General features: G+C 39.3%; 10 protein-coding genes and 3 long non-coding RNA genes across 27 annotated transcripts; 9 read left to right on the top strand and 4 right to left on the bottom strand.

The window, feature by feature from the left end:
- The first annotated feature begins 4068 nt into the window (after positions 1 to 4068).
- Positions 4069 to 10355, top strand: mrps10 (mitochondrial ribosomal protein S10). The gene is made up of 7 exons (XM_064339176.1): positions 4069 to 4225; positions 4922 to 4959; positions 5438 to 5510; positions 5749 to 5888; positions 6390 to 6498; positions 6904 to 6993; positions 9947 to 10355. Exons 1-7 carry the CDS (start codon positions 4109 to 4111, stop codon positions 10046 to 10048), a joined length of 669 nt encoding a protein of 222 aa, XP_064195246.1. The 5' UTR covers positions 4069 to 4108; the 3' UTR covers positions 10049 to 10355.
- A 748-nt stretch (positions 10356 to 11103) lies between these two features.
- On the bottom strand, positions 11104 to 26933 carry si:ch211-51e12.7 (uncharacterized protein LOC336335 homolog). Of its 3 annotated transcripts, none has more exons than XM_064339180.1 (6): positions 26731 to 26933; positions 20969 to 21054; positions 20711 to 20860; positions 20354 to 20500; positions 17070 to 17183; positions 11104 to 13644 (listed from the first exon to the last, which is right to left on the bottom strand). In XM_064339180.1, exons 2-6 carry the CDS (start codon positions 21052 to 21054, stop codon positions 13635 to 13637), a joined length of 507 nt encoding a protein of 168 aa, XP_064195250.1. In that variant the 5' UTR covers positions 26731 to 26933; the 3' UTR covers positions 11104 to 13634. The 3 variants fall into 3 exon arrangements, with proteins under 3 accessions (XP_064195250.1, XP_064195248.1, XP_064195249.1); XM_064339178.1 differs by lacking the exon at positions 11104 to 13644 and adding an exon at positions 15312 to 16653 and having other exon boundaries at positions 26731 to 26932; XM_064339179.1 differs by lacking the exons at positions 11104 to 13644; positions 26731 to 26933 and adding exons at positions 15312 to 16653; positions 24614 to 24683.
- Positions 26934 to 27577: 644 nt separating this feature from the next.
- On the bottom strand, positions 27578 to 29782 carry msgn1 (mesogenin 1). Its single transcript, XM_064341184.1, has one exon. The coding sequence runs from the start codon at positions 28694 to 28696 to the stop codon at positions 28226 to 28228; it is 471 nt and encodes a 156-aa protein (XP_064197254.1). The 5' UTR covers positions 28697 to 29782; the 3' UTR covers positions 27578 to 28225.
- Positions 29783 to 30927: 1145 nt separating this feature from the next.
- Positions 30928 to 39026, bottom strand: LOC135256912 (flap endonuclease GEN homolog 1). 3 transcript variants are annotated; one of them, XM_064339183.1, is made up of 14 exons: positions 38881 to 39026; positions 38266 to 38434; positions 37863 to 38055; positions 37585 to 37761; positions 37043 to 37153; positions 36869 to 36942; positions 36638 to 36723; positions 35909 to 36059; positions 35686 to 35722; positions 35522 to 35602; positions 35176 to 35306; positions 34985 to 35046; positions 33488 to 33637; positions 30928 to 32920 (listed from the first exon to the last, which is right to left on the bottom strand). In XM_064339183.1, exons 2-14 carry the CDS (start codon positions 38424 to 38426, stop codon positions 31548 to 31550), a joined length of 2787 nt encoding a protein of 928 aa, XP_064195253.1. In that variant the 5' UTR covers positions 38427 to 38434; positions 38881 to 39026; the 3' UTR covers positions 30928 to 31547. The 3 variants fall into 3 exon arrangements, with proteins under 3 accessions (XP_064195253.1, XP_064195251.1, XP_064195252.1); XM_064339181.1 differs by having other exon boundaries at positions 35680 to 35722; XM_064339182.1 differs by having other exon boundaries at positions 35680 to 35722; positions 38877 to 39005.
- A 21994-nt stretch (positions 39027 to 61020) lies between these two features.
- Positions 61021 to 75573, top strand: LOC135256914 (cytochrome P450 2K6-like). Its single transcript, XM_064339186.1, has 10 exons — positions 61021 to 61100; positions 62695 to 62939; positions 65881 to 66043; positions 68211 to 68360; positions 68987 to 69147; positions 69578 to 69751; positions 71806 to 71947; positions 72616 to 72800; positions 73677 to 73818; positions 74621 to 75573. Exons 2-10 carry the CDS (start codon positions 62748 to 62750, stop codon positions 74815 to 74817), a joined length of 1506 nt encoding a protein of 501 aa, XP_064195256.1. The 5' UTR covers positions 61021 to 61100; positions 62695 to 62747; the 3' UTR covers positions 74818 to 75573.
- Positions 75574 to 75966: 393 nt separating this feature from the next.
- On the bottom strand, positions 75967 to 103607 carry si:dkey-119f1.1 (Structural maintenance of chromosomes protein 6-like). Of its 2 annotated transcripts, none has more exons than XM_064339184.1 (27): positions 103444 to 103607; positions 102622 to 102772; positions 102356 to 102473; positions 101968 to 102073; positions 101088 to 101224; positions 100558 to 100619; positions 99736 to 99816; positions 99523 to 99624; positions 98214 to 98333; positions 96592 to 96690; positions 96006 to 96152; positions 95025 to 95113; positions 93377 to 93541; positions 92532 to 92710; positions 91827 to 92028; positions 86999 to 87113; positions 86593 to 86753; positions 85501 to 85636; positions 85098 to 85178; positions 83513 to 83683; positions 82571 to 82708; positions 81859 to 82001; positions 80347 to 80472; positions 80092 to 80197; positions 79504 to 79656; positions 77817 to 77914; positions 75967 to 76713 (listed from the first exon to the last, which is right to left on the bottom strand). In XM_064339184.1, the coding sequence occupies exons 2-27, from the start codon at positions 102760 to 102762 to the stop codon at positions 76605 to 76607; spliced, it is 3285 nt and encodes a 1094-aa protein (XP_064195254.1). In that variant the 5' UTR covers positions 102763 to 102772; positions 103444 to 103607; the 3' UTR covers positions 75967 to 76604. The 2 variants fall into 2 exon arrangements, with proteins under 2 accessions (XP_064195254.1, XP_064195255.1); XM_064339185.1 differs by having other exon boundaries at positions 103534 to 103550.
- A 3240-nt stretch (positions 103608 to 106847) lies between these two features.
- LOC135256915 (uncharacterized) lies at positions 106848 to 111162 on the top strand. 3 transcript variants are annotated; one of them, XR_010330546.1, is made up of 5 exons: positions 106848 to 106964; positions 107236 to 107388; positions 108342 to 108442; positions 108595 to 108745; positions 110410 to 111162. It is a non-coding gene; the product is annotated as an uncharacterized LOC135256915 (long non-coding RNA). The 3 variants fall into 3 exon arrangements; XR_010330544.1 differs by having other exon boundaries at positions 108342 to 108437; positions 108592 to 108745; XR_010330545.1 differs by lacking the exon at positions 108595 to 108745 and having other exon boundaries at positions 106849 to 106964; positions 108342 to 108437.
- A 21454-nt stretch (positions 111163 to 132616) lies between these two features.
- On the top strand, positions 132617 to 134847 carry LOC135256918 (uncharacterized). Its single transcript, XR_010330548.1, has 3 exons — positions 132617 to 132727; positions 133229 to 133330; positions 134763 to 134847. It is a non-coding gene; the product is annotated as an uncharacterized LOC135256918 (long non-coding RNA).
- A 2608-nt stretch (positions 134848 to 137455) lies between these two features.
- LOC135256916 (uncharacterized) lies at positions 137456 to 148634 on the top strand. Of its 8 annotated transcripts, XM_064339188.1 has the most exons (13): positions 137456 to 137583; positions 137870 to 137896; positions 139447 to 139740; positions 139893 to 139928; positions 140862 to 140903; positions 141879 to 141923; positions 142143 to 142196; positions 143463 to 143516; positions 144821 to 144913; positions 145917 to 145935; positions 146149 to 146180; positions 146670 to 146716; positions 147039 to 148634. In XM_064339188.1, the coding sequence occupies exons 1-13, from the start codon at positions 137529 to 137531 to the stop codon at positions 147144 to 147146; spliced, it is 906 nt and encodes a 301-aa protein (XP_064195258.1). In that variant the 5' UTR covers positions 137456 to 137528; the 3' UTR covers positions 147147 to 148634. The 8 variants fall into 8 exon arrangements, with proteins under 8 accessions (XP_064195258.1, XP_064195262.1, XP_064195261.1 ...); XM_064339192.1 differs by lacking the exon at positions 143463 to 143516; XM_064339191.1 differs by lacking the exon at positions 141879 to 141923.
- A 486-nt stretch (positions 148635 to 149120) lies between these two features.
- Positions 149121 to 150295, top strand: LOC135256917 (uncharacterized). The gene is made up of 2 exons (XR_010330547.1): positions 149121 to 149188; positions 149542 to 150295. It is a non-coding gene; the product is annotated as an uncharacterized LOC135256917 (long non-coding RNA).
- Positions 150296 to 156930: 6635 nt separating this feature from the next.
- On the top strand, positions 156931 to 164923 carry LOC135256919 (GRIP and coiled-coil domain-containing protein 1-like). The gene is made up of 13 exons (XM_064339197.1): positions 156931 to 157386; positions 158148 to 158236; positions 161826 to 161952; positions 162068 to 162180; positions 162320 to 162442; positions 162623 to 162644; positions 162778 to 162857; positions 162947 to 163024; positions 163227 to 163387; positions 163933 to 164077; positions 164214 to 164291; positions 164419 to 164452; positions 164542 to 164923. The coding sequence occupies exons 1-13, from the start codon at positions 157284 to 157286 to the stop codon at positions 164631 to 164633; spliced, it is 1245 nt and encodes a 414-aa protein (XP_064195267.1). The 5' UTR covers positions 156931 to 157283; the 3' UTR covers positions 164634 to 164923.
- A 4175-nt stretch (positions 164924 to 169098) lies between these two features.
- LOC135256920 (required for drug-induced death protein 1-like) lies at positions 169099 to 174100 on the top strand. Its single transcript, XM_064339198.1, has 2 exons — positions 169099 to 169673; positions 173395 to 174100. Exons 1-2 carry the CDS (start codon positions 169227 to 169229, stop codon positions 173530 to 173532), a joined length of 585 nt encoding a protein of 194 aa, XP_064195268.1. The 5' UTR covers positions 169099 to 169226; the 3' UTR covers positions 173533 to 174100.
- Positions 174101 to 177812: 3712 nt separating this feature from the next.
- Positions 177813 to 183383, top strand: tmem18 (transmembrane protein 18). The gene is made up of 5 exons (XM_064339199.1): positions 177813 to 178043; positions 180227 to 180344; positions 181428 to 181482; positions 181893 to 181986; positions 182230 to 183383. Exons 1-5 carry the CDS (start codon positions 177951 to 177953, stop codon positions 182326 to 182328), a joined length of 459 nt encoding a protein of 152 aa, XP_064195269.1. The 5' UTR covers positions 177813 to 177950; the 3' UTR covers positions 182329 to 183383.
- The last annotated feature ends 69722 nt before the right edge of the window (positions 183384 to 253105 follow it).

The raw sequence follows: 253105 nt of genomic DNA on the forward strand, positions 1-253105 counted from the left end.
CAACTCGATAGATAGGATGAAATGTTCTGTCGATTTGTCCTACCTTATCAAAATATCCTACCCGTAGCACAAATTTATAATCAGGTCTATTGATCTTTCCCTATTGGAAAATACTACTGCTATGAGGGACCAAAAATACCAAAATTTAAAAAGAAATTGATAAAATAATGCAATAAAATGTAAAAAGTAAATGAATTTACACAGAAATTAATTTACATAGCATAACATAAATGGGTATTTCTGTATTTATTTATTTCTATATTTATTTATTTCTTGCTTCATTAATTTCTGTATATATTAATACGTGTATTTATTTATTTCTTGATTCATTTATTTCTGTATAAGTTGCTAACAAGTTGCTATATTGAAACTACAACAGTTGTCATGTTCAGGCAGGCTAGTATGAAACTTTAGTGGTGGTTGGCAGAATGCATCTTTTGTTTGTAGTTTCAATATAGCAACTTACTTTTTTAAAAGACATAGCAGCTTTGAAATTCATGGTTGAGATATTCACAACTGTACGTTATGTCACAGAACAAAACTCTGTTAACCACAGACCTTATCTTCTGCATAAATCAAAATTCCTATGGGAAAGAAGCATTGGAAACCTGCTGAGGGAATCCACGGCTCCCAATAACCCAATGCTAACTCACTTCCTGGTTTTAGAACTACAGATTGTAACACTCTATTAACGCACCACTCTTGTGGGGCTGCTGACCATAGTTGGCATTGGCATGGGTCGGATTTGGTCTAAGACCGTAGGGCTCACTCATGCATTTTTCCTGAGTGAGATATCCAACAGCCCTAACCAGGGGCCTCTTGAGATTAATGATCTCTTTTGAAGTTCAAATGCAATGTAGTACAATGATCTATCCTAAAATGTGTATAAACAGTTGCAACTATGCAAAAACAGGTAGCTAAAATGTTTTTTCTTCACTTCAGTGTAGATAGTAGATAATCTAGCTTAATTTGTTTGTAAGCTGTTCCATGATGATGGAGACGTATACATAAAATCCCATTTCTGTTCTTCTGTCCTGCTTGGCTCTTCCACTCCTCTACTTGACACTTGACATGATATGACATTTTTGCAGTGAGGATTCCACTAGGGAACAAAGAAATCATAAAATAAGGAAAGACTATTTTGATGCATCCACAGAGTTTTTTTTTCTCCTTAGGAGGGTAACTTAAAGAGGAAAACACTGTCTATGAAACACTCTGGCATTATGTTAATTGAATTGGATCAGGGATCTCAAAATCTAGTCCTGGAAAGCTACAGTGTCAGAAGGGTTTTTGTGGTTTTCCTTAAACCAGCAGCAGATTTAGACCTTAGATTTGACCAATTAATTACTTAAATTAAGCGTAAAAATGCTGAAACACTGCAGACACCGTGGCCCTCCAGGATCTGAGTTTCAGATTCCTGAACTACAAAGACCCAAGTATCAGTGAAAGAATGTGAAACAGGGTCTTAGATTTTCTGTTTGGATGCACATTTAAAGTCAGTTAGCTCTTAAGTATCATGTTCACTTCCAAAATGGACAATGGCATCCCACAGGGAGGTCTTGCTATTAGCTCTTCTATTTAACGTGAAAATGATCTGGAGAAGGTAGGTATCATTTTATGCTGATGATGTGGCAGAAGGTTGGGGGTGCATTTTTCGGTTTGCAAGGTATTGGAGGCTGTGGTGTTTAGTGGATGTCACACCTGGAGAAGCGAGCAATAGGACTAGCTATGATTAGCTTCCTTGGCATTTCCTCAAATCTTGTAATGAGATCATTGGCACAAAGATGAGGGTTGTTAAGCATTTCCACCAGCATTTTGACATATTTCTGCTAATTTGTGCTGATAGTGCCAGAGCTATGGTTTCAGGGCACATTGGTTCAGGTATTATAGGTATCTATTTTGTAGAGGAGACAATGCAACAGATGGGGTGTCAGTATATTCTACTGAGAGTATGTTCTTGTCTACACAATACTGTGCAGAGGAGAAGTGAGGCCTGAGCGAGCAAGGCACATGCTGAGATATAGCTGAAACGAAACTGTGTTTCATTTGTCCTTCTATTCTACAGAATGTACTTCTTATGGGTGTCATACTATGTCTCTGTTGGATAGCTGCACATGTTGGGGTGAAAGAAAATGAAACAGCTAACGTTAGCTAAAATGGTGCAATGTAATGCAGAATGACAGGTGGATGTGTATGTATGGATTTGAAGGAGTGAGGCCAAATCTCTGTTACAGGCAACAATTCAATTTGTCAAAAACTGTAAGGGGAAATTGGCTAAAAATAGATCTAGGGCAATGAAGGGCATTTATTAATGTTACAACAACAATTTAGTCATTTAGCAGATGCTTTTAGCCAAAGTGACTTACGAAAGGACATTGCACATGGTAAGAAAACACAATAAGAGCTAGAGATGATCATTTGACAGTAATGATCATTTAAGTGCCACTGTCAAGGTGGGAAAGAAGAGGGTTACAAAAATAAAAATATAAACAATAAACCAAAATAAATAAATACTATGATATAAACAGATGAGATTTAGATTTTTTTCCCCCTTTTTAATATCCTAAAAGCAAAAAATATATATTTCACATTGCTGGAATATTTGGTATTGGTAAATATCTTGGCTCTGATGTCATTAGCACAATGTTTTTCACCAGTAAGCAGTAATGGAAAACTGTCTAATTATACCCCTGCTTGTGACCCAGTGCTGAGTCACTGTACCATATATGGACTATGTGGGCATCATGGCTTGTTGCATGCATGGCTGCATATGTAATGGGTGTAGTTCGGCTAGTTCACTAGTGAAGCACAGTAAAGCAAAGATCTCGTAGCAAATTGCCACAACAGCACTCTCTGGTAAGGATGTTACTCTTGGCTTTGGGCGATTTCGCCTTTAGCTGACTGGTAACACATCTGCTTAATGAATCACTGGGTGAGTGAGAAGCTCAGGTTCAAATCCCATACTGGACCCAAGCAAATCTCTAACTCGTTATACATACCCCCATTGGAGTGAACTGAAGTCACTGTCATGTTTGTGGGACCAGGTTGAGATGATGCATACTTTGTGACATGGTTCATTATCCTGCTGGAGGTATGCATTTGAAAAAGTTTAGATTGTGGCCATAAAGAGTTAGACTGTGCACATGCTCAACAACAATGCATAGGTATTCTATGCCATTTAAATTATGCTAATTTGGTATTATTGGGCCTAATGTTTGCAAAAAAAAAAAAAAAAAAACATTCCCTACACTACGCTGCCAGCAGCAGCCTCCACCGTTGACACAAGGCTAGATGGATTCATGCTGTTCATGCCAAATTCTGACCATAACTCCTGCATGTTGCAGCATAAATCAACATTCATTAGATTAGGCAATGTTTTTCCAATCTTCGGTTGCCCAGGTATTCAGTTTTGGGGATGTCGTGCCCACTGTAGCCTTATCTTCCCATTCTTAGGCTGAAGTTATTGGAATCCAGTGTGGTGTTCTGCTGCTGTAGCCCTCAACGCATTGTGCATTCAGAGATGCTCTTCTACACACCACTGTTGTAAACAGAAGTTATTTGAGCATGTTTGGCCTTTCTGTTAGCTTGAACAAGTCAGCCTATTCTCCTCTGACCTCACTCATCAACAAGGTGTTTTTGCCCACAAAACTGCCACTCACTGCATTTTTGTTGTTCAGCATACTATTCTCTGTAAACTTTAGAGACTGCAGCTTCTGCAATTCCCAGGAAGACAACCGTTTATGAGATACTGGTAACACCACGTCTAGCAAAAACAATCATACCATGGTCAAAGTCGCTTAGATCACATACCCATTCTAATGTTTGGTTGAGCAACAACTAAACCTTCACCATGTCTGCATGGTTATTATATTAACTTGCAATCACATGATTTACTCTTTTGGAGCAGCAGACTACTCGCATTAACAAACAGGTGTACCGAATGAAGTGCACATATCATAGACGGTAGAAAAATACCGTATATATACATATATAAATGCATATGTATATTCATGCAATATTCATCATGGCGGCACTATCTGAATCCTTGATGGTTTGCTTCATACTCCAAAACGACAGATGGCGCTCTGCACATCTTGAGTTTAAATTTATGAATAGACAACCAACGAAGAAAAATAACATTGGTTGCTGTGTTATCATGGCCGCCTCGGCGTTTTTAGCAAGGACTGTTCGTTCTCTGTCTGTGACATTACGAGTTTCTTCGCAGGTATACAAATACATTATAGCAGTATTGATTTGTACCGTGTTCCGTGTCGGAAAACCTGTTTGGCCTAGATTAGCTAGCTAGCTGAATCAAATGTCTTAGATGCCATTATTGCTTTGCCACCCTACTGATTCATTCATTATAACGCTACACCACTGCACTTTTTAATGTGTTCTGTGCTAGACTATCTAATTTGCCCATGTTCTCATGTGTCGTTTGAAATCTAATATTAGCTACTTTGCTTCATGTGAGGATATTAAACGGAGCGAGCATTTTTCTGAACAATTAGACATGGGTCAAGGACCAAGCTTGGTTGCTTCTGGCCACAAGCTTTACCTTGCAACATGTGACAACATGCTACTTAGCAAGCTACAAACAACCTACGCAACGGTGAACAGGTAGCTAACTTTATGTAGCCAATATGCTTTAGGTAGTAGCTATGGTCCGCAAATTATGTCCGCCTAACTTGTAAATGTACGATAGGCATAATTTAATTTAGGGCTGGAAAGTTGCCACGACAGTGATCCATTTGGATAACGTAATCTTGGAATCGTTCGATAACTATTTGGTGTAGCACTAACAGTAGCTAGACTAAGTTAGAACTATTACGGCTCGCTAAAAGGAAAGTAAATTGGCTGTCATAGTGGTTAGCGAATACCAGCATGATTTTTAATTGAGTTTTTTGTGTACCTTTTTCAGTTTACAAGGAAACTTGACGCAGGCAAGAGTCACCGAAGGTATGCCGTCTTCTTACATGTTGCATTGAAAAAGGCACATTTGCCACCTCAGATTGTCCGGAAATTTTACGAAAAATGACTTCCAGTGCTGGAAGGATATTTGAGATAAGTCAAATACTTTTTGAGAAGCTTGCAGATAAAGTGTTCTTTCTGGGGGATCTTAAGCAACGATAGTTTATCACATTTTTGTTAGCCTCGTTTCCTGTACACTACGTAACATTTAGTAATTGAATACTTTTGATACGGTAGTATTATGAAGGGTATTTTGAGCAAAAAATGAATCTGATTGTATCATTTTGAGAGGGATGGTCAGGTCTTTACAGTCAGAGTTGCAAATCTCATAACATCCTAGTCTACCAGCTAATTGTACGATTGTTGGTTATGGACAAAATATGTCTATTAATGCATATATCTTAATTGTATACATTAAGTAATCAGCTCAGCAGTATTTTTGCCTTTATTTTGATTTCTAAAACAGGAGTAGACTCCCCTGCATCAGTCCTTCGGCATGTGTCCACACAGGGGTTTTTCAGAACACCGAAATTCAAAATGTAAGTTATGCTGGCTTCAGCACTCTTCATCATTCAGTCACTGTATGTCAGGCTAGTTTTGATATGAGTCGTTATTCAGTCCATAGGCAGCTTGTTAGCTTCCGCCCCACTCATTATTCACTGACTATACAGCATAGCTTTTAAACCAGCATATGCTGTATAGCCACAAAATATTGTTCAGGCAAAATGCAGTGTGGTGACCCAGGCTGCTGTAACCTTGGTTGTGTTTATGTGCTAGATCACTGTTACAGATGAGCCAGACGCTCTGTATCAGACGGTGGCCGTGCTGGTGAAGGGCCATGACTGTGCAGTTCTGGACAGCTATGAGTTCTTTGCTACGATGGCTGCACAGGAGCTGGGCATCCATGTCGGCAAAGTGTAAGTGCTCCTGAGCCCTGTCTTCCAATCCAAGAGAGGAAGTGAGTGCTTTTCAGCCCTGTCTCCCACGTTGAAGGAAATATGTGCCCTTGAGCCATATTTTCTAGGCTAGATGAAGTATGGGCCCTTTAGCCCTATCACAGGAGAGTGGAAGTGTGTGCCCTCGAGCCTTATTTCCCAGCAGAGAAGGAGTAGGTGCCCTTGAACCTTTCACATGAACTGTGTCTACCATGAGAGAGAAGCATACTTGTCAACTGAGTCAAATTGGCCATTTACAGAACTTGTCTTCCCAGTCCATTTCACTGGCTAAAACAATGAATGATATTGTGAACAAAATTTTATCAGTTTGATCATTTCGGCTGAAGGCTGTGTACATTTGTGTCCCCCTGAGCAAAGGGCTTCCAGTGCTTAGCTAAAGAGAGGCAGCATGGTGCTTTCTGTCTGTGGGGCTCTTTATTGTCCTCTTAGAAATGATGACATGAATGATGGGGTTTATTTCAGATGCGAACCTAAAAAGACCATCGAGAGAATGACCCTCCTCAAGTCTGTTCACATTTTCAAGAAGCACAGAGTTCAGTACGAGATGAGGACCCACTATAGATGCATTGAGGTGAGACCCCTCCTGCTTTCCTCCTTCTGAAATAACGCTTAGGCCCGGGATCTCACAGTCCAATGCTGTTGAGCCAGCTATGTCTGCTGAACTGCTAGTTTTACTGGCCTTATAGCCTTAGCGATGTTTGTATTCAGCAGAGTATACTTACATTGTGGAGAGTGCTGGATCTGTATCAGAGGCATTCAGTCATGTAAATGAGTGGTTTTGTATCAAGTGTGAGTCAACTTTTTTTTCCAACATAAACAGCTTCTGATCATGACAGGCAAACGTCTTCAGTGGCTGTAGAAAATTTGTTTGGTAAATGGCCCTTGGTTTTGATGATAGTTATTGATACTTGGGGGGGTTGAATAGCACTCAGAGAGAGTTGTGAAATAGATTGTTTTTGGTCTCCTGTCTTTATAGCTGGCACGTGTAACAGGCTCCACAGCAAAGGTGTACCTGGAATATATTCAGCGGAATCTGCCGGAAGGAGTGGCCATGGAGGTGACCAAGGTAAGTGTGTTCTAGAAACGGATCAACTTTCTACACAGAGGTCTAGCTTGTTCAGCCTGGCCTTCATTGCTCAGTGGGGTTGAGGTTTGTACTGCATACTCAAAATGAAACTAAATCTGTAAGTCTGGAATGCCGTATCATCAGTTATGGGTATGACCACTTAACCTTGGAGACTTGTTATTCTTTGCTAGGAAGACTAGATTCAACCTTTTTTTTTTTTAAAGTAGCAATGGTCTGTTTCCCACGGTTTCATATCTTCCTATTCCTGTGCTCCAGAGAACATTGAGTTGAGCATTGGACAGAGAGTTTAATTTGGTGTGCATGAACTTTAAATGCTCTTTTCCTCTCTTTCTCCCCAATTTGGATTTCCCAAGCATATTCAGCAGCGCTCACTGCTGCAATTGTCATTACTTAATTTCGGAGTGTGCAGATAGCAGCATGAATTTCTCTGAACCATATGATGTCAACCACTGTTTCTCATCAGGCACTGTTTACAAGCTAGCACAGACATGTCAAAGGAGGACTCTTCATGTAGGGCTTAAATGCTGGACTTGACCAGTGGTTTCTGGGCGCCGCCATGTTGTACAAATAAAAAAAAGAGACTGTGCTGTAGGGACTTGAAGCCCAGTCATCCACTAAGCATGTGAGATACAGTGACTCGGTAGTGACGCAAACTGTCCCTGATTTGTCCACAAAATATTGCCGGCTTGCCCAAATAGCACAATAACTTAACAAATCGGCATAGGGGGAGACATTAGACGAAGAAAAAAGAAAAAATCTATTGCGACTACTTTTTCTGGTCGAAAAAATAATTGACTTTGTATTTTTATCATATTGTTGCCATTGACTTGCATTAAAACGGGTGGCTGAAACACCTATACTGGAGCCAACCACAGTGGCGCTAGTGAGCAACGTCTCTCAATAAAACAAGGAAGTGAGCTTCAAAAACGCAGCCTGGTTTTGGCCGCTTGGTTTGGACTTGAGTTCTCATGAAGAACTTTCTTGTCAATTTTCTTTGGCAGACCCGACTTTCAACAACCTAAGGACGGAGAATGCTGCTCTATGTATTTGAAATACAGTGCGTGCTTGTAACGTGTGGTTGTGCTACCACTACAAACGGGCAACAGCAGCCTTTCCTGACAGTCTTCCCATGCCCAGTGTAACTTAGTTCTATGTAAGGCTGTTTTACTTGTCTACAAGTAAGTTAGTTTACACTAATTCCAGTTATCACTTAAACTGACATACACTCAATGTGTATGTATGTTTTCAACATCATTTCACAGCCTTATATTTGTCAACATGCAATTTGTGTACCTCAAGGGTACGTGTACCTTGGCTAACACAATGCAGCCAAGCTAGCAGCAGCAACAAGTTACCTGAGCCATTCCTCATTTAACGTTGCTCTCTGTACCAGTTAATATCTAGCTAGCTTTTGCTGCAGCATACAACTGTGCTTGCCTCAAGTTGATGTGCACCATTACAACAGAGGCTAGTACTGGCAACAAGTTAGCTGAGCCTTCTCTTTCTGAAAGTCATATTTATGTTGTGTACACACATGCAATTACTGATTAAGTGTAGAAAGTAAATTTCTCAAGGAGATATTTAAATATTACAAGGAAAATAAATATAAAGATGGGTCTTCACATGACACGTTGCCAGGAATTTGTAACCTGATTTTAGATGTCAACATTCATTTTAAGCATTGTGGTTTTGAAATCACTAGCAAGCTTTGCATGAAGATTATTCAGTCTTCTTTGAAGAACTACTGCTGCCATTTATTCAGTTACACTTGATACAGATTAACAGTCATCCTGCAGATTCAGAGATGGAATACTTATGTGTTTGCAGTATCATGTACAATTTTTGGACATTTTCCCATGGAGAAAAACTCTGTATTGACTATAATTTTCTGTATTGACAGGCTTGTTCTAAAGAATGGAAATCTATGCTCAAAACAGCATTATCACTCAACATCTGTGTTTTCCTCAGTCATATATAAGTACTGGTGCTGGTCTAATGTAAACTAAAGAAAAGTCTAATTTAATGTCACCATACACAAACTTAATGTCACCATACACAAACTTAATGTCACCATACATTATAACATTGAGAAGGCCTGAGCTGAACTGTCAGGAGGCAGCCAAAAGGAAATGAATAAGGACTACAAATTCTTATTTATTTAATTTAATCTTATTTATCCTAAGACTATAACCTGTCAAATGGAAACTTTGATTTGCAGTGTTAACAGCATGCTAACATGCTACTGTACCATTCCATCAAACTAGACATTGTTCATTTACTTGGTCTGAATAGCCTAGAATAATCTATTCTTGAAGGAACATGGTCATCTAATTACGCTGCCTGTTCTGCTGATCAAAACTGACCACAGCTATAGCTGTGCGCCAACATGATGCTACTTGATAAACATACTACCTACTGGGAAAACATTCAGCACTATCAGTAGCATAGCAACAGCTCCATTGCTGCTCAGAACGTCCAGTAAAGTTTAGAGTGTGGTTGACTAATTCATTGAGGAGTTTGACATCCCTGATCCAAATGAGAAATTAAAACTATTTTCTCATTTGCATCAGGGAACCCAGGTCCTGGAAGGCTATAGTATCTGCAGTAGGTTTGGGGGTGTTTCAGCATTTAAGTGTTTAAGTGATTGGCTAAAGAACTCACACACCTTGTTTCCATTGACTGATACTTTAATACTGCGGTCCTACAGGACTGGAGTTAAATCTCTGATTTTTATTATTTTGCTATGCGGTCTATGATCTCAGAATTGTCTTGTTTCCTCACTGATCCACCAATCAGTACGTTGACAGTGCTTTTTAAAAATGTACTTTTACCCTTTGTATGTTTGCATGAATAACAGGTGTAAGTGAATTATATGTTCTGTATAAATGGTCGGAATTGACACTACTTGTTCAATTTGTGTTTATCTGTCTAGACTGAGCTAATGAAAATTCCAGAGCACATCCAGAAACCCATGTGGGACTCAGTTCCCCAGGTGGAACAGCCCAGCCAAAGAGAAGTGAGCAGTAGGGAGTGAATATGCCCTCTGGAGGAAAGATGGCAGATCACAGTACTGCCGGCATCTTAGCCTCTCCTTCCTGCTCATCACCAGGAAGAGGTGATTCAGTGTGTGCCAGAAGATTCACCTTCATGGAGTGCAATAAAGTAATTTCGATATGTGGGCAGCATTCAATGTTTTTCCTGTTTAGGAAATTTTATGATAAACACCATTTCAACGAATTCACAGCCAGCTTGTAAATTTCGAGATATATTAACAACTGTTGCAATGAAGTCTGTAAGAGGAATTAATGTATGAAACAGTAAAGCCTTTCTTTTGTATGTGATGTCTGTTGAGTTGTCATTTCTTCCATAGGCCCGTTTCCATTTCCTTTGGGGGAGGGGGCATTTGTGTTACCAGCAGTACAGTATAAACAGAGCAAGTAGGGAGCTAGACTGGTAGCTTTCATAATTCTGCCCCTTCCTACTCTTTGCTATTCATGTGAGATAATGCATTTTAATAGTTTTGTAGGTCAAACTCATTTCCTCATTAATTTTTTTAATTTCACAGGGAAATTTATGTTTGTAATAATCATTTAATATACCATAGCTACATCCTGTATGCAGAAGAAATTATTTTATATTAGAAATATTACTAATATCTTTTTTATACATTGGCAGCATTGTGACCAATTCAGTGACATAACAAGCATTAATATTTGTGAGAACCCTTTTCATTTGCACACAATTTTTATTTCATCAAAGCTAAACTGAAAATTCAGGGTTTTAATTTTTTTTTTTGGCCCTGATTGCGGATCACTTTGCTTTAGGCACAGTGCCCAACCATCCTCACCATCGGATAATGCTGGAGGGCAGAAGTGAAGTGACCATGGACTAATGTTTCCCAGCAACACCTGGGTCCACTATTGCATGGCTGTCTAAAAATAAAAAATTACCATTTGACTTCATATTTTGGAAGGATGAATGTGTTATTGGGTAAATGCATTCCCACATGATGTTCTTGTTTCCGTATTTATTATAATATCTGATCGTTTCTAAAGTCTCCTGTAATTGAAAAGAAAACTCAACACACAATTAAGGATATGCTTTTTTTATTGAAGCTCAGAGACCGGTACAAAGCATTAAAGAATATGTAGTCAAAGCTTCCTCGATTTAAATGTGGTGCTTCTGTGTGCTTACAACTCCAGCATTCCACATTCAGAGAGCTCAAGTATAATTAGAATGCTCATTCGTGCTGCACTGATTATATTATGGTTTTGACATGCATGCACATCCTTGCCATGGTATTCATAGTCTACTGAAGCTGCTACCTTACTTAATCAAAATGACTCACACCTGAAAATGAAATGTCAAGCATTAATCCCTTTTTGAGAATCCTTTTTTTCACGATCTGTTAACAAAGACAAATTTTTATTACTGTAAAACTCAATTTTGCTGTATGCCATCTCTTTTTGTGTTTTGAATCATATTCATAAGTAATAATCCAGATAAATATGCTTGTGAGCAGAGAAGAAATTGTTCAGTAACTGTAGAACAAAGAATGAAATATTCTACATTCTTAATGTGAAAAAATGTTATTCAGTATTTAATTTACTATTATATACTGATTAACTAATTCTTTGTAAGTCATCTTTGAAAAAGGTGTCTTACAAAGTATCTGACAGTCAGGCTGAGAAGCACTTGTTAGCTCAAAATAAATTTAAAAAATTCCCCGCCCACCTTTGCCACTTCCCCTTTTATGTTTTCTCAAAAACAAAAATAAAATGAGGTTTAAAATAATGTAATCACTCATAGTATGGAGTCTTTCTCACACTCACTTAATACTTGAAATGTAAAGTCGGCAGTGGCGGGGCAGCAGTGCAGTATAATGGGTAAGGGCCTGGTCTTAACTTAAAGATCACAGGTTCGATTCCTAGGAAGGACACTGCTGTTGTTCCCTTCAGCAAGGTGCGTAACCTGCATTGCTTCAATATATATCCAGCTGTATAATGTAAGTGTACAATGCAATGTAAATGTTGTGTAAGTCGCTCTGTACAAATGCCTGTAATGTAAATGTAAAATTATTAATAATAATAGTTTTATGAGGTATTATAATTTAAAGAATTAAGTAAAGAATTGGAAGGAATGTACAGTATACCTTCAATTCCTTGTACATGTGTGTTGTCACTTCCTACTGAAAGCTGTACATACACATGCTTTCTCACATTTTCTAAACCTGAGAAATATTGTCACAGGAAATTTCAACATGCCAGCAAGTATCCAATTTAAACAACAATGTAAATGAAAATAGAATTCACCAGCTTTCAATTTTGAATGTTTCTTGTCGCTAATAAAGTAGGAGAAACTATTAATAACTGCTAAGCCATCCATTGTTTGTTTACTAGGCCATCTGTTTTGCCTATTTACTGTAACATTCATTGCTTGGTGCTACTTTCCAATAAACTGACAGGATTTCCTGATTGTTCATACACTAAGAGAACTGATTGGCATATTCAATATGGTTTTGTCAAACCTCTTGTTAAACAACCCAACTTCTTAAACAGTCTCTCTAATTTTGAATCTACTACTCACTAATGGTACTGCTTACCTGTAACAAATTAACATTAAGCAATGAAGGTATATGAATTGGATATATTTATGAGGCACTGACGATACTGAGTTATGCAGTTGCCTTTGACTCTATACTTAGGAAGACTAGACTTTTGTATTAATCCATTGCAGGGGTGCCAACAGTCATTTTGGGTCCCATGAGAAGATCACATTGGGCCCTATTACCCTAAAGCTGGCAGTATACTCAGTAAGAAGAAAGAACTTCAGGATTGAGTACCACCGGCGAACATGTGCACGAACACTGTTGTCGGTATACCCAGTGAGAACACCGCACCGTTTAAAGTCACTCCATGCCGCTGGGGCGTGAATAATTCAGAATAATTATGAGGCAGCAATCATAACGTTTGAAGTGTTTAAAATGGCTTTAGTTTATCTAGCTATGCAAAATAAGAAAAAAAGGCGAAGGAGATGGTACGTTCACTCTCTAAGTCAGAGTAGGATGGAGAATGGAGAGTTTTGTTTGTACATTCAGCAAATGTGGAGTTCAGACGAGGGGGTCAACTGTCTCTTATTTACGAATGTGTTTTGCCACTTCAAATGGCAAAACATGGTGCCTACCATTGACAATCAAAGAGAAACAATGGTCACACCTGCATTTCTTGTCAGTAACAAGCTAATGAATGACCACTGGTAATGAAGTTAATTGTGTATTAGTATAAAGGCTTGGCAGTTTTATTCACTTTTCCCCATTATGATTCCCCCACCTGATCAGCTGTAAGAGGGAAATGTTTCAGCACAACATGAGATATGAGATAAGATAATAAAATGAGGGATGAGATAATAAAATGCATTTCTGGCTCCCTCACCTCCCCTGTAACTCATTTCCTACCTGGCATTGGAGAGTGCTGTAAAGCAAGAGAGTGCTGCAAAGCAAGTCAGAGTGCTGTAAAGTCATTCAGAGTGATGAAAAGCTCACCTTGGCCGCGGGGCCCACTGCATGCTTCTTGGGGGGAGGGGGGGTCAGCGGCCGTCTCCTGCTGGCTTCGAAAGGGTGACTATATTACCCTTCAGGAGACAACAACAGTCAATCTTTCACCTTTAGAGAGCAACCGGCGAACTGCAGTTTCACATGTGGCAGCAGAATGCATTCACTTGGAGAAAAGCAATATTCAAAACTGTGAAAGGTGCAACACCTGCTGAGAGTGGTCAGGCACTCACTGGATGTTTAGAGCACTGAAAAATATTGAATGTGTATGCATATGTGTGTGTGTGCGTATACATTTGTATATATATATATATATATATATATATATATAATATATATATAGAACTCACACAACATTATATATACACACTACATTTTGCACATATACACCACAGCTAAAAATGCATCTGCAATATTGGAGGTCCTGAAAGTTCTTGGAATATCTTGGAAATATATATGATCCATCTTGCTGTCTTTCAAAAATATGTAGACAAGCTTTCCATTCTCACTGGTAACAAAATTACATATGCTAGCTTTTACATTTTAAGGTGACATCAAGCACATGCAGACTGTGAGAATGTATGTGAGATGACCGTTTGGCAACTGATGCTTTCTTAAATTAACTTTTATTTTTCATTTTTCAGACATTCATGTGTTTCTGTTGTATGCTCAAACAGATCAAACAGACGTTTTAGCAAAGAAAAAGCAGTACACATTTATAAAATGAATTTTGAAAAGTTCTGTTATAAACATTTTGTTATAAAATATTAAATACAACACGTTGTGTGCCAATTAACTAAATACCAAAAATGTACCACAATAGTATTTTATGTCAAATAATGTATATTTCAGGACTCACTTCAGGTTTTGAGGCTCATCTAGCTATTATACTATTCTTGTGTGTGGATGTGCCCCAAAGTCTGACACCAGGCTCTGATAACACTGGCAGGCAGCTCCCCCTATCAGAGGAGATTTGTACCTGGATTTACACCAGGGTGGTCGATTTTTTTGAACTCAATGACAGTTAATTGGACCCCTTAAAAATTAAAATGAATCCAATATGCAACCATACACTGAGATGCATTTTGTAGTCACCAAATTGCATGGTACACAGCAATTTGATATAGATTTTAAGGAATTCCATAAGAATGGAATGGTCCTTATCCAAGTATCAGAAGATAATAAAGGAAAATTATATAATAACTGAAAAACACAAATTAATAACCTCCTCAATCCTTGCATTTCCTCACCTATGCATGCCAATTTTGATTGGAGGTATTGCACCTTTACATGCATTTAGTGAAACTTAACAAACGTAAAGTCAAAGAAATATATTTTGCCGACAACACCAGACTGGAAGCCAGATATTAAATTGTATTACTCCCAAATACATATTTAGTCAATAATGTTCTAATCAAATACAAGCACTTCAAATGAAATGTCCTCAAAGCACAAAGATGCCCCCGATATTTTAGTGTGAGTGTTAAATGAGCTTTTTTTTTTTTGTTGAGTGATGCCTCTGAAATGCTTTTTTTATCTAGGGTTTTCTTGGCAATTCATATTTACACTGCAGTTCTTACACATGATTCAGCCCTCAGCATACATATAAGTGCTTTTAGGTGGAAATAAACTGACGACCCTTAAATTGTTACTGGATTTCCAAAAGGGTTCTTGGTCCTCCAACTTAAAAATCAAACGTGACCATGACAACTAGCCTATCTTGCAAAATATTCACAATTTAACAATATTTAGAAACAACCATTTTAATGGCATATGTAATACTGATCGTAGTAGTAACAATATTATCACAACAGTTGTAATAGTAATAATGTGCAGTTATGTATTTATGATACATTTCTTGGCATAGCAAAGCAAAATTGGAATGTTTCGGAATAGTACTGCTACCAATATAATTGGATATACACATACACAGTACATACAAGTGTACGATTCCATTTGCTCAAAAAGTTAAATTACAAGCTGACATGGTAATTACGTCCAGCTGAAGAAGAGAAACATTTGCAAATGTAATTTATAAAACAATAAAAAGGAACAGTTCACAGTTTATTTTTACTTTTATTTTTTCCTTCGTGGCTATGCCAGAGGTTTTAACTGTTTGTTTTTCAAAAGTACATTCACAAATCCACATAATGTATATATCAGTTACATTAAGGAAAGGTATAATAACACTTCAGAACTAAACACAGTGTGTAGGGTTCATACTGGAGTAAAGCAATGAATTGCTTTTAAATATAAATGCAAATATATAGGTATAATCTGTATAATATTTCAATATCCATTAATATCCATTTATTTTTTTAAATCCATTCCACAATAGATTATAGTACACAAACATAAACTGCTCTAAACAACAATATTTATTAACTTAAAATAGCTGCACATTAAGGATATTATAACCCTTGTTACTTTGAAGGATCATAAACACTTGACATGTAGACTTGTCATTTTTAGTGTGTAAGAATCAGATTTTTTTTAGTCATATTTTTAAAACTACATTTATGTAACAAAATGAAATGTTTGGGAGGTCCAAGGAGTCATGGAATACAGTGTTAACACTGGTGCTTGAGGGCTGTTGTGCTGTCGTCTTTCTTTCTCTCTCTTTCTCTCTCTCTCTCTCTTAGAATGTCACTTTAGGTCACAGACACTCAGGGACTTAAAGGTCACCTTTCATGAAAGAAATATTCTCAGTCCCTAGTTTTAAAAGACTCTTCTCTCTTCATAACAAACAACTTTTTAATCTCAACAGTAAGATGTTTCTCTTCTAACAGAAATGTGACTGAAACTGTAAGTGTCCATTCTTTAGTTCTTTGTGGGCCCCCAGTGTTTTTTTTTGTTCTTTTTCAGTCCATGAAAACAAGATATTTTGCTACAGGGTAACTGAGGCAGTTGAGGGTTCGGAGGCCCTAACTGAGGCATCTGGTTAGACATGAATGTGGGCCCCTGCTACTGAAGCGCTCAGTATTAACAGTAAGCTGCTTTAAAAGCGCCGGCCACCAGGGGGCCCTGGCCAGCGCTGACCTCTGCCAGGCAGAGGGGGAGGCGGGAGAGAGGCGGGTCCATTGTGGAAGCTGTGTAAAGGGATAAAACCACACATTTGATTCTGCTGGTCTGCCACAAGAACCACTGACCTGTTCAGCACCGGTGCGATCCGTTCCTTGACACAGGTCTGCTAGTTTTACTTCTGCCTCATTTACAAGTAGTCTCGTTTTACCGTTTTCACAACAAGGCTCATGCAGTACTCAAACTCTGCTTCCCTCATGTAGAAAAGGTGTTCAAAACGAGGATTCGGTTTCTTTTTGTTCCTTGTCCAATTTACTTTATATTTCAAATTGCAGAATTATTATTATCCTTACTGTAATTGAATCAGTTGACATATTTAATGAAAAAAGCAGTTTGTAAAATAATAGGGAGTGAGACAAAAACAGGAATCCAGCCAGATGTTTGAAGCTAAGGAGTCATATAAAGGGTATTGTGGGAGACTTACCCTCTGGGGTGGAAGGGTCGGTGTGGGCCAGGGTGCATCCCTCTACCACGAGGGTGTGGAGGGCGTCCCCTAAAGCCAGGGTGTCCTGGGGGTGGTGGTGGAGGGGGGCCGTGCCTATAAGAACAAAAGTGTGCCACTTCATGGAATTAATAGGAAATATATGGGAAACCTGAAACAAAAATGTTACTTATAATAAAATTTTAATTAATATCAAATAAATATATCTGTCTAGTCTGTTCTTGCAGAAACATGAAGGGCTTTACATAAATGTTTAAGTTTCTGTTATAGTACTGTCATCAAGATTTAAAAATAGCTTTTCCTTTGGCTGGATGACAAATTGCCTTTGAATACATATAAGCTGCCCTGCTAAAATTGGGGCTTTTCTTTAGAAACAAGTCCTGTTTTAAATTAGAAAGCAAGAACAAATGTGTAAAAGCTACTTTTTCCCCCCTGCAATAGATTATGATGATGTTCTTTATATGCATGCTGCTTCCATATCTCTAAGTGTCCAAAATGCACCCTACCATGGTGCTTTCCACTTCATTTCTAATGCCAAGTCACTCATACACCATTGCACAAGAGGGAGCTGGACTTCCTTAGCTCCACACAGGCTTCATCACTGGTACCTATTTTTGGCTGGACAGCAACAGTGGGGCCAGCCCTACAAACTCGAATGTCTGTGACTGAGTGACTGAGTGATGAAGTTACACCATTGGTCGGCCGAGTTATGAAGTCACACCATTGGTCGGCCGGTCCAGCCATATACTAGGTTTTGACCTGGTCTTGTTACATAATGCAGTCATACAGAAACTTTTACTTTTTGCCTCCGAACTTAGAATGTCTGGATTTAACGGGCTTATTCTCAGCAAAGGATACTTCATAAAATTGCCCACCCTCATACTGAAACTTGAAAAAAAACTGCTTCTACATATTATGATCTCAAAATAAGGCTGTCAAAAGTGCCATGAAATTGAGTTTGAATATTAGCTTTTGTAATTAGAGTTCGAATATATTCAAATATCATTTGCCTATAATTCACAAAAATAAGCTGCTTATTGACGGGCGCGATATGCACGTGACGCTCCCTCTAAACTGGCCTACGCGTTATTTTCCACAAGCGGGCAGTAAAATAGAGGACATCGGTGAACTTTAATACTAGGTTACTACATCTGGGGCCTCATTTATAAAACGTATTTTAGATCAACTGTGTGGCACGTGCGTAGAAAATCACGTCAAAGTAGTGATTTATAAAAATGTCAACATGACTCGATTTGACCGTGGAAACGGTCATGGCTCTACGTCAGGTCTTCACTTGACGTATGCACGCAAGTTCATTTCATAAATGAGCCCCCTGCACTATAGCCTAATGCGCAAATGAATAAAGCATTTTCTCGTACATGTAACTTGCCACAAATCGGCATTTAATAATCATAGGGAAATGACTGTTTATAGTAAATTGCTGTTTATTTCCAACTATTCAAACGGCTAATACCTGTAGCCTAAAACAACATAAATTGCTTACTCTGTTTCGTTTGTTTAACTTCTTTCATCATCCAATTTTAACAAAATCTTCAGAAAAGAAAGGAAACATAGCCTGCCATGGGAACATTATTTAGCCTAAATTGTTAGCTGACCAGATCTGTTGAACGAATTGAAAAAAGAGACTGGCTCGCGAGGCTAGCTGACCAGTAATGTTAGGTGTCAATGCAGCTGAAAGTATCGCTGGAGGTCATTGGCAAGGAAAACCAGACGATCTACTTGCTACGGGTACAGGGCAGAACGTTTTTTGTTGACAGAGGAAGTAACGTTAGCACAGGAAATGAACTTTGCGTGCATTAACATGATTCGCCGCATGAAATTAAAGCCTGCGTGTTAAGTACAATACGCGGGATCCAAAACTAATATTCGAATTCTCAAATTTAGGTTCGAACTTTAAAAAAAGAAAGATTTTCGAATAGTTTTCGAACTTTGAATATTTCTTGACAGCCCTATCTCAAAAACAAACTAAATCTGAATGGAATTTGTTATTGATTTTAAAGCCTATATCTGCAATATGTGGTAGTAACGGGGGAGTGTACATGCTTTAAATCCCTTTGACAAATTTAGATTTGTAAAATCAAAGAAGACTATATCAGCTTTTATTTAAGGGTGTTTTTACGATGTAGAAATTACAGCACTTTTTATAAATAGTCCCCCTATTTCAAAGTATCATAATGTTTTGGACAAATGGAGTCACAGGTGTTTCTGATTAGTCAGGTGTGTTCAATTGCTTCCTTAGTGCAGGTATAAGACAGCTTTGTCTTATCAAATCAGTTTTGATTCTAGCCTTTTGATTGCCTTTGGAATCTGTTATTGGTGCTTGTCAACATGAGGACCAGAATTGAAATGAATGCCAAGGAGGCCATTGTAAGGCTGAGAAATAAGAAAAAACAGTCACAGGCATAGGCCAAACTTTAGGCTAACCAAAAACCAAAATGAAAATGTACAACTGTTTGGAGCATCATTAAGAGGAACTAGCACACTGGTGAGCTCAGAAATCACAAAGAGCCTGGTAAGCTAAGGAAGACCTCTACAATTGATGACTGTAGAATTCTCACCATAATGAAGAAAAATCCCTAAACAGTTGTCTAACAAATCTAAAAGACTCTTCAGGAGGCAGGTGTGGATGTGCCAGTGATTACTGTTCACAGAAGACTTACAGAGACTACACTGCAAGATGCAAACAAATTGTTTTCCACAAAAACAGGATGTCCAGGTTCCAGTTTGTAAGAAGAAGAACCTAACAGAGCCTGCAAAGGTCTTGTGGATAAATGAGACCAAGATTTACTTATGTCAGGGTGATGGCAAGTGTGGTGGCCAATGAGAATTGCCCAAGATCCAAAGCCCCCCTCGTCTGTGAAACATGGTGGCGGGGGTGTTATGGTTTGGGCATGTATGGCTGCCACAGATATTGGCTCACTCTTCTTCACTGAAGATATCACTGCTGATACCTGCAGCAGAATTAATTCTGACGTGTACAGACGCATCTTATCTGCCCAGGTTCAATGCCTGTAAATTTTTTGTATTCACTGTAGGTGTCTTCTTGGATTACCAGGCTCTTTTTTCTAAGATTCTGTGATTTCTGAGCTCACCAGTGCTGTCTTAATGATGTTCCAGACAATTGATTTTGGTAAGCCTATGGTTTGGCCTAAGTCTCCCACTCTGACTGTTTTTCCTTATTTTTCAGCCTCATAATGGCTTTCTTGGCCATGTTTGAGAGAGCCCAATCACTGAACAGGGCCTACCTGTGCATAGGTGGATAGGGTCCTCTCATGTGCATTGGTGGTGGTGGTGGTGGTGGTGGAGGGGGTGGACCCATTCCCATAGGCCCACCCATGCCACCTCGAGGGCCACGAAGGTTAGGGTAGGGACGCATCCTCCCCATTCCTCTTCTATGAGGGCACAGCACAGGAATCATTGCAACACACAAGAGCTTCTAAAAATAAATTCAGGGCATGCGCACATTTATAGGGGATATTTAGTTAAACAGACTGACTGAGCATCAATCTAATGATGAGAAAATGACTGCTAGTGTTAAGCTGGCTGCCAATAATGTGTTACTTCACATAGCAAGCGATTTATGCAGTGGATGTGAACATTACCTTCCAGGTCCAAACCCATTCATGGCCCCATCTCTGCCTCTACCCCTGCCCCGCCCTTGAGGGCCATATCCTTTCATCATCATGCCCCTCCCACCACGTCCACCTCGTCCTAACCGGCCCCCTCGACCATGCCCCTTAAACCCTCTTCCCCTGTGGAAAGAAAATAACAAAAAGAAGAAAGAAAGCAGTCACAACACCCACCTTCCAAATTCCAATGTTACAGTAAAACTCCCCTGATATGATAGTCATGTGACAGACCTGGCCTTGTTGTCTGATATATCCTCTTCTGTGGAAACCTGGAGCTTCTCTTTGGGCTCCATCACATGCTCTGTGTCACCATCCATCTGATAAAACAACAAACATAAACCTTTAAGTATTCTGATTCAGAGTAGCCTATTGGTTAGGACATTGCATACTCTGATACTGAGTAGCTCATTGGACAAGACACAACTGAGCACTGATTCTGATTGGTTGGGCTTCTGTGGGATATTTTAAAACCGCTCAGGCCATCAGGCCATGTCTGGCCCATCAGGAAATACGTTATGGAATAAACTAGCCACAGAATTCAAACTGACTTATCTCAAAGCATAACAGGAGCAAAAACAAAAAAACCTCCCATAAAAATTCCACTGTATACCATGAGGCAAGGCGTACCAAAAATGAATGGACTGGAAGGTTCCTCAAAAAACAATGCAGATTCAGTATGAGAATACTTGGGACATTATATTATTATTATTATTATTAATTACATTTATATAGCACTTTTCCAGATGCTCAAAGTGCTTTTACATGGGATCTTTAATGACCACAGAGAGTCAGGACCTCGGTTTAACATCTCATCCGAAAGACGGCATCTCCTACAGCAGTGTCCCCGTCACTGCACTGGGGCATTGGGGGTTTTATTTGTACCAGAGGGAAGACTGCCCCCTGCTGGCCCACCAACACCACTTCCAGCAGCAACTCAGTATTCCCTGGTGGTCTCCCATCCAAGTACTAACCAAGCCCACACCTGCTTAGCTTCAGGAGTGCATGGAGGTATGGCTGCTGGCATATCTGAGATACCATTTTCACTTTATCAGCCTTCTCTCAATATTACAACCTATTACATGCTTAAAGAATGTACCCTAATTTAAATGGTACGGACATTTTATATATTTTGTACAAATGTCACCAAGCCCAGCTGTGACAAGATATCAGATGACAGTCAAGGAAGAGTCACAAATGACAGGCCGCATAAGTATGCGTGTGTACGTGTGTGTGTGTGTGTGTGTGTGTGTGTGTGTGTGTGTGTGTGTAAATAGAATTAACATTAAGCACAGCATCCTAATTCCTGTATCAATTTTTCTTGAAATATGTTTCAGAAAATGTACAAGTATATGGGAGGCACTGTACACTCAGAACAGAAAATCACAAGCAATAAAGCAAGTTGTATTTTCTGGAGGCTGGCTGATATTACATTAAGCATTACATCTCAGGGTGTATTCAAGCATGTACACATCAAGTATTCAAGCATGTAAAATACAAATCATCTCAGTCTTTAATCTCTCACTGTCTTTCAGAAGTGTGGCAAAATCTGGTTGCTATGATGCAATATTTAGCATATTTTTACATATATAGGCCTAATCAGTATTTAGCAACAATTTGTGTTTTTTAAGAGAGAACTCCACCCAAAAAAATCCTAATTTGGTGTGTTGGTTTACCCTCACGTAAGTGAACGGATATGTATTTTGCCTTGAGTAATACTGCATAATCATTACAAATGTGTTGTTATGAAGTCACAAATGCAAAATTTAAAACATATGTAAATTGCTGGAGTCTTGTTACAGTTTCAGCAGCAGTTAAATCTAATTTAATCTCAGAATGAATCTCTCGTCTCTCTCTATAAAATGGAGACATTATTATACCTGGGTGACATCATTATTTTGGATAGTACATTTTCTCATCTGTGAGCTAAAGTATTATATGTGATATATTAGCTTTCCTTTAGAGTTCATGCATGTCCTACATTAAAGCTGATTTTATAGGGCATGATTTTTAATATCTAGGAATTTTGTCCTGTCGTAAGTGGCACTAAAATCCCCCCCCCCCATATGTAGGGTAGCTTTTAAATTAAAATGTGATCACAAAATAGAAACTGAACAGGTTGTTGTGTGAACTTAAGGGTTAGTCTTTTTTGTGAAATCATAGAAAGGCCTACTGTGTATTTTCTTTTAATGCATCTGTAATGCAGATGCTACCATGTTTTTCAGGAAGATTCCATCATTCTGATAAAAGGACATCACTGCATATTTCCTTGCAACATCTGCTGCCGATACAAATAACACTGGACTAACAAATAAAGGAGGGCAAAGAATGATAACTAGGTCCATCTTGGAGATTTAATGTTGACTAGATGTTGCCTTTTTACAAGAACTTGTTATCTGTCCATTTAAGCAGTTAGCTCATTAACTTGCTCGTGATTTGTGTACTAAACAGAATTCCCAGCAATCCACTATCCCAGCCTGCCTGCTGAAGGAATGTGGCCATGTTCAGTACAGTACCATTTTGAAATGCAGTAGGCTATTTTTTTACGCTAGGTTGTGGCATTGTATGGCAAAGTATGTGGACACCTACATCCAAGATATCATCCCAGGTTACGGGCATTAAAATGGAGTTGGTCCACCCCTTTGTATTATAACAACTTCAACTCTTCTGAGAAGGCTTTATACTAGATGTTGGAGAATTGCTACAAGGACTTGTTTCCATTCAGCCAGAAGAGCATTAGTGAGGTTGGGCACTGATTGCTGGCTTTCCTATTGATCCCAAAGGTGTTGGATGGGGTTGAAGTCATGGCTCTGTGCAGGCCAGTAAAGTTCTTCCATACCATTCTCGACAAAACCATTTCTATTCTGACCTCACTCTGTGCCCAGGGGCATTGTCATGCTGAAACAGAAAAGGACCTTCCCCAAACTGTTGGGTAATCACAGAATCGTCTAGAATGTCAGTGTATGCTGTAGCATTAAGATTTGCCTTTACTAGAACTACTGTAAGGGGCCAAGCCCAAACCATGAAAAACTGCCCCAGACCAAGGGTGTCCAGATACTTTTGGTCATATAGTGTATCTTTCAGTCAATTAATACATTTGTGTTGGGACTTACTACATCAACTGCTGAACATTTATCAAATAAAATGTAAGGAAACCATATACCACTAAATTCACAACTACACACACTAATCATAACCCTGACCAAATACACCCACAAGCATCAATTAGAAAAAGCTAATCAAAACATGTGAATATCATGAACAGTTTAAGAGACATGCAGCAAGAACATCTTGAAAAAGTATTAGAGAAAGGGTGCAATAAAATCCATTCAGGTTCATTGCACACTGATTCATAAAAATCATGTTATGCAACACAATATACATAATGCAATGGACCAAATATATATATGAAAAACAACAATGTACCAACATTTAAAATCTGAAAACTCAAACTTTTTTGCTCAAAAGCAAAAATGAGAATTTAAGTAAATTTTTGTCCACTGACAAAAACAACAGGGAAATGACAGTTTAGAAAAAAAAAGCATCAGTCCAAATATCTCCTTGGCACAGTGGCACAATGAATAATAACTGAGTTTTTAATAAATGCTGAAAAGCTTTTCTATTTGCAAAACACAACTGCACAGTAATGCTCAATTATTGTCTGTATTTCAGGTTTTGTATTTTTTTCATAACTAGAAAATACAGTAAATATATATCTGACAACAGAAAGTTAATGTCTCCAATGGCAATTATTTACATGGTCAGGTCATGACAATCAGTTCCAATGGTACTGAGTTTGTCACATTCTTTTAACTGAGAAAACTAATACATTTTTGTGTAATCATGTTCTTCAATAACATTGTAAAATATTAAGCTTACCTTAGTTGAACACTCCAGTTAACAAAGTCCTCTCTGTAAAAATTCACTAACTGCAGAAAGTTCTTCCCATGTAACTGGTTTTTCCAGTGGTATGACTGGATTGAAGTCCCGTTATTATTAATTAAGGTTTTGTCTCGTTAAAATTAAAAACAGAATAAAACTGTGCTGGTAATGAAATTCTGTGCACAGAATAGCAGTGTACACAGCAACTTGAGGTGCTATCTTCTGCAGGTACCTGGTGCATTGCATGATGTCACCAAAACACTACCAGCCATGCTTCATTGAAGCAGTATGCTTTATTGGGCACATTCTGGGAATACACATAGGCCACACAAGATCCTTCTTTTCCACTGGGAATAAATAATCTTAAGATGGAATTCAAGATGTTATAAAGCTCTGAAGCATAGTGCATTGTAAATATGATGCAAAATAATATATTGAGTGATTTTGGTTTTTTGTACACAATATAAAAAGCACCCCGAAAACTATGTCTGAAACAGCTTCTTTATTTTAAAACTAAAATTCTGCTAACTTTGCCAACTTTGATCTCCATATTGGTGTTATAAAGCAAAATGCATAAGACAATGAAAACCAACATTAGATGTAGCCTAGGTCTAAACTCTGAAGCCTGTGACCAAGCTATCAAACAGCTGAATATGAATAGTTCAGAGTCAGCCAGAGCTTAATGTACAATGCAGTCTACCACCTGTGCCTCTGCCAACCGAATCGTCAATGCTACCGTGGGGTGAAACCCCAGCTGAAAGTCCTTCTACATGCTTGAAACACAACAGCGCATACCAGTCCAAAGCAAAGAATTCACCTCCTACATAGAATGACATTGGCACAGTTTTACATGAGTTTTCATGACACTACTGTCTATGGCTCGAAATCATTTTCGTTGCTGGAAGTCAGGTTTATCTGCTCCTAAATCGAGATGTAGTCTACTGCTGTAGCAACACTAACATACTATTTGTAAAGGTGTTGTTAGATGCATGAGCATACGGAATAATTATTCGGGGCAAATAAAAGGTTTAAACAAACGCCGGCTCATAATAATTATAATGAAAGAAAATTAGCCAACATCACATGGAATTCTGAGAGAATTAACACGCATGTCCAAATCGTTCAGTTTGACAATTAATTTTCAAACTGAACGTCAGGCCTAAATAAGTCAGAATAGGCCTGCGCGTGTCTTTACAGCGAAAAAAATCGTAGCGGATTAAAAATTCAACCAAAAAAAGCTGGCACAAAACATCTCCGGTGAGAAATGCACGGGGACGTTCAGTGCCACTGTCAGTGGAAAGCACTTCCGTTATTTTATTCACTGGAGCAATTAACTTGCCTATTCTCGATTCCGGATGGCAACATAGGTTAGTGTACGGTGTTCCGGGGTTAGTGAAAATGATAATTTTTCTGAAGCATAGCTGAAATTATTATGTATGCATAATCCCCCCGCCATGGAATTAGTCACAGCACAGAGCACGCAACTAAAATGCACGAATAATACATTGAATAATAAAAATTAAAATCAGCAATGAAGTAAATCACGTAATGACAATACATGAGCTCTCTCTATTTAAATAAACAAAATTAACTGGAAGGGGAAATACACAACAGAACTCTAAATATCTAACGTATTTACAATCGTTTCTGTATTGCACTTAATATGATAATTGTGCCATTTCAAGTACATGGCTTTCATAAAATGATTGAATAAGGATGTTTTTACATGTATTATTTGTGCCAATTATATCTATCTCAATCATGAAATGCATGCTAATCCTAACCAAATACCAAATATGATATCAACACTATAACCGTATACGAACCACATATGATGGGGTAAACATTCAGCATAAATCGAGACTGCTCATCACAATCGAGACATGCCTTTAGCCTTTATCACTAGTGCTAGCTAATGTCTCGCGTATTATATTAATAAATGATGCGCTTGCGGGAATTAATAGAATTCCAATGCCATGTGTAGATCAGTTGTGGCTCGATTTATATGCTCAGCATTTCATTCCTTCACTGGAAGGCAGACACGAAGGGAAAACATCAAATGATAGGCTAACACACGGTGCCATTGTAATGGGGATAAAGCTGGAACGACTCACCTCACTGAAAGAACTAAAAGTTCCCAAGGCGATGAGACAGCAGAATTAAAATAAGGCTTTCTGTACGAAATAATCAGTAAAATAAATATAAGAAAAACAAAAAAATAGAAATCAGACTACGCTTATACCCCGTCCGCTTTGAAATGGCGGCGTGTACAGATCCGACACATCCAGCAGATTTCTCTGTCAAGGATACATTGTAGCTGGGAAAGCCCCTCCCATCGAAAGCACAGTCCTCTCTGGGTTGGCCTGTGAAAACTCTTGTGACGCCCACATAATAATTGTTGTATTGTTATTGGTGGAAGGAAACCCGTCTGCTCTCACGGATTTTTGGATGGAAAATGATCATCAAATGTGCAACAGCAAAAGACGCGCTCATTCGGCGAGGTGAAAGAAATACAGCGATGGGAAGAGTTTGAAACTTAAATAAAGAATTGCACGCAAAACCAATCAATCATCGCTTGTATCATGTGACCTACACCGTTCTATGCATCGTGCTTTGCGATACATGAGAAGATATGGTTATCCCATACAGGTGTCATACATTAGTATGTGCAGAATGTGCATAGGCTACAACTCTTACATACAGTACAGTCTATCGATATGACATCGGTAATACACGCTGACTGCTTGCTAGATACAAAACCTGTTGTGTATGACTGATGATATGATGATATTAGTATACTACTTAATATAATAGGCTATATCCGAGTCAATAATTAATTGATACATTACTAAAAGCTATTTGCGATAAAGAGAGATAACTCCAGTTATACATTTTAACTCAGCCTTATATAGTAAAGTATACTTCGAAGTTCTTTATGTTATTTTTTTCATGATTTTTTATTATTATTATTCAAGTTTTAGCCTACTGTCAGCAAGGTGGGTGAATAAACAGTTTAGGTGAACGACATTACCTGAATACCCCAATTCAAACTGAATCCTCGACATATTTTAATGAAATTATTTTATTCTTTGACATCTAATATATTTACAATTCAAATCAATTTCCAGTTGTTACTTACACTTAGCCAGTAAAAGTGATCGTAGAACGTTGTCGTCTGCCGAATTACCTCTCAAACATGTTTGTTGATTTTATCTTCATTCGTATCGTGCAAGTAATGGCCATATGTAACAGAGTTATATGTTTACTATGCTTGTTTGTTACAAAATCAAAATAGGCTCCAAATATGACAAAATTCAAGTGCCATTCAAGCAAATCAAATGGAAAATTTCAGGATGGCAGGGCATATCCCATATTATAGGCTAGGAATCAGGCAACACAAGACTACATTGCTGGTTATACAAAAATATCAAAACAACAATATAAAGTCAGCACCCACAGTTGCATACACAACAAATTCAGTTTCACTCGGAAATTGTCCGTTCAAGTTCAAAAGCAGCAGTTTAGGCTGCATCTAACTCATTTTGCATTCGCGTGTCAGTATTACGCAGTCCACTTTAACCCAGGTCTGTGGGTAATGTGCTTAAAGAATTATGCAGTTCTGAGAAGTTCTGAAAGTTCGTTGATATACTGAATAGTATATTTGAGAGTTTGAATTTTTGTTAAGGGTTGACCCCTCTGGCTGTAATCCGGAGGCAGGTAATCACGGAGTTGATGAAGAGCATCTGCCAAACTTCTCATCCTCAATTTCTCCCTCTCGCTTGCCTTCATGCGTCGCTTGGTCGACATCTTCGGCTTGGATGGCTTCTGTGAGGCGCATGAAGTGGAACTGTGTCCTTGCTGAGGATAGGGAAAATTCGGGCACCCACTCGCGTTTGTTGGCATCTCCGGCGAAGAGCACATTGAATCAAACGACGACTCAGGAGACGTACAATGAGATGAATCTTGACAGCCTTCAAAAGATTTCTTCTGAGTCCAACAGTCCCAGTTTGTAAGGATCTTTGTGACTAGCATGTCAATGTCTCCATCAAAATGAACAATATTCCCAGCAAGGTTCGACATTCCGAAAATGAAGTTGCCTATTTCGGAGATCTGATTGAAACGTTCTACAGGGCTGTTTACACTGGTGCAACGCTTTATACGGGCGGTGCGCCGTAACAGTTTACGATTTCACAGCTCAGGGGAAAGTTCAAAGCAAAATCAAGTGCTAAAATCCAGCATTCCCGAAAGACAGCGTTCGTTATCACCAAGCCGTGAATAGCTTTAAATACATGGCTAATGTGTAACAGAAAGAAAAATAATTACGTTCGCTTTTGTGGGAATAGCTTTTTAAGTCGGCATGACCACAATTATCAGTTTGATGTGAACAGACTAATGAAGAAAATAAAGTCTTTCAGTACACCTGGCCTTTTTACATGTAATTATCAACAGAATAGGTCTCGCGTGCCATTGACTGATCGAAATATTGGGCTAAGTCAACAGACTAGGCCTTTGTTTAGAACACAAAATTAGTGTATCTGAAGTGCTGTTATAGCGCTATCTCAGCAATAACAATAACTGTTTGTTGGAACAAGAATAATGATAATTAATAGTTGTGATATTACAATCATGGTACTATACACCTTATACAAGAATACATTATTATTAATCATTTAAGACAAAAAAGGTAGATATAGGTGTGTAGGCATACCGAAGGTCAAAAATTGTTAGTAGGCTATTGTGCGTGTCCGTCTTTCTCCTTGATTACCACATTCACTCTGGTTGACTCATTGATTCCACCAGATTTTGCAACACTTAATTTTCTATTTCATCCAAGCACTTACTCAGCACATCCCATAGATAATCTGTTGATGTTACTCGATGTTTGGCCTTTTCCCTCTTCAACTGATGTTCCCACAAATGTTCGATTGGGTATATGGTCCAGTGACTGGTGGGATGCATCCTAATAAGATGGGGAGCTGTCTCAATAATGCATGAAATAAAGTGAAATTGGAGTGTCATATTTGCATTATTCCTTGAAAAATAATAAAAACAATCAGGACTTGGTAGCGTCCTCAGACCTTTGGTCCCCATTGTATAGCCAAGTATACAACCTGTAATGGTAGGCTTAAAAAAAAAAAAAAAAAAAAAAACTTATGTAAACTAGCCAAATAATTTACGTTCACATGCCAACAGGACGTTTGATTTCAATAAAACAGCCACATCGGGATTATAATGAATTCCTTTGTAATAACAAAAAGTTGCTTTCCATATGACATCGACGAATAATAAGAACTTTAATTGTTCTGTAGTGGGGAGGGGGGGGGGTCTCATGTCCAGTCTCTTCAGAATCCAAACACATTTTTCTCATCCATGTATTCTGTGAGCTTTTTGACAAAGGCCCTGTTCCATAACCCCCACCCCTATTTTTAAATTCAGGCTGATTGCACTAACTTGGAATATTCGATGTTTCTTTCCTATATTAAATAGACATGGGCTACATGAATATTAATGGAGAAAAATGAAACATACAATTATATAGTAACACAGTAGGGCTAGGTATAAATGGAATTTACTTTGGAAGAGAAACATTGTGTCAGTGAGATTTTCGATTTTTATCGAATTACTTTAATTTTTATAATGTATGTGCTTTGCCAGTCTAGATGCATTTATAGATTGGACGCATGATTTATTATTTCGCTGTCGGCTATGTCAATTTGTTTTTCATGATGTGCTTCAGTGTTCATGTATTATAGCTTTGTCAGATTCAAGGAAGCGATTAAATGTCCTCCAATCGATGATACGGACACCAGCAATATTATAGGCTACAACGGTAGTATGTAGCTGTTTTCAAACAACTTTCTATGCAACACATGTTTAAACGTTCATCAGGCTTGTATACAATATTCATTCCTTTGTCGTATATAGCTACTTACAATATGAGATCCGAATTTACAATTCTAGTCCTTGTAATGCCTCACACAATATCATAAACATCGGTTCACTTGTTCTTTATAGGGACGTCTCAGTTAAAGGTAAAAGGCAGCTCTTTCATGTCCGAGGTGTGTATTGCATCACCGTTGATCAAGGAATTCCAACACGGGCTAGTTATAACCGCAGCGCGACTGATAAAACAGTATTGGTGGAAATACTTACACTTCAGTATGGGAAGCGACACTTACCTCTGACACGTTAGGATGGTGTTGCGACTTTCATCTTCTGCTTTCACATGTATAATTGCTCTAGAGTAATGACAGAACAAACCACACTTTATTTTAACAATTCCTCTGTTGATACAGTAACGAACACAGATCGATTTACCGTTATTTTTTAATGATAAACATTTTAATGGATTTTCACAGTTCTGAAGAATGAAGTGCAGGCTACAATTGCTACTCAAATCATATTTACACGTAGTAGCGATCTACAAATCAAAAGCAGATATGTTATTGGTATTTTAAAGATGTACAAATATATATATTTTTAAAAAATCTGATGAAATCAGTACACACAGTACCTCGAATGTAAAAATGGATCTGGGAGTTCTATTTATGTTAAGATATGTTATGGCTACGTTACCCCTCACTTCCAGACATGCACTGAATGCACTGGCTTTCAGATATGAAAATGAAAAACATAAGTTTTGCTATGTAATGCAGGGTTTTTACGATCTCCTTGAAATACAAGAATATAAAAATTAAGAATAATCCAAACTATAAACACAAAATCGGGATCTGATTACAAATCAGTGATCAATGTGTGATCTTATTGACAACTTGTGAAGTTATGGACAAATCTCACCCAAAATAAAAATGCTTAAATAACAGAGTACAGTAATTAAAGTACGTTTTAAAAAATGCATTTGAGATTCTCTTTACATCTGGGAATCCTGGAATGGAGTACATGCATTTTGAAAATCACAGTTTTGATCCCTCTACTTGAACTTAAGTTTAAGTCTTTCTGCAAGAGGCAGTGGGCTATCAACAGAAATGACAGAGTCATCTCCCTTGTTCATGTTCACTTCATGACTTGAGTTTTCAATAAAAACTTCCCCATCATCAGCTGCCTCCCAGTTTCTCTCTATGGTTGGTGCACATCCACTCTTGCCTTGGTCTGACCACAAAGCCTGTGGCTCACGGTCTACAGTGTTTGAACCTGGAAGCACCGTCACTTTGGTTGGCTTCAGACTGTAATCAAAGCGGTATGGACACTGCTTCCTGGCTTTAGACTTGACTGTCCTCTTTTGCTCTCTCACTGGTCTGTTCTCTGCATCGCTGTTTTCACTAGACGAACACACGCTAATACAGACGCTCTTCTTTACGGCCTGAGTCCTACTTTTATGGCCTGCCCCAACACTCGGGTCACTGCGACTTCGTTGGGGCAAAGCGGTGTGATCACCACTAATTTTCACAAAATTGTGCTGTGATAGGGGTTTGGTACTTACAGAGCCTGTTGACTTTTGTGTTTTAACTGTTTTTATCATTGGGTGCCTGGAATGTTGAACTCTGGGAAAATTCTTAGAATTACTAGTCAATGTTTTTTTGAAGGTGAACTCTTGCTCTCCTAAGTGTGTGCCAATATCGCTGTCTTCAGAGGATGCAAGTACAGGCCTGAAAGCTGTGCATTCAGGTGTGTTTGTAGACTGGTTTGTTTGTGCTGTCACTATGTCAGTACGAGTCCCACTAGACATAATGGTGTTTCTTGCAAGGACTCTCTCCCTCAGAGGAATCTTAGACAGATTCACTGTCGCCTGTGATTCAGGTGCTCTTGCAGCTTGCCAGACTGGAAGCTCAAGCCCAGCCGAGTCTCCCGTTTCTGGAGCCGAACATTCCTTCTCCGCAGTGCCTCTCGGGCCTTTGACCGGTGTGAGGAGGTCAATGGTAGTCGGTGGCAATGGACGCTCAGTTTGTACTTGTGGAGACTGAGCGGAGCTGAAAGACATGCCGTCCCAGTCGATGTCACTCAAGTGCAGCTCGTCGATCACCGCAGAAACCGAGGGCGAGGACACGGTTGCCGGCATCTTCTCAGAGGAAACGGGAGACGGGCTGGGCTCCACCTCTTTCATGCAAATGCCCTGAGGGGCAGTCAAGTCATGTTTTTCGCTAACGTTCCTCTGTTGGTCAGAGGATTGTGGACAATTCAGAAACTCCTGGGCATTTCTGTGGTCAGCCATGGCTACTGTGTCGGTGCCAGATGCTTCTACTTTGCCAGTAGAGGAACCGTGTATATTCAATTTGGAGAAGAGATCAGAAACGTCATCAGGCCCAGTGTTGGATTCCTTGTCTTCCTTTTTGTTACGTTTCTTTTCTGTATGAGAAAAACAAACAAGTTTTCTAATGGTCAAGTCTAGGCAACATACAAAAATGAACAGTAAAACATGAATCACTGTAGCTTTTTTTTTACAAAACCACGCCACTCACTGAACAAACGAGTATGCAATCCCTAAATCATGGATTTCAAACCCCAGTCCTGGAGGACAGCCAAGTCAGCTGGTTTTTGGTCGTAAAAAGGTGCATGGTGCAGTCAGTAACTTAAAATAAAGCATTTATGTGCTGAAACACTGTAAAACAGGAGACACTGTGGGCTTCCAAGACACCAGAGTTTGATATCTGTGCCTAAAATTCAGAAAGTGGAAACGACACGAATGATGAAATGAGCTTATGCTGAGAGGGGCTATAAGCATGTCACATCCTCTTAATCAAAGCCTTTCAAGCAAGTGACTTCACTGGTAGACATACAGTTTCAAGTGTCGAGGTACTAAACTGAAAATGTCACAAAGCGAGGGGGGCCTTTGATCCAAAACCACCTAGGGAGGTTTAATAGCGCTTGCAAAATCCTGCCGGGTGTTAGCTGCTGAGAGTGTTAGAAACATACGTTTGAGCTTGCTCTTTTCAGCCTGTTCCCTCTCCTCCAGGAAGCGATCCACAAGGTCAGGGTATGCGGCTCGGAAAAGGGCCTCCTCCTCCACTGTTCTCACGGTGTCCTTCCATTCCGTTAGATGATTATCTGCATACACGTAGTGATCTAGAAGAGCAACACAAAAATCTCTAGCATCTCAAAAAGAATTACCAGTAGCATCAGGTGATTTGAGCACAATTCATTATTTGGTCCCATAAAGACATCCACAAATTTACATGCCTTATAGAAAAACCCCTGCACTTAACTGCAGGGGATTGGCCCCAATCAGCTAGACAAGTCAGTCCTTTGAAGAAAAGAACACTGTGGTCTTCTCATTCAATACCCTCTTTTATAAAACAATTAAATGCACTCTCTATACATTTCAGGGCTTCTGAATTGAACAGATTTTCCACCTAGATCAAATTGAGATGAGACATGATCAGCTGTGAGAAGCTGGGTGTGAGCAGAGAGAGGAAGGGGTGTTGGGGCAGTTTGACAGTTTCCTCAGTGTGGAGAGGAAGTTGACTTGGCACCTCCAGATTCTGGGACTGTTCTGTCACCTCCACCACCTCTCCTCCCCACCCCACCCCCACACACAGACACATTCATTCAACCTCACAACGAAACCCAAACAGGCCACAGGGAGACTGTCATCAACATCATCAAGGAATACGCTTCAGGAGTCTGGACCGTTGGCGTAAAAATAGATCTACTTCCCTTTTGGGACAGCTGGCCACATGCAGACATTTAAAGCCATATTTCAGTACTGGTGGCCATGACAGTCGTGTCTGTGTTGGAAAACAAACATAGTTTTAACATTTGAGAGTTATGTTTAAGACCCTATAATTATTTTTATTATTGTTATTATTACTTTGTCCTCCTCGTGCTCCCATAAATCAAGCGGATGACCGAGATGTCAGTGCTGGTTGGGTTGTGTAACAGAGGGTAACATCATGTAGAACCTTTTACCCTTGCCAGGCCAGGCCATCTCTGATCATATTATAGAGGCAGAGTATTTGGATAGCGTACCAATGACGTGTCTGTTGCGTGGATGTATCAGGTGATCTGCTGCATCAGGATGCAAGTAGCACCAGAACAAAGACGCATATTCAGCTATTCACAGACTTAACTTTGACTACATTAGAATATGGCTCCAGTATTGCATTAGCCTCTTGTGTTGTGATCATACCACATTTGCGTTATTATGTTTAAGTAGGAACATTCTTTCAAGCGATCATGACCTGACAATGGCCATGTGTAAAAGCACTAAAGGACTGTTAGCTCCATTTCATTAGACTCATCCTAACACTTAAATCTATGTTTTTGATATGACTGAAATTGTACAGTGAACATGGAGTTACTTTTATAGACATGTTTCTTGATATACAAGAAAAATGTCAAATGTGAAATACAAGCTGTCAAATTTCTGAAAAACACAACAGTAAAAACTGAAGAAATCTTTATGTTACTGACCTGGTTTATTCCAGATTACTTCAAAGCTACTAATTCCATTCCTTACACGAGGCTTGAATATCCTGTTTTAGGGAAGAATAAAAACTCTATTATCTTTAATAAATTAAGGTATTTTTCAGTGCTATTCCATACTTTGCACGTACAGAGCAGCTGTAATGGGGAAAGTGGAGGGCCAAGCTGTGGTTTCATACCGTATGGGCTGTATCTGTATAGTGTTTCCTCTTCCACATTTTCTGTTCATCATTTCTGTGTAAGTCATTAGCACCAGCACCTTCTCGCTTGTATAAGATTTTGGCCATTCCATTTTGTCTAAAGCAAAGTTCTAAAGGATTAAATCAATTTAATTATTTTTCTTCATGAAGAACACAAAAAATTACAAAAATAAAACTACTCTAATGGAGTGTTCACAGAAAGCTGCTAACACAACAAGAAAGTAACTTTTTAATGTTATGATTTAAGCATGAAATCAGTCTGGCAGTTTCTGACAATTAATCAAGCAATATACAGATACAAGTAGAGGCACGCAGATATAAGTACCTGCATCAACAATAGGTTTGGTTTTCGTCTTGTGACATTTTGAATGGGTCGGTCTTTGGAAACCAAGAATTCATCAATTATCTGGAGAAAAAAAAACCATCAAGTGTGAAAACGTCCAGTTAATGTTGCCTAAAGGTATAATTTCAACCAATACTGACCATTACCTCTTTGAAAGGGAACCCTTCACTTGCTAAAGTTTTCCTGTTGGGAGTCAAAAAAAGACAATATGGTTGACAGAAGAATGAAATGTATACATTGCTTCCTAAACGCTACATATAAATGGTAATTACAGAACAATGTATTACACAGATTTGGAAATATATTCTAGGCCCTTCTCCATAGGCTTCATAGTTTGGGGTGATTTTTTTTTTCAGGCTGAGAGCTCACCTTTTAATGTTGGCTTCAGTGGAACTAGCCAGTCGTGCCTGTTCTGTCTGATGCCAGTCACAGGGACAGGAGTGACCATAGTCCGAGGGCTGGCAAAATTGTCGGCTGCCACACAGAGCACAGCCACTGCGCTCGTGAGTCTTAGCTGAGCCTGTGAATCAGGAAACACTAGGAAACACTAAACTCAGCCAAACACAAGCCTGCTTCAAGGGACACTTAATGGTGGGCCAACACATGTGCATGGCAACTATGAAAGTGAACACAACAAAGCAGCAGTACACGCTTTGAATGAGTAGCCCAACGTATAAAAGCCTGGTACCAGACACCTGTTTACCTGCCTTTTTCATCTTGCCAGCTGGTATAGAACAATGAGAGGTTATGTTGAAGTAATTTAATTTAGAAAGTCCAGGCACTTTGCTTACTTTAAGATGGAAGTTCAGACTGGCTGAAGACGGATGCTTGAAACACATTTGTGAAACATGTTTGAGACAAGCCCAAGACAACAGTTTTATGTTACAGATGACAAAGGCCTAATAAAATTAAGTGTGAAAACTATTAAATTAGGTACAAGTATTTTTAATCAACACAATATGTTCAAAAGAGAAAAAAAAAGATCAGACTGAAGCAAATTAGGAAATAGTTCTGGGGCAAATTTCTGATACAGGCCTCCATATCCAAATTCAACACCTTTTATGAGCAAGAAATCTGGTTTATTGGGGGCAAACTCACCAGGATGGTGACACACAAGGCAGTGAGTGACCTTTTTCACAACCAAATTCTGCATATCCTGCCCCTCACTCTGCCACTGAGTGAACCTGGAAAAGCAAGGGGGGAAGCTGTTCTCACCAAATTTGTATGTCAGTTGAGTGTTCCCTTAAAATATAGGTTGATACACTGACATAGGAGAGTGTTTATCTTTTGAAATGTACATGCAGCAGCAGGTAAAATCCATGTTCTTACTTTTGGAGGAGTGTTTGTCCTCTTAAAGTCTTTATCAGTTTTAGAGCTTGTTCTTTTCCAACACCTGGTATACCCTGAAGAGACAAATTAATAGATAATAAAGAAATAATAGTGAAAAAGTTTTATTCACACCAATATTCCAGTAAACTTAAGTGTCACAGTTCTGCATCTCACCTTGGGAAGATAGTCACAACCAAGCAGTATTGCTAAACCCACAAGAGTTTCTCGTGTCAGGTGAAGCTCAGATTTAATTTTTGCCATCAAATAGCAATCCACTTGGGGATCCTGAAATTAGAAATGCTATGACAACATGGTGCAGTAGCAAATGAAGCATTAGTCACAAATATCAAACTATATTTGAATTACAGGAGAGATTTGGGTTCCAGAATGTTAGGATCTGTTATGTTACAAAAGAATAAAGATACATTCCATGTATTCCACGGATTTAAATGATAAAAACAAAATAAAACTGGGTTTTCGGACACTTTAAAATAGTATATTGTAGATTCTGTACAAAATGCTACAATCTGTGATAGTGATTTTTGAGAGTATATCATTATGAGCAATAAACTCAACTTCATACAAAGTGGAGCACAGAGCCTTGCAATGCTCTATGAAAGCAACGCTACCTCCATCTCAAGTTGAAATCATAAATCACAAACTTCAAAATACAGGGAACCATAGTCAAGTCTGAAACATTAAATCAGTAAGATTACCTTTGTGCTCATATTGAAGTTTCTGTAAACTGTTTGGGCTCCATAAAGAAAGGAATCGCCATCATTGGTGATACACCCATCGACCAGGCCGAGAGAGTCCAGGTAGGCACACATTGCTTCAGCCTCTCCTGCTGCATTGACCCAGGGAATACCCAGGCAGTCCAGCATCTCTGCACACTACAGGTAGAAATCCTCTATCAGAAAACTTCAGCGCAGCACAAAGAACTCACCCCCAACAATCCATACAGTAATAATGACCTTGACAGTTGTGCTCTAACCTCTTTAAGGACAGCCTTAAAGTACGATCTGCCAGTTCTTGGTTTTTTAGATGCTGTCTTCTTGGAGGGCCCAAATCTCAATTGATTTCTCTTGCACATTGTCTCAGCTTTCATTTTTGGTGCTTCTCCTTCCATTACAAAAATCAGCTTAATCCCCATTTGCATAAGAGATGAGACCCTGAAAAACAAATTCCTGCAAAAAAGCACAAAATATTGATGTTGTAAGGATCGCAGGCATCCAGCTGATAATTAAAGGGGTCAGCTAAATCTGATATTGTCCTATTCTACTCAAGTTAGAATATAATATTACAGCATCATATCAAAGCAGACATGTCTAGGCTAATCCTCAGTGTTTCATGCCAGTGAATAGTGTATTTTGACAGCTGAGCATCAGAGCACTCACCGCAGGTGTGGTTTGGCAACTCTCCCCACCATCTCTTTTACAAACTGGGCCTCACAGACCCACAGGCTCAAATCCACTGCCAGGGTTTTACCAGAGAGGTGGTACAGAGGCACAGACTCCCGCGCCGGTTCCAGGATGGACCACAGCTCATTAACACCCATTGCTCAAACTGAGGGAGTCCACGATATGAATGAACGTCATGCAAAATGCATGACAGCATACATCGTCATTTGTACATCATTTGTACATCAATAATAGCAACAGTTAAATTTAGCAACATATTAAAACGGGTTGCTGTAAATTAGTACAGTTGCTAGCTATGAGGTTTCCTGCTGCTGTGTTACCAACCATTTCAATTAACAATAGTTTACATTTGCCTACATTACAATGTAACTTTAATTTGAAATAAGGTTATTATACGTACTGTAGCTACTATGTTTTTAATAAATAAAATATGAACTGTAATACTAAAATTCACGTGCACTGGGTGTTTAATGGTAATGTAAGATTTTGAAACAGCCATATTTTCTTACTTCTCGTTACCGTATTTGCAAACGGCAAACATAAAAAGCAAAATATCTAGCTGTTGCCACGCGTGTAACAGATATTACTTACTAGTTAAAGATAACTCCGGCTTGCCACTTACAATCTTCGTAATGAATGCTTGACGAAAAATAACTAATTTCAAAATAAGCGCTTCTGCTTCTTCCAGAGAACAGACTTCCGTTTCCGGAAGTGTTACCAATCACATTTTGAAAACGTGAAACACTTCCGGTGTTACATCGATTCTCGATTCTCATCGGAATAGTTTATTATTATTATTGTTATTATTATTATTATTATTATTAGTAGTAGTAGTAGTATTATATTTCAACAACATACACAATAGTAACAATAGACAACATACAGCATGAAACACGACTACACGTCAACCATAGAATTAACATACGGTATTTACAGGGCAGGGGATCGTTTTGCGTCATATGTGCCATGACCGTACGAGGGAAACAAGAATAAATAGAAGGAGAATAAGCAAAAAAAATAAAAATAAATAAAGTCATTAAAATAATAAAATATAATTATCAGAAACAAAATAAAATACATCTCTGTGAGGAACTTTATCTTGTCTGTATATTTTTTTCTTTTTTTTTAATTTGTGAAGTTTTAGCAATTTTCTCATCATATGTTAGGCTACTTTACATAAGGAGTCGCGGATAGTTTTGAGTTCATTTAAAAAAAATCTTTGGATGGTCATCAATAATCAGAATGCAAGTGTTACAATACAAAAATAGGACAATGGCTTATGCACGCTAACCTATTATATGTCATAAAATTATCGTTGTAACATCTAATCAGAAATCATTTTTGTAAGGGCAATCAAAAAGTAAGTGTGAAGTTGACTAAGATACAACACCACAAAATGACCATTCAGGAGAGTTTTCTGGCTTATGCCTTATGGAGGCATTTCTTACAGGGATAAAAATTGTGCAATATTTTTACATGAAGTTATTTGTTAAGAGGAGTTTCAAAGAAGATTTTCCCATAAATTGAATGCTTTTGGTGAGCAACTTTATTAATACATTCCAAATGTGCTTATTATCACATTTCCTGCCAGAAATATCTACACCACCAGTTTGGGGATTAGACCTTTCAGTGACCCATATTGTAAGAGAGCTTTACCAAAAGTAGTAAGTTGACAGAGATGCCACTGATGACTTTTCCATATTCAATATATGATATTTATCCCTGAAATCTGCATATATATATTTGTCTTTTCTTTATTATTATTTTATTTTTTAGATAAAAAAAACTTATTTTAACTAAGGTGATAACCATCTTTATCCATGTAGTCTAAAACAAATATATAACCCTTATCAAAGCAATTTCTTAAAAACAAGTACTTGTTTCTATACAACACATGTTGATTGTCCCACAATATGCACGTGTGGGGGAAAATCCATGTTTGAAGGCCAACTTCCAAGATTCGGGAGCTTTCTTATGAAAGTTTGCAAGTTTAATGGGCAGTTTAGAGCATTTAATGTTACAGGCAAGTAAGCAACTGAGGCCGCCACATTACTCACCAAAATCGTCCAGGAGCCAACTTTAGGTTCTCAACCGCATCAACAGATATAATGTCGCCCCCTGCTGATATTTATGATTTTCGCTCAAAAAAACCATTGGGCTCCGTCCATTATTGACAGCAAAATAAAAATACTTCCACTCATATTTACAGGGTTCATACACTTTTTCACCAATGATTTTCAATGACTTTTCCATGAATTCTCCACAACCTTTAACTGAATTTCCATGACTAAAACAAATGACTTTATCTCAGCAGGACGATTTAAAATTATTTATTGTAACAGCTCCAACTACCCTGTACCCTCCAACAGACCCTGAATGGTCTTGATATCTGGGTAGAGGAGCACAAAATGAAACTCAACCCAAAGAAATGTCACCCACATGAGGCATCCACCCGCCCTGCCGACTCTCTCCATTGACCAGAACATCCTGGAAGTCTGTGACACTGTCAAGGTCCTGGGGGTCACCATCCAGAGTAATTTGCGTTGGGACAGTCAGGTGGACCACATGGTGACCTCAGTGAACAGGAAGCTTTTTGCTCTGCGTCGCCTGAAGAAATTTGGTGTCCGAGACCCAGAACTGGTTTCCATCTACACAGGCTACGTACGCCCGGTGCTGGAGTATGCCCCGTCTGGCACAGTTCCCTGACTACAGACCAGGCTAAAAGGCTGGAAAGCACGCAGAAACGGGCTTGTTAAATCATACTTGGCCAGAGGTACTCAGGGTACCCAGAGGCTCTCTGCACTCTCGGATTGTTCACTCTATCAGAGAGACGCACTCAACTGTGTCTTGGCTTTGCCAGAAAGCTGCTAAAGTCCAACTTCAGTGACTGGCTACCGCCCGTCAATGTCATTTTTGTCAATGTCTCAAACAGGGCTCGAAATTGCGACCATTTTGGTCGCATATGCTCCCGAAATTTAATCTGTGCGACCTCGAAATATAATTGGGAGCATTTGTGCGAGTGCAAATAATTGTTCTGGTGCGACCTTTTTTTTTATTTTTATTTTTATTTTTCCAGGCGAACGTCTCTTTCTCTGTACATTCGCTATTTAGTACACTCAGAATGTCCCTTGTGAGCTGACGGTGACCCTTCTAACCAATCGCGAGCTTGACATTCTTACCTTTAATGCTGATTTTAAATTGATTAATATTAGCCTTCAATCACTCCCTTTCGCTGCACTCCACTGTCACGCGACACAGAGAGTTAAGGCGTTAACTAATGTTACCTGAAGTTTATGTTCAATTTATTAGCGTTATCGAAAGCTGAAAAGTTGAAGCGGACGTTTTGTGTAGCGACCCGGTTGGAACAGCTAATTTCTCCGCTGCAGTTTACTGGCGGTTGATTTAATTAGCGGTATTAATGTGACGAGAAGCGCTTTGTCGTTTGAATGCATAACACGCAATTCCATGAAGAGTCGACACATTTTATGCGTGACAGTTTAACTGTTACTTGTAAACCGTACTGTTATATTGTTGTTTTTTATTAATAAAAAATCTATTGCATATATTGTTGGTGCTCCTTACATTTCGGTGGGTGTTCCTAAGTTTTTGAAGTTGGGAGCACCAGTGCTACCAAGTAAAAAAGTTAATTTCGAGCCCTGATACATTACTGAAGCTGCACTTCCCTGACATATTGTCGGCACAGTAGGGCCTACGTTTACTAACTGCTACATCAGCAGAGATGTGCCTGTAAACAGACTGAGCCGGACCGAATTAACTTCTCACACCACCAAAATACCGCTAAGGTTACGTGCCAATTTACGTTTTATTACTATACATACTATTTTTATGATTGGATTAATTAGTAATTATATTTGATGCAACTTTAGCTATATTTCCATTACTTTTCAAAAAATATTATTTTCCATAACTTTTCCAGGGCCTGGAAATTGCATTTTAAATTTCAATGACTTTTCCAGGTTTTTCATGACCGTACGAACCCTGTAGGCTATTTATGTCAATGCTGTGCATAATATTAAAAAGAAAACCCACTTATTATGAAAGGTGAAATATTTTTTCTTACCACATAAACAAAGATATACATTTTGAAATTCTTATTCATTTTAAGCCTAAATCATATTTTGGTAAATGGACTGCATTTATATAGCGCTTTTATCCAAAGCACTTTACAATTGATGCCTCGCATTCACCAGAGCAATTAGGGGTTAGGTGTCTTCCTCAGGGACACTTTGACATGCCCAGGGCAGGGGATCGAACTGGCAACCCTCCGACATCCAGACAAGCGCTCTTACCGCTTGAGCTATGTCGCCCCTGAGCTATGTTGTTATTTAGTTAAACAACATGTGGACAGGTCATGATTGCATCATTTAAATATAATCAATGCATTATTAAAGATTGTTTATCTGTATCCATGTTGTAATTTGAAATATATAAATTGAATGATTCCTCGATTTTTAAATCAATCTCATAGCCTTCACATTGAACACAGATTAATTTTATGTCAAAAATATGTTGGAACAATTATGATTAAACTGAAAATGGTGGAATATTTCAATGATCCTTGACAATTAAGGTTAAAATTAGGCAGAAAGAAAAACTGCACTAGCCCACTTGCCATTCTTATGTTGTTTGCTGTCATAATTACAGTGCATCGAGAGGTCACAAATGGTGAATGAATGAATGAATGAATGAATGAATGAATTTTTAAAATAATTTGTGCTGCCAACATCTCTTTGTAAGAATCATCCAGACACACCAAACAGCAGAAGTAACTGAGTTGCGAAGTAAGATGTATGTCTAACCTGGTGTCACTGGAATGGGATTAATTTAGTGAAATCTCGGTTTTCTGGCTCAAAAGTAATGATACAACCTTTCCTCTGTTATACATAGAAGGAGACTGCAAATGACCTGCCAGTAGTGTAGATTTATATGGATTGCTATGTTGGTATACTCTGACATGCCTCTGGCATGTGTAGCCTGCAAAAATATAATTGTATATCTTTGCAATCGCAATAGTGTATAGACCAGAGACTGTAAAAAATATGGACAAAGCTACTGTGACGTCACCCATTGACTCTCCGTGGGTCTCTAAAACACGTTTTGAAGCTCAATGGTGGGCGCGGCCATTTTCTCGATTTGGAGCCAAAACCATAGAGTTAAGCGGTCTTGTGATTTTTACAATTTTATTGACAGTCCGGTGCGGAAAAGCCCATCAACCTGAACGAGGCTAGCTGACTGTCTGCTGTTATGTTTTAAAATATATTACCAGATGTTTACGGAGTTTAATTTCCATCCGTGACTGTACTGTGTCATGTAATCACGTTATATGTATGGCATTAAAAATACAATTAGGCTATGTTCAGTTATCTTCAATTTATGTTTCTCAGCAAAACGAATATGCTTAGCTAGCATATCAGCTTGCCAGTGAGCTAGGTAGGCTATCCGTGGTTAGCTCACGCATTAGCAATATGAACCACAGGGGAAGAACATTGACTACTGTTGGAAATAAATATAAATGTACTCAAAAAACACAAGCCCATTGTATGGGGAAAGATATGTAGTTAGAGAGCACAGGCCCAGTGTAAATGGGAAACGAATGTATTAATGAGCACCAGCTGTCTCCTCCCTGACGTATCATCCGGCTAGCAAAGGAGGAAGGATACAGGTGGACCAAGGTCGACCTTGGCCATAAGATTAACAACCGGCAGCAGGGAAGCGCTTCATACTAAAATAGGTGCGATAAGAACAAACACGTAATACACACATAATTTCTGCCCTGCTAATTAAGCTGTATAAAAGCACATCTGTGGAACTAACGGAAGCTTCTGTCTTTTCCGGAAAATGTGTTGTCAGAATGTGATTTATGATAGAAGGGGGAGGGAGATTCAAGTGGGAGACGAGCACTATCATTTTTAAAAATAAGGAAGGAAGGGGCTGATAAATAATGGTGTCTGAGAATAGGGAAATAATGGTATCTGAAAAATGAGAAACAATGATGTGTGGGAAAAGAGTAAAGTAAAATGATGTAAGCATGAGGGACAGTCCAAGCTTGAGCTCTACAACAGGAGGAGCTAAGAGAGGATAAAAGGGAGTGTTCGGCCCCAGGGGAGTATGTCTTGTGTGTCTTGTATGTCTCGTATGTCTGTGTGTGTGTGCCTTGTCTGTGTGTGTGTGTGTGTGCGTCTTATGTGTTTTCTGTGAAGTGTCTTGTGGAATGCTTTGAGACAGTTTGTATTGATATGTGCAGATCAGCCCGGGTTCTTGCATGTTATCTTTGAATTACCTGCAATAAATCCAGTTGCATTAGACTCTGTGAAGTGTATATTTTGAAGAAGTATTCAACAGTGTGAGGAGAACACCCAGCTCTTCTGGCCCAGGCTGGGTCCTGTTTTTCCTCGAGGAAGCTGAACGCCTGGACAGAACTGCTGACTCTTGGGTTCAACAGTGGCCACAAAACAATAAGGTAAGCAGATACTGCATATACTGGTTGAATCTAAAAGCAGTGCGTATCCGCCCAGGCCTAAGCAAATGCGAGGCCTCTCCTCCAAAGAATCTAAAAACTACAGTAAAAAGCTATGGTAAGAGAAAAAGAGTCTGATGTGATTGTATGTTTGAATTAAATGTTATATGTTTGTGATAAATGTTATGTGTGTTAAATGTTATGTGATGAATGGTACGGGTTTGTGATAAGTGCTGCGTGTTTGAAATAACTGTTATGTGCATGAATGAAAAGAGTGAAGCGTAAGTGTGAGATATGCCTGAGTGTGTGTTAAAGATCCTGATAGTGTGTTGGCTCATTGTCTGTGCTGTGTTTTGGGGAGATTTGACACATCTGGCGTTAAAGCAGCTCAGAAAGTGATAAGTGTTGTGTGAAATACTGTTCTGTCAGTATTGAAGAAGTGTGGCAGGGGAAGGTTAAGAACAGGTGAAGCTGATAGCACACAAGGGGCGCCCAGATTCGCGGGGGCCGTTCTGGGTTGGCGCCTGGGCCGTTCGTGTGTGTGCTCGTGGACCTGCGGGGCCCTCGCTCATTCGGCGGTTTGTCCGTTCACAAAGGGGGCGCATTCAGTCAGTTGTCTTGGGCGATATAGCCGCCGTGCCTTAAGGCAGTGGGATGTTCGGCTGTCTGTGGCGCAGTCTGCCGTGTTGTGCGATATAGCCGCTGGACCGACTAAACGGTGGGTTGCGTGACTGTCTGAAGCCTATTCAGCTCCAGTCGTCGCCCATTTGCCGGCCCAGTGTGTTTTCGCCCAATCGGCGGCTGTTGCATTAACTGCAGCTGGGGCCCCTGCTGGTCCGGTGTGTTTTCGCCCAGCCGGTGGCTTGTCTGCGCGCCTGGTGTTTGTGCACTCGGCTGTCTGTTCGGGGCTGCGTTGGGCCTGCGGGTGCTCATGTCATGGTTCTGGGGTGTAGTGGCCTTGTGCTGCCACTAGAAGGCACCTGGCCTTTGAGAAGTTCTTAATTTGTTCCAGGTGTCTGATTTGCCAATTATTTTCACCTGGGGAGGTGCCTTTATAAGCACTGACAAAACAGCCATCTGCGCTTCTGTGTAAAATCCTGTTAAACACAAAGCTGGTACGGTAGAGGTATAGGTGCTCGGTGGACGGTTTACTGAACTGTGTTTTGGTTGGTTCTGTGTCCTCTTAAGGCGAGTCAGTCTCTTAGCGCAGTGAGCGCATTCTGACACCTTAAGAGCATTTATACTTTTATTTTGAGCTCGTGTGAGCCGGTGGGTATCGGGACGTTGTCCCGGGTAATGTATTTTGTTTGTGTTTTTCTGAGCTGCGTCTCAGGGTTTTCTTTTCACTGAGTAAGTTTTGCTACTCAGTTGTCTTTTCTTTTGAGACCAGTTTTGGGTTTGGTACCAGAGCTTCGCCTCTGTACCACTGGTCCTTTTCTTTTTTTCGCCCTGGTTTTCACGGGTCGCTTTTGGTTTCGCGAGCCAGTTTTACGGCTGGACAAGGGGGGTCCTTCGGAGTGGTTTTTTACTCCGTGTTTTTTTGTTGTTGTTTAGGATCCTTTGTGTGCGGGAGTTGTTCTCCCAAGGATCTTATTTGTTTTGTGTTTTACTTTCGGGTGTTCCCCTTCCTTTGTCCTTCGGGACTTTGTGGCTAACGCTTCCGGTAGCGTTAGCTTTTCGTTCCCCTATATTCGTCGCTTCTGGTTCTCCAACACCCCCACACCGTCATAGCTCATGTGACTGGTCTGGTTCGCTGGCCTGGGGCATGTCGCGGCTTAGCTGGGGGCCCGATGGGTCATAAATTAAAAGAAGGTTGCTGAGAAGCAGCAACGGTTACTAACAAGTATTAACAAATTGCTGAGAAGCAGCAATTAAAAGGGGATGCTGAGAAGCAGCAACTGTTACTAACAGGTATTGAGTAGAAAATTGCTGAGAAGCAGCAATTAAAAGGGGATGCTGAGAAGCAGCAACTGTTACTAACAGGTATTAGAGTAGAAAAATGCTGAGGAGCAGCAATTAAAAGGGGATGCTGAGAAGCAGCAACTGTTACTAACAGGTATTAGAGCAGAAAATTGCTGAGAAGCAGCAATTAAAAGGGGATGCTGAGAAGCAGCAACTGTTACTAACAGGTATTAGAGCAGAAAATTGCTGAGAAGCAGCAATTAAAAGGGGATGCTGAGAAGCAGCAAACTGTTACTAACAGGTATTAGAGTAGAAAATTGCTGAGAAGCAGCAACTGTTACTAACAGGTATTAACAAATTGCTGAGAAGCAGCAATTAAAATGGGATGCTGAGAAGCAGCAACTGTTACTAACAGGTATTAGAGTAGAAAATTGCTGAGAAGCAGCAATTAAAAGGGGATGCTGAGAAGCAGCAACAGTTACTAATAAGTAGTAGAGTAGAGAATTGCTGGGAAGCAGCAATTAAAAGGGGATGCTGAGAAGCAGCAACTGTTACTAACAGGTATCAGAGTAGAAAATTGCTGAGAAGCAGCAATTAAAAGGGGATGCTGAGAAGCAGCAACTGTTACTAACAGGTATTAGAGCAGAAAATTGCTGAGAAGCAGCAATTAAAAGGGGATGCTGAGAAGCAGCAACAGTTACTAATAAGTAGTAGAGTAGAGAATTGCTGGGAAGCGGCAACAAGTACTAACAAATTGCTGGGAAGCGGCAATTAAAGTAGGTCACTGAAAAGCCTACGGGACGGTGACCCTGGCCAGAAATGTGTGAATGCGCCGGCGCTGGTGTGAATGAGAAGTGAGTTTTGTGAGTCTTAAGCGCTTTGTCAGTCTTACGTGTTGTCTTGTGTATTGTCTTGTGCGCAAAGGTGACCTAACAATTTAATTTGCATAGGGTGTTAATATGAACAGGGGCCCCACTAATTCAACAGCACTGTAAAAAAGGAATGTGTAATAATGGTATTGGTGTGAAGGTTTGAAGTTCAGGAACACAACGGCTGTTCCTTACAAGGGGAAGTGTGCCATATTACTGAAGGTTTCACGTATATGAGTATATGTGCTAGAATATAAATAATATTATTTAACCACGCTAGCATAACAAAACAAATGCACAATCCTTTGTGGAGATTGGGGTGCGGCCTTGAGATCGGCCTGTGCCTGCTGGGCCGTGTCACCCTCGCCATTGTTCTGCCAATTGTTCTGCTTTTGTAATCACTTATAACGCATGTGTGTGTATATATATGTATATATATATATATATGTGTGTATATATGTACATATTCATGTTTTAAGAAGGTAGCGGGGAAATGTATGATATTTTTGTGATTGCATGCGTGCTTTGTTATTTAGGCTACAAAATTCATGAAGCGTACGATCAAACCCGCCATAGTCAAGACCGGTCTGACAGTGTGTAAGAGGCGCAATATATATATATATATAGTAATCCTGAAAAATTTAAATAAAGTGCTGTGGCCACAAAGGATCAGAATTGATCCTATCTAAGATTACTATCTGAAGTGTTGATCATGCCGATTTACTCATTATCCGAGAGAGCAAACAGAGCAATTTTCGAAAAAAAATTTGTGTTTAAATTTTAGTGACGATTCTGACTGCAGCAACGAGGGGATTTTAACTGAAAAGTGGGTATATGAGACGCGTAGATTGAACAGACTTTGTGTGTTTACTGTAGACAAAGAACAGTGGAACGCAATGCGCAGTGCAAACTTGTGTTAGTGGACACACCATGGTGAAGAAAATCATCAACTCAAAAGGTTGTTGTAATTTGCATCAATAACTGCCATATGGGGACATAGAAACACAAGGGATTAGGACACATTTTTGGCTAGACCTATTTAGACTTAGCAGGACACACTGCTGATTAATTTAAAGCTTTGGCAGCTTACTAAGTGGGTTAATTTGAGGCAGGTTTTCAGATGTGCAGTGGTTATCGCTATTGTGACAACTGTGGACGGCAGAAACGTTGGGATTAGAGAGTGTAGCGACCCTACCACTTGCATCACACTTGGGGATACCAGAGGGATTTGCTACTGCAGGATGGGAAAGACTGTTGTTGAATCCGCGACTGTGTGTTATGGTTATCCCAAGAAGGGTTAATTTGAGACAGGTGAGTGGGCAGACATTAAAAGGGTGAAAGGGTCAGATAATTCAGAAACACTGACCTTTGAGCAAGATTCGCACAGAAAATATAAAACTGGGGTCACAGTTGGATAGATTAAAAGCAGAATTAGAATAGCAGGATATATGTGTTGTTTGTCAAGGTGTGACGTTTTTAGTCTTGTGGGCCCAGAATAAATATTGTTTTATATTTTAGAGACATAAATATTTTAATTGTGTGATAAGTATTGTTTTATATTATAGAACTATAATCATAATAACTGAAAGAAGTTGAAAGAAGTGAAGGAGTTCATAGCTAATAGTGTCAGTGAATGCTTAAATGAAAAGGACAGGGCCTTCCCTGTGAGAAGAGTGACCGAAAAGCGAGAGCCGCGGGTATTCAAAGCTTGTGGTTTGATCATTAGGAGTGGAATGTCAGGCGACTATTGGGTCGAGCAAAATAATTCTATGAGGAAGCAAACCTGAGTGACACCAGGAGAGATGCGTGGCAACGTGATGCAGAAAGGCTACAACAGAGTGAAAATGAGGAAGTTAAAACTGGAGATGAGATGTGGATGCGAGCAACATGTTTGAAGATGTAAATGGAAAGTTTAGAGAAAATAATACATGACCAGCAGCGAGAGTTGGATAAAAGGCAACGTGTAATGTTAAGTGTAAGAAAACACCTAAAGTTAGTCGTAGAGAAAAAGGCTGACGGGGTAGAAGTAGCAGCCGCGTATGTATCCTTGACTGATTTACAATCTTGTCAATATCGCGGTAGAGAACCACAACACACAGAGTTTCCGCCGCAAACGAAACAACACGAAAAACGAAAATACAAAATGATCAGTGTATTATGTGTAAAGGATTTGGCCGTTGCGCCAGACAGCGCCCAATTCGATTCATATAGCCTGCTGCAACAGTTGAAACCAGACATCTGTGAGAACCAAAAATAAGAATATTTTAGCCAGTAAATAGCGAGTAATTTTTATTACTAAAGGGAGGCGTTTTGATATTGCAAAGCATTTGTGGGGCGCACACATAGATAGAAAATAAACACCTTAGATACAATAGAAAAGCTAAATACAAATTACAGGGACAGTTAAGAAAGAGTAATAACTGTTGAAATTAGATGAACAACATTAAATAGTTCTTTTTACAGTGGTGTAAGCAGTGGTTCCCGAATAAAAATAAGGCGCCATGATATATTTCTCTTTAAATAAAGAAAATATGTCTACAATAATTGAGATTATAAAATAGATTATGTTTATGAACTGCTGTCAAAAATGAATCAGCATCTTAATATATTTGCATTTTATGGAAACAAAATAACTTTTGTACATTGTGGGAAGAGTGTCGGTGTCTTAGAGAACAGCATTGTGTACACATGAGTGGTGTGGACTGTATGGGTGTGTCTGATGCTAGAAGTGTTCGAACACACGTGCCTGCGTCTGTAAACTGTTTTAGCCTGATTGAAACTGAATCTCAAATTATACATGTGCAATTACCTCTGTATATGTGAGAGTAGTGTAGGGTGACTGTGCAGTGATCAATCAATCTAAAGATTAGTTCATGTTGTGTCCACACTAATGCAGTTTAAACATTGCACAGTATGTTAAAAGAGAAATATGCTGTAACGCATATTGTGATGAGCTATGAGGCTGCAATGCAGCAGGTCATGCAGCAGTGTCAGGAGAAGGCAGTGCTGAATTGTTTCCAATGTGTCCAATGGTTTTTTCTCTGTTCCAGTGCACCTGGACAGCCAGTTTTGGTTTACCTTCACTGTGGGTGAAAATAATACAGAACTAAGACAAGGATTCCATAACTTACACATGTTGTTTAATCAAGCAATGTGTGGAACCCAATAAGAACCAGGATACGAAATGATTGCAATGTCTGATAAATTTTCCTCTGTTAAACATGCATCTAAAACAAATAGTGATTTTCTCAAGCAAAATGACTTTTATCCTATGTTAGATGTATCAAAATAGAACGCAGCAGATATTCATTTGGCATTACACCAGATTATGTGTAGGAACACTGAATCACAGCTTCCAGGATAGCTCTGGAAGCATGATGAAAAAACAGGAGGGAAGTAGAGGATTGATGAGAATGAAATTAAAACCTCACATTAAAAAAAAAAAAAGAAAGGAAGTCATGCTATGAAAGTAGTTTTGTTAAAAACAAAAGGATGAAGTGAAGTGTGATAGAAAAAAAACCTGCTTATTGTGTTTTACTATATGAAATTTATTTTTATGTGTTAATAACAAAACTATGTATGTAACTAATTGTGCAAAATAGAAAGATACTGGGAATGAGAAACCTTTGAGTTGGAAGATATGTGGATGAACTAAGGGAGTCAGATATATAAAGTTCTGGGCGTCCCGCCAAGTTTCAGCTGCAACAATTTTTGGTACAAAAGGGAGATAAGAAGCTTGCTACAGGTGTCTGAGAAGGTCACGAATATGTAAACATGATTTGAGGGATACTTTGTAAATGGAGTAAAAACAACTGCACAGATCATGGAAAGAAAAGAAAAGGTGCTGCTATATAACAAAATGAATGCGCACAACTTTTCTGTTACAGCGGTTGACTAGAAATTAACAGAACATCTTTCCTCTGTTTTAACAGGAACTGGGTGTTAACTTGGAGCTAATACGAGCTGAGCCAGAACCCACTAACTTACCTTTCTAATTTGTAGGTTTCCCTATGAAGTGGCAATGTGTGGTGAAGAACTGAATTGAAGATACTTTAACAAAATTAAAGTATGAATCTAACCAAATTATTAGGTTTTCCTGCAGATGCGGGCCCAAGAAGACGGAGAAGCAGACAACCTCGAGCAACTATAAACTATAGATTACAAGGGTGCAGCAGCACAAGCCAAGGCCAGCTGGGGTGGCCTACATTAAGAATTAAACCAAAAAGCCCCTTTGAAATAAGTTACTGACTTTTTCAAATTACTCTTTATTTTATACAGACTATGTTGAAGTAAAACACCTTTTTAAGGATGACACTGACGGTGACAGTGACTGTGACAGTGACGAGAGTAACAATTTGAGTGGACAAAACGGTCAATTGTGGATTGCTCACAAAGAAAGAGTAAACGGATTTGATGTGTTTGGATTATCAAAACACGGTGGTTACATTTAAGAGCAGATAAACTTATATTAAGAGCAAATAGTTTATTATTTCCAGTTTAAATGATGCCTGCAGGTTCAAATAAATTGGCTCAATTTCACCCGGTTCTGCTACTGACATGGGGGGATTGTCATACTTTCCTTTGTAGGAGGTCTTGGCTGACTAGCCTCGACTGACCCCCTTCATGGCATTAACGGAACCCAAGACAGAGGTGGATCGAATGACAATAATCAAAGACATAAACGAAGCTACCGATTTAATCACTATCACCAGATAAAAATATATATATATAAATAAAAATATGCAGAGGATTTAAACATTTCTGATTGCTGGGTGTGAATTCATCAACCATGCAGCAGGTCTTAGCTCTGCATATGCTTGCTAGGAAAATGCTGGAATTCCAGATAGATGAAATAGTTTGTACTATTTCTTTTAAACTACAGAAAAGATTCGACATTTCAGCCATAACAATAGTTCATAGTGTCTCAGCGACTGAAATACTGCCTCATTATTTAGTGTTATGTTCTGCCGTGTTTCTACTCATTGGACCAAGTTCAGGGTCTGTGTATCTGAGTGACTTCAGTGTTATCTGTAGCTGTTTTATAAAAAGACAAGGCTGAACCATTAGAAGTAGTGGAAATTTATCAAACTCCTTCTTGGAATTGGGAGAATCTAAGGGGTGGTCATGGTGGGACTGGTTTAACATGTCAACATGGAAAATAGCTCTGGTAAAAGTAAGGGTGATCATAGGGATAGTATTGTTGGTGTTGTTATTTGCCTGTTGTGTAATTCCACTAATTCAGTCCCTGGTCAAAAGGTTGGTAACTTCAGTCACTGGGCAATTTCCGGTTACAAGTGGACATTACCAATGCAGATCGGTGGAGTATGGCTAATCAATAATGACCCCTCCGTCGTTGGGTGTGGTAAATTGACCCCAAGAAAAGGAAATTAACCATTACATGAGATGCACAACTGTGCAAGGGGGGTGGGGTGTTTTGCTGTAACTGTCATTCAAACAGGACCTAAGGAGTATCGCAATCAATATGGAAACCCTCTTTGCGAATGGGGTGTGAGAGGAGGTGCTGGCTGGGAATGCTGGAACGTCCATCCACAAGCCACCCGCCTGGTGAATGATCCTGGGTTCTGGGAGGCTTACGCTAGATGCACCTGTGGAGAACCTTCTGTGTGTAGCAAAGACCGCCAGCGCTGCGAGGAAAAGAGCGACCAGAGTCACTGTGCATCGAATGTTCTAGTAACCTCTCCACAGTGATAACCCTCTGCGGTGCGTAAAGTACCTGGGCTGAAGAAACATACACCGACTGCACAACTCGCGTGACTAAAGAGGATCGAGAGCAGCAAGAGTATCTGAGTGATGTGCTAGCAACCTCTCCTCAGCATACAAAGTGCCAGGCTACGACTCTCAAAGAGCCAAACTGGACGGAAGTAGATGACGGCGCCGAAGACGAAAATATGAGTGAAGCAAAAGTAGAGGCTACAATCAAGAAACCCACATAACCAAGTAGAATTGACTGATTGATTTAATAAATAACTAACCAGAATTATGATGTTAGAACTCCATCTAACCATCTCATGTAACTGTATAAACTTGTGCACCTGTAACCCGTGGCTGATCCAATTATTAATGTACTCAGGCTTAAACACGCAATATGTATACATGGTATTGTATTAGTTAAAAGGAAAATCAGACCACACTGAACCTCGTAGTGAAACAAAGGCCATGGTTTGCCCTGTTGGTGTTATTCAGGAAAATTCAGCCAGCGAAGATATAATCCAATCCATCGCACTCAGAAGGCTACATTCACGTGCGAAAGGGGGGCCACGTGACGCATGTTCGGGGGCATGCCTGAGCAGCACTCTGCCTTACTGCTCATATTCAGCTACAGTTGTCTGGGTGAGTACTGGACGACAACTGCTGGGCAAACTGGTTTGCTAGTGGCAATATTAAGCAACAGAAAGGCCGTATAGGGAGTCTGTTGAATTGTTTACTTCTCAACGTGTCAATGTGGGCTGAAAACATTTTAGTAGTAAGGAGAATATGTTGTACTGATTGTTATGCAGACTATACTTGTTATATTGCTTTGGATCTCTTTGGCCTGTGTGCAAGGTGAAATGGCAAGAACTGTGAGGGATATGAGCATTGTGTGGCTTTTACCCACTCCCCGCAAAATAGGGAGGGGATGTTTTCCACACGATGATCTGCTGTGCTGTTAGGTCTCCCTCCAGGCGACACTCATCATTTGATGATCGCTAAGGTCATGAGACAGCGTTTTGCTGTCTGACTGGACAGAATCTGACAACAAATCTTAGGGAAAGTTTGCCAAATGTGATCTATTCACGTAGTAACATGAATACATATTAATCAACGTATACCAAATACATATTAAATGAATGCTAAGAAACGCAAGAATCCTAGTGCAGGAATATAAAGATGTGTGTTGGGATTAGGCTAGGCATGGGGTGTGCCGCAAGGGCTACCCACATGGGCTGTCGTGCAGGAGGCGGCAAATAGGGTGCCCCGCAGTCTCTGCATTGATGTTAAAGCTATGTATTGGTCAATTTAGTCCGCATTTAGTTATGTTCCTGCACCAAGTTGTCTGCACACATCAATTGTAAAGCGCTTTGGATAAGTCCATTTACCATAATTCCTGAACACACAACACTTTAAAAAGCACTTCGTAAAAAGTTGAAGTTGTTACCATTTCTGAATATGCAAGGACGTGCAGCTCAGCTTGAATGAGTATGCTGGCGAAAAACTTCAGTGAGGAGACACTGTCCTTCATCTCATTGATTTTATTGGAGGAAGCCTGGGGCTCTAGTATAGAGAACGAAGGGGAGAGAAGGCAGAGATAAGATGGGGGCGGAGGGGTACTGAGTTGGGACTGGGGGAGGGTTGCCTAGGAAGATGATGTATAGAATATTATTTACGGAACTGTTATTCACAAATTGATCATGTTGCCCGAGGTTTAATTTCTGACTGATATTTGACTCTAAAGTGCCCAGATTAACTACGCAGAGCTGAAGAGAGCTGCGAAAATTACACATTTAACTGTGACACTAAGAAGCTCTCAGAGCGGCTTCCATCCCCTCTGAATTCGCAGACTATCCAAACCCAAACACAGCTGCGGGAAGCTTCAACGAGTACCAAGTGCGTCTTATTCGTCTGCATTTTAGTGCCAGACGGAGCTGCAGGTTAGAGCCGCTCGCGTGGTTTCTGTACTTCGATCACGTGCTCACGAAGGGAAGCTTATGAGCCGCAGCGTCCGCTATTTTTATCAACAATAATCAGTGTAATATATGCCCACGTATTTTATAACTGTTCTGCAGCTATCTTCCTGTGTGTAGCAGGAAAATAACGGGGTGTGCATACGCGAGTGCGTATGTGTGTGAAATAAACAGATGCAGGAGTTTCTTCCTCTGGAGAAATGTGAATTTCCTTGTGCTTGTGTTTATACTCTCGTAAACAGCTTGATGTCAATTACATTTCTGGGAGCTTTTAGAATGTAAATGTTATCTTCATAAGTTATAGTTTTTTGTGTTGTATATTTTTATTGATTCGTAATGCTAAATTTTATAAAACGCATTACTGACTGCAGCACAATTTCAATCCGAAGGTCTCCAGTGCGCGAGCTATTATACAGTACATCAGCCCGGAAGCCAGGAATGACCGCTGTCCATTCAGCACCACGTGCTGCCTGAGCGCCGCAAATACCCAGCTTCACAAAGCTCCATGAAGCACCGGTCCCCTGCCGGGTACATTTAGTTTTCAATGGACTTTAATGTAGAAACTGCAGTACCTCGAGTAACCAGCTGAATTTGCGAGTTTGACAGAATGGCAATCCCTGGCCCCCTGGTGCAGCCCATAGTTCAGGAAGAATTTTTCCGGTTACTGCAACTCAGAAGCCTCATATGGGGGGCTTGTTTAATTCTATCCCGCCTTTACTCAGCTTCAGTCAACCCGTCCTGAATAAAGGAGCTCATAGCTTTAATTTACTAGCTTACATTACATTACATTACATTACAGGCATTTAGCAGACGCTCTTATCCAGAGCGACTTACACAACTTTTTTTTTTTTTTTTTTTTTACATAGCACTTTTTTTACATTGTGTCCATTTATACAGCTGGATATATACTGAAGCAATGCAGGTTAAGTACCTTGCTCAAGGGTACAACGGCAGTGTCCTTACCCGGGAATCGAACCTGTGACCTTTCGGTTACAAGCGCAGTTCCTTACCCACTGTGCCACACTCCGTCCTAATCTAAAAAAAAAACTAGCTGCTTCCTTGCTATTTGGCTGGTTTGAATTAGGCCTACTAGCTTGCTGTTTGGCTGGTTTAAATTAAGCCTGGAATTTTACTGCGTATGTATATTTTTAAATTTATGATGACACAGGATGGCTAAAATAACCTATTAATACAGAGGTTAAATGATGTATCATGCATGACTGCAAACAGTTCATGTTACCACATACTGTACAGCAATTTTTAGAATATAATTTTCGATTTTCCCTCACTTAATGTCACTGCTACAGTGAAATAGGAGTAAACATGAATGTGTCCGCCCACCCTCCCACTTACCATTCATGTTTCCAGCTCCACCCTTCTGATGTCTATTTCTATTTCAGTAGATTGCAAGAAAGCAAAGAGAAAACTCACCCCAGAATGTTTTCAGCATTTTGACAGATCTGTTAGCCAAATGAAAGGAGGTGTTCATTTACTCTACAGACCCATATCTTAAAGATTATACGATAAGTTCTGAGAAATCATGTTCCCAGCAATTGTTGCTGGTGTTTTAGTGTAGCACAGCCATTTATTTCCATACACTCTCAGTTCAGTATCTGGCTCATTTGCATACCATATTACTGCCAAAGTTACGTAAAAACCAAAGGTGTGTCAAAAGTAGAATGTGAAAGTCCTAAATGGCGTGAGTGAAAACATTGCTTTATATAGGGCAAAATATAGCCCCTCCCTTTAGTGGGAAAAACCTGACCATTGCATTCTGGGAAATCCAATATGCAAATGAGCCAGTCTTGAAGATGCTTGGCCGGGCTACACCAAACCACCAGCAACAATTGCTGGGAACATGATTTCACAGAAATGACTACATAATGTTATAGGTATGGGTCTGTAGAATAAATGTATACCCCCTTTGATTTGGTAACAATTTTTTGTTTTGGCAGTAATCTGGTAAAAAAAAATGAGCCAGTACTGAACTGAGAGTGTATGGCAATGCATGGCTGGGCTACACTTGCTGGGAACATGATTTCACAATTGTGACTGTACAGTGTTAAAGATATGGGTTTAAATATAAGTATATAACTTGGTTTTATATCCAACTGTATTAGTTACAAGAAGAAAAACATCAAATTTTCATTTAGGAAATCATTGCATTTACCAGGATTGTATTTTGAAATACTCTAACCGGGGGTCTTCAATTGTTGCAGCTTCACGGAGCTAGGAAGTGTGTAGTAAGCGCAGGGGACCAGGGATTGCCATTGCCATTGCCATTCAGTGAAGCTCATGAACTCCAGTATTGCAGTTTAGTAAGACTGGTGCCAAAAAGCAAATTTCCACATTGAAGTCCATTCAAAGCAATTCAAAGAATTTACCCTGGGCAAATTAAATTATTTTGGACTGAACATTTTTATCTCTAAAATTGCTTCACAATGAACTAATTATGCTCCAGGCACCGATTTTTGTTCTGAGTCCCACAGAAGAAGATATAAGATTTATTTCATTCCAATTTGGTCTGCATGGTTTTACGTCACAGTGGTCGTGACTGCTTAGACAAGCACACTGGCTCGTCTCATACTTGAATGAGTATGAGACTGTTATTGACTCATCGATGCAGAGAAGTGTTGAATTCAGAGTTGCTTGAACAGAACCAATATATCAGAATACTCAGAGTATTAAATCATGACCTAGATTAACATGAATCCACAGCCATTATTGTTTTGATTATAATGTTATCGTGACGAGTGTAGCACAGTGGGTAAGGAACTGGGCTTGTAACTGAAAGGTTGGAGGTTCGATTCCCGGGTAGGACACTTCCGTTGTACCCTTGAGCAACGTACTTAACTGAAATTGCTTCAGTATATATCCAGCTATATAAATGGATACAATATAAAATACTATGTAAAAGTTGTGTAAGTCGCTCTGGATAAGCGCGTCTGCTAAATGCCTGTAATGTGATATATTAATATTAATAATAGTAATGTTACCTGCCATAATTTTATTGTGTCCATTGTTCATGGTGATGACTCATGACAAATAAATAAATACTTAGTAGCTAATAAATATAGGCATATGTGGCTCTTAAATTAAGATTCTATACAGAATGATTCTATATAAGAATTCTTTAAAATATATAAGAATTAGGGTCATTTGTTAATGCAAAAAGTATTAAAACAGCACATCAGTAAAGAATTCACAGATTTCAGTTTCCTGGACCACTGAGGAATTCCTGGTTGGTGATACACACACGCCAGGTAATGCAGGTAATTCATTTTCAAGGAGAGATTTGTTTCCGAGTGCACAATTGATGGGCTCAATGACCTTTGCACCATGCCCCATGTCTCCCGTCTCTTGGGATGTGGACACAACCAGTCTCTACCACTAGGCTACTTGGTGCTATCCTGTTTCTACTCATTCCTGATATTGTTAGACACATCGCACTGTTTGAGCAGCATTGTTTTAGCAGAAGAGTAGAATGTGGTAAGGCGGCAGTGTAGCACATTTGGGAAAGAACTGGGCTTGTAACTGAAAGGTCATCAGTTCAATTCCTGGGTAGGGCACTGCCGTTGTACCCTTGAGCAATGTACTTAACCTGAATTGCTTCAGTATATACCCAGCTGTATAAATGGATACAATGTAAAAAAATAAAATAAATAAATGCTATGTAGAACGTTGTGTAAGTCACTCTGGATAAGAGTGTCTGCTAAATGCCTGTAATGACTGTAAATCTGCTACACAAAGGAATTCTGTGATCTGTTAGTGATTTTCTCTCTGGTAGTTATTTCGTTGTTTGTTTTTATCGGTGTACAGGATGGCATTGCATATTGATTTTCCATCAAAATCTATTTATCTAGTTGGGCTAAGTTACATACATTGTGTTACTTCAACATAAAAAAGGTAGAACAATTAGACATTTTTCAATAAAGTAAAATTTCGTAGAGCCCACTAACTAAACTAAAATTAAGTAAATACAATGCTTTATTGCACTACTGAAATTGTAAACAGTCAGGGAGTGTGCTGACAAGGAGTCTTCATTTTGAGACATTTCACCAAACAGTTTTTTAAATAAGTCAATTCTAATGACTTTTGAAAGTACAACGACAGGAGGGCGAGCGAGAAGAATATTTTTGAGAGGTCATACAGCATGTCATAACATTACAGCACGTATGGATAAGGGTGGGTGTTTGCCAGGGAAACTATTCGCATCCATGAAGTTCTTGCAAATCGTGGGATAACTGAAGAAGAGGCAGAAATCACGGATTGTTAAAAAAACAACATTAATTTATCATTGAAATAACCAGCAGATGTCGCGAAACTGTAAAATGATTGAAATAACAGGCGGAAATGTTTTAGCAGTAAGTGCTTGAACGAAAATAAGCGGGTCACTGAAAAGAAATGCTGTTCGCCTTAACAGAACGTTATTAGAAACACTGGGTCTGACTGGGGCTTTGAAATAACCTTCGCATTTAATTGCCATAGCGGCCCATTTGAGTTTATAATATACCCATAACTTGAAAAATTATGTTTGGTATGGTATGTTAAGTTTATTCGCTTTTTCATTTCCTTTAATGCTCGCATGACAAGGCTGCTTTCACAGGGGGATTCGCAGTGCATACACCGACCGTTCATTCATACCTATGGACAATTTAGAATCTCCAATTAACCTACCTGCATGTCTTTGTACGGAAACCGGAGTACCTGGACGAAACCCACACGGACATGGGAAGAACAGGCGAACTCCACGCATGAACTGTTTGAACTGCGCAACAAAATGAACAAATATATGTGGAAGACTGCTGTGTCATTCAAACAAAGAAATAAATCATCATCACGAACAATCAACATGTGCTCTGGATTCAACCGCAAACACACGAACACATTGCCTACAAACACAAATGCTGCAAACACTTAACCACATTACCTACGAACAAACATGCAAACACACAAACACATTGCCTACAAACACAAATGCTGCAAACACATAACCACATTACCTACGAACAAACATGCAAACACACAAACACATTGCCTACAAACACAAATGCTGCAAACACTAAAACACATTCTACGAACACACATGCAAACACACAAAATGGAGACGGGCAGACCGAAGCAATGACAGTTGAAGTGACATCTCCTGTTCAATAAATATGTCTGTCATTACTCTTCACAGCAGAGATACATTGAAATGAGTGTAACGCTACCACTTGCCTTTTGACTATGAGGCATTGGTCGATATGATTGCATTATGCTCATAAAGCGCACAGTTTCATTTGACTTTAATAATGATTGCCGTCATCCCATCATCATTTTTATGAACAGACCCAGTTGGAGAGGGTTTTGAGAATACATGACAATAGTATTTATATTCAAAAACTAAATATTACAGTCAAAAGTCAAGTGGTGGTGTTTCACTCATTTCAATATATCACTGCTGTGAAGAGTGATTACAGGCATATTTATTGACCAGAATATATCGCTAGAGAGGCAGGTGTCAAATGCTTCACAACACTGACAAATCAACACAATTGCTTCAGCTGTGTCATTGCTTCGGAAAGATTCGCTCTGTCCATCACTAGTGGGCAGCTCCACACTTAACTGACCGATTGGGCCCTGTTTTTTTATTTTATTTATTAATTTATTTATTTATTTATTTATTTATTTATTTATTTATTTATTTATTTATGTATTATTATTATTATTATTATTATTATTATTATTATTATTATTATTATTATTATTATTATTATTTTAGGCCGGCCTCCACTGCTCCACCCCCATTACAGCACGTTCGTAGAACTGCATAAAACCACACGTGCATCAGATGGTTGCAACAACACTTTTGGCCACTCTAAGGAGCATGCAGTCCGCGTAAGTATATGACATTGGCTTTGCTTGTACTATGACAGGAATGTGTTTTTGTATCGCTTTAAATAAACAACTTATACGTGCATAGGTTGTCCTTGTTTGTGGACTACCAAAAGTAAAATAAAACCAGTTAGCATCGGGAAGTCGGTATAATTGTAACAGAAGGGCGGACAAATTTAAACAGTAGCTAAATGAAAACGCCCAATATTGTGCGTAAGAAGGATTTTTTTCTGCACTTACTAATGTTAATAAAGGAAACATAAGGTATGAACAGAATTGAAACAGGTAATGATACTGACTTGTCAAAGCTGGTTGAAATAAAATTCCATAGTGCCCAGGCTAAATATTAGGCTATGTGAGTAAATGAGCAAAATCCAAAAACTTTTATACCGATGTCCTCTGCATTTGCAATGTATTTGTTAAAGACATCTACAATGTCTTTAACAAATATTAAACACAATTTAATTACATGTTAATTTTTTTCAACACCATTCGGCAAGTGTCCATAATCTCCAAATAAGAAGCCCTCTCCATCTCCTCCCTGGGTAACGACCCTCCCGTTTTCGCTTTAGCTGGTATTCTGTAAGCATAGAAAAGCGAGAGAAAAAAAACGTTATATTATAACAACTCAGAGGCGCATAATTGTAACAGCCGTTGCAGAGGAAGACATCATGTTTTTCTTTTTTCTTTTGTTTTTTTTTTTGCTCACCTAGCAAATTATTGACTAAGAAAACCATCGTAATTCGTTAATGACATTTGACTCCTTAAAATTATGCACTGATGATTTGATGATATGATTTGATTTATTACAAGTAAAAATAATGACTTATATTCGAAAATTACTTCCGGAATTGATTTTTTTATTACCCCGCTCAAGAACTTTTATAGAAATATTTCCCTCGAAGGTTGTCGAATCGCTCCGTTTTTTGGTACTCGGCAGAGGACTGATTTGCTCCTGTATGAGCCTGAAATGGCTACTGTAGAAGCAATATACAAGCAAGTCTTTGATTTATTTATTTAGTAATTTATTTAATTAATTGCCCCAGTAATGATGTCTTAGGGAGATAAATCCCCAACTAAACTGTTAACTGCATTTAAAAGCAGATCTGTACACAAGGCACAATACAATAAATCCTTTAATGATCCTCAAGTTAGTCTCATTGTAACCTACAACTAGTGTAATTTGGTTAATTAAAGAACCTGTTAAGTGATGAAATGTTCATTGATCGCTGATGATAATAAAGTAGCTTAATGTTTGTCCAAATAGAGTGGCACAAAATATTTGTTTATTTATGGCACTATTCCTGTTGAAGTACTTTGCCATCAATAAGAAAAGCAAATAAATTGTAGTGTTTCATTTTTTCGAATTGACTAGTTAACCTTGGGTTTTATATATATATATATATATATATATATATATATATATATATATATATACAACTAAAACAAGATAAATCAAAATGATAATAATGCAAATAAATATTTGTGTTGTTTAATATTATTTGGAGTTATATGTCATTGCAGGTGAGTGCAATTCAAGGACCTAATCTGTGAACAACCTGTCTTTAACATATTTTTTTTTTTTTTTTTTTTACAGTTGGTAAAAGGTTTCCATCTCCCAGTTGCTAAAATTTATTCTATAAAAACAAAATGCCCTTGATGCACATCTTGCCTCTGGATGGCACATCCATTCTGTTTATTAGCCTGATTTGTATCATGCTTATTTACATTCTTTATCACAAAAAAAACAATGAGAATTTCCCACCAGGACCCAGGCCTCTTCCACTAGTGGGGAATATATTTATTATGGACAGAAAAAGGCCTTTTCAGACTCTGATGGAGGTAAGTGCCCTACATGCATGTCATCATACTGGTGTTGTCTCATGGTTAACTTAAGTACTTGTTTAACTGGTTCTACACGTCTTTAGAACACGGCACATGGGAGACGGACAGTATGTTGTGATGCAGGTTAATGATTTATGGTCTGTACAATGTCATGTTGTGACTGAGTGACTTGCTCTGGTTGACCTGATCATGAGGTCATTGATTATTTTTTTTCCTCCCCAAATATCCACAGGAACTCTATGGCAATTAAAAGATAGCCTTATCAATTCACACATATCTGGTGTGTAATTGTGTCTCCTCTCTTGGAAGGTTTTACTGCCTCAATGAAGAAACACACAAACACAAAGCTATTCAGAGGGTCATTACTGACATGATATTTAAAATCTTAATGTCCATGTAGGTAATGGCTGTTGAGGCCTGCCATTTTGGAACATCTCATCCAAAATTATAGGAATTAATATGAAGTTTGTACATCCTTTGCTGCTATAACAACCTCTACTCTTCTTGGAAGGCTTTATGCTATATGTTGGAGCATTGCTTTCAGGTCTTGCCACAGAATCTCTAACGGGTTCAAGTAGGACTTTAACTAGGTCACTCAAAACTTTACTTCTTTTAATTTTCAGCAATTCCGATGTGGATTTGCTTTTGTGTTTTGGATCATTGTCTTTCTGCATAATCCGCTTCAACATCAGCTCTCAGTTCAGACATTTTCCTTAAGAAATTTCTGGTACAGAGCGGAATTCATGGTTCCTTCAATAATGTCATCCAGGTTCCAAGGCAGCAAAGCACCCCAATCCTATCGCACTACTTTTCCCCACTTTAGACTCATCTGTCCATAGAACATTATCCCAAAAGGCTTGGGGGTCATCTAGCTGCTTTTTTTTTGCAAATGTGAGATTTTCCCAGTCTCTTTCTTACTGTGAGTCATGAACAGGGACATGAGGCTGGAGAGGCCTGCATTTCTTTGGATGTGCTTCTGAGATTTTTTGTGACTTCCTGGATGAGATATCTCTGTGACCTTGGAGAGATTTTGACAGGCCAGCCACTCCTGGGAAGAATCACTGTTCCAGACAGTGGCTCTCGCTGTGGTTCGTTGGAGTATCAGAGCCTTTTAAATGGTTTTGTAACTCTTTCCTGAAATATATTTTTCCTCATCCCTTATGGAATTTCCTTTGATCATGACGGTCTGCTTGTAGAAACTACTTTACACTGATGGTAAGGTTCTGTATGAGTAAGGTTCAGATTCAGCTGGGCTGGCTACAATCAACCCTCTGTCCAGTCAATTGAATTTAATTAGCAATTAAATTTGGTTAAGTGGCTGAGAAAATAAATAAGCAATTACTTTTCATTGGGTGCTACAGGTGTTTGAAAACGTATTTCATTAAATAAATTAAATAATACTTTAAAGAGTGTATTTTGTGTTTTCTCAGTTTCTTTGTTTAATTCTACATTTTGTCTCTTTGTGACAAATACCCAGTCATAGAAAAAATCAGGAAGGGGGCAAGCACTTTTTCATGGCACTGTATATTGGGTGATCCATATAGGAATTACATTACATAAACAAGACCAAGTGGAGTTGTTTGGCTATAATGCACAACACCATTGGCGAAAACCAAACACCGCAGATGACCACAAGGCTCCCATGCCAACCATCAAGTATGGTGGTGGACTTGGATTGAATCCACCATGAATTCCTCTCTATACCAGCATATTCTAGAGGAAAATATGAGACCACATGTCCTACAGCTAAAGCCTGGCCGAAAATGGATCATGCAACAATATCCCTAAGCAGCCCAGTAAATCTAATGAGGGCTTTGAAAAGGCCAAGTCAAGACCTCAGCCTTATTGAGATCTTATGGTGGAACCTTAAGAGAGCTATGCACAAAGGAAAGCCCTCAAACACCAATAAGCTGAAGCAGTTTTATAAGGAGGAGTGGGACAGAATTCCTCTGATGAAATGTAAGAGGCTGACAAACATACAGAAAATGAGTTTAAGGTTATTTCTACTTAAAGTGTTCTAACAGCAACTGAATCATGAAGTGAACTTAATTTTTCAAAGAAGGCTCCTGCATATTGACTTATTTTTGCTTGAATAAATAATGGAAAAAAAGTCTGTTATGTTTTATTTGTCACATGAGGTAAGATCTGTCTACTGTTAGTTTTATCTACTGTTAGGTGAAGGCTGGATGAGGGTTAGTTATATCCTAATATGTAAAACTGTAGAACTGGATGAGTGTACTTTCTTTTTCACATCACTGTAAGTGTGTGTGTGTATGTTTGTGTGTATGTGTGTCTACAGCTATATTTTAATATTTTCATTGTCAAAAATGGAACATATTTTGTACACCCTCCATTGCAAGGTTAAGACCACTGACAGTTTTTGAGATTGGTTAACATATTTTGGGGAATTTTGATCCATACAGAACCTATCAAGATTCAGAACTTTCAGTTTGAGCTTGTGAACTGCACTTGCCATTTCAAACCACATGCCATTGCATATGTTATTAAACAGAAATTCTGCCCTGGCCATGCATGTTGATTGGTGAATGAATTTTCAATGAAATGATTTAAAGATATATATCTGAAAAATACAACCAGTGATTGAACATTTTACTTTTATTCATATGTGCACACTGAGACTTTGGTACACTGGGATGTGTGAATTGTGCAATTGAGAATATGAGTTGTGCACATTGTTGTGGAGGTGATTTATAAGTGCTTATGTCCTGAAAGTCAGCATCATAATCTTAATTTGGATGACCACAGTCTAGCAATTCGGTTGCAATTCAGCTTTGACAATTCAGCTATAAATTTTTGTTTATCTTGCTAGGGCACTAAATGATAAACATTTAAAGTAAAAAATACATTGTGTCCCCTTATTCTGAATCTGCCAATTAAAATACTGGGCGTTCATCTTGTGGTTTTGTTTTTCTTTCAGCTGAAGGAAAAATATGGCTCAGTGTTCAGCATTCAGTTGGGCTTCCGGAAGATGGTGGTTCTGACTGGCTATGAGACTGTGAAAGAGGCGCTTGTCTTGAAAGCTGACCAATTTGCAGAGAGGCCAGATATTCCTATATTCAAACAAATTACAAATGGAAATGGTATGTCCCAGCTTCAGGTGGAAGTTTTTGTTGACATGTGCAAAAGTCTGTGTGGAAGTGTGCTTCTCCTTCATTCTTTTAATGTTAAATTTCTTCTTATTAAAGATTGTACTGATCAAAAATATATTTAAATGTATGTGATTATGGGAAGATCAATGAAGAACAGCAGGTATTCTGTGTTATGTCTAAGAATTTGTAACTAAGGAAAGACAGCGGCCTCCTTGTACATTGATGCATAATACCTAGAGAATCTTTGAACCCCAGTTGCAGGAGGAAAAATTGTAAACATTTACTTTTGTAAGTAACTTATGTTGGAAAACAGTTTTGTGCAGAAGGCCTTTGAGTTGCAAGAGAAGAGAAAGGATACTGACCTAGAAAGAACTGATTTGCTATATCCAGTAATTGTATAGATTATATTCTATTAAAATAAAGGAATGAAAAGCAAAGTATTAACAGCAACGGTAATGATATAAACATAGTTTGTTAGAACATGGTGGTGTGTATATGAGTAAATATTTCATTTGAATTACAGCATGCATTTAATGAATATAAAGTGCATGTACTTTGGAACTGGAAGATTGAACAATTGTTAATTATGAGAACAAATCCTTGTCATGCATATGTGTGTAGTGAAATATCTGTCATTGATTAAAATGGAAGATTATATAATAGTTATTGTTAAACTAACTGGTGAAACATAAGTTTGACCTAGGCTGGGATTGGTTATTTTAAAGGGAAGATGCATCAGGGTAGGAGGAGATCTGGTTGTATAAAAAGGATGTAAACCGTAATTTGTGTCTTTATGGTACTGGAGACCTCCCGTAGGCCTACGTACATAAAAAGGATTATTGATTGAAGAGAATAAAAAGGTTATTAGAAGAAATCATAATTTCTAGTCTTTATTCTTACATCGCCGACTCACCCACCGAACCTAAGAAGAGGTTTTCCTCCACACCTGATTCATATCTGACTAGGAATAGGGGAGAAAATTTTATTTCAGTCAGGACCACTCATGTAGACTCATTTAGATTAAATATTTAAATGATATGGAATGCAATTATTTTGGTTTGGTGCTGAATAGATCTGCACACACCAGCATGCACTAAGTGGAGTACGATGCATCGCCCCTATTAAACAGGAGAGATGCCAACCACCTCCTCCTTAGTACATTGAAGCAGATCCAAACAACATTACAGTAATTTGGCAGACACTTTTATCAAAAGCGGTGTACAATACGTGTATACTGGAGGTAACTGGAACAACTACAAAACACAGGTCTGACAAGGCACAATACTCATTATGTAACAGTTATTCATATCCAAAAAGACATTAAGTCTAGCATAGGCTAGGTCAGAGGTCAGAGAATATTGTTAAGTCAAAGTAGGAGGCATGACAACAAGTTACAATATCAAGATAATAATACAAGTGCAATATAAGTGCTGGACGGAGGTACACGTAATATGGAAGAGGGGGATTTAAGATGATAGGTGATAGATAGTTAGTCCAGGTATAGTCTGAAGAGATGTGACTCAGACCACATTGGAAGCTGTGAACCTGATCCTGGCAGTGATCGGTAACCAGTAGAGTGAGCTGAGCAGAGGAGTGACGTGAGAGAACTTAGGAGGGTTGAAGGCAAGAATCAGCATTCTGAATCATCTGTAGTGGCTATATGGCACAAGCTGGCAGGCTTGCAAGGGGGGTGTTGCAGTAATCAAGACAGGAGGTCACCATAGCCTGGACAAGTAGCTGGGTGGAGTGCGTGGTCAGGTGTGGTTGAATCCTCCTGATGTTGTACAGGAGGAATCTGCAGGACCATGATGTTGCCTTGATATGCTCCTTGAGGTCCAGCTGGTCATCCAGGACCACCATTAGGCTTTTTGCAGAGTGGAAGGGAGTAAAGCAATACTTTTTTGAGCAGTAGCAACAGAAATTACAAAGCCCAACACCAGCAATGGGCAGCACGGGAGAGGTCAGACTGTCGGTTTAAAAAGGCACTATTAGTGTGCATATACACATCACTACATGTTCTCATACTCAACCATGTGATGATATGTGATTGATTGAGTATGAAAACATGGTTGCTGAAGCTGACCATTGGTCAGCCGCAGCAAATTTCCTGATCGAACTTGCTGTGTGTGCATGATAATAATCTATTTTTTGACCCTAGGTATTATTTTTGGCCATGGGGATTCATGGAAAACTATCCGTAGATTCACACTGACAGTCCTACGTGACCTTGGAATGGGAAAGCGGAATATTGAGGAAAAAATCATTGAGGAATCTGAACACCTGGTGAAGCAGTTTGAAGCAAAAAAAGGTGAAGCTAATCAAATCATGAGTGTTTCTGCTCAGTGTAACTACAGATACCACAGGATTAGAGAAAGTGCTTCTGCTCAATATTTCTAAAGACAAAATATGTTTAGAAACAAGTATGCCTGCTCAGTATTGCTGTAGACAAAACAAATTGTGAAACAAGTTCTTCCTTTCAATATTGAAAATGAAAAACGTGTGCTAGGAAACATTCTATCAATCTCATCCGTGTGCTTTTACTTAGTGTTATAATAGAAAAACATTTTTTATAAACCATAATATAGTATGTGATGTGAGCAGTCTCAACCAAGTAATTCTACTACAGACTCAACATTCTTAGAAACAAGGTCTACTCAGTATTTGTAATGACAAAACATGCTTAGAAACCACTAGAAATGTAATCAGTCTCACCTGGTTATTTCTCTGGGCTTTTTTGAGCATTGGGCGTCAGTTCGCTGTTTTTCTATGTGAAGAAATGATTAGAAACCAAAAACCTTGCTTATGTAGGAATAACAGAATCAGAATGTTACCTTCTTTCTTGAACTCGATGAAATGGTTGTGCATAATGAACCGTGTAAGTGTAATTCATAAAGCATGAGGGCTATATTATTTGACCTGTCTTTTCCCCCTTAGGTGAACCGTTTCTGACAACAATTCCTATTAACGCAGCTACATCTAACATTATAGTCTCCCTGATTATGGGAAAAAGATTGGAATATGAAGATGAAATTTTCATTAAACTTTTGATCTTGAACAATGAGAGCTTCCGACTTGTTGGAGGCCCATATATACAGGTGTAGTAACTATTACACTATTATTTTATTTATTTATTTATTTATTTATTTATTTTTATTATTATTACATAGACATTTACAGATGCTCTTACCCGGAGCAACTTACATAACTTTTAGTATTTTGTTTTTACATAGTATCCATTTATACAGCTGGACATGTACTGAGGCAATTCAAGTAAAGTATCTTTCTCAATTGTGCAAAGGTAATGTGTGCAATCTTTAGGTTACAATCCCTGTTCCTTGCCCATTGTGCTACATTGCCACCTGCAAAATGACAAGTTATTATTATTATTATTATTATCATCATCATCATCATTATTATTGGTAGTGGTAGCGGTAGTGGTAGTAGTAGCAGCAGCAGTAGCAGTAGCCATAGTAATAGTAGTACAGTAAAAGTCTAAAAACATTCTGTCTCTAACCTGTGTTTTAGTTGTACAACATGTTTCCTGTGTTGCACCCCCTGCCTGGACCACATTATAAAGTTATAAAACACCAGAATATTCTGAAGGACTTTTTCAGACAGATTTTCATCCAACACAGAGAAGTCCTTGATGAAAATGACAAAAGAAGCTACATCGATGCTTTCATGAGCAAGATGGAGGGGGTAAGACACTGTTTATGTTTATATAATCATCTGTGTTCATATTATATGAATCATCACATATTAGTTGTGTGCATGTGTTTAGGCACATAAGGAAAAAAGGCTTACCCACACAAAGGCTTACCCACACAACTGAGTGTTACCAGTGAGTGTGTAATAAACAGATGTTTTGACCACCAGGTATTATACCTGACAAAGACCTGCAGGTCGAAAGGTTGAGTGTAAATTAAACCCTGACTGTGAAAATTCAAACGCAGGGAGCAGGTAATCCTTTTTTCATATGGTTCTATTTATTTGTTCGCCCTGCCCTGCACCTGTCTACAGTTTTTATGCACAATGTGTCTACAGTGCACTTTCTGGTTTTTCCTCCAAAGGTTTAGGCAGCTCTTGCCAATGTGAATTTTAATTGTAATGCATATTCACTGTTCATTTGCATTTATTTCAGAATCAAATAAACTAAAATGAACACTGTGTACAAAATTTTGGGCACCCTCTTAGTTTCTGTAGTACTTAGTAACACCACCATCTTGTCAGATCTGTGACAGTTTTTTTCAGTTTCTTTAATTTTTTCCTCTCTTTCCTGCAGAACTTTTCTAGCTGAGAAATATTCATAGATGTCTTTACATGCATTACATAGAAACACTTAGCTGGCAACAGGAAATGTTTGGAAGCTGTTATAGCTCTGACAAAATGTTTTATTATGTATTAAGTCAGTGTTTCCCAACCGGTGTGATGTCAGGCGAGGTCAGGTGTGCAGTGTGAAAGTGCAGTGTGAAAGTGCAGTGTTTTTAATGTTCAAAAGAATTTAAAAAACTTAGATGAACAAATCCCATTCACAAAAGACAAAATAAATGTCATTAAAATGCATATCGCTTAATTAAGACCCCAAAAGAACATTTAGGCCTACTGTTGGCATGTCACATCAACATCAGTACGTCGCTCGGGGGTTTTTTTCGGTCGGCGTGGTGTGCCATGAGATTCTGTAAATTTGGAAAATGTGCCGCGGAAGGAAAAAGTTTGGGAAACGCTGTATTAAGTGACAGGGTGCGTTAACTGAAAAAACAAAAAGCAGACATGAATGCAAGCACAGTTAATATTTGGTAATTGGAATAGTGTAAGTCCAATAAATTTGTTTTAGCAATGATGTTTGCATTGACTGAGCCCTGAGCCAGATTAGTCATTTGGGGCTGCAGACTGGGGCAAACAGGCTTGAACAGTCTCCCTCTGGGAACCAGGCCTTAGGCACAGCTGTGGGCTGGCAGTACACAGTTGTGATTGATCAGCTACATGGATGTTTTTTAGTTCTGTCAGAGTGACCTGCAGTCATACTTGGCAATTATCTCTGCAGCCTTCACAGGCTTTCACTGATGACTGATGACCATCACAAATGACAAATAACGACAATGAGCCATGTGTTGTACCCATGCAAATGTGTTATTAACTGGCAGCAGTGTAGTATAATGGGTAAGGATCTGGTTTTGTGGATCTAAAGGTCACAGGTTCGATTCCTGGGTAGGACAGTGTACCTTTGAGCAAGGTACTTAACCTGCAATGCTTCAGTATATATCCAACTGTATAAATGGATTAAATGTAAATGCTATGTTAAAGTTGTGTACGTCGCTCTGGATAAGAGCATCTGCTAAATGCCTGTAATGTAAGTGAAATACTCTTTATGCGTTTCAGATGATTGGACAGGCAGGATGATAGATAAAAATATGAACCAAAGTACACATTTGAATCATCTGCCAATAACTATTTAAAGATTTTGTTGAAATCAAAAAGCAGTCTTAATTTTTGATACTGTTCCTACTGCCACATTAAATCATTTGGCAGTTGTTGTGACCTATTTGCAGATGTAGAACATACAAAAAATGAAAAGGTGGCTTAATTATGGAAATGTATAATTCCTGGTAGTATCAATGTGGTCTTTGTCTGGAGTTGCAGTGATGAGAAGGGTCCAGAATTATGATTGGGAATTCCAACCTATGAAAAAACTTAGAGGATAACCTGTCCATTGTTTAAGGTATGTTCAAAGTGATCCCAATGTCAACCCACAGGAAAAGAACCACTCATACTCCCACTTCCACGAAATGAACCTCCTGTGTACTGTCACAAATCTTTTTGTGGCTGGAACAGAGACCACGTCTAGCACCCTTTCCTGGGCTCTCTTGATCCTGATCAAGCACCCCAACATCCAGAGTGAGTTGATGGTATTTTAGAATCCATACTTGTTGTTTTAAATAAATGATTCAGTTAAATCCTGCAGTGAATCAGTAGTTCCATGACTATGGAAGATTCTTGTTTGTTATTTGTATTTCTTCTGTCCTTTATCAGGTCCTGGTCAAAGGGGAAATGAAATGGCTATTGTCTGATTGTCTATCTATTCACCACAGAGTGGTGAGATATCATCATGTTGTGGAGTGTGTGGGCTCTTGTGATTAAGTAGATGAGGCACTGCCTTTTTCCCTTCTTTCTCTAAGAGTGCCACAGATCACTTGAAAGGGGGTTTGCCTTTAAGGGGCTTTGCCAGGTGGGGAGGAATGTGTAACATGCAGTCCAAGCCTTAACAGTGTTTCTCTCCCTGAAGGTACAGCAGGTTGTTATCATAAATGCAATCAGAAACACCTCAGGTGTGTGTGCCTGTAAGTGAGACTTCTGCAGTCTGTAGTCCTGCAGGTCTCTCTCCCCCAAAATCACAACAGCAGCTGTTCTGGTAACCACAATCAAAAGGGAGGCATAGGTTGCTTTTTTGGTATCACAGATTTAAACAAAACAACAAAGAGACAGGCAAGCCTTTATTGCAAATGAATTGCATAAATACATGTTGGTATACACGTGTTCTTGCTTCATTTCTGTCACATTTTCAGTGAAGGTCCACGAGGAGATTGACAGGATCATTGGAGGGGCGAAGCCCAGAGCTGAGCACCGGCAGATGATGCCCTTCACAGACGCTGTGATTCACGAGGTTCAGAGGTTTGCCGACATCCTCCCCATGGGCCTGCCTCATGAAACAACCTGTGATGTAGACCTCAGGGGCTACTGTATACCCAAGGTTAAATGCAACAATCTGTTGATGTATAAATGCAAACACTCTGTTCATGTATTCTGTATATAGTGCCATGAAAAGTATTTGTCCCTTCCTGATTTCCTCTATTATTTAATATTTTCAACACTGAATGGTTTCAGATCTTTTGGGAAAATGTAATAGACATAGGGAACCTGAGTAAACACAAAATAAATTTTGAAAAAATTGTTTCATTTATTTAATGAAAAATGTTATCAAACACCCAAAGGTATCAACCATAAAATGTGTTTACTCAGTTTCCCTTGGTCTAATATTACATTTTGTTTAAAGGTCTGAAACCATTCAGTGTTAAAAAGAAGCAATAATAGAGGAAATCAGGAACGGGGCAAATACTTTTTCACGGCACTGTACATATCCATAATGTTTGGGACAAAGACTTTTTTTTTCTTGCCTGGCCTGGCAGAGCATCACCAGAGATACTCAGTACCTAATGATGTCTATGGGTCACAGAATTCAAGCAGTCATCGCATGCAAAGGATATGTGACAAAGTAATAAACATGACTACTTTCATTTACATATCATTAATAGGTCCCAAACATCACAATGCCCTGAAATAGGGGGGCTATATATAAAAAGTTCTGGAATTTCTACATGGTGAAATTAAAGTGTATAACAATACCCTTAACAAAACCTGGGAATGTGAATTGATTTCAAATCTAAAATTGTGATTACAGAGCCAAATTTAAAACTAAATAATGCCTTTATCCTAAACATTATGGAACTTACACTTTGGAATGTCTGAATTGTTCCCAGAATGACTATTTCCCGTCATTCAAATGAAATATTTTAATGCTTTTCCTTTGAAAGCGTAAGAATGAGCTGTGTTTTACACTTCTGTACAGGGGACTTACATTATCCCACTGCTGAGATCAGTACACCGGGATAAGAACCACTGGGAGAAGCCAGACCACTTCTACCCACCACATTTCCTCAATGAGCAGGGGAAGTTTGTCAAACGAGAAGCCTTCATGCCATTTTCTGCAGGTAATGCCATTTTGCACATGGTAGGGACCAGAGTTGTCTTCAATGTTAATAATGAATTGCATTTATGCAACACTTTCATCTTTAAGCATGTTGTCAATAGACTGAGGCTGGGATCTAATCAACATTTGCCCCAAATTCAATTTCTACTAATAGTTTGGGGAGTTCAGCAATCACTAAACCAAACTTGCTAAATTGAGTTTGTGCAGAAAAAGTGTAAAGCTTGCATTTACATGTAAGTCAAAGTTAAGGACAAATGTTGAATTAAATACAGGCCAGTCTTGGCATTATTAAGACCTAAGTTTGTGGGGAGCGTATCTATGTTCCCAGGGTCCTAGGACCTTGGGAACATAGGACCCTGGGAGAGCACATTTGTAGAGCTGGAGAACATAGGACCCTGGGAACATAGGACCCTTTGTCATGTTCCCATTATGTGCCATGTAAATCTGGGGAACATAAGACCACCCTGGGAACCTAGGAATGACCCAAAGTTTGTGATTATATTTATGCCCTTACCGCATCAAGTTTGACTCCTTAATATGTTCAAATCCATTGAGAGATTTAAAGTTTCAGTAAGCTGAACAGCAAGTAAGAGGAAATGTTTTTCATTTTAACTTCCTTTTCTCTAATATCTACAAAAATAAGTATATACTGTTCATTCATGCCATAATAGACAAAAGGCAGCATGCTACAAAATTTTATATTGGTAAAATTCAGTTCAATGGCTTAAATTAGTAAGCAGTCCTGCTTCTGGATGTCATGGTGGGATTTGACCCTGGCCCTGTTCTTCTCTGGCCGTTGCTAGGCCGCAGGGTATGCGTTGGAGAGACGCTGGCCAGGATGGAGCTGTTCCTGTTCTTCACGTCTCTGCTGCAGAACTTCTCCTTTCACGCCACCGAAGGGGTGAATGGGGAAGACATCGACCTGTCCCCAACTGGGGGTCTGACCCTTTGCGCCCCGAACATCCAGGTGCGCGCCCTGGCCCGAAACATAAACGTCTAGGTGCCCCTCTGCTAGCACCAGTCTGTAATGCAATCCCAGACCGCCCTCATATTAATCTATGTGTAGGATAGAGACCACTCATATATTTAAGGGCATTTCATGTCTACTGTAAGCACAACTAGATGCCATTAGCTATATAGCTTTAGAAAACATCAATTTGTGGAATTTAATTTTTTCAGAAATACAGCAATTTGTGGGATTAGGTGGTCTTCTCAGGGTCATCCTTGTATCATCACAGGCATCAACACACTAGTTTCCCAGACAGGCACTCTCATTGAACATGTTAGAATTTAGGTGTGGAGTATTTTTTAATTTTAGGGCTGTTAACGTGGTGATGGTTTACATTTTGTCAAATTGTTAAAATGGTGTATTCAACATATTTGTCACAAGTCTATTTCCAATTGAATATCTGAAACACTCCTGTTTTTCTCAGGTAACGGAGTAAAAATACCTTTTTGTAAGTTCCAAGAACGTTGCAAACCACTGAACAAATGTGCATTAAATTTTTCATAGAGGAGTACAGTACTAGTGTAGTATATTATTACAAGACGCTTTTGGGTAAAATGCAGAAGGGAAGAACATTATCAATATTTTTCATATCCACAAATCACCTGATTTTGGCAGCCAGGTTGTAAATAAAAAATGCAGCAATAAGCACTCACTAAACCTGTTATTCATAATATGTATATGCAAACCTTGCCTTTGTACAAAAACATTAAGTGAAATAAAATTTTGACGGCAATTGTTTTAAATTTAGTTTTAACTAATGTTTTAATTGCTTTCGACTATTGTTTTACTGCATGTTCTTCTTTTGCTTTCTTTTATTTTAGTTGTAAACCACAATATTGTAAATGGGGCTCTTCCTCAATGCTTCCCTGAAATTTATATTACATAAATACTGGAATTCATAGTAATTACTGTGAGACTGAAATGTTTTTCCAATTGCACAATTGCACAGTACTTCGATTTCAGTGCATAAAACACAAAATCAAAATTAAACTGTGCATTTACATTTTTCCCCAGAAAATCTGGTTAATGTCTGGCATTACAATTCCCAGCCTGTGTGAAATAGTGGATGTGGTTTATCACAACAATAAACATTAACAAGGAATGATGGTAGCTGTACTGAAATTTCACAAAAATGGAGCATTTAGCAGCAGAAAAGTATATTTATTTTAGGAAGTCAAATGTTTACTTTCGGACACAGAAAAAAAATGTCTTCAACATACAAAAGTAAAAAAGGAAGTTTTACACTGCTAATTATTACAGAATAAACACTTGCTTCACTTCAAACTTGTAATCAATAATTGCACATATATTTAACAGCAAAATTTTCATATGTAAACTTTATGTAAGAATTCAATTTTAGTATACCACGCAGACTACAAAAAAGTGGATGATCCTCCTCTCCCCCAGGAACTAAAATATGACAAAATTACCTGGATAGAAAGAGTCACCCACCATTTATAATAAGTTTCTGATTGAACTCAATAATTTAAACAGCTTAAAACAAAGCTAACATATTAAAAGTATAAATCTGACTGGTTATTAGAAAAAGAATTCAAATGTTTTGTGACTGTGACATTTCTTCTCAGAGACATCTTACTTTTCTAAATGAAAATATCCTTCCACAGAACTAAAATGTGGGCCATTTAACAATCTTTCATTATCCAAGCTTTATTTTTTTCGTTTTTGGCTTTGCATCTCCTAGTCCGTAAAATGGCATGACTCCCTTGGTCAGGGTGCTGATTGGGTAACGGAGCCTGGGAACAGGAACGTGCTCTACCTCATCCCTCCGCCTCCTCTCGGTTCCCTTGGCCGAAGGGCAGCACAGTCTGGGTGCGGTCTGGATCCTTCAGCTGATGAACCCGGATCAGGCTGCTGAGTGGGAGGGAGCTGGAAAATAAAGGACTGAGTCTGAATGCCTGGTGCTGACACACATATCACTGCATGGCCTCATTCTCTTCTAACAGGAGACTAGGGGGCCAAATTTACTGATGATATGTGGGGCTGTTACAGACGCTAATGAGATAGCGTTCCATATTTACTAAGGTGCCACACTGGTAAGGCTTGTGCTGGTAAACCGAGAGATCCGGCATTCCTAAAATGCAAGCTTATACCCGAAATTTACTTCGGGAAAGTTTTGGACTGTTATCACATTGGTCTTTCCCTTTGGGACGCGGTAGAGGACTGAACTGTGCATGAACAATCCTGAAATGGCTATGGTAGCCATGTTGTACATTAAGTTATTGACCGTGTTACATTTATCAAGCCTTGCATTCATAGCGACTCTCCCCTACGTTATTAATGAGACTTGTTAAAATTTAAAGGTGACACTGCCTATACATTGCATCTATGTATCCTGACACTTGTCCAAAACCCAACTTGACTAAAGATGGAGTGATAAAAAATGGTGCTTTCCTGCAATGCAAAAGACACATTTTAAATACCGACAGTGAATTTAAATGAACTTGCCGTGGCTGTGCTCATTTACAGAACCAGTATTAGGAAAAACCCTGCTAAACTGAAAACATGCGGCGACAAAGAATTTGCGTCATTCTTAGTAAACATGGCCTTAAGATTATAGGAGTTTCAAAAACTGGGGAAACTTACTGAATTGAATGAGCCTCTTTGAGGAGGTCCTGACAACATTGTATTTCCTTACATACATTTATTTTATTATTACACAGATTACTTTCCATTCTCACTTGCATAGAACACTGTGTAATTTCATTCACGATAAATAATATGCACAAAATCTTTAAGCTTTTATAATACAGAAGTACAAGAACAAAATATTCTATTCCCAAGTCAATTTTTTTTATAGTAGGGCCTCCTGAAAGTGAGATGAACACATGAATGTCTCATTCAAACTTCAAACTAAAAAAAACAAAACAAAAAATGCTACAGTGCAACTGGACTGATCAACAGATCTTGAAACGCGAACTTAAAATGGCAAAAACCTTGTTTGCCTTGGAAATAAGACAAAGGTACGATACCTCGTGTTCTGAGGGGTGAGAAAAATGAACTGTCGGAAACGTTGGTTAGTGGCGATCCTAAGCATCATGTCGAGGGATATTTTCCGGTTGACCATATCCTGAAACAATTAAGAAGTTAGTTAGTCATGTGTATGGTGCTTCACGTCACCCTAACGATAGTAGAGAACATTTTGTATAATTCCACACACAACACTAGTGTACCTGGTACACCACAGGTAGCGACATCTCACCACCATTGACCACTTTGACAATGGGCTGCGTTCAAAGTACGGTACAAGGGGAAGCTGGGCAAAGGAACTGAACTGATAACCAGTTTGGAGCATGTTAATATCCCAGATGAGCACTGCTGCTATACCCAAGCTTATTCTGGTGAATTGCTTCACTAAATTAATTCAGATTTTTTTGGTGACCGTTGGCCAGTTCTAGTTCTCCAGCTACCACTTGTTCTAGAGTGACAACACTTTGACGACATGCTGAAGGCCCAAACTAAACAGAAACACACTGGTGTCTACAGCCTGCCAGCAGCATTGGTGTTTAATTTGTGCCTGATCCTGCCGGAATAGGATCCAGGACCTCTCAATTTTGGACTGTCCTGCATTCTGGGACCCATTTGCATGTATTGCTTCCCAATTTCTGTATGACTGTTGTCCATTGATTGTTGTGAATTCAAATTTTTGAAACAGAGGGTTTTGGGAACATTTAAGGTCTGAAAATGAGTCTTTGCTGCTTAATCGTGGGTCTGAACTGGTTGCTGATTTGAGGTGAAAAACCAGTAGACCCTGCAGCTCCCCAGGACCCCAGGACCAGCCTTGGGGACCAATGTCTTTTGTCATGTAGCAAGAATGTGTTGGGCATTCAGATACATCATTTTAAACAAACAGTCAACTGAGGGTGGGTCTCAGATGAGGGTGGTGATTGAAACATCAAGAGGAGGCATGTAAAATATGCTACACTTCCACATACTAACTTCAGAGCATCTGACATGCCTGCCATCGCTGCAAGTGCGCTTCCCATACGCTAAGGAAAGAGAGTCTCCAAATCTCCCAAGATGTGACCATCTGTGTCCTGAGACTAGTTCTAGTAGAACTACCACGAGGTCATCTCTATGGCAAGCCGTTTTAGCTTTAATTCATTTCTAGAGGATATCGCAAATTCAAATTTTACCTAGTTACAATGCAAATTGTTGATATCAGAAATTCGATTTTAACTAGTTAAAAGGCATATTATTGATATCGGAAATTAAATTATAACCGGTTAAAATGCCAATTCTTGATATCGGAAATTCTATTTTAACTAGTCAGATTTAAAACTTTTTCTCATTCATTTCAATGGGAGTTGGAGTTTGACCTAGTTAAAATGCCAATTTCTGATATCAGAAAATCAATTACTGATATCAACAATATAATTTCAACTAGTTAAAATACTTATTTCTGATATCATGAATTCAATTTTAACTAGTTAAAATAGGAATTCTTGATATCAAGAATTGTATTTTAACTAGATGAAATTCAATTCTTGATATCAAAAATGAAAGGTCCCATTGAAATGAATGGGGAAAACGCTTGAATTATAACTAGTTACAACTGAATTTCTGATATCAAGAATTTGCATTCGAACTAGTTAGAATTGTATTTGCGATATCCTCTAGAAATGAATTAAAGCTAAAACGGCTCGCCATACATCTCACCATGTAGACGTCAAACTCGTCCAGACATCGGAAGGGGGCCTCGGCAATGGCCCAGAGCGACAACACAAAACACACGGTGGAGAACGAGCGCTCCCCCCCTGACAGAGATCGCATGTCATTAAGGGCTGCTTTGTCGCCCTCTCCTGGCTGCACCTGAAATGAAACCCCAGACAAATATACTTTAAACAAGACAGAAAACCTAGAACCTTCTGGTGCTTACATATTAACCCCTCATTAAACCAACATACACTGGATTGACTGCTTAAACTTGTGGCCTGCAATCAATTAGACACAGGGATGAAAAGACCTCAAAATAAATTAAGATTTTCATGCCTGAGTTCACCTGCACCATTTTTCTAAGATTACAATTTTTCTAATTGCGCAAAATAAAGCAAAACCTACTTATGTGATTGACAACCTTCCAGGCCAATAAGTTATTTAAGAATCAAAGAAGAAAATAAATGAAATAAAGCTTTGATACTGCATCTACATTAATTTTATAACTGGCGACTGTGAGCTCGGTTTAGGGATATCCATGAAGTCAGTGTATCCCTTTTATCCCTGCACACATTGATGGTCTGTCCTTACTGAGATGGCCAGAGTCTCGTTCTTGTGGTCGAAGGTCATTTTCCCAGTGTACCCGCGCTGTGACAGCATAGAGTCGAAGTAGTACTTGCAGCGCACGGAAAGGTACCTGATGAAAGAAGCGGTAAGTAACGTGCAGATACCATTTACTCAACAGGCACTGCTGGCTTGTCGGAACTGCCTTTTGACACTATATTTTTATAATGATGAAAAATATAAAATTGGAAGCAATCATACAAATAATTTAATTCTACCTACATTCTCAACTCTGTATACACTCTGTGTCGGTCGTTCATGATCTTGCTCAGGAGTTCGGTGAACTTCTTCAGATTCTTAACCTGCAATGCAACGTTCTTGTAGTTCTCCAGAGCCTCCTGGTACTGCCTACGGTTCAGAAACAGACAAGCTTTACTACCACTCTGTGGCAAACCTTCTACCTTTCATCTACTATTATCCCTTGCTTTTGCTCATCTACTAGTCTATCTATCTCTCTGAAACTAACCGGCACTCTACCATAAGCTAGACATTACATCTCACAAAAAAGTTTGTTGACTGTTGATAAAATATATGACTGATTGCTAGCTTGAAAATGGTAGCTAGCACAAGCCAATAGCACAAGCCCATAAAACTAGATTTTTTAAAATGTTGCTTCTTCAAGCAAAATTTCAAAGTGATTATGAAAAGCGATACCAAAACTTTTTGACATACCACCGATAATTGACAAGTCCCTACAGGATATAGGATACATTTTTTTAAATCAATGCCACTGTTGCTTGTTTGGCATTGGTAATCCTAGGTGTACGTTTGCTGTGTAAATTATGCCAGACATTTTCAGCATTGTTTTTTGCTTCCTAAACTTTGCAACACGCGTCATCAATAAAAAAATTAGAAACTGATATACAAACCTAATTTTATTCAGACTTGAGACAAGTGCAAGAACTATACATTTATTCAAAAATAGGCATTGTTATGTTGTCTGCAGAACAATGTTCCAGAACCAAGTCTAAATAACAGAAAACTCAGCAGTGGCCAAATGTTTTTGGTTCCTTTGGGGGCCTACTGACAGAATGATAAGGAATGTGTTTTAAAGTAACAGAAATAATATATCACCTTTAGACTCCACATATTTCCATCACAACATTTATATATATTTACTTAAACTATATTTTTGGTTGCTATGCCCAGCATTGTTTCAGCATTGGCAGTAACATAACTATTACAACAGACAGTAAAAAATAGATAATAGGTAACATTTAACAATAATGGACCATCTCTGATATCAGTGAACATACACCAAAGGTTAAAACAGGCTGGGCAAAGGTTCCCAGGGCCTGGTGGTCTAGCACTGTGCTCACAAGTATGGTCTCAAATGCCTACCACAGAAGATCCTCGCACATCATAATTTGCATATCCAAACAAATCTCACTTGGTTTGTATACAGAAGGGATTCTATGTAGGCCTGGGGCTATGCAGCCTGAAAGATCACCTGACCAGAAAGTTGGTCGGTGTCTGCTGCTTGCTAGAGGAACCAATGGGAAAGGCAGGGGGCTCTCCTATTCTGGTCCCATGGAGCCAGAAAGTCCTGGTTTTTGCTGTGCTTTTTGTTACTCAGCACTTATTAGACAAAAATTTAAGTGGTTTATCAGACAGTAAATGCACCTCTCCTTGTTGATTGTGAACTGGTCGTGCAATTTCAGATAAAATTGAAAAAAAAACAGCTCTCCAGGACCATGACTGAAGAGGGGCTGATGAAAGGGGTCAAAACTGTACCTGAGGATCTCGTCCCGGTCTCCATGCTGATTCTGCTGCGTGCTGATCTTCTGTCTCAGGCGGCTGATCTCATTGTCCAGACTCTTTGCCGTTCTCCTTACCTCCAGCTCAGGGCAGATTGCTGTGGCTTTCTCAATGGCCTCCTGTCAAGATTCAGATGAGTGAACTGTTTGCAGCTTCCCAAAAACTGTAGATCACTGACGATGAGGCAAATTCCATGTCACTGTTTGAATTCATCGGGTGCATTTCCATAAATAGCTAATGTTAATTTCAGATCAAACTGCAATAGGTAAGATAAGTAGGATGTTACTGAGTGAAGACTATACAGTCTACTTAAAAAGACAGTTTAAAAAATAAAAAAAACATTGACTGGTACAACACCACGTTGAGTTGGTTGAACAGATCCATCTTTAAAGTCTGAACTAAAGGTTTGACATGCTCACTCTCAGAGAAAGCAGAGCTACAGTATCCTAAATTTCCCATAAAAAATGTCTCAAAACCATCTTGTTGCTTGGCGACTTTCCAATCTGAACTGTCCTTTACACGGTAGTGAACGCAAGCAGAATAACCGGTATAGAAGTAACATTTTGATAATGGTCCTGCTGCTTTCAATGTAATTTAAACTTTTGGGTGTAAATTTGAATCACGTGTGTTGAGAAACTCGTACTTATCCCTGCCACCACCAGCTACCCATAAATGACTCCTTCAGTACCATGAGCTCTCTCTCTTTGGTGTTCAGGTCGGCTTTCTGCTTCTGAATCCCGTCAATGTGGGCCCTGCGTTTCTCCTCGTAGTGCCTTTTGTGATGTTTGCTTTTCTCCACTTCTTGGTCACTTTTACTCAGCTCATCCTGTGTATGACAAACAGGATTGTCATGGGAGAACCCTTCACGAAATAAACTTGATAATGAGATTCCGCTACCACAGATCATTACTGGTTATGGGCTACAGTTCAGAACTGACAATGTTTTGCCACGGTTTTCTCAAAATAATTCCAGAAGAAAATTATCACTCCTGAAAAACATTCAGAATTGTATTTCTCAGTTCAACCTGCAGATAGGCAAAAACTGTGTAAATTAATATAGTAGAATCAACATATTTGCATAAGGGATTATCGCATAATTCGGGTATTTGCACAGAATTGTCATTTCTGGAATTATGCCCAATTATATTGCATAATGATCTATAATTATACAGTAAAAGTCAGTAGATGTGGCATAAATAAAGACAATTGCCCTTTAGAGAAAAAAGTTTCTGTTGAAAATCACAATAACAGCACATGCCTGAGTGGCACGTGCGGTCGCCCATACTGTCTAATTCTCTTATGAGATTATGTGGACTCACAGTATATTTAGCGTGTATAAGGTTGTAAGTAAACTTTAAAGCAGTCAAAATGCAGTATTTACAAACGCGAATGTCTGTGACTGAGTGAGTGATGAAGTTACACCATTGGTCGGCAGGATCACGTGTGTTAGGTCCAGCCATATACTAGGTTTTAACCTGGTCTTGTTATTGATCAGGTAGGTGGCCCGCTTAAGACATTTCAGAGCAGGAAGAAACCTGTGGATACATTCTCTGAAGCTTGTGAAGGGCAGGTCAGTTCTTCAGAGATACTCACACAGCACTTGGTGCAGAGAGCATTCACACAAGCTCACCTTGATGGGGTCAGCTTCTTCAGTGATGCTGCTGATGCTGTCTTTGTGCTGCCGGTATTTCGTCTCCGCCTCCTCCGAGGTTTTCTTCAGCTGGCTTGCCCGCTGCCGGGCAGCTTCGCTCTCCCCCCGAGCCACAACAATCTTCTCGCAGATCTCTTGCAGCTCCTCCTCCTGGCCAGAGAGGAAAGTACACCCAACCCAACCCACACCATCAGGGTAAAGCCAAGATTGAACCATTCAGCTCTAGTAAAAATACATGCTCTTCAAGGACTGCTGGTCAGTGCCAAGGGAACAATGAATGAATATAACATTCAGTGGCCTACGCAACTTATTTATTGGGATGGCAGGTATACCATCCGCCAAGTAACACCTGGCATGCTATATACACCATTAAAGTTTTAGGATGCTAGAGCTCTCTTAACTTTTTAATCTGGTAACAGCTAAACAACTGCTGAAGAAACCACACTAAAGTTTACTTATGAACTTTACATTATAGTTATGATGTTACTCATAACAAACACAGCACAAAAATAAATAACTCAACAAAAACACATCTTCAACGCACAACAATGTCAAATTACTCACACATACAAAGCAGTTTCGCTAAGTCACAAATTAAAACTTGGACAATCAAGAAGCTTGTTCAATTTTTTGCGAACCAAGATAGCCAATATTGTTTGTCGTAACTTGACCTCATTTTTAACTTTTTTTTTTCAAAGTTCAAAACATGTCTTTGTGGAAATCAACAAAAGATAAAAAAAATCCAGTGAAGGCTGCTGAGCTGAAATTGAGGAGGCAGAAAACTTGACTAGTTTCACTTTTCAGTAATTTTCCTGGATTAACAATACAACAATTAAGTCAAAATACAAAATACTCAACTCCATCAGATATAGCAAGGTCTCCTCAATTAGGTGAATTCTAATTTAAAATTCTGTTTATTTGCATCACAAAATGTTGGGCATTTCAACCAACATTATTCAAAATTGTAGATATATGTACTCTTTGTTTTTCACACTTACACTTGGAGAATATTCATGGAAAAGATCTGCCACAGATTTTGTCATTTAAATGATCTTGAAGTACAGATGTGGTAAGACTTTATTGTACAGTAGGTTGCGCCAAAAGCTAACAGAGTAGTTAACAGAGTGGTGTATCATTTGTCATTAAGTGTACTCAGTGAATAAAACAGATTTTTCTAAATAAAATGTATTATTTAATCCCTAAAATGATCTGAAGAAAGAAGCTGTGTGTTTACCTGACAATGGATTATTTCATTGTTGGCACACTTATTATTCAAGGAAAATACTGAAAACAGGTCAATACAAAAATCAGTTTAAGGGGAAGTTTTATGCCTCCTCAATTGTAAGCTCAGCAGCCACTACTGCAAAAACTTCATTTAATTCCTTGAATATTATTGATGTTCATGATGCATGATTAAGTTCTTTCAGACATTCTACACTCAAATATAAATAGTATTACATTATATTGGAAGACATTCTGAATTAGGATCTACATAATTGCTAATCAATTGCAATTAAATCTGACCTGTCTTTACTAGAACAGAGGACAAGACAAAAGTTCTTACAAGAGGTCTGAGGTCTTCAGACTGAGGTTCTTCCACGTTCTGGAGATCACCGATTTCCAGCCGGAGTTTGCGGGACTTGTCCTGGGGAGATTTAAAGATAATCAGTCAACTGACAGCAGGGACGCTCGTGAGTATCATGTGTTTACAGACGGCTGGTCCTGGAGAACCATAGGGTCCGCAATGATCCCCAAACCTGCAGTGTCAGTTTTTGTTTTCACACTAAAATCTCTAAGAACCAATAAACCAGGCAAGGTGAATTGTGTAATTGACTACTTTAGTTGATCAATTAAGTATTGAGTAGCAAGGAAAACCAGGACTGGGGTTGGGGAACCCAACAGAAACAGTGGTTCTCCCAGATGAGCGATAGGGACCCCTGGTTTAGCAATGCAGGAGCGTAACACACCTGCGCCCTCTTCCTCTCCTCGTGCGCTCTCTTCAGCAAGGCATTGTTCTGCTGGATATCGCCCTGCACCACCTGAACTTGCCGCCGGAAATGCTCCACCTGAGTTGTCTCATTCGCGAGCTCAGTCTCCAGGTGTCTTGGGTAAAACAGGTGACAGTTATTTTCAGGGGTACTGCAAATCCTAAGACATCTGCAACACTCTTTCCAAAAGAACTCCAAAAATACTTAAACTAGGGATGTTAACAATGAATCAACTATCAAAGAATTGCTAATAAGAATTTAATTGATAAGATTTCAAATTAACAATTAACTGAACAATCTGCGGTCTTGTATCAACGGGAGTTTTTGCGTGAAATGTAATCATGATTTAAGGTCTCTTGTCCACGCGAGGGCGTCAGACTTAGCCTAGTGTAATTATTGAAGAGGCCGTGAAGTTTAGCCTACACAAAAAGGCACAAAAATGAAGCGGGCAAAGCGTAGTCCAGTGCGGGAATACTACTCAACCACTTCATTAATGTACCACCTAAAAAGTTTTACATCCAACCGCGTTGCCAGGGCGAAGTGGATCGCAACCTACCATCACCCCGGTGTTGGCAAAGAGGGTATAGACGAGCGGAGGGTGTTACTCAGAGGATATGCAACATGGTTGAAAAGGAAATGATGCCAATAAGCACCGTTGACGGCAAGGGATTTCGAGAGCTAATAAACTTCCTCGAGCCAGGGTATCGTATCCCGTCTAGAGGTACCATAACTACGCGCATTGAAGCCTAGCGGAGCAACGGTTTTGCATGCGACAGACAAGCCGGAGCGCAATTTTTTTTTCCAGAGGCCTAATTAGCCTTGGCACCATTAACTTAGTTCATCAGCAGAAGACTTGGGTACATCATAAGCACTCACATTAAGCTTTTGTATTCTTTGTTACTGAATGTTGAATAATACAGCCAAATATTTGCAATCCCTGAGACATTTAAGGTCTGAAAATCTCAATTTCTGGCACAGCAGAAAAAAAGACACCCCTCTTTTTGTCTGCCCGTCCTGCTGGTATTCGGCTCCATTGTCCACAGTTGATGATCACTGAACAATGGCACGCACCTTATCTCTTCCTCCACATCCCTGCTCAGAAGAGGCGCCCTCTGGTGGTCGCTGGAGTAGTAGCGGTTTGCATACACCTGGTCTCCATCCATCGTAAACGCCTCTCGGCAGTTTCTCGGAGGCTGTCCTTGCTGCATCACCTGACGGGCGTCTCGATTGTTCTGAAAAGCACGGCAGGACAAAGGCGGACAGAGCGGGTTCACTCTTAGATCAGACCACAACAAAACAATGACAGACCAGGATTTCTACATGGTGAAACCAAAATGTATAAATATACCCTTAAGCAAAAGCTAAGAATGTGTACTTTAACCACATGTGAATTATTTGGAGCTCACCTATATATATATATATATGTGTGTGTGTGTTTGTGTGTCTGTGTATGTATGTATTTCTTTTTTTAATGTACCTTAATTAGCAAAATTGTTTCAATCCCTCTCATGTCAATCAGGCAGTTGGCCACCACTGGATCTTGGACTTCTAGAGCCTGTAGCACAGTGGGATATTCTGGATGTTGGACAGCTCTGGAGAGAAGCAAAAAATATATTAATAAAAATCCAGTGCAACAGAAGCAATGGTAGGTTAACAGTGGTGGGTTGTAGTGTGGTTTTAATTCCCCTTTCAAATGAAAAAAGAACCTTCACAGAACAGCCTAGAAATCCATTATTGATCTGTGGGCTATACATTAGCACATTGTCACACTTATGAGACAAATTAAATGGTAAGATTCTTATGTGAAATATACTGTATACTGTATGGGTTCTATTGAGTAGTTCAGTTTACATTCAGGATACAACTTACAAAAAACAGATTCATGACAAACATGCATTCCCTTTAAAAATAACATAACGTCCACTTTATATTAGCTGGTTATGTAAAAAATAAAAACAGCAGGGTTCATACACTTTTTCACCAATGATTTTCAATTACTTCTCCACAACCTTTAACGGAATTTCCATGACCAAAACAAATGACGTTATCTCAGCGGGACGATTTAAAATTATTTATTGTAACACTAAGTAAAATTAGGTCTGCATCTGAAACATATGGTGCCTCTCTAAACAAACAAACACCAGACAGACACACTTAGATACATTCTTTCATATTTTAATTCGAATAGTTTAACATTTTTGTCAATGTCTCAAACAGGGCTTGAAACTGCGACCATTTTGGTCGCATATGCTCCCGAAATTTAATCTGTGCGACCTCGAAATATAATTGGGAGCATTTGTGCGAGTGCAAATAATTGTTCTGGTGCGACCTTCTTTTTTTCTTTTTTCAGTCGAACGTCTCTTTCTATGTACATACCTAGTGCCTTGTGAGCTGACGGTGACCCTTCTAACCAATCGTGAGCTTGACATTCTTACCTTCAATGCTGATTTTAAATTGGTTAATATTAGCCTTCAATCACTCCCTTTCGCTGCACTCCACTGTCACGCGACACAGAGAGCTAACGCGTTAACTAATGTTACCTGAAGACAAAAGTTTATGTTCAATTTATTGCGTTATCGAAAGATGAAAAGTTGAAGCGAACGATTACGGCATTTTTTTTAAAACATTAATGTAGTGTTTTGTGTAGCGACCCGGTTGAAACAGCTAATTTCTCCGATGCAGTTTACTGGCGGTTGATTTAATTAGCGGTATTTATGTGACGAGAAGCGCTTTCTCGTTTGAATGCATAACACGCAATTCCTTGAAGAGTCGACACATTTTAGGCGTGACAGTTTAACTGTTACTTGTAAACCGTACTGTTATATTGTCGTTTTTTATCAATAAAAAATCTACTGCATATATTGTTGGTGCTCCTTACATTTTGGTGGGTGCTCCTAACTTTTTGAAGTTGGGAGCACCAGTGCTACCAAGTAAAAAAATACATTTCGAGCCCTGATATATTATTGAAGCTGCACTTCCCTGGCATATTGTTGGCACAGTAGGGTCTACGTTCACTAACTGCTACATTAGCAGAAGCGTGCCTGTTGGGCGTGCCTGTAAACAGACTGAGCCAGACCGAATTAACTTCTCACACCACCAAAATACCGCGAAGGTTACGTGCCAATTTACGTTTTATTACTATACATACTATTTTTATGATTGGATTAATTAGCAGTTGTGTTTGATGCAACTTCAGCTATATTTCCATTACTTTTCCAAAAATATTATTTTCCATAACTTTTCCAGGGCCTGGAAATTGCATTTTAAATTTCAATGACTTTTCCAGGTTTTTCATGACCGTACGAACCTTGAACAGTTAGCCAGCTTGCGATTCACCTACAAATATGGACATCCAGGGATTTCCCACACCTGCTTTTATGATGTGGTACAATTTACACTCAAAATCCTGTAATTTTTTGTAGGGATGCACATGCATAATTGATAATTATTAAGCCCTTACAGCCTACTTGAAATCTAGGGCTTTTTGTACAAATCCCCATCTTAAATAAACCCCATTATCTCCAAAATTATACACAGTACAGGCATTATTCAAAACATAGAATAAAGAGCACATTTGTACCAAAATGACCAAATCCTGTAATCCAATGGGAGTCTCACTCAGTATATATACAGGGGTCAGTTGGACCAACTGGATGTATGCCCGGTCTTTTGGTTAAAATTCCATGCATATTATGGGGAAGGTTTAAGTGAAACGTTTGCCAATTTGCAATTTTACTAGCCTATGTAAAAAGTGTGTATTAATTTGCCTTGGCTCAGGTTGTAATTTATTTACGTAAATCCCAGTGGAGACACACTTGTTGAGGACATTTTTTCTATTATAAAATATCGTAATCATCAAACTGGGATGTCAATTTCAGCCCTCCTTTGGGAGGGGGGGACTGCCTTGTTATTTGTTTTGTTAGTGGTTTACCATTCAAGGCTTTTTTGCATGAAAGTGCGAAGTGTCTAAGCATTACTACGTTATACAGGTTATAGCGCTGCACCCTGAATCAATGGCCAAAAGCATTCATTTATGACAATGTTACTGTTAGACTCCATCTAGTAGCTTCCTGGCCATTGGACTTTAAGGGCTTAAGGTAAATTCCATGAGCTATATGGCTATATCAGGCACCAATAAAAATGTGAATGGCAAGGGAGGAAATACTTTTCCTGACTCCAGGCTTTGTGAAAGGGTTTCTTCTCACACAAATTCAAAATGCAATAGATAAAAATATCTACCACGATGTGAACAACAGAAAAATATTTGTTTAGATGGCCGCAAAATTTAGACAAAAATCCAATGTAATCGACGTAATCAACGTTGGTCTACATTCATTGTCATGGATCATCACTGCAGTTGACGTGGTTCCCTACAGGGGATTCAATAAGACGTCATAAGATGATGTTAGGAATGATACCTGAGGGCACTGAGTGGGATCATAACATCCACTCTGCAACCTATTCAATTTATATCGCAAAAATACCTCTGCTGTTAGAAAACAATGATTCAATGTAATTTTCTGACACTATAATAAAATAGCAATGGTAGCTAGCAATGACAGATAGCTACGATGGGTCCCATTCAGAACAGTGACAGACACAGGATTGTTTTGCCCCTCGCTGGCTCCACTTACGTTCGTATGACGCATTACCAGTACCCGGATGCAAACGTGCAAGCCTATCGCAGTTGGTTAAAATATAACAGCTCCACCAGGTGGACAGTTGAAATCATTCTCAGACCTGCCAACCTTGGGAAAATATTTTGAGTACCACAGTAGTCAGTGTAATGCTTAGTTCACATGCTTTCGCACTCACTTAGACAGACTCTGCAGGAAGGAAGACAGACAGACAACAGAGACACCAGACCGACACAAACCACCACACACAGACACAGACAGCCACACACACACACACACACACACACACACACACACACACACACACACACACAAGCCTTTCTTCATAATTCTAGTTTTGACTGTAGAAGTGATCAGGCAAAATTGTATAATTTGACCTGATTCTAAAATATCACTTGCACTGCACTGGGCTATATTATGATATACTTGCAAGTCAAAAGTTTGAGTACACCTGCTTAAAACCATTTTTTTCATGATTAATATTTCATTGTATGATGTGTGCTTATACAAACTGATAACCATAAGTGAATTGCATTTAATTATTTAATAAAAATGGAAATAATTTATTTTGTATAATGTAACACGTTTTCATTTTCAAGTATTTACAGAAACTTATGTTGTAATGTAAAAAAAAAAAAACATGTTGCGATGTAAAACACTGGCAGTTATGAACAAAACCAAGTTTCTGTTCATGATTTCCATTTTTATTTAATAATTAAATAATTGAATCAGCTTATATAGGCACACATCACATAGGGCTAATGAAAAAACTTTGTAACTAGAGGTTTAGCTAAATTATTACATGAAGCTCCTTGGTAGCTAATGTCAAAATCTTAAACGCACAATGTGCAAAATGCATGGTGCGGAAGTACGGCCATTGCTCCTGATATTTTGCTCCAACAGAGTGTGCGCGATTCAAAGTTAGAACAGGGAGTCTCCGTGGCGTTTGAGTTACTACAGCTAAATAATTCCATCAGTTATTCACACCGTAGCCGTCTCGTAACGAGGCTAAATCGTATGCGAGCTACTACTACGGCTAACTATATACACAAATTTATCTCATTAGGATATACCTCTTGAAATGCATCAGTTACCGAACACGTTTTAACGTTTTATATGTTAACATTACGGTAACATTTTTGTGCTTGATTATTACTCTCCCACTTCTAATTTTACCTCAGCAATGCAGCGTTACACCTCGGTGGATAATAAAGTACCGCTGTGTATCAGTGGATGCTGAGTTAGTCGGGGAGGGGTTACAGAACCACAAGCACAGGTTCACACCTGGTCCAATCCGAGGGATGTAGTTTAAATACCGAATAAATGTACGGTATTGTTTTGTACTGATTTATTGTTTTCCGTAATTAAATTAGAATAATAATTTTTTTTTTTTTCGTAGTTTCATTTGGCATTTCGTACATGCGTATTTTGACCAAGAATTGCGTGGTTGGTACACGAAATGCGTGCAGGTTGGCAGGTCTGCATTCTGCTTTCTCCCAGAGGGGAGCAAAATAAAATTAATTTTTTTAATTGTTTAGCTTGATCAATGCGAATAAAGAATACTCAATCATCGATTAATCGTTCCCATCCCTATTTCTGTGAAAATGGTACGTTCCTTGACTCAAACACAGGTCTTCGTATTGGAAAGAAGAGTAAAAGGTGTCGTACTTCTCACTGATGTTATACATGGCGTTGGAGAATTCGCTGACAATGATTTGGGGCCTCTTGAGGTTGTTGTAATGCCGGGACATGAGGCCCTGCAGGGTCCTCTCGTCGTGGTAGTTATCGCAGCAGAAGGCCATCATCAGTCCCTTTAGACAGCTCTCCACAGCCACGGCCAGCTCCGGGTCATTCAGGCGGATGCAGTAGCCTAAAAAACAGCCGCCCCGCCCCCAAAAAAAGTGTGTGTCAAATACAGACCTAACACACAAAACTGTTCAAGCTGCAATGGACATTCATTAGCCAGAGAAATGGGTAACATATGCATCCAAATCATCTACAATAACCAAACCAAACATACAAGACCTACGGGATTCTCCACTTAACCTGGAAATGACCAAGCAAAACTACATTTTTATTTATTCATTTAATTATTGCAACCTAGCGTCTGGAGATGAGTATGGGTTCAAGACTGCAGGAAGTCATTGACTGCAAAGGATTTGCAACCAAGTATTAAAAATGACAATTTAATTTATGATTATGTTAGTTTGTCCAATTACTTTTGATGCACTGCATCTAAGGTTTATGGCTAAGGCTAATTTCCACCCTATGCACCACACTGACAGATGCAGAGACACGTCACACCTCCGGCTGCTGGACAGCCTCTCCTGCAGTCGCGGTTTGAGGCCTCGGGCACAGTAAATCCGGTCTTACCCAGCGGCCCGACGGGCTTCTTTTTGAACTGGCCCCTCCCGTAGGCCTCATCGATGGCAGCCAGCAGGTTGGGCATTTGGTCTCCGAAGCGCCTGATTCTGTCAGTCCTACTAGCCTGCATGCTCTTCAACGCGCGCCGCTTGAGGTCCATGGAACTGGACAGTTCCTGCTTTTCCCGCCTGGACCAACGGAGAAGGGGACGGAGGAGTTGCAGCTAACTTGCCCACCAAACCAGGGACACACAGAATACACGGATGTGTGCGTTTTAGTGCTCACCGGCACCAACTGAGAGATCCGCAGACGCTATGATTACGAGGGCTGCTCTCTGCCCCAAATTTCACAACCCACACAAGCTAAGCAATCGTTAAAGAACTCTTAATTGGTTTGTCGGGTTTCCGGTGGTACAAACAAGCCTTTGCTTCATTGTGCACAGTCACCTATTGCACTTGAAACACAGCAAAACCAATATTCCCATGGAAAACTATGGACATTCATGCCAAGCGCAATGCCAAAGACAGTGCCCAAGATGGATTTTAATTGACTACATTACCCATGTAAAACACATTTCTTTATGAAAAGCACGATACAAATAAAACAGACGCTCCATTAAATGCACTGCTGCTCCAGGAATCAGGACCTCTGCTACTGATATGCATCTGACCTTCAAACATTCAATCAGTATAGAATGCTTTATTCAGCAGCTGTCAGCTGGCAAAACTGTCACTTCTCTTCAAATCACACAAATCATTTTTCTGTCTATTATTACTCCATTTATTTTAATGCAGTGGTACTGAAAGCAGATGTATGTGATCAGTGACCACACTTTGAGACAGGAGAGCACTCACTCAATCCTGGCCAGCTCCTCTCGGCGTCTGGCCACCACCTGCTGGAACTGGTCGATTTGCTGGTTGAGGGTGGAGTCCTGGTGGTTCAGAGCCTCCAGCTCCGCCTGCAGCCTGCTGATCCTCTCCACCCGCTCCTGGGTGTCTGCGGCCCTGGACTGGCTGATACTGCGGGGAGCAGAGCGTTTTTCATCACGCAGGCTGGGGTATATTCTTGGTCTCTTCACTCGCTGAGCCGAGTCGGACCAGGGTCTGCACCGGTTTCTGCATGACTTTGCTTGCAAAATTAGGCCCTAATTTGATCATGGTGCTATGCTTTTTTAACATCATCAGTACTGACAGCATGGGACCCTGGAGGGAAGAGTAGCATTACTTCTATCTTTGGCATTGACAAATTAAGTTTTTTATCTGAATGTTTCCTGCATTGAAATGCAGGTCGGGGGGGGGGTGTTACAATTGGATAATGAAAGTGCATGTCAAGTTTTTAAATTTAAAGCCTACAAATGTACATGCGACCACACTAAATTAACTTCAGTGGAATCTGCTTAATTGTATGAAAGAATGAGATGGTAGACAGACTGCCAACAACTGCGCATGCCACTCGAGCACCCCATGGATGTGATTTTCAATGGTAACCGCCTACTCTTCGTAGATTTTGGTTTATTTATGAGGCATCAGTCGACCTTGAATGAACATTTATAGATCATTATGCAATGTAATTGGACATAATTCTATGAAAATATCCGAAATATGCGATAATGGTTGAGACAAATATGCAATCTACCATGGAATGAATGTGAAATGGTTTGGGATTTGGCAATTATGCAATAATCCCTTTTGCAATTAAGTGGATGCACTGCAGGGGACAGCGGGATCTGTTGTGACATGGGCTCAACTGTTATGTGATGTTTTCGCCCAATCAGAAAGAAGCTAGCGTTCTGTCAATCGCAATAGACACACCCATAAACACGCTCTTTCACCTCGGTGCCGGCTTCATGTCTATTTCGTGCTAGGTTCACGGAACGTCATATTTAAAAAGATAAAAAGTAAATAATTACATCACGGTTATTTTCAGCTACTATTATGTGTTTAGCTGTGGACAAATCATAATGTATATTATTTTAAACTACAATCTGTGGGCTATCATTAGATATTAGTATTGACTGTCAAAGTTGTTGTTTCAAACTAGCATGATCGGTAAAGCCATATTGACATATACTGTAGTTGCAATCAAGTAAAACATATATAGTTACCATTATTACTAGCCAGAAAAAGTCAATTGGCTTTCTATGTGTACTGCTTTTACTCAGACCTGATGGAGATGCGCAAATCAGCTAAAACACTGGAACAAGCTGGACAGGATTGCGTTTGAAATCCACTCCAATTTAATTTGAACAAAAAAAAAAAAAAACAGGTTGGATCTATTAACACCATTTTTATCAGAGGTGAGGAGGCACGATGCTGAATATATATAATTTGTTCTAAAACGTAACGTACATTCTAAATGTAGTTAAAAACCCTGAATGTGAAGATGTAGGGAGAAGAACGAGCTACGAACAACAGCTTCTTTGCACGGTGAGAAGGTTGTCTTAAAAATGAACCCAGAGTTGCGCATTCTGGGCAAAGGTTTCCACTGTCAGCAGTGCTGTACCTGTGCTTGAGTTCACTGATCCGCTTCGTGAGCTGTTCTTTGTCCTTCTCCAGGTCTCTCAAATTGGTCTTGATGCGATGGACACTGGTCTACAAAGTTCAAGTGAAATATTTTATTTAAGCTGGCTCATCTACCAGTGTAAAAGGACAATCAACTGTGCACATGGCTGTCGGGGCAAAACAATAAAAATGCTAATATTCATAACTCCTTCACTATTTCCCATAATTCAGGGCAGGGGTGAGCCTCAGGGAATAATTGCCATTAAACTAAAAACTGCACTACTGCATTGTATTATCAACAATGAGGATTTCACCCATCAGCAATGAACCCATCACTGGTTAAGTGATTGCACTTGACATAGTAGCATCACCCAGTTCAAGCCCACTAGGCTCCACTGCTCTGACCCACCGTTTTGTATAGACCAAGCTATTATAGCACTACTAGCAGTTTTGTTGCTAATTTGACAGTGTTGCACAATTAGTCTTTAGAATGCCATAAGAAGCTTGCTCTCTCATTTCAGGTGATGTATTTTCATGCGCAAGCGTGGGTGTGCTCTTGACATGGCTGAGACAGAAATGTAAAGTCAATGTAATGATGCCACACACTTTTGTGTTTTGTTTGGCCTGCCTGAAATCATGTGTTGGCTATTGCCCCATGTTGTCATACCACACAATTCAATCTATTGTTTTTCAACAGTTTTTTTCTTAATTTCACATCCCCACATGCCACACATTTGGCCAACGGAGAATTGATTACAGATGTGGCTGACTGTTTTATCCAGGCTAATTAATTAAACATAATGGAGTGCAAGGGTACCAAATTTGCTCCTAGAGAACGACAGTCAGCTGGTTTTTGTTTAGAGGGTAAATTTAAAGTTACAGCAAAAGATCAGTGGCCACAATGTCATCCCATAGGCCCAGGCCTAGGCACCTCTGAAGGGTTAAAAAAAAACAGAAGGAAGGAGTAGAGTATTGTCTTTACCTCGGCTGCTTTGTATGCTTTGCTACACTCCTGTGCCTGGCTCTTAAGCTCTATGCACTGTGGCTGCAGCTGCTGCACACGCTCAGAGATGCTCTCCAGCTGATCATGGATCTGCTTGTACTTCTGCTCTGCCTCCACCACTTTAGCCTGAGGAACAGAGCATCAGAGCATTCACGTTAGCCTGTGGAACAGAGCGTCAGAGTGTCCAAGTTAGCCTGTGGAACAGAGCGGTCAGAGAGTGTCCAAGTTAGCCTGTGGAACAGAGCGGTCAGAGAGTGTCCAAGTTAGCCTGTGGAACAGAGCGGTCAGAGTGTCCAAGTTAGCCTGTGGAACAGAGCGGTCAGAGTGTGTGCACTATAACGTGTGGAACAGAGCGGTCAGAGAGTGTACACATTAGCCTGTGGAACACTATAGTCAAACAGCATCCATGTTAGTCTGTGGATGCTCTTGAGAGTGTCCATGTTAGCCTGTGGAACAGAGCGGTCAGAGTGCCTTCAAACATGGTACAGAGCATGGAGAAGGTAGTTGTCTGAGCTTGTCCTCTTCTATCTGCAGTGCAGAGGGGTCAGAGTGTGCAAAACCTTACCTTCCACTCCTCTACTTTCTGGTCATATTTGATGGTACCCTTCTCTTCTCCAGTGATTCGCTCCCTCAGTGGTTTCACTTCTTTTTTCATTTCAGCCACCTTCAGAATAAACACATGAAGACAACAAAATTCTGTTAATAAAGATTTCATTTTACTCAGCGCATGGGCTCCCAAACTGAGGTTCATATGGGGGTGTCAGGCCAGGTGGTGGTAATTTTAGGGGGCATTGAGATTTACACATTTACACACCTTCATGAGCACTGATGATAAATTGAGGAGAAAAGCTCTCCTTCAGTCCACTTCTAGGCATTAAAGACAAAACACTTGACAGACCTGCAAATCATCACTGACAAAAGGGAAAGAAACAAGTCCTAGACGAATGAGGTCACTTTGGGTATGGCTTAAAGAAAGCTATTTCCATTTAAGATTGATTAAACAATTACAAAACTAATAATTCATATAAATAACTAAAAATTTGAACAGGATTAAACAAATACAAAACTAATAATTCATATAAATAACGAATAATTTGAACAGATTATTCAGGTAAAATACCTTGAATAAAAAACCTAAAACCTAAACCTGCAAAGTAATGCCGGATTTGTCCCTATATTTTCCTCCAATTGGAATGCTTCAGATCCAGCAGCTCCCTGGCACATTAATGTAAATTAACGTGATGTAATATATTTTTACTGAACGTTCTAAAAAATCTTCTTTGTCACACGTTTGTAACATTGTTAAAGATGCTTTGTATGCAATTGAGAAGTCCTACTTTTATGCAATCAAACACTCTAAAAAATTTTTAAAAGCTCACAAGTTGTGGAAATTAAGCATTTCATTGTCTTGGCTATTTCCTAAATTAAGCTACATGTACAATACCCACGGACATCCCGCATATAAAAACTGAATTCAGCTAACTTTAGCTACTTTACTAACTAGCAAGGTAACAATATCTTGTTTCTACATGCCAGGGTGTTTATGATATAACTATGTTAGTAGGTATCTATGCAACCACTGCAAGAAGTAAGGTTGTAAAGTTAGCTACTGTTCAAACAGTAAGTTTTGTATGCTAGCAATGTAGCCAACGAGAATAACGTAGCTATGTCTTTCTGGACAGACTCACCGTATGCCAGCCAAGTCATGATGGCTGAATAAAAATGTTTACATTTTTTAATGACTGACCGGTACCTTATACCCTCTGAATGTCTGTGCAGTGTAACAGACATTCAGAAGTGAAAACGCTACTTGCGAGATGTGTGTCAGACCAAGACTGAGCTAAACTGTTGTGTGATGGACAGTTCTAGGATATAATGGGTTTGCCGAACAAACAAACTGACGGAGACCGGTGCATAGCCCAATGACAAGGATAACGACCACTGGAATATCCATGTTAAAATGGGTGGCCACACAACTAATGTAAAGTCAGGAAGATGGTTACATGGTGATAATAACCTGGTCAGGTTCATCTGTGTACAGGGCTTGGAATAGGGCTTTTTCCCCCCTGAAAAACGTTCATTTCAATCCCATTGTAAGCATGCATTCATTTATTCCCATTCGCATGTACACACATACACGCAGATATGAATACACACTGAACAGAAAGGCGAAGCACTATGCCCTACCAAAGCCCATGCCATCTGGTTTTTCAGTTCCTGTAGTTTGGCATGCATCTCATCCAGGGAAGCCAGACTTTTGTACTTGTCTTCTTTTTCCAGAAACTTCCGTTTCAAGACTTCCAAGCACTGAAATGGACAATTTCAAAAGAGTATTTTATTACAAAATTACAGACCTGACAGACCCCCAACGGAACATGTATGGCCGAGATGTCAGACTACTTTATAAGTCTCCAGCAGTTACAAAAAACGATCAATGATCTGCCTCTCCACCATTTATTTACAGTGCCGTGAGTATTTGCTCCCTTCCTGATTTCCTCTATCACTGCATATTTGTCACAGTGAATGGTTTCAGATTTATATAAAATGTAATATTAGACAGTGGGAACCAGAGTAAACACAAAACACATTTTATTCATTTAATGAAAAAAGTTATCAAACACCCATATCACAACTTACTTAATAGCCGCAACCAAACAGTCGTATAATTTGTTATCAATGGAATTTTAGCCCACTCTTCTTTGCAGAACTGCTTTAATTCAGACTATTTGATATGTTTTCAAACAAGACTAGGCCTAAGCTTTCAATTTGTTTCCTTCCAAGCATTCAAATGTGGACTTGTTTTTGTGTTTTGGATCATTGTCTTGCTGCATAACCCAATTACGCTTCAGCTCATAGACAGATGATCGGACATTCTCCTTAGGAATTTTCTGGTACAGAGGTTCATGGACCCTCAAATAATGGCAAGTCGTCCAGGTCCCGAGGCAGCAAAGCATCCCCACACCATCACACTACCACCACGTTTGACTGTTGGTATAATGTTCTTACTGTGAAATGCTGTATGTGTGCCAGACATAATGGAACCCATGTTGGCCAAAAAGTTCCACTTTTGACTCATCATGTCCATAGAACATTATCCCAAAAGGCTTGGGGATCATCCAGGAGCGTTTTTTTTTTACTAATGTGAGATGAGGAGTGACTGCCCATCCAAGGACAGCTGCGTCACTCACTGACACAGCAAGCAAGATACACGGGTGCTAAAGCAGTAGCAAGTGGAGGAAATCTGGCCCACCTTACACGAACACAACAAAGACAACGGTGTCTCACCACTGCATGCAGCCATGAATAGTCAGCTAGTGACACAATCCAAATTCTAGATTGTGACATCTGGGCTTGTATTCAGGGTTTTACAGTAACAGTGCTGATCTAGGACCAGGTTACCCCTACCTAATCCATTATGAGCCAAAAAGGCAAACTGATCCTAGAGCAACACTTTATGAATACAAAGTTTCACAAGGAACAGGAAAAAAGCCAGTACCTCTTCATGCTTCTCAATCGTATTCTTGGTGACAGTCTTTGTCTTCATAATGTAGGTGTAATCTTCTTTCATTTGCTCCAGCTGCGTTGCTTTCATGAAGAACTACACAGAAAACAAATTCAAGGGCCTGACTATATAAACTATTGTTTCACAAAAACATGGAATATTTCCGAACAGTGATTATGCAAAATAATCGACCAGAACTATACTCACCTTGTATTTATCTCCTTCTCCTTTAGAGTGCAAAAAATGCTTACTCATTTCTTGAGTCAATATGGACACTGGATTATCCACCTGTGTAAGCAAGTGATGAATAATAATAATCATAATAATAATAATAGTAATAATAACTACAACTTCATTTATATAGCACATTGCCATACAAGGATTGTAACCCAAATTGTTTCACATAGAAAGAACATACAAATATATCATATAAAAGATACACGTCAAAACACAAATAGACAGAAATAATCGAAAGATGAAAAGATAAATTACTGAGAATGATAAAGAATATAGTCATTGCTGCTCTCCACTGAAAAACAGTAAGAATCATGGGATTACCTACCATGTAACTTGCATTTAATTGGTTGTGAAGTCAATAGGTTAGCATAAACATTATCATGGTCAATTTGGCTGCGATAAGATTAGGAAGCCACAGAAATGACAGTGATTCCAGATTTATTTTATATCTTAATCAGAAAGTCTTTTTTAGGAGTTGTGTGTCGATTGGACGAGGTTGCCAATGAAGGTGTCTGCAGTTTCATGATTTAAAGTAACATTATTGAAATTCAGGAACAGCATTTACCCATCAATGGCACTTTGATTTAATATCAAAGGCACATACATGTACATTAACATCCAATAGACAGTCACACAACTTGCATTTCACTTACAGTAGTAACGTTACCAACTAATCTGTGGTCAGTTTCACTGATGGAAATATGGTCTTCCTGGTGGTCACTCAAGTACACAAAAACCACATGATTGCAAACACTAGTCTGAACTTCAGCCAATTATAAAAGTCCATCATACCTGAATATTGAAGTGATCAAGAATTGAAACAAGCTCCTCCTTTTTCGTGGACACAACCTGGCCTAAAATTTAAAACGTACTTTCAGGGTTGTTCTCATTTTGGTAATTCGAAAAAGATCTGGTAAAGTAAACTGTCTGGCAGTTTTAGATGTTTTACAATTCCAGAACTGCAGTCATTGCTCCACTTTGCCATCCAAAACAAGACAGTCATCAGGTCTTAAATAACATGAATCAGTCATTATGTGCCTGAACTCCTAAAATATCAAGTGTATAAAGGCAGCCCCATATCACAAATATGTATGCCATGAAAATTATTTTTATGCCATAAATCCAAAATATCATCGTTGAAATCTAAATTTGAATATTCAGCAAGACGATTAAGGTCCCAAAATCAGGTTTTTAGCATCTGAACAGTATTTATAAAATAATATACAATGTGAACAATTAGGCCATGATATTGAATACCAATATCAGGCCTTTGACTAATGGCTTGTTGGTAGTGGCTGTGCAGGAACAACTGTGAAAATTACCTGTTTTGCTCTTAAGCTTATACGTTCGCAGCCCTTCACTGGAAATCCTGAGCTCCACGTTAATGGATGGGCCAAACACCTCAGGCTTATACGCATCTTGCCCTCGGTTGCGTAATTTAATGCAGACATCTGCTGAGCTGTTTATACAGAAAAGCAGGAGAACTCAGAAGAAAGCCTTTCCATTAGTGCCAAGAAAGCTAAGGGTCTAAATACACAATGACCGAACATGGTTTATTGCAGGCTTGTTACGACATTTCCCTCAGAGCGTGTGTTTCACAGCTCCAGATTACACGCCCTTTGGAGAAAGGAGACTGTCCCATAAAACTGCTGTAAAATCACAGAGTAGGCTTAAGGCTAGAAAGGCCAGAGGTGACGCCATCGGGCGTTTGGACTTTTAAATTAAAATCACTCCAACACCACAAATGCAATACACTCCTCCTTCGACGACTTTTCCTAAATATTTGGGCTTAATATAAATGAGCTTTTGGAATGCTAAAAAATCGACTCATTAAAAAATACAGGCAGTTTTTGCCATTTTATTCACAAACCCCCCTGCCAGACAATAGGTAACAGGTGCTGATACCCAGGTGTGAATGGGTTGCTCTCTCCTCCAGCATGCTATGCTAGGTCAGTGAAAACGCCCTTACAAGGTTCTAGCAAGTGGTAAATAGTATTTCTACAAAGGTATACAGTAAGTCTTGATTCATTTGAGTGAATAGTGAGTCTGATTCTTTCAAATCAACAGAAGGTTTTCTTGGGCATCCGAGAGAATAGTTGCCACAGCATTTACCATAGGAAAAGCATTTGAGACAAACATCGAGCTGATAAAAAATTATTTGAATGAATGTAAATTCAAAAACAGACAGAGCAGTTGAGCTACCTTTCTCCTTCCTTCACAAATCCTTTCACAGAGGACCCCCTGTTTGTTGTTGTTGCTTTTCCTCCCAGTCCAACGATGAGAGCTGTGAGAATTGCACTCTTTCCACCTGACAAGCAAAGGTAGCGGATTCAAATCCCAAACAGGACACTGCTACTATACTTTTAAGACGGTACTTATCATGAACTGATTCAATAAATAGTAAACGTACAAATGGCTAATCAATCAGATGCACTTGGTTAGGGTGTCAAATCAATATGAGAATAGATCACAGGGGATGTTGACAAATCACAAATGCAGAATTTACTACAAATAATGTCACATTTCTCAGTTAGTAGATAAGAGTTTCTTTAAATGGCAAATCCTCTGTCAAGAGAATGAATGAACTTACTTCCATTGTTTCCAATGACAAAATTTACATTGTCTCCAAAAGAAAAAGGCCCCAGCAAAGAGTGACACATGAAGTTTCTCAGGGAAATGCTTTCAACTAACCCCACTTCCCCACAGGTCTGAAATGGACAAAAATAGAAGCTTAATTAAAGGTCTGTCTTTCACCATATCACTTACTGAGACCAACACAAGTATACTGGTGCAACAAAGACATATCACACTACTTTCAGCTACATGCTGTACTAGATAATTCTACTGTAACGTTACCTTTACTGAAGGGGCTGTCGTGAGGGTGGCTTGACTTGGTCCAACCATTTCCTCCTCATCCTCTGAATCATCGTCCACTTGTTCAGACCTGGCTCTTTTGTGATTACTCTCATCTGAGGACCTATGTTTCCTTTTAGACATCTCTGAAAAACTGAAACGACGCAATTGAATTTCGAAAATGCCATGACATTCACATGCCAAAACATGCAGGGTAGTAAGCTGTACTTGCAAATACTAACGTTAGCTAGCAAGCTTCATTGACCAACGCGTTTACAATTAATTTGGCGAGTAACAGGTTAATGTCAGCTAAGCCAACACTGTCAAATCATACTACTAGTGCCCACGGACTTCTCAAATCAAATAGTTCGTGGCCAAACCTCGATATGATGATGACTTGTTTAATATGCCTACTCGTCGTGCATATCGACAGACTATAGAGAGCTAACGCTGGCTACTTAACTCAATCCTTCAGTATTAGCAGTGTCTGCTACACGGACTGTGTAATCATATAATCATGATGACTAACGTCAACGGATACCTACAAAGAGAAACCGAAACCCAACAGCGTCGCAAAGTGACAGGCAGACTGCTATCTTGAAAACTATGATAACAGACATAACTTCAGCAAACTGTAAGAATCAAAAGACGTTTTAGCAAACTGGCTACGTTGATATAACCTTCAGCTGGTGTGCTAAACGAATACAATGTGCTTACGAACTTCAGTTGTTAGTTAGCAGGACTAGCTAATTCTTTCTGAACAGTTGTTAGCTACGCTAATTAATGAAACTAAATAAAACAGTTGTTTGCAATGTCATATCATACGTTTTCCGAAGCACTGCCGCTACAACAATCTTCTATCCACCTTGGACGGCAGATTCCGCGGGTAACTTCAAAACAGGGACGCCTAGTGACCTGCTTTATTCAGGACGGGTTGACTGAAGCTGAGTGAAGGCGGGAGAGAATTAAACAAGCCCCCGGATCTGAGTTGAAGTAACCGGAAGAATTATGCCCCTAGTGGCTGATCTATGGGCTGCAGTGGTCAGTGGTTACTCGAGGTACTGCAGTTTAGCAAGCCGCTGGTACCAAAAAAAATCGTTTCCACATTGAAGTCCATTTAAAACTACCAATGTGACCGGACCACATTACCTGCCATCCCCCCAAGTTACGCTTAACTTCCTACTGGACCAGCATTATGTAAAACTTTGGTTTTCCATAATATAGTGTAATCATGTTTGGTATCGTTGGAAATCTGATGGGTAAGTCATGGGGAAATTGATGTCTATGGTGGTGTGGTACAGTGGGCGCTAACTTGATCTTCGTACCTATGAGATAGATTTCAGAGATAGCGCAAGCAGGATCATTGATGTACTGTTTTGTTGTGATTGTGTCCTTCTTTGATGACTTGAGGTTTTTCTTTGATCATTTCGTATATAAGGGGAAAAATGGAATGGTTTGAGGAGACAACCTCCTGCGCAACCTTCTCATGTAGCCGTTTCACCATTCACATTTTGCAGTGCACATTGTATATTGCTATTACTGAACACACTGTACAATAAATTGCATTCACTTTAACCTGGTATTCCTCTTTGACTCTTACCACAGACCACCTAGTGGCTAAGGTCCTAACATACACATACAGCTCAGTATATCTGCACATAGTCGCTAGTCTATACACTATTGCGATTGCAAAGATATACAATTATATTTTTGCAGGCTACACACGCCAGAGGCACATCAGAGTCTCCCGACATAGCAATTCATATAAATCTACACTACTGGCAGGTCATTTGCAGTCTCCTTCTATGTATAACGGTTAGCACAGAGGAAAGGTTAAAACATTACTTGGAGCCAGAAAATCGAGATGTCACTAAATTAATCCCATTCCAGCGACACCAGGTTAGACATACGCATTACTTCGCTACTCAGTTACTTCTGTTGTTTGGTGTGTCTGGGGGGATTCTTATAAAGAGATGTTGGCAGCACAAATTAATACAAAAATTAATTAATTAATTAATTCACCATTGGTGACCTCTCGATGCACTGTAGTTATGACAGCAAACAACATAAGAATGGCAATTGGGCTAATGCAGTTTTTCTTTCTGCCTAATTTTAACCTTAATTGTCAAGGATCATCAAAATATTCCACCATTTTCAGTTTAATCATAATTGTTTCAACATATTTTTGACATAAAATTAATCTGTGTTCAATGTGAAGCTTATGAGACATTTAAAAATTGAGGAATCATTCAATTTATGTATTTCAAATTACAACTTGGATACAAATAAACAATCTTCAATAATGCGTTGATTATACTTAAATGATGCAATCATGACATGTCCAAATGTTTAATTTCAATGTATTTATATATATTTGTAATCTCAATGGCATATTAGCTGCACATGTTCTCCTAACTTGTTGACATAAACGTACGTTGTAAGCACATAGACCTTGGCTTCTCTTTGGGTGCGTCCACTCTCCACTCCTCACCTCCTTTTCCTCCACTGCCCCACTACCACTCAACCTACCCAGAAGTATGTGGAGGAAAGGAAGGGAGGAGATGAGTTGGAAGCTGCTTTGCCAATACAGTTCTGTGCGCTTTGCTTGTTTTCTCCTGTACTGGATCACTGGAGGGAGGACATAAAGATCAGTTTCTGGGTCATGGAGAACACAAGGTGGTAGTGGAGGAAAGACGGATACATTTTTTGAGTATGATTGGGACACACCCTTTTCCTACCCTATATTATATCATAGAGATCTCCAATTATGGCATGAAAATAAGATGTAGACTTAAATAAATAATACATTCAAAAATTCATATCTTTGTCTGTGTGGTAGGAAAAAATATTTAACTCAGAAAAATTAGAAGTGTTTTTTCTTTTTAAGATAATGCACATAATTAACATAAATATATGAGTGGAGGTATTTTTATTATGCTGTCAAAAATGAATGGAGCCCAATGGGGAAACTGGCTTTTTGTACGAAAATCACACATATCAGCAGGGGGCGACATTATATCCATTGATGAGGTGAGTAATGAGGCAGCCTCAGTTTCTTACTTGCCTGTGACTTTAAATCCTCTGAACTGCCCATTAAACTTAGAAACTTTCATAAGCAAGCTCTCAAATCTTGGAAGTTGGCCATCTACAAGTTGTCCACTTCAAACATGCAGTGCAGGACAATCAACATGTGTTGTATAGAAATAAGTCCTTGTTTTTAAGAAATTGTTTTGATAAGGGTTATATATTTGTTTTAGACTTCATAAAAATGGTCATCACCTTAGTTACGAGAAGTTTTTATTTATTTATTTATTTATTTATTTATTTATTTACTGCAAATTTCAGGGATAAATATATAACATATATTGAATATGAAAAAAATCATTAGTGACATCTCTGTCAACTTACTACTTTTGGGTAAGGCTCTCTTACAATATGGGTCACTGAAAGGTCTAATCCCCAAACTCAGTATTGGTGGTGTAGATATTTCTGGCAGGAAATGTGATAATAAGCACATTTAGAATGTATTAATCAAGTTGCTTACCAAAAACATTCCATTTATGGGAAAATCTTCTTTGAAAATCCTCTTAACAAACTCTCGTGTAGTCATAACAAATTTGCACTCCCTAATAAGATCAAAGAAGTTAATGTAAAAATGTCTTATCCCTGTAAGAAATGCTTCCATAAGTTCAAGCCAGAAATCTCTCTTGAATGGTCATTTTGTGGTGTTGTATCTGAGTCAATTTCACACTTATTTTTTGATTGCCCTCACACATATCATTTCTGATTAGATGTTACAAAGATAATTTAGTGACATATAATAGGTTAGCGTGCATAACTGAAGCCATTGTCCTATTTTTGTATTGTAACACTTGCATTCTGATTATTGATGACCATCCAATGATTTTTCAAAAATGAACTCAAAACTGTCCATGACTCTTTATGTAAGATAGCCTAACATATATTGAGAAAATTGCTAAAACTTCTAAAATTTTGAAAAAAATTACAGATAAAATAAAGTTCCTAGCAGAGATTTATTATTCTTGGCACATATGATGCAAAACGATCCCCTGCACTGTAAATACTGTGTATGTTAACTTTATTGTTGACGTCTTGTCGTGTTGCATGCAATGTGTTGTCTACTGTTACTGTTGTGTTTGTTGAAATATAATAATAATAATAATAATAATAATAAGGACCGATGCAACACCGGAAGTGTTTCACATTTTCAAAATGTGATTGGTAACACTTCCGGAAACGGAAGTGCGTTCTCTGGAAGAAGCAGAAACACTTATTTTTAAATTTGTTGTTTTTTGTCAAGCAATCAATAATGACGGTTGTAAGTGGTAAGCCTGAGTTATCTTTAACTAGTAAGTAATGTCTCTTACACACGTGGCAACAACTAACTAGATATCTTGGTTTTTATCTTTGCCGTTTGCAAATGTGGTTTCAAAACCTTACATTATCATAAAACACATGAATTTTAGTATTACACTTCATATTTTATTCATTAATCCAGTGTATGTTGGCTTAATATGGGGGGTTAATATGTAAGCACCAGAAGGTCCTAGATTTTCTGTCTTGTTTATAGAATATTTGTCTGGGATTTCATTTCAGGTGCAGCCAGGACAGGGCGACAAAGCAGCCCTTAATGACATGCGATCTCTGTCAGGGGGGGAGCACTCGTTCTCCATCGTGTGTTTTGTGTTGTCGCCCTGGGCCATTGACGAGGCCCCCTTACAATGTCTGGACGAGTTTGACGTCTAAATGGTGAGATGACCTTGTGGTAGTTCTACTAGAACTAGTCTCAGGGCACAGACGGTCAGATCTTGGGAGATTTGGAGACTCTCTTTCCTTAGCGTATGGGAAGCTCACTTGCAGCAATGGCATGTCAGATGCTCTGAAGTTAGTATGTGGAAGTGTAGCATATTTGACATGCCTCCTCTTGATGTTTCAATCACCACCCTCATCTGAGACCCACCCTCAGTTAACTGATTTGTTTAAAATAATGTTTCTGAATGTCCAACACATTCCTGCTACATGACAAAAGACATTGGTCCCCAAGGCTGGTCCTGGGGAGCTGCAGGGTCTACTGGTTTTTCACCTCAAATCAGCAACCAGTTCAGACCCACTTAAGCAGCAAAGACTCATTTTCAGACCTTAAATGTTCACTCTCTGTTTCAAAAAACAATCATACAGAAATTGGGAAGCAATACACACAAATGGGTCCCAGAATGCAGGCAGTCCAAAATTGAGGGGTCCTGGATCCTATTGCGGCAGGATCTGGCACAAACACCGATGCTGCTGGCAGGTGGTTGTAGACACCAGGGTGTTTCTGTTATTTTGGGCCTTCAGCAGATCATTAAAGTGTTGTCATCATAGAAGTGGTAGCTGGAGTACTAGAACTGGCCAACGGTCTCCAAAAAAATCTCTGAAAGTGTAAATTAATTTAGTGAAGCAGTTCACCTGAATAAGCTTGGGTATAGCAGCAGTGCTCACTTGGTATATTAACCCACTGCAAACCCACCACTTCCTTTGTTCAGCTTCCCCTTGTACCATACTTTGAACTCAGCCCATTGTCAAAGTGGTCAATGATGGTGAGATGTAGCTACCTGTGGTGTATCAGATACACTAGTGTTGTGTGTGGAATACAAAATGTTCTCTACTATCCTCAGGGTTACATGAAGCAACATAAACATAACTAACTATCTTAATTGTTTCAGGATATGGACAACCGGAGAATATCCCTCGACATGATGCTTAGGATCGCTGCTAGCCAACGTTTCTGACAGTTCATTTTCCTCACCCCTCAGAACGAGGTATCGTAGCTTTGTCTTATTTCCAAGGCAAACAAGGTTTTTGCCATTTTAAGTTCAAGATCTGTCAATCAGTCCAGTTGCACTGTATCCTTTTTTGTTTTATTTTTTTTTAGTTTGAAGTTTGAATGAGTTACATTCATGTTCTCACTTTCAGGAGGCCCTACTATAAAAACAAGACCAGGTCAAAACCTAGTATATGGCTGGACCTAACACACGTGATCCGGCCGACCAATGATGTAACTTCATAACTCGACCGACCAATGGTGTAACTTCATCACTCACTCAGTCACAGACATTTGCATTTGTAGGTCTGTATTATAAAAGCTTATATATATTGTGCATGTTATTTACCGTGAAGGAAATTACAGTGTTTTATGCAAGTGAGAATGGAAAGTGTGGGAGATACGATCCCTTGAGTTCCAGGTTCTTTCTGAGGAGTCGTGAATTCCAACTTTGTGAAACCAAAAGAAGTTCAACAGAATTTATTATGGATCCACAATAAACAATCTGAGCAGGATCCTAGACATGGATTCCCCCTCTCTGCCGAAGTGCTGTAATCCGTCCCCCCGAATTTCACTGTTTTATACATTCAAGGATAAGGGCGTGTTCTTTTGCCGTACTGACCGAAAGTGCAAGCGCGGATGGCTAGTTACTTATGACCTAGTTTAAGAGTCGGTAGTACATCATAAGGCCATTGTTTTAGAGACAGCAACTGATAATCGTGCCGTGTTTACATAACAATCTGTCACATGCACAACAATCTTGGGACTCGCTGACTCTCTCCACATTCCACAACACTTGCTTTGCATAACAAAGAATCTCTTATAAAAACAGATGATTGGATCAATAACTAAATATATTTAAATAGAATTAGGTGTTTAAATCAATACTATATTTGAATTTTTGATACCTGCAAGAGGTTTTGTGATGTGTCTTCAGGTGTCAGTAAGTTAGCACACAATTTGTATTTTATTTTGCCTCTTGACTAGCTGTTTTTCTCAGGTCTTATCTAACTGGCAAAAGAACATTACCCACCAGTGACGTATGCCCTTGAGTGAGGAGAGATTCTCAGGCCAGGCCTGACACTTGATCAGAATAAAATTCCTGGCCTAACAAATGCTATATAAAACAATATATTAGATCAATATATTCCCTCAACAAAAGTAATCTGTGTAATAATAAAATAAATGTATGTAAGGAAATACAGTGTTGTCAGGACCTCCTCAAAGAGGCTCATTCAGTTCAGTAAGTTCCCCCAGTTTTTGAAACTCCTATAATCTTAGGGCCATATTTACTAAGAATGACACAAATTACCGCCAGACACAGAATTCTTTGTTGTCGCATGTTTTGAATTTAGCGGGGTATTTACTAAGACTGGTTATGTAAATGAGCACACCCGCAGCAAGTTCATTTAAATCCACTGTCAGTATTTAAAATGTGTCTTTCCCATTGCAGGAAAGCACCATTGTTTTATCACTCCATCTCTAGTGAAGTGTCAGGAAGTACATAGATGCAATGGATAGGCACCATCACCTTTAAATGTTAACAAGTCTCATTAATAACATAGGGGAGAGTCGCTATGAACGTAATGCTTGATAAATGTAACATCAATGGTCAATGACTTAATGTAAAACACGGCTACCATAGCCATTTTAGGTTTGTTCATGCACAGTTCAGTCCTCTAGAGCGTCCCAAAGGGAAAGACCAATGTGATAACAGTCAAAAACTGTTCCCGAAGTAAATTTCGGGTATAAGCTTGCATTTTAGGAATGCCGGATCTCTCGGTTTACCAGCACAAGCCTTACCAGTGTGGCACCTTAGTAAATATGGAACGCTATCTCGTTAGCATCTGTAACAGCCCTGCAAATCCTCAGTAAATTTGGCCCCCTAGTCTCTTGTTAGAAGAGAATGAGACCATGCAGTGATGTGTGTGTCAGCACCACGCATTCAGACTCAGTCCTTTATTTTCCAGCTCCCTCCCACGCAGCAGCCTGATCCGGACTCATCGGCTGAAGGATCCAGACCGCACCCAGACTGTGCTGCCCTTCGGCCAAGGGAACCGAGAGGAGGCGGAGGGATGAGGTAGAGCACCCTCCCGTCCCCAGGCTCTGTTACCCAATCAGCACCCTGACTAAGGGAATCGTGCCATTCTTTGGACTGGGAGATGCAAAACCAAAAACTAAAAAAATAAAGCTTGGATAACGAAAGATTGTTAAATGGCCCACATTTGGAATATTTTAGTTCTGCGGAAGGAAATTTTCAGTTACAAAGGTAAGATGTTTCTGAGAAGAAATGTCCCAGTCACAAAACATTTGAATTCTTTTTCTAATAACCAATCAGATTTATACTTTAATATGTTAGCTTTGTTTTAAGCAGTTTAAATTATTGAGTTCAATCAGAAACATATTATAAATGGTGGGTGACTCTTTCTATCCAGTTCATTTTGTCATATTTTAGTTCCTGGGGGAGAGGAGGATCATCCACTTTTGTGTGTTCTGTTTGTGTTGTATACTAAAATTGTATGCTTACATAAAGTTCGCATATGAAAATTGTTTACTGTTAAATGTGCAATTATTGATTACAAGTTTGAAGTGAAGCAAGTGTTTATTCTGTAATAATTAGCAGTGTAAAGCTTCCTTTTTTTACTTTTGTATGTGGAAGACAGATTTTTTTCTGTGTCTGAAAGTAAACATTTGACTTTCTAAAATAAATATACTTTTCTGATGCTAAATTTTCTGTGAAATTTCAGTACAGCTACCATCATTCCTTGTTAATGTTTATTGTTGAGATAAACCACATCCACTATTTCACACTTAGACTACGAGCAGGCTGGGAATTGTAATGCCAGACATTAACCAGATTATCTGGAGAAAAATGTAAATCCACAGTTTCATTTTGATTTTGTATTTGATGTACTGAAATCTAAGTACTGTGCAATTGTGCAAATGGAAAAAACATTTCAGTCTCACAGTAATTACTATGAATTCCAATATTTATGTAATTTAAACTTCAGGGAAGCATTGAGAAAAAGCCCCATTTACAATAATGCGGTTTACAACAAAAATAAAAGAAAGTGAAAGAAGAATATGCACTAAAACAATAGTCGAAAACAATTAAAACATTAGTTAAAACTAAATTTTAAAAAATTGAAGTCCAAAATTTTATTTCACTTAATGTTTTTGTACAAAGGTTTGCGTACACATATTGTGAATAATAGGTTTAGTGAGTGCTTATTGCTGCATTTTTTATTTGTTATAACCTGGCTGCCAAATTAGGTGATCTGTGGATATGAAAAATATTGATAATGTTCTTCCCTTCTGCATTTTACCCAAAAGCGTCTACTGGAATAATATACTACTCTAGTGCTGTACTCCTGTATGAAAAATTTAATGCACATTAGTTCAGTGGTTCATAACTTTCTTGGAACTTACAAAAAGGTATTTTACTCTGTTACAAAACCCGAGAAAAACAGGAGTGTTGCAGAGATTCGATTGGAAATAGACTCGTGACAAATATGTTGAATACACCATTTTAACAATTTGACAAAATGTAAACCATCACCACGTTAACAGCCCTAAAATTAAAAGATACTCCAAACCTAAATTCTAATATGTTCAATGAGAGTGCCTGTCTGGGAAACTAGTGCGTTGGTGCCTGTTGATGATACAAGGATGACCCCGAGAAGACCACCTAATCCCACAAATTGCTGTATTTCTAAAAAAAAAATGTAATTCCACAAATTGATGTTTTCTGAAGCTATATAGCTAATGGCATCTAGTTGTTGTGCTTACAGTAGACATGAAATGCTCTTAAATACAGGAGTGGTCTCTATCCTACACATAGATTAATATGAGGGCGGTCTGGGATTGCATTACAGACTGGTGCTAGCGGAGGGGCACCTAGACGTTTCTGTTTCGGGCCAGGGCGCGCACCTGGATGTGTGGTTCCACACGGGTCAGACCCCCAGTCGGGGACAGGTCGATGTCTTCCCCATTCACCCCTTCAGCAGCGTGAAAGGAGAAGTTCTGCAGTAGAGACGTGAAGAACAGGAGCAGCTCCATCCTGGCCAGCGTATCTTCAGCGCATACCCTACGGCCTAGCAACAGCCAGAGAAGAACAGTGCCAGGGTCAAATCCCACCATGACATCCAGAAGCAGGACTGCTTACTGATTTAAGGCATTTAACTGAATTTTACCCATATTAAAACTTGTAGTATGCTGCCTTTTGTCTATTGTGGCATGAATTAACAGTATATACTTATTTTTGTAGATATTAGAGTAAAGCAAGTTAAAATGAAAAACATTTCCTCTTACTTGCTGTTCAGCTTACTGAAACTTTAAATCTCTCAATGAATTTGAACATATTAAGGAGTCAAACTTGACTACGGTAATGGCATGAATATAATGACAAACTTAGGTCTTAACAATAACGTCAAGACTGGCATGTATTCAATTCAACATTTGTCCTTAACTTTGACTTCCAAGTAAATGCAAGCTTTACACTTTTTCACAAACTCAATTTAGCGAGTTAGGTTTAGTGATTGCTGAACTCCCCAAACTATTAGTGTAAATAAAAAAATATGGTTCATCAAAAATGTTGATAAGATCACAGCCTCAGTCTATTGACGACATGCTTAAAGATGAAAGTGTTGCATAAATGCAATTCATTATGAACATTGAAGACAACTCTGGCCCCTACCATGCACTGATCTGTAAAACACAGCTCATTTTTAAGCTTTCAGGGAAAGCATAACAATATTTCATTTGAATGATGGGAAATAGTCATTCTGGGAACAATTCAGACATTCCAATGTGTGTCCACATACACTCCCTGGCCAAAAAAAAGTTGCACACTCTAATATTTCGTTCGACCGCCTTTAGCTTTGATTACGGCACGCATTCATCGTGGCATTTTTTCGACAACCTTATGCAACGTCACAACATTTATTTCTGTCTAGAATTACATCATCTTGTATTGACGATGGGAGAGTCGAACCACTCCGTAAAGACTTCTCCAGCACATCCCAAAGCTTCAATGGGGTTAAGGTCAGGACTCTGTGGTGGCCAATTCATGTGTGAAAATGATTCCTCATGCTCCCAGAACCAGTCTTGCACAATTTGAGCCCGATGAATCTTGGAATTGTCGCCCTGGAATATGCCTGTGCCGTCAGGGAAGAAAAATCCATTGATGGGATAACCTGGTCATTCAGTACATTCAGGTACTCAGGTGACTTCATTTTATTGCCGCATAACGTTGCTGAGCCTAGACCTGACCAATTGAAGCAACCCCAGAACGCTGCCTCCAGAGGCTTGTACAGTGGGCACTGTCCAAAAAAATCCAAATGGCGACTATTATTTTATTGGCTAGGCAGTGTATGTGTGTCCATATATAATATATATATATATATATATATATATAATTTATATATATATAGTAAGCCCCTCCATAATGTTTAGAATGAAGACGTTATTTATTATTTATTTTTGAATTTGGCTCTGAATTTTAAATTTGTAATCAATTCACATTCCCAATTTTTCCTCAAGGGAATTTTTATACACTTTAATTTCACCATTTTTATATATAGCCCCCCTATTTCAGGGCATTGTGATGTTTGGGACCTATTCATGTTATGTAAATGAAAGTAGTCATGTTTATTACTTTGTCACATGTCCTTTGCATGCAATGACTGCTTGAATTCTGTGACCCATAGACATCATTAGGTACTGAGTATCTCTGGTGATGCTCTGCCAGGCCAGGCAAGAAAAAAAAAGTATTTGTCCCAAACATTGAGGATATGTACAGTACCGTGAAAAAGTATTTGCCCCTTTCCTGATTTCTTCTTTCCTGATTATTGCTTCTTTTTAACACTGAATGGTGTCAGACCTTTAAACAAAATGCAATATTAGACAAAGGGAAACTGAGTAAACACAGCTGCTGTTGTGCAGTGAAACCATGTGATTTTGGGGGAGAGAGACCTGCAGGGCTACAGACTGCAGAAGTCTCACTTACAGGCACACACACCTGAGGTGTTTCTGATTGCATTTATGATAACAACCTGCTGCACCTTCAGGGAGAGAAACACTGTTAAGACTTGGACCCCCCCCTGGCAAAGCCCCTTAAAGGTAGCCCCCCTTTCAAGTGATCTGTGGCACTCTTGGAGAAAGAAGGGAAACAGGCAGTTCCTCATCCACTCAATCACAAGAGCCCACACTCTCCAGACAATTAGACAATAGCCATTTTATTTCCCCTTTGACCAGGACCTGATAAAGGACAGAGAAATACAAATAACAAACAAGAATCTTGCAGGATTTAACTAAATCCTTTTTTTTAAAGCAACAAGTATGGATTCTAAAGTAGCATAAACTCACTCTGGATGCTGGGGTGCTTGATCAGGATCAAGAGAGCCCAGGAAAGGGTGCTAGAGTGGTCTCTGTTCCAGCCACAAAAAGATTGGTGACAGAACACAGGAGGTTCATTTCGTGGAAGTGGGAGTATGAGTGGTTCTTTTCCTGTGGGTTGACATTGGGATCACTTTGAACATAGCTTAAACAATGAACAGGTTACCCTCTAAAGTAAATGGTAAATGGACTGCATTTATATAGCGCTTTTATCCAAAGTGCTTTACAATTGATGCCTCTCATTCACCAGAGCAGTTAGGGGTTAGGTGTCTTGCTCAAGGACACTTTGACACGCCCAGAGTGGGGTTTGAACCGGCAACCCTCCGACTGCCAGACAATCGGTCTTACCTCCTGAGCTATGTCGCCCCAATAGCTCAGGAGGTAAGACTTTGAAAAAGTATTTTCAAAGGTTGGAATTCCCAATCATAACTCTGGACCCCTCTCATCACTGCAACTCCAGACAAAGACCACATTCATACCACCAGGAATTATACATTTCCATAATTAAACCAACTTTTAATTTTTTGTATGTTCTGCATCTGCAAACAGGTCACAAAAACTGTCAAATGATTGAAATGTGACAGGAGGAACAGTATAAAAAATTATGACTGTGACAACATATTCCAAAAACAAACTGCATTAGCACAGAGAAATGCACACAAGTCAGCATTCGCCAACAAGGAACGGCAATTAACAGGATATTTGGTAAACACCCCAAAACTACTGCCTCACACAACTGAGTCAATGCCTGTTAATAAAAAATATTGTGAGCATCAAAAAGCTAGTATTTATGGCAGTATCGTCATTTGGAAATCGGTTGTAACCAACGCTACTGCACAAAGACGCAGAACTTAAGCACGTAACCTGAACCCTCAATCAATGGAAAAAATGGATTTTCACCTTCGTTATCCCTGCAAGAACTAGAGGCTGTCCTTCTTGAAGGAAAGCCCAATATCCCACAACACACAGAACTTGTATGATAGCATCCCAAGATGGACTGAAGCTGTTCTGAAAGTGCAGGATGGCTCTACTCCTTATTAGTTAGTTGACAGTCATATTTTGTTACGTTGTTTGTTTCCATTATTTTAGCCACCCCTGCAGAAATGCACCCCTTTTGTAATTTTATAAAACTCTGAGGGGGGAGGGGGGGGGGCTGGGGGTGGGTGGGTGCTTTTTGATTTCAATAAAATCTTTAAATAGTTATGGGCAATTCAGCTGTGCACTTCGGTTCATATTTTTATCTATCATCCTGCCTGTCCAAACATCTGAAACGCATGAAGAGTATTTCACTTACATTACAGGCATTTAGCAGATGCTCTTATCCAGAGCAACTTACACAACTTTTTACTTTGCAATTATGCTTCCATTTATACAGTTGGATATATACTGAAGCATTGCAGGTTAAGTACCTTGCTCAAGAGTACAATGACAGTGTCCTACCCAGGAATCGAACCTGTGACCTTTTGGTCACAAAACCATTTCCCATTATGCTACACTGCTGCCAGTTAATAACACATTTGCATGGGTACAACACATGGCTCACTGTCGTTATTTGTCATTTGTGATGGTCATCAGTCATCAGTGAAAGCCTGTGAAGGCTGCAGAGATAATTGCAGACTATGACTGCAGGTCACTCTGACAGAACTAAAAAACATCCATGTAGCTGATCAATCACAACTGTGTACTGCCAGCCCACAGCTGTGCCTAAGGCCTGGTTCCCAGAGGGAGACTGTTCAAGCCTGTTTGACCCAATCTGCAGCCCCAAATGACTAATCTGGCTCAGGACTCAGTCAGTGCAAACATCATTGCTAAAACAAATGGGATTTGTTCATCTAAGTTTTTTAAATTCATTTGAACATTAAAATATTTTTTAAAGGATTTTTCACACGGCACACCTGACCTCACCTGACGGCACACCAGAGTGCCGCAGCACACCGGTTGGGAAACGCTGACTTAATACATAATAAAACATTTTGTCAGAGCTATAACAGCTTCTGAACATTTCCTGTTGCCAGCTAAGTGTTTCTATGTAATGCATGTAAAGACATCTATGAATATTTGAGGAAAAAATTCAAGAAACTGGTGTTACTAAGTACTACAGCAACTAAGAGGGTGCCCAAAATTTTGTACACAGTTTATTTATTTAATTCTGAAATAAATGCAAATAAACAGTAAATATGCATTACAATTAAAAGTCACGTTGGCAAGAGCTTCCTAAACTTTTGGAGGCAGAAAGTGCACTGTAGACACATTGTGCATAAAAACTGTAGACAGGTGAAGGGCAGGGAAAACAAATAAATAGAACCATATGAAAAAAGGATTACCTGCTCCCTGCGTTTGAATTTTCACAGTCAGGGTTTCATTTACACTCAACCTTTCGACCTGCAGGTCTTTGTCAGGTATAATACCTGGTGGTCAAAACGTCTGTTTATTACACACTCACTGGTAACATTCAAAATCGGTGTGTGGGTAAGCCTTTTTTTCTTATGTGCCTAAACACATGCACACAACTAATATGTTACCTTTTTGAATGTTATAAGAAGAAAACACCAATATCACACATGGATGATTATATAAATATAAAGTGTCTTCTTACCCACTCCATCTTGCTCATAAAAGCATCAATGTAGCTTCTTCTGTCATTCTCATCAAGGACTTCTCTGTGCTGAATGAAAATCTGTCTGAAAAAGTCCTTCAGAATATTCTGGTGTTTTATAACTTTATAATGTGGTCCAGGCAAGGGGTGCAACAAGGGAAACATGTTGTACAACTAAAACACAGGTTAGAGACAGAATGTTTTTAAACTTTTACTGTACTACTATTACTATGGCTACTGATACTACTACTACCACCACTACTTCTACTTCTACTACTACTACTACTACCAATAATAATAATAATAATAATAATAATAATAATAATAACAACTTGTCATTTGTATGTGGCAATGTAGCACAATGGGCAAGGAACAGGGATTGTAACCTAAAGATTACACACCCTGCCATTGCACCATTGAGTAAGATACTTTACCTGAATTGCAGCTGTATAAATGGATACTATATAAAAACAAAATACTAAAAGTTGTGTAGGTTGCTCTGGATAAAAGCATCTGTAAATGTCCATGTAATAATAATAAAAATAAATAAATAAATAAATAAATAAATAAAAGAATAGTGCAATAGTTACTACACCTGTATATAAGGGCCTCCAATAAGTCTGATGCTCTCATTGTTCAAGATCAAAATTTGATGACTATAATGTTAGATGCAGTTGCGTTAATAGGAATTGTTGTCAGAAAAGGTTCACCTAAGGGGGAAAAGAGAGGTCAAATAATATAGCCATCATGCTTTATGAATTACATTTACATGGTTCATTATGCACAACCATTTCACTGAGTTCAAAAAAGAAAGTAACATTCTGATTCTGTTATTCCTACATAAGCAACGTTTTTGGTTTCTAATAATTTCTTCACATAGAAAAACAGCGAACTGACGCCCAATGCTCAAAAAAGCCCAGAGAAATAACCAGGTGAGACTGGTTGCACTTATAGTGGTTTCTAAGCATGTTTTGCCATTACAAATACTGAGTAGAACTTGTTTCTAAGAATGTTGAGTCTGTAGTAATATCACTTGGTTGACACTGGTCACATCATATACTATATTGTAGTTTCTAAGAAAGTTTTTCTATTATAACACTGAGTAGAAATACTTGGATGAGATTGATAGAATGTTTCCTAGCATGCTTTTTCAGTTTCAGTATTGAAAGGAAGAGTTTGTTTCAAAGTTTGTTTTGTCTATAGCAATACTGAGCAGACATACTTGTTTCTAAACATATTTTATCTCTAGAAATATTGAGCAGAAGCACTTTCTCTAATCCTGTGGTATCTGTAGTTACACTGAGCAGAAACACTCATGATTTGATTGGCTTCACCTTTTTTTGCTTCAAACTGCTTCACCAGGTGTTCAGACTCCTCAATGATTTTTTCAATATTCCACTTTCCCATTCCAAGGTCACGTAGGACTGTCAGTGTGAATCTACGTATAGTTGAATCCCCATGGCCAAAAATAATACCTAGGGTCAAAAAATAAATGAGTATCACGCATGAAATGCACATAGCAAGTTCAATGTGGCTGACCAATAGTTGGCCTCAGCAACCATGTTCTCATGCTCAATCAATCACATATCACCACATGGTTGAGTATGAGAACATGTAGTGATGTGTATATGCACACATCACTAATGGAGCGCCTTTTTAACTGGCAGTCTGACCTCTCCTCATTACCTGTGTTGGGCTTTGTAATTTCTGTTGCTGCTGCTCAAAGAATTATTGCTGTAATAAGGAGCACATCAAGGCAACATCATGTTCCTGCAGATTTATCCTGTACAACATCAGGAAGATTCGACCATGCCTGACCGCGCACTCCACCCAGTTACTTGTCCAGGCTATGGTGGCCTCCCGTCCTTGATTACTGCAACTCTCTCCTTGCAAGCCTGCCAGCTTGTGCCATACAGCCACTATAGATTATTCAGAATGCTGCTGCCCGACTTGTCTTCAACCATCTTAAGTTCTCTCACGTCACTCCTCTGCTCAGCTCACTCTACTGGCTACCGATCTCTGCCAGGATCAGGTTCACTGCTTCAGACTATACCTGGACTAACTATCTGTCAACACTCTGCAGGGCACTCCCAATCTGGTATCATTTTATCACTTAAATCCCCCTCTTTCATATTACATGTACCTCCATCCAGCACTTGTATTGCACTTGTATTGTTATCTTGATATTGTAGCCTCCTAGTTTGACTTAACATTATTCTCTGACCTAGCTTATGCTTATTGTGTGAACTGGACTTAATGTGTTCTTGGATATGAATAACTGTTACAATGAGTATTGTGCCTTATCAAACATGTGTTTTGTAGTTGATCCAATTACCTTCAGTATACACTTATAAAAGTGTCTGCCAAATAAATGTAATGTAATGTTGTTTTGATCTGCTTCAATTTAAAAAGGAGCAGGTGGTTGGCATTTCTCCTGTTTAGTAGGAGTGATGCATCGTACTCCTTGTTTGATAGTTTAGTGCATGCTGGTGTGTGCAGATCCATTCAGCACAAAACCAAAATAATTGCATTGCATATCATTTAAATATTTAATCTGAATGAGTCTACATGAGTGGTCCTGACTGAAATTAAATTTTCTCCCCTATTCCTAGTCAGATATGCATCAGACTTTTGCACAGGTCAACAAAAACTTCCACCTGAAGCTGAGACCTACCATTTCCGTTTGTAATTTGTGTGAATATAGGAATATCTGACCTCTGCAAATTGGTCAGCTTTCAAGACAAGCGCCTCTTTCACAGTCTCATAGCCAGTCAGAACCACCATCTTCCAGAAGCCCAACTGAATGCTGAACACTAAAGCCATATTTTTCCTTCAACTGAAAGAAAAAGAAAAACAAAACCAAAGTAATAAAAGATAAAGGTAATAATGAAAAATACCACAAGTACCTTTCAATCATTTAATTTAAAATTCATTCACCAATCAACATGCATGGCTAGGGCAGAATTTCTGTTCAATGACATATGCAATCAAAGATGGCTCTACTGCTCTCATGCTGAGTGGTGATTGAAATGGAGGCCTGAAACTACTTTGAAAAAATGGTGCCCCTAGGTATGTAGTTGTTTGGCATCAGCTGGCCCTGGGGCTCCTCGTAAGGTGAATGGAATTAATGAAAGACAATGAGTAGCCTACCAAGACATTTTGTTCAGAAATCTATGCCATGAAGCTCATATGTGGACCCAAATGGATCTCTAAACAAGACAATGATCACACACATATCTAAAATTCAACTAAGAAATGGTTAATTGACGATAAAATTAATGTTTGGCATTGGCCATCCCAGTCACCAGACCTGAACCTGATCAAAAATCTGTGGTTTGAAATGACAAGTGCCGTTCACAAGCTCAAACTGAAAGTTCTAAAGGGTCTTGATAGATTCTGTATGGAAGATTGATCAAAATTCCCCAAAATATGTTAACCAATCGCAAAAATCGCCAGTGGTCTTATCCTTTTGAGGGACGGTGAACAAAATGCTTTCCATTTTTGACAATTAAGATATTAAAATGTAAGACACACACAAATGTAGACACACACAAACACACACACATATGTAAAACATAGTTTTACATATTCAAACATAACTAACCCTCATCTAGTCTTCACCTAACAGTAGATAAAACTAACAGTAGACAGATCTTACCTCATGTGACAAATAACACATGACTTTTTGCCATAATTTATTCAACCAAAAATAAATCAATATGCAGGAGTCTTCTCTGAAAAATTAAGTTCCGTCATGATTCAGTTGCTTTTAGAACCCCAATAACCTTAAACTCATTTTCTATATGTTTATCAGCCTCTTACATTTCAGAGGAATTCTGGCCCACTCCTCCTTAAAAAACTGCTTCAGCTTATTGGTGTTTGAGGGCTTTCCTTTGTGCATAGCTCTCTTAAGGTCCCGCCATAAGATCTCAATAAGGCTGAGGTCTTGACTTGGCCTTTCCAAAGCCCTCATTAGATTTACTGAGCTGCTTAGGGAAATTGTTGCATGATCCACTTTTGGCCAGGCCTTAGCTGTAGGACATGTGTTCTCATATTTTCCTCTAGAATATGCTGGTATATAAAGGTATTCATGGTGGATTCAATGCTTGTGAAAAGTCCAGATTTTGAGGCTGCAAAGCAACCACAAATCACCCCTCCACCACCATACTTGATGGTTGGCATGGGAGTCTTGTGGTCATCTGCGGTGTTTGGTTTTAGCCAAGCATGGAGTTGTGCATTATAGCCAAACAACTCCACTTTGGTCTCGTCTATGTATAAAAAGGAATGTAATGCAATTCCTATATGGATTACCTGATAAAAAAGTGCCATGAAAAAGTGCTTGTCCCCTTCCTGATTTTCTTTATTACTGTAGATAGACAAAATGTAAAATTAAACCGAGAAACTGAGAAAATAGTTTACAGTGTTTTGTGTTATTTCATTTATTTAATGAAAAAATGTTTGCAAACACCTATAGCAACCATGTGGGAAAAAGTGACTTATTTTCTCAGCCAATTAACCAAATTTAATTGCTAATTTGATTTGATTTGAGTGGACAGAGCCTGGGTTGATTGTAGCCAGCCTAGCTGAATGTAAACCACACTCATACAGAACCTTACCATCAATGTAAAATAGTTTCTACAAGCAGACTGTCATGATCAAAGAAAATTCCACAAGAGGTGAGGAAAAATATTTACAAAACCATTTATAAGGCTCTGGTACTCCAATGAACCACAGTGAGAGCCACTATCTCCAAACAAAAGACACTTGAAACAGTGGTGAATCTCCCAGGAGTGGCTGACGAGTCAAAATCTCTCCAAGGTTACAGAGATAACTTATCCAGGACATCACAAAAAATCCCAGAAGAACATCCAAAGAAATACAGGCCTCTCCAGCCTCAGGTCCATGTTCAGGACTCACAATAAGAAAGAGACTGGGAACAAACTGATTTCAAGGGAGAGTAGCAAGGTGGAAACCACTTAAGAGAAACATCAATGCTCATCTCATTTGCAAAAAAGCACCTAGATGACCCCCATGCCTTTTGGGATAATGTTCTATGGACAGATGAGTCAAAAGTGGGGAAAGTAGTGCAATGGGATTGGGATGCTTTGCTGCCTAGGAACCTGGATGACATTATTGAAGAAACCATGAATTCTGCTCTGTACCAGAAATATCTTGGGGAAAATGTCCAGTCTGAGAGCTGAAGCGGATTGTGCAGCAAGGCAATGATCCAAAACACAAAAGCAAATCCACATGAGAATTGCTAAAAATTAGAAGTTTTGAGTGACCTAGTTAAAGTCCAGGCTTGAGCCCATTATAGATGCTGTGGCAAGACCTGAAAGCAATGCTCCAACCTGTAGTATAAAGCCTTCCAAGAAGAGAAAAGGTTGTTATAGCAGCAAAGGATGGACCAACTTCATATTAATTCCCATAATTTTGGATGAGATGGCAGGCCTCAACAGCCATTACCTACATGGACATTAATATTGTCAATATCATGTCAATAATGACCCTCCAAATAGCTTTGTGTTCATGTGTTTCTTCACCGAGGCAATAAAACCTTCCAAAAGGAGACACAATTACATACTAGATGTGTGAATTGATAAGGCCTTAATGTATCTATTAATAGCCATAGAATTCCTGTGGATATTTGGGGAGGAAAAAGAAATAAGCAATGACCTCATGATCAGGTCAACCAGAGCAAGTCACTCAGTCACAACATGACATTGTGCAGACCATAAATTATTAACCTGCATCACAACATACTGTCCGTCTCCCATGTGCCATGTTTTAAAGACGTGTAGAACCAGTTAGACAAGTACTTAAGTGAACCGTGTGACGACACCAGTATGATGACATGCATGTAGGGTACTTACCTCCATCTGTCACGGTACGGGTAGGGGGGACCCAAACGCAGAGGGGGAAAAACAAAAAAAAAAAAAAACAAACTCAAAAGGGAAAATTAACAGACTTTACTAACACGACAGGCAAACAAGTAGGGAACAGAGAAGGCCACGAAGGGCAAAAACACAAACTCAAAAAATAATTAATGAAACAGGAACTCAAAAACACAGGCAGGGCAGAGTACAAGTCAAACAAACACAAACAGGTCAAACACAGGCAGGTACATATGGTCGGCACAAACATACATAGGAAACAAACACAGGAACAAAGGAAATGCAGAAACTTCAAAAAAACACTAGAAAACCAAGACATGGGCAGGAACACATGGGGGCAGAGGCTTACGCACAAACAATCTGACATAACCACAAGGATCCAGCACCTGAGTCAAGGGAGGGGGAAACTTAAATAGAACAGACACTGACGAGACACAGGAGGGCACCATGAACAATCAGGCCACAGAGAGGGAAGGGAAAACGAGACAATCAAGAACCAATAATGAGACAATTGAAAACAATCATACAATTAACACAGGGGGAGCAGGACACAAAACAGAAGTGCCGCCATCTGGGAAACGTAGACAAGAACACAGGACCATGACACCATCAGACTCTGAAAAGGCCTTTTTCTGTCCATACTAAATATATGCCCCACTAGTGGAAGAGGCCTGGGTCCTGGTGAGAAATTCTTATTGTTTTTTTGTTATAAAGAAGGTAAATAAGGATGATGCAAATCAGGCTAATAAACAGAATGGATGTGCCATCCAGAGGCAAGATGTGCATCAAGGGCATTTTTTTTTTTTTGGAGATGGAAACCTTTTACCAACTGTAAAAAAAATAATTAATTAATTAAAAAAGTTAAAGATGGTCTCTGTCAGCAGTTTGTTCACAGATTAGGTCCTTTGAATTGCAATCACCTGACAAATAACTCCAAATAATATTAAACAACACAAATATTTCTTAGCATTATTATTATTTTTATGTATCTTGGTTTATTTTATAAAAGTGTATGAGTGTGTGTGTGTGTGAAAAAGTGTGTATATTTTTATATATATATATATATATATATATATATATATATATATATATATATATATATATATATATATATATATATATATAAAGCTCAAGGTTAAAAAGTCAAAACCCAAGGTTTAACTAAGGTTAAAGGTTAACTAAGGTTAAGGTTAAACTAGTCAAAAATGAAAAGCACTACAGTTTATTTGCTTTTCTGGTTGATGGCAAAGTACTTCAACATAAATAAACAAAAATTTAGTGACACTCTATTTGGACAATCATTAAGCTACTTTATTATCATTTGCAATCAATTACCATTTCATCACTTAACAGGTTCTGTAATTAATCAAATTACACTAGTTGTAGGTTACAACTAGACTAACTACAGGATGATTAAAGGATTGATTTTATTGTGCCTTGTGTACAGATCTGCTTTGAAAGGCAGTTAACAGTTTAGTTGGGGATTTATCTCCTTAAGTCATCATTAAATGGTAAATGGACTGCATTTATATAGTGCTTTTATCCAAAGCGTTTTACAATTGATGTCTCTCATTCGCCAGAGCAGTCAGGGGTTAGGGGTTAGGTGTCTTGCTCAAGGACACTTCGACACGCCCAGGGCGGGGTTTTAACCGGCAATCCTCCGACTGCCAGACAATCGGTCTTACCTCCTGAGCTATGTCGCCCCCTATGTCATTACTGGGGCAATTAACTAAATAAAGTACTACATAAATAAATACCTGAAACCAGTTTTCAAATTATTGCACAAGAGAGGTTTTTGATCCTTTACGTAGGCTATAGCTCAATGGCACATAGGGGAGAGTCGGTATCAATGTAACGCATCATAAATGTAATATGTGTTAAACACTTTTTTGTATATTGCTTCTACAGTAGCCATTTCAGGTTCATACAGGAGCAATTCAATCCTCTGCCGTGTACGACAGCCTTCGGGGGAAATATTTCTATAAAACTGCTTTTGAGTGGGGTAAGAAAGAAATCAGTTCCGGAAGTAATTTTCGGATATAAGGTAATATTTTAATTTCAAATAAATCAAATTGTGCATAATTTTAAGGAATCAAATGTCCTTAACAAATTAGGATAGTTTTCTTCGTCAATTATTTGCTAGGTGACCAAAAGAAAAAGAAAAAAGAAAAGACATGATGTCTTCCTCTGTAACAACTGTTACAATTATGCGCCTCTGAGTTGTTATAACAATGTTTTTTGCTGTTCTATGCTTACAGAATACCAGCTAAAGTGAAAACGGGAGGGTTGTTGGGAGGACATGGAGAGGGCTTCATATTTGGAGATTATGGACACTTGTCGGATGGTGTTGAAAAAAATCTACATGTAATTAAATTGTGTTTAATATTTGTTAAAGACATTAATTGCAGAGGAGAGTCGGTATAAATGTACGTTTTTGGATTTTGCTCATTTACTCACATAATATTTAGCCTGGGCACGATAGAATTTTATTTCAAACAGCTCTTGTCATGGTCCTATTTTCCTGTCTGTGTTTCCCTTGTTGGGCCGCCAGATGGCGGCACTTCTGTTTTGTGTCCTGCTCCCCCCCTGTTAATTGTATGATTGTTTTCAATTGTCTCGTTATTCCATCATTGTTCCCACCTGTGTCTTGTTATCCCCTCTTTCTGGTTTGATTGTTTTTTGAGTTCACCTGTGTCTTGTTACCCCCTGTCTATTTAAGTTCTTTGTTCCCTTGACTCGGGTGCTGGTTCCTTGTGTTTGTTTCCATTACATTACATTACATTCATTTGGCAGACGCTTTTATCCAAAGCGACGTACAAGAAGTGCATTTTCATGATCGTAGACAACTGCTGAACACGGGTTCAGTAAGGTACAATTACTTATTTTGTACAGCTATTTCTAGCTGAGAACAATGAACACTATCCTGGTCTAACATCTGCAAAGCCAAACTAGGCAGAAGATTAAGCTAGAGTATTAGGACAAATACAATTTACCAAGAAGTGCAGGGATGGGGCAACATGTAACAAGGAAAAAAGGGTATTTTTTTTTTTTTTTTTTAATATGTATATATATATATATATACACACAGCATGGTGGTGGTTATTCTAGGTATAGTCTGAAGAGATGAGTCTTCAGGCCACGGCGGAAGATGGATAGTGAGGGGGAGGTTCGGAGAGGGACGGGGAGTTCGTTCCACCACTGGGGAGCTAGGGTGGAGAAGCTCTGTGATCCCTTTGGGCGGGTGGGAGGGGTTACAAGACGCCCTGCTGCTGCAGAGCGGAGTGGTCGAGCAGGCACATAGAATTGAGTCATGTCCTGCAAGTAGATGGGGGCTGTCCTGTTGGCGGCGTTTCCGACGTATGTTTCAGACCGTTTGTACCTGCCTGCGTTTTTGACCTGTTTGTGTTTGTTTGCCCTTGTACTCTGCCTGCCTGTGTTCTGCCCTGCCTGTGTTTTTGAGTTCCTGTGTTTTCTGTTTTATTAGATATTTTTTTAGTTTGTGTTTTTGCCCATCGTGACCTTTTCTGTTCCCTGCTTGTTTGCCTGTCCTGTAAGTGAAGTCTTTGTTAATTTTCCCTTTCAGTTTGTGTTTTTTTTTTTTTTTTTTTTTTCCCCCTCTGCGTTTGGGTCCCCCCTACCCGTTACGTGACAGCTCTGGCAAGTCGGTATCATTACCCGTTTCAGTACGATGCTGAATTTGGCTCCCGATTCAAAATCCAGTCCACCTTAAATCGGTTGCGTTACATGATTGGAGGGTTTCGCGGTCTTCCTGACGTATTTGCAATGGTTATAATTTGCTTCTAAAAGAGATACGGATCAATTGAACAAAGGTGGTAGGCCTAATGAGAATTTTTTTTTTTTTTTAACTATTTTTAATTGTTACGTTCACTTCACATGTCTTAAGACTGTACTATGGACAGATCAGTGTCACGCATTTCGTTTTCTCATCAAAATCTAATAGTCTGCTACTGCAACTCTTCTGGCTGGACTACCCGCATCTGCCATCAGACCCCTGCAACTCATTCAGAATGCTGCAGCTCGTCTGGTCTTCAACCTCCCCAGACACTCCCACGTCACTCCCCTGCTCACTACCCTCCACTGGCTGCCTGTTATAGCTCGCATCAAATTTAAAACATTGGTCCTAGCATACCAGGCAGTCAAGGGATCAGCCCCAGCATACCTCCACAAGATCTTTAAACCCTACATGCCAGCCCGAACCCTCCGTTCCGCTACCTCAGGACGCCTGGCACCTCCCCCTCTTCGCACCTGCGCTTCCCGAACACGTCTCCTGTCTGTTCTGGCCCCACGATGGTGGAATGACCTCCCCGTGGAGGTCAGAACAGCTGAGTCACTGACCCACTTCAAGCAACAACTGAAGACTCCCCTCTTCAGGCTGCACCTCTCCCCATCCCTCCCTACCTCCCTGTAATCTCTAAATTGACTGTAAGCTTAGGGTTGTAACTAGGTAGCTGTTTCGTAGGTGACTTAGTTAATGCACTCGTCTTAAGTACTGCTTGCATTTTTGCATAGACTGCGTTGTTGCTGTTCTTGTTTGTGTTAGTGTTAACCAGTTTAACCTACAGGGTCCAAGTTGAACTATGCGGTTGGTCCCTGCACTTGGAACGGTACTTTTCTCTAGGGTTTTCGACACGCATGTTCCTGGTTATGGTTATACACTTTGCTGTACGTCACTCTGGATAAGAGCATCTGCCAAATGCCTGTAATGTAATGTCTATTTAAGTTCTTAGTTTCCTGACTCGGGTGCTGGTTCCTTTTGTTTCATGTGTGTTTCTGCCTGCCTGTGGTTTGACCTGCTTGTGTTTGTGATTTTGTTGCTGCCTGTGCTTTTCTGACTGTCTGTGTCTGCCCTGCCTGTTCTTTTCTACATGTTTTTGGACTTATGGATTTTCATCTCTCTTTGTTTTTTTTGTGTAGTAAATATATTTGTTTAAACTTTCCTTTTAAGTTCCTGTGTTTTTTCCTCTCCGTGTCTGGGTCCTTAGCTTAGCTTCAGCAGTTTGGCATGGGAAGGGTACAGGCTCATATGACTGCTGGCAAACATATGGTATATAATGTCTGATTTTGACATAAAGAAAAGGCATTAGCTGCAGTGATTTAAGCATCAAATTAATAGTGTGACATTATTTTTTTTTACATTTTAATATGCTAGTGCTCTAATTCAGAGCAATGTAAAATAAGCACACACCCACACATACATTAACACATTCAGTGATGAACACCAACAGGCACAAACTATAACTAGCCAAACTATATTCATGTGAAGCATGACAAGGTTCAAGTGCTAAAGCTCATCAACAACAAATAATCCACCTGATGAATTCTTGCAGTGTAAATGTGTTAGTTAGCTGTCTTGCTATCCTCTGAGGCTACGAGTTGAAAATTGTCCATACACGAAATTGACCGGTCATCTTTTTTGCCTCTTTCATAGTCGGTCAAAATCACCACTACAGTTGTTCTTTCATTTATGGTGCAGACAGAGATACATGTAATGCGCCTTGCACTACACTGCCATCTGCTGGTGGCGCCTGGCCCCACAGGCCCCTAATGATAAGCTGTCAGTGGGCTTTGGCCTTATGTTTTCTCTTTCCATGGGGCTCCTGCCCCTTATCTCGCCCTGAGTTCAAAGATCGCTCCAGCCTGTTTCCTCGGCCTGAATCCACAGCATCGCTCCAGTCCTGTTCCTCCCCTGCCCATGCCTTGATGCTCTCTGGGGCTCCAGATCCATCATCCAACTCCTCTAAACTGCACTATTCTGAGCTATACCATTTGCTCTTCTATTATTCTTCTTAGTTTTCATCTCAGCTGTAACCTACTTAACCCATTTTATTTGCTGTCTCTATACCGAGTTGGCCAGTGGAGGATGGGCTCCTCCTCAATAGCAGGGTTCCTCTGGAGATTTCTTCTCATTTGGGAGTTTTTTTGCCGCCATTTGAGGGTTTGCTTACAATTACAATTTAGCAGACGCTCTTATCCAGAGTGTCTTTCCTAGATCACATTACTACATACAATCCATATACATGGCTGGATATATTACTGAACCAATTTAGGCTCAGTACTTTGCTATAAGGTAAAATGGCAGAGCCCCAGCTGGGATTCAAACGCACAACCTTTTGAGTTACATGCCCAGTTCCCCCACCTAAAAGGTACATAAATAGCCTGCAACTGAACATGGCTATGGTTTCTTGTCCCACCCCAAAATGTACTTCCGTATTCACACGATCAGTCTGAGATAAGTATCTGCTTTTCTTTCTTTTTGCTCACTGTTGTGTTCCTCCTCTTTGAAATGCGGTCCCAGTTCTACACCACTCTGCTGCTGGCCTTTGCCATTCAGCTGGACTGTGAGTGAAACAATTATTTATCTTTTTTTCTTGTTCCTCTTTCTCTTCCTGCGTTCTCTGTCTGTCACAGTGGCCAGCAGTGACAGATCTGCAGCAGTTATTTTCTTCTAGTTCTCTGTGACTTTGTGACAATGTGTTTATTTCCAGTTTCTTTTCTTTTTCATCTAAACTAATCACATTTCTTTATGTAGATTTTTTACAAATGTTCACATTTCAGGCTGATCATGGCATGTCAGAGAAAGTTAACAATAAATATCTGGAGGACAGTTTTGATCAAACTAATTTGTTTCATTTGACTTATGTTTGCCAGATTTCATACTGCACGCCGATGCTGAAGGTCAGTATAAAAGCCACACATAGCATTATCCAAATTTATAACATTACCCTTCTGGTATCTGCAGCCAAATTAGCGAGATGGTTCAATATGTTGTCCAAGTTATTAGGTCAAGCAAAGGGATTCTTTGGTGCTTCATGTTACTATGATCTGTGTGCAAAGCTAAATCATTAAATATATGCCGGTCCATTTAAGATCATAGGAGGATATATGACATATCCTCCTATGACCCGGCAATTCATTTCTGTTCCCTGCAGGGAATATGAGTTGCTGGTCTTAATCACAAAAACCATATATTTTCTCATGAGGATATTTTATTTACTATATTTTAGCTTTTTTTGTAGTCAATCCTGTCTTCAACATTTAACTGAAACATGTTCTGTATAGATGTTCTGATTTTGAATGGCTGTAGATAGACAGACAGAGAATACTGTAAGACAGAAGAAGGAGAAATAAGAATGTTTTATTGTTATCATCCTCTCAAATTTACAATTAGCAATGGTATACTATAATACATATTCTCATTCTATTGTATTTTAATTTTGTTGTTTCTTAAATAATTTTAACAGGACGTGTACAGTATATTTCAGCAGTCTTAAATGGGTATTTCTCAGGAAACTGTTGCATGCAGTCTGAAACCACTGATAGGGTCTCAGGAAATTTTTGTACAAACTTTTCATCAACAGGACTTAGAGCTAAGGGTTCATCGCATTCAAAGACCATTCATGATTTAACAAAAAAAGCCTGACTGGGCCTTTTCCTACTTCAGACTATGCTGCTAATAGAAAACATTATCTGTGGAAATGCAATACATTGTTGAATGACAGATGAAAGTATTTTTTGCCATATGTAGAGACAGTGCTCTCTAATAGCTGCAAATATTATTTATTCAGGCATGATATTAACACACCTTTTAGTTTTTTTTATGCAGTTTGGTATTTCTGCTCTGTGATGTGTGTGTTCCCTTTTCACAGGTCAGCTACAGAAACCAAAGATTCATGTGCATAACAGTGCTGAGACTGTAGGCTTGGTCTGTCAGCCGGAACCCCTCCCATCTGGCACTAATATCAGCTGTAACCTGTACATTGGAGACTCATTTCAGCCATTCAGAAGCACATGGACCACAAAAAAACCTGCCTGTAACTTTGTTGTGAAACCGGATGACCTGCAGCAGGGTCTGCAGTCCGTGGCAGAAGTGAGCTGCGATTACTTTGTCTCCACAGATCCCTGCTCTCCTTCCCCACGCAGTGACAAAATAAAAATAGGTGAGTAAATCTCTGTACTTACAGTTAGTAAAATACAGCCATAAGGTTAAAATAACTGGTCTGTGTGTCATGAGAAGTTTGTCAGTCATTATTTGCTCCTTTTATGCAATGTTTAAAAATGTAAATCTCACTCTCACAATCTTTTTTATCAGGACTCTCTCCAGGGACATCCACCTTTTCTGAAGCAGGTACATACGTTCATATTGTATATGTGCTTTCTACTTGAAGAATTTTACATGGGTTTGGATTAGAAGATTTCAACATTACAATATCACAATAAACTATTATTCCATATATAGAAGAAAAAAATGTTTTCTGTATTTAATCTCCCAATTTGGATGGGTATTTATTAGTAGGCCAGTTTCATTGCTGCAAGTCGGTTCAGGACTAGCATGCACAGCCTCCGAAACTATGTAACCAGCAGCCACTTCTTTTAGTCTGCACAGACAGGACACAATTATTGTATGAGAGGTTTCACAATATCACAGCAGAAACATTATTACACATGGCCAGCCAACATTGTCCACTGGAATGTGTTACTTACAGCACTTTCTGCACTTACAGTTCAAATAGTCAGGTGACCCCCACACAGTCTCCGACCTCCCAGCACAAACCGATAGTTTTACTGTAGGCAATGCAGTCCTTGTTCCTTGAAAAATGGGGAAGAAACAAATATTGTCAGTGAACTCCCTGAGTGATTCCAGCACCTTTGATTTGAAATTAAACAATGAATATGAGGTTAAAGTGCAGACTGTCAACTTTTATTTAAGGATATTTGCATCATTTTTTACGCATAGCCCCCCCATTTTAGTGGGGCAAACGCAATTGGACAATTGGCTGCTCAGCTGTTTCTTGTCCATCTGTGTGTTGTTGCATCATTAGATCTTGCACAAGAACCTAAAGGGCTAGACTTGATTCCAGGTGTGATATATGCCAAAGCACAATGTGCAACAACACAGAGCAAAACAACAAAAAAAGGACCAGAGTCACAATATTTTGCGTTAACCATATATTGCAGCAGACCTAAATGTGGTTTGTGTTGCATGCGATCTGAAACCAAGAGTCTCATGAAATAGCAATTTTGTGATGAATTTATTTTAACACGACTTAGAACTACAAGTTCATGGCATCCAAAGACCATTCATGCTCTGTAGTAAAGAGAGCAATAGATTCAACAGTGTAGTCCACTTCATTTCATTTAAACTATGAAGACATTTCGTTTCTCTGCAGGTGGGAAAGTAACGTCACAACCTCCACAGACCTCTGCTCAGCAGACTGCAGAACCGCCCACAGGTACCACCCATAGAACCACCCACAGAACCGCACATGGTACCGCCCACAGAACCGCACATGGTACCGACCACAGAACCGCACATGGTACCGACCACAGAACCGCACATGGTACCGACCACAGAACTGCGTACGGTACCGACCACAGAACCAAGTAAGGAATCGTAAGGAGGCTGTACAGACACAAAGGACACACCCCTCAGGACAGAGGTGCATGAGGGGAACCGATATCGCTTCACTGTGACCGGGAGGGAGTTGATCCAGGGAACTGATCTGCCTCCCTCTGAGTCTCAGTGTTATTTCTACACAGAGGGGAGACAGCTGACTGAGACCCTTTCAGTCTGTCACTGGGTCCGAGCTGCTCAGGGGGAGTCACAGTGCAGAAACCAACATTAAAATGAGCTGCCAGTATATTGTGAACATAGGGTACAATGTCAAGTTCCCATACAGTAAAAATGCTATGGTAACTGTGCTTCATTTGTCAATATTATTTTACTTCTTCATAGAATCTTACTTCTCTTATTCTGTTTAAACTATCTTTCACTAATGAAACACATTTAATGAAGACAGAAAGTACACACTTTGTGTGTGGTCCAGATTGAAATTGTCAGTGTTGTCTGCTGATCTGTTCCTTTCCTTTTCTTTCCTTTCTCAGAGTCGGCCAGGTTTCTGTGGCGACACATCCTCAGTGCTCTGGTCCTCTTGGTTGCTATTGGAATACTCATAGAATACTTCATCTCCCACACACCAACCACAGGTCTGTGCTTCAACTGTCCACCCATCATCAGTCAATAGAAATGTACTTTTTAATCAGACATCTAATCTGAATCATACAAAGAAAGTCTTTATGTAAAACCTGCATCAAATATTCATAAGCACAACATAACTAGTGCATAAATATTAATAAAAACATAGTAATTCAAATATGCTTTTATATATTGTGCTGTTACCACCCACATTATACATTATATTACCATTACATTCTGTTTTAGTTAAAAGTATGAATGTAATAATGTTGATATAGTGACTATGAATGTGCTACACAGCTATGAAAAGTTTGTAAATGTCATGGTTCTGTATTTTCTGTTTCTGTTTTTCCCCTTTTGGCCGCCAGATGGCGGCACTTCAGTTTTGTGTTCCAGTTCGTTCTCGCTCCCTTTGTTAATTGTATTATTGGTTTTAATTATTCTATCATTGTTCCCACCTGTGTCTTGTTATCCCCTCCTTTTCTGGTTTGACTCTTCTTTGAGTTCACCTGTGTCTTGTTACCCTTGTCTATTTAAGTTCTTTGTTGCCTGTCTCAACTGCTGGTTGCTTTCGTTTTGTGTGTGTTTCTGCCTGCGGTTTGACCTGCCTGTGTTGCTGCCCATGCTTTTCTGACTGTCTGTGTCTGCGTCTGCCTAGCCTGTTCTGTTCTACATGTTTTTGGACTTTTGGATTTTCTTCTGTTTTTGTTTTTGTGTGTGTGTGTGTGTGTAGTAAATGTCTTTGTTCAAACTTTCCTTTTAAGTTCCTGTGTTTTTTCCTCTCCGCGTCTGGGTCCTACCCTCCCGTATGTGACAGTAAAGCTCTTAAAGGATTTTTTGACCAGTCCTGCCATTGACATTTGCTTATGGTGAAAAGTGGACAATATTGGCTACATGCAGGTGACAGGAGCTTTATTTCAATAAGTAACTTTGTAAAGCAATTATTTTCAATGGGAAGGTTCAAACTATTACATTTTTTTTTTGTTTGTTTGTTTTTTAGTTCTGCCACAGGAGCCAGACTCAGTTGCTATGGTAGTGCCCATCTAATGCACAGGAGTGACTTCTCTGGTCAGGCATGTGTGGTCTCCCTATACCAGCTGTGTATGAATTGCATTGTTCTGCTGAAATTTAAGTTCAGCTGGTGGAATACAGAATGAAAGCAGCGACTGGCAGCACACACTTCAGGGAGACTGACAATGTGATTAGATGATGGCTGCATAGTCAGTACTGCTGATGTATCAAATTTCAGCAACTGAAGCCTTTTTATATGCTTAAGAATGTATCCATTGTTGGCTCTTATGGTAAATGTTGTATTGTGTGTTAAAAAAATAAAAATAAAAAAATCACTTTCTGAAATTGTGCCGCTGGTTTATCTTTGGATTTAATCCCTCCCTATGCACGTGCATATATTAGTTGACTAATTTACATAAATGTGTGTTTGAGATGCTGCAGGAAGAGGAGAGTGAGTGAGAAGACTGGACAGTTTGTGGAGACATTGTGCTGAGACATGAGAGATTAACCCGTTTACAAATATACAGTACGCATACACAATAAAAATATACATAAAACCACACATGAATACAGAACATGTATATTTATAAACAAATGTAACACATACAGTCAATTACATACTGTTTTAACTTTAAAGTACTCTTCAATATTTACTACTGTAGTCTATTTCTGCGATGTCATGTCTCACTTGTTTTCATCCATTTAAAAATGTATGCTCTCAATTTTATATTTATTACAAGCACTGTTGTGAACTACCCAAGTTGATTTGTTTAAAATAATATTGTTCTTTTGTCCATTATTTTTGTTTCTTGTATAGCATAAATTGAAAAAAAGACCAAGCTTGTCATAAAAAATACACACTGAATATTTGTTGGAAAAAAGGGCTGCAAGTTTACTTTATTTTGTCTTGTTTGTCAAATCAGAACTCAGTGCTCTTTTGCAGTGAAGACCCAGATAATCAAATTGGGAATAGTCAGCTGTAGGGGATCATTTGGTTGCCAGAGAACCAGTTTTTGGGGGACTTGAGCAGGACTCCAGGGTTATCACATTTACTCTTTTCAGTCTGGATGGTGACTTATTGTTTCATCTAAAGGATGGTAACCTCACCCAACACCATGAACCATTGAATTTATTTTAGGTCTCCATAGGACTACCAACACCTTTCCAGCAGACATTTCCATTTCCCTGGAGGCCTGCATGCAAGTACTAAGTAAACCCACAACTGCTTAGCTTCAGCAGTTTGGCATGGGAAGGGTACAGGCTCATGACTGCTGGCAAACATATGGTATATAATGTCTTATTTTTGACAAAGAAAAGGCATTAGCTGCAGTGATTTAAGCATCAAAATAATAGTGACATTATTTTTACATTTTAATATGCTGGTGCTCTAATCCAGAGCAATGTAAAATAAGCACACACCCACACATACATTAACACATTCAGAGATGAATGGCAACAGGCACAAACTATAACTAGCCAAACTATACTCCCGCCCCATATCTCACCCTGAGTTCAAAGATCGCTCCAGCCCGTTTCCTCGGCCTGAATCCACAGCAACGCTCCAGTCCTGTCCTTCGCTCCATGGGCATGGACTGCTTCAGCCCTGTTCCTCCCCTGCCCATGCCATGACGCTCTCTGGGGCTCCAGATCCATCATCCAACTCCTCTAAACTGCACTATTCTGAGCTATTGTGATGTTCTGTGCAAGGACCCATATGCAGACCAGGGAAATCCAAAAAACGTTGTCTTTATTCAGTCCGAGGTTCGAAGCCAGGTAATCAGAGAGTACGGTGCCGAATTGAGTTTCCAAAAGAATAGTGAAAAAACAGGCGAAAAGTCAAAAACCAGGAGATCAGAGTGGCGAAGGTACAAAGGGACAGGCAAAAGAGAAGTCAAAGCGAAGGTCAAACCAGAAGCAAACAAAACCAAAAGGGGCAGGCAAACTCGAAGTCGTACAAAGGGGTGTCGCAGGAATCTCAATAGACAAAGGCTTACTAACAATCAGCACAATGAATTCGATCAACATTCTGACACAGAACAGGTGGAAAAGACTGCATTTATACACTGGGGAAGATAACAATCAAGGAGGGGTTAAGTGAGTGAGGGAGGAGTAACAAACAACATCCAGGTGAAGAACATTAGGAAAACTAATTCAATGACAGGGGACTGACAAAACGCGGACTGGAATCACATAGACAACAATGATAATAGACGGCCTGGGTGAAGCAGGTAAAACACGTGCAGAGAGAGAAAGGTGCAGTCAGAGCAAGAGACAGGTGCAGGCAATTGCAGAACTCAGCATTAGAGCAGGCTAGAAAGAAAAGGGGCGGAGCTACAGCGCAGCATGGAAAAGGGGAGACTGGTTAATGTATTAGTATAGTGATCTAAACTATCAAAAACCCAAAACTAGTGTGTGTTAGTCCATTAGTAATATTCACATGTTAGTATATTAGTGAGGTTAGTACTTTACAATCTATAAGTTAGTAGGGATTAGTAGAAATTAGTAAAACTAGAAATAAGCAGGAAGTAAGTAAAGCGAGACTGGAAAGAAGGGGGGAAACCACGAAAACCCGGAACCACCCGAATAGTGAAATCACACAAGTACAGGGGAGTGAAGCAGCTCAGGGAACACAGACACAGATACAGTACTGGGGAGACAAGTGACCGGGAATACAGACTACAACAGCTATACCATTTGCTCTTCTATTATTCTTCTTAGTTTTCATCTCATCTGTAACCTACTTAACCCATTTTATTTGCTGTCTCTATACCAAGTTGGCCAGTGGAGGATGGGCTCCTCCTCAATAGCAGGGTTCTTCTCGAGATTTCTTTTTTTTGCCGGATTTTGAGGGTTTGCTTACAATTACAATTTAGCAGACACTCTTATCCAGAGTGACTTTCCTAGATCACATTACTACATACAATTGATATACATGGCTGGATATATTACTGAACCAATTTAGGCTCAGTACTTTGCTATAAGGTAATATGGCAGAGCCCCAGCTGGGATTCAAACGCACAACCTTTTGAGTTGCATGCCCAGTTCCCCCACCTAAAAGGTACATAAATAGCCTGCAACTGAACATGGCTGTTGTTTCTTGTCCCACCTCACAATGTACTTCCGTATTCACACGATCAGTCTGAGATAAGTATCTGCTTTTCTTTCTTTTTGCTCACTGTTGTGTTCCTCCTCTTTGAAATGCAGTCCCAGTTCTACACCACTCTGCTGCTGGCCTTTGCCATCCAGCTGGACTGTGAGTGAAACAATTATTTATCTTTTTTTCTTGTTCCACTTTCTCTTTCTGCGTTCTCTGTCTGTCACAGTGGCCAGCAGTGACAGATCTTCAGCTGTTATTTTCTCATAGTTATTATTATTTCCACTTTCCTCTCATTTTCATCTAATCACATTTCTTTATGTAAATGTTTGCAAATATTCACATTTTGGTCTGATCATGGCATGTCAGAGAAAGTTAACAATAAATATCTGGAGGACAGTTTTGATCAAACTTTAATTTGTTTCATTTGCCTTATGTTTGCCAGATTTCATACTGCACGCCGATGCTGAAGGTCAGTATAAAAGCCACAAATAGCATTATCCAAATTTATAACATTACCCTTCTGGTATCTGCAGCCAAATTAGCGAGATGGTTCAATATGTTGTCCGAGTTATTAGGTCAAGCAAAGGGATTCTTTTGTGCTTTATGTTACTATGCTCTGTGTGCAAAGCTAAATCATTAAATATTTGCTGGTCCATTTAAGATTAGATTACATGATTTGACACATAATGGCATATGATATATGACATATCCACCTATTACCCAGCAATTAATTTCTGTTCCCTGCAGGGAATATGAGTCGTTGGTCTTAATCACAAAATGCATATATTTTCTCAGGAGGATATATTAATTACTATATTTCAGCTTTTTTTGTAGTAAATCCTGTCTTTAACATCCAACTGAAACATGTACTGTATCGATGTTCTGATTTTGAATGGCTGTAGATAGACAGACAGAGAATACTGTAAGACAGAAGAAGGAGAAATAAGAATGTTTTATTGTTATCATCCTCTCAAATTTACAATTAGCAACGGTGCACTACAATATATATTCTCATTCTATTGTATTTAAATTTTTTTGTGTATGTACGGTACCTTGCAGCAGACCTAAATCGGTATTCCTCAGGAAACTGCTGCATGCGGTCTGAAACCACTGATAGGGTCACAGGAAATATTTTGTACAAACTTTTTATCAACATGACTTAGAGCTAAGGGTTCATCGCATTCAAAGACCATTCATGATTTCACAAAAAACCTGACTGGGCCTCTTTCTACTTCAGACAATGGCATCAATAGAAAACATTATATGTGGAAATGCAGTAACTTGTTGAATGACAGACAACAGTATTTATCATCTTTAAATTATAGCTATTGTTTGAGTTTCAGTATGTACTATGGTTAGTATTAATACATTAGCTTTACATAATAGTAACGTGTTCAATGACAGATAACAATTTGATTTAAATCTTTTTTTTTGTGGTAAGAGGTAGAGAAAGTTGGGAGCACTATAATTATGCAAATGCAGCATGTATTTTGATTTTTGACTGTTTTGAGATTAAACATGTTGCAAAGACAGGGAATTGTAGCTTTTTAAGCTTTAACTTTGACTGGATTTCTGTGGCAAAAGACTCTGTGTGCATGGTCTCAAGTTTTTGAAGAGGCTTCCCGCATTTTGTTGGTTCTTTGTATATCAGTAAGAAAACATCTAACAGAAATAATTTCTAACTATACACAAAAGTTTTGAAATAGTATAAATACATAGTATGTGTAATGAAATGGTAATAAAAGTAATATTTTACTTGTTGATATATGTATGCTACTTTAGGCAGGGAGACACTGCTCTCTTAATACTGTAAATATTATTTGTTAAGGCCTGATATTAACACACCTTTTAGGATTTTATGCAGTTTAGTATTTCTGCTCTGTGACGTGTGTATTCTCTTTTCATAGACCTTAAGAATCCAGAGATTTCTGTGGATAACAGTGGTGGGGAGGTGGACCTGCCCTGTCAGTTTGGTATTTGGTATTTCTGCTCTGTGATGTGTGTGTTCCCTTTTCACAGGTCAGCTACAGAAACCAGAGATTCATGGGCATATCAGTGCTGAGAATGTAGACTTGGTCTGTCAGATGGAACTCCTCCCATCTGGCACTAATATCAGCTGTAACCTGTACATTGGAGACTCATCTGAGCCATTCCTAAGCACATGGACCAAAAGCCAACCTGTCTGTAACTTTGTTGTGAAACCGGATGACCTGCAGCAGGGTCTGCAGTCCGTGGCAGAAGTGAGCTGCGATTACTCTGTCCCCACAGATCCCCGCTCTCCTTCCCCACGCAGTGACAAAATAAAAATAGAAGGTGAGTAAATCTCTGTACTTACAGTTAGTAAAATACAGCCATAAGGTTAAAAGAACTGGTCTGTGTGTCATGAGAAGTTTGTCAGTCATTATTTTCTCCTTTTATGCAATGTTTCAAAATGTAAATCTCACTCTCACAATCTGTTTCATTAGGACTCTCTCCAGGGACATCAACCTTTTCTGAAGCAGGTACATACGTTCATATTGTATATGTGCTTTCTACTTGAAGAATTTTACATGGGTTTGGATTAGAAGATTTCAGCATCACAATAAACTATTATTCATTATATAGGAAAAAAAAAAGTTTTCTGTATTTGCCCTCCCAATTTGGATGGGTATTTATTTGTAGGCCAGTTTCATTGCCACAAGTCGGTTCAGGGCTAGCATGCACAGCCTCTGAAACCATGTAACCAGCAGCCACTTCTTTTAATCTGCACAGACAGGACACAATTATTGTATGAGAGGTTTCACAATATCACAGCAGAAACGTTACTACACATGGCCAGCCAACATTGTCCACTGGAATGTGTGACTTACAACAGTTTCTGCACTCACAGTACAAATAATCATGTGACCCCCACACAGTCTCCGACCTCCCAGCACAAACCGAGTTTTACTGTGGGCAATGCAGTCCTTGTTCCTTGAAAAATGGGGAAGAAACAAATATTGTCAGTGAACTCCCTGAGTGATTCTCAGGGAATACAGAGGTATTGCGAATAAATTATGTTCCAAAGTCTAAACAAAAGCAAACATCCTGTAATACTCATGAAATATACATAGCCACCTAACAACCATATAACCTTTTTTGATGAACGTTTGTGAGAAACAATTCCAATGCACTTATTTCAAATTGCCAGTAAAGCTTTAACTTGATCTATGAGTTCATATGATGGCTTTGTTGGCCATTCAGCCAATAGCCCCAGCCAATAGGCAATTATTTCCTAAAGATATTCATTTTCAAAATATTCATCATTTTTCAGCACAGTCAAAGTAAATATTATGGCTTACAGAATTTAGGTTCACTTATCAAGTACATCTAGATGAGGTTGCTGTCTATACACACACTATACACACTTATTGTAATTACAGTAACAATAAAGCCTTTTTTTTCTTTCTCTGTAGATAAGAAGACAACCTCACCACCTCATGTGACGACGAAAAAAAGTACTGAAACTTCTGTTGGTCTGAACTTCTGAGGTGTAATAGGTAACGGATCCTTAGAGTAGTTAGTTTTGGTTGTTACTAGTTAGTTTAGGTTGCCCTCAAACTTAACTCATCATTGGGCAGCTTGGTGGTCTAATCTTTCGATGGGTCCCTCTATCCGGAATAGAATCCAGACTGACCCAGTGCCGACGGTGTCTGGCAGCCACACAAGGTGATGCAAAATTGGGTCCAGCATTACCCAGGGATGGGGGGGTTTCTGGCAGCCTGAGTGCCAGTATTTGTCATCGTATCCCACAATTCTGCCTCTTAAGTTGTACAATGTGTCTTCCTCCAACCCATGTCTGTGTGAGCCTGGCTTGCAAAATGCAAGTAAGAGGCAGCTCACATTACGCGTTTTGGAGGAAAGCGCACGTTTGTCTGCACTCTCCTAAATTTCCAGTGTTGTTGTGCCAAGCATTGCAGCATGAGCGTAATTAGGCACTCCAAGCTGGGCAGAGAAAGGGAGGGAAAGCATAAAATAAAATACAAACAATGCCTTCACTGAAGCACAACTTCAAGTGCAGAGCATTCAAATATAACAGAGAGCAATATGTAATGTGTGTAGGTCAAGTTGACCAATACGTCACTTATTTTGTGAAAGAAAGCATTTGGAGTCAATTTGTCATTATGAATTCAGAGGTTAGTGACATTTTATTCCAACTGACATCAACTTAAATTTTAATTGTTAAAATCTCCTGATGTTCCCCTACCACAGTTTTGTTCTCCCTGCTTCTGTCTGCTTCTGCTGTTACTTCTAACCCTTCATTTTCAAAAAATATCTTTCCAACACAAAATTACCTTCAAACACGAAATTCCTGTGGGATTTCATAATATTTACTAATCAAATTGTTTCGAAATGTCAGTCAACAAATATCCCATTCTTGTAATGACAGTAACAATAATTTGTCTTCTTTTGCTCTTTCCTTCTTTCTTTAGAGAAAAAGAAGCCACCCACATCACCTCCTGTGATGACTAAAAAAAGTATTTATACTTCCGCTATGTTCTGATATGGGAAACAAAAGCTTTAGAGGAGAGACTAGTTTGTTTGAGTTGATCTCAAACTTTGACTCATTTCTAAATCTGTATTTCAGTTATACCAAGCTATGATTATGTCCCAAATGAATTACAACTTGCAATTTGGTGCACAGATGAGTATAACTTTATGTGTTTTATATAAATTCATGTTTTTCGCCTTTCTAGCCTCGACTGCACATTCTACAACCACCTTTAATACCACAGCAAGTCTCCAATCCAGTGGGTATCCTCACTTTTGTTGAAAATTAATTTTCTTTTGAACTTACCATCAGATTCCTTTCTGTGACTTTTAATCTGCCAAGACGATTTAAGGAAGTTTGTTCCAGACAAAACCCAAATGACCATGTGCGTTATTGCCACATCACCACACAAACTGCATCTTGAGGCCTCAAGATCTCTTTTCTCTGTCTCTGTCAGACATTGCCTTTCACACAATTTAGGCCAAACTCGATAACCCACATGCATTGTTAGTACTCTATGGTAGGCAGAGGAAAATGAAGAGAACATTTTAAGCAAAGTGACTTTTTATCCTTCTCTTAGGCTAGACGTAATTTACATATTAAAAGTGTGTATAATATTTTATAAGTAAGCTGAAAATGCAGTACACTGTAACTGTGACTAGTGTAACCAGGGTTCGAGTTATAATCTGAGCTTTGTGGGGGTCTCTAAAGATAAATAAATAAATCATAGCCTAATGGGTGTACTTTCTGAGAGAGAGAGAGAGAGAGAGAGAGAGAAAAAGCTAGTGCTAGCTGTAACACTAGCAGGTCAATTGTGTGTCCAAGTATGTGGTGGTGGTCCCACATTCAGAAGCATCAGGTCTGGTAGCAGAGCAAGAATGCTCCGTAGCAGCAAAGCTAGTGCTAGCTGTCATGCTAGCAGGTGAATTCCAGTTGTCTAAAGCTGTTTTTTGTTTCTTTGTGAAAAAACCAAAACTAGCGAGGCTTGTAGACCCGTCGGCAGCAGCGGCCTTTTCTTCGGCGGCATGGTAGCTAGTCTATACTACTAGATAATGTTGGCTCATACATATAGTGGCTTCTTCTTCCAAATGGGTTTGAACGTTAGCGGCTTGCGTGCTCTCAACAGGAACAGGCATAGTTTGCGCAATATTCTACTCTGCACCATGGTGGCTTGGTGGTGAAGTGCAGCCATACTGTCATTCACGAGAGAATATGGTGCGTTTAGTTCTTTTGGAAAACATGTTTCTTTTAGCCTATTTATCTCGTTAACATAAATAATACTCATTACATTGAAAAATGCATTATTTGTGATTAAAATAATGTTTGTTGTTAATGTATTAGCGACCCCCACAGATGTATGATTTTACTGCTTTCATGGGAGCTCAGACCCCTCCTTAGGGGAGCTCAGCTCCCACTGGCTCCCACATAACTCAAACTCTGAGTGTAACTGTGTGAATTTTATGTACATAATCCCTCATCACAGGTTTCTTATTGAATTTATTGCTTCATGATTCTGTGTACACAGCCTTAGCTGCAAGGTCTACCGTGACAGCTGCCTCCAGAACATCTCACCATTCCAGTAGGTGCTGCTTTTGCATATTGGTTTCCTTCGCTTATTTCTTTGTTTCCTTTCAGACTTTATTTTATTTCGTGTTTGTTCAAACATCAGATCAAATGAGTCTTTTGACTCTATACTCCAGCACATTGGATTTGAAATGAAACAATGAAGATAAAGGTTAAAGCGCAGACTGTCAGTTTTAATGTTTGTCATACCAAAAGCCTGTTTCTGGCTTCCCATAGACCTAATGTTTCACTTATATAAAACTAACCCAAGCAACGTGCACACGGAGTAAAGGATGCAGCTCAGTCACTCCAGTTCCTCAAAGGACCAAAGTACTGTACTCTTCTTTACTCTATGTGGTTTATAAATGCTCATCTTATCTATAAGACCATTGTGTATTGTATTTTTCTCCTCAGTCATTATACTGTAACTGGATGTTATGCAGCGACATTGACAACATAAGATTTATTAATTGCACTAAAGTCCTTTATTTTATTTTCTGTTATATGCTTGGAAGCCCACATCACTCACTCTTGCCCATAAATGAGGTGAAAACTACATGCCAGGTTATAGTTTTGGTACTTGATGTAATGAGTGAGGGTAAGGTTGTTGGCTACAAGAAGCTGCTCTGTTTCACCCCTGTGAAAAAAACTATTGATTATATTAATATATAATCAAGACATGACCATATTTCACTAATGTTAATGGTCTTATCAGGAATGAGATTCCCCACCTGCGGTTCTTTCCCTCCCTCATCTGGCCCTTGACTATGTTCTTCCAAATGGTTCTTCCCCCCACGTTTACCCTCTTATAAACTCATTCAGGTCTGCCCCGTTTCCATATTACCTGACACCCTATTAACCCTGCAGCATGGTTCCTAGCTTGTGGAGTCCTGACATTATCATTGGCTGCCAGTGTACAGAGAGCTGGAGCCAATATCAATGCATGACAATGAGGTTCCATTTAAAAAAAAACTGGCAAAAGATTAAAAAGTAGACTTGCATGATATGTTGTGCGAGTTAGAAATAAAAGCTAATCTCTTGAGTTTTTCCTGAACAATTTGTGGATTCACAGCAATAACTGTCAATTGTGTCATTAATTATTTATCAATATGTTTTACTTGTTGAACTGTGTTAGACCAAGTATTGGCTGTGAGGGTTCTTTTGTCAATGAAAAGCTGGTTAATTGCTTAAAAACAAAATAAAAGGCCACAGTATGTACTAGAATATGTGGAGATCTAGAATAACTCCCTTATAATGTTAAAGCTGGTGCTCATTTCACTCAGTGTCTAACTCTCATCAAATCCCCTTTACAAATTTCAGCCCGGTTGAAGACACCAGCGGGTATTGGAGTAATTCTCACAGTGATTGTGATCCTCCTGGGAATGACAGGAGCCTGTCTGTACTGGATACACAGTGAGTCTTTCTGATGGCTGCTCTGTAGTGTGCACTAGTCCTGCGTTTCTCAAGTGTTGGTGACCACTCTATAGCAAGAGGCCATAAGTAAATTAAATGGTTAACATTTGATTCGTTTATCTAACCCATACTACAGGCTGCAACACAGTGACTGCTTAATAGACTAGCACATACATAATTTTTGATGTTATATCGTGGATGCAGCTGTTAAGTAGTTGTGGCAAACACGCCTGCCACAGGCCACCAAAGTGGCTTTCCTTGGGCCTCACCAGAGACACAGGGAGATGATTTCAAGTCCAGATTTATTGTACGAGGTTTGCAAGATGGAACGCAAATGACAGAATGTAAAATACTGTCATGACAGAGAGCTCCCTGTTGGGTGGGGATGCAATTAACCTGTGCCAGTGATTACTCACTACGCACAGTGCAGCCATCCTGTTCTGGTCCAATTAGCCTGGCCAATTATCTAATTCTTAACCATTATCCAATTGGCAGTCATTAGCTTGACCCGGGCGGTGTGGTGCTACCGCCTCCCACACCACAGTAGTATGGGATATTATTGTAGAATTATGTTTATCATGAATCTGTTACCAACAAGGCATGTTAATCTGAATTCTAAATATGCCACATAATGGAAAACAAGAATTAATTATTTTTCATTTTGGCTGGCTCGACCTGAATTCGTCTAGTCTAGTATCTTAAGCTCCAGTGCGAGAGTTTCATGCTTTGCAGCCATAGCATTTTCATTTATAAAGATTATCATGATCATGCAACAAGCAGTCTGAACTACATTCAATGATTTTGACTAGCCAGTGATTTTAGCTAACACTCAAAGCTGTCTGAGGAAAGCTTCAACATATTGTGGCATGAGAATTACAGAGTTCTACAGTGACATTTTTTGTCAAAAATGAGTTATATACTGTTGAATTATTTATAAATAATGTTGAATTATTTTCATGCGTGGCGTCAAAAATGTAAAAAATCTCTTTTTGTTCTTTTTCAGGAAAAAGGAAATCTAGTGGGTGAGTATTTTTTTTCTCAGTCATGAGATGAATTTATAGAAATAAAAAACATGCTGCCATCCTCTCAATCCAACTGTTACATTGTGTCTGCGCAATCAAACTGAAATTAAGAAATTTTATTTGCTCAGTCTGATACTCTCATAGTTTCTGTCCATGATCATGACTATAGATCCTATAAAGTATATCTCTAATACAACAATTGTCGTTGTTCAGGCTGCCCACAACTCCTAACGATGACACTGTGTGTAAGTACCTGTAATCTTCCAGTAATTTCTTTAGCTCTTATTTCAGCTGTTCTGCACGTAGACATGCTACCTGCTACCATTACATTACATTACATTACAGGCATTTGGCAGACGCTCTTATCCAGAGCGACGTACAACGAAGTGTATAACCAAAACCAGGAACAAGCATGTTGAAAACCCTAGAGGGAAGTACAGTTCCAAGTGCAGGGAATGACCACGTAGTTTAACTTGGACCCTGTAGGTTAATCTGATTAACACAACAAAAAACAGCAACAAAGCAGTCTATGCAAAAAAAGAAATAAATAGTTATTGCACTAGTGTCTACTCAACTAAGTCAACTAAGATAAACAGCTTACCTAGCTACAACCCTAAGATTACATAGTCATACCATGTTACCTATTTTTTGCTTTAGTTTCAGCACAACCTTCAATGCTATTGTTGCTGTTCTAAACAACATGTGATGTACACTCTTTTGTGTTTGTGCTGTAGACACCACTGTTGATGTGTCCAAGGGAGCAGGATCCAGCGATGCCATGGTGAGTACAAAACGACAGTAGGATAGATGTGGTACTGAAACTAAGGCCCAAAATGAAATATTAAATAATCATTCAGAGCGCCGATTTCTGGGATTGTAAAATACACTGTACGAGGACTTCATTGTAAAACTGGACTTTATTAATAGATTTAACTACTGTACCATTGACATGTAAGTCTGAGTCACTGCACTCTGCATTACATCTGCCAACTGTAACTCAGCTGTGTGTCTGTTGATGGAGCTGCGTCATCCATATTTATAAATACGTGTCCTATGCTGTGTTATGTGACTGGGGTAGTGACTGTGTGCCTCTCTCTACCTAGTCTCCTTTTGACGTGACTTACAGCACTGTCACCTACCATGCTTCTCAAATGGTGGCCTTTCAGGCCCAACAGGACAACATTGTGTACAACAGTCTGAATACGGACTGAGGAATTCATACACAAAACACAGGAGTCCTTTTAATCTTTTTGATGTACTCTGATCAAGAGAGTATCAATATGTTTATGGGTGTGCACAATTAGAATAGAAATATTTCTTTTAACATTCTTTGACAATACCTTGTGAATGTCATTTGGATTGTTAATCTGTTTTGTTAGTAATATCTTTCTTTCTTGTGATGTTGTTTTGAGATTGTACCCCCAAAGGAGAGTTCAAACTCACATGAGAATAGAGAATAACACAGAGAATAACTCTTCAGACAGTTATTTAGGGGACATAACTGCTGCACTTGTAAAGAATATATTCCGTATTATGAACAATACAGAAATGTGTTTACAATGTTATAGACTGATATTGCACAAAAGTACCCGGCTAACCCAAAATAACTGCTGACGGCTAACTGGGGCCCATCCCTGTATTGAGAACCAATGCTTGGGGTGCAAAATCCCTGGTGGCGCCCCCTGTGCCTCTCAAGTACATCATTCATCAGCCACTTTCAAAATCATAGTAGAACCCCCCAAATGTTTTTTTTTACTTTTCATTTTGTTGTAAATGTATAGTCTGTTGAGACTTTTGTGAAATGCCCTTTAAATAAATGGTGACCATTAAAACCCTTACAGAAAAATCATACGTTCAAAAACCACATATGAACACCCCACATTTCAGCTATAAAAATAATCCCACTTCAATAATGAGAGCAGGAAAAAAACCTATCCTATTTCAAGTCACGTTTTGTTTTCACACGTGAGAGTGGAAGTTCACATTTTAAAGTCAGGGATGTGAAAATGTGAAGATGCAAATGTCTCGATGCGACCTATTTTCTCTTCACATGTGGAAAAAAGCCAATCACAGGTGAAAATGTCCAGTTTACAGAAATAAAATGATTAAACCACACAGAGATGTGTTCATGTTGTAAGTATTCACAGACAATAAATTATGCAGGACGCAGAGTTAATAGTGCCTTATTGTGCCATTCATTATGATGAAATTTGTACAAGATACTTGTGAAGACCGTCTGGGTGAAAATTGAACTGGTTTATTGGACTTTCAGGGACAGGTGCTGTGCTCCAATGCAATAATTTGTAGTCGGCAGTTTTTCAGAGTGGCATGACATGATTCAATTTGCTAGTTCTGGCACTCCATGATAATGAATCACAGTAAAATGTATTATTTAATTTCTTATTAAAATACAAAATATACAAAATTGTGAAAATCCATTTTTGGCCTGTTCTCCAGCCTGAGTATTTTTCTTTGTCTGGTCATGCCTGATTGTTGCTGTATTAGTTTCACCTGTTCCCCTGTGTATTTAAGCTCTTTGTTCCCTCCTTGTCGTCGTTTGGTAGTTGTATGGTTGCTAGCTACTAGCTATTCCATGTCTAGTCTTTTATCTAGTTTGACTGCCTTGCGTTCTCCTGGGTCTTTTGTTTTGTTTGTTTTGTGTTCCATGTTCCAAGTAATAGCCTTTTTATTGGCATTTACTGTCATGGTCCTATGTTCCTGTCTGCGTGTTTCCTTGTTGGGCCGCCAGATGGCGGCACTTCGGTTTTGTGTCCTGTTTAATTGTATTATTATTTTCAATTATCCAATTTGTGTTTGCTGCTTGTCTCGTTTTCCCTTCCCTCTGTGGCCTGATTGTTCATGGTGCCCTCCTGTGTCTCGTCAGTGTCTGTTCTATTTAAGTCTTCCTTGACTCAGGGGCTGGATCCTTGTGGTTATGTCTGGTTGTTCTGTGCTCCCCTCCTCAAGTACCTGCTCCATGCGTTCCTGCCCATGTTCTGGTTTCCTCGTGTTTGTATTTTCTGGATTTTCTTTGTTCCTGCGTTTGGTAGTTTTCCTTCGTTGTCACCCTGCGAGGCTTTGTGTTCCCTTTTGTTTCCTGGTTTCAGTAAAGTCTTTTGTTCTCATCATTTGGAGTTTTTTGTATTTTTGCCCTCTGCGTTTGGGTCCCAACCCCCCACGCATCCTGACACTTACCTCTGTTTCCTGAGTCTTTCTCTGCAGTTGGATATCCTCCCTGAGCCTGGTGATAAATGTATGCTCTGAGTGACAAGAATTGTGTAATGGTCTAAATTTAAATTTAAATTTACGGCATCAATGCGAAATGCCTTATTGAGAAGATGCAAAATATTTTTTAATTATCTGAATTCATATTTTTTATTCTTCAATGATACCAGCCACTGGTGCTTCTGAACTCACGGTCCCTGAGAGAATTCAGTTTCCTTCTGCTCAGAGACGCAGAGCATGCCCTTTTTAGGGCAGAAGGAACCTCAGGGAATCCATGTGTGTGCACGGTGACAGGGAGAGTGGGTTGTGCAGCATTTACCCTCATTGACTGACAACAGTAATGTGTCTGTTTATTTATTGTGTTAGTGTTGTCCGTTCCAGCAAAACTGTTGAAGTGGTGGTCAGTGTGAGCGCAAGCGGAGTTACCACATCCGGCTCCATTAGCGTTAGCTGCACAGTGACGTCAATGGGCTGGAGGCTGTACAGAGACACACAGCGCAGGACACAACTCTCAGGACAGAGGTGCACGAGGGGTACCGATATCGCTTCACTGTGACCAGGAGGGAGCTGGTCGCGGGAGAACCGCCAGTGGAGCTGTGCACGGACGTAGACGTACCGCTGATATGCGAGTACACAGATTGGGACGCGACCCACCTCTCCGTGCGAAGCGACAGTGTCATGGTCAGAGAGTATGGTTAGTCTGAAACAGAAAATAAACACGCGTATGTGGATCCACCCCCATATTGCTGTGCAGAACTCTCAACCATTCACTGGAAAGTAACCTTCCATAACCTGTAAATTAGTTCATACGTTGTGGATAATGGTGGACTATTGTGGACCCAGCTGCTAAAATCTAAAAAGTCATGACTTTTCCAGACTTACTAATCAACCAATACAGTGTAAGCTGTTCACTTCTCTTTTACCCATGATTCATCCACTGGCGGGAAAATGATTACTGCAAGTAAGAGGAAATCAATATCAAGTGTGAGACTGCGCTGACCATGGTACAGAACAGGAAAAATTTAGATGTGCCCACTGGATATGAATCTGACTTTAAATCACAACAAATGATCTTCAGCACTATAGTTTTATGAAAGCCAACATGAACTTTAATAAAGATTATTGGCATTTTCAAGTTCCATGATTTTTCTTAGAAATGGTACACTATGTGCTTTGCTGGAAGTGCTTCATGGTTTTCCTGTTGTACAGAAATACTGCCAACATCCTCATTCACATCACATTTAAAAGAATCTAAAACACCACATCCTCATGCTATTCTGACTTCAGTCCTCAAACATGCCATCACGTCACCCATTTCTTCTCCTGCTCGTCGTCATTCTGCTCGAAAGTGAGTGCTCTCATTTATTTTCTTTAGTTTCTAATTTCAACTGACCAGGAACTCCAATTGCAACTCAATTACATTCTGAAAGAAATTAATGTTTTCTGTTGTGACAAATTGCGAAAACCTAAACCTGAACAAAAGAAAAACCTGCATTTCCTGATGCATTTGTACTAAAATCACTCTCTTCTCACTACAGGTCTCTTTGGACATGCTGAATCTCATGTATATTATAAATCTATATTTTTTTTCAGCTTGAAAAGGTGTGAAACCCTCTTTGGGGTACAACATCATAGCGGTGTGGCTAGAAACAACATGTAGAAAGGCTTGTACTGAAGGTTGTACATGATTATAGATCTGCACATAAAATAAAAGGTTGGTTAAGTGCAGTTAATATGAACCCTGGTCTGTGACAAAAATAAACCCACCACATCCACAATGACTTGCTGTGATGGTGAGTTCTCACAGTGAGGATGTCAGTGGGCCTGAGAACTTCCCCAAACAGCAAATCTTATTTACTATTGCAGTACAAAATTCTCTTGAGATTTTTTTTTTTTGTGTGTGTGTGTGTGTTCTTGGTCATTAAAGCTCCTTTAGATTTATGAATGACACTATAAACAGAGAGAGTGGCAGTTCATGATTTGAAAAGTTTAATAAATGATTATTTGAAAAAGATTTGCATCACCAGAATGTGCACAAATCTCCCATTTGCCAGATAATAAACACATTCATTGTGTTGATGGCCATTAATTAAGAACTGGAATCACTTTCAGCCTCTCCTGCCTTGGTCATTAAAAAGATTCACCTTTGAGGCCCAAGTTTTTCAAGATAATCTCTCATGTACAGATAATTGCTAGGCAGTATAAATATGTTATTTAAATGGAGGGAATTTTATTTTAATGGGTCATTGATAGGCACTATGTTAGCACAATAATAAGATCACAGATCTTAAAGTGCTTTACATTCCTATAAATATGGCGCATACATGATAGATAGAATGCTTCTGGATTAAAAAGGACTGACATTTCTTACTTCACTGTGGTCACATCTCACAACATGATATCTGTATAGGAATGACACTGCTTTGATCATCTCAAGTGATTTACAAGGTCATAAAGATTAGATACTGTCAGTGTAGATGAGAGGATAGGAACAATAAAATACAAAATATGAATATTAACTCACAAATTGCACAGGGATTAAGCGTCAATCTGGAAAAAATGATAACGATTCTAAAATTTAAGTACATAACTGTGCCTTAATATAATTATCATAAGAGCAGGTGCACATAAGAGCAACATGCTAACGTCGTACTAATATTTCCCCAGAGCATATTAAAGGACATGACAACATTTTGAGCCAATACTGGATACTCATTGCTGACACCAATGAGTGGCATTATAAGGTATAGCGTTGACAAACAATGCAATGTGTCAATTCCCTGTGCTTCACACCCAGCCAAAGATAGACTGCAGCGCCATCTGTAGGCAGATCCATTTAGTGAAGCAATTGTTGTAGTTTTGAATATGTAAGTCAAATATATTTAACATAACAAGCATATACAGTTCATTATACAGTTAATATTTTGACTAATATCAATTTAAGTTCTGCAATATTTCATATATTCCCTCTTTATAACATATATCTGTAATTGAAATTCATAATAGTCAGTCACATAAATGTCAGCCATTTGCCAAAACATAATTTGCATCGCTGTGATTAGTTGAAAACCATCAACATTATATCATACTGCTGCCTGTTTTCCACTTAGAACAAGTAACTACACATGTACTTAATTAGCTGCCCAATATTTGTTTTTTTATGTGTGTATTTTAAGGTGTTATCACGAATATGCACTAAAATGTCACAATGGTGTGATGCTGGTCCCAAAGACGGTGCACACCATATCCTTCTTAAATGTTCCTGTTTACGTGAGCATCATGAACGTCTTTCTTAAAGAAAGCTAAGAACCAGACTTTGTGCATACTATCATGCTGTTTCTGTCTTTTCCTTAGGCAACGAATGTTTGTTCCCCTGTTATGTTTATGTTGTCTGTGTTACATGTTCCACGTCTGTATCCTCCTTGTGAGTTTTGATCACTGGTCTGTTACCCCTGTCTTTAAGTTCTGTTCCTGATGTGTGTTCCTTGTTGTTTTGCTTACTTACTGCTGCTTGTGTGTTCGAGTTCACCTTGTAGCCGTTTTTTACTTTGTTGTTTACTTGTATTCTTGACTACGTGTTTGAATACCCTTGGCCTCTGCTTCTGCTACGTGTCCTGCGTATTTAGTCTTTGTTCTTCTTTGTTAGAAAAGTTTGTTTGCCATCGGGCCTTCTGTTCTTGTTTGCTTTTCAGAAGTCTTTCCTCCATTGATTTGTTTTTCTTCCTCGTTGGTCCTACCTGTGACATACTGTGCAGAACACTGGAGTGGTTAACATAGGCTGTCAGACAACGCTGAGAAACCCCACATTTGTCACTAATATCAGTTGTACTCTCACCATTGCATCAGGTCTGTATGAGAGAACAGGAAATAATGCACATCTGAAATGTTGTGGATGAAAAATCACTGCACCATATTCAAATAAAACTCCAAACTGTCTATATAAACAAATATATGAAGAAAATCCTATTGAAAAATGTACATATTAGTTGGCCATTTCTCATCAAAATTTAAAAGTGATCTTTTGGAGTGGGTTTATTTGAAAACAGCACAGAATTAGTTTCACAGTTAGGGGCAGACATACAGCAGGACATCATCGGTGATAATCAAATGTCAACATTTTGAGGCATTAAGATTTTCATAAGAAATTGAAATCCAAAAGATCACTTTTTTCAATATGGCTGTATTGACATGCACACAAAGTCTGTAGTGGGATTATTTGAAAATGCTATAGTAAAACTGCATGCAATTGGGCTAGGATGTAGAACAGGACCCCTTCTATCATGAACAAGTATCAACAGTTTGAGGCCTTTTTAATTTGGGGAGAAATTCCAATCCAAAATTTTACTCTTTTATATTAGCCTGCATTGGATTACATTGAATGTTTGAAGTAGGATTATTAAAAAATGCTACAGTAACATTTCTCAGAAATAGGGTAGGGTGTAGACCAGGACCCCTTCTGCTAGGAACAAGTGTCAGAATTTTCTGAACTTTTACATTTGGGGAGAAATTCTTACCCAAACTTTCATATTTTTCAGTTGGCCTCTATTGGATTGCATGGAAAGTTTGAGGTGGGATTATTAAAAAATGCAATAGTAAAATTTCACAGAAATGGGGTAGGATGTAGATCACTTCAGGAGCCCTTCTGTCGTAATTAAATGTCAAATTATCTTTTTGATGAGAAATGGCCATCTAATATGTCAATTTTTCAATAGGATTTTATTCATATATTTGTTTATATAGACAGTTTGGAGTTTTATTTGAATATGGTGCAGTGATTTTTCGTCCACAATATTTCAGATTGCATTATTTCCTGTTCTCTCATACAGACCTGATGAAATGGTGAGACTATTAGATTTTGAGGAGAAAACAAAATGCGTGACACTGATCTGTCCATAGTACAGTCTTAAAAGACATGCGAAGTGAACGTAACATAATTAAAAATAGTTTTTTTTTTAAATTCTCATTACCACCTTTGCTCAACTTTTTTCTTGATCGGTATATCTCTTTTACAAGCAAATTATAACCTTTGCAAATACGTAAGGAAGACGGCGAAACCGTCCAATCATATAACGCAACCGATTTAAGGTGGACCGGACATTTCGAATCGGGAGATGCGAATCGGGAGCCAACTTCAGCGTCGTGATAGAGTTTCCTGATGCTAACTGGTTTTTGTTTAATTTTGGTAGTCCGTAATCAAGGAAGTTCTTTCTTTAAAGCGACACAAATACACATTCCTGTTATACTCAATTGCAAGCAAAACCAATGTCATATACTTACGCAAACGGCATGCTCCTCACAGTGGCCAAACGTGTTGTTGCAACCGCCTGATGCATGTGTCGTTTTGTGCAGTTCTACCAATGTGCAGTATTGGGGGTGGAGCAGTGGAGGGCGGCCTCAAAAAACACAAAAACAGGGCCCAATCGGTCAGTTAAGTGTGGAGCTGCCCATTAGTGATGGGCAGAGCGAATCTTTCCGAAGAAATGACACAGCTGAAGCGTTGATTTGTCGGCGTTGCGAAGCATTTGACACCTGCCTCTCTAGCGACATATTCTGGTCAATAAATATGCCTGTGATCACTATTCGCAGCAGTGATATATAGAACTTAGTGAAACACTACCACTTTACTTTTGACTGTAATATTTAGTTTTGTTTCTTTTTTTTGTTTTTTTAATACTATTTTCATGTATTCTCTAAACCCTCTCCAACTGGGTCAGTTCATTAAAAAAATGGTGTACAAGTGGAAACGTTGGCATAATGATGATGGGATGACGGCAATCATTAAAGTCAAATGAAACTGTGCGCTTTATAAGCATAATGCAATCATATCGACCAATGCCTCATACAGTCAAAAGTGGTAGCGTTACTCATTTCGATTTATCTCTGCTGTGAAGAGTAATGAAAGACATTTTTATTGAACAGGAGATGTCACTTCAACTGTCATTGCTTCGGTCTGCCCTTCTCCATTTTGTGTGTTTGCATGTGTGTTCGTAGGCAATGTGTTTGTGTGTTTGCTTGTGTTTTAGGCGTGTGTCGAGTAGTGCTTAGTGCTGGCTGGGTTGTGTGGTGAAAGCGGTTGAATCCAGAGCACATGTTGATTGTTTGTGATGATGATTTATTTCTTGTAGGCCTACTGGTTATTTCAACGATAAATTAATGTTGTTTCCCTAGCAAACACCCACCCTTATCCAAGTGCTGTAATGTTATGACATGCTGTATGATGATCCCTCAAAAAAAAAATTTCTTCTCACTCGCCCCCCTTTCTGTTGTACTTTCAAAAGTCATTAGAATTGATTTATCTAAAAAACTGTTTGGTGAAAATGTCTCAAAATGAAGACTCCTTGTCAGCACACTGTTTACAATAGTGCAATAGTGCAATAAAACATTCATTTTTGTATGTTATTGGGCTCTATGAAATTTTACTTTATTGAAAAATGTCTAAATGTTCTACCTTTTTTATGTTGAAGTAACACAATTTATATAATTAGCCCAACTAGTTGAAATAGATTTTGATGGAAAATTAATATGCAATGCCACTGGCGGACTCAAGGCGGGGGCAGGGGGGGCGACCCCCCCCCCCCCCCCCGCCCCAGGTGCCCCCATGGTTGAAAAGGCGTCGCTAAAGTGCCCTCTAGAGTGGCGAAAACAAGAGGAAGTGCCCTATTGGTTGCCCTTCACATGGGAAAAAAATGATTGAGTGCCTTCTAGAGTGCCCCTTCATGCAGTAAATTATGATGATGTGCCCTCTAGAGCAAGAAAATTTTATAACGTGTCTTAACGAGTGCCCTTCTAGTGGAGAAAACGTGATGCAGTGCCCTATAAGGTGCCCTTACAATGGGCTAAACTTGACGTTCCCTACGGGTGCCCTTCCAATGGAAAAGGGTGCCGTTATGAAGTGCCCTCCATGCCGCCCCTACATGACAGTGTCCCAAAGGGTGCCCTTTCCAGTAGAGAAAATGGGATGCACTGCTGTATAGGGTACTCCTACAGGTGAGAAAACATCATGTTTCTGTTATCTCCTCTCATAGTCTAACTGCCAGGTCATGTCGTCAGTCTGTTCTGATGTGGAATGAGATTCCCACTGCAGTCAGGACAGCAGAAATCCTGCCCATCTTCCTATTACAGTCAGGAGAGCAGAAACCCTTCCCATTTCCCCACTGCAGTCAGAACAGCAGAAATCCTGCCCATCTTCCCATTACAGTCAGGAGAGCAGAAACCCTTCCCATTTTCTCGCTGCAGTCAGGACAGTAACTACCATGGCTCCCCTGACCTACTTTTTTGCTTTGGATTTCCTTTGCAATAATGTTACAGGTTCAGCTGTGTAAAGATAAGTTATGTGTCTAGTGGTACTTGCATTTATTACAGTACAAACTGATGTTTCGTAGGGTAACATTACACGTATTCGTTATAAATGGGCATCTATGCCTGCTTAGTGAATTGCCGCTTATTAATTAATTCATCCGTTCGTTCATTCATTCTGACCCGAGATTTGTTCCCACTATTTGAGTGTATTTTCTTCCTCCTGGAGAGGTTGTGACCTCACTCGCTGGATTCCTGGGGATTCAAACTGAGTCTGGGTCTGAACTAATATTATTTTAGTTCCTGTTTTAGTAAAGGGTCTGTGTGACAGTGTCTCTGTTAACAGAAACATAGGCTACAAAGAAAATGAAATTGAATATTTTTAAAAAATAGCCTACAGAAATTTCCTCTGATTTCCATCATGGCCAATGAAACAACCGTAGACCTGGCTACAGGCAGCAACAGGTTGGCCGTGTTTCTCGTCGCGTAACCAGCTTTTGGAAACTGAATTACGACAGAATGTTATATTTCATTTTTTAAAAACAAACATTTATTCGTGTGCGGTGGCAAGTAGGCTATCACAGCACCTTGTCTCTCTATCTCTGTGACGCTTTGACAACTCACAATACCACATTTGCGTCATAATTCCGAACTCGAATGAACAGAGGTTCTGCGCCGGTTTTATATTTAAAACGCGTTTCCAGAATCCAGCCATTAGTTAATTACTGCGTTTTTTATATACAGATTGTGTTAATTTTTCCTCTAATCTAGTGAGTTTATAGGCTACACCTTAATTTAAAAAACAGGCTGCAGCCCAAACAGCCAAAATGCCATTTAATTGGCGTTGGCTGTTCGTAATTGCGCTGCTTAATTTAAAGCTACCGCAATTCGTCGTGGATCCCGGTCAGTTTCCCGGCGCAGATTACGACGGTAAGTTAAATATCGTATGGATCCAGTATTGCTTTACCACTTGGTTATACGAATAAGTATTTAAGTAATATGTGTTGGCTTTCTTGCCATTTTTTGTGACGATAGAAAGCTACTGTAATTTTATTTCAGTATTCATCTACGTTGATATCGATACATTACAGAGACGTGGGGAAAAAAATCCCATCTGAGCATTTTTAAGGAGTGAATTTAAGAACATACAAAAACACTTTTATCATTACTATACAGCTGTTGTGTAGTTATAGACCAGGCACACCTCCAGTCAGGGCCGGCGTGCATGATGCCTGGGCCCGGGACAAAATTATTTCAACGGGGCCTGCCCCCAATCAATGGCCAACATTTATGAGTGAGGATCACTCCTCTCTCCTGTGATTTGGAGAGTGATCTTGTCTCTCCAGTGTGATTTGAAGAGTGTGATCTTGTCTCTGCAGTGTGATTTGGGGAGTGTGATCTTGTCTCTGCAGTGTGATTTGGAGAGTGTGATCTTGTCTCTTCAGTGTGATTTGGAGAGTGTGATCTTGCCTCTGCAGTGTGATTTGGAGAGTGATCTCGTCTCTGCTGTGTAATTTGGAGAGTGTGATCTTGTCTCTGCAGTATGATTTGGGGAGCGTGACCTTGTCTCTGCTGTGTGATTTGGAGAGTGTGATCTTGTCTCTGCAGTATGATTTGGAGAGTGTGATCTTGTTTCTGCAGTGTGATTTGGGCAGTGTTATCTCATCAGAGTGATTCTGTTCTTTTCCCAGTGCTACTGTTCCCCAGGACAGACTCACTGCTGTACTGTCGACCGGATGGTCAGTTCCTGATAGACCAGAGAATCTTACCAATAGGAAGTGTAAGCTACACTAACAAACCCTGAAACTTTATGTGAACATGATTATTCCGTAAAATTTGGAAACTTGCAGTTCCCTGGAAATTGTCAACAAAATATGGTCAAAAGTGTAAAGTTAAATAGCAAAATTAGCACAACATAATGAATTTTCACTTAGAAACTGAAACTACAGAAAAAAATGTTAATAAAAAAATAATTTAAAAAATGTCCTGATCGTTGCATTAGCAACTCCTACTGGTTGGTCGGGCACCTGTTCAGCAGAGAGGGGATCTGGGGGAGATAGCGTGAACCTCCGCGCGTGTTACGCTCTCCCAGTGAAACTCCTCGCAGTCAGGTGAAAAGAAGCGGCTGGCGACTCCACATGTATCGGAGGAGGCATGTGGTAGTCTACACCCTCCCCAGACCAACAGAAGGATAGCGCATCAACCAGGACCGTGATACACACATATATACACAATTGGTATAACGTCTAAATTGGGGAGAAAAATGGCAAAAAATAAATAAATCCAGTATCAGATCCAGCCTCCAGGATTGGGATCTCCACCCATTTTATCCTGACATTTAATTTTGCTGTAGAATTTGGATGGCAGGTATGCCATCCCACCAAGTTACGCCTTGGCAGGGGCATGCCCCATACCTATACAGCACCGAGAGTTTGGCACTTTTCAGGGTTCCCCACAGAAATAACCACAACAGCCACAGACACTCAGCCCTTAAAAACATTAAATTCTGTACATTCTGACCCCATTTCAACAGACGGATTTCATAATCAACTTCACATGTCCACACAATAAAGCCCCAAACTAAGGGGATTTTGCGTTTTCTCCTTCCTCTTTCTTCTTCTTCTTCTTCTTCTTCTTCTTCTCATTCTTATTTTTCCAGCCGCCGATCCCACTAATAACATGTCTCCCCATTGGACATTTTACCGACACCCGCCAAATCTTCACCTACACGACCCAATGAAAAACTCGCATACACACGCAAAATACCCATACCTTTTTACTCTGAAACATTCTCAGTACAAACAGCTAGTCTGCCTGTGGCTTAGTGGGTAAGGTTACAGTCTTGGGATCACAGGGTCCTAGGTTCAAGCCCAGCTAAGAACGCGTTTCTTTAACCTGCTTTTACCCTCTATAATAATTGTCTACTACTTCTCAATTATTGCTTTTGCACCATATCTACCAGCCGTTCCCCGAACGTATACACTGTATTATGACGTACCGTCTGCACGTTCAATTGTTAACCGGCTACAATATTGCAAAGCCATATGGATTCAACGGGAGCTCTTCTGTGCTTACAGCCTGTGTTCTTCTTTAAAACCACGGACAGGTTTGCTAATGATATTTCACTCACTGCATAGCTATGTCATGGTGCTGCCCTAACAAAGTCACCGACTGGTAAACCTCCGGTTGAAGGATTGAATCCCGCCTCGTCCTCAGGCAGATAATTTCTTTTTACACTAACGTTCTCTTACGCTTATTTTCTTTACCAAAACTCACTCAAGGCCACCCATATGCATTTCATGACGGAAAATGTATTCCTTTTATTAAAAGGTTACACCAGTTCACCGCTGTGCCATTTCTACTAACTACATTTCTTCACTTGGCTACCGTACAAAACCTTATCAGCAAACACCACGTTTCTACATTCATGTTACCTCGCCCTGTTCTCTATCTAGCCACACACAAACAATTACTACGTATGTACGTTCTGCAACTCCCCATTAAAACATTACATTTAAAATCATGATTCACTCATAATTATAACTACTAGTACTGAACATGAAAAAAACACATCAGTGCAATAGATTTCACACATTACTTAACCCTCCACTTTAATGGCTAATGTTTTATAGCGACTGTTATATATACCATTCGATAAGGAATATAAGCTCGCTCATGGTCACTCCATTTACTTCGCACTGTACTCTGTGATCATGTCAACCTTCACCTACATGCCCATTCTGCTAAAAACATATTCTTTCAACTACGCAATTTCATCATTTCATCCTAATTTCTATCACACTCTTGTTATTTTCTCATATGCAAAGCCTGCTGGGACATATGCATCTGCTCCTATTCTCCACTATCATGTTTTCCGGTTCTAGCTTAGCAAAACAGCCAAGAGGATTCCCACCTGCAGATAAGCCTATCAAAATGCCTTATACACCTTACAAACACTAAAAGTGCATCTCCACGAAATAACAGACAACGGAGCAGGACAGAAGGGTACACAAGTTGCGACCTAGGGAGCTCTAATTCTACGGACTTGCTGATTCTTTTGTCAATCAAGGCTCGTTGGATGGCCGTCAAATCCGTGAGTACATACACTGGCCATATTTCACCTGCGTTTCTGACGCGTTTACACTTATACGCCACCGCACCCTTTGTCACAGCCACTGTTTTACATATATAGCAAACCGAAACTGCTACACGGTACACGCTCATCAGACTGTACAAATTCACAACCCTTTCTTACAGGGTCACTTCGCATTTCTCACTCTCATAATAAAACGCTTCGCAAAAAGAAATGATATCTCATCAAAAACACGTGTTTTCAACGTACAAAAATGCCAAGTTACTCACATGTACAAGACATACACCGTCTATAACTCATTCATTCAGACTGTCAAAATCCAGGCCAGCCATAAAAGTATTGATATCAAAATGACACCAAGTTACGGTACTACAAACAATATAGGCTATCTTGCCTCACCGAAATTAAATAAGATGTATTCCAAAGCAATGCTACCCAACATTTCCTCAATTCTTTCAAGTCACTTGGCCCTGTGTGTATAAGCATGCAGTACATGGACAGGCCAAACATATGTGTAGATGGCTTTCTCACAGTCAAGATTGATTGAATAGGCGTCTATATGTCCAATTTGTATTGGTATGTATGTATTTCGCTGCCCAGCATTTCTGTTGCGTGAATGATTGTATGTTTCTTGGTATAAATGTCTGTTCGTAAATGTGAATGTAACATGCTGCGAGGGAAATGTCCCCATGGGGATAAAGAAGTTCTCTATGTATGTATGTACAAGATGTATTTGACATGCAGCATTTACTGTACGTAGCAAATATACAATAACTTGTACATTTACTCAAATTCAGTTCAGAAGCAAGTACAAACATATGTTTCCTGGAGAAATATGCTTCCTGTAGTTACTCACCAGCATTTTTCTACATGAATTTCAATGTGTTCCATGAGGCAATTCGAAATATTTGACACTTTGATCTCACACAAAGTTTGCATGACATTGTAAAATGCTAAGATTACAAAACACAGGGCCAAGTGACTTGAAAGAATTGAGGAAATATTGGGTAGCATTGCTTTGGAATACATCTTATTTAATTTCGGTGAGGCAAGATAGCCTATATTGTTTGTAGTACCGTAACTTGTCGTCATTTTGATATCAATACTTTTAATGGCTGGCCTGGATTTTGACAGTCTGAATGAATTAGTTATAGACGGTGTATGTCTTGTACGTGTGAGTAACATGGCATTTTTTACGTTGAAAACGTGTTTTTGATGAGATGCATGTTTACACAACGTGCCATTCTTTCATTCATAAGTTTCTTGTTTTTTTCAGGAAATTGATTCTGCTGGTGAAAGCACCGGGAGAAGCACTGCGTTACTTCCTAAAGGAACACCCATAATGCACCTGGACATTTGCCCGTTACCGGATATCTGTCTTGCATCAGACCGCCCATCGACAGGTACCTGCTTCCTGCTACTGCTGTTAAGATGCCCATTCTTCAGTGGTGAGGAGAACATCCTGTCAGGCAGTTATGTTGAAATCTCTAACATTATCCTCATATTCTTTGGAATCAGGAGAGGCTTCATTCAATAAAATCGATGAGATGAAGGACAGTGCCTCCTCACTGAAGTTCTTCACCAACATACTCCTTCAAGCTGAGCTGCACATCCGGGCATATTCAGAAATGGTAACAACTTCACTTTTTACACAGTGCTTTGCGTGTGTTCAGGAATTTTCATAAAAGATGGACTGCATGTGATCAGAAAGCTCAGCAAATGAAAAACTCCAGTGACCTTTGGCCTTCAACCCTGATTGCTTCTGTTCAGATCATCAACATCCTGCCACAGAAATGGCAGCCAGGTTCTGTGTTCCATCAGACAGCAACGATGGTCATGTCCATGACACCAGCTTTGGATGTGCTCATGATTTTGGTCTTTATCTGGAGAAGAGTAAGCATTTCTTTCATTATTATCAGTGTTAAGCATCTCACAGTTTTCAACACATATTGCACTGTATAAAGACTATATCTTCTATTGAGCAAGATACTCTGCCTGCTTGCCTTTTGAAAGTTTTATTAAGCAAAATATTTTATTCTGATACCTCCATTCTGTTACCTTTTCCCTTTCCAGGTTAAAAGCAGGACCAATCAATGTGAGTTTATTTATTTTTATTATATTGTTTGAATAACTGCCATCTATTTCCTGCTGTATTATCTTATGGGCCAGAATATCATGTGCTAGAATCTCATGTAGTCTCTTTCTTCGTTTATATTTTGATTTCTTAGTGACCAACAAGCAACTTTTGGAGCAATTTGCTCAACAAATGGATGAGAGTCATGTGAAATTTTCAGCCCTGAATAAAAAAGTAAGCTTCGGATTAACTTTATCCACATGTAAAGTATATGCCTCAGGAGAGCTTGTATTTGTCATAATCCTTGTGTTTGTCCATTTTAGATTGTAGACACTAAAGAAAAAATTAGAAGAACCAAAAGAATGCTTTCTTCCTCCCATCGTAAGAATTGGAACCTGAAGGTGAGAAACAGAAATTCATAATTGACAAATTTACCAAAATTGTATGAATAATGCTTGATACTATCATATACTGTAGATGAGTGTGATTAATTTCAGTTACTTTCAGAATGTGACTTTTTCTTGGAATCTATGGCTGAAGTAATATACTGCTATTTATGCAACAGCTTATATTAGAAATTTGTATTTACACTATTTCATAAAGGCAAGTGCCAGGGAGCTGCAAAGGAGATGCATGAAAATCTGTGAAGAGAGAGATGCACTTGACTTGATGCTTAAGGAAAGAGAGAACAGAATAAAAAGTGCCGATCTGGAGCAGGAGAAATTTAAGAAGACATTTCAAGAGAAAGAGATGGCTCTACAGCAGTGAGTACTGAGCAAGACTCCGTTAAGGGAAACCAAATATAACATCTCAACAAGGTAACCATAGCAATGGGAGAGCGAAGTTTCATGAACTCCATTATGGGTGGGACTACCATGTGCTGTGAGTCACTGACGTTGGTATGAACCAGTCAATCAAGTTTGGTCTCCATAGCAGACCACTTTGATTGGATCAATTTTGTCAGCTGTTAATAACTCTTTATAGCTCCACCCATTTCGGGGTTTGTGTCTTATTCCAAGGAACAGTCATTTGAGAGGAAAGGTAATAATATTGACACTAATTTTAGAAGTAACTGTATCTGAATTAACAATGGACAGACACTTACCAGAAAGACATGAGCTTAAATTATACTTGAATGATGAAGCTTTTGATTGTTTTCTTTTTTTAACATTCTGGAATCCTGTACAGGAGAGATGAGTGTCACATTGTGCTCACCTCCATGTGCTGTGAGCGGGTTTATAAAAGGCACACAAGTTACTGCTGGCTCCTGCACAGTGTAAGACTGAAGCCCGTGTGCTCCGTGCTGCAGGAAGCTGGAGCAGCTTGAGCAAGACTGGAAAGCGAAGCTGGAAAAAGCGATGAAGGACAGGAGCGAGCACGAGCAGCGTGTGAAGAAGGAGATCCAGGCTCTGCTCCTTAAACTGTGCAAGACTGAACAGCTGCACCAGACCCAGGTGAGCAGCTCCAGCGAGTACCAATGCTCCACTCTGCCCACTCTACAGTCAGGTCTGTCTCCTGTTATAGGATTGCATCCATATGTGTGGGTCGTAGGAACACCTTTATTCTCCATGTTCTCCTCTTCCATTGCAGATACATGACTGTGAGGTCAAGTACAGGGACTCACTGAAACTGGTGTCTGAGCTGCAGCATCAGATTGAGCAGCATGAGGTGAGAGGCTGAAATGGAGGTTGGCAGGAAGATACGTGTGTGTGTGTGTGTGTGTGTGTGTTTTCTGTTAATGAATACTTACCTCACCTGTCAGATCTTTTGCTGACTGTCACTTGTCTTTCTCCAGGTTGTAGTTCTTCAGAGCAAACAGGAGAAACTTGGTGAGAAGGACACTATCAGTTGTTTTTTCAATTGGTATCTCAGACCATGGCAGAATATTAATTACCCCTCTTTTCCCTCATATTCAAAGCAAAAGCAGCAAGCGATGTCCTGGAGGCTAAGAGGCGGATGGCTATGTCTCGAGAGAAATATCAGGAGCACAACTGGAAGAAGGCCTTCTAGATTATTAGATGATTGTTTGTGCTGTTTAGAGACCCTTAAGGAGGCATTCACATCCATCTGGCCTTCTGTGGCTAAGGCTGCACCCACACCATGGCAGGTATATGAACCCCACACCTGTACAACACAATCAAAGCCCTTCACTGCTGAGATGGCTTCCATTTCTGTTTAACAGACCAGAATTCTCTATAGTATAGTTAATACATTCACTACATTGACCCAAATACTGAGATCAGTCCAGTAATTCTGTATTTGTGACTCCTGCTATTAAAAATAAAAAACATCAAGTAACCAAATAATGTTACGTCTTTGGAGGTTCATTGTACGTGGCAACAAAAGTGTGTGAAATACAGTGTTTATAAAATGAGGGAATGAGGACACAAGGAGAGACTGTTGGGATCATCGAGATATAGGCCACAAGAACTGGAGACAGCTTCCATTTATCGGTTCCATGGGATCCTATGGTTGCTGCTCCAAGGCACATGAAGCCAATTCATGGATGCAGCCATGTTTGACTATGGGCCGTTGGCACCAGAGTGTGCGCACTGGGTACCTAAAGGTGAAGGATCACGGTAAACGCACAAAAATTACGTTAGCCCGCGAGGGTGCGCTCCAAAAAAACTTTCAAATCGTATGACAAACTGTGGCCACTGAACTGCGACCGTGGCTTAGCTGTTTAGCTACAACCATTGTTGCCATTTCTGATATGGTTTCAAACATTTCTGCGAGTAAAATTAATAAATAAGGCAGTCGATATTTTTATAGAAGCATTCAGCAAGACTGTACATTACATTATCTAGCTAGCTATGTACGTTGTCCACTTATGAAAAAGCTACGCCTAGCTAGCAAGACTGAAATGCAGTGAGAAGTTGTGGTTAGCTAGCTAACTACATAACTATTAGGTTTCACAAGCTAGCTATCGAGCTGTCTTACTGACTAGAAAACATTCATCTCTTGTAATGAGTAAAGCTGCTCTTCAGTTACTTGAGAATTAAGTTCCGACATATTGGAGATATTAGAAAAAGCGTCAACATCTTTAATTTCTTTAAGTTCTTCACTATCAGCGGTACTCACCTCTAGTGGTAACTCTGTCAACAATGGCAAATCCATTTTTGTCACTAGTTCAACCCTTGCCTCTGGAATGGCTTTCGCCTCTATGTCATTTATCCCTTCTGAGGGGACCTGCTGTTTGGACTGTGCCTCAGTTTGTTCCTCACTATCACTGATAGCTTCCCTTTTCGGTGCGTATAAAGCAACCGGTTGCAGAGACGCCACCACGTCAGCACTACCGGCACTATTCACGGTCTGAGTCTCCAACTGAGCCTCCCCTTCCCCAGTCCCCCGGCCTTCTTCTGCAGAGTTGGAGCTATGTCCCGTGTTCTCTTCGGGCTGAGTTTTATGCAGACATGCAAGCCTTTTATGCACCAAATTCGAAACACACATAAACACATGCCGACGAAAGGACAGCACATGCTTAAGAGTCTGTTTTTTGCATCCAAGCAGAATTGTCTTTATTGCACTGGCAAACTCTCCGAAACGCAAGAGCTGACGCTCTATATCGCTATTTGTAATGAATGGCGGAACATTGGAGATAGCAACTTTTGTTGTGGGTGAAACCAGTGGCAAAATAGGAGCAAAAAGTTAACTTACCCTCACTCCACACCAACCTACTAATTCACTTTTTTCACAAATATATTATTCCATTCTCAGACCTGTACTTTGTATCCAGATGTATCCAGATTGTGTCTAGATTCAGTCGAGACGGATGCCAGTTCAGACCTGGCATCAGAATTCGTCTCCACATGCGTCTCGAGTGACCACTAGTGATCGGATCACATTTCCCCGCCCAATATGCAAATAAACACGTACATCATTTCCGTTTGCAAAGACGGTATGAATCATCCAGTTTCCGTTGTACTGACTCTTCGGCCCAAATGGAAATCAGACAGCGTGTTTCGTTTCCATCCACAAGAATCCATTTTGCCTGTTTTTGTGGCTTCTTCTCGTTGTTTTGCACTTTAATATGACGCCGTTGGCATGTGAATGAGTACGTACTTCCGCTTACACAAAGGACGTCAGTTGACTAGGCAGTCCTTCACTGTGGCCCCGGCAGTGTTGCCAATTTAGTGACTTTGTCGCTAGATTTAGTGACTTTTTGACTTCCCTAGCGACTAAAAATCTCATCTAGTGACTAGCAACAAATTTGGCGAGTTCTTGTAATTTTGGCAACCTCCATTCTCGTTGTCGAGCAACAGCACCTTTCACCGCTTTGTGACAACCCCCGCTAACACGATAGCACCCCCCCCCCCCCCCCCAGCACTGGCACTGGGTGATACCAACCCTAGTGACGCCACTGGACGTCATCACACAATCTAGCAACATTTAGCATAGAGCCAATAGCGACATTTCAGAGAGCCAATAGAGACTTCTGGTTAGATGCAACACTGGCCCCAGGATGCAGTCGTGTACACACTGCTAAAAGAATGTGGCCATATGCAACCCAGACTGGTGGTTTGTTGGCATCTCACACAAATGGTTACACGCAGTTCTCATGTAGTTGCTCTATTCAGTTTGTTCAAAGTCTCAGTTCAGTGAAAACCTGAAAATATGTTGATGCCGTCATCTCTGCGAAGTTCTAAGCATATCATTTCTATAACAACAACATCCACAATTATTCATCCCTACCCTAAAGGTTTTATCAACTGCAGCACACAATTGCAGTGAATTAATTTTGTACAAAATTTGTTTCAGAGAAAGGAAAGACAGGAGCCCGCACAATGAGAATAATGAATTCTGAAGTCTACAGAAATATTTTATCTGCTCAGATGAAACCAAATGCCTCAAAACTCATTGGACGGCACTTCATCATGCAACAATACAATGACCCGAAACATACTGCTAGAGCAACGAAGGGGTTTTTGATGGCCAAAAAGTGGAAAATCCTTGACTAGCTGAGTCAATCACCGGATCTGAATCCAATTGAACATGCATTTTACATGCTGAAGAGGAGACTGAAGGCAAAAAGTCCCCGAAACAAGCAGGAACTGAAGATAGCTGCAGTACAGGCCTGGCAGAGCATCACCAGGGAAGATACCCAGCATCTGGTGATGTCTATGCGTCGCAGACTTCAAGCAGTTATTGCATGCAAAGGACATGCGACCAAATATTTAAAATGATTACTTTATTCTACATTATGTTAAATTGTCAAATATGCCCGAAAATGGGGGGGGACTATGTACAAAAGTTTCTATAATTTCTAAACGGTTCATCCGATATGGATGAAAATACCCTCAAATTAAAGCTGACAGTCTGCACTTCAACCTCGTTGTCATTGTATCTTTTCAAACTCAAAGTGCTAGAGTGCAGAACCAAAATAACAAAAAATGTGTCATTGTCCAATGAATTATGGTGCTCGCTGTATTTTAATCCCAAATAGTTTGGAAAGTCATGGAAGGAAAAGGATTTAACATTTACAGTGTTTGACTGATTTTAAAGTCCCCAGCACTGGTGTCGCTCTGGCCTATCTAGTGATGAAGGAAACTTTCATTCGTTGTCTCTCTGCAGGTGTTGTCATATACTGATGATGTAATTAGCAGGGGAAATTCCCCGCATGTGAGTAGTGAGGGCACAGATGTATAGAGAGGAGCATTCAATAAACTTGGTGGTTGAAGTTTACATTCCAGACTGGAGGATTTAATTCGTGTCATATACAGTTAATATCAAACAGGTGTGTGTGTGTGTCTAATTGAGAAACTTGGTGCTCACTTCTGAACGAAATATATATCAAAGAGGCCGGGAAAAAAAGATCCGAATCCGAATAATTTTCGCCAAATTATTATGAGGATGCATTATTCGCGTGTTGCCGAATATGGTATTTGCGTTCAGAACCATCCCTACTATGTATGCTGTTACGTGAACGTGCAAGGTCATTGTGAATTGGTGCAAGACATTAACCTGTTTATCTATTTGATTGGTTCACATTCTAAGCAACTTTGTTTTGAAAAAACAAAAAAATTGGGCAGAATCTATAATATATTTCATTTGTACAATGTTTTTTATGAATAAACTCAGTCGGAAAGGACTTTGAGAATACATGGCAATAGCATTCATATTCAAAAACTGAATCAAGAGACAAGGTTTAAATTAATTTAAGTTTATCACTCCTGGAAGAATACGTCATCACCAGAAGATGTCACTAGAGAGGCATGTGTCAAATGCTTCAACGCAACCCTACACTTCAACCAGCGTTGGAAAGCTCTGGTCTCCCAGTATAGCGTCGCAGCACCACTATGCGTTCGCCTCAAACGCCTGGCTACCTTCCCCCATTCTCTTCGCATGCACTCCGGCCAATTCTGCGCCGATTCTGGCTGTGTGGGCAATGTCGGCTCTCGGATCTGGGGAAGCGTGCTCAGGCCGATTCCGGGGCGTCATTCATTCTGACATCAGTTAAATGAATCTGGCGTGGCGGAATCGGGCCGCATACATGTTGCTAGCAGGGTTTGGACACAGCCACAGTGAAACCGCCATAACATGAATCTCTAACCAATCAACAGGTACAAGCACTATTAAGACAATAAGCCATTCCTCTTTAAGGGAATGGTGCCAAGTCACTCAGCCTTTGCTTGGACAGCCTCACAGGAAAAACCGCAGTCATTGATGTATGCACTAACTGCTTGCATTAGAGAACATAATTTCATCATTCGAAGTGAGCCTTTGGAAATGGAAATGAAGCCGAAGTCTTTGTGGGAAGGTATGTCGAGAATATTTGAAAGTAATGAAAGGTTAGACGAAACGGAAAACAACAGAGGAACGAGGTATCGGAGACAAATTGATTCTGAATACGCTCACATTGAAGTTACAAATAACGACAACGTGACGGAGGAAGGTAGCAATCGAAAAAACAAGGACAAGTCTTCGAAAGAGATTCATTTTGCCTTTCTGCCCGAGAGGTACGAGCCCCTCACAGAAGATGACGAAGCGAGGGAACGAATGAAAGAGGAAAAGCGAATTAAGAAGAAACAAAAGTATAAGAAGTACAGGAAGGTATGTTTCATGAAGTTTTTTTGTAATATTGATTTGCACAATGTATCATAAGAGTTAATTTGATGCACAATGCCACTTTACATTTGAACAAACTGCTAATTTACTGGTAGGCTGTCATTTTAGGACTGGGGGTATGCATATCTGATTATATGCATGTCTGTGGTTGCGGTGATCTAGGCTACCATGCAAACAATCTGCGTCCACAGTATGATCGCTTATGGGTAACGAGTTGAATTGTCCAAGTTTAGCTGATGTAAACCGATGCTGGTGAACGGTAACGTGCACATGGTATTTTAGTTTATCCCTTTTTAGTTTTACGAAGTATGCAGGAAAACCGTCACGTCGGCTCTAAAATAAATACAGTAATTCAAGGCATTTTAAAGACATGTACCTTAGCCGTGAATTCTTGATGCGGGGTTAGAAAGTATAATAATAATAATAATAATAATACTTTATTTCTATAACATCATACAGCATGTTGCTAAAATGCTTAAAACAGAGTAGCCTATGCCAAACAATACAATAAAACAGAGTCATGTAAGAATAAACAACATAGTAAAACAATAATGAACAATAAAGTAATAAAACAAAGAGGTAAAACAATAATCAAAGAAGACATTCAGGAAATAAGAATACAATACAACAGGAATGAGAATACAGAACATAGGCTACGGGAAATAATAAAACACAACAGAAATAATAATACGCAGAATATAACATTGTAATAATTCAATGATGGGAAAAAATTATGATTACCCAGGTTATAACCACATAAATTGTGTTGGGATGGAATTCATGATTTTTGCACTGAACCTGACGTTACTCTTACTTGAAATGACTGACGTAATTAATAGGACCTTGTATATGAAACGTGTTTTTTTTTTGTTTGTTTGTTTGTTTTGTTTTTAATGATTTAGGGAGCTTTATCAGTTTCCTTGTATAAAATTAGCATGCATTGCATTGGGTAGGAAAAGATGTCAATCAGTGAATGGTAATAAAATGGCTTTGCCTACCAAAGATTTCCTGTTATTGAACATTTACCAGTGCTGATGCTGTGGATTTTTTAAAGGTGACTCTCCATCAGGGTACAATTATTCTTTACTCAACCTCGCAAATTCTTGATTTTCAGATATTTACAATGTTAGATTTTCCACAATCTACTGAGTAGGCACTGTCCCTGAATAAGGTAAGTAAATTAGCATACAAAATAATCAAAAGCCAAAATTATCTACAAAATTACATTTGATCTCCAGAAATTATTTTATTTAATTGTATTTTTTGGAATTTGGTTCTCAGTCAGATTGTACACTAATGAATGTCCACAGAAAGTACTGCTGATTATTTATGACCACCCCAAATTAAACTATGATTTAGTAATTAAATTTTATGGCATTGCAGTAATTCTACTGTCATGTGGTTTAACTGTGTTTATACCTTCTTAGTGGTAGGAATGAGGGTATGTCAGTAAATTGGATTAAGGAGTAAAGAGCCTCTTATCTGATGCATGTGATTGGAGTCATTATATGAATTATTTGTTGGACAGTGATTTGTCTGTATTTTTTAAATAGCTGGGCTTCGCTGATTTAAGTGCACAGTTTCCTTATACTTGATTATATAGGTTAATAAAAAAAATGTGTGCATGTGTACATACGTTTTCTGCAGAGTTGTGAACATATCTTGTGCCCTCAAAAGATAGTTATGTTATTCCCTTTCCACCAACTCAGCGTGAAACTGAAGTTAACCAATTACTGTCGTAGCTGTTACGAATGATCCATTATGATCAGTGTTCCCCATGCAAACAAGTAGGAAGTGAAATTTCTTTCCAGTTGAAAGTGTCAGGTCCATTTTGAGGAAAAAAGATAATTTGGTCTTTATATTTGTAGCTCAAATTTTATTTTCTATTGAAGATTAAACTTGCCATTGACACTGACATTTACTGTGCTTAATTAAAAATGCAGAAAAGTTATTGCTATTCATAATGACATGATTTGTTCTGCCATATTGACAAGTAAAAAGTCAGCTCACAGCAGTTTTGGTGGTTGTGTCATTCTCCTGTTAAGAACAAATAATTTCTGGTTTGCTGTCTATACCATCACTGTCTGAATGCAGTATTACGATGGCAATGATGTCATAGTCTGCCCAATACAATGCAAAGATTACCACTGGTGTACCACAGATTTTGAATATGACAAAAACAGATTCACAGTGACAAATCCTATTGCCATGGTCTTTATATGTGCTTGAATTTTGACATTTCATTTTGTTTTTTGTGAATTGCTGTTTTATGCAACTAGGAAAGAAATGAAAGAAAGTGTATCACACACATTCAGAAATTTTAATTCCAGATATTTTAAAACGTACTGTACATTGGTTACTGATCACTCATCTTTTCTGTCAGTCAGTTATATTTACAGTTTGACTGCTGATCACTAAGACTTTTCACATAGTGAAAAAAGCGAAACCATAGGTGGTCAGAACAGTCACAGAAACAGCAGCCCAATAAAAGAATTGCTAAGGGGCTCGTCTTTCACTCTTGCATTTTGCCCTCAGTCTGTACACAAGCCCAGCTGGTTCTTCTCTAAATCGGGCCACTACCTCCTGATGAGTTTCCTGCAATCCTAAGATTATCTTCTATCTCCTGACCAGCTCACGTGTTGCACTGTAGTTGAGTGAAAAAAAAGTATTTTGTTTCTTTAAGTTGGGAGTTCACAACTTTATTTCAGGAAATGTTTTGATGAAAGGGCTGTATTTATTTTTGGTTCTGGCAGTTGGGAGGTGGTTGGGAGGGTATGGTTTTGGACCAAATACACATAAATCTTAAAATTAACTCTTTAAAAAAAACAAGTACCCACGTATAGAGGACATCAGAATTTTTGTTGATTCCTATAAGTTTTGTTTTTTTCCCGCCCATGCAGTATTTGAGTGAGTTCTAATCCTTGGGTTGTAATGGTATAATGTCGTTTAGTATGCTTCAAAAAAAAAAAAAAAAACAAGACTAGGCGTAACTATAGGGACGAAATAGCAATCTGTTGTATTTTACACTGCACAGATATTTTTATTTCATGAGGAACACTGAAGAGGAAATGACCCATGGACAAGAATAGAAGAAAATTATCAGTTCATTATCTGGGTTGTAAAATGAGGAGTGGCTGTGCTGCGAGACTCAGAAAACATGCACAGTAAAACATCCAGTTTTAATTAAACTCTAACAGAGTACATATGAGTGCAATAGGGAGCATATGTATTCTGTAGGAGTTGATTGAACTCTGAACATTTTGCTGTGCTCATCATTGCATTTAAACATGTTCAAAAGGAAGGCTTTGCTTCATTTTTCCATCCACCAGTGTTCTACATTTAATGATTTAGGGTTTGCTCATATTGTTCCAGATTGCTCTGAGTGGGCTACCTCTTTGTTGGGCAGAGCTGTTTGCAAGGGTTGATACTGTAGAAGGTGGGTCATAGCTCACAATAAGAGTGGTTGTGGCCCAGAGGAGGTTGTTTTTGAACTGCCTCTGAACCAGGAAGGGTTATTCCTTGGTAATTACCCCGGGAGCACCTTTCCCTGAATAAACTGACCTTGGAGACAGACTCGGAACACAATCGACTGTTTGTCTGTCTGTTTATTTTTGTTAGACACGTGAGAGAGACTTCCCTAGACGGTTGACTCTTATCTTGCAGCTTGTTCCTGTCTGAAAGTGCTCTGGTCTCCTGTCTCCGCCAGAACGTGGGCAAGGCTCTGCGCTTCAGCTTGCGGTGCCTGGTGGCTGGGCTCCAGAGTTTTACCACAGGATACTCCACACCACTCTCCGCGGCTGCCGCCGTCATCCCAGAACTGGTCCCCTCGCGAGCCCACGGCTGAAGGAACTTCAGGAACTCCTGTGCTTTCATGTGGGAGGACTTCAAATGAAGATTGCTCTAGGGCTCAGGGCTCCTGTCGTCAATCAGCTGCCCTTCCCCACAGTGTTGGCGACTTTGTCGCTAGATCTAAAAAAAAATTCAGAGCCCTTCCCAGTCCCTTTTTCTGAAAAAGTGACAATTTGAAAATTGAGCTACTTTTCTGAATTCTTAATGTAAAACACTTTTTTACTAAGTGATTTCAAAAAGGGCTACATTTACACTGAATAAAAATCCATATTAATACAAAATGCACAAATCAGCAGATCAATGGTGAAATCCTATGGGGAACAAGATGGCAACACTCCTTTGTAGGATGACACCAAATTAATGTGACTAAGGCTTCTGGTGTGTTCCAATATTGCTACTACTACTCTAACTTGCGATGGAAGAAAAGTGATATTATTCATTCCATTAGTGTTACTTCTTTTTCAAATTAAGTGCATTGTACAAATGAAATGTTAATCAGTATAAAATTATTGTAGATTGTATAAAAAATAGATTTTCATAAAGAAAAGTATTTGTAAAATGAAGCCTGGTTGACTTTGTTCTTTTTCCGATTTCTTGCAAAGGCAGTTCTGCTTCAATGCATGAGAAAGTACTTTGTCGTGTCAGTTTCTGAACACATGTAATTGCAAAGTTCTGAGGCAGACTAACACCTTGAGGAATAGAAATTGAACAAAATGGCTTTTTTAGTGTCAGAGGAAAAAATGTATCATTTTGAGTGTTCCTTATCATAATAAGTTCTATCATCTTTTCTTTCTTGTGCTCAGTCTCTCCCCATATTTCCACTGTTAATGTATGTAAAAATTAATCAAATGAGTCCCAGGAACTGCTGGTGTAATTTAGCTCAATATCTAACTATGGTACAACTAACTTGCATATATGAAAAAAAAATTTATATTACAGTCCTTTTCTAACACAGTTAATTCTCAACTGTAGATACAAATTTGAAACTCAAGACCGGTTCTTAGCTATTCATACCAAGAAACTGTGGTAGGTTTTTTTGTGTGTGGTACATTTCATATTAGTTCTACAAAGATGTAATGATCATTTCACGGCTTGAATCTGTTTTCATGTAGTAGTGGGGGCATTACCAATAGCATCTCTGTGCATATAACCTTGTGTGTATGTAATATAATAGTCCCTGGCACAGGATTTGATGTGGATAAGCAGGTGCAAAAAGCAAATGGAGGTGTAGAGGAGTGGCCAAAAATACTTTGTATCTTGGAACAAAATACGAAATTTTGAAATGCATACAGGCACATACACATTTCAAATAGGTGTATATGAAGTACTGCCCATTTCTGGGAAAAAAATCATGTGTGACTTTAATCGTGAAATGTGTGGCAAAAGCAGAGCCAGGAATGTATGAACAAAGGGATTTGTAGCCAGGAAAGACTTAGGAGGGTGGAATTGAAAATCAAAACAGGAAAGGGGCTAAATCAAGGCTCAGCGTCCTGTCTGCATCCTGCCTGCACTATTAGGAGGTAATCTATACACACAAAAACTGCAGTCATATCTTCCACACAAAATAACTTGAATCGAAGGCTATTCATAATAATGAAATGGTTTGCAGAAGAGGTAGTATAAATGAAATAAAACAGATTAACTGAGAGTAAATGAAAATGTAACTTGCCTTTGCTTAGTATAAATTTAGCTTTCTGCACCAGCAGAGTTGGTTGGAACGGACAATACTGTTGTTCTTTCTGCGCAATATTTGGTAAGATTTCCTTACCTCTGTCCCTGAATTCCTCAGTGCAATTCCAGTGCTTTTTTCTTGTAGAAATATTTTTTAATTGGTAAGGATGGAACAGCAGTCCTTTCAACTCCTGTAATCAAATCCAAAGGGAGTTTTGTCAAGTAAAGTGTGCAGACTTGCTTAAAGTCAAAAACACTAACAGCCTCAAGTAAATTGTGCACAGGTTGAAAGAAATGTGGTTTCTTTGGGAGCGAGTTGTGCCTCTAAACCCTTGCCACTCAACAACATCTTGAACTATGCCAGCAACATTTTGAGAAGACATAGATCTCCAGTTCCACAAATATGGAATAGACTTTGAGGTACAAGGAACGGTACGACACCACATAATACAAACTGCCCCTACTCGTTTTGTATGGCTCAGCTGGACGTTTCACTGGTAGGTCTGAACTTTTCTCTGTTATTGTGTTTATTAGCACATAATTATGATTGTAAAAACTTAATAAAACTCTTTTCTGCGACTCAACAAACAAATGCAAAAATAGAATGTGCAGAACATAATTGTTTGTGTAATCTGCTGATTAGTCTCTGACCTGCTGTCTACTGACTTGACAAGTTTTGTCATATTCCTTCCTTCCATTCGTTTTTATTCATGAGCATTGGGAGGCTGAACCACATTGTTCCGCCAAAACAGTTTTGCAGAGGGTAGGCCCATTGTCCTACAATTAATTAAACGCTAATTTAAAAATGCATGTAATTTGGGGTTATCCATGTTTGTAGCTACTCAAAAATACATTGATTAGATAAGATTTCGACATCTATCCACTCTTTAACCCCTGTGTCACTTTAAGTTTGGTGGAACTGGAAGGGTAAGTTGCGGAGGTGGGGGGGCGGGGGGTAAGGAATCCTGTCATCTGGGTAGGGGATTTTAATGTGCATAGTCCATTGTGGGGGAGCACAGAGTTGGATGCCAATGGACGGGTTGTGGAGGAGTGAATGGAGCATTTGGAACTGGTTTATCTGAATTAAGGACAGGCTACTAATTTTCAAGCTGGTAGAAATATTAGATTTAACAAGTCACTGGCACGTTAGCTGGCAAAAGGGAATGGAAGGTGTTAGGGTTGAGTGACGACTTTCCTTTTGAGATAAAATTTGGAGGAGTGGGAGATGGTTGAAGAGGATGAGAGTCAGGCGCTTTAGTCTTGCTAAATCCAGGTTTGTAGAGTGTGTTAAGGAGCTGGATAAGGCAGATGACTCTTCTGTGACCAGATGGATGATACAATCTCTTCAGTAATTTACCAGGCAGCTTCTCTGGCTATTCCAAAGAAGGGAGGGTTGAAGACCAAGAAAATGGTTCCGTGGTGATATCAAGAGAGTGATGTGGCAATACAAGGAAGGAATAGGGCTCACAGGGAGCTAAGGTGTGATTCTATGATTGGAATTTGATTCAGTATAAGAAGCTGACAGCATTGGCTTGGCAGGTTGTCAAGACTGCAAAGCCTGATTGTTGGAGAGTATATAGTGGGACGCTTGAGGGGATACGCCAGTGACTGAAGTATGGATTGTGGTAAAGGGGATGAATGGGATTTAGAGGAAGATGGTAGTGCCAGTATCAGATGTGGGACAGGTGGTGGCATGGACAAACCAGAAGAAGGCTGACCTCTTTGCTGAAACTTTCAGGGCGGTGCACAGTGAGGCAAATGTGAGCGCTGTTAGTCGCAGATTGAGAAATAGCTTGTTGGAGGAGTATCAGATTGTGCTGGCACACCAGAAGGTAGGTCAGGAATGTCTGAAGTATTATAACATTTTCTTCACCGGAGTGGAATAATGTCAAGCCATATCTTTGGGAGGTAATATGGCTCCAGGCAAAGATGGATTGTACTACGATATGGTTTGACATCGCGATGAAGTAGTACTGGATGTGGTGTAGAGTATCAGTTAAATTGCCTCAATCACATTTGCTTTGATGCTTGTGATGGGGAGGCCAGGCCACGTCCTTATTCACTGTTTCCCTCTCTAAGGCCAATATCTAAACTCTTACAAGTCCTTGATTTGATCGTTAGGATCAATATCTGACAAATTCAATGGGACAATAGTAATAAAGAGAGGAATTTTCATAATGTACATAAATCAGTTAAGTAAGAGGTGGGGAGCTGTAGGAGAGAGGAAACTATATGGAGTAGGTTACGGTTTAGGCATACAGTATTTATATTTATAACTGTAATTGATTGGTAGACATGAAACAGGGTTATGTGATGGTACGTAGTGGATGAAATGGTAGCACGTGCTGATGTTTTGTGAATTGTATGATCTACACAGGGACAGAATGTTTGAGAGACAGAGAAACTGGGCAGGGATGGGGTATACGTGGGATATTAGGGGGGAGGACAAGGGAAAATGGGTGGTGGGTTAGGCTCTTTTTAATGTTCTTGGAGTAACAGGATTAGGCAGAAGAATCTAACGTAGTTAGACTGTGACCGGCTTCACACTCCAACACAGTAGGTGGCGGTGTATGCACCTTGAAGTTTAATGAGGTCCGCCGACCAAATCAGAGGAAGAAGAAGTAGAAGCAGCTGAAGAACAAGAAGAAGAACGTTAGGCGTTTTGAACCTATTATAGCTGAGCTAGTGTACCATCATAAATATTATAAGCTACCACGGATACTTATAGACTTAGCAACCAAAATGGCTGAGCTGAAGGAGAATAATATCAGCTCTATCCCTATTGATCATTTCAGCAAAGGAAGGGTCACTTCTGTATGGACATTGCTGAGTTCTGTAAGTGCGTTTTATGTTTTCTAGCAAACGTCGTCGTAAAATTTCTTGTCCCTGACTTGTTTACATTCTGTACTGATGTGACTGCAAGGTGAATCTATCGCTGTTTCCATTGCAGCACTTTCGACACAAGCAATATCGGAAGCGCTGTGCTAAAATGTATTCTTACCGTGAGGAGTGACTGATCCGCAAGTGTATAAATGTGTTACCACGGTGGCACAATTGTACCTAGAAATACCTTTGGGGACAAAACTGTACCCCCTTAGAAAGAAAAGAAAGAAAGAAAAAAACTGTATTCTATACGTGAAATGTAAACATGACCCGCTAGTCTGACGGTGACAACTTTGGGGCTAAACTGGCTCACTTTTTAGTTAATAAAACTCAAAAGTAACTTAAATACCCCGTGAGTAGAAGTGGCTTACTAGTTCAGTATTTTAGTATCATTTTCTGTAGCCTACTTGAGTATAGGCTACTTCATGTACTACAAGTTGCGAAGAAGTTCAAATATAAGCTTAATAATATTTTTCTGAAGTGTATAATTATGTACAGTTTATTATTTTACAAAAGTGTGCTACATTAGTGTGCTTCTAAAACTTTGGTCCATCTTGGTTCCCTTCAGCCTCAACCTGGTTATTCAAGTAGTAGGCCTATCATATGATGTCATGAAAGACATCCCAGCACCATTCCATCATAAAATTAATCAGAGAACACATAGTGCATAAGAACTGAAGTGAGCCTCAGTCATGGTTTTAAAGAACTTTGACAAGGTGGACCGTAAGTTTTATTAGCACACTAATATAGCATACTTTCTTTAAATATGTGCACTTTTGAACTATTATACACTTCATGAAAGTATACTTTGGGTTATACGTTTACCCCTTAAGTCACACTGGCCCATATTCAAGCAGGAGTGGGTGTGTTTGCATTCATCCTTTTTTTTTTTTACAGTGAAATTTTCAATTGATCTGGTCACACAATATATCATATGAAAACTCACGGTTCTATCTCTATAAATTATTTTATGATGATTCCTTATTTTTTATGATTCCTTTTATCATGTGGGGTGGCAAATAATGCATTTTTGAAATCCACAGGTAACAGAAATTACGGTAAAGCCCGTATCCTTATCATTCATGAATCCAGCAGGAATCCAGCTAACAAAATCCATAGTCATTTTTAGTCCCAAATACATGCTAATTCAGAGAATTAATAGAATATCCATTGTTTACTTAGCAATTCTCCAGAGGAATTATCATTGTTGTCTGTTTTGCCATTGCATACACGCTGAAAGTATTGTGTACATAGGAATGTTCTTATCTCTGTTTTGTATACCACCCATATGCTTTGCTGACGAGTACCGGGCAAGCAGTTCCTCAGTATAGCCAGTGGGACCCACAGTGCGTAAGCAAGGACTTGACATGGACTGGATAAGTTCTGCCCAGAACACAGCCAGCCAATGGCAAGCTAGTATATTGACAAATCAGAAGCATTTTAGCCAAGGAAATTATTTTTCCTACAGTGTATAGTTTGTTAGGGTTGCATTAAAGGACACACATTGTTTCTCCTGCGTAAACAAACCATAAGCATAACTGAAAATGTTACGCACCGGAAAAAAGTTAACAAGATTTTATGCCTAAAAAGGTTCTTTTGGAATGCCTAAGTCGAAGCAGAAGACTCAGCATTTGGAAGAAATCACTCATCTGAGTTAATATTTCTGAGGAGCACAGTGAAAACAGCTTTGACTCCACAGCAGATGGCATGTTCAAGGACTTGATCCCATTTTATATCAGTGAGCATCTAAATAGTCTCAAAATATATTTATTATTATTCAGTACACTTATCAATAAGGAACAGGCCTAGTTATGAGTAATAAATGATGCATGTGAAATTGCGAGATGTGTTCGAAATGTTGATGAGGCTGGGAAGGGGTTAACTTCTTTGCAACTTTTATCCCATAAAGTAGGCTATACTCTAGTAGCCTGTAGTAAATGATACAAAAATAATAAACTAGTAGTAAGCCACTTGTGCACCTTGGAAGTTTAAGTTACTTTTGTAAAGTTTTATTAACTAAAAAGTAGGCCAGTTTGGTCCCAGAGTTGTCAAAGTCAGACTAATGGGTCTATATTCAAACTTAACATTTAGCCTACAGTTTTTCAGACACTGCAATTTATAATGCTTTTCTATAGGTACAGTGGTCAGAGTCCTGGTTGATGGGACTATTGGCATTCCACGCTGTCTGCTTTACAGTTACTCTGTTGACGTGTAGGTTTTACCGACTACAGATTTGCCATTTTCTCATAATGGGTAAGTGATGCTTCATAGTGTACTTGGTTACCACATTGTCATTTGTTGTACTATTTTACAGTATATCTGGTATGATCATCTCAGATTTGTTTGCAGGCTGATTCAGTAATATAGGCTATATGGAAGAATAATGCACATGCCAGCCAATGAGAATTGAGAATTCAGCCAAGCTTGTATATAGGTTTTGCATCTTTGTAGGATTACAAGGGCAGCAAAATAAGTTATTCATAGCCTATAGCCTATGTAAGTCATCTGTGCAAAATAATGGTTATACATGTATACTGTTGATACATCTTGATTAGAAGAAAATCACGTGGGCATAGTTTTTTCAGCTTCATTGTTTCACTGTGCTATATTTGTGAATCTGTCATGAGTGTACGATTATGCTCACATATGATTTTTGTTGATCTAATTTTCATGCCTACTACATTCATATTTGGGACAAATTGTACTCATTTTGTGTTCTTTGCATTCTGTATAGTTACTATGAATTAACTCTAATTTTTTCATTCATATCTTTACCTGTAGTCAGATAAGTGTTAACCCCCCAAAATGGTAGCCATTTTGGAATAACTTTAGACCCCTGTATCTGTTAGATTATGCATGATACCATGTCTAAAATTGTTTTGTTTATTTTAATACACAAAGACTGCCTGAAGGAAGTACGAGAAAAGTTGGAAACATAAACACCTAAATCCTGGTTGAATTTTGATGGAGACCCATATTTATTTATTGACTATATAACTTTTAGTATTTGTCTTCATGTGTCACTGTCAGACCTGGGTCAAATGCGTATTTGTTTTTGATTCAAATACGTTTCCGTACTCTATTGATCTTGCCTGGCGTAATTGAGCCTGCCAATATGACCAGAAGGTGGGGTTTGCACTTTCTGGGAGAATTTCATTGGTTTCAATACACCAGACAAGATCAGTAAAGCATAGAAAAGTATTTGAATCCAAAACAAATATGTATTTGACCCAGGTCTGGTCACTATTCTCAATAACTGTGTTATACCCTTAGTTTTATGATGAGAATACAGTAATCCTCATCAACATAGAAAAGACTCATGTCTGTTTTTATCAGTTGTCATGGTCTACTCTGCTGAATACCTAAATGAGAAGGCAGCTATGAACTGGAGGTACAGTAAACTGTTTTTACATTATTTGTGTTTTTAACAGCAAAATATCATTTTAAACGACTGTTCATAAGCATGAACATAATGTACTTTATATATAAAATTGAAATCCTCTTTACATGTATTGTGTCACATACTGGTGTTACAGGACAAATGTATTGACATACAAAGAAATATATTTGTGGACAAGCATTTAAGAACCACAACACAAATTTGCAAACTTTAGTATTTAGTATAATTATATGTATCAAAATTGTATTGTGGTCTTTGTTTGAATGTAGGATGCACCGTTTGGTCATTTTTGCCTAGGTTACCGACGTATTTTAACTAATAATCAGAGTGAATTAGGCTATGCATGCTGCAAGTGAACTATTCAAGGAGTAAAATTAAATAATTTGTTTTATTTTCAACAGGTCATTCTCTAATTTCCAATATTTTGACTCACAAGGAATGTTCATATCTTTGGTTTTTTCAATTCCCCTCTTAATGAATACAATTATTATTGTGGTAAGTATTTGAATTATTGTTCTTTCATGTGTAACTCACTCAGACATTTGGAACAGAACAAAAAAACATATAAGAGAGTGCTATTCAGTGATTATGATATAAGTTTGTCCTTTCCAAAATTACTTCCCAGGTAAAGTGCATCCCTGCAATTGGCCACTTAGACCACTTATGTACAGAATTACAGCTGAGTGTTTTATTGTTATTTTATTATTGTTATTTCATTATTGTTATTTTATTTTACAGATGGTGTGGGTCTATAGGACATTTGAGACAATGACAGCGCTGAAAACCCTGCAACTGAAACAAAAAGCAATGAGAGAAAACCGGAAGAAAACTGAATGATTTGCGATGGACAAAGTGGTTGTGTTTAGTGATACACCTCTCCCCATGTTGAAAATTCACATTATTTTAAACCACAAGTCTTATGTTTATTTGAGTGTGGCATGAAATGAAAATAATTAGCCAGTCACAGTCAAGATTGTGGGTGAGTTCAAGTGTGTGTGGGGAAATCGTGAGGTAAACAGTAAATTTGGGTTGTAGCATGCCCAAAGAAAACGGCCTTTTTAATTTTGAAAGGACCAAAATTACTGTACGAAAGATGTGCATTTATTTAACTTTGATATGAGTTTTAATTTGTTACTATAACATATTTTGTGTCGCAGATAGTGCTATAAAATATGAAGTCAGGCTTGGCGGATTCATGATGTTTTATACTGTCTAGCAAACTGGCAATCTTTCACTCTGATTGTAGATGCTCTTCAATATTGCCACAAGAGGGCAATGGTGTTCCATTGAGTCAGTGGGTCTTCTGTTATCTGCAGTAATATCATTAAAGATGGACGTTCTGTGAAATGAATTTTCCAAGAAAAGTGTGGTTCATAAACCATACATCAGTATAGCTGTGTAACCGGTCTGTATTTTGTGTAGGTCAAACTAATGTGGGACAAATTTTAATAATTAAAGTGAATAATTCACAAGACCACAGAATGACTGGTTTAAGAATGATATAATGTACCAAAAAGTGTTTTGTAACAGCTATATTTTAAAAATAGGTAATTTAAGGGAGATGAACTTTCTCATGATTTGCACATTTTCCTGTTTTTTATTCATGAGGTCAAGAGTTGTTATTTTAAAGATGTTTCGAGCATGGGAGGATTTGTTATCTACTGGAACCGTCTGGATTAATAGTAACGGACATAAATTATACAACCGATCTTTTGTAATCTTGTTGCACATGTCATGAAGAGTAATACATACAATTTTAGCGATTCAAGATGGGGGTTATAGACTAATGTGTCTTAAGATATGTGTTATACATTGACGTTGACACAAGGAAAGCCTTGTTTTTAATAACTGTTTAAAATGTTGTGCTGCCAAAATAAGTGTTTTCAAAGGCATCCTTTCATAAGAAGCAGCTGTTTTCCTGCTCAGGGGCTCGTGCGTATGTGCAGAGTGATACAATCTCTGAGGATGATGCTAGAGATATAAATCTGAAATCAATAAGCAGCGGATAGAGATGGAAGAAAATCGCAGAACATCAGAATGTGAAGGAAATGATGGTGACTGCAAGAGATTCTGGAATTTGTAAACTCACACTGGAAAAAAAGTGACTGGACTGGAGCAGGCCCTGGGCAGGGGTCTTCTATTATAACCTTTGTAATTGCCAAAAAGGGTAAGAGTACAAGAGAGTAGTTGCATTACAATTGCCTGGAATAGTAAAAAAAAAATCAACAATTTATTATGTAATGTAGACAGAGTAATCAGAATATTAACAAAGACCAACAGACTTGCAGTACAGGTGCATGGAAGCCAAATGTGAGACTCCCAAAATTTTCCCCCTGAAGTAGTAGGTCCACTGAGTGTTTCAGATGCCCCTCTCCCCTGTAAAATAAATGTTTACCAGCTAATATTATGGCCAGCCCCATTAGCCTATCTAACCAGATCTACTACAATAAATAAGAGGGTTTCAGAAGATACAGTTATCAGAAGGGGGTAATATTAAGAGGGTAAACATACCTGGATAAATCATAAAGTCTGTTGTGGGAAACAAGACATATACTTTCCCTTTACCGTCTGTTTCCTACAGCATTTTTATTGTACTGTACATGTAGGATGGGTCAAAACCTCTATAAAATGGCCTGTGCCAATTTTTTTTTTTTTCTTGGCTTGAAAGTGTAAATGTAGAAGCAGATCTTTGTGTATTCCGCTAATATTTACTCTGTTAACTAAAGCAAACAGTTCCTGTGAATTCCAGATCATCATTGTTAATGTGAACTTGGTCTCAACTGACCCCACAAGATAAATATGAATTATATAAATAAACTGCTGTGTGGGTTTCCTGATTGCACTTTTCATTTCTAATCAAAGTAGTCTAAATGAAGAGCCATTTACACTAGGGAACCCCAATTATACCTGTGATATACCTTAGTGTGTCACACATTCCAGGTAGATCTGCTGGGCAGATACTGGTCAGCCTTGGCTTGCTTTTCAGTTACCACCCGATCAAAGAGGGCATTGTGGAATGACAAATGGGGATGTTTTCATTTGTGCATGCCTCAGTAAATAAACAGCGCAGCAAGGAAGGCCCATGCTTTTCTCAGTTTGAATGCATTACTGTGAGAAACATGACAAGACTGTCAGAGTTCTTGTTGGCTTTGGGACAGTAAGACCATTGCTCTGATTTCAAGCAGAGCACATTTGTTTGTCTTCAATTTTCGTGTTTAGAGATACACAGCTTTACATGGTACATATTCGCAATAGACCTCTATTCCTCACCTGCTGTGTACCCCTCCATGTAGCCAGTGTAGCCTCTAGGCAACCCCAAATGGTGAAATTTAAAAATTGAAATGCAGTATATGTTCAACATTTCCTGAGCACCTTAAGCACCTTACCTGTTGTACCCTTAAGGCCAGCCTTCAGGTCGTTAGGGCTTCTCACTGGCTATGATTCAGAGGAACTGGTGCCACTATTGGTCAGTGCAAGTGTTCCTAATCATGTTGCACTAGCAGACAGTATCCATAAAGCATCGGGCAGACTTCCGATTGACCAAATGAGCTAAAATAAGGAGTGGCAAGCAATGCAATGAGAAGTATTCTTGCGCATCCACAGAAAACACAAGGCCATTGTTAATGAATATTGAAGACATCAAGCACACATTTTAAGAACAGAAATGACGCTTGTCACAGGGTTCTCCTCTTAACCACGTACCATGCTACTGGACAACAGCTTGACTGGCCATGCCGGAAGACCTGCTGGCCAAAGCGATATTTATAATAGACAAGAACACGTGGGCTGGCTGTATGCATCATTGTCACCATAACTGATCAAATTAAGTGGACCCTAGCCACACATGCAATACACTGTAAACTGGTGGTGTTCTCTAAAAAAATGTCTGTGGCACTCCTGTTAAATCATGAAGCACATTACAGTAAATGGAATTACACATACCGTAATTTTTTTTCAGAAAGCAACTGGCAAGGTTCCAGGAAGATGTTTGGCAAAGGTTCTGCTGTAACAGAACAGACAACAGTTTTTTTTCAATACCCTGGAGGTACTGTAATGATGGGTCAAACTCCATTTGAGGGATGAATTTTGAAAACAGTAATTCATTGAAAAGATAGTGGCATTAATTCACAGAACTAGAACATGACACTCAAAGATTAGATAATTTTGTCCATGCCCCATTACCAACTTGTTTCACATGAGGAGATGCACATACATACATACATATGTTCATGACTATACTTCAAACTGGGAATGAGATAAAATTCTAGCCACTCAAGCATTGTAGATTTAGATTACATAGTCTCTAATTGACTATGTAATCTTAGGGTTGTAGCTAGGTAAGCTGTTTATCTTAGTTGATTTAGTTGAGTGGGCTTCTCTCTAGGGTTTTCAACGCACTTGTTCCTGGTTATGGTTATACACTTTGTTGTACATCGCTCTGGATAAGAGAATCTGCCAAATGCCTGTAATGTAATGTAATGTAGTTGGTAGCGACATTGCAAGGCCAATCAGTCCTGTTTGTGAAGTGGCTGGTAATGAGCTCTCTAGCACCACCATTTTGTTTTATTGGGCCAATAATATAGTACTTGCCTCTCGTGCCTGCTGATAGGCACACAAAGATTTATGGTGTTATGTGAATGCATTCTGAATTTACATGCCTTTTTGTGGGAAGCCACCCCCCCCCTCCCCTCCCATTGGTCAATCGGTGTGAAAAGTTCAGTTCTTCGTTGCCCCATGACCAAGCTGTCCACATGCAAATCTGTTCATAACCTTTGGAGATATCCTGCTAAAAGACAGACAGATGGACAGACAAAATGGGGCAAAAACATAATCCCCTGTCAACTCTGTTGATGGAGGTAACAATAATGGGGATTATAACATTAAAAAAAGAATTTTTGTAATGAAATTGAAAAATTATAAATCACTTGGGAAAGTCACATTTTTCATATCTGTCGAAGTCTTTCTTGAATTGAAAGGTCTAATGCCAGGACCTCACACTTTTTTCCAGTTAGTTTTTTTTGTTTGTTCCATTTTTAGCTGTCCTTCTTGGCTATGACACAAACCAATAGCTGAGGTTTTCTTCACATACAGTCTTACTGTTACTGGCACTGACACAATATACCTCGCCCCCTCCCCCACCCTGCCATGACCTCTGGGTCCTTCTCCCCAGTAATGTGACCATGCACGTTGCGCTTTCGGTAATTAGAGCTTGTGTTACATAGTCCAAGCGACTCCGTGAGAACACTTACCGCACTCTGGAAATGAGCAGTGCAGTGTCACCCATCCCCACACTGCTGAGAACTGTGCTAATGCATTTCCTAGACAGTGGCCTCTTTCCAAACCTACTCGAGCTTGTCGATTTCGTTTCATACCATTAATTGACCAAGAACTGGTCTTCGAGGTATTTTATTGATGTGTAAGGAGAAATCACTTCAATGCTTTCTAGGCATCGAGCATTACATCACTTGACCTCCAGCAACACCCAGGGTTTCAGTTTTCAATTCCAACATTACGGGATGAGTACAGACATACTGGGAGAGTGATACTCCTGTGAATTGTGGGAAGTATATTGCCTCTGTCAGAAGAAATTCATTGCCTAAAAAAGATTTTTGACACAATACCAAAGGGGAAAACTGATTATTCTAATTGGTACATGCATGGAGTTTACTGAAAAATAATCTATTATCAAAAACTGTGGGCTTACACTATATTGTAGGTGCATGCTCAAGAATATATCAATGTTTTGTGTAATACAGTGTGTGCCTCCTGTGAAACAGGAGATTACTTTTATACAAACCCTTAACATTAAACAATAGTATTAATTATTTGGCTAATTAAGATGAAAATATCCTTGACAATTAATACTTATGTATCTGAACCCAAATCTATGTAATTCTGACTTAATTGTGGTGGACATTGCAAGTTGTTTTATATACTTTGGGACTGTTCCAACAATTAAATCATTTTGGGCTGAAGTAGCAGAGATGCTGGATATTTTAAATGCATCAGTTTCTTAGAATTCTGTTTTCATGTTTACTGGGTTTGAAACTGGATACTTCCAACTGCAAAAGGCACCACCATTTACATGGTTTCATATCCTTGTACTGCAGCCAAAAGGACTGTTCAACTGATTTTGAAAAGACAAAGAAAAGTGGACAGTAGTTTTTATTGACTTAATCATTATGAAGAAGTTGTAGGTTTTCTCCGTTGTTATAGGGGCCTTAATGACCTTCGGGTCTCCATTTGCAAAATCATTTTTTGTTTTATAGAATAAAGGGAATGCTCTCAAAAGCTTTTGTATTATGCCCTTACAATTATCTTGAATACCTTTGTGATTACCTCCCGGGTTCTGTATGCATACCATTTGTGTTTGTGGTCCATTGTGAGCAGCAGAGATCTGTGAAGCCTGCAGCATAGTGGCACTCCACCATTGTTCTTTCCGCAGCTGAGAACCACAAAGCAGCACAAATGCTGGTCATTTTATCAGCAGGTAAGTGTCTTTTTCGATTCTTCCCTTTCCTGTTGTTTCCAGGTGGAGACTTAATGTGTTGAAAGAAACCTCCACTCTCAGCACCAAGGGATCTCACTTTAGTATTCAGTCACAGGGAGGCCAATTAAACCTAATACTTTCTACCTTTCCTACATACACGTTTATGTTCTTCAAAAAGGCTCTCATTTTCTGCGTATATCATTTTTAAATGACACAGAAACCACTACAGAAACTACTATCAGATAAGACTATTAAAACAAAGCAAAGCGTGCACGGTCATACAAACTGGAAATACTCCATCTTTGGCTTCCCTTTCCCCTCACTATAGGCACCTTCTGAAATCAGCTCAAATCAAACAGTGGCAGTACTGTATTCTGTGCTAGAACAGAACTCAGTGAACTTATACATGACAGCTTCACTGTTACCTTTTCTTGAAAATAGGAACAGAAAAGGAAAAAAATAATCTCACATTCTAGTCTCAAAAGTGTTCCAGGCACCTCCAGGCCTTTTTAAGCTCCTGAAAACAAAACAGGAATACCCCCAGATGGGCCATACAGTGATGAATGTACAGTTTTGTTTTTTTTGAAACACACCCAAAGTATTCTTTGAGATGACACTTTATATGAACAATAGTTCTAAGAAAATAATTATATAGACCCTTTTCCACCATCTGTCCTTAATCACTGGCCATTGAACCCCGTTTGATTATGGTGGAGAAACTGTTTTATTAGTCAGCCACAACTTCGCTTTCTCTGATCTCCAGAGATGAAACCCTCCACCTGCTTTAATGACCCTCTGGTTGCAACTTGCTGTGAACATCAGTATTCAATTACACCCGCCTGACACGAGTGGCTTGTTTCCGCCCACCATCTTTCACCCATCCCACAGCCTAGAGCTTTCCAGCAGGCAGGGTGACGTCCCCAGTTTCATTTGAAGGCCGGAGAGGCGTGTGGGAGTGTGGACTCTCGCTCCGGACTGGTGTACTCACTGCCCACAACCTTTTCTTTGTCAGTCATTTTTGTGTGAGTAAGCTGTATTACCCCCTCCAGAATATGGGTTATGAATTCTTGCAAATTGTCCTTTCGATAAATTGAATGTATTCCCAACACACTCAATTAATATCAAAGAATAATTTTGTTGGTGTTCTTTGCACATTAAAGCATTAATTAGAGCCAATAATTATGAAATATAAGCAGCAACATGACAGCCAAGTGTGGTATAAAAAAACTTCACTAACATCAAAAGACCTTATTCAGGGTAAATTATGTTAAATACTATGTATTTACACAACCGAAGATTTTACTGTAGCAGTTAAGCTCTTTTACTATGAGGGGAAAGTCCCTGATGCTTTCATGGCATACTATTCAGGATTTCTTAGCCTGTGTTTAAAATCTAAGAAGTCCCCTCCTCCATCTTCAACCCAATCCACTCACGCTGAGTGAGTTGCCCCACCTAACATAGCTAGCTGGATAGCCAGAGGTAACGTTAGTACCGTGAAATGAGTAACCATGAGCGGCAGTAAGAAGGCATATTCAATTATAGCTTAATTAATTCCATTTTGTTGAATGTAATAGTGGTTTTATCTTTGGAACTTTAAATTTGTACATTTCTGACCCCCAGGAAAGTCCTTATTGTCATTAGCTTTACATTGCTGGTAACGTTGCTTACATGTCCAACAGAAAACAAGCCAACACTGTGTCACTTTTAATCCCTTTGGAGAACTTCAGCTGATGCCACCAAGGAAAAGCAATTCCAGCCATCAGCTCATCTTTTTGCTTCACTGTATCTTGGCTTCTTCACTAGCTGTGCAGCCACACCTACCCCCTCCCCACACAGCATCACACCCAGACATGTCCCAAACACATTTTATTATAACAATTACAGGTAAAGGTGCGCAAATTTTACAAAGACAGAGATTGGCAGTGCATCATAAATATGCCTTAACATGTTTATTTTCTAATATTTTTAAGGTTGAAATCTCAAATTGTATGTCATAGTGGTTCTTCAGCATAGCCAGGGAGACAGAGCTGGGTTGTGAAGTGTTAGTGTAGTTAAGCGCCTACTGAGTTCATTGGCTGGCCAGCATTAGCAAGCTGGCTAATAGTAAAACTAAAACATTATTTCTGTTTTGGCAGGCTTGTTTACACACTATTTTAACATGATGTTTTTTATTTTCTCACGTGGCGTAACTTGCCAGCAAGGGTAGGTAGGGTAACATGTAGCTATATTTTGACATTATGTGGATTGTGGCATAGATTGTGGCAAATCCTGACATTCGTTCTTGTCTGCTCATGTAGTCGACACCAAATGCTGTTGCATCTCTTCGACCTTATAGGGCAGCATCAGGAACAAGTAGGCAGCACAGTATGGCAGTGAAAAATCCTGCCAAGTACTTTGGGTGGTGACACACATATATCATGGGTAATATTACCTCAAATACAGTCCATGTCCATGCATGAGCTGGAGGGAGGTGGGGGGTTTATAGAATTAATTATACTTTTCAGCCTACTGTAATCATGTAGCAACCTGGAATTGGTAGGCCATTCACAAGAGTGCCATCTAGTGTTTTTGGTTTTCATTCACCTACTTCATTCTCCAGTATGTCAAGGTAATTAATCAATGGCAGGAAACACAGCATTTTGACTGTGTACTGGACTTTATGGGTCATGGCTGCAGTTTCAGGTACAATTTTTAAGAATCATCAAGTGTGTACTTGGGTTCAGGTATAGGGATTACAGCAATATTTTTGTCCACTTCAACTCACATACTGTATATACAGGAGAATCAAGAATTACGTGCCAAAAATTAGAACTGGACACTAATTACCAAAAAAGAAAATACTGTAGGGCCAAACAACATTATTATGAACATGGTGACAAAAATGGGAAATTATTGGCATAGCAGATCTGTAAGGAGGCTTCCAGTAGATCAATAACTGCATTGTGAAAAATGGATGGTAATGTTATCAATGATCCCACGTCAATTAATTTACAATGTATGCAGTTCTGTGAGGCACTGTATTCCTTTCAGAGTGAGGATGCCAAAAAAATGTTCTTTCCTAGCCTTTATGTTTTGTTTGGGGTCCTGGACACCCCAAACCCTGTAACAGCATATTGTTTCATCAGCTTGATACTTCATGACTTTTCCTAATTTCATGAGAACTGCTTATGAACACAATTTTAACATGATGAGATGTTTCAGAAGTTCTCTACACAAATATAAGCATCTAAGTTCTGTTGGGGGTCCCAGGAGACCCCAGCTATAAAATATGATGACATTCTATGGATTTTCATATGCTTTTAATCCCAGGAGGAATGCTCTTTCATGATAAGAAGAGAGCATCGCAAGCCCAGATGTTCATCCTGTGGTACATTCCACAGCAGAACATCTTGCCACATTTGCCGACGTCATGTCTCATCTGGTATTCAACATCATGAGTCAGACAGGCAGTCTCAGCATGTGACTTCAGATTGCTACCATCATGACTCACCTGACCACAATTATACTGAGTGCCTCAGAGAGTTTTGCCATATGTCCCCTCAGTGCAGACACCATGTCTCATTAGGTAGTCACACCATGAATCCTCAAGACATTCTCATAATGTGTCACCACATCTATGCTGCCAAAACTCGACTGCTAGAAGTCAACACAAGCCCTAACTATCATTTTGACCAAAGATCGCCTCAATGTCAACGCTATATCTCACTTACTGGCCACCAGTATGAGTATTTAGACATTGCAGCCATGTATTTCCAGATCGCTGCCACTGCGGCTCACCTGGTCTCGGGGATGGCTCACTAGACTGCCATCGATGCCCCTATACACCTGACCACCACTGGTACAACTCATCCAGCCGCTACAGGCACAAGTCACTTCCTCCTGATTATGGAACATATTACCGCCCCTACTTTACTGTCTCCCATTGTTTTTCTTCTCTGCCAATCTGGAAGTTGACCTATCGTGAACTGAAGCCCATAATCCTAAATTGCATGAACAAAACCCCAAGTGAGCAACGTTGAAGTTACTCTCGACAATTTGTTGCTTTTGGATTCCACAGAGCACTTCAAGTTTCAGGTACCCCTGGACCACTTGAAATTAGAGGTGACACTAAGACCTTCTGACAAGTTTCCCTGAAGACACATGCCCTGGTTGGCACATTGGAACAGTTAGGAGGTAGTAGAAGGACAGAACTGAGGTGTTAATCCCACTTTTCCTGGCTCTAGGCTAAATTGCCACACAACCTGAGGGCCAATTTCATGAAGTATATATATGGATCCAATCTGGACACCCATACCAACTCTAATCAGTCTAGCAGATTGGTTAGATTGTGAGGTGAGAGTCCAAGTTGACGTCGCACAGTTTGTCAATGACTAAGCCCAAGAATACCAGAGCTGTCATAGACACCACTGCAAAGAGAAAAAACCGCCTTCAAAGTCTGTGACAATTCTCCATGGCAGCGAGCAGAAGGCCTAATCTGGCAGTGGACAGAAAGAAAGCAAGATTGAAATCCGGGTGCAGAATATGTCTGTTGAGAGAAAAGCTATAGGAGAAGCTAAAGAACTTTGGTCAGATTCTCACTAAAGAGCAGATGGAGGACTGTGGCTGGTTTGCATAAAACACCTTAAGTTTTTCCTTTCGATATTTTACTTCAGGGATTATTTCCACTGACGTAACGGAATCATGTACATGCACTGCATAAAACCCCTCAAAAGGTAAGGGTAGTTCCTAAGTGCTTTAATGTATGTTGCCATATGGCGTTACAGTAAGAACGGGAATCGCCACATTACCATGGAGATGGCTTGGATTTCCCTTCTTGACGATTCATTAACGTTGGTTTAGGTAGATAGAGCAGACAACATTTTGAAATAGACAGTAATAGAAATCAAAATTAGTTAGAAGAGGAAAGAATTATATTAGAAGAATTCTCCAAACAAAAGTAATCAGGTAGCTAACATTAACTATGATGTACAGTAAAGCAACGTTACTTTAGCTATTAATTTATGTTGGCTAATATAATGAAATACTCTTACCAATTTCCTCTTGTAGCTATCTATAGTGGTACTTATCAGTACATAACTACTCGGCCCAGTGCAACAGTATGAATGGTTGCTTCAGCACATCATTGCGCACTCAAATGAAACATTACACAGTAATACACAAGCAAGATTTTACTAATTTTGCCGACTCATCGGGATGGCTAAAGCAAGTTCTCACCATGTTGTTTGCCTCACTGTTAGCCTTTGCTAATAATCCTCAGCATATTTGTTTTGGGGGCTAATTTCATAACACTTACAATGAAATTGAGTGTCTTTCAATAGGTTTGTGCTATTATCGAATGTGGGCATTTCACATGCTGTAAGTGTAAGCATTCATAGGTGGCTCAGATGGGTATTATGTTTTATGCACTGACTTACCATGAATTTTGAGCATAGCTTACATGTTTCATCACATCTTAAACCAAGGGGGTTAACTAGCTAGCATTTAGCTTAGTTACAATTAAGAAAATCCAATTCCTACTTGTACTTACAAATAATTAAGGAACCTTACAAGGAACCTTTGGAATTACAGATACAAATACAAATAGTGGCATCTCCCTCCAGCCCTAGTATATTAACACTGCTTATTACCCCTTTAATATCTTTCCCCTTTTTATCAAGATCATCCATTTATTCACACATCAGTTTGTTAACTTAAATCTATGAGAACCAAATGAGATCTGGTAAGGAAAGCTAATTGCAAGTAACATTAACATTCACAACCATCTTTAATGTTGGTTTAAATGGCAAGTTATTTGGTGTGTTTCAACAAACTGCCTTTAAGGTAGCCAGCAGGCGAAAAATAGCATTCTATTATTATTATTATTATTATTATTATTATTATTATTATTATTATTATTATTATTATTATTAATAAAATATTGCTTTTATCAGTCACTAATTCAAGGTGCACTGCTGTAACACCTACACTCTTCACACTATTAAATACATAAATAATACTATTTATTACATACACCTATGGGGCGGCACGGTGGTGCTGTGGGTAGCACTGTCATCCTCACAGAAAGAAGGTTGTGGGTTTGAATCTCAGCTTGGGGCATTTCTGTGTGGAGTTTGCATGTTCTCCTTGTGTCCGTGTGGGTTTCCTCCAGGTACTCCGGTTTCCTCCCACAGTCCAAAGACATGCAGGAAGGCTAATTGGAGACTCTAAATTGCCCATAGGTATGAGTGTGTGAGTGAATGGTGTGTGTGCCCTGCGATAGATTTGTGGTCTGTCCAGGGTGTATTCCTGCCTCTCGCCCGATGCACACTGGGATAGGCGCCAGCACCCCCCGTGATCCTGCTCAGGAAAGCGGGTATAGATAATGGATGGATGGATGGATGGATGGACATACACCTACCTATTACTGGGTAGGACCCCCTTTTGCCTCCAGAATAGCATGAATACTTCATGGCATGGATTTGGTCCATGCTGACTTGATAGCATCATGCAGTTCCTGTGGATTTTTTGGCCATACGTTCATATTGCAAACCTACCATTCCACCTCATCCCAAAGGTGGTCTATCAGATTAATATCAGGGGACTGCACAGGCCATTGGAGCAAACTGAAGTCACTCTCATGTTTGTAGAACGAGCTTGAGATGATGTGTGCTTTGTGACATGGTTCAGTATCCATTTTAAAGAGATGCACATGGTGAGCAACAATGCTTGGGTATGCTTTGACATTCAAATTGGTTGACAATTGGTTGGTATCAAGGGGGCCTAATGCGAGCCAAGAAAACACAGCCCACACCATTACATCACCACCACCAGGCTGCACCGTTGACACAAGGCAGGATGGATCCATGGATTGCATCGGGTCTAATAAAGTGGCAGGGGTCTGCCCTTGATTGTATCCACTGGGTTTGTAACAAATAGGTGTCTTTCGGTCCATCTTTGTATAAATATTATATTGTATAAGAGCCCTTACAGTAGATCTAGGCTACTATAATGCAGAACCAGAATGCTTCTTCTTTGACATTCATCATTTCCACTGGACTAAAAGTGTCAGAATCAAAGATTGGGAGAACTGATGTTGATGGTACAGCCTCACCAAAGCAGTTACCATGACAGATTGAAGTTGCGGGACCAACTCAGGCCAATTGCATGACGGAAAATGCACCACCCTTAAACACTACTGCATTGTTTTGACATCAGAGAGATTATTTGCTACCATACCTACACCATATTCCTTTGAGGAGAGGAAAAATTGCATATGATTTATTGATGGAGAAGCAGAAAAATGCAAATGCACCAGGAAGTGGGATTCATGTTATGAAAGGATTAATTATACATTGAACATAAATGAAAATGCATTCCCTTAAAAGTAGTTTTTCATCCATATAATTCCCTCTTACATTTCACGTCTGCAACTTCAGAATTAAGAATTGTGTTGTTCTGCATGAAAACAGATATGTTTTGAAAAACTGCTTTACTGAATGAAATCCTCTGAAAAGCAACATGTAACTCAGTAGAGATAAAATGACTGATGTATGACTTATGCATTCTTATTCTTATCAACATATTTAAAATTAATTTAATGTTTTTCTGGAATAATGCACAGCCCAGTGCATAAACATTCAGTTTATGAAATTTCAGTTATTTCCTAATTGTGGTTCAAATTGTTCCTGGGTCAAATCTGGGCCTTTCTGTGTGGAGCTTGCATGTTCTCTTTCTGTCCACCCTCCAGGCACTTTGGTTTCCTCCCACAGACCAAATACATGCAGGTAGGCTCATTGAAGAGTCTAAATTGCCCATATGAGTGCTATGAGTGTGTGAGTGAATGGTGAGTGAATGGTGTGTTTGCCCTGCGATAGATTGGTGGCCTGTCCAGGGTGTATTCCTACCTCTCGCCCAATGCACGCTAGGATAGACTTCAACATGGCATGGATCGATGGATTCAAAATGTTACGTTAGCCCGTGCAGTACACTATCACTGGAAATCCCCCTCGAGTCTGTTAAAAGTTATGTGAGTTCACCAGCTGTGTGTGCCCAGTTTGTTGCAACAACACAGTTAAAATCATGACTGCATTCAAATGTTAATCTGTCATTATTGTTATTAATAATGTTTCCCTCTTGCTTGTTTCGAACTTAGACTCTTTGGGATTCAGTAACAGCAGTGGGTATGCTTTCCTTGCATCCTTTCCTTGCTCCTTAGCTCATCCAAAAGAGCATGTAAAGTAATGACACAAAGATGAAGGAATCAAGGAAATGCGTATTAGGCAAATGGAACATCCTTGCTCTTTCAAGCATCTGTTTTAAACCACATGAGTTATAGACATGGCAGATTGGGAGAGGTGGATCCATAGGTTGATTAGTTATACGTCTCATGTTTCAAAAAAGTACTTCTGCAAAACGTGCACTCGTGTATCCTCACTGAAGCAGCCTCCGAGAGACTCCTCGCTGCTCCAAGGAGCATTTAACAGATTGAAATGTCCTTAAAGATGGCGGACCTCGATCAATTTCTGGGTCAGGCGAGGACTGAGGAGACACGGATGGATCAAATAAGCAACTGGAATGAGCCCATTGTGTAACAATGGCTGCTACATGTGGATGGATAGGCAGGTTCAATGGGAGTTTAATTAATTTGGCATTATTGATTTTAAGCATGATTTAAGCATGTGTTTCATGTCTCACAATTCAAAACCAAAACATAAATTTACACTTTAGATTACCATAATCTTGGAGGGAAGGAATCAGGTTATTTATGTAGAAGAAATACAGTACATGGCATTTTAAAATCAATCTCAGACATTTTGCTGATAATATTGTTTGGAAATGTCATCCATCTGGATTGAGTTTTCTTTGGTGGAGGGAAATTGAATGCAACTGAAAACAGGAAGAAGAATCTGTTGAGGACAGGGAATCCTGGCATAAATCACACACCTTTAGGCCCTGCTTACATAATATGCGGGCCTTTATCTACCTGGAATCTAATGTCCGGAGAAAATTGCACCCAAAAGCTGTTTTCTAACATCAAACCCCATATGTCACCCTAGGTATAACTGTCCTCCTTCCATTGCCAATCCCACCACTGGTGTACATGACCAAAAAGCTACATTTCAGTCTCATCTGAACATAACAACTGGAGGTAAGAGCAGTTGTCTGGCAGTCGGAGGGTTGCTGGTTCGATCCCCCGCCCTGGGCGTGTCAAGGTGTCCCTGAGCAAGACACCTAACCCCTAATTGCTCCCAACGAGCTGATTGGCGCCTTGCATGGCAGCCTTTCGCCGTTGGTGTGTGAGTGTGAGTATGTGTGTGAATGGGTGAATGAGAGGCATCAATTGTAAAGCACTTTGGATATATAAATATAAAGATAAAAGCGCTATATAAATGCAGTCCATTTACCAATTACCATTCCAATGACATTTAGTAAACAACTATTATTGTTATGGATGCAGAGCTCCTGAGCCAATCAAAGTTCAGCACTGGAACTCCAGTTAGAACTGAGTGTTACATATGATGAGACCAAAATTTAGCTTTTGGCCATGCACACCAGCAGTCCTTCTGGTCCTAGGTCACTTGTTAAGATAAATGGAAACATAAACTACAGCAAATACTAAGACATTTTGGCCAAAGTTGGCTACAATCTTTCAACAAGACAATGAGCCAAAGCCAACCTAGAGTTAATCCATGGCTCAATCACAGAATTACTGTATTACAATGGCCATCTCAAACTGGAATCAAAATTTGTGGTGAATTGAAGAGGGAACCTGACGTGTGCAGGCCCAATACTCTTGAAAGATTCTGTATGGAGTCATGGTCAACTGTCCCTCCCAATATATTCACCAATCTCACCTAACACTAGTAGAAACTCAGTAGCATTATTCTTGCACAGGGAGAGGGTGCACAATACTGAAAACAGGGATTTTTGTATAACTATTTTGTAATATGTAAGTGTTATTTTGGTCAATTCCTTTAAATAATTATTGAAATAGAATATTTGCCACATATTGAGAACCACAATACAGCGCAGTATTGGTACAATTTAATTCATAGTTTTTTTTGCTGATTTTTATCAAGAGTGTGAATCATTTTGGAGGACACAGTACATAGGAAAGCCTTGCTATATTTATTAAGAAAGATCCATTTGCACCCATCCAGCAAAGGAGAGATTCTGCACAATATGAGTGCAATTAAGGCAGCATGGACAGGTTCCTTCATCTTGTCGATAGAGAGGTTGTCATGATCTCTTCCGCCAAGTGCGTGCCCCGTCTTCTCTGCTGACACAGGCTGAGTCACCTCTTGGGCTTGTAATAAATCAGTCTCCTCTTTTTCACAGGGGTTAGAGGTGGTGCCTATCTTCAGCCTTCAGTATTAAAGCAGGGTTGATACATCACACTGCAAAACCTGGCATTAACTGCTCGGCCCCTGGCAGTAATCCATATCGGTCAAGTCCATTTTCACATGCCAGGTAAAATCTAATCTTTAAACAAGCCAGATATTAGAGCAGAAGCAAGATGGTGAAAGTACCGCGGCAAGCCATAGACTCCGTATTATTATGTAGAACCACATGATAGGATGGAGACTGTTCATTTGTAGCTGATGAATCCTGAGTGTATGTCTAGTATTAGGGCTGTGAAACTTGTGGATGTTAGTAATTAATACTTTTTGTACTTTTGTGACACATTTTTGGGGCTTATGGACTTAAGACAATAGAAAACAAACAGTTAAATCATATTAACTCTTGAGAGAGAGCCACAATAAGCTTGCTGAGTCATAGAGAATGTGCATATATTCAAAGGCTCATAACAATGGGCTAACAACCATCTATTACTTTTATATGTAAAATGTCTGACTACTTTTGTTGGCATATTGGGAAAAGTTTTTCTAAACATATTAACTAATAATGATTAATAAAACCATATGAACTATGACACATTGCATTTTATAATTTGATCTTTCTATGTTTTTTAAGTTTATTCCTGTGAAGAAGTAGCTGGTAATAGAAAAGTTGTGTATTTTAAGCAGAGTACATTATACTGTTGTACACAAATTATGCACAGTGTGCATACATAATTTACACAAATGAATAGATTTATGAATCAACAGATATAGGTGTACAACTTACTGAATTGCATAGGATTCAGTAATATAATTACCTCTAAAATACAAATAAATGGCAGACAAAATCAAATAATTAAATAAATACACTACATGCTGTGTTCCTTGAATATACTCACAATCTTGACAAACTATTAGAAATTATGTGATTTAACAGCATACAGCCATGCAATCACCATAGACAAACATTTCAATAGAATGGGTCGTACTGAAGAGCTCAGTGACTTTCAACATGGCACTGCCATAGAATGCCACATTTCCAACTAGTCCATTTGTCAGACTTGTGCCCCAGTCAAATATAAGTGATGTTATTGTGAACTAGAAGTAACTAAGCCCCAAAGCAGTAGGCCACACAAGCTCACAGAATGGTACTGCCAAGTGCTGAAGCTTGCTACCAATTTCCAGACTGCCTCTGCAAGCAATGTCAGCACAAGAGCTGTTCGTCAGGAGCTTCATGACATGGGTTTCCATGGCTGAGCAGCCGCACACAAGCCTAATAACACCATGTGCAATGCCAAGCATCGGCTGAAGTGGTGTCAATAAAATCATCCTTGTACTCTGGAGAAGTGGAAACACGTTCTCTGGAGCGATGAATTACATTTCACTATTTGGCAGTCTGGCGGATGAATCTCGGTTTGGCGAATGCCAGCAGAACGCTACCTGTCCAAATGCATAGTGCCAAGTGTAAAGTTTGGTGGAGGAGGAATAATAGTATGTGACTGTTTTTCATGGTTTGGGCTAGGCCCCTTAGTTCCAGTGAAGGAAAATTTTAATGCTACAGCTTACAATGGCATTCTGGGGAATTGTGTGCTTCCAACTTAGTGGTAACAGTTTGGGGAAGGCCCTTTCCTGTTTCAGCATGACAGTGGCCCCGTGCACATGGCCAGGTCCATAAAGAAATGGTTTGCTGAGTATGGTGGGAAATAATTTGACTGATCTGCACAGGGCCCTGACCTCTACCCCATCAAACACCTTTGGGATGAAATAGAATGCTGACAGCGAGCCAGGGCTTACACCAGACAGCAGTGCCCAACTTCACTAATGCTATTGTGGCTGAATTGAAGCAAATCTTCACAGCCATGATCTAAAATGTGCTGAAAAAGCTTTCCCAGAAAAGTGGACGTTGTTGTAGCAGCAAAGTGGGGTTTTGGAATCATATGTTCAACAAGTACCTATAGGAGTGATGTTCAGGTGTCCATGTACTTTTGGAAAATGCAGTGTACCTAAATTGAGGAAGATGCCAAAAATGGTTCAAGCTTTTATAACCTCTCAGTTACTGTAATTCTTTATTGTGTGGCTGCAGCAATTCAGCCTCCAAAAATCTCCAACAATTACAGAATGTAGCTGCTTGTGTAGAAATAAGAAATGTAAGTCTGGTGCTGGCAGCTTTTCTGATAGCCTGATAGATTTAGAATTGACTACAAGATTCTATTCCTAATTTATAAGCCTTTGAATGGTTTGGCTCCAGAATATCTTAGTGAGTTACTTATCCTTTACTCTCCTCCAATGTTACTTTTCTTACAAGGTGCAGGCTATTTGAACATTTTGAGTATATCTAAAAGTACAGTTAAACTCATAATTGCAAATGTTTTCCATCTCTATTTTCTTCCTTGGGGCTTTTTCCTCTTCCCCTACCCTGAGTTCACACACTGCTCCAGCCCTATCCCACTCCTGGTTGAAGCCCATGCCATGATGCAACCTGGAGGCCTAGATGCATCACCTCACCCTTCTGAACTACATATTAATATACATTTCTTCACTTGGACTATCTGTTGTACCAGCTAGTTTAATACCTCAGACTGTAACCTGCCCAACTCATTTGATGATTTGCTCCAATATCATCCCCTATTACATTTCTGTTATAATTCAGCGTATATTTACTCTTAGACCCGGCTGGCCAGTAGAGGATGGGCTCCCCCTCTCCTCCCAAGATTTATACCCATTGGGGAGCAGAGTTGTCAAGTCTGCTTATAATGCACAAGTTTAGGCTTTTTTTTCATAAGTCACTTGAAAAAATGTGAAGTTACAGTAAACTTTAAAAAAATTTACATCAAGAACATTAGCTACCTTATTTTGTTTAGCTACTAATTTAGCTATTCCACCCCTGCCCCCAGTCGCAGACACAACGCCCACCTGCAAACTCCCAGAATCATTCTGTTCCCCACTTGTTTGGGCTTGTTTTTGATAGCGAGGATGCTTATTTGTCTCCCGAGACTTGGCAACACTGTTGAGGAGTTTTTTCTTGCCAAAGTTTCAATGTTTTTCTTTGGGGACTTTTTTGCCTAGCTTGCTCATTTTGGAGTTCAGTCATGGTTTTTGCTCAGTTTTCCTTTTTCTGTTTTTTCTCTGGAAAGCACCTTGTGACAAGGTCTCTGTAAAAAGTGCCATAGAAATAAAATAAAATAGAATTCAATTTTAGTAGAAGCTTCTGGAACTTCTGGATGAATAGAGCTCAAAGACCACAAACGTATTGGAAAATCTCAGTACATCACCTCCATATGGCAAGTGATAGTCATAAAAATATTGACATTAAGTCAACATAGTGAATTTCAATATACTGTATCAAGGGGGCACTATGAAGATGTTCAACACCATTGGAAGAGGTGTTCCTTTAGCCCCCCATACTGATGATACCATTCAACTACACAACAACCAGTTGGAAGAGAAGTATCCCAAGAGTAAGGAGGATGTCTTGTTTTTATTCAAGAATGTTTGGCATCTTTTACATTTCTCCAGATATTAGAGTTCAACATGGACTGCATTAATATGGTGTTCAATGAAGAAGACTTTTCTGAAGCCACAACATAAAAAGAGGCAGGACAGGTTTGCATTGTAGTGACACTCAGGACTGTGGTCAGATTAAACAAAACCCTTTAACTTTTTTGACAGGATTATCAGAGCAATGTCCAGGAACACATTATTATCTATGTGAAATATGGAGAGGAATGTGTGTTTTTTTTTATTATTTTTTTTTTATGTCTAGTCTTCTGGTCCAGATAGACTAGTTATAATCAAGAGAATGATAGATTAATACCAAGACATTTTTGGCTAAAATCCCAGATCCCTTAGCAGTGAACGCTAAGCAGGGTCAGAGAACGGTCATTCTGTGGCTTCTGGATAGCTAAGAATGTTAAGGCACTCTCCTCGTATATGGATGAGTCCCATGGCCTGGTATCAAATCTGGGTTTTTCCATTGCCGACGGCCCACAGGGCGTGGCGCATTTGGCACCAGCACTGTTCAGGGATGAAAAGGTTTCAGCCAGTTGGTGATGGACTGAAAAACGTTCTGTTGAGCCGGTCTTCCTGCAGCTCATGTCTGTGTGAGCCCAACTTTGGAACTGTAGTGCAATAAGAAGAGGAAGCTTCAGAGGAAAGAACATGCTTGACTGCACTCTCCCAAATCGACAGTGGAGGCTGTGATGAGTAATGCAAAAAGACCATGATTGGGCATTTCAAACTTGGGACAAAATCAGCAAAAAAGAAAAAAAGAAAAAGATAAAAGGAAGCAATATACAATTCTTTAAAGAAATAGTTAAGTGAACACAAAATCAAATAGTTTGTCTGGGAGCACAACCTTTATAAATTCAATACAGATGTTCTCAAGTAAGATCCAAAAAATTGGTCATTTCTGTAAAAAGTTACATTTTGTTACAGGTTATAAGAATGCATTTGGAGGCGAGTCTATTTTGCTGAGGCTTGTGGAGTGTGGGAGGGTGTAAGTGATATGGGGAGATGGTCCTGTCAGTAGTAGCTGTTTTTGATTTTCTTTTTGATTGTACTTGATATATTTGTTTCAAGTGTAGGCATTTAAAAATGTGTAAGTGTGTAGCACTGATTTTGTCATCAGACCGCGAAATAGGGTCAAACAGAGATTTCGAAATTCACAGTCATGCATTGGCTGAAATGCAGGCCTGGGTTCTATTGAGAAAGAGGTTGGTGCTGGCAATATATAATCGGCCTCATAAATAAACAAGACAATCTTTGTCTTTCTCAGAAAAATAAGTTTAGTAAGAAGGGTTTGTTTGTTGCATGCTGTTTTCATTCTATAAGACACAAGCTGGAGTGCTGCCAATCATTATGCATATCCCTGTAAACACCCTCTTACCGCTCAGACTGCAATGGGCAGATTTCCTGACTATTTTGTTCTAAATATTCCAAATGTCCAAATGTAGAGAGCAATTTTATTTTATTACATCAGATAAACTGCTGTTGCTTTGCTGTGAATGAAGCAGGGGGGTCGGTCATGAGACACCCGTTAAGCAAGTTTGAAAACATTGTTACTGCAAATACCAGCCTGAAACAGTAAAGTGTAGACAATACTACATACAGGTAATTAACACTATGGATGGAAATAAGTTTTGATTGGTCGCTAAGTAATTTGGTTGCTTCCTGACTAGCTAGCTATAAAACTGAAAATCTATTTAGCATCGCTAGCTATCTAGTAATGTGGGCTATGAGAGGCAAACTAGGCACCAACCTGAAAGAACAGACTTTGAAAGCATAAATCAAATGTAGCCTATACATGTAAACAGTACACTTGGAAAAACCGTTGAATAAATTAATGAAGTGACTCTCAGAAAATGATTAACAACTAAGATGCTTGTGAGGAATTTAAATGTGAATATCATGCTAATTTGAACAAAGCCATCTTGTTGGATTTTATAGTTAAAAGAAAATGTAGAGCTGAAGACACAATTTGTTTTAAAAAGTAATAATTCATTTCTCATGGTTTTTTTTGTTTTTTTTACTTTGACAGACTACAACAACCTACTGTACCCCATCTAAAGTCACAAACAACCCCAAGCATGGGGGATTTTGAAGAAGGGAGGTCTCAGCTTGTCAGAACAGAGCCTTACCCTGTGAAGGAAACCTAGTCTGTGAGAGACAGCAGTACCACATAGACAGTTTTCAGACCTGACCCAGGAAAAGCACCTAACTATGAGAAGGCGGGCTGCCCTGGTGGCTCTGGTGACCCCCTAACTATGAGAGGGCGGGCTGCCCTGGTGGCTCTGGTGACCCCCTAACTATGAGAGGGAGTGCTGCCCTGGTGGCTCTGGTGACCCTGCAGAAGTCCTTAAATATGAGAGGGAGGGCTGGCCTAGTGGCTCTGGTGACCCTGGAGAAATCCCCAACTATGGGAGGGAGGGCTGCCCTGGTGGTCATGGTTCTATTACTGTCTCATTGTCTCAGGACAGGATTTCAAATGGGGGACCATGATTCTGAGAGTGAGGATAAAGAATGGCTGAGAATGAAGAAACAGCTGCGGCAACTAGCCAGCAGTCCAGAGGCAGTGAGTTTTGTAAAAAGCACAAGTGCGTTCTTAGTCAATAGCAAAAGGCAAAGGAATGTTGGCATAAATACACATTTCCCAGATCTGGAATTGGTTTTGACTCATGAATTATGGTGCCAAAAAATTGTTCATGGAGCAAGACAAACTTCAAACTGTTGTCTTTAAAACCTCATCATGAGCATTGAGGGAATGCTGCAGGAAAAGTTAATATTATTCATGTACAAGGGATACATAGGAAGTCTCTCCCTTTGACTTTTTTGTGGGATTAATTTTTTCACACATCTTTGCTTCTTTTACAGTTGGAATCTTTAAATGTGAATGGATCCAGGGACCACACTATTTGAGTATATACTGCAGGAAATGACTATCTTGACGCAGGCACACACTGATTATTTGAATTGTGCTTATTTGCCTAGAAAGGCAGCATTATTATAAGTCATCAGTGCTGGAGTAGCAATCATTTTGCCCAATGATGCTTAGTTCTCTGTAAAATACAGTGAGGAGATTGTAAAAGGGAGACACCTAAAATTAGAGATGTTGTGTTTGTTCTCTGTAACTTATATGCATCCAGATGTGGGAATGACGACATTGAGTAGATTAAAGTACTGTTTGAAGACTGACAGAATATACAACACAACCATGTCACACTTTAAATGTGTATCTCATAAGGGCTTTGTACAGAATATATAATGCCTACATAAACATGACATAATGGCTTCATAGATCATACATAAGAAAATGTCCTTCATAAAGGGTGACATAACACTTTCTCATGTAACATGTTATGCCAAAAGTGAGACAATATGTTCATGTTGGATGCAAGGCTAACTGTGTCATAACTCATGATGTCACTTGATGTCATGAAACAATCCAAATCAACCCAACGGGAGTTTGTCCCCTTGACAAATCAGTATATTTACTGTATATATATACAATGCATAGAGCTGTCATCACTTTAGGAATGCATCTGGATGCAGAGGCTCTACTTGTTCCACAGCATTGTCTGATAACCTGGAGAAAGCTGGTGGTGGCAACACAGACATGTTAACCCCTACAAAAACGTAGTTTATAAAAGTATGCATTTAGTATACTTTTTCAGAACTAAATCCCAGTTGGTGTACTTAACGTGCACTTAACGTGTTTCACTTTACTTTCCAGAAGTAAACTTTGATCACGGTTTTAAAATACTTCAGGATACACCACTTCAGGATGTAAAGTTCAGAATAAATGTGTGATGCTGACGAAGGCTCCCATTTAACAGCACTGGTTTAACAGCGCTCTGAAGATCACTTCCACATCGAGGACACAAAAGCTCAGGGAGTGAGGGAGGGGTAACTGAATAAGACACTGCTTGCGGTGAGTTATGAAACACACCGCAGGTCAGTTACAGCTGATCAACACCGACATAAAAAGACACCATGAGCCACGGTAGACAGAGAGATGTCCAGAACGCAACCAGATGACTCATTGGTCTTTTCTCTCTATTGCAGATCCAGTAAACAGGACCCGACTGCCTTAAAAAACCTTGACTGCCAGCCTGACCCTCCTCACTCCCTTCTCTGAATTATCACTGCACTTCCCTGACACTCCCCAGAAAAAAACACTGTTCGCCAATCCTCATCGTCACTTCGCACCAGGCACCAATCCACAGCACCAAAAGAATTGCAGCAACACTTTAAAGTGACTGGTTATTTTTTACACAATAAAAGCCCTTGAACATTACACAATCTTTTGGGCTCCTTGTTATTCTCACCCTCTGCAAATGGTATACGTATTCCCGGAAATAGTTTTATAAAGTACTTAAAATATACTTTAAATATACTTTAAAAAATATCTTGATGTACTTAAGTTGTCTATAACTTTTTTTTAAAATCAAAGCTTATTTACTACTTTTTGTACAAATTAAGAAACGGTGAGATGAGAAGATGAATCAGTCGATATTGCGGGGGAAATGTAATGATGAGAAAAACAGGGGTACTATTGTCTCAAAAAATAAATAAATAGCAGGAAAATAAATAAATAGCACAAATAAAATGAGATTCACAAATATTTTTTGTAACCTACAAATAAAATAATTGGTTCACAAATAAATGTAACTGATCCACAAATAAATATAGCTAGTTCACAAATCAAAATAATTGGTTCACAAATATGTTTTCGCACTCGCAAACAAATCTCTCCTGGAAAATGACTTGATGTGCACTTGTGCATCCCGACATGTAGAATTGCGTGGATTTTTGAGACAATCCTCACTGCATGATTTGCAAATAAATCCACTAATGGTTTTTTTGTTCACTGAGTCTAGTCCAGCCAATCAAAGTTTAAGACATTTCTTAACACCCACATTACACAAACCAATGACATCACATATGTGCTCACTTCAACCAATTGAGAGGAGTCGACAAAAAAAACACAGATGGTAAACATGGCTGCGCTTAAAGACATGTAACATATGAGTATCATCCTGATAACAAACTGCAGTTTGGTTGTTACTTTTTATATTTAAGTTAACTAGTTAGCTTGCTAATTTTCAAACTTATTGAATACAGTCCCAGCTAAAGTTACCTTACACCACGCCTTGCTGACAGTTACCCCCCCCCCCCCGAAAACCTGTTGCCAGGCCAGCGTACAACAAATCCCACCCAGGCAGGCATTTGAGAACAAACTGATGTACAAGCCAGTGGAAAATCATATGCCACCCAACTCACGTCTTACATTCCAGAATTATGGTCAGCAATTTGAGGGCAGAATTTACAAGTAGTAAGTGCAAAAATACTGTCCATAGTTGCATCAACATACAAATGTGAAAGTACCACAATGTGCCATGTGCGTCAAGTTGTGCTTCAAGTTAACCTGGAATCTCAACTTGGTTGTATAGGCACACACTTAGAGCCCAACTAGTCTCCAGGATTTAGTCTCCTTCAGACAGCATCAAGTATCCCATTTAAGTGAGTTCTGCTGTACAGTAAGTTTTTTTACTCAACTAAAATATTTTTGAGTGAATACAGGTGCTTGTGGCTGTACCCGGTGGCTGTACCCGGTAAACACACAATACAGACACAGCCACAATGCTGGACAAATCCTGGTTAAAATTGATGACAATACCAACAAAAATGAGCATTCTGCATTGTTTTTTCTGAGCTATGTCCTGGCAGATTTCCAAAAAAGGCCACTAGGAGACTTCAAAAGGACACTTGGTCAATGATATTATGGTTATTAGAGGTGTAAAATTCCATTTGATTTATATTATATGCTTACGGAAGAAGTAGTGGCTTGCCCTTCCCCTGCCTGTCACCTTCTCCCTCTCTTTTTCCCACCCTCTCCACCTCCCTCTCCTTGCTCTCACCTTGCAACCTCTGGCAGCAGCAAATATGTACAATTGTAGAAAATAAATACACTCGCGATCTACTTTACTAATCCATTGATTGAGGTCCATTGATTTACATGCACATGGCAACAAGTTCTCTCTTCGTCTTAGTATGATCTTTGACATCATGTCTGTATGATAGACAGCATTGATTGTACATTGTTTGCAATGTCTGCTTCATTTGCATTAGCAGGCAGAGCTTATCAAAGCGACTTTGAATCTCAGGATCGTACTTTGCAACCAAAGTGATAATTTCCCAGAATGAATTGCCTTTGGGTTTAGATGCCTTCTTGTCTTGTGCCCACTTCTTGGCCACTCAAAAACAATATGCCATCGAGCACAACTTTTATGTGCTCCCGATTTCTTTCCACAGAAGACCCATTCACTGGCAGATTAATTTTGAGATGTCACAGTGACGATTAATATTGCAAGATTAATGTATTTTAACCAAATAAATAAAATAATAGTGTTATCAGAGAATTCCTGGTTTTATTGCATAATTTTATAGTCACATATGCAAAGCTACACCTCTTGATTGGGTGGGCCAACCCTTCCACACCTCAGCCAATCAGTCATGTTGCCCCCGTCTCTCTCAACAATCCCCCCACCTCCCTTCAAGCAACATAAAATGCATATTGTTTTCAAGTCAAGCTTGTCTAGAGTTTTGGGTCCTTAAGTTGACCCTGTTAACTGTGTGGTGGAGATTTGGGGTTGTATATGCTATGCAGGAGGAATCTGAACCTTGTTTTCTTGGTGTTTGGTGTGCACAGAGTCTGATGTCTTGGATTTCCTCAGTGAAACAAGCTGTGGTTTGACATTTTCCTTCATCCATTTCTTTTGTGACTGCAACCTGTCCATGTCAGTAACATTTGTTATTTGTTTAAACTGACCTTTGTCTTGAGATTAGACAACGTATTTTTTTGTTTCTGTTTGTAACTTAATACATTTCTTAATTTTGAATTGTACATTTTGGTTGATCCAACAGGTTGCTCTGCCTATCAAGAAATGCAGAGATTTCATTGATAATAATTATCAAATTAAATCAAATAAATATATTTTATATGTTGGATCAGTGAGAAGTTTTAACTGTTAATCCACTTGTGTTCAGTACTCAGAGTGCTGGACATTAAAACGAGGGTTTTAACTGGTTAAAGCTGCTGGATTCAGAACATAAATGTTTTACTCAATCTGCTCTGTTCCTACACACCATTAGAAACATAATTTCATTTTCTAAAATGGTTCTCAGTCATCACTATAATAGATTGCCACTGGCTGGCAGTGCACTGGACAGAAATGATACTGTCCATGTTGAGTCGTTGCAAGTCCAATTGGCTATACTGAGGGACTGCTTGATCAGAGAAGCTTATAGGTGGGCTCATTTTGTTCCAGAGAACCTATACAAATCAGACATAACAACAATCTTTTGTAATACAATATTTTCAGTCTGCGTGTAACAGTGAAACGAACAACAATGATAATTCCTCCTGAGAATTTATAAGCAAATAATGGATATTCTATCAAGGTTTCTCTGCTTTAGCATGTTTGTGGGACTAATAATGACAGTGGATTTTATTTGCTGTATTTTTGCTGTGACAGACATATCAGATTTATTGTGATGCGTGTGGCCTGTACATTTCCAAAACATAAAGAAGGTGAGGACCTCCAAGCTTGTTTTGCCACCTCACATGGTACAACATAAGGAATCCTTGTCGCAAAAACATTAGCATCATAAAATAGATTATAGATATAGATCTGTGAAAAGTTAAAATTATTTCTTGAAAATATAAACATCCTAACGGTGAAGCCACACTATACGCGCCCCGCCGCACGGCGGTGCCGCCTCCATTCATTTTGAATGAGAGGTGGCGGCCAGACCCCGCAAGGCATGTTGGGATTGCCGGCGGCGCGGCGAGAGGCGGCGAGGCCGCGGGGGAGGTGGCAAAAATTCAACTTTGACCCCCTCGCCGCGTCGCGGTAACCAATCTGATTTGATCTAATGATCCGTCAAGTGAATTGTCCCTATTTTTTTTCTAATTTTAGTTCCACATTCTATCGTTCCACAATGGAGGACCTAACGCGTAATTTCCGTATCGGGTTTCCCAACTTAATAAAATCTCCTACAGAGACATCGATAAGAGGAACGCAGCATGGAGAAAAGTCCCTGAAATTGTCGGTGGCTCTGCAACGTAGTTATCGCTGTTAGCTACTATCACTGTCCATTTTTGCAGTAACCTACCTCTGAAAAATGTTAATAAGCTGCCTAGCTAGGCTGTCTAATGTCTAGCTATAGTGAGTAACAACAAACAATAACAAACAAAAAAATCTTCCTAATGTATTAGTTGCAAGTTGTTCGTTTCTACCAGCCACCTAGCTAGCTGACCAGATGTAACTCTGAAGGCATTATCTGGCTAATTAGCCAGACAATGTTTTTGTTGTTGGTTGTTACTCACTAGCTAGATATTAAACAGCCTAGCTAGGCAGCTGACTAAAAATTCAGATCTAGGTTACTGCAAAAATGATTTTTATTCAGACAGGACAATGAATATGAAACACGATATTAAACCTGGTCAACATTTAACGAACACAACTGTCTGTCAAAAATAGGTGACACGCCCACAAACAGTTGACTGTGGGGACGCCGGGCGGCGACAGGCGGCCTTCGCCGCGTATAGTGTGGCTTCACCGTAAGGGATAGCCAGTTTGGTTTTCGCTAGGGAAGGTCATGCCTGACTAATCTTTTGGAATTCTTTGAGGAACCTACCCAATGTTTTGGTTGTAGCAAGGCTCATGATGTTATACATTAAAATTGTATATATCTAGATTTCCAAAAAGCATTTGATAAGGTACCACATGAGCAGCATTTTATCAAAATGAAGACAGGAATTACAAGAGGTATTTCAGAGTGGGTTTAGAAATGCTACAGGGTAGTGGTGTGTTGTTCGTTCTTTTTGAACTAATTTATTTTTGGTGAACGAATTGTACTGACTCATCCCTAAGTAAAGATTCATTCATTTGGATCAGCTCTCAGTAAGCTGTGAATATACCATTTGCTGAAGCTGCAGCTACACTCCTATTTAACTATTTTAACCATTGGGCTGTGTACTAGCAATTATCCAATGACAGCATTGATCCCCTTGAGCAGGGCGTGCTCTCCGAGCCCCTCTCGCCTGTTTTATCAAAAGCAACAGTCCCTAAACTGAAATCAGCGGCAAGGATGAAGAAGAAATAGGTGAAGGAATCGAATCTGCTAGCTCTGCTATTGCTGGATCCCTACTGCTCTCCCTCATCTAAACGTCTTCATATTGCAATGACAAACATTTGCCTGGGCAAAATTGCAAGCAATTGGCTTACAACTTAATTCAGGTCTTTGACTGTATGATATAATGTAGGCAAAATAAAACGCTAATGAAAGAGAGTATGTTTTCAGTATGCATTTTCCAATTGATTCTGTTCCAATAAAGCTACGTATTCATTAGAAATTGTCCCACACTGCTAAATATTGTGCTTTTTAAAAACAAAATAGCCTATAAATAAAATTGTTATAATCAATCCTTTGTTGGTTGCAAACGATTTCTCAACTTGCGTCACCTAACTTTTTATTTTTAAATGCAGGCTAAATTGTGTGCAAACATCAGTGAAAAGCCTAACAACGGTGTATGCTATGTAGAAATTCACCTACAAAGGACAGTAGGTGACTTATCTCAGAACAGTTTTTCACTGAACCAGTTTGAGAATTAGCTTGCCCGACGGAGCTGGGTTTTTCCTTCAGCTGCTGCATGACTCTTGTCACTGAAGACTAAAGACAGTAAATTATCAAAATGTAAGCAACTGGCATATGCCTCCTTGCAATCAGTATTGTGTACTACTGTGCTGGAGCGGAAGCCCGTCAGATCGGTCTTTCGTTTGGTTCGTTCAATTCGTTCAAAGTCAGAAAGTCTCAGATGATCGAGATGAACTGATTGTGCTGAATGTACTGAATGACTCAAATGAGCGAAATAAACTGAATGTACTGAATGACTCAAATGAACAAAATACCCTGAATGTACTGAATGACTCAAATGAACGAAATGAACTGTTTGTGCTGAATGGAGTATGGAGGATGGAGTGTGGCACAGTGGGTAAGGAACTGCGCTTGTAACCGAAAGGTCGCAGGTTCGATTCCTGGGTAAGGACACTGCCGTTGTACCCTTGAGCAAGGTACTTAACCTGCATTGCTTCAGTATATATCCAGCTGTATAAATGGATACAATGTAAAGTGCTATGTAAAAGTTGTGTAAGTCGCTCTGGATAAGAGCGTCTGCTAAATGCCTGTAATGTAATGTAATGTAATGAATGCACTGAATGACTCAAATAAACTGAAAGATTAAATTGGTACGAAAATATGAATAAAGAACAAAAATTATTTAAATAAATAGATAAATAAGAAAATAAACTCAATTAAGACATAAAACCCCTCTGGGACTTCAGATTGCAGAATCAATGTTGTTACAGTTGTTAAAAATGTCCCAGTGTTATAGTCGTAAACTGTGCTTAGCAGTAGCTTCTGTTTAGATAGTTATTTAACTAAGGGTGAATTCACACCATGCGACAGTTAGCTATGTGGGAAAGACGTTATGCTGACTGGAACTGTTAACCTCACTGAGCACACATTCTTTTAAAGAGGAAGCTTGAACTACTAATATGTAAGCATAAAAAAGAAATACAGTCTCTCCAAACTGTTATGCTGCATTGTCGTGAGCACCTACGTTTTGCCAGGAGCTGTAAGTTTATCATTCAAACTAGAACCGGAGAGGCAGGACAAAAAAGTAAGTGCTATATTTGGCAAGTATCTTGAACGATTCGAAAACTTGAAAGTTCGATTAATTTTGATGTACTAACTCGAATGTACTGATTCATTTTAAAGAATCAAACTTCCCGACGCTATGTGGGAGGAAACCGGAGCACTCGAAGGAAACCCACACAGAGAACATGCAAACTCCACACAGAAATGCTATGGTTGGACATGAGGGAGGAGCTGGGGTATTACCGGGTTTTTAGACTAGCAGTACACATGCTGGAGGAAGCAGGTTTGGACTGGCAGCGGACAGCAGGGATGTGTGCAGGAAGAAGCAGCCACATGAGTAGAGGGAGGTCATTTAGACCGCCCTGTTAAGTGAATACATAGTTGAGCCATCAGCTGATTCAGCCGGAGCCAGGCGTGACTCCTGTGGCCAGCCTGATGCTCCATTTTGCTATTTTTCATAGTTTATTGTTGCCTACGCCCACTCTTTGACTGGTCTCAGGGCAGTCCCATTATTCTGTAATCCAATCAGTGCCTCCAGTAAAAATGAGATTGGTGTCTCTCTTTAAAGGCAGCAATTGCTTTACGAAGAGGAGCTCGGTCCTTTTACGGACAGATGACATACAGGATGGGACTCCTCCAGCCGAGCCTTTACCCAATTTATTATGAGTTTATTCATTGGACACTAGCTCTTACGCCAGCATGCTCTCAAAATAACGCAATACATCAGGGAGCACAAAACCAGAACTTCTCATCATTATTCATATATTATTTATGGCTTGTACAGGGCCATTGGCAGGTTCTTTGTTTAAAGAAAGAAAATACACTTCCTATAACTCTTTATAATTATACCTCTGGAGGCATAATATTCCACTAAAACCTTGCAGCTAACAATGTTGTCTGACTTGTCCTTAGTCTTTCTGCTCATGTCACACCCCTCCTCAACTCACTTCCCTGGCTACCTGCTAGTTTGAAAGCTTGGTGCTATCCAACAGGTCAGGAATGGGACAGCTCCTCCATAACTCAAATCAATCTTCAAATCTTAGACCTTGGCCAGGTCCCTTTATTTCACAAGCGTGACTGGACCGGCTCTTCCCTGCCTGCATGCTCACTTCTCCCAGGCACAACTTCTGTCTGTGCTGGCCCCACTGTGGAGCAAACTTACACTGTGCTGTCCTGATCAACACAGCAGAATTACATTACATTACATTGCAGGCATTTAGCATCTTATCCAGAGCGACTTACACAACGTTCACATAGCATTTTACATTGTATCCATGTATACAGCTGGATATATACTGAAGCAATTCCAGTTAAGTACCTTGCTGAAGGGTACAACGGCAGTGTCCTACCCGGGAATCGAACCTGCGACCTTTCAGTTACAAGCCCAGATAAAAACACAGATGCTAGTTACTAGTTATAAGTTGACTGAAGGTATGTTTTCAATTCCTTTCAAAAAAAAGGACACTGCACTGAACTAGCATCTTTGATATTTTTTGGATGCGTATTCTATAATTTAGGAGCATAGTGGCTAAAAGCAGCATACCCAAATTTCCTTTTTGGTGGAATTTCTCATGATTAATAAACCAACTGCGGAGGACCTCAGGGCTCATGAAGGGACATACAACAACAGACTCTGAGATAAGTGCTGCACCATTAAGAGCTTTATATACAAGTAACAAATTAAATGAATTCTAAAATATAAAGGGAGCATGTACAGTGCAGCTAAACAGGAGTAATATGCTCACTCTTGCTTGTTTTTGTTAAAAGCCTAGCAGCCGAGTTCCGAATTAGTAATAATTTCTCAGAGCATTAAAATAGTCCAATCTACTTGAAATAAAACCATGAATTTTCAGCATTCTGTTGAGTTAATCACAGCAGTACTTTTGCAATGTTTCTTATGTGGAACGATGCTGTTTTGGTCACCTTATGTGTGGTTTAACACTTAAATCAGAATCTAACGTCACACCTAGACTTGTTACTTCTAATTTAAAATGGGAAGCGAAATTCCGTAACCTATTAAAAAGTACACTCTATTTGGTCTTGGGGCCCACTGAAAGTATTTCTGGCTTTATTTAATTTTTAATTAATTGCAGACAGGTGGTCAGAGATCATAAGGCATTAGGATCATTTGGCTCAACAGGAATGTATAATTGTGTATCATCAGTGTAGCTGTGGAAATGAACATTGTGTTCTCTGATGATATTACCAAATGGAAGCATGTATAATGAGAAAGAAGGGGACCAAGGCACCTTCCTTGTGCAACACCAAAAAGTATGTCATTCTTTTGACATGTGATATCCAAGACTAATGTAAAAGTGTTTCCCTGTAACATACATTCGGAACCAGTTTAGAGGGCAGTTGGAGAGACCAACCCAGTTTTCAAGGCGATGGGTTAGAATGTCGTGATCAATCGTGTGAAATGCTGCACTCAAGCCTGAAGGAATAAGATGTGAAACCTTGTTGGCATCAACAATGACTTTAAGATCATGAACTATTTTAGTTAGAGCAGTCTATGTACTGTGATTAGACCATCATTAAGAAAGATGGTAAACTGATTATAAGCTAGTTTTTCAAGTGTCTTGCACATGAAGGGTAGGTTGGACATATGCCTGTAATTTTTTTTGTGATGTATTAATTGTCTTTATAACAGATGTTACAATGTTTAAAAACGTTTTTTAAAAATCGAGTAGGAACACGGTTGAGATGGCATGTTCAAGCTTTAATCTGTGTTACAATCTTAAAGAGTTTTGCATCAGAGATGCTAGCTTCCCATAGTGGCTGGCTTGCAACAGAGCAGATCACCTACAGTAAGTTACCAGTGTTTCTAATACCAGCTCTTACGGTTGTTCTTTTGTTGTTAAAAAAAAAGCATTCAATTTACTCACACTTTAAGTAGAAGCTTGGCTATGAAAGTTGGCTGAGGTGGGATTTAGTACAATAATTGATTGTATTGAATTCCACCCCAGGATTTGATCAATAATTGAAAACAGTATCTTAGAGTTGTTACAATTCTCTGCAATGATCTTTGAAAGGTGGGTTCTCTCAGTGCATATGCATTATTATAGTTAGTAATGTGTTCCTTAAAAATGCTGCGATGAACCTCTAGTTTGGTTGTTCTCCATTTTCTTTCAGCTTTTCTACATGATCGCTTTTTCACGAGACCTTTTAAACTTAACTTGGGCAAACTGTGCAGAATATTACTTTGCTGTTAAAGGCATAAACCATTACATTGTACATGGATCCATGTACATAACATAACAGTACATGGATCAGAGGAATTTCTGATCCATACACAAGCTCAGAGAACTTTCGTTCTGCTGTAGCATCTGAATATCGCTTTTGAATGGTAATTTCTCTTTTGTTACTGTAGGCATTTAACAGAGCAGCAAAGAACACACAGTAATGAAATATATTACTCACTGAAACATTATACATGCTTATTCCATGCAGTACTACCAAGTCAAGTATATTACCATGTTTATGGGTAGCTTCAGTGACATGTTAATTCTAAACTGTCTTAGAGATTCATAAAATTCATAGCCTTGGAGTCAGCACTATTACTAATATGAATATTCATGTCTCCATTTAAGATTATTCCGTCATAACTAGTGAGCACCTAAGCTAAAAGATTTCAGAAAGAAACAGTGAGCTCTGCTTAGGTGGTCTGTATAAATTAATATTAAAATAGAGCTAAACTGATTCTAGAAAATTGCAGTTATTACCCTGTCTTACTGACTGAACTGAAGTTGTAGTTTGAGTGTTTCCACACCATCACTCTTAAGCTGGGTCTCAACAGAAGAGATTAAAATTATCAATAAAAAACATTTTGTAAGAGGAACATACCAACTGCCACCATGTATGGAGACTGAGAGTCCTGCTAAAACACAATCCCTCAACCAAGAGTGAGAATTGGACCAGAAATGAAAGCATGTTTCCCACAGTCATTGAGTGTGTTAAGAAGACAAATAAAATTCCATTTAAGAAGTTCTGGCTGATGAAAAATTGGTGCCAACATGAACAATAAAATTACGGACATGTAGATGTTTGTGGAGAAGGCTTGGATTCCGGTCAAGGGTGTTTAAAACTCTGGCGCCCAGAAAGCAGTACATGACGGTGGATTTAACTCTTATGTTCCTTATGATGGAGTCACCAGTTATCATTGATACAGAAGGGGAAGGCGGGGGACCATGGTCCAGAGAGAGGGCTGCAACCCGACAGGTACACTACATTTCCAAAAGTATGTGGACACCTGAACATCACCCCCATATGAGGTCACTCCACTGGTAACCAGTCGCCACCAGGATCAGGTTCAATGTCCTGACCCAAGCTTACACAACAGGACAGCCCCTACCTACCTAAAGGAAATGATCCAACCCTACACACCAGCTCGACCACTTCACTCTGCTGTAGCAGGGCGACTTGCACTCCCTGACCTCTAAGTGAATAATTCTAACTCGTCCCGGTCACAGATCTTCCCAGCTAGCTCCCCAGTGGTGGAACAAACTCCCCATTTCTCTATGAACCACTCGGTCTTCCGCCATGGTCTGAAGGTGGATCTCTTCAGACTGTACCTGGACTAGCTATCACTACTCTGCAGGGCACTCCCTACCTAAGATTGCTCTTACCACTTGTATCCCTCTATCCTCTAGCACTTTCATGTTACACTTGTATTTTCATCTAGCACTTACATTGCACTTGTGTTGTTATCTTAATGTTACAGCTTGTGGTCATGCCTCCTAGTTTGATAACTTCTGACCTAGCCTATGCTTACTGTGTGACTTAATGTGGCTATGGATAACTATTACATAATGAGTATTTTACCTTATTGGACTTGTATTTAGCAGTTGTTCCAATGACCTTCGGTATGCACGTATTGGTCGTCGCTAAAAGCATCTGCCAAATGAATGTAATGTAATGTAAATGTAGATCAGGGCTGCCCAACCCTGTTCCTGGAGATCAACAGTCCTGTATGTTTTCATTCCAACCCTAACTAATCACACCTCATTTAACTGCTAGAGATATTGTCGAGCTGTTAATTAGTAGAATCAGGTGTGCCAAATTAGGATAGTGGAATTAGGAGTGAAAACCTGCAGAATGGTCAATCTCCAGAAACAGGGTTGCACAGCCCTGACTTCTTCATTCATTGAAGACATTGAAGACTTCATCGTCTGTTTTTTATATGTCCACTTGGTCTGCACTTGTTGTACGTCACTTTGGATAAAAGCGTCTGCCAAATACATGTAATGTACTTGCTGAACCTCTCATTCCAAAATCATGGGCATCAATGTGGAGTTGGACCCTCCTTTGTTGCTGTAACAGCCTCCACTCATCTGAGAAGGCTTTCCAGGAGATTTTGGAACATGGTTCACTTCCATTCAGCCACAAGAGCATTAGTGAGATTGGGCACTGTTGGACGTAAGACCTGGCTCACAGATAGCATTCCAATACATCCCAAAGGTGTTTGATAGGGTAGGGATCAGGGTTCTGTGCAGACCAGTCAAGTTCTTCCCCACCAAGCCATTTCTTTATGGACCTTGTTTTGTGCACAGGGGCATTGTCATACTGAAATAGGAAAGGGCCTTCCCCAAACTGTTGCCACAAAGTTGTAAGCACACAATTCTCTAGAATGTCATTGTATGCTGGAGCATTAAGATTTCCCTTCACTGGAACTTAGCCCATGAAAAACAGCCCCAGACCATTATTACTCCTCCACTTAACATTACAGTTGGCACTATTCAGGCCAGTACAGTTGGCCCTATGCATTCTGCCAAACCCAAATTTGTCCAAATTTCAAACGACGACTGAAGACTCACCTCTTCAGGCTGCACCTCTCCCCATCCCTCCCTTCCCCCCTGTAAATGACTAAACTTAGGGTTGTAACTAGGCAGCTGTTTCGTAGGTGACTTAGGTGCATTAACTGTCTTAACGACTACTTGTATTTTTTCCATAGATTGCGTTGTTGCCGTTCTCGTTGTTAGTGTTAATCAGTTTAACCATCAGGGCCCAAGTTTAACTATGCGGTTGTTCCCTGCACTTGGACCAGTACTTCTCTCTAGGGGTTTCGTCATACTTGTTCCTGGTTATGGTTATACACTTTGTTGTACGTCGGTCTGGATAAGAGCGTCTGCCAAATGCCTGTAATGTAATGTAATGTAATGTCCATCAGACTGCCAGATAGTGAAGCGTGATTCATCACTCCAGAGTACGTGTTTTCACTGCTCCAGAGTCCAATGGCAGTGTGCTTTACACCACTCCAGCTGACACTTGGCATTGCACACGGTGATCTCAGGCTTGTATATGCCTGCTCAGCTATGGAAACCAATTTCGTGAAGCATGGATGAACACTTCTTGTGCTGATGTTGTTTCCAGAGGTCGTTTTGAACTTGGTAGTGAGTGCTGCAACCGAGAACAGATTATTTTACAAGCTAGATGCTTCAGGATACGATGGTCCTGTTCTGTGAACTTGAGGGCCTACCGATTCATGGCTGAGCTGTTGTTGCTCCTATACATTTCCACTTCACAATAACAGCATTTACAGTTGACTGGGGCAGCTCTAGCAGGGCAGAAATTTAAAGCAGACTTGGCAGAATGGTGGCATCCTATGTCAGTCACAGAGCTATTCAGTACAACCCATTCTACTGCCAGTGTATATCAATGGATATTTAATGGCTGTATGCCTGGTTTTATGCACCAGTTAGCAATGAAATAGCCAAAACCTCTAATCAGAAGGGGGGGCACATAATTTTGGAAAATTAGTGGCTGGCAGTGCAGGGGAGACTCATGGCTTAGAGGGCCATGGTGGAGGGACCTTACCGCAGGCTACAAACCAGAGCTTAGCATGGCAAGGTGTGGAGGGGACCAATGGTTGTATATTAGATTTTTTATGGCTTTATGTTTCTATTCTTAGGACTTGTTATGAGTGTAGTCTGTGTGCATTTATAAATTGTTCTTTGCGTATTATTTAGCATAGTAAATATTAGTGCTTTAGTGATGTTGCATCTTTACTCGCTGGTGCAGGAATGACGTTAGCCAAATGACGTTAATTATTGCTCATTTTAATCAGGTGAATGCACTTCTGTTTCCTCTATATTATAGTCCAGTTGGATAAGAGAAACTGCTCAGGTGACCATTCCATTGTCCCGTCATGGTCTTCAATCAAGACCTTGATAAGTGCAATCAGGTGCCTTAATGCTCTATAGCCTTATTTGCTATCCCCTTCTTCTGAAAGTATGTTACAGGTATAGCTGTGTAATGATATGTAAGGTGCATAGTATTATTTACTTTTTTAAAATCAGGAGCTCAAGAGAGGTAACTGCCTTCTACCAATAACTCTTTTTGTTCATTTTTCATTTTACAGGAATCCACCCAACAGGCATCTACAGGACAAGACAAATAAAAGAGCATCGTAAGTGTTAACAGTTTCATCAAAGCAGATGAGATACACGCACTCACATTTTTGTCTCCTTCCTTCCTCTCCCTTACTACCGGGACAATTCCCTCAGCTCAACTGTTTCCTCCCCTTCCAATGGAGACAGTCTGCAGGTGAGTTGAACATGGCACTCACAGCTTGCAGTGAGCTCCCCCAAGGACCAGCGGAGTTGTACATTCTCATTGGCACTCACAGTACAGCCTTAAAAAGCACTCAGTGTCTCCCACTCCAGCCCCCTGCAGAACGTCGGACCACTCAGCGGGGATCTGTTCTGATACTAGGAAGGGAAGCAGCTTCCCACACAGTACACAGCCACGGCCCTTCCCACATATGCAGTTTATGTTTTCTGCCTATTCTGGAATTGCTGCGGTCTGTCCCTATACATCCTTCCAGCCACACAGCAAGGGACACATTCCCTTTGTCCAGGGGAGCAGTTCTCACCATTGCTTTCAGAATCTGGTCTGGGTTTCTGCTGCTGCTGCTGCTTCTTCCATCTTCAGTGCTCTGACTATTGTTTTCCCAGGTCACAGTTCAGCACCTCTAGCCACCTCAGTGATTCCCGCTACGTACAGTCGCTGCTGTCATCACCCCAGGGTCACTTCAGACATTAAAAAGAACCCAGCACAAATAGGCCTCCTCCCCAGGACGTCTCCCTAACTGACTGTTCCCTGTCTTTTTTTATTTACCTCTCGTGTTTTAATTACTGATCACAAAAAAGTGTGCTTTGGTAATTAGCTGATTCCGCTTGCACTTGGCATTTGCAATAGAAATCATTGGTTTGCTCATCTACCTTTACTCGTATTGATTATAAATGGGCTGTCTGTGCCCTGATATTTATATAGAACTTTTGTATTCCTGAGAGTGGGATATGCTGTTCTGCCTAACTGTCCTTTTTATGACTCCTCCAAACTGAATGCAAATGGATTTTTCTTTATTTAAAGTCCATGCATCGCAGTGGTTTGAACAAGGAATTATCACTCCAGTGCTTTCTGTGGGATCTTATATAGTCGATATTCGGTTTGGGACAGTGCTCTTTGTTTCTTATCTCTTAATTAACTATTCACAAGTATATACAGTAAAAAAAAGAACTAATACATAATTTAGATAAGTGATATTTTCCCTGCCCTGCTCCTTTTTATATTAGAGTACTGTAGTGTGCTATATTCTCTTATAACTTAAATTTTCTGATAACTGATATTTATGTAACTTTGTGTCACCCATTTAGGCCATACTCCACTGCCAGTAACCTGTGTATATATGTCTATATGCCATGCAATGTAATCCTATTGGTGTCATTTTTAGAGTAATCTATTGCCTGTCTATGTGCCCTGTTTCTGTGTTCTCCCTTGAAGAGTCTTAAGTGATTATCTACTAATGGCTGATTAGCACCACCTGTATATAGCCCTGTGACTTACAGGTAGAAGTATAGATGTCTGTGGTTTTATGACACTGGTGATCAAAACATTTGCCACCATTATTTTTTTTTACATTTATAACTTTTTACTGACATGGTCAAATAAAATTCTGAGGATGTTCTTTGCTAAAAAATCAATGATTACATTGCTCTGATTAATCATGGAGTAGGGGGGCTCCAATAGGAGAAGATAACTGAAGCCAAATGAACCACTGACCAATACAACTTGCAAGGACCAATAAGATTGCATTAACCTCCTCACACAAGTGTAACTTACCTTTTGGTTCCCCTTTGAGGCTATTTTGACTGTGATGCCTCATATCAAGTTTGGTGGGTCAGTTTAAGTAGTTTCCTCCAGTGTCTTACCCAGATCAATCCAAATGCATATAGAATCACAGTTAAAATGTTCTTTGTCATTCATGCTGCTAGTCTTTGGCACATGAAACAGATCCACCAGATCTCCTGACCTCTTTTAAACAAAGAAAAACCTTGATGGCAGTAGATGCATAAATTAAAAAGAAAACTATCATGTCATGAAAAAGTCTAGGAAATGAAGTGCTATTAAAACAGTTTTATAAATTAAATATAAGAAGTTATTTAACATCCTTGCAGTTAAAGGGTGTTTCCACCTGGTTTGCAGTACTAAATAAAGCCTTAAAACCTTGTGGCAACACATAGCAGAAACATGGCAGATGGCTGCATTTTAAGGGCGCACATGTACCATCAAGAATGAGTATCAAAACCTATTATGTATGTGAGGAAGTATAAAAGCATAAAATACCAATAATCTACTTGCGCTACTGTTTATTTCAGAAAATACATTAGCTAGTGGCAATATTAATGTGGTCACAGTTCATATCCAACATGTTTTCCACCACTGGAAAAAATTGTGCCTATGTCTAAAAGCTGTCAAATTCAACAAGGGTTTCCAAGGAAGAGTTTTCTTTTTCTTACATTATCAATAAAATTCAGAAATAGGCTTGCATTCATAAAAGCAGATTCTAAGTAAAATGGCCACACATTAATCATGCTATACTGTAGGAGTGATTCAATTCTGACCAAGGTAAACGTGTAAATATGAATATTAATGTTTAGATAAAACATTAATGAAATAAAACAACAGAAATAATCTTCAGACTGTAAACATTTCTCATGGATAGATATACAATACTAACAATGAAATATGCAAGTAAGACACAGGATAACATACTGTATAGAGAAATTAAATCATGGTTTTATTTGTTCTCAGGCTATAATGAAAGATAAATTGACATTTGTGTTTGCTGTCTAATGACAATTAACAAATTGCGCAGATCAGATCACTGTGCAAATATGGGCAGGTACAGCAACAAATGCGAATTCTACACCTAGAATCTACTCTAGACTTCTTGTTTATTTTTCTTGTGCATGAACTAATGAATTAATGATGGCCAAGAAACAGCTGATCAGCCAATTGATCCCCAAAATTAGGGGAACTAAATGACTGTAATTCCCTCACAGGCTACTCGATATGGAAGCAAATGCCCTCAAATGAAAGCTGAAAGTCTGCACTTTAACCTCTTATTCATTTTTTTTTTTCTCATTTAAAATCCAATGTGCAAGAGTACAGAGCCAAAACAGAAATTGTGTCACTGCACACACACACTCACAATGAGCTCTAATGTTTGGGACCACGACACATTTTTCTTGATTTGGCTCTGTGCTCCAAAATTTTAGATTTGTAATCGGACAATTCACAAATGGCTAAAGTGCAGATTATCAACTTTTATTAAACGGTATTTGTACATTATGGTTTCTCTACGTAGAAATTACAGCACTTTTTATACATAGTCACTCCATTTCAGGGAACCGTAAAATTGCTTCACATGGGTTTCTGATTAGTCAGGTGTGTTCAATTGCTTCCTTGGTGTAGGTATAAGAGCACTTTTAGTATCTAGTCTTGATTCTAGGCTTTTGATTGCCTTTGGAGTCTGCTATTGGCGTTTGTCAGTATGAGGGCCAGAGTTGTGCCAATGAAAGTCAAGGAAGCCATCAGGGGGTTGGAAAATAATGAGAAAAAAACAACCAGAGACATAGACCAAACCATAGGCTTACCAAAAGCAACTTCCTATAACATCACTAAGAGGAAAGAGAGCACTGGTGAAGTCAGTAATTACAAAGGGCCTGGTCAGCCAAGGAAGACCTCTACAGTTGATGACTAAAAATTCTCACCATATTGAAGAAAAAAACCCCAAACACCTATCTGACAGATCGGAAACTGTAAGGGTTGGAGGACGAAGACCAAGTGCAACTGAACAGGGATCTTAATAAAGCGTCTCACTAAAAGCTGAACATGCCACAAAATCTCTTCCGAGATCGAGGAAGGGTAAAGATAAACGAACAGAAATGACTACTACTCCACGGGAATATCCCAACTAAATAAGGGAACCTCAAAAGGAGGACTCTGAACCAAGGGGGAGGAGTAGATAGGTTCTCCAAAACTCAGAACAAAAATAAAATAAACAATAGCCCAACGGAGCGAGCTGATGCAGATCCAACCTCTAGGTACTGCACTTAAAAAAACCTCCGTAGCTCAGAGAGAGAGGCCTAACTGCACAACACGCAGAACTGATCTCCTCCTAACTCTCTACCCCGTGACAATCCTGACTAAAGGAGTCACGGACGTGCTAAACCAGATACCTCCCTTATATAAGTTCCACACAAGAGATTATGAACGCCTATGGGCATAATTCTTGGACATGAATTTTATATATAGGTACGAAGCGCTGAGAAGCACTGTTTGGTTACCAGTACCAGCTCTTGTGTGTAGATGACACTAAAGCACCGTCTTTCTGTGAACCCACACCTAAAGTAACGTTAGACAGGTGCTGCAGCTAACGCAATCAACACGCCTGCCGAGCTCTGAACCAATCAGCGCAGAAGGGGTCTGTAGGCAGAGTGAATTCTGCATGCCTACAGACCATTAACCCAAACGAGGTGAAAAACTCTAATTAGAGAAGCAGGGGTGGAAAGGAATAGAGCAGAATGCTCAAGCCACCCAAAACCATGACAGGAAACACTCTTCAGGAGGCAGGCTTGGATGTGTCAGTGACTACTGTCCACAGAAAACTTCACCTAAAAGAGCCTGCAGAGTTCTGGAAACAGGTCTTGTGGACAGATGAGACCAAGATTCACAAGATTCACTCAGGGTGATGGCAAGGGGAAAGTGCAGAGTCCAAAAGGTCTGCCTAAGATCCAAAGCACCCCCCCCCCCCCCCTTGCCTCATCTGTGAAACATGGGGATGGGGCTGTTATGGCTTGGGCAAGTATGGCTGCTACAGGTACTGGCTCACTTGTGTTCACTGATAATATAACTACAGTGAATGAATTCTGAAGGGTACGGAAGCGTCTTCTCAAATTCAACCACATGCCTCCAAATTCATTGGACGGCACTTTATCCTACAGCAAGACAATGATCCCAAAAACACACTACTAAAGCAACAAAGGAGTTTTTCAAAGCCAAAATCTCTTGACAGGCCAAGGCTACGTTTCCGAATTTAGTTGTACCTTAACGTTTTATGAAGGTTTCTAAGGTATACCTTTCAAAGGGAAACCGCTTTTTTACGAGTGTTTCCCAGACTATACCTTAACAGTTGCTTTAAGGGACACTTCCAAAGGTACATCGTAAGTTGGAGCTGGCCTTCACTGTGGCGCTGAAAAGTTTATCAATCGATGCCAAGCGAATCGATTGTCTCACTTGTAAAGGCTTATGAATTACGTTTTAATATAATAAGTGTTGTCATAATCATTTTACATCAATCTAATATTTCAGAAGAGGAAGCTATGCCTACTAAAGATCATCTGCTAATCTCTTTAAGAGTCAAGACGAGACCCTGTGATAGTTTCAATAAATACGTACATATAGGCTACAAAAAATAAAATAAAAAGCATCAATCGGGACATATAAGCCATAGTCCGGGACTTCTTGGAAGCCCGGGAAAAAGGATATAGGCTACATATGGGTGAATTATTTTGTTCTTATTGAAACAAAGGTCTAATGTTAATTTGTTTTGTCAATATATAGGCAACTGCAGCAGCATATCCACTGATTCCTGCAGACTTTTCTCTGCAGTGCAAACATGATCGTAGATGAAAGGCAAAAGCGCATCTGTGGAAATTGATCATTATTAATTCTATACCGGGTATGCCTTATGAACAGGCCTACCTGTTAAAGTGATATGTTCATCCACCTTGATTTGCTGTTGGACAATCTTAAATTTAACTAAGAATATCATTATTGGGTTGTTAATCAAAAATCGTAAAACAGCATGGTAAGAAAGAAATGTTCTGTAATGTTGATATTTACCCAGTGCTATTTTGTTTTATATAGGAGGTGTGAGCAAAAGGAAGGGGATGTAGATCATTTGGCTATGTTCGTTCATTATGAGCCACCGTACCTGTATGTGTGTTTATGGCTAGGCCAATCAACGTGCTCTAGTTCCCTCTAGTTCGGTCATGCAAGTAGACTCATTCAACGTCGGCTTTGCTCATACGGGTTTTATATTCTTAATAAACCAGCGGTCAGTGTGATCATTGACTCACACACAAACGAACTAATTTCTACAGGGTATGCAGTCAGAAAAGCTATATCCTCACTTAGCTCCACTACGTATAAATTTAAAGAACTTTTTTTTTCATAAATTGGATTAGTATTATGGATAGGCCCTATACTTAATTACCATCATGATGGGAATAGACAGGTGAAACGACAACATTCTCATGATGTGCTATGCATAGAAACGTTGATTGGATAATTAATTTTTGTAAAGTTAATATTAAACTATCTATGTCATTTTCACGTGCAGATGTGCTACTAGATGCGCACTGTAGTACAACTGTTGATTTTAAAAGCAAAATGTTGGCATAATAAGGCTAAAACTGTGACAGGTTGAGCGGAGCGCATTGCTAAGGGACAGCTTATGAGTGCCTCAGACCACCCTTTTAAAGGTATACCTTTCAGAAGGTATACCTTAGCTAAGGAGGTGCTGGGAAACAGCTTGAGACCTAAAGGAAGACCTAAAGGTATACCTCACGACGCACGTAGCGCTAAGGAGACTCTGGGAAACGCAGCCCAAGTCTTTCATCTGATCTGAATCCAATTGGAAATATGTTTCATGGGGTCACATGGAACTGCCAAGCAAGATGGCCATGCACTCGCAGAGCTCGAAGAACCCACCAATAAATTGAACTTGTCCAAGCATATTTACTCCACACTTTTCAATTAAATTGGTGTCCCTGGTCAGAAAACCTAACCCTGATTATACCTGTAGTGAAGTTTGTGATTTAGCACGAAGATGTTGACCTCAACATCGAAATAATATTTCAATGGAGCTACAACGAACCGCATGACTATGAGACAGAGTCCACTGCAAGACAAGGATACTTTGCCACAGAAGCAGACAGACAAAGATTTGAATATGGAAAATCTATTCACCAAAATTGGTCAGAAGAGCTCTACTTTATGCGGTGTGGCTGCTGATCTGTCAACGACAAAAATAATCACAACTGAACTAAGAACCTCAATGAATGCTTTTCAAGAGAGACTGGCAGATGCCAAGGGCCACCTCTCCACTCTGGAGGACGTCACCACGCAGTTGGAGAATCATGGCCAATGAAAGGACAAACGTTTAGAAACCATTGCATCAAGGATCTTGCGAGCAAAGGCCAGCGTAACAATGTCATACTGGTCAGATTGGTCTAAAAGAGGGCTTGGAAGCAGGCAGAATAATTAAATGTGTGCAGGACATGATGTCTGAGGGACTGGGCATTGCTTTGGACTTTGAGATAAACAGACCAAAATTGTGCACTCACCGGCCACTTTATTAGGTACAACTTGCTAGTACCGGGTTGGTTTCTGCTGCTGTAGCCCATCTGCTTCAAGGTTCGACGTGTTGTGCATTCAGAGATGCTCTTCTGTATTCCTCAGTTGTAACGAGTGGTTATTTGAGTTACTGTTGCCTTTCTATCAGCTCAAACCAGTCTGGCCATTCTCCTCTGACCTCTGCCATCAACAAGGCATTTTCGCCCAGAGCACTGCCGCTCACTGGATATTTTCTCTTTTTCGGACCATTCTCTGTAAACCCTAGAGATGGTTGTGCGTGAAAATCCCAGTAGATCAGCAGTTGCTGAAATGCTAAAAACCAGCCCGTCTGACACCAACAACCATGCCACATTAAAAGTCACTTAAATCACCTTTCTTCCCCATTCTGATGCTTGGTTTGAACTTCCGCAGATCGTCTTGATCATGTCTACATGCCTAAATGCATTGAGTTGCTGCCACGTGATTGGCTGATTAGATATTTGCGTTAACGTGCAGTTGAACAGGTGTACCTAATAGAGTGGCCGGTGAGTATATGTGTATGTATATATGTATATATATATATATATATATATATATATATATATATATATTATATATACACACACACACACTCACACACACACCGCAACGGATTTCCCATACAAGGACTTAAAGCTATGGGGAAAGCTGGTAACATAGAAAAGAATGCATGGTACATTGGTTAACACCATCAAAGGCTGTCTTCCTCAACTTTCATCACAGATACTGATGATAGGAGGCTGGGAAATGAGCCTGAGGAGCAGGTTGGCCCCATCATTCTTAGTCATTTGGGAGAGGCCCAGATGAGTGTGTCTGACTCAGCTGCTGGCAGGCAGCCAGTCAGTGGACCCCAGTGCGAGATTTGTTTTCCTGAAGCTTTGCAAGCGATTGAAGCATCACACTGTAGCATCAAAACTAACGCCATCGAACAGAATGGACGACCTGCTTTAAACTTTAAAAAATTACAAAAACTGCATGATTCTGTCAAGCAGAAACAGTTGTCTATTGTTCATACATAAAAATAAAGTAATTTACACTGTGAGTCAGTATGACATATGACCCAGTTACTGTACATCTCAACAATATAATCCAGCCTGTAAGCCTTCCTGAGATTATGAGGCAATATGGTCGTCCAATCCATGAAGGTGTAATCAGCTTTATTTTTTCTCAATGTGAAGTCCACATTAGTTGACTGGTTAGATAAGCCTCTATTCCTTTTCAGCCATATTCTGTCTTTAAAAACAACTGTACCAGGAGGACAGATTCTTGATTATGGGAACATTGTCACTGTATCAAGTGTATACTGGTCCTATATCACTGAGACATTTTAATAAGCCTTCTATAGACTGTATTTACTATGTTGGTGATTGTACTGCAATTGGGTATTTCCTTAATTCATATTGCTTTTGACACCACACTAATTATTTGAATGTTTATTGCAGTCAACTAAAGTAATTAGATGTTTAAAATACCAGCCACATTTGTGATAATGCAGAAAATGTTTTATGTAGGGGGCTGCTAATCTATCTATACTAGAAATAGCCAAACACTGTATTTCATACAGTATGTTATTCATGTTTATCAATGTTTCCACTTTGTGCTTGCACAAAGAAAGTCTTGGAAAAAAATAGACAGATGTTGCAGGTTCAAGCCACCAAAAATCCATGTCAGTTTATTTCTGCCCGTTAGTTTGCAGTAGAACACAGATGGCCTTTTTGCTCTGGGGGAAGGCTGGTTTAAGTCAGCCAGGGCTCCTTAGGTTACCACAGCATTAGTTCAATCCAACAGTGGCAGGCACCCACAGGCTACCAGTTGTCAGAGGTGAGACAGGCTTCTTTTGTAGCACTTTGTGGACTACAGGGTGCAGAATATGCCAAACCTTACTGGTGAACAGATCAGATGCGTTATTTAATTACAGTGCACTAGTATGGGGGGGGGGGGGGGGGGGGCAAGTCAAAAAACAACAACCCCAGAGGCGTAATGGGCAATTCTAAAATGATTCATTGCCTATCACTTAACCCTCCTGTTATGTTGCGGGTCAAATTGACCCTTTTTAAAGTTTGAAAATCTAGGAAAAATACTTAAAATTATTTTTTTCAGTATGAAACTTCTTCTACTGGCCTTAATTAGTGTAATCAACATTTTAAATGAAAATGGTTCATTTCATGTATTTGCAAACCCCCCCTGTATGGGGATTGACCCGGGAACATTTTTGCTGTACCTAAAAAATGAACAGAACAGGAGGGTTAATGTGAATAGTTTTTGTAATACAAACTATTGCTCCCTGTTGGTTTATGATTTAGTAGAAATTGCATATTGTTCTGACATGTATTTTATGTAGGCAGTACATTCTCTTTCACTAGTTTCACTAAATAAAGAATCTCTGTTTTTAATATAATCTTTTATCTAGCTAAAATCAAAAAAATAAAACAACATAAAATATAGCTGCAAACAGTGATTCCCAGGGTCAAAGCAGCATTAGCAACCGTTGACAAAAACAGAGACTCTATGATGGTGGACACCAACTTTGCATACATATGTTCCAACTGAGATTGTGGATCATGCCATCAAGTTAGGGACCTGTCTGATGCACCAGTGAATCTGGATCTCTATAGCATCAGTTGGATTGGGTTAGGCTAAGAATTCAAACAGAATTCAAAATGGCATAAGATCCAATATGTTGGTCTTATGTTGGTGTTGGTCTTATGTTGGTTATGGTTCCTTGAATCAGATGTGTTCTTTGTGAGGAGGAATATGTACTGAATTGTTTTGAAGACTCTAGGTCAAACAGTGCAGGAGTTATGATTGTTGAATAATTGCAATATCAACTAACTATCATAGGGCCAAGCAAGTGGCCAATTGCCACCAAATTTGGTATTTCACTGTTGGGTGACACCCTCTAGCAAACTGCTAAAGTTCCATAAGAATCAGCCAAGTGGTTATGGAAGAACTGTGAAAAGTAATAGATGAGTAAATATAATCTGCAAAAGGACTGGCGGCCTGTCCAGAGTGTATTCCTACCTCTAGCCCAATGCATGCTGGGATAGGTCCCAGCTCTCCTCACAACCCTGACAAGCAATGAGAGGGTTAGATGATGGATGGATGGATGGATATAATATAATCAAAGCTTCATTGCTTTGACCCCTAATAAAAAGAATCCCAACAAAAACAATAAGGTTCCTGCAGCTTTGTTACTTGGACCCCAAATAAATTCTCAGCTGAAAGCCATGCATCTTCTGCTGGGGAATTCTTGTCATCTGTACGTGGTTGGAGGTTTCTGGTTGCCAAGCCATTACTCTGGGTGTTGTGTTCTCTCCACTAGATTTCAATCCCCAAAGTGGATGGAGATAATACAGATGTTTAATGCAGGTGTTTTAAATTTGAAGCATTATCAAATTCTTTCTGTCGTTCTGTCTTGCCTATTTGTGAAAGGAGAAGAGCCCATTTACTCTCATCCTCTGTTCTCAGAGCTGGGTGCTACAAGCACACTGTTTTTTGCCCCAATACAGAAGCAGTCTCACATTGAACACTGTACTGGAAAGACATGGCATGACCCAAGAATACAGGGAAAATGTGGATCCGACTGTTTAACATGTGCCCCTATTTTACATCATTTTTTGCATAAAATGAGGATATACAATATATACAAGATATACAAGATGCATGCTCCTTAAAAATGAATAGCTAATTTTAAATATTCTGTTGGAACACGTTCTATTTCCATATCCGTCATCAAAGCTTGCCAGTTTATGGATAGTAGAGGGCAGTAACCAATGAGATTTGTATGCACGGAATTTAATTTGTATGCGGACTGAACACTAATGTGATGACAGATTAGTTCAGTTTGATCTTTGCTATTTCATATTTTATTTTAATTGTGGGATTTTACATCAACCAAATCACAGAAAACCACTGTGACAGTTAAACACGTGACTCTCCAATGAGTTACTATTAACTCGCACTTGATTCTCATGATATCCTGAAGTGGAGGCTGAGTATGAGAGAAAGGTCGGTCTAATCTTCAGGGTCAATGCTTCAAGGATCAGCTGGGTCATGTGAGTTTTGTTAACCTTTTAATGGGTTCGGTGGGTTTGGGCAGTGTAGCACAAATAGCACATTTTAAGTATTTCAGCTTTTCTTAACTTTCTGAGGAATATTTTATTAATCCAAAATAAATGTAAAATACTGTTACATTCAGCTGTGTTCTCCATATTTAGATGGTATACTGCCATTTGCAGGCCCACTTCTACTTGTATAGAGGTAAATGCAAAAATATTGGGGTAGTGTCTCAAATTTTGTTCCTTTGACTCTGTAATCTAGCCCATTGGATTTGGAATAAAACAATGAGTATGTTAAATAGGTTAAAGTGCAGTCTGTCAGCTTTAATTTGAGGGTATTTACATCCACATTAGGTGATCTGTGTAGGAATATAGCCTTTTGGTACACAGTCCACATTTTATTGGACAGTTAGCTGTTCAGCCGTTTCTTGACCAGCTGTGTCTCTTTGCATCATCAGTTCATGCAGAAGAAAGCTAACAAAAGGTGTAGAGTTGATTCTAGATGTGGAATTTGCATTTGGAGTATGTTGCTGTTGTCTCTCCACATGACGAAAAAATACAGTAAGTGTCAATGCCAGTCAAGCAGGTCATCATAAAGCAGCAAAATCTCAATAATTCAATCAGAGATGTAGTCAAAACAGTGGGTGTGTCAAAATCAACTGAGTGACACATTGTTAGGAAGCAAGAATGCACTGGTGAGTGCAGCAATAGGAAAATTATCTGGTAGAGCATGGAAAACCACTTTAGTGGATGACAAGAATACATTCAGTTGTGAAGAAAAATTGCCTTTTCAACTGTCGAACAGATCAACATGTAGGCACAAATGTGACAGACTTGACAGAAAAATGGACAGAATGACCAAATTAGAGCATGCTAAATAGTACATTTAAAAAACTGTAGAGTTCTGGAACAATGTATTATGGACAGAGGAGATGAGTATTAACCTGTACCAAAGTAATGGGAACAGGAAAATGTGGAGAAAAACAGAACTGCTCCAAAGCATAGAACCTATGAAACATGGTGAGGGTAGTGCTATGGGTATACCTGAATTTGCTCACTTGTCCTCATTAATGATGTGACTGCTGACATCAGCTGCAGCAGTATAAATTCTGAAGTGTACATAATCATCTGCTCAGATCCAACCAAATGCCTCAAAGCTCATTGGATGGCGCTTCACCTTGCAGCAGGACAATCGGCTCCAAACATACTGCTAAAGCTACCGAGAAATTTTGCAGGGCCAAAAAGTGGAATGTTTTTGACTGGCCAAATCAAGCACCTTGAATCCAATTGAACATGCGTTTCACTTGCTGAAGACAAGCCTGAAGGCAAAAAGAACCCCTGAAATGAACACAAACTGAATATGGTCGCAGTAGAGGCCTGGCAGAGCATTACCCGGTGTGTGGTGATTGCAGACTTCTATGGGTTGCAGACTTCAGGCAGTCATTGAATGCAAAGGATTTGCAACCAAGTGCTAAATATGAAGACTTAATTTAAGATTATGTTCATTTGTCCAATGAGCCTAATTTTGGTCCTCAAAATGGGGGAACTATATATAAAATGGGCTGTACTTCCTGGAAGGATCACCCAATATGGATGTAAATACCCTCAAATTAAAGCTGACAGTCTTTTTTTATTACTCATTGTTCTATTTCAAATCCAATGTGCTGGAATACAGAGCCAAAACAACAAAAATTGTGTCACTGTCCCAATACTTTAACATTTAACTGTAAATACATGAGTGTGGTTAGGTGTGTGAATGGGTGAATGTGTAACCCATGACTCATTTTTGTTTAATTGGCCCTCAAAATAACCATTAGAAATTAGATACAAAACGTATCACTCAACTAACAACTCATCAGATTCACAATAGGAATGATAACACCTTTATACAATGGACCTCAGTGAAATGAAAGGCCTCATGTAACAGATAATTTAATTTGAGACAGCTCTTCAATAAACACAAAAAATAATTTTCCATCCATATGTCATGCAGGCATTGTTAAGATAAAAGAATGGTGACTCAATCAAAAGAACAAATAAATAAAATAATGCATATGCAATTTATTTCTGAATAGTCACAAACCACAACCAAGCTGTTGTCATGTTCAATTTGCATATGCATGTTTCTTCAGAACTCATATGAGTCGAGGAAGTTGTAAGTTTAGTTTTAAACACCAGGTGCAGGTGCAGAGCATATGAGCAGAGTGGTAGGACATGTTCCTTGCTCATGAGCATGTGTTTGCACTCTGCTCACTAGCTCCACATCCTCTTCCCTGCTCTACTCAAAAATCTCTCACCACTCACAGAAAAAAAGGTATCGCTCAAAATTCGCACCATTTGTTTTTGTTCTGTTTTGTTTTAAAGCATTTAATCAGTCATGACTAATCAGGAAAATATTTTCTATGGGCTATTGATTCTGAAGTAGAGTAATAAAAAAACAATTTGTACAATAGTAACATTAATAAACACAAGTCAAAACTCGCTATTAGGATAATAATTTGAAAATGCAATCGGTCTAATAAGGAAGCAAAAAGAGAAATTGTGTATTAGTAGCTCTTTTGAGGAATACAATTTCCTTATAGGCTAGAAAATACAAATAAACTACATGGCCTATGTACGTAGACAACTGACACCCAACATCTCATCCAGAATTATGGGCATTAATATGGAGGTGGTCCACCCTTTGCTGCTATAACAACATCCACTCTTCGGGAAGGATTTATACTAGATGTAGAAGAACTGCTGCAGGGATTTGCTTCTATTCAGCCGGAAGAGCATTAGTAAGGTCAGGCACTGATTGGGCGATTAGGCCACACCATTCTCGACAAAACCATTTCTATATGGACCTCTCCGTGTGCCCGGAGGCATTGTCATGCTGAAACTGGAAAATGCCTTCTCCATACTGTTGCACCTTCCCGCCCTCAATCATATTGCAGTGTTGTACCTCACCTGGGTTTCAAAACAATGGCCCTCAGACTGTGGGTTGTTTTTGAAACTCACTTCCTGGTCTTGTTGAAAGATGTTGCTCATTAGTGCCTGTGCGGTTGGCTCCAGTGTAGGTCTTTCAGCCACCTGTTTCAATGTAAGTCAATGGTACCAATATGGTCAAAAAGTCAATACTTTCCACAAGAACAGATAGTTGCAATTGGTGTTTGTTCTTTGTCTAATGTCTCCTTGTGCCGATTTGTAAAGTTATTGTGTTATTTGGACAATATTTTAATATTTTGTAGATGAATCGGACAGTTTGTATCACTGCCCAGTCACTGCACGTTACTCAGGGGAGCAGTATCTTACTCGCTTAGTGCATGATCTGGACCCAGCCCAGACTTCCTTACCATTTAATGGTCCCTCTGTTCGTTACTGCACAGTCTCTGGCTCTTATTTGTATAACATTTTTTCACAGCCCCATGGAAAGTCAATGGGTGATATTGGAGTCACTTTTTTCTACAGTCTATGGTCTTGCCTCTTACCATCCAGAGCAATACAAGCATGGATAATAATCAGTATTTAATTTTCTTATCAGGAGGCAAAATTCACCCATGTGAGGGAGGTGACCGAAGCAAAAACAAAAAAACAAACAAAAGAGTGTCAAAATGCAGTGAACAGGGCTGTGGTTCTTAAGACTAGCCCTTGTTGTCACATTACAGTGCTGACTAAATCATTACACACAATCCATGCAATGCAAGTGAGCGAAAAGCCAAATGACACAGAAAAGTTCATAGAAACTGCTGGTTTCAGTGTCATGTGCACGACAACAATCAGAACAACCAATGTCATTATGGACCTAAAATTGCTCCCAATGTTTCTATTTCATCGACATCTCGCTGATGTACAGCATATGGGGGCGACATAGCTCAGGAGGTAAGAGCGGTTGTCTGTAAGTCAGAGGGTTGCCGGTTCAATCCTCCGCCCTGGACGTGTCGAAGTGTCCCTGAGCAAGACACCTAACCCCTAATTGCTCCCAACGAGCTGATTGGTACCTTGCATGGCAGCCTTTCACCATTGGTGTGTGAGTCTGTGTGTGAATGGGTGAATGAGAGGCATCAATTGTAAAGCGCTTCGGATAAAAGCGCTATATAAATGTAATCCATTTATCATACCAACTTCCTTATGAAGTATTGAACCCCCTGTATAAAGAGTCTGCATTCTGCATGACTAGAAATAGCCAAGATATTGGATGCAAGTAGATCATTGCCTGCTACTATGTTTCAAGCTGGTAAACTATCAAGCAAAACCAACTTAAGTTAGGCTATCTCTATAAGCCGTCGTTAGTTTTTCATGTAGTGTAGAAGTGAGATATTGTATTTGGTTCACACTTCTTACTACCACAAAATCTTCCAGATCATATCAACACAGCTTGCGAGTGGCATCGTCCCATGATGGCATGTGCCACTGCCCACATGCCGTGCGATGTGCGATGGGGTGTCTCCCCTTGCCCCTGCTCCCTAACCAACAGGAGAGTAAGCCAGGTAAAAGTTCAGCATCTTGTTAAGAACAGTTTCCAGCTGAGGTCAATAATAAATCATGACTACATCCACTGTTAGCTCATGGAAACCAGGTGGTAACCTGGCAGAAGCTAATCAGCAATCAGAGGCTGAACTGCCTAAAGGAGTATAACAAGTATCTAGTTAGTGTAGGTAGCAAGCTAACTTTAACTGGCTAGTTATTCGATTCTGACCTTGGAGCATATTAACAGAAGACATATGAATTCCGGATTATGGGCTGGATTCAATCAAATGACAAATTAAAGGAAAAACCAAGACAGGTGACAAATCAAAGGAAAAACCATCACAAAGTGTCTTAGGAAGGTTTTGGGCCACCACGAGCCACCGGAACAGCTTCAATGTGCCTCAGCATAGATATTACAAGTCTATGGAACTCTACTGGAGGGTAGAGTTCATCCATAAGCTATTCCCTCATTTGGCGTTTTGATGATGGTGGTGGAGAGCGCTGTCTAACACGCTGATCCCAAATCTCCCATAGGTGTCCAAATGGGTTGAGATCTGGTGACTGCGAAGGCCACAGCATATGATTCACATAATTTTCATACTCATCAAACCATTCAGTGATCTCTCGTGCCCTGTTGATTGGGGCATTGTCATCCTGGAAGAGACCACTCCTATCAGGGTAGAAATGTTTCATCAAAGGATAAAGGTGATCACTCAGAATAACTTTGTATTGATTTACAGTGACCTTTCCCTTTAAGGGGACAAGTGGTCCAAAACCATGCTAGGAAAATGCCCCCCACAGCCACCGGACCCCCTCACTGTAGGGGTCAAGCATTCAGGCCTGCACCATTCTCTTGGTATACGCCACACATGTACTCACTCACTTATCGAGAATATGGTGAAAGATGACTCATCTGACCATACCATTTTTTTTCCACACCTCTGTAGACCAGTGCTTATGGTTTTTGCATCACTGAACTCTGAAATGTAAATGCACTGCTGTTCTTGCTGACACCGTCTGATCACATCCTCCATTGACATTGCCAGTCACCTGAGGAAGAGTTGCTCTTATGTTTTTCCTTATATACTGTACTAATGCACAAGCATCACGGTCATTGACTGTGTTTTCAACCACAATTTCCAACTCTATTTACTTTCCCATAGATCTAAATACAGATGTCACCTTAGTCACTGTTTCCATTACAGTTGAACAGTCTTCGTGACTGAAGCTCCTGCCACCCATGCCCCAACAATGGGGTTTGGTATGCATTCTAACACAGGAGGTCTGTCAACAATGCTGCAGCCACTGGCTGCCAGAGAGGGGATCTCGGCCTGCTGAAATGCACTGCCACCTCCCTCCTTTTTCTGCTGTGATCTCAGCATGACAGGCAGTTCCTCCTAGTTCTGCACTCGCTCTAAGAGTGTGCCAGGTTGGGGTTTTGGGGCAGGGGGAGGGGGGGGGGCGTTGGGGTGGATGGGGGTGATGGAGAGACCGTGCTCACACTGTGCATCTCACACATGAGACGCGGCACAAACGCGGAGCATCCCAACTCCCACTATGTCTGCGCTCAGTCGTCAAAACAAGCGCCGAGCAGTCCCCAGGGAACAGACCTTTTTATTTATATCTGGGAGGAAACCCATCAATCTACACAAAAGGCGGCTCTGTTACCATCTTCATCTGGGGCCTGTTCTCAGCACACGCCCCCATGCAGTCTCCACTCCCAGTTCTACATTTTCCCTCCTCCCCCCTCCCTTCCAGCTCTCACTTTCTTCCATTCTCACTCTCCTTAACTGCTGATTCCTTCCCTTCCCGCCCAGTCATCCATCCACCCACACACACACCCCCTTCCCTGTCCATCCCCCTCTGCCCCCACCCCTCCTGTTTACTCACTGCATTAAAAACAATCCATGATTTGGCATGAAAGTTTACAAATGTTGTTGTCTCTGTTTCCAGTCACAAGAGCTTTCTCCCATTTTGTGGATTCTGGTGCATGAAAGGAATAATATGTTTCAATTGAATGACATGTGGCTAGCATGAGACCATCATTCCAGTATTTCAACAGTGCAAATTTTTTAAAAGGCTGGACTGCCACCGAGATTGGATAAATGGATTATATTTTATGCCTTGGCTTTGAACTGACATAACCATACGTTTCTGTGTGTGACGACTTCTACAACATATTCTTGTTTCTTTTTCTTATAATTGCCCCAAATACCGAAGGCACTGTTAGTGCATGATTGTGATTACACTTAATATACAGTATGTGCAGTGCCTGATTGTTCAGATTTACTATATCTGTTAAAATACCTCAGTGAGGAAAATAATAACCTCAACAGTTGTAGTTAAAGCCTTATACATAAGTCTAGAAAGTAGATTGCTTTAATTTCAGTGTTATGCAGTAAAATAATAAGCTGTTCCTTGAATGTCATTGTTGTAATTGTCACTCATACATCACAAATGTTTCAACATCATATCAGTTAGCTGTCTGTACCTTCTGCTACTCAGGATCCCAACTGGTGAATGATATTGGATTCCAAGCTGTAAAAAAAACTGGAGAATTTTCAGTTGTACTCCGCCCTGGGACCTTTGTCATTACAGACATACTTAATGAGATGTGTAATGCCCTTTTAGACTAATGCCCTTTTAATTGATTAACCCCCTTTACTTTAGCTATGCTGATGAGCCCCAACGAGTGCTTGTATATTACAGCACAGCACACTGTGCTAAAAGCTACCACTTACGCAGTTACATGGAGCTCTCTCTCTTTGAATTCAAATTCAAATCAAACATGACATATACCGTTGGAAAGCTTGTACTGCACTCTTCCTATTGTTTATTTTGCTATTCAATGTATACCGTTTTTCACTGCTGTATTGACATACCTTCAAGCTGTTGTTCAGTTTATCATGTTGCTATGATGGATTACACATTTTTGGTGGTGAAAGAATATGTTTGTCAACTCCCAGATAGACAGTATTGTCCAGTGTGTCATGTTTGGTGGGTGTAGTTGGGAGTGGGTGCTTGTTAAATGGATGACCTACATGACAATGGTGGCACTTAGAAATTCTGTATTTGGCATAGTGTATCGTCTACTAATAAAGCTAGAACACACAGTTTGTTGTTTCCACTCATAGATTGGTTGCAGGAGCACTGAATGTCTGAGTTGAGCAGGACACTTGGCATCTTGGCCACTAGATGGCTCCCACAAAGGGGTTAATGTTTCTTAGGCTAGCAATATCTCTTCCCAGAGAAGTCGAGACATGAGCTACTTACTGGAGTCACTGTTCACACGCTCTTACTCATAAAAATTAAATAAAGACATTGGTATTAGCTTGCTAGTTGCTGAGCATGGGCAGACCAGCCCAATTTGAATACACAAAATAAAGTGTGAAAGGAAATTTATTAACATTCATTGTTAGTGGTTGCCATATCAAATTAATTAAAGGGTTATCTAGCCAGCTACACATAAGAGATGAAGATCCTACTAAAAGATTGTTAGTCGCCGCGGCTTTGATTATTTAGCTAACAGCTAGCAAAGACAACATGGTAGCTAACGTTAACAGAAATGGCTAGCTACCTTGTTTGTGAGTGTCTTACCTGGTTTAGCTACTTGAATAATAGATTGAAGTAGAACTTAGTCAGCAGCGTAACCAAGCGTTATTAACTCAAGAACCATTATGGCACCACCAAATTGTCTTGTGTTACTCTGTGACTGTTATTCTTGAGATTTTAAAAGGAATTGTATCCTCAAAAAAATTCATCTATGATATGGTGAATCAACAAGATGCTGTATTTTGATTAAAATCTGCTGGTGAAAAAAAAAGTCATTTTTGTACGTCAGCCTTTGGCTTTATTCATTCACTTGAATTGGGTTTGTGCATGGACCCTTGGCCTGAACCAACATTACAGAGGGTCCCCCACCCTTTTAGTGGCAGTGGCGTAGTCCAGTACATGGTGTCACTAAATCTAGCCTCTTCATTACATGCTGTGTGACACATGAAGGGTATAAATAAAAAAGATTTTTTGGTCAATATCTGAAATATGGAACTGGCATATCTTGAAAATCTCAGTGTTGGTGGCCATCTGTAGTTATTGTTATAGTTCATCACGCAGCCCTACTATTGTTAGATGTGTGCTTTCACATCTACTATTTTTTTTTTTAAACATTTGATGCAACAGATATGTGGAAGTTAATTGCATCTTAGCAAATTTCTGTATAATTTTAATTTGGGTGCAGACCACGCCAAATGAAGTTGGCTAAGATGAAGCCTGTTTGTGAGCCGAGAGCTCCAGTGAAAAATTACACAAACTGAAAGTTAAACCATTCACAGATGATGGGAGGTTCTTTATTCGTGTTCAAGAGCATCCAGTTTTGTAAGTTTTGAGACATTTCCATAAGTGCTCTCACATGGTTCTGCTCGAATGAAATGAATGGCTTTGCTAGAGATTTTCTGGGGTGTAGAAATTCATATCTTGCAGCAATTGTGGAGACATTGTATGCCTATGCCTCTTTTAAAGCATACCAAAACTCCAATTGCCCTTTGATTTAAACATATTCAACCCACAGGTTGACTTTCCCCTTATTCGCATTGATGTCATGAGGATATCCCTTTCGTACACTCCTCACTTAACCCCATAGTGGTTTGTGGCTCATTAAAAAAGCATTAAAAGGAATTCCCTCATTTCATTTAAATAAGCAAACTACCATATCGAAGGGAGATCTTCACAGTTGCTGATGTTTCTGCACAGTCACTTGCACAGCACCCCCACAAAATTACTGTAGACATCATTAATGCATTGGATCAACTTGTCCCCATTTGATAACACAAGTCAACACCTTGAATTTCCTGCTTATTAAACTAAATGAATCTCCCATTTAGAATCTACATATTTGGTAATGCTTGTACAATTTATCGTTGTCTACAACAATCCCAATACAACTGGTCATATCAAATTCAAAGCCATTATGGTAGCCCATCAGGCAAGTAAAGGGACAGCTCTGTTATGTCATCAAAACATCAGCAGAACCTACACACCTACCAGACCCCTCCATTCTGCTATCACTGGGAAAGTGGGACCTCCCCTCCTGCCCGCCTATACTTCTAGGTCATGTCTCTTGTCTGTTCTGGCCCCCTGGTGAAGATATTCTGAAGACTCACCTCTTCAGATTTCACCATGGCTCCCCTGACCCACTTTCAATAACCTTTCTTTTTCTCTTTCTTTCTTTCTTTGGATTAGGATTTAATAGGCCTTTGTGTCTTTTTAGTGATATCACATTTTTGTATTCCTGAGAGTTACGCTGATGTTCTCCACTGCTGTTCATTGTCTGGATAAGAGCTTCTATGTAATGTTATGTAATGGACATGTGACATTTGGCAAAGCCTTAAAGCTCCCATATCTTAGAAATTGGAGTTTGCCTAGTTTTGGCATTGATTGTGCAGTGTGGCATGATGTTCTGGTAAAATATGAACTCTGTTTTACATCACTTTTTTTGTTGTATAAGAAAAAAACACCAGGCTAAAAGGTCTGTTAAAAATTGGCCCCAGTCCAGTTTCTACTTCATAACTGGGTTCCTGTGAAAACAGCCAATCATATTTAACTTTGTCACTCACATTCCTTTTTCATGATTTAGCATCTACAACCACAGAGTGTAATTACGAACTGAAGAGCAAGCAAGATTTCAAACATGTTTTGCAAAACTGGCCATGTAAAATGTGCTATATCATGGCATTTTAAATCTTAAAGTATAGCCCGCTAGATAGAAAGAGCTTGGATGTAAGCTGTCAGTGCATACAACTCTGCAGCTAGATATGCGATATGTAACCCATGGTTTGTGATTAGGTATAAAAAGCTTACCATTCTGACAGTTCCTGCAGGGCCTTCGATTTTTGAACCAGCTCCTGGTTTTCCTCCATAGCTTTAAATTAGTGATCTGAACCAGGCCCTTTGCTATTACTGAGCTCACCAGTGCTCCTTTCTTAATGATGTCATAATGATCCAAACAGTTGATTTTGGTGAGCCTATGTTTTAGCCTATGTCTCTGACTGTTTTTTTTTTTTTTTTCTCAGCCTCATAATGGCTTCCTTCACTTTCACTGGCACAACTCTGGTCCCCTTGTTGACAATAACAGTCTCCAAAGGCAATAAAAATAAATAATAAAAAGCGTAGAATCAAGACCAGATACTGAAAGCTCTCTTATGCCTGCACTAAGGTAGGAACTGAGCAGTCCTGATTCACCAGAAACACCAGTGAACCCATTTGTCCCAACATTATAGTGCCCTGAAATGGGGGTACTATGTATAAAAAATGCTGTAATTTCTACATGGTGAAACGAAAATGCATACAAATATCTTTTAATAAAAGAAAGAAAAATTGCACTTTAACCACATGTGAATTGTTTGATTACAAATATAAAATTGTGGACTACAGATCCAAATGTCTTTGTCCCAAACATTATGCAGCGCTTTGTATGTGTGTCAGTTTTCCAAGTCAGCACTGTGAAACCAAATGCAGCCTCTTCATTTTGTAATATGACTGTTCATATACATTTTGCAATATCTACCAGCTATACAGAAAAATCATACAAAATGAAAAAGCCCCTGAAAAGGCATCCTTGACTGCTTGATGCATGCCATTACTTTTTATAGTTTTTGCAAATTGGACAACAGATCCTTTTTTTGCTTTAGTTAACATTATCCATATTATGTAAACTATTGACCTTAAAAATGCCTGTTTAACTTTAAAGTAATAGTCAGCGCTATGAGTAAACTCTTGTCTGGCTGACAGATTACATAACCACTGAATGTCATACATCTTTGAAAAAGTATAATTGTGTTAGACAACTAATGTTTTAAAAAGAACTAAAACACATGCATTAAGCCACATAATTCAAGTACACATTACTTATGCATGCAGTTGTTTTTTTATGGGACAACTGAGAATGTTATCATTCTCACAAACAACCCCTTTGAAAAAATGCATAAAACCTTTTGGTATGGTGATAAATGTTGATAAATGTTCCTTTAGTAAACCAATGCATTGGAACAATTTAGGGTTACGGTGTTGTATTTTTACAGTAATTATAGCTCTATCAGAGCCTGTTCTAGGCATAGGTGACACAGGCGATTGTCTGGAGGGGCGGCAAAAAATGTGTTGTGTTTTCCAGTCAAAGAGAACACATAGAAAATAAGAAATTATTAAAAAACAATCAATGATGGCCATAAAATACACTGCAAAACAACAGTGGTTTTGGTTTGGGATATGTTCAATGACTAAGTAAAAGTCTCTCAAAAAGTTGTATGAAAAGCCGTTTCAGATCAGATCATGTGAATTTGCATGTGGCTGCGGTTTTCAAGCTCTTTTCTTCAGTTACTAGCTATTTATTAGCAATTATTATTGCATGATCGCTAGTCAGCTAATATTAGCTAGCTCAGGTAGCTAGTTAGCTAATGTAACAATACAAGGATTTTTAGACAGACTAGCTTGCTGATGCTGCACTTGGCTATTTTTGTCCATTTTTTCTGACCTGGTCATTTAAATTGAGAATGAGGGATGCCTTTTGGAGGCATGCAGGGAGACATTAAGATATGTCTGCCTGTTTACAAGAAGGAATCACGCCTAGGTTCCTTCTTATAAACCACTTTTGTTTGGCTCTCTCTCTTTCTCTCACTCACTCACACACACACAGTACAGATCCACTTCCAATAGCTTTGTTAATTAATGTGAACTAATTTTTTATTGTTGTCCAAATATTATCATTACTGCACCACCATTTAACACAATATGTTGTTGAAATATTTAGTGTGTTTTAGGCTGTGTGTTGTTACTGTGGGACGTGTAATACTGTCATTCTTAGGAATAAAATAGGGGAAACATGATTGCAGAAAACAAATATTGGTATTGTGGGCATAAACCATCCATATTTTGTTAGTCTGAGTTTGTGCCCCCCTCAAAAGTATTAGGTGCACTATACTGCTGAATTCATCCTTGCTCCATGACCAACCTTTCTACGAAAGTTTGTGGTATTATGTGAATCCTTTCGGAAGTTACATGCCTTTTTGCCATGCCCCCTTTGGCTAATTGGTGTGAAAAGTTAATCATTCTTCCATGCCCCATGACCAAAGGCTCTTTCTAATCACTAATTTTATTCGTACTCGGTCCTCGACTGAGCCAGAAGTTGATCAAGGTCTGCAAGCATATTCCAACCCGATAAATGCTGCATGAAGGAGCTAGGAGCGAGGAGCTAGGAGGCTCCCGAAGGATGCTTTGCTGAAGTATTTTTTTCAGAACATGTGATGCATAAATGATCAACCTGTGGATCCACTTCTCCCCATGTGCCATATCTGTAATTCATGTGGCTTCAAACTGATGCTTCACTGAACAACAACGTTCCATTTCCCTAATATGTTTTCACAACCCTTCTGTCCTTGTATCCTTTCCTTGCATCATTTTTTTTGCATCATCTATTGGGTAGAGCGAGGAAATTATGTGAGGAAAGGTTGCAAGGATGTAAAATAAGTGATTGGAAAGAACCCCAAGCTTCCACAAAGTATTGTGCAAATCAGATCATAACCTTTAGAAATATCCTGCTAACAGACAGGCAGACAGCCAGATAAAAAGATGGACAGACGGAATAGGGCGAAAACATAATCCCCTTCAACTCTGTTGACGGAGGTAATGAATTTGCATATACAAGAATAGCTAGTAAAAACTGAAATCATATAAAAGAAAGTAGCTTCATAAAATACATTATTATTAGAATATTATGATGAATATTGGAAAGAAATGGGCATTAACACTTGTAATAATAATATCAATTATAACCATCAGGGTTTTCCCCTCAGAGTGTCCATAATATGAGAAAGCATAGCGTTATATGACATGGTTAACATAAAAGCACTTTCATGTGTCATCCATCTAATATGCAAATACAGAAAAAGACTTCAAAGACTTTGGAAGCAGAGAGCTTGAAACCATGACAATAATACACCTCAGGCTTCAAATGAAAGCATACTGCATTTCAATCTGCACTTATTCCATTCAGTAAGGTATTCCAACACCTGATGCTTTCCTGACATGATCATTATGCATCTTGAGAGACTGATGTCAATCTGACCAAAAAAGCAGGAACAGAAAAAGAAAATAAAAGAATATAAGTTTACATGAATCAATACTGACAAAGTGTATAAGATCAAAATATCTTTTGATGCAAAATTCCAAAATCAAGCAGCTGCCAATGGAATGTGTTTGTCCATATTTGGTTACTGAGTGTTAAGTAGACATGTTCCCACATTGCACAATGATTTGCTGCTCATTCTTAAAGGGGCACTTCAACCCTTCCACTATCCTCCAGTATACAAGCACTCGTTCAGGTGCAACAGTTGTTTTCTTTCATTTTTTGTAAGATTTTACTAATTTTTCCAACTCATCAGCATGGCTAAAGCAAATTCTCTAGGGAGTGGGTCAGAAGAGAAGAAAGCATGAAGTCTAGCTAAGATGTATATGAACATGTACATATTACTACTTGTAACATTTAAATTATTTATGTTATGTCATGTTTTTCATTGTTATTTTCGCATTGGTGGTAAAAGTGAACTGTTGTCCTTTGCTGGTGATGCTCAGCACATTTGTATTAGGGGCTAACTATCAGCTCTAGCTGTTATGTTGGTCTAGCTGTTATGTTATATGGTCTTTGTACACATGCTAGCAATAGTCATAACTTATTATGCATTGTTTACATTGAGCTGAAAGCATTTTCAGGAGCATTTGAAAACAAGCATTTCTATGTACATAAATAGAATTTCAAACGTGCCATTTTTTATTTAAAATTTTTTTTATTTTTTTTTAAAAAGGCTTCTTATCTTAGAAATAGTGAAAAAAAAATGAATGCAATGATACATTCCAGTGCTAAGTAAATCACCTAAAAGCAAGCTACTACCTGAAAAAATCAACCCTCTCTAATCTACCAAAAGTGGCTTTTGCCCCTGCTTGGAAATGACGTCCACGTTACAGTAACCTTACAGTCTCGTGTTTTTCAAGCACATTTACATAGCTTTCAAATGTAGCTTATGGCTTTCTTCAAGCTGAAATTATGGCTTTGCTATTCTGCTGCATACCCAGTTTCTTTTACTTTGAGTTTTTTCATAGCACAGGAGTGAAAGCGTAGCATAGCGTTTTATTTATTGTTTATCAGAGCTACACAATATTCAAATTTGGATGGGTTTGATGCCATTTGGAGAGGCTTTGGGGACACTTGGGCCCATCCATTATCTATACCCCTTTATCCTGGCCAGGATTGCAGTGGGTGCGGAAGCCTATCCCACTTTGCAATGGGTGAGAGACAGGAATACATCCTGGAGAGGTCCCAAATCTATCACAGGGCACACACATCATTCACTCACACACTCATACCTATGTGCAAATTAGAGTCTTAAATTAGCCTTCCTGTATGTCTTTGGGCTGTGGGAGGATAATGAAGTACCCAGTGGACACACAAACTACACACAAAAAGGCCCAGACCGGGATTTGAGGACCTCTGTGAGGCAACAGTGCTACTCACTGCACCACCATGCGCCGCCTATTATAATTGGTATTGTTATTATTTTAGCCCTTCAACTGCCACCTCAAGACAAATAACTTTTTTATATTTAAAATCTTATTCTTTTATATAAAATATATTTTTATATTTTTGTACCACTTTAATAAGATCAGCAACCAAGGGTTAATTACAGTGCTTTGTTGACTGTGATACCTAAACAGCTACTTTGGCTTTGTGAAAAAATTGAATCCAAATCAACAGATGTTTTCCAGTGTGATATTTTTGGCATTTCTGCTGTTGTTGTGGAATTGCGCAAGGCTGCAGGGAAATGCACACACATTGAACCTAACAATCCACTGTAAGACAACTGGAGGAATTCCCAGACAAATTTAAATTCATATATTTATAAGCACATGCAAAATTAAAATGACTTAACTTTTTTGTTTGGATGCCCTATAGTTGTTTTTACATTTATTTGCTAGAATTGTTTTCAAATCATTTCAGCCCAAAATGATACTAATAGGCAGTCCTTCTGCTGAATATCTGCACAATTTGTCTTCTGATGCTGAACGGCTGGTTTACATCTCTAAGGATTTATTTGGATAATTTAGTTTTTACTTGGCTCAAAAGCACATTAGTTTAGCCTCAAACACTCTCTTTGAAAATCTGTGCTTCTCAAAATCTTTGCTTACAAGCTGAGGGTGCCCTAGTTGATGGCACACTAAACGCAACTTTCATGCCATCCAGATGAGCTCCTGTGGCCAGCAGAAAATTTTCCATCTTCAGATGATTCTGCTGTTTGTGACTCATTAAGTGGAATACAGAATTTTTTTGGTAATACAGGGTTTTTTTTGGCACGCAAGGTCTAATTAGCAATATGTGGTATAAAATGACATTGGGCAAATCCCTAAAGTTGGTGATAACAAACGTGTTTGCTGCATAATTGTATTCAGTGAAGGAGAGAAGAAGCACATCAATCCATTCTGTTCTCATATTTTTACAGGACTGCATACATTTTTGGTTTGTTTTTTGTTTTCTGTTAGAAAGAGCAGTGTGAGGCCAATGCAAGAGGACTGCAGAGGGGAATTTGTTTATTCTTCTGTTGATTTGGGTGCATGGGATCACTAGTGAAATTTCCAGGTAAATTCTTAATTTAAAAAGTTGGTTAGATCAAGTTGGTTTTGGCAGATGGTCGGGTGGTAGTTCAATTTCTTATGTCAGAAAAACATTTATAAAAAAACAAATAAAAATATGTGTGACATTACAGGCATTTAGCAGATGCTCTTATCCAGAGCGACTTACATTGTATCCAATTATACAGCTGGATATATACTGGAGCAATGAAGGTTAAGTACCTTGCTCAAGGGCACAACGGCAGTGTCCAGGAATTTAACCTGCAACCTTTAGGTTACAAGACCAACCCATTATACTATACTGCTGCCCACTGTGACCTCTTCTTATGTCATCAAATTATCTCATTTAAAAATAAGGCTTTATTATGATGTACCAGTTGTGCAGTGCTGATAGGCCACATCGGGGTCTATAATAATAAACTCCATTTGTATGTGTTCTCTTAGTGTTATTTTCCAGATTAGCTCCAAGTAGTGTCCTGTCTATGACCGGATTGGAAGTCCTTGCAGTTCCAACTGCTATATTGTTTCATCTTACATATCCATAGATGATGTCATTTATCCTGAGGCCCTCTAATCTTACGGCATACCTTATCTCATAAAAAAAACCTCCCTAGTCATCTCTGAATGTTTTTTTTGTGCTTTCCTTCATCTGTACTGGATGGATACATTCTGTATGAAGACTGAGAGCCTGCAGTGGTGGGATAATGTGCCAGGCACCACAGGCCACTCATTTATTAATGATATGCCTCTCTCTTCTCTGTCTAGTGCTAGCTCTTATATACTAAAAATGACTTGAGGTGCAGAATAGTTGCTGGTTAGTGTGTTAGTGGACCAGAGGTGTGTTTAAATGTCTTTAAATAATTTAGGGGACAGAACTGTGCCATGTACTGATTTTGGTTAAAGATATGTACACCTTCATATCATCATCAATAGATCAAAACCAAAAGATACATTTTCAGATCTCACTAAATATATAAAAGTCTGCAATGACATCTTTTCCTCTTATTTTTCAAGAATTGCTGACAGTCATAATTTTTGGGGCCAACTGCAGCACTAGTTTTACTGAAAATCTGGACACAGAATCAGAATTACAGATAAGTATGTACACTTCTCATTTTACTAATCTTTCATTCTCTCCAGCAACAATATTCACACCTTGTCTTGCTACTCCCAAATTGGGCTCAGTAATCAATCAACACAACCCAAGGGCCTTCCACTAGAGGGTGCTTCAGTATCTCCCTGCTTCAAGGCCTAAATGTTGTCTTGTTGCTTCTCGGAAGAATAATCAGTTCTCCAACTCCAACTGCTTTGGAGATCTGTCAATGAGTCAACGGAAATATAAGAATTTCCTAATCTGCTTAAAGGGAGAGAAAAAAAGAACAAGATTATCACAAATATGAAGCTGAAATAGACCTTTTGTTTGCCTAACCACTTACAGAATAGCGTCATGGGTCATTATTTAAAGCTGGATAATGAGGCTGAGTGTTTTATTTTTACCATGAAACAGGACAATGATCATCAAATGAGCTCAAATAATTTGAACTAATTCAATCACATCATCAAAGGCTAAACAGATGACTCAACTTAGACTTTATTGTCAATATTAATTAAACATTAAAAACACTCTACAGAAGTGTACTGTAAAACTTGAGCATGAGAACTCCTGCCTGTGCGGATTGATTGATTAGGAACAATAAAGTGCTTTAATTATACAAATGGTAGTTACAATTCTGATCCATGTATTCCAACTGAAGATTTTGAAAAAGCACACCTCAGCATGCTAGACAACAGTTTCTGAGGTTCTTAGGCACAGAAGCTCACTATAATGCTTGAAAATAGAAGCAAAATATTTACCTCCAGATTAATACTGCCCAGGGGCCTCATTTATAAATGTAAACATAATCTTAAAATAATTTAAGAGTTGTGCTTACTCTTTATTTATACTCTTTATCTATTAAAATAACTGAGATTGAAAAAAGTTGCTTACATTGATTTAAAGTGGTGTATCTGCATCTTATGCACCTGTGATATATATTTCAAACAAACTTCAATTTTAACTAACGGGAAAGTGCTTTAGCGTACAATTAACCCTGTCCAGTGAATGCAGCCAATAGCAGCCATTTTCCTTTAAATAAGGTTGCATTTCAACATTTCTTGCAGGCTTCATGCCTAAAATTGATTATCAGTTAAATGTTATTGCACACAGCCCACTTCAGGGATTCCTGCACAGCCCTCAAATATGCAGTACCTCCACGTGACCAGTAGGTAATGAACTCACATCTAGTATAAACTTTACATAAAGATACAAGCATATCCATATGTCAAAGTGGTATTTTATAAATAATTACATGGTTTTCTGAATAAGTTACTATTTAATATTGGTTGACACTGTGGTCATATGTCCATTTTATAAACGAATCCCCTATTCACATTGTCATTTAAACTAAATCATTACTAAACTCCATCCTGCTAGACAACTACAACCCCTTGTCCCTCTTGAATACAGACATAAGAGTCCTTATTAAGACCAAATAACCAGCCACTGGAATTATGACCTAATTTAGATTTATTTAAGGCAGACATTCTTCAGCCAAAGTGTAAGCCCATTTAATTACTCTATGCCTAATGATAAATGTTGCCAATGCAGTATAGACCACTATTTTTTTTTTTTTTTTTCACAAAATCAAACTGGCTCTAATGTTTCCCCAATATTTTATTTTTTTTAAGGAAATGTGTATAAAATGGGCACAAATTGTATTACTTTTTAAACCCAATATTTAAGATACACATGCTAATTATCTCCATAACTTTCCATGCTATATCCATTTTTGACCATTATCAAAAAGTCATTTCAAGACCTCAATTCACATAATAGACCTGTGCAGAATATTATATTCTACATATAACACTCTAGTGGCTCCCTTTTTGTAACGAGTAAAGAGAATCTAGAGAGATGATGACATATGACTACCTTAATGCACTTAAGAGGTTTTAAACTCCGGATTCCAGTCAGAAACACCTTAGGGATTTTGCTATAACCTCAATCAGAGAAACCACAAAAGAGAGGATAATGGATAAGAGCAAAAATCATGGTCAGATTTTTAAGAAATCATGTCCAAATGTTCCCATAATATTTTGGACAAAGACATTTAGATTTTCTTGATTTGGTTCTGTACTCTGCAATTTTAGATATATAATCAAATAATTCACATGTGGTTAAATTGCACATTATCAGCTTTAATTGAAAGGTACTTTTATAAACGCCAAGTAGAAATTACAGCATATTTATACATAGTCCCCTATTTCTGGTCACCATAATGTTTGGCAAATATTAATATCATGTGAATAAAAATAATCATGTTCAGTACTTTGATGCATATCCTTTGCAAGCAATGAGTTGAAGTTAATGGCTTGAAGTCTGTGACCCATAGACATCACCAGGTGCTGAGTGTTTTCTCTGGTGATGCTCTGACAGGCCTGTATTGCAGCTATCTTCAGCTCCTACTTGTTTTGAGGGCTAATACCTGTCCAGTCGGATTCAGATTGGGTGAATGACCTGGCCAGTCAGGAGTTTTCGAAAAACTTCTTTATTGCTTTAGCAGTATGTTTGGGATGACAGTATTGCTGTTGTATGAAGCGCCATCCAATGAGTTTGGGTGCATTTGGTTGAAGCTGAACAGATAAGATGCTTCTACACACTTCATAATTCATTCTGCTTTTGCTGCATATTTCATCATCAATGAAGACAAGTGAGCCAGGACTTCTGGCAGCCATACATGCCCAAAACATAGCACATCCACTACCATGTTTCACAGATGGGGGAGCTTTGGATCTTAGGCATACTTTTGGCCACTTTGCTCATGCTATCACACTGATTCTAGTGAATCTTGCACACTAGGTGTGGCTAGCGAATATCGGTATTTTATATTGCTATTTTCCATACCAGAGGGAAGAAGCGCACAACTCAAAGCACATGGCGCAGGTGAAAAATGGGCTGGATTATGCTGAATAATCAGTGGGTGTGCTACAGCAGGATTCATTCATTACCAATCAAATTACTCATTTCCATTCCATTTAAATAGGCAGTTCACCCAAATATGAAATAAAGTAGGTTTCCACTTATCCAGAGTACTATATCTCCATCCAGATAGTTTCACTGAGATTTGATGAGTTTTCTAGTTTTGAAGAGTTTTCTAGTTGCAGTCCACCTTGATAAAACAGACTTCTGTTGATATTCCCATATTTGTGTGGCTCTCAATGCACTGAAAATTTACATTGTATCTAGAAAACTCTTAAAATCCAGAAATCTTATGAAATCTCAGTGGAAATATCTGGATGGATAGATAGTACTCTTGATGGATAGATAAGTGGAAACATACTTTAATTTTTGGGTTAACTGCCACTTTAATAGCCATGCATTTTGTGCAGGATATACTGACAATTTCCATAGTCTTGGTGTAATGATAATTACTTGTTTAACACAAGTGCTAATTATTTCTTCAATTTGCTTCATGTTGATATTACATTTATTACATATTACATCTATTATGCCAAAAAGAGAAATAGTTGCAAAATATCCCATAAATCATCAAACTCTGTTTATAAATGCAGTCTATCGATACTTTTTGCCAGTACTGTATCATTTTAACTACAGTCGCTTAAATAAAATTAAAAGATTGTTCAAGTAGCATTTATTGTCATTTTTCTCATTACAGATGGAAAAGGAAAGAAAGAAAAAGAATGAATTACAGTACCCCAGAAACCACAGTGCAGTATAAGAACAGCCATCAACAATTAAAACAAGAATAAATACAGGAATTTAAAAAAAATTTTAAAGAAAAAAGACAATGGGCAATAAATGCAAAGTATGCATTTTTTCCTGCTTGTGAAATTTATACCAAAGTCAAATTGGACATCATCCACAAACATGAGTGAATGACTTTTGAATAGGCTATGAACATGCACACATTGCATGGGAAAGCCCTGAAATGAGCAATCCACTGTACATTGGGCTGCGACTTGCATCATAGACATGGTCTGAGTAGTCTGGAGGTGAGAGCACAAATCACAGACATGATTGACACTAAAATTGCTGTGAGCTGCACCAAAATTGCAGTGTGCTGCTCAATCTTGGCTGACAGACCCCCAGCAGTGGTTCAGCGCAAGCCGAGTCACAAATTTTTAAAAACGGCTCAGGCGCATCCGATGCTATGATGAAAAAGCCACTTTGTCAGTGCGACGGCTTGCAACACACCATGCACCAGCCAGAAAACTGATCCCTTGATCTCATGTGTCCACAAGATCTTTTCCCAGTGTACCCGCTGTAGTTTCATTCATTAAGTCTTCGGTGGAGCATAGACACTCACACATACCTCCTGAGTGTTTCTGATCTGTTAGACAGGTGTTTGGGGCTTTTTCTTCATTATGGTCAGAACATTTTGGTCATCAACTGTAATGTCTTCCTCGGCCCACCTGGCCCTTTGCGATTACAGAGCTCACCAGTGCTCTCTTTCTTCTTAATGATGCTACAAATAGTTGATTTTGGTAAACCCAAGGTTTGGCCTATGTCTCTGACTGTTTTTTTCTTATTTCTCAGCCTCATAATGGCTTGTTTGACTTATTGGCCCAACTGTGGTCCTCATGGTGACAAATGGCAATAAGACTCCAAAGGCAATCAAAAGCCTAGA

This window comes from Anguilla rostrata, chromosome 6, assembly GCF_018555375.3.
Source record: "Anguilla rostrata isolate EN2019 chromosome 6, ASM1855537v3, whole genome shotgun sequence".
In the NCBI taxonomy this organism is placed as follows: Eukaryota; Metazoa; Chordata; class Actinopteri; order Anguilliformes; family Anguillidae; genus Anguilla; species Anguilla rostrata.

Excerpts from the sequence above, each read along its gene's own strand:
- LOC135256920 (XM_064339198.1), top strand. The coding sequence starts at position 169,227 with ATGGTGCCAAGTCACTCAGCCTTTGCTTGGACAGCCTCACAGGAAAAA. Across the intron at positions 169,674-173,394 it reads AGTATAAGAAGTACAGGAAG|AACGTGGGCAAGGCTCTGCG; the intron begins GTATGTTTCATG and ends TGTCTCCGCCAG.
- si:dkey-119f1.1 (XM_064339184.1), bottom strand. The coding sequence starts at position 102,762 with ATGTCTAAAAGGAAACATAGGTCCTCAGATGAGAGTAATCACAAAAGA. Across the intron at positions 99,817-100,557 it reads TTGATCACTTCAATATTCAG|GTGGATAATCCAGTGTCCAT; the intron begins GTATGATGGACT and ends TTGCTTACACAG. Across the intron at positions 96,153-96,591 it reads AGAAAGTAGAGGAGTGGAAG|GCTAAAGTGGTGGAGGCAGA; the intron begins GTAAGGTTTTGC and ends TCTGTTCCTCAG.
- LOC135256916 (XM_064339188.1), top strand. The coding sequence starts at position 137,529 with ATGCAGTCCCAGTTCTACACCACTCTGCTGCTGGCCTTTGCCATCCAG. Across the intron at positions 139,929-140,861 it reads ATCAACCTTTTCTGAAGCAG|ATAAGAAGACAACCTCACCA; the intron begins GTACATACGTTC and ends CTTTCTCTGTAG. Across the intron at positions 142,197-143,462 it reads CACAGCAAGTCTCCAATCCA|CCTTAGCTGCAAGGTCTACC; the intron begins GTGGGTATCCTC and ends CTGTGTACACAG.
- si:ch211-51e12.7 (XM_064339178.1), bottom strand. The coding sequence starts at position 21,054 with ATGGATGGTGACACAGAGCATGTGATGGAGCCCAAAGAGAAGCTCCAG. Across the intron at positions 17,184-20,353 it reads CCCTATCCACCTATGCACAG|GCACGGCCCCCCTCCACCAC; the intron begins GTAGGCCCTGTT and ends TTGTTCTTATAG. Across the intron at positions 16,654-17,069 it reads CGACCCTTCCACCCCAGAGG|CTTCCACAATGGACCCGCCT; the intron begins GTAAGTCTCCCA and ends CCCTTTACACAG.
- tmem18 (XM_064339199.1), top strand. The coding sequence starts at position 177,951 with ATGGCTGAGCTGAAGGAGAATAATATCAGCTCTATCCCTATTGATCAT. Across the intron at positions 181,483-181,892 it reads AAGGCAGCTATGAACTGGAG|GTCATTCTCTAATTTCCAAT; the intron begins GTACAGTAAACT and ends TATTTTCAACAG. Across the intron at positions 181,987-182,229 it reads TGAATACAATTATTATTGTG|ATGGTGTGGGTCTATAGGAC; the intron begins GTAAGTATTTGA and ends TTTATTTTACAG.
- msgn1 (XM_064341184.1), bottom strand. The coding sequence starts at position 28,696 with ATGTCGAACCTTGCTGGGAATATTGTTCATTTTGATGGAGACATTGAC.
- LOC135256919 (XM_064339197.1), top strand. The coding sequence starts at position 157,284 with ATGCCATTTAATTGGCGTTGGCTGTTCGTAATTGCGCTGCTTAATTTA. Across the intron at positions 162,443-162,622 it reads TGGTCTTTATCTGGAGAAGA|GTTAAAAGCAGGACCAATCA; the intron begins GTAAGCATTTCT and ends TTCCCTTTCCAG. Across the intron at positions 164,292-164,418 it reads ATCAGATTGAGCAGCATGAG|GTTGTAGTTCTTCAGAGCAA; the intron begins GTGAGAGGCTGA and ends GTCTTTCTCCAG.
- mrps10 (XM_064339176.1), top strand. The coding sequence starts at position 4,109 with ATGAATAGACAACCAACGAAGAAAAATAACATTGGTTGCTGTGTTATC. Across the intron at positions 4,960-5,437 it reads GCAGGCAAGAGTCACCGAAG|GAGTAGACTCCCCTGCATCA; the intron begins GTATGCCGTCTT and ends TTTCTAAAACAG. Across the intron at positions 5,511-5,748 it reads AGAACACCGAAATTCAAAAT|ATCACTGTTACAGATGAGCC; the intron begins GTAAGTTATGCT and ends TTTATGTGCTAG.
- LOC135256914 (XM_064339186.1), top strand. The coding sequence starts at position 62,748 with ATGCCCTTGATGCACATCTTGCCTCTGGATGGCACATCCATTCTGTTT. Across the intron at positions 68,361-68,986 it reads GCAGTTTGAAGCAAAAAAAG|GTGAACCGTTTCTGACAACA; the intron begins GTGAAGCTAATC and ends TTTCCCCCTTAG. Across the intron at positions 71,948-72,615 it reads CAAGCACCCCAACATCCAGA|TGAAGGTCCACGAGGAGATT; the intron begins GTGAGTTGATGG and ends TCACATTTTCAG.
- LOC135256912 (XM_064339181.1), bottom strand. The coding sequence starts at position 38,426 with ATGGGTGTTAATGAGCTGTGGTCCATCCTGGAACCGGCGCGGGAGTCT. Across the intron at positions 37,762-37,862 it reads TTAAGGCTGTCCTTAAAGAG|TGTGCAGAGATGCTGGACTG; the intron begins GTTAGAGCACAA and ends TTCTACCTGTAG. Across the intron at positions 36,943-37,042 it reads GTTGTGACTATCTTCCCAAG|GGTATACCAGGTGTTGGAAA; the intron begins GTGAGATGCAGA and ends TTGTCTCTTCAG.